At 40.4% G+C, this 237,153-nt stretch overlaps 4 protein-coding genes across 5 annotated transcripts; 2 read left to right on the top strand and 2 right to left on the bottom strand.

Annotated features, from left to right (window-relative positions):
• Window positions 1–11,602: 11,602 nt before the first annotated feature.
• On the bottom strand, window positions 11,603–12,636 carry LOC124170981. The gene is made up of 2 exons (XM_046550092.1): window positions 12,489–12,636; window positions 11,603–12,376 (listed from the first exon to the last, which is right to left on the bottom strand). The coding sequence occupies exons 1-2, from the start codon at window positions 12,615–12,617 to the stop codon at window positions 12,068–12,070; spliced, it is 438 nt and encodes a 145-aa protein (XP_046406048.1). The 5' UTR covers window positions 12,618–12,636; the 3' UTR covers window positions 11,603–12,067.
• Window positions 12,637–41,528: 28,892 nt separating this feature from the next.
• LOC124170633 lies at window positions 41,529–56,846 on the bottom strand. The gene is made up of 3 exons (XM_046549492.1): window positions 56,789–56,846; window positions 56,222–56,586; window positions 41,529–42,552 (listed from the first exon to the last, which is right to left on the bottom strand). Exons 1-3 carry the CDS (start codon window positions 56,844–56,846, stop codon window positions 42,445–42,447), a joined length of 531 nt encoding a protein of 176 aa, XP_046405448.1. The 3' UTR covers window positions 41,529–42,444.
• Window positions 56,847–96,143: 39,297 nt separating this feature from the next.
• On the top strand, window positions 96,144–236,454 carry LOC124171349. Of its 2 annotated transcripts, none has more exons than XM_046550507.1 (2): window positions 96,144–96,458; window positions 235,430–236,454. In XM_046550507.1, exon 2 carries the CDS (start codon window positions 235,445–235,447, stop codon window positions 235,832–235,834), a length of 390 nt encoding a protein of 129 aa, XP_046406463.1. In that variant the 5' UTR covers window positions 96,144–96,458; window positions 235,430–235,444; the 3' UTR covers window positions 235,835–236,454. The 2 variants fall into 2 exon arrangements, with proteins under 2 accessions (XP_046406463.1, XP_046406464.1); XM_046550508.1 differs by lacking the exon at window positions 96,144–96,458 and adding an exon at window positions 197,177–197,272.
• LOC124171348 (enhancer of split mbeta protein-like) lies at window positions 136,824–138,686 on the top strand. Its single transcript, XM_046550506.1, has 2 exons — window positions 136,824–137,043; window positions 137,913–138,686. The coding sequence occupies exons 1-2, from the start codon at window positions 136,936–136,938 to the stop codon at window positions 138,324–138,326; spliced, it is 522 nt and encodes a 173-aa protein (XP_046406462.1). The 5' UTR covers window positions 136,824–136,935; the 3' UTR covers window positions 138,327–138,686.
• Window positions 236,455–237,153: the final 699 nt, after the last annotated feature.

Below are 237,153 nucleotides of genomic sequence, written 5' to 3'. Positions count from 1 at the left end.
GAGCAACAAATTGTAACTCATCGTAAAATCCTGTGAATGGTCTAATTGGAAAAATTCAAATGAAACATTTCCAAATGATCCCAAAGCCGTAAGAAGGAAAATCTTATAAATTAATACTCCCCTTACTTTATACAAAATATATCCCAAGACAATTCATAGAAATATGTGCATGATAGGAAAATGTCTGTTCATCTTTTATACGTATTAATCATCAGCTCCATATATAATACTTCTGCTCAATCATGTGCCCTCTCTGACGACCTGTACCTTAAGCAATGGAATTATCCTGTTAGATATCATTGTGTTTGTTTTATTGACGGAACACTGTCGATGACCTTTACAGTAAAACTCGTGTTTACGGGGCCGTTAAAAATAATAATATTCTGGGGGGTCTGGTTACTTCCCTTTACGTGCATTTCATATTAAGAACCACTGTTTTCAGTGTTTTATCAAAATTTTGAATTACTCATTGGATTATATTTTAATGCAATAAAACGAAAACTGGCTATAAATTATTCAAAGTTTGCGACTTCAAAATTCGCTCAGCTATCGTGCGGAAACCATGTTTTTCCTTGATAAAAAATCTGTGAATTGCTGTAGAAGTGCAATTTTTACGTGGAGTCGTGGAATTATTCCGGCGCAACTGAGGAAATACCAATGAGTGTGGAGAACTAACATACTTGTACGTAATGAAGGTGGGGAATAAGTCAATTAAAACAACTGATTAATGCAATATTATCTCTAAATACGGTGCAATATTCCTCTACGTATCGGATTTGACTTAATTAATCGTTTGCTAGGATTAGTAAAATTTGATACGATGGGCATCTCGGCGGATAAAATATTTAACATGAAATCATTGTCAAGGCTTGTTGGATACGCCCGCGCAGCGAAACAGCCAGTGAAGGCTCGGCGTTCGACGTGCCATCTTGCGACCAGAGCGTGAATTGGTTCCAGCGGTGGTTCCAGCCTAACGAGGGCTTTTTAAGTCCAAAGCGGAAGCTGAACAAAAAATCTTCCAAAGCGTACGCACCCCATTAGAAAATAAGGGATCGGCATATGATCGATACAATTCTTCATCATTCCCTATTATTTGCTAGATAGTGGCGAAAATCTAGGAGGTAGCCCAGGATACGTTTAAATTACTCAAGTTTTGAATTCAATGATATCATTAATTCAAGTTTATTCCGTATGACAGGGAAATTATAATCTGTGGAACAGGGTAAAATGCTTTCCCAAATCATGGCGACATCAGCAATAGAAATTGGTGCATGAGTCAAGCGTGAAGGTTTTATTGCATGTATATCTCACGCAAAACTCGGAACGCGCCTCGATTCTATCAACGTACCGCCACTTGCCGAAATGTTTCACCATTTATTTTCCTCATAACCAACCGCCTATCCCTTCCTTACAATGTGCTCAGTGTTCCTTCTATTTATAGAGCATCATGCATTGCATCATATACAATCGCCATCAAAGGACTTCCAATGGTAATCTATGGTATATTATTCTCCCCCACCATTGCCATTACTATAGCGGATAAACCTGTGTCTCCATGGGCGTACCCAGCGGGGTGCAGGAGGTGACACTGCCCACCCCAGAAGCGAAATTAAATTTAGTTTAAAACGAAAGTTTTGAACGAATTTTCTTTTGAAGAAAAATGACATTAGTCTGAGACATTAAATGGAAGCAAAATAAAAATAACATGGAAATAAAATAAAAATCATTATTTTTTCAAGCAAATAATGTTATAAACTAATAAAGCATTGTCATAATTTTCTTAAAATTTTGGCTTCATCAACCTTTTCTGTGTTAAAACTTGAACGCCCACGGCTTGCCCCCCCCCCCTTGTTTTGATCCCGGGTACGCCCATGCCTGCGTCTGTTCTTGCCTGTGGATATATAATCAAGAAGTTGAGTCCATTGAAGGATTACTTATTTCCTTATCTTTTAATGATACAATTATTCATAAAAGATCATTGGGATAAATACTTTACTTTCTTTTAATTTTTACCCCACGTGTTATAATTTCACTATTTAGCCCTTAGTTTATTATACAGTTTAAAAACTACCTGTATTGTAATATTTGTTGACAAACAACATAGTTTCCCTTTGATTCGGGAGCAACTTAACTACATAATACAATCGAATTAAGAAATAAATGGATTAGAACATACACACACGGTCCTAATACCTAATACGATTTTTTACAAGGGTCTCTTAGACTATTTTCGAGTTGAATGTTAAGTTATTTGAGTTTCGAAAGCTGATGGACTGCGTGCCATTGGAGATGGGGGATGCTTCGGCTTGGGGATGCGAGGGTGCCGGCTGCACCTCATGCCGGCACTCGAGTGTGGGAACGCGACCACGCCGCACCACGCGCCCCGCGCGCGACTCTTCGCCGCCATAAACAATGGGGTGGGGCAGAGGGGGCGAGGGGGGCGAAGGGGCCATTCATGGCATGGGAGCGGGGGCGACTCGAGCGATAGTGGCTCTTTCCCACGACCAGAGCGCACCTGCCCCCCACCCCACCGCGCGCCCCACACCACCGCGCGCCCCACCCCACTGCCCTCACCCCACACCGGACAGATAGCGTCGCCCCACTCCCCTCCGGCGCGTCCTTGGGGGCCCGGGGGCAGGGCCGCGAACAGCCCCCCTCGCATGTTTGTACACAGAGGCGCCCGCAATTGTTTCCGTGGTCTTATCGGCGACATCTGGTGGATGATGGATTAGTCATGCTGGGGTGCCCATCCACTTTGCTCCGGGGCTCATTGCGCGACCGCAGCCGAAGAAAATCCGAAATAAATAACATTTTGGATGCGTGCATATTCCTGATATCACTGCACGCACACAGAATATTGCAGTCATTTGCATAGTAACCTGCAAGTGGGCTTGTGGAACTGGAGGTGTTAGGGAGCACCGCGGTCCTTTATATTTCTTTAAATAGATGCTTAAGAATGAAGTTTCACGCTCAAATGAGCATTTATATAACCAGTGGCGTAACTGTGGGGGGGGGGGGGATGAGGGGATGGATCCCCCACAAACCCTCACAGAAATGAAAAAAAAATATTTTAAACCATTGCCATTGGACATATAATAACTGCATCTGCACAAAGTTAAATTTTTAGTGCCGAAATGATGTATAATATACTTCCAGGAATGTTATGTTTTTATTTCCCGAAGCGTTGCCTAGGGGGGAGGGGTCGCCACCTCAGGCCATCTCATCCCCCTACTCCGTAGCATTTTTTACTTGGCTCAATCTGTGCACATTGAGCATTTCACACTATTATTTCATTTTTTTTCCTTATTTAAATTTGTCATTTCGTTTTTCCCATGATCGACAGCATCTAAATAAGCATATAGGGGTACGGGGATGTTCGTGATGACAAGAACACTAACTTTACGCTCGCACTCACAATGAAGGCCGATAAATTAAAGATTTGTATTGACAGTACTCCTGGAAATGATTTCATCGACATGAAGCGAATAATTCGGCGTGAATGAAATCAGAAAAGAGTGAAAGAAGGTCTCGAATGCCTATCGATTGCGTCCGCACTGCCATCATATATACTGTTGATGAAACAATGTCGCACGCATATTCTCTCTCCATTCCGTCGAGGGAACAGCGGAAAAGCTACGCACTTATCGATCTGTTAATCCTCCTGCCTATTCCGCGGTTATATTGATTAAGAAAGCAACTAAGAAGTTGAAATGCATAACGAAAGAGCATGGTTTCAATCGCGATGAACTCTGTCTTGATCTTTTTATGTTCTCAGTGAGAGTGGATTTTTGCATTGATCGAATCCATTTCCCTTATTGTATGCTTATCGTCTCCTCTACCGTAGCAGTAAGTTGGCTATCCTTTGCGCCAACTGCAGTTATCGCATATTGAAATTTATTATAAAGATCAAGGCTAAGATTTAAACGACATCCAGACCGTAACACCCATCCTCATTGTAGCAGTATATTCATAATGCAGATTAAATTGCCATGTCGTCTTTTAACTTGCCTTAGTAAGTTTGGTGCTGCATAGCGTGAAATTTCAGTGATGCTGTACACATTTCGAGTCCAAAGACAAATCCCCCTCTGTACAGGACGAATGTGAGGGAGAGGCGAGCCCTCCGAAATTTGGAACATTATCCGCTTCTGCCCCCGCCAACAGCCCCCTAGTACCTATATATTCCTTTACAGCCACAAGTAGTATTGCACCTCCTACTTTTTAAACTTATGATTTGTTTCAAATATAAAATTCAAAGAGAGTCTGCGTTATTGAACGTAACCTGACATTAATTTTGAGCCTCCAAAGATAAAAATCCTTATCCCCTTACTCCTTAGTTTACTTCAGCTATGGCAAAAAAAACGGCATTAAATGACCAATCTTCATATTGTATAGGGGAATGAGGGGCAATAGTACGCATCTAACAAACAATTATAAAAATTATATATTCAGGTTCAAGCTATTATTTTTATTTTTTCACAATTAGTTCCCTGTTTCATGTACTACAATACTTATCTTCCATTGCTGCAGAATAAATTAATAACTGCAGTTATTCAGCAAAATGCAAGAGAAAAACAAATGGGAAACTTGCCCCTCCCGTGGGGCAAGAGTCTTCCCATTGTGGGGCAAGAGTCCTAATCACAGTTTTCGCATGTGAACTTTCTCTTTCCATAAAATGAGGTGCAAGGTTCTTGCCTCCATGTTTTACATTTATAACACATTATTCAATTAACAATTGGTGGATCTGAGTTCAATTTTCCACAACCTGCATAGTCATAATTAGTTTTTCCTGTGAAGTGTATGCCCTGTTTGCCGTTCAGAAACCGCCGATTAGCACTACAACCCTTTACTTTCTTTTTAGATATCTTCACGTTTAGTTTCTGGGTGCTGGGGGAACTCGTAAGAATTTCAGACCACTTTGAATTTTTTACGCCGATTTTGCGCTTGCAATGCTTTCGGATATGGCCTAATGCTCTCAAGAGAAACATGTGCCTCCCGATGTCTGCTAGGCAAAGTGTAAGTTGTAAGCAGTAAGCAGTAAATAGTAAGCCGTAAGTAAATAGCAGAGTAAAGTACTCAAGGTTGTATGGACATGAATTTGGAAAGGGAGTATGAGGAAGGAATATTTGAGGGTAAAAAGCTTCTCCGCCCTCATGACAAAACTAGATCATCAGCAGCGAGTTTTGGATCTCCCTTAAAATGTTTCAGCCAGTCAGTATAAATATCTAAATTAATGAATACCGAATCTGTCATTAGCAAAAGAGTTCCTGGAGGTGCTTCAACTGCAAGCTTAATTTCAAACGCTTTCTCGGAAAAATAAGGACTGGGGGAATTTACACTCATGCCTGGTCAAGGGTAGGTTGGACAACAACATGCAGTATGATGCATATCTAGGAATAAAACGCATCTAAAATTCTGGAAATAGGTAATATCTTCTGAATTCCCAATGCTATATGTTCTATTTCACATACCGTCTTAAGACGTGAACGCAGAGACAATCTCCAAAATTTGTTATCCTAATGCTTCCCAATCGGTTTTTCTCTTACAGTTTCCGCATTTTCTTTCAATACAATTATTAAAAAGGTAAATATAATATTTATGGCTGAAACTATGAAGTCATAGAAAAAGCAATCCTATAAAGTGGGGCAGGAGTCAGCGCCCGTGGGGCAAGAGTCCGCATGCGGACACTTGCCCCAGGACTCATGCCCCAAAAGCACTTGCTATACCTAATACGCCATAACACAACCACATAGTGGGCTGCGAACCTGCTGACTGCATGAAATTTTGGGGCAAAGAATACATATAAAGGAATGCTAGAGAAACGTAGCAATTAAATAAATACCCAAAGCACACATAAAAATTACGCGGCCCTACAAATTCGATAAACTTTGCGTAAAACTGAAAAATAAGAAAAACTCACGTTCTGTCGTTCGTTGTCTTCCACTAAACGCACCCCTGTGTTAAATTTGGTCACGTTAATGACACTGATTGACTACAAGTGGCATCATCCAGGTATTTAGAGAAACATTTCGGAAAAGGAATCTTGCCCCATGCGGACTCTTGCCCCTCACTTTCCTACCTTAATTCTAATTTGTACGTCATAAATATTTGTACATTTATTGATTCATCTTCATTCTATGCCACTTACATACATATTACCTTCGTCATCTTTGAAATAAGAAGGGGAGTCCGGGATGAATATCGTATACGTTTTGGGAATCAATAAGAAAAATGAATTTCCTTTTGCTTATTTTTTTTATTTCAGATAAAGCTGCTATAGAGATACAAAACGTGAAACTCGGGTGCTTATTTATCGGAGGAGACACTGTTTTTGTATCAGGAGTTGCTAACAGCAAAATTGTTTTTAACATAACAAAAAAATTATGCCACAAAGGAAGAGTAAAATAAAGTATCAATATATCGTTTTATGCGAAGATAAATTACGTCAAAATGAATAAGTAGCAAAAAATCAGCCGTCATCTTCGTCACACTACCCCGGTCTCCATTATTTAAACCGTCCGTAGAAGCGTGAGCCCTTGATACAGGAGTTGTAATGCCAAGCCTCTGTTTCTAAACAAATGAGATCCGAGGTACGTGATGAGCGACGCTTTGAGAATGTGCGCGGTTTCAATCGCAGCTCCTTCCCAGTTTGCTTTGTTTTGGATCATCCGAAAAGTGCCTCTCTTGGTTTTGTGATAGCATTCATTATATTCTGGAGTACTTTCGCGTTTACACCGAATTGGTTACACTTATCCTAGTCTGCTGGGCCACTAGGAGTATTTCATACCAGCCAGTTTTGTTTCTCCACCATGTGGTCATTATAACCATCGTCCTTTCACAACTTGTTTTGAATTCGTTTTTAACTCGTGCTTTTTTTTACTCAACTTTGCTTGAATTACAAATTAATCCATCTTCAAACCTTTTTTATCAACTTCTCCTACATTAAAAATTAGCGCTTTTTGCTTTCAGTCAATACAGAGTTTAGTCGATTACTCGTTCGGAGATTCGAAGTATGACGGTTGATCACGATAGACGGAAGCTCGGGCGAAATTAAAACATGAGCTATCATTCGTAGTCACAATAGAGGATCCGGACATTGAAACTCAAACCTCAATATTATAGCGAGACATGGGAAATAATTATACATAATCCTTATGTTTCTTCGTTAGTATTCAATTTAATGGAAATAAAATTACCAATCCAAAGAAACAACTTGCAAACAAGTCTTGATCGCGACAGACGGAAGCTCGGAAGAAAATCTGATCTTCATAATTTGTGCTGTATCGACAAGGTGGCAATTGAATTCATCTCGTGGAGTACGTTTTCGTTTACTATTCTAATATTCTTACAGCATCCTTAACAAATATAGGAGATTAGGACCGCAAATGGTAATAGTTTGAGCTTTTCTAAACGACAATAATCATTCTCGTAGAAGTAAAGGTACGAAAAGGATTTCCACCATGTCACGCCCGCTACTATTACTTAAATCATTCACTTTAAAATACACACATTAGTCGTGACGATATTATAATTACTCATATTACCACGCAATATAACCGCAGAACGATTCTTCGTGAAGTTCTCACATTCATCCGGGTGACGATATCCGTGGAAAACGAGACCGAACGACAAACCAGAGCTTTCGCAAGAAGCACACCTCTTCACTAATAATATTAGTACACATATACACTCGTGATGCTTGATCGGATAGCAGTCAGAGTATGACATTCATTGTTTGCCTGGGTACATTTACAATAGGCTTCAAATTTCTAGATAGGCAATAGGCTTGAAGCTCTCGCGGCTCATGATGGTTAAAGAGAGGAATACACCCGTACGTGTCTCTCTTTAATCAGACTTCAAATTTCCATTCATTGTAATTGGAACGTCATTCGTATCCGCGGCAGAAAGCTGAACGGAATTGTTTAATGCGAGCTTCGAAACGATAAAAAGTGTAATTCCTTAATGGACGCTGACTTTCATGGCCAACATGAAAAAAGACATTGCTAACAATAAATTGCATTCGAGTTCCACCCACCCCACTCTGAGATAGAGTCGACGTGATGAGTACCTTGATCGAAGAGCCGATGTATGCTAGAATCCTAGTGGTTGTCATTACAATTTATATCCGTCGGAGTATTTGGTTACTTCCTGCATTCATTTATTCATCACGCGCCTTCAACTTGCCCCCTTACTTGCGAGATATGATTAGGCGTACTATATGCTCCTTTCTGCGTAATTTTATTCATAGTTTATGTTGCAAAAATTATGTTAATAATTCATTTCAAAAATCACATTACGGCACTTTTTCCTTATTTCCTGATTTCAGCCCCCTTAGCCCTCCTTCTACATCTACATCTACATAATACCCTGCGAGCCACCTCTAGGGTGTTTGGCAGGGGGTGATCAATCACCAGCATGCAGCATGCATTTGGACTCCCACATGCACACCACACCGTCCAAGAAACGTCCCGTATAATAACAAACTATACTACTATATGCTGTTAGAAATAGAATATAGAATAGAAATTCAGAAACATGCATTAAGTTTTACATAGGTTAGTAGGCTACACTACAAGTCATGCAATCTATTTACGACTTCTATTGCTGCCGTTATAATCTCTTATTGATCGTGGAAAAAATGACATTCGGAATCTGTCTGTTCTACAATCTATCTCTCTTATTTTATTTATATGATCTGATTTTCCGTAGTACGTTGGCGTCCGCAAGATATGGTTAACTTCGTCAGAAAAGACACTGCTCTTGAATTTATCTAAAAGGTTTAGTCTATTTTTCAATCTACGGTCCGACAGAGATTCCCATCCGAGTTTATGTAAGAGGTCAGTTACACTAACAAGACTATCGTAACGACCTTTCACATACCTGGCAGCTCTTCTTTGCACGCGTTCTAACTCTGTTATTAAGCCTTTTTCATGAGGGTCCCAAACACTGGCAGCGTATTCTAAATGGGGTCCAACGAGGGAAAGTAGCTAATTTCTCTCACTTTGTCGTCGCACTTTCCTAATATTCTTTTAACAAAACCCATTTTACGATTAGCTTGACCGGTTATTTCTCGAATATGTTTATTTCACGATAGATCATTATTGAGTCTAACGCCTAGATATTTCACGGATTCAACTGCATTTAATTGGGTGCCTCGAATGATATAGTTACGCTGTAGGGAGTTATTCTTCTTCCAGAAATTCATTACGACGCATTTTTCCAAATTTAATTCCAACTGCCAAGTATCGCACCAAGCTTGGATAGCAGCAAGGTCATTCGTTAGTTCATCCATATCTTTGCTGGAACGGAACATCCATATCTTTCCTTGTGTTAGTCCCTGGACACATTGTCTTTGAGCCGTCTGAAATAGTGTTGGTTTTCCGCTCTGATCGCTAGGGCTCGTATCCCAGCTGTAACGGAAATTGTCTCACTTCCGACGCCGGGTTTCTCTCCATCCCTCCGGCCCCTCCACATGGCGCAAATGGTATTGGTCGTTGGTCGCCTCCTCCAATTGCCAAATCTCGTCTGCAGGGTTCGTTCGCTCCGCTAATCCCGTTCGCATTTCTGCAAGCCGCGCTGACATAGTCACAAAATTCGGAATCATGCGACCCGCTTCTTGTCGCGTGAGTGTTTGCGTGCGAGTAAACGGGGTTGAAGCAATTGGGATCATATTACGGCATGGGTTGAGTCGTCCGTGAAAAGAGCTTCTTCGCAGCGAGGGCGGGTCGGACTGGTTGGAACACGCTAGGGTCCCGACGATTTGTCCTGGGTGAGTTTTCTTTGTGATAGGCATGGCTCCCAAGAAAAAAACTCCTGTCAAGGTTTTCGCCTTTTAAGCTCCTCAACACGTGCGTTTTGTATAGTATGTAGAATCTCGTCTTTTGAAAATCGAACAAAGATTTGCAGAGGGTCCCAACTTTTAAATGGTTCCTCTCCTTTTCGGGCGGTTCCTTTGTCAAGAAAGCTAAGCGTTCCTCTGAACCGAATTGATGCCTGAAAATCACCCAAAAGGAAAGGTTCGGCTACCCTTGAATACTTCGGAATAAGTTGGTTTTGGCACCGTATCTTGGGAGACGTTGATTGACTTCCATTCGTTCCTCAGTCTCGCCCGTAATTGCGTGAAGCTTTCCGTTTGTGAACAATTTGAGCGTCGTTTTCGACCATTCGGGCCTCCATCCAATTATCTAATTCTTAGCGCGACCCTTTCGTTGCAACAGAAGCGGATACAGAAAAAACTCAAGGGGAGGGGTGCAAGAGATATCTTGAGCTACCTTTAATTTTGTCGTAATGACAAATAATTACGTCACATGCAAAGTGTAATAAAGTTCTATTTAAACTGATAATACGCATGAACAAGACAACGTCATCTTATGGTATAAAAAAGTTGAATTGCGATTCTGCAATGTTAGGCAATGCGGGCAGCACCACAAGAGGGGGGGGGGGGGGCGCCCCCCATATGTATCCGTCACTGGTTGAAAAGTATATCACCGCTCACAAAACCATGCGGTTTTCAAGCTCTTTATTTTCCGCGTAGAGTGAGGAATATCTATTATCTTCGACACAACTCAAGGTACGCAATGACTAATCATGCATAAAAATTTAAAGTTAGAGGCGATAATTTGTGGAAATGTACGGCAATCATATCATGAAACAACTTTTTAATTTTTTGCACTAAACTTTTAATGAAGCGACTCATTGTCGAGGGAACAAGTCGCTGAAAAATTCGTTGGCAAATTAAAAATTCATTAATTGTGCGTCATCAGCGAATATTGTGCTGGAGTTTATCAATATTCTGCCAAACCTACTTTTCGCATTCTGGCCTATTAGTAAATCCAAGCTGTAACTACTAATGCTTTCTTTTTTTCTATTCCAGGCAAGCTAATTAATAATTGGCTTTCCCATCGTCAGCCATCACTCATCCCCTCCAGAGCACTCCTGGAAGTTGCCTCCAGCAAAGAATCAATCGTGGGCGTTTGAATCCGCAGCGGCCTAGTGGCAATAACGACCGATGACTTGCGCTCTCACAACTCCATGAATACGTAAGTATTTACCAATATTGCCCTAAAAGGAAAGGGATTTTTGCTGTAATATATTATTCCTTAATGAACTCAGATCTTCTGGGGTTAAATGACCCGAGTTTAACACTTGAAATCACGTTACCTAGTTACGAAACGTTTTTTCAAATTTTAAGAGTTTTCTCTATAATAACAGGTCTGGATGAAATCTGCCCCTTTCTTAAGATTGGCCGCGTTCTTATTTATAATGAAAACATTCCGTTTGCTTTTGAAGGAGAGCAGGAAGTCCTATTGTGACTGCCAACCGTGGCATGAGGGACCGAGTTTCACCTCGCGTACTCACTTTTTTGCATGCGCAAGGTGGAAACCGTCGCCCCCCCAAAAATATTTACGGCGTGAAGGCAGTAAGCGGCTCACAAGCACAAAGGACGGACAAGTGATTTTTGCATCCTGCCCTAATTTTATTTACTTGATTACGTGAAATCTTACTTAATGTAATGCTGCCCCACCAATTATTTCCTCGTGCAATTTTGCTGAAAAACAAAAAATGGAAGGTTCAAGTAATCTTAATCATTCATACCATCACAACGTAAGATTTTAAATTTTAATTTTATTGAAATGGCAGTAAAATGGAAGACATTCATATCACAGTTGATTTGGGGTCAATTAAAGCTCGTTAATCACAGATATACAATCACATCAATCTTGTTAAAAAAACAAATGATAAATGAAAAATGTTCACATAGATATATAAGAAATTCATGTAGAAATTATTTAAAAAAATATAAAATTCACTCGATATCACAATGATATGCTAATATATCATCACATATAATTCAATATCCGATTGTTTCAGGAAATACTCCTGGTCAGTCCAGCCGTTAAATATTATCAGCTGATGTATGTCGTAGTAGTCTCTTCATCACAAATAAAGCGGTCACAGCCCCTCCGATACAAAAATGCACACGGCTCTAAGTCTAATTAAAACTTGTTGGCACACATTCATCACGGCCGCACTCAAGTCTTGAATCACACGCGGAGAGATCACGGGCGTGCTAGCAACCGTAGCACGGGCTCTGCTGCTCCGGAAGTTGAGCCGTCGTCACCACGGCACCCCAGGCGCCGATGTCCGCGTCCGCCGGCCACGCGGCCCGCCAGCAGCAGCAACACGGCTCGCAGAAAGGCGCGGGGGCGTAGGTGGCAGCGGGTGGGCTGTATGGCGGCGGGCCGCAGTAAGGCGGTAGTCCGGTGTATGGCAGCGGGCTGCAAGATGCGGCCAGGCGGGACTCGAGGGCTTCGTTGGCATCGTTGTCGCACTGCTCGTCGGGGATGTCCCGTCGTCCCTTGCGCAACCACGCCATCAGCTGTTAAGAAGAGGAGAAAGACATGAGCGATCGAGTTGTGCACGAGGATGGGCGAGCACTGTTCGAGGATAGCGTGTACAAGAAGAACGGCACTATGCCGGACGGAACTTACCTTCTTGATGGCGTGCACTTTGGACGAGAGCCACGAGGAGCGGCTCTTCCTCGCAACCTTGCCTTCGAAGCGCATGACTGTCGTCTGCTGCTCGCACGTCTTCTCCGCAGCCTTCCCTCCAAAGCACATGTCTGTCGTGTTGGTTCGAGTGGCGAAAGTGTAATGGCGTGTGGGGCCGGGGGGGGCCTGTTATATAGGGTGGGCCGGGGGCGGGGCGGCGGGGGCAGGGGGAGGAGGGGCCCTCGGTGTGGCCGCTCGTGGCAGGTGCGTGCCCGCCACGCACTGCGTGGGAACGCGTTGGTTCCCACACGAGGCCGCAGATGGCCAACACCCGCGCACTCGTGAAAAAACGGGGGCCCGTCGGGAGGGCCGGAATGCTGGGTCGTCCGCGCGCACCTGCCTTTGGTTCCCAGGCCTCGGAGGGCTCGTTTTCGGCGGAGGCACCCTGGAAAGGATTTGTGGAGGTGATTGCTGGGTTCGAGTGGCCAAGCGGAGGATTTGCAGGGGGAAGCCTTAGAACGGGCCCCCTTCATGTTAATTGCGTCTCAGTCATTTTAGGGGGCCAAATGGGGGGCCCCGGAAAGGCATCCCTCCATCACTTCCCTCGCTTTATATAATCAGCACTTTCAGGCGTTACCTTGTGAAACCACTACACTTTAAATGAGTAGCAGTAGCTATGTCAATTCCACAACAAAAGTTTTTAACGACTAGCGGCTACGTCAGAACGAGTTAAAAAGTAGGCCTCCTCTATCGATTCCCCTAGAAAGCTTCTCTGGAAAGAATTCATGTCTCTTGCTCCAGCTTTTCTCTCTCAGCTAATCCTTTAACTCTTCCTCTGAGCCTACTTTCATCAGTTCCTTTTCATCTCATTTGCCGTTTGCCCTTACTCTTCGTTCCAATCACTGACTTGTCCTAATGTAATCCTTAGTTCTTCACCTTCCGCCAACACAATCGTGCCGTCCGCAAAGCCACTGCAAACAAGATTCCTCCCTCCGATGGAAACATCTTCATCCGCATATAAATATAAATACTAAGTATGTATGCGCTAGACGAAGAAGTGTGTGTATGTAATTGCTGCACTCGGATCGTAACCCCAAATGCCTGTGAAAAGCGTGCCATTAGTTTTGCCTTCGGCCCAGATTTGCATTTTTGGACCAGATGGGAAGTGAAATCATTCAGATTCAATTAGAATATACACGTTATAGATATGGTGCCCTTCAAAATACGCACGTTAAAGACATCGTGCGGATATGTATTACGATCCAAGTGCACCAACTACACACGCACGTCTTCATTTATTCACTCTTTCATGAGTCTCTCCTATGTCTTAACATCCTTGTGTTCTTAGTTTTATTTTAATATTGACTAAATAGCAAACAATCATTGAATGTTATGTATTTGTCATGTAAAAAAGTGAGGAAGTATTTATGAACCAAAGAAAAAATTTATTATAAATTGTGTTAAAAATCCACAGAGAAAAATCATTCGCCTTGACCAGGATAGTTTTTAAAAATATCCAACTGGTATATTACTATATTTTGCGATTGTGTTAAACTAGAAATGGTAAGTACATAACATTCAATGATTGTTTGCTATTTAGTTAATATTAAAATAACAAAACTAAGATTACAAGGACGTTAAGACATGGGAGAGACTCATAAAAGAGTGACTTGATGAAGAAGTGAGTATGTAGATAGTAGGTAAACTTGGATCGTAATATACATCCGCACAATTTCTTACCGTGGCTAGTCCCGGTATTCTTAAATTTATTATCAATATTTACAAAATGATCAAATGCCGATCTGAATAAATTATTTTTTTTTCCGAAAATTGTTTAAATTATGTCAGCATGTTATTTGTGAGTTTCGGTTTTCACACAAACCGTATGAAACACCGAAAATGCAAGTGAGTGCGCAGAATATAAATAACCAGAGAAGTGGTCGGTTGGGGGTGAGGCTCACCTTGGGACAGCACCCACCAACCACCCGCAGCACTCATGACGCTGCCCTCAGACTCAACCCTCGTCAGACCATTCTAGTCTTCATTTGTCTCCATTCCCTGTAGTCACCAACCCTCTCATATACAAATCCCCAATTAATCTGCGTTCTCTCTCATTTAAATTCCTCAACTGCCATATCTTCTCAACTTTCTCCACGCCGTGAGAATCCTTTTTCAGATCCGTAAATGATATTTATTCCTGATAGGACGAGACAAGCCAAAACTTGCCTATTACTCATCAATGTGTTGTGCCAGAAAAGCTAGAACACACAAAACATGCTGTTAGAAATAATAAGAAAATTCATAAACATGCATTAAGGCATGCATAAGTCATCTAATTTATTTGTGAGTTCTAACGCACTGTTATATTCTCTGATTGTCAGTGGAAAAAATACATTCGACATCTGTCTGTCCTACAGTCTATCTCTGTTATTTCTCAAGAGACGGCGGCTATTATCCGGCCGGCGACAGTTCTCCGATGGCAGCTCAAAAGAAGGGGTGGGGAATCGTGCGCCTCAACTTGTTAAAGGGAAGCTCTAGGGGCTCCGAGGGATGGTTCGCCGGGGGGCCGGTTGAAGCAGGTTAAGTGGTGGTCGTTGTGAGAGAGTATTTACACATTTTTGGGAAGTGATCTTAAAAAAAATGTAAACCTCAATTAGGCTATATCCCGAGGCTGAGAATAGTGAGGTACTTTTGAAGTGAGATATTATTTATTAAAATTTGCTAAATTATTGATGCGTTAAAACACCAGACGGCCATATTCTCAGAGCTGTGACTGCATGTGACGGAGCTGCATTTCATTCTATGTGTTTTCAGGCATACCTTGTTCATTAGGTTGAGCACCGCTACAGCGTATACTGAGTTTGGAAAGAAGCCATGGAATTGCCTATTGACTAGATTCAACGTGTGTGCGTGCCATCATCTACATCTTTTAATTCAGTTATTTCTCTGTTACGCCAACGTCAACACTCTCCGTCAACTTTTCTGCCTTGAACTATATACTAGTATTTCTCGCTACTCGGTACTCGCTTTTGCGTTCGTTTACAGTTTTACATTGACATTAACATTAATAGAGGAACTTAAACATTGATGATCATTGTAATATTACGACTTAATTCGAGAATATAAAGTCACTAAGTAACACCACCCACATTATTTAATAAAAAACGGAAAAACCCTAAAATTAATTTTCGATAAAAAGCGATAATTTGATCATCAAATTGTTTTTAATTTTATGCCAAACACAGTGATGCAAATATTTTCAAAATCGAATGTGAAATAAGCTCCACAATTAATGCCATAAAATGCCTAAATTTAAGTTTTGCCGAGATTATTATGGTAAAAAGTACATGGCCAGCTTTTTTTGTTCATTCTAGAAGTAGTCAACATTTTTCCTATGGTTTCGCAAAATGTTCTCGGGATCGCCACCGGGTCAGGAACTGCATTACTGCAGACGTTTCCATGTCCGTCTCGGCCATCGTCCTCAAGGCTGTGAGTATCGAGTGAGATTTTTTCCTTGCTTATATATATTCACGTGAGTGACTGTGCATAAGCAAGGTCACATCACACTCGACACTCACATCCCGGAGGACGATGGCCGAGATGGACATCGAAACGTCGGCAGTAATGCATCCTGACCCGGTGGCGATCCCGAGAACATTTCACAAAGTCTATTCACCGGGAAAGCAGTAAATCTTTCTTCACTATGAAGGAGGTTCGAAATACGGCCCGAGCCTCCTTTAGAGTGACGAGGAAGGTGAGTGACAGGATTTCAATTAAAATTATTCATAAGCAGGGGCGCAGCTAGGAATTAAGGCTGGGGGTTTAGGTGCAACTAATACCGGGGTGTGTGGGGGTATGAAATACCCATCAGGATAAGTGGTAGGTGCGAGATCAATTCATTGCGGAATTTTAAGATAAACGGTTGAAAATGGTGAGTTTTACGGCTTTCCTAGGGATATTTTATTAATCCTTACACTATTACATTAGTAATATTAATTCAATTAATAATAATTTTGTTTATTACTCCAAAAAATAAAAAGTACAGAATAGAATTAATTACATAAAACGGAGTAACTTTAGCTAGCCATTAAGGACAACCTGTTTTTTGGCTACCATCATTTACATAGGGTCATGCTGACATAAAGACATTTTAAGCACAACATTTGAAATGAAGTAAGTACGTACATGTATTACATGGTATTATATCAAAGAAAAAAATCCTCCATACTTTGCATTCTAAACAACCAAGACTGAATATTTTTCATAAGTACGTTATTATTTTTTGCTTTCAGACATGAATCAGGTAATAAGTTGTACACTTTTGGGCCTATAAACAAGAAACAACGTTTATACAGCGTAAGGTTAGTCCTTGGTAAAGTTATACGTGATCTTCGTAAAGATTAAGTAAAGGGATTAAGGTTAAAAATTTCTCTGAGCTCTGGGGGGGGGGGGGTTTAACCCCCCAAACCCTCCCCTCGCTGCGCCACTGTTCATAAGTACTTCTCTGGCTCGCTTTTTGCATTCCCCCTGAAAACCTTAAAGTTGTGGGTTTCGCTTTCAATGGTGCTTTTGGTATGTGTCCGCGCCTCCTCAATTCGCCTCCCCCACTCGACACTTTTGTTGGCTGCCCCTTAGAAATGTGGTCGTCCGCTTTGTCCGCACACTTGGCCCCATGCACCCCATCCCCATTCGCCCAATGGCTCTCCTCTCTACACGTGCAAGGGACGACCCTAGCCTCTCCCTCTAAGCGCCTCATTGCACTCATTCCTTCTCCTTTTACCGCGCGACTAAAGAATGTTTTCTTCCCCAGTTCTTTTCACCCCAAGAGATAATAGATCTCAATAGCTACTGTCGTGCTAAGAATACAAAATCTAGTTTTCTTGACGCTTACTTTACCTCCTGCTAATTGCTTATTAATTACTTTTTTACACCTACTTACTGGCGAATAAATTGTTATAAATTTACGTTTCAGAATGAATTTTATTTGTATCAATCAAATTACAATGAAATAAATGAAAATTACTTCTAACAACTTTTAACTCATTCAAAAATTAAATTTTGCATAAATCGTTAAAACAATATTAGACTACATTTTTAAATCAATAATTCCACCTCAGGAAAATGTATGAAATTATGAAAAAATGCAGTTTTTCCTTATGGACTTTAGGAAATAAGAATAACAATTCAAAATAGCATAAATAGTTTATCACAAATAAAAAAATATAAGGTCGAGCATAGGAATTTTTCTTCAAACCTAGTGAAAAAATATTTTAGGACAAATGGAGAATAAGGGAAATGTGAAAAAACTGCGAAACTCAGCAAGAGCAATTTAAAGATAACCAATAATTGACCACATTGATTTAAATAAATATTTAGGAAAATAAAGTAATATGCCAGAAGAAATACATTGAAATCATAATAAATAAATGTTAAAAATTATGAATTATAGCAAATCTGATAATAATATTAATGAGCGATCAATTACTAAACTTCCCATCGCCTAAGCATCCCATAATTTCTCACATCAACAACCTTTTATCAATTACTTTGTTTATCATACAGTAGCGGATGCAGAGAAAACTCGAGGGGGGAGGGCGCAAAATATATCTTGAGTTACCTTACTTTTATCGTAATAAAAAATAACCAAGTCATATGCAGAGCTTCAGAAATTTTTAATTAAAGTGAGTATACAAGACAATGCCATCTTATGATAAAAAAAGTTACAATTGTGGTTATGCTATGTTTGGCAATATGGGTGGCCCCGCAGAAGGGGGGGCGCGCCCCCTGCGCCCCCCATCTGTATCCGCCACCGTTATCATGTGAGTATTAAACAATTTCGTAACGAAAGCAGCAATTTCATATGCGTATGTCTCGTGTTTGTATCGTAGGAAAGCGACATGTTGCACTCTAAGCGAGGGCACCTGTAATTCTGAGATACTTTCCACTATCTTCTTTTAGCGATAACTCATCTATTAATTATTTTACCTAAGTATCAGCCAAAAAACATGCACTTTACGGTTGCATGAAATGAATACCCACTTCAGAGTAAGAAGGCTACTACTGCAGATTAGTTCTTTATGCAGACTCCATTGGTATAGATAAAAATAGTAAACGGTATCGGAAAATCAAATTCTCAGGTGATAAAGACACAAAAAGTAAAAGGCACGAAATAATCCGGAATGACCACAATGACGCAAATATATACTTGGTGTTGCTCTGAATCGTCGGGCTACCTTACGCGTGAAGATTGGAGTCACACAAAACGTGACCACGCTTGAATAGGTGCCTGGAGATGGAATGGAATGGGAAGGCCGAGAAAGGCTTTTCCGCCTCCATAAGGCTGGAACAAAAGCTCCCTGGACACGCAATGGAGGTCAGAAAGGAGGGTCGACCGCCACTTGCGAAAGGCGGGGAAAGAAAGGGACTCCTCGGGACGAGTCCTCCCTCGAGAAACGTCTTCGACCGCTGGGATCCTCATCGTCCCTAACATGAGGAGGTGGCACCACTGGTTCCGAGCGTTGAGCGCAGTGTGGCAGGAATGGGGGTAGGAAAGCCACGCCTACTTTGACCAAAACATTGACAATCCCACAAGAGTCAATGTTAACATAAACTATCGCAAACGAACTCAGTACACTTTTTTCTATCATTATGGGAAGGCTTGGTGAAAATATGCCTCGAATATCTTTTCCCAAGGAAGAATTTTTGTCAATCACCACGGTTCGGCTGTGCAACTAGCTTAGCCGAAAATTACATTTTACAAGTCTAAAATACCCATTCCCCTGCACCTATACTGGTAATTAATAAGATTTCTGCCAATGGAAATCTTCCGATAGCGGACCGGTCGCAATGACAGTATGAAAGTAGGTATGTTCACGACGATATATTATCACCATGATACGACTATATGGACAGTTTAATATACACAGCAGTACGACGAACGATCGAAAACTCCTACGACAATGAAGAAGTAATTGTTGCATTTTCATTTCATAAATCAGAGGCGGTATAAGGAATAGAGTAATTGATTATATACCTACACTGTTTGAGACTAATTGTAAGTCCGAAAATGGTGAAACCAAGATGGCGGAATTCCGACCACGCTTATTACTCGAATACAGCGCCTCCAGTGTATTTACAACCTCCTAGTGGCTACATGATAGCCCTCAATTCAAAGCGTGTTGAGCTCTCCCCCCAACATACACGGAGCATGTAGATACCACCGCGTGCTCATTTTTCGCGAGAGTTCTACATCTACATAATACCCTGCGAGCCACCTCTAGGGTGTTTGGCAGGGGGTGATCAATCACCAGCATGCAGCATACATTGGACTCCCACATGCACACCACACCGTCCAAAAAACGACAGGTATACTAACAAATTATACTACGATATGCTGTTAGAAATAATAATAAAATTAAGAAACATGCAATAAGTTTTACATAGGTTAGTTGGCTACACTACAAGTCATACTATCTATCTATGAGTTCCATCGATGCCGTTATAATATCTTATTGATCGTGAAAAAAATGACATTCTGTACCTATCTGTTCTACAATCTATCTCTCTCATTTTATTTATATGATCTGATCTTGCGTGGTATGTTGGCGTCCGTAAGATATGGCTAACTTCGTTAGAAAAGACACTGCTCTTGAATTTATCTAAAAGGTTTAGTCTATTTTTCAATCTACGGTCCGACAGAGATTCCCATCCGAGTTTATCTAAGAGGTCAGTTACACTAACAAGACTATCGTAACGACCTTTCACATACCTGGCAGCTCTTCTTTGCACGCGTTCTAACTCTGTTATTAAGCCTTTTTCACGAGGGTCTCAAACACTGGCAGCGTATTCTAAATGGGGTCCAACGAGGGAAAAGTAGCTAATTTCTCTCACTTTGTCGTCGCACTTTCCTAATATTCTTTTAACAAAACCCATTTTACGATTAGCTCTACCGGTTATTTCTCCAGTATTCTTCTGTCTATTTCACGATATATCATTATTGAGTCTAACTACTAGATATTTCACGGATTCAACAGTATCTAATTGGGTAATATATTGCGTGAACGTGGCTCCCTGATGGTCTGGACTATTTTGGTGAAGTAGTGAGGGATGCATTCGAGGAATTTTAGATTAGTGGGTGCTGACATCGACCAAATTGGGGAAGAATTGAATCTCTGGGAAGGACAAGAGTTGAGTGGTAGGAGTGGAGTGCAATGCGATCGGTAATTCCCGTGAAGCGGTAAAGAAGACCTCAGAGGGGAATCGCTTCTCTTACAGTCTGAATGTGGTCGGAGTAACAAAGGGTCTGTTATTAATAACACGGGGTAGTATAGTTTTTGTCCACTACGATCGTAAGTATCTACATGAATCGAAACGTAGGACATGGACGAAAATCTGCGCTCAGATCAACCTGGTATAAATGTATAAATGTACTTAACTACATGTACAAAAGTATAGATGTACTTCCTCTGTGGTTCCACTGATGTGTGCATATTCTTCGGTAATATTGATTATGAAAATATTATTATTATTATTTATTATTAGTATTCTACCGATTAAGGTAGGTTTTCATGGAGTATTCAAGAAGTGAGCTGGGAGCCTCCATTTCCTTCCAGCACTACCTTCTTTAATTCACTGTAAGGCCTACTCTCTTTCAATCTATCTAAAAATCCTATTCTTTTCCTTCCCCTCCCTCGTTTCCCTAACATTCTACCCTCTAACACCATTTTCAACATCCCCTCACCGCTAAGCACTAACTCCATCCATACCTTCTGTCTCCTCCGTATCTCATCTAAAAGCTGCCTCTCCTCCCCAACCATATCCAGCACTTCGTCATTCCTTTTCCTCTCCGTTCATTTCACCCTCTCCATTCTTCTCCATACCCACATCTCGAATGCCTCCAATCTTCTCTCGTCTTCTTTCCTCAGAGTCCACGTTTCCGCACCGTAGAGAGCTACTCTCCAGATCAAACTATTCACTAACCTTTTCTTTAAAATCTTACACAACGATCCTCTCAGAAGCTCCTTCCTGTTCATGAAGGCCTCCTTCGCTAATGCGATTCTCTTCCTTATGTCCTTACTACTGTATCCGTTTTCCTCTAACGTACTGCCTAAATAGTTGAATTGCTCAACCTGCTTAAGTTTTTCACCACCCACCTTTATCTTGAGTCTCACATTCCTCGCTCGTGATGCTTTACAAAACCGCATAACCTTAGTTTTCTTATGATTAATCCTCATCCCATACTCCTCGCAACGCTCGTATAACGCATCCACTAGAGCCTGAAGCCCCCTCGCCGACTGGCTAATCAACGCCTGATCATCCGCGAATCTCACTGATTTGAACATCATTCCTCCCACTTTTATTCCAGCTTCTAACTCATCCCACGCTTCCCTTACCATCTCTTCAGCGTACACGTTAAAGAACAGCGGCGATAAAGGACAGCCTTGCCTCACACCTCTGCCAATGCTTGCCCACCCAGATTCTCCGTCCGCTACCCTCACTTGCGCAGTCGGGGCCATAAACAGATTACGAATCAGTCGTCTATCCCTCCAATCTACACCTATTCTCTTGAGAATATCCATTAACTTAACCCAGTTCACACTATCAAACGCTTTCTCAAAATCCACGAAACACACATATTCGTCCTGGTGATATTCTAGCCTCCTCTCCACGAGGGACCTCATTATTGCTATTGCATCACGAGTTGACTTCCCTTTTCTGAAACCAAACTGATCTTCGCCCAAATACTCGTTTGCTCTCGCCTCCATTCGTCTGTTCAATATCCTCAGCACTACTTTAGCCGCATGGGATATTAGGCTGATAGTCCTATAATCTCCGCATTCCACAGCTTTCTTCTTTTTCGGAAGCGGAATTAAAACCGTCTTCACGAAATCCTCCGGCCCACATCCCTCCTCATAGATCCTGCGCACTAGTTCGAAAAACCTTTTCTTACCTTCCTTCCCTAGATTCTTCAGAAGCTCACACGGTATATTGTCCACGCCTACTGCTTTCCTAGCCTTCATATCACGGAGTGATCATCTGCATATCCTCCACTGCTCTTTCCTCTAAAGTCAATCTCTCTGGTCTGTTCATTCCGTCATACAGGTCCTCCACGTATTCCTTCCATCTACCCTGTAACTCTTCTCGCTCGGTTAGTATCCTCCCATCTTTAGCCTTAATTTTAGCCATGGCTTGTCCTCTTTTGCCGCCCGATAGCGACTTCACTTTGGCGTACAACGCGCCTACTTCTCCATCCTTCTGGAAGTTTTCCATTTCCTCACACTGTCTTTTCCACCAAGCCTCCCTTGCTCTCTTTGTTTCACGCCGTAATCGATTATTAATTTGTCTATACATTATTTTGCCATGTTCTGTGCCCACGTTCTTCCACTTCCTCTTCTCCTCCATTTCCCTTATCATGTCCTCCGTTATCCACGGCTTCTTTATCCTTCTACTGTCAGCGTAACCAATTGACTTCTCCGCCGCTTTGACTATTCCCGTTTTAAAATTATCCCATCTTTCCTCAACAGTCTTGGTGCTGTCAATGTCCCGCATACTAATGTCCACTAGTTCCTGATATTCTCTCCTCATACTCCCCTTCAGGGCTTCTACGTTCCATTTCTTCGCCTTCCTAACTTTCATACGTCTTATGAATCTTACGTTGCATTTCATGAGCACTAGATTGTGGTCCGACTCCGCATCCGCTGCAGGGAAGCTGCGCGAGTTTTTCACACTATTCCTAAACCTCTGTCTTACCATAATGTAGTCTATTTGAAATCTCCCCACATCCCCTGTACTTTTCCATGTGTACCTTCGCCCTTTATGATGATTGAACCACGTGTATGTGATGAATTATTTGTTTCTCCTACAAAATTCTGCTGCCTTCTCTCCCCTGTCGTTCCGTATTCCTAGACCAAATTTTTCCTATTTCGTTTCCATCCCTCCCTTCCCCGACTGTGGTGTTCCAGTCCCCCATCACTACCAGATTTTTCTTACCCAGTGTGTCTCTAATTATTTCCTCGAGCTGTTCATACACCTCATCTACTTCTTCCTCCCCATGATTGCTAGTGGGCATGTACACTTGGACCACCACAAGGTTTGTGCGCCGCGCCTCAATTTCTACCATAAGAATTCTATCGCTTACCTGGTCTATGCCTACCACACGCTTGCCCATCTTCCCGTTTAATACTACAGCTACCCCTCGCTGGCTCTCCTCCCCACCACTATATATAACTCTATACCCATCACTCCAATAGTCCCCCCCATCCCTCCACCTCACCTCGCTTAATCCTAAGATATCTATCCTCCCTTTATCCATTTCCCTTTTGATATTTTCTAACTTCCCCGCCCTCATCATAGTCCTCACATTCCACGTCCCTACATTTATAGCCGACTTCTTCTTCTCCATCTTCTTGGCCTTCTTTTCTTCATTGCTGCTGCTGATGATAATTATTATGATGATGATTTGTCTCTGCAAGGATTTCGCATGTTGACGACCCCGAGGACCTTGCCGACCTCGCTGCCGTGCCCGACACCCGCCCTTTGCGGACGGGTCCCGGGCGATGAGATTCCGAGGCTCATTTGGTTGTACTCCATGTTTTCAGGGAAGAGATAGTTGGTAGGGTTTCCCACTTCCATTCCAACAGTGTTTTTTACGTGACACCATCACGTGGACTACCTTTCGTCTGGCTCCTACCCTTCGACCTATCTGGCATGGGTGGCCCTACCGGGAATAAGTTAGAATTAATCCCGCCATTGCCGCTCTAGGGGTCATAGGAACGCGCAAGCCTTTCCACCGCGGCAAGGTTGTAGCCCAAGGGAAAGGAGTATGAAAATAAGCAAAGAGATTAAACTGTCTAACGCAAGGCCATTTTTTTAAATCACTGGGAATTTAATAGTGGTCTTCCAGCGGTCTTAGGAAGGATACATTTTTCAATATTCCGTTCTCGAATTCTCCAAATACTTGTCATTTTTTTCGTTGTAAGCTATTTGGAGGAAGCGACCGACGGCTTAGGTCATTTGCCCCTTAGGGAGCAGTGGAGAGAAACCTGGCGTTGGCGTTAGCGTGCTCTTAACGAAAGCCGTTTGGGAGACCACAGGTTAATGTCCCATCCGACGGTCGGAGTGCTCTGCTTGAAGTGTCCTCCACATTGCATTCAAGCACGGATCGGGCAGTCCCTGAAAGATCTCCGCCACCGCAGGGATTTGAACGCGGGACCATCGGGTGTGAAGCCAACACTACCCACCACACCGGCGCCGAGGTAAAAGGCAACAGTATTCATCAGTAATACTTCCTTATTCCTGCCGTATTCCATCCTATTCCTCGTCCAGGATTCAGTATTTATTGGTAGTTCTCCCAAATTGGATCGAAAAAATCGATTTTTTTTCAAAGCCATCTGGCCCAAAGAAAAAGAGTTACGGGAGTGATAAAAAATAAGGTGTGGGGTAGATATTTATCTTAAGGAGACATAATGATCGTGGGTTGTCGACAATTTCAAATTATTCTAAAAAGGTCAGCGCCCTTGTCATTGCATCAATGCATCATTTTACATGCAATGACAAGGGTGAGAAACTAGATTTAATTTATTCCGAGGGAAATGAATAATTGAAGAAGTTATTGGCAAACATGCGTTAAATAGACTGATAGTATAAAAACGAGGATAAAATATTTTGTGGAAACAATAAATAAGTTTCCCACCAATTTCAAATTTAGTCGTTCAACAAATAATGAAAATAAAGCAGGAATATACATATTCTCATATCTATAAATTCGCTTTTGCATACATTTTGAACGCATGTTTATACTTGGCTAGTACGGGTGATTTCTGTTGTTGTAATAGAGAATGTGCACGTTTTTGGGAAGTGATCTTAATAAAAATTTAAACCTCAATTAGGCTTAATTCCGAGTCTGAGAATAGTGAGATACTTTTTAAGTGAGATATTAATTATGAAAATTTGCAAAATTAATGATGCGCTGAAACACCAGTCGGCCATATTCTCAGAGCTGTAACGTCATTATGTGTTCTCAGGCATACCTTGTTCTTTAGGGTGAGCCCCTCTACAGCTCATGCCGAGTTTGGAAAGAAGCCATGGAATGGCTTATGAACTAGTTTAAACGTGTGCACATGCCATCATATACATCTTTTAATTAATTTATTTATCGGTTACGCTGCTATCGCTGTTACGCTCCCTATCAACTTTTCTACCTTGAACTACCTGATAGTATTTCTCACTCTTCAGTTCTCGGTTTTGCCTTCGTTTGCAGATTTATATTGACATTAAAATTAGTAGAGGCACTTAAATAGTGATGATCCTTTTTAATATTACGACTTAATTCGCTAAAACTAAGTCACTAATTGTAAGTATCAGTACCCGTACTATTAACGAAGAAACGGAAAATTAATTTTCGATAAAAAGTGATAGTTTGAGTAGCATTCAAAATGTTTGTAATTCGATGGCAAACACAGTGATGGAAATATTTTCAAAATCGGATGTGAAATAAGCTCATTATTATGTATCACAAGTCGGGAGTACTTTTTGGAAATGCACCGCGTGCAGGGATTCCTCGCTTAATGGATGGTCATAACAAGACAGTTTTACTCTTGAAAACCTATTAACTTATACTGTGAAGAAATTTGAAATGAAAAAATTTTAAAATTGTGTTAACAAATGCTTCGAGAAGCGTATATAAACCGAATGATTGAACAATAATCGCCTGCTCTAACAATCAAACATTTGATTTCCAGCCCGAGAGATTTCCATCAGAAGATCATACATCCGGACCAAGTTTCCAAAAACATTATTTTAAGATATACCTCACAAATGCTATTCATAAACGTCAACCAAGCAAATGTATAGCTGACTGACATATCTCTATTAGCGAAATGAAAATAACTTGTAGAAAAATTGAGATAATAAAAACTCTGCTTTTGAATATATTAATTCTACGAAAGAACAAATACGTCAATAAAAAGTGCGTTTTGTTAAAGAAATGAAGGTCAGGTTACTGCTTAGACTGGACCAAAATGTAGCACCAGTTATTTGTGCTTACGTTTCAACCCTTAAATAGCCCAGAAAAAGACGAACCCAGAAAAATAAAATACATAGCCCGGAAAAAGAAGAACCCATTTCAGTAGCGGCAATGAAATAATGAATCATGGACATTCATCCAGTCACTACGAGCCAAAACTCAATATGAAAAATTATTTTTCGCCAGTCAGTAGGTTAAATAATTATAGAAGATAAAATAGTTAAATAGATAAATTAAATTAAGATCGGTATTGAAATAATGATAAAATATCGATAGTTATCTACGCGCCGGCACTTATACTTCCGTAAACCTTCGACTCGTGCTTGCAAACGTTTGGCCAATTACCTACTGTTAGAAACACTCTTACTTAATTCACTTTAACCTAATTTCTGATTAGGTTTCCCGTCGATTGCTCTTTATTATGAATGAGCCAACACAACAAATGAACCTCCAGTGTAACATTAAAACTTCGCGCCGTGGCATGTAGGTATAGTCCAGCACAATCAGCACGGTCAACCATTGAAGCATCCACCTTCGTGATATTATTTGAAGAAACCTTCACGAAACCTGATTTCATGATATGCACTTAAACGTATTTCCCTTTACACAGATCTGATCCACCAACGTTTTCCAATGCACAGGTAATTCATTGTATCATAAACACGATAAACATCTTGCACGCTGAAGAGATAGAACAGAGTGACGTCACATACCGAGGAGCCAATAGATGAGCGTTTTCGTCTGCTCAATATCGTTGCGAAAAAAATGCATATTTAATATTAATTATTACACAAACTAAGCTACAATTAATGCTGTTAATCGAAATTAATGGTATTTATGATACACTTTATCGAATAAACTGCATTTCAATCATATTCCTCCCGGGTGCACATACTCTATTGGAAAAGAATTGAAATATTGGATGTACGAGGGCAATTACCAGAAGAAGGCAAAGCTCAAAGAAAATGGAATTGAAGAATTAGTTACAAAATTCATCCCCTCCTCAATTATATAAATTCATTAAATAATACTTTTTCTAATAGAAGTAATTTAAAAATTCAAATAAAAACGGCCTGCAGAGAGCACAACGCTATACCAATCGGGTAGTTTCCTTCATCAAAGAAAACGAAAGGCATTGATTGCGATTCGTTACCCACCATTAGTGTATTCATAATATACAAAGTATTTGGTTTCAGGATGCCAATGGTCAATTTTAACCTCATTTGAAAAAGGCCAGATTGGCGGCCATGTCATGCCACTCCACGTGACCTCTTAGGGACTGTGTAGATGCTGTAGTTTTGCATCGTTTGAGATTACCAATGCACGCACGTGGCATAGAGCTCAGGGAAGCATCTTTTAATAGTCACTTATTAAAACTGCCTACGGTCGGAAAGTTTCCTTCGTTTGATAGGATATTAATAAACTTTATTAAGCCAAGCGCTACCTGCTAGCTCGTAGCGCTCATACCCTCGCACCAAGGTGGCCTCACACGGCGGCAAACGGAACCAGAATGAGGTCGCACGGGCTTCTCCCAGGATTCATAATTAGTAGAGATACGTGAAAATCGCACTTTCATTTTTATTTTATCGCGTTTGCAATAACAGTTTATCGCATTTTGTAGCGTATTTATTTTCATAATTATAAATTCAGAGGTAAAGAAAGGGATAGGAACATATAATGGAAAAAGGACGAGGACAACGGTGCTGTGGTAGATGGAAAAAAGTCAGAAATCAGAGGGTAAAATGCGGCCTGACTGGGACACGAACCCAGAACCTCAAGGTTGACGGCCAAGTGCTCTACCAGTTGAGCTACCGCCTAGCAGCGAGCTTTGATACCCAGAAAACTCCCTTTGCTTTGGCCCACAAGAGTAACCAATAGATGGGACTGGGGCAGCACACCAACAGAAGGAATGGACGAGGACACAAGGATGAAAGGAAAGATACACACTCACACGATAGCAGGAAAGAGACAGGAAAATGCGTTTCGGGGCACATAGAGCCCAAGTGAAATCAACCAATATGGCCGATTCACTACTTCATTCATTCACACGGCGCCTTAAGCGCAAACATACATATATTATTTTCATAATGAGGTAGATGACGATAAAATGTAGTGAAACACAGTTATATGACAAAATAGAGCGTATTTTAAATAATTATGTTGTAGAATAATAATAAATTAAGGAATTAGACATACATACATACATACATATGTATAGTGGCGGAGGTGTAGCTTGCCCGCGCCCACTTGTAGTTCGCGTCCACGTAGAGTCCCAGCCAACTAGCAGCTGGCCAGTCGCTCACATGCTTTAAGCGGTATCGGCGGAGCATTTAAACTGCGCCTAACACAAAATGTACGAGTTTTGCCGTCGAAAAGGCGAAGTTGCGTAAAAATATCATAAACGTCCAGTCATCGCATCTATGTCGCATTTATTTGCGCACATCGCATTTATCGCATTTGCGATTTTCACGCATCTCTAATAATTAGCCGTCGCGTTTTCGCGCGCTTAAAATTTTTCACTTTTCATATAATCGCGAAAAATATATATATCATTTAAAAATCTAAAAGCGTGAAATGCATAGTCCAGGAGTAATTATCTTTCGATTTAGACAGAAGAAAAGGAAACCACTCTATTAGAGTCAAAAAATTAATATTTACATTAAATGACAAAATTAATTAATATTATAGGACACCCCCAAAAAAACTTTTTTTTTAAATGCCTATTATGTTTTAGCGCGTCTACGTATAGGACAAGGAATAGATCGTAAAAATGTTGAGGCCTCCAACTTTACTGTACTTCGGGATTTGCGTTGATGATTGCATCTTTCAGACGAATATTGAGACGTTTCATTAATAGTGTCATGATTTCAGGACAAAAAATTCGTATGTGGAAATAAATATGCGTGATATTACGATTATAAAACTACACGCTCGTGCCACTAACGAAAACTAAGCCGCGTGCTGACTCCTACCGTCGCACAGTGAGTTAGAATCGAAAAAAGCTGGCCAAAACCTCAAAAACGATTTTTTTTTTGAGTTAGGAAGTTGAAAATTGGAATACATAATCTCAAATAAGTTATTCATAACTTGCCTGGTTATTTCCTTCCTGTGCCTTCACGTTAACAATATATTTGTGGTCAAATTTGAAAGAATTTATCGAAAAAAGACCACCCTCGATTTTTTCTGAAAAATGTCAACTTTATCCTCGTGCGGTGGTTTCATGAAGAGCTTAATTGACAAAAATGTTATACCATCTTAATTATCACTTCTTTTTCTTCCAATTGCATTGTTTTTAAAGATTTTGTTTTATCATTAACCATAGATATATAGAAAAATGGTGGAGCCTGTTTTCAGTCAATCTTTTACATAAACGTAGAGAAAAAGTAGATTTTTCGCCAAGTGACTTATACCACGTCGTTCTATGAAGCTTCTAAATTTTGAATCTAAAGTAAAATCTTGCACCAATTCGCAATCCCGAATTTTACATCGTGTTTTCGAGCGTACAATCGACCCCGGTTCTAGCCGGCGCGCCGGCGCCGCGGCGTCTGAGAGAACGGCGACGCGGCAAGTGTGTGGATACGATATGGCTACATTCACTCTATATTTCTGGATAATTGATAAAGTTATTATTAAAGTATTCTACCGATTAAGGTAGGCTTCCATGGAGTGTCCAAGAAGAATTCCGGGAGCCTCCCCTTACATCATGCTCTTCCCTCTTCAGTGCACAATAAGACCCACTACCCTTCATTCTATCTAAAAATCCTATTATTTTCCTTCCCCTCCCTCGTTTACCTAACGTACCTCCCTCCAACACTGTTTTCAACATCCCATCCCCGATAAGTACCCACTCCATCCATACCTTCTGTCTCCTCCGTATCTCATCTAAAAGCTGCCTCTGCTCACCCACCATGTCCAGCACTTCGTCGTTCCTCCTCCTCTCCGTCCACTTCACTTTCTCCATTCTTCGCCACACCCACATCTCAAACGCCTCGAGTCTTCTGTCGTCCTCCTTCCAAAGAGTCCACGTTTCTGCACCGTAAAGCGCTACACTCCAGATCAGACTCTTCACTAACCTTTTCTTTAAATTCTTACATAGCGAACCTCTCAGAAGCTCCTTTCTGTTCATGAACGCCTCCTTTGCTAGTGCAATTCGCTTCCTAATATCCTTACTACTGTATCCGTTTTCCTCTAACGTACCTCTCCTCCCTTCTGAAACTTTTCCATTTCCTCACACTGTCTTTTCCACCAAGCCTCCCTTGCTCTCTTTGTTTCACGCCGTAATCGATTATTAATTAATCTATACATTATTTTGCCCTGTTCTGTGTCCATGTTCTTCCACTTCCTCCTCTCCTCCATTTCCCTTATCATGTTCTCCGTTATCCACGGTTTATTTATCCTTCTACTGTCAACGTACCCAATTGACTTCTCAGCTGCTCTAGTTTTAATATTATCCCATCTTTCCTCAACAGTTTTTGTACTTTTTACACAATATCCCCAGGACTTTTCTATGTGTACCTTCCCCCTTTGTGATGATTAAACCAAGGGTTTGTAACAGGGTTGATAAAAATAACGATTTTTTCAATAAAATCATTTTTGTTGATTTTTTTATTTAAATCAGATTTTAATGATTTAAATCGGATTTTATTGATTTAAATGAGATTTTTATGATTCTTCATTCATCAAAAATTCAGTTATTTGCAAAACTAACTATTTGGGCAGCATATTGGAGAATGATCGTTTGCAGAAACAATAAGAGGCAACATACTCCAAACTTAATACAACATTTAGTCAATCAGGGGAGAGAACTATGGAAATGCCAATGGTGTCAAATTAAAAATTACACCAGCATAATATAAAATTGCCATTGGAAGTATCAAATGTGCAATATTATGCGGTTCTAAAGCATATGAAGTTTAGAAAAATTCTGTAATTGCAACTTTGTATGGTGCCTACGCTTAGAAGTTAAATCAGAAAACAATTTTTTTTTCAACGGATACAATAGTATTCTAACCAAAGCCATTTTTTAAAATTTTCATGTTACATGCATTCCTACAGTATTATTTCTATTTAAGAGCCACCATTGTGCTGATAACTGTCGATTCATTGTATAAATTAAGAAATAAAAATCAAAATTATACACTTACAGCTTCCTTTTCTTGACTCTTTAAAAATCAAACATATAGATCACATTATGATTTAAATCACCTGATTTTTTAAAATTAGGTGATTTAAATCAATCAGCCCTGGTTTGTAATGAATAACTTGTTTCTCCTGCAAAATTCTGCTGCTTTCTCTCCCCTGTCGTTCCGAATTCCTAATCGAAATTCTCCTATTTCGTTTCCATCCCACCTTTCCTCGACTGAAGCGTTCCAGTCCCCCATTACTACCAGATTTTTCTTACCCGGCGTTTCTCTAATTATTTCTTCGAGCTGTTCATACACCTCATCTACTTCTTCTTCCCTATGATTGCTTGTGGGGATGTAAACTTGAACCACCACAAGGTTGGTGGGTCGTGCCTCAATTTCTACCACAAGAATTCTATCGCTTACCTGGTCTATGCCTACCACACGCTTACCCATCTTCCCGTTTAATACTAAAGCTACCCCTCGCTGGCTTTCCTCCCCACCACTATATATAACTCTATACCCATCACTCCAATAGTCCCCCCCATCCCTCCACCTCACCTCGCATAATCCTAAGATATCTATATTCCCTTTCTGCATTTCCCTTTTTATATTTTCTAGTTTACCCGCCCTCATCATTGTCCTCACATTCCACGTCCCTACATTCATCGATGCCTTTTTCTTCTCCATCCTCTTGGTCTTCTTGTCCTGCTCCTTGGATGCTGCCGCTGATGCTGAAAAAGATGATGACGATACGTCTCTGCAAGAATTTCGCATGATAAGGACCCAGAGGACCTTGCCGACCTCGTTGCCACCAACGGGGCTGGGTCCCGCGATTCCATCCGAGGCTGGTTTTGTTCAAACTCCATGTTTTCAGGGAAGAGATAGTTGGTAGGGTTTCCCACTTCCATTCCAACAGTGTTTTTTAGGTGACACCATCACGTGGACTACCTTTCGTCTGGCTCCTACCCTTCGACCTATCTGGCATGGGTGGCCCTACCGGGAATAAGTTAGAATTAATCCCACCAGCGCTGCTCTAGGGGTCATAGGAACGCGCAAGCCTTTCCACCGCGACAAGGTTGTAGCCCAAGGGAAAGGAATAGATATAATAGCGATGGAAAATAATCATCAGAAAGTAAAATTAATAAAAATTGCTACGAATGACACTTAGTATGCAATCGCAGGGCACTGCAAGATATAGGGTAAAGGGGGGTGAATCGGACCAGCGGGTGAATAGGAACGCTTTTCAAAGAGTGCGCTCAGACCCGAAACGGTATCACAGAAGAATGACTATGCTTCAGGCATTGCTTCTTTGTAATCTTGTCCTTCTACCAGAGTGAAAACGAGAACTCGACGACTGAATATAAGCATATGATACTCAGTCGAATGGAAGCCTGCCATAAGAGAGAGGTGTGAAATTGGATATTTAGAAAACCTCGTATATGTTCAAAGTAAGGTGACATAGTAGCACTTACTCAGATTTCAAGTTTTTCTTTCCTGAAAGGAAATGTAATACCATAGCTCCGACATTAGGTTAGTTTTTTGAGCCTTGTATGAATATCGGAGTTACCAAAAATGATACAAAATCATATTACTCAGTCGGGTGAAAAGGACCAGCACGCGCAGTAGTTCAGTTCCAAGCCGCTGGTCGAGGATGAAGCATCGTAACAGTTATACTCAACAGGCATTTGGAAAACCTCCTTCTGCTACCGAAAAGTAAGTAGATATACAAGTAATATTGATAAATTTCTTAATTAAACTTAATGTTTTACATTAATAACATCAAATGTTTATAAGAATGTTCGAGGGAAAGTGGCTAAAAATATATTTTTAGGCCATACTCTTTTATTGAAGTATTATTAGAAGTTTAATGGAACAAACCTATTATAATGACATTCTATATCACGTTATAGATATTTACTACGTAAAACGAGGAGGGGGAAGAGATTTTCCCCGTCATAGAGGGTAATTATTACTGCGAGGAGCACGATTTACAGGCTGAGCGAGAGGTAAGCTACCTTCGTTTGATGTAACATTTGTTGTGTAGTGCTCCATATATTTTAACCAATTATTCGCTGAAACAATATTACAAAACATACGCATTTCGTGATGGAAATTTGTAGTTAATAATTCACATTTCCCTAACTACATTCATTCTACATTAGATCTTCATCCTTCTAATCTCGGAAGCTCACACGCACCACAAGGTGCATCAACTCCTTTTTCGAAAAATCCATCTTCCGATCAAAAATTAACTGCCAGTCCCTTTGAAGAAAGCCAATCCTCGACTTCAACATCTGAGGAATCGTCAAATACTTTGGGTAGGTCTTTCCATAATTTACTACCTACACCAGAAAAAAAAATAATAATAATAATATCGTTTATTTTCGCAGGCACTGGGGCCCATGAGAAAATATAAGTACAGCTTTCTACATTTCACATTGAGATAGATAAATAAAAGAAAAAAGTAAATAAATATATATACATATACAGACAAATGTGAACAGTGCATATCGTCTAGTGCATGAAAAAAAACAATACAATATTTTCGACAAAAAATAAATAATCGCACTCAGATAAAACACACTAATTACAAAATTTAAGGTGACAAACAAAAGAAATACGAACAAGAGATATGAACATAAAAAAGTGAATATAAACAAGAAATATGAACATAAGAAAGTGAATATAAACAAGAAATATGAACATAAGACAGTGAATATAAACATTAAATATGAACATAAGAAAGTGAACATAAACAAAAGAGATTTAACTTGGGGATAAGGAGGCATTCTTCAGAAACCCATATGTGCTGTGTTTAAACCTATTGATGTTTGTACTGCTTCTTATTTGGGCTGGGAGAGAGTTCCATATTCGTGAGGCGGTTACTATGAATGATTTGTTCATATGAGGCGTGTGATGTTTTGGAATATGGAGGTCAATGTTATGATTACGGGTAGGTATATTATGAACCTCAGATTTTCTAACGAATTTCTCGTACAAGTATGGCGGGTAACCGGTCGTTAAGACACTAAAGGCTAGAGTTATTATGTGAAGGGTGCGACGCTCTTTATACTTAAGCCAGTTAAGGCGGTTGTAATAGTTACTAATATGGTCCCATTTTTTTAAATCGTAAATAAATCTTACTGCCGAATTCATGGCCAATTGGAGTCTGTTATTGTTTGCGTCGTCTTGGTTAGTGAATAAGGCTGTACAATAATCCAAGTGGGGGAAGACTAGTGTTTTAACTAATGAAATTCGTATGTCGGGTGTAAGTATTTCTCTGGCTCTGACAAGTTGATGCAGTGATCCCAAAAATTTACGCCTCGCATAATTTGTTTGAGGCTTCCAGCTAAGGGTTCGATCGAATATGACTCCAAGAAAAAATAATGAAAGTCAATGTGAAAAAGTCAAGAAAGCAAACTGCTCAAATACTTACTTCTCCAGATATAATAGAAGAAACAAAGCAACGGCTGAAGAAACAAAATATTAGGAACATGAAAGGAACTTGCAGAAACTTATATGAGTCATCTTCAGATAGGGACGGCAATATTGAAAATGGGGAAATCTCATCTGATGATACGCTGTGTAGCTTCTGCTCCAAGTCTTATAATTGCGCGAATTCGTCAAAGTTTAGAGACTGGATTAAGTGCATGGAGTGTAATTGTTGGTACCATGAGCTGTGTGTAGGTGCTAAGGGGCTACATAAATTTACTTGTGGTAAATGTGCTTAATTGTTTTGGTAAATTTGTTCTATATGTTCACATTTGTGATGTATGTCTATTTGTAACGTTATGTTTGACTCTAAGGTGTAGTCGAAATATCTCGAGACTGAACTACATTGTTAAAAGTAATGATGAAAAATTTCAAAATTTTATGCAATAAAACTTAAGAAAACTAAAATTATTAACATTATTTTACTGGTCCGATTCAGCCTCTCATCTGGTCCGATTCGCCCTCCAAGTCGTCGGGCGAATAGGACCATGCAGTCTCTTGAAGAAATTGCTCCAGGACCGTTCTATTCAGAGCAACAACGATAAAAATTACGTTTCAAACGGGTAAAACATCGAGTCCTTGGCTGATAATGCTTTCATGATGTAACTGTTTACACAAACGAGGAAATAGACGATTTTCCTTTTCGTGGCCCGATTCATCCCCCTTTACCCTACGCTAAAAGGCTTTCTTTTTTTGAGTGCATTCCATAAAATTTTGGACTTACATCGGGTGCTTAACGCAGGGAAATGGACTCTTTTATTAACAAACAAACTCTCTTTCTGCTGTGGACGAGTTTATTATATTTTCATAACATTGTGTTTATGCTAATGGTCCACTGTGCTACATTTTTGAATAGGTCTTTAGGAGAGGAAATGAATAACCGAATAAAAAATATAGGGTGCCCTTTAAAAAAGACATAAAGATGTTCATATCTTTGTAAATAACAAAGCTACAAGGAAGGCAATCATGCTGATTAATGTCCCCCTGACGACTAATGAACATTTGCTTGACACATTTTTGAATTTGCATCTGGGCAAAAAGTTATTTCGGGTGGTCGAGATGAATGGGACACCCTGTATAGTAAAAAAAACTCTGCCAAAGAATGACTATTTACTTGAGGGTTAACTTTAAAGAACCTCGCGACGACGAATTTATCTTTGTTAGGTCCACTTCATAAATGCATTTGGCTGTATCGGTATCGACGGATCGGTGAAGACGATATTACAATTAATTACTGTTTTGACGCGTTCGATTCCTTTAGAGGATCGGGGGATTTGTCTTTCACATAGTCCCACAGAATGGGAGGAGGACAGTTGACCACGATGCAACAGGAAGTCAGGAAGGCGATTTCAGAGAAAAATCAAAGATACTCAATCAGCAGTCCGGCGAACGTGCGTGACTTCGTGGTAATCCTTCGTCATAGGAGGTGAGGAAATTGCTGCTTGGCTACTCCCAGAAGATACTAATTTTCTTTATAATTATGAATTGTCTTGCTGTCAGAGAAGACAATATTTTATTCATGAAAAAACTTCCTCACTTTCTGGGGGGAGGGCTCTTGGTATCGCCTCATTAGTTTAAATTTTGAATCGGACACACAACTCTTAAAAAATTCTGTTTTACTTCATAGATATGCTTTATTAATAGCAAAGTTGTCATATTTTATTATTCCTGGATTAATATTTTCGTAATGAACTGATTGGATTTATATAAAGTCGGTTTAATAAAGATAATTTTGCTTCAAATGAGTTTTACCCCATAAACCCACCTTTGATCATAATAATCTTGAGAAGCTGTCAAACCAATGGAGCAATATTCAGGCGAAATAATAGTCATCATCCATGCATTCTATTTCTAAGGAACTTCTGCCTATGGTCGAGAGGTTGGACAAAGCCATTGTTGGCAGCTTAGGGGTGAGTGAAATGCAGATTTTAAGGGAGGAGGGAAACCTGCTGCTCTAGACGATAGTGTCACTAGGGGAAACGTGTCGCTAGTGCGGATTTTATTATTCTGGTAATGAGGTAGCGTGGGGAAATTTCATCAATAAATCATGCAAATGAAGGCTTTACAGGTGAAATTAGCTTTTATTCGTAAACCTTGGTACACTCTGCACAAAAGAATTTAAGAGTCTCCTTATACAGAAAAAAAATCTACTAAGTTATTCTATTAACATTGGAAAAAATACTTGTAGCAGTACAAGAATAATGGGATTTTAATAACACCGGCAATGCATCACATCAATGACTCGCTATGCTGACGAACTTGTTTCGCACATCATTCTATACTTATACTTTCGTCTACTGGAAACACACGATAGCGGTATTAAAAAGGAAAAAAAATATTTACAGATGGCGGGAATGTATCTTCATGATATTTTTCTTCATTTAAGGAAATGCATTTAGAAATAAACGGGCGCGGTGTTGCAGCCTCCCGCTATTTCAACACACAAATGGTCAAGGGCGAACGCACCATCACCACCACTCACTAAATTGGCTGGACGTTGCTCTCCGGAATCATTCTGTAATATTTTTTTAAAATAATAACCACTTTCGCAGGTGAAATAAAAAATCATCATCCTTGCATTCTTTTTCTAAGGAGCTGCTGGCTAAGTTCGGGAAGATGGACAAAGATATTGTAAAATCTATTTATTACATTTTATAGCCTTTTTTAAAATTTTTATGTTTCTTGTATTTCTTTTTAAATGCTTTTTTCTTTTGAATTTCAACATGCATTTTTTATGGTAAACTTTGCATGAATTTTAGACGCGCTGATAGGCATGATGACAGTATCTTCGCTGTTCGACCAAAGACAAATCACATTCAATTTTTAAAATAGTCATACCTGAATGCCAGATAGCAAAGAATTCGGTGTTACCGAATCACAATATCTTTTGACAATCTGTAGCTTTTGACGCGTGTTTTTTATGTGGAGGGTAATCCCAGAGAGATTTTGTAATTGGGAGTCTTTTATGCGCACATCTTGCGACCGTATGTGCTAGCGAAAGCTTAGTACTTTTAATGGCGCGTCTGCTTTCGTGGAGTGCGTATGGTATGGTATTTGATGAAACCTACTTTAAACCAAAGGCAACAAGGAGACCACGGCTTAGCGTCCTATCCGACGAGCAGAGTGCTGCTGTTAAAGTGCCTTCTAACAAGCACTCAAGTAGGGGCCGGGAAAATTTTATAACATCTCCGCCACTTGTGAGATTTGAAACCGAGCCCTCGAGGTAAGAAGCCAACACGCTGGTCACCACACCAACCCGATCCCCGAGTCGATATTGGTTTGAGATGCAGCGCAATGTTTTAGTGTGGTACTGTTCGACGCGTTTTCTGTTGCGTAAGGAAGTGGTGCCCCGGCGCACAGTGGTCCCAAATCGAAAAAAGCTGGCCAAAATTAATTACGCCGTTGTTATTATGTATATATTTGACCTAAAGGTCTACTCTTATTGTTTTTGACCCGCTTATTCTGAATTTATAACTATTTTTTATGTATTTGCAATAATTTTATTGCTATTTCACATTTTGTTTAAACAATTAATTTTTTTAACATTGGAATTTGAGATTATACTGGTGATAGTAAATTAAAATTATACATATCATAAAACTGAATTAGTTATTTAAAACATACATAAATGCATATAACATGACTGCATTGTTTATTTTTGGACAAATTTTGAACAACTTATTTTGAATGAACCAAGAGAACATTTTCTACTTTCTCATTTGTTTGATCGTATTTGATACGAAAAATAAGTTAATATTAATTGGAAATTTATATTATAAGTATATTATTCATATTATTGTGCTGCATTAATTGTTTAAAAATTATAATATCTAATTCTAATTAAGTAGACAATTTTATAGTTCCTTGTAACGTGCCAATGGATTTGGAAGCAATTTTAAACGGGGTTCCGTATTTCACAAGTTTCAACGGAGGCATTATTACAATCATTTAAATGTTATAAACAATATTTCATAACTCCTATAACTCAAGTTAAACGCCAAATTTATTGATACGCTTGCAATAAGCTCTTTACGAAGTGAGGCATCAATTTAACGAGCACATGATTTGGTACGAAAAATTAAATGAGATTTTCCAATAATTTGGGCTTTTTTAATTATCAAAAAAATAAGTTAACATTTCTCCTTATCTTTCTCAGTCATTGTTACGAAAAAAAATTAAATACATTCATGATCACTATCCGACAAATCCTCATCACAGTCGTCATCCACTCAATTCTTCCAGGATTAATAAACTCTTTACCTCGACTGGTAATTGAAGTAATTTCCTTCTTTGAGCCTTAGAAATACTTGATATCATTGCATCTGAAGTTAGGAGTAATCTTTTAAACAGGTCTTCATTCGTTGCTATCCAGGAAAATTTCCTTGCATGGTGCTCCCTGAATCTTCTTATGTCCTTATTCCTCGCCTCCATTGCCTCATCGGACAAGTGGACAATAGGAAGGGCAGCTTCTTTAGATGTCCGTCGGAGGAGCAAGTACTGATGTTTCGTGAAATTACCAGAAACGATCATGGAAAGGGCTTCTTCGTGGGAGATTTTACTTTGCCTCACATCCTTGGCTCTCCATTTTGATAACACTCGCCGCGCTCTTGAGAGAGTGGTTGTTGTCACCTCATTTATTATTTTCGCCACGAACTCATCACCTTTGCTTCGATAACTCATGGATGCTCTACTGGCGATGTGCTAGCTCTAAGATCCTCCGTTTTCCATCTCTAGGCCCTTTCACTGGACTTCTCAAATTGTTTAAATAAAGGCGGAGGAAATTTCAACTTCTCATTTAGGCAGTCAGCGAACTTTCTTCTAAAAAACCTGTCATTTCTTTTTCTTTCCTTCCACCGGCGAAGATAATTTGAGAGAAAAAACACTTATCCGCAATTTTTTTAGGATAACTTTTGAATTAACGTCCTCATCTAACTCTATGTTGTTGCTCCAGCAATCCAATAAGTATTGGTTTTTAAACGATACGGACCCTTTTCCACTTTCAAGAAATTTTTCATGCATCTCAAGACGCGTGAAATTTTTCAGAGTTATCGAACTAAAACACTATGGGCACTCTCCTTTAACCCCACAAGTCTTCTTTAAAAAGTTCGAGGATACTCGACTTTTTCAAGACTCGATCTTCACGCTTGAGGAAACTAACTTTCACGTCTTTCGTTTGGCAAAATCTGAGTAAAACTGAGTTTTGGCGAGAAATTTTCGGGCAAGCGATGTCTAGAAGTAATTTGGGGGTTCCACAGTGTGAGGTTCGCGATGCAATTATCTATATTTTCCAGTAAATATCACATTTGAAAGGTGAAAAAGCTTACTCCGTTCATCCCCGGTGGCCAAAGTGCAATTCATAACAAGTGTACGGAGAGCGGTGGTGTCGTTTTCCCGATGGGCGCAATCAATAGCCTAGGCCTTTTTGGCCGTCGTTTGCCCTGCATGTGGTTGAGGAGGCCGCTAAGGAGGCGACAGAGGGACAATGTGCCGCGTGAGGGCGAAAACTAACCCGTCTAACGGAAGGAAAGGGTGGAGTAGCATTTGAGGGATTCTTTTTTGTTTTGAATGCATTCATGTTTTTGAGGATTACTATAAGCACAGCTGCGAACTTTCGTTCCATAAATATATCCTTCCGCTCTAGTCCTTAAGCAATTTTTATGAGAGCATGGGCACGCGTAAATAAAAGGTAAGGTCAAATGGAAACTATTTATGATAAAACGTTCTACGTATGACAAGAGATGTTTATTCATAGGGTAAATATTTTTTGTAGAAATAAAATATCCAACAATGTTGAATAACACCCATAAATACTGGATTTCCTCGAGCCCTACCACGCGCCAGCCAGGCCGCCGCCCGCGTCAGCGCATTGCATCATTATAGTTAAATCAATGCTTAGGTCGGAGTAGCAACTGGTAGCAAAAATGTTCTTCACTACTGCGTTGCATATACTTTTCCCTTTGTATTGGTGCAAAAGACACCGTGCATTCACGTGCCTTTCTAAACGATATTGTACATTTTATTTGAAAATTTGGGTAAAAAACACTAAAAGTTACAAAATAAATATAAAATAGTAAACATAGTAAAATCCGAATAAAATTTATGTCCCACTATGTAATAATGTTTATATTTGTAGTTAAAAATGTTTTTGGCCAAATATATCGCGTAAAAGTTGTCCTGCATGACGCTGAACTTCCTCAAAATCGACCGATTTCACGCAACTGTGATTTTTACGGTGAATGCTCCATGTTTGACGGATCACTGCAGCCGCTCTGATGAACAAAAATACTAACTTAGTAGTGTATTTTGTAGACCATATCCTGTAGAATCCGAAAATAAGGTTCAAAAATTCCTAGAAAATTTTCGAAAAAACGACTTTTGGCCAGCTTTTTTCGATTTGGGACCACTGTGCGGCGCCTCTATCGTCGTTGGCGGATTTGAGTGCATGCTGTCTGTGAGTGGTCCATGTCAGTTTCTGATCGAAATGCATCCCCAAGAATCTGTGTGCTTATCCGTTGGAATCGGCGAGGATTATAAGGTAAGGGCATTGGAGACAGGATTTCTCGTTTTCCGTTCAAAAGAAATTACTTTATTCTTGGTGGCATTCAAAGGAAATTGGCGTACTTTTTACTGCATCACGCAATGGAACGCATTTCTCGTGTTTTCGCGGCTGTAGCGTGCCTCATCATAATTGTATGCGAACGACCTCAAACGTTTGAGCACCCTAATATTCACAAGGATAATGCCCCAAACCCAGTCAGGACTCTTTGTATATAAAAAGTGTGAAAAACTAATCGATTTAGAAATGCTGCTGAAGGATTTACATGATTTGTACCGTTGTTATTTATCTATGTGTCAGGGAAATAAATTCTTAATGATTATCCATAACCCTCAAAAATTGAGGACGCAAATTAGGGAAGCCGAAAGTGACAAGGGAAGGGCTCTATATGCTGGACAGAGACGAGGATGAGAGGTAGGCGCTATGAACATTCCTCACCAGTGCTTGCTTGAAACTAGATATAATTGGCGGACACCAATTGAAAAATGAGGGTTTTATCCCCAGCAGGACTCTAAAAGACATTTAGTTTAGTCCGGATGACCAGGAAGGCATCGTCCATTGACAATTCGAATTGCCCACAAAATAACGCAAACAGTTTATTTTTTACGCAGGTACTCAATCATATGCGGTCAGTGAATGAAAAATTTCGTTCGATATAGTTAGATGCATCTTCCTTGAGAATTTCATGCATTTTGCCACATTACAAAGCTAATTGATAAATTTTGTTCGTCCATAACCATAGTAGGCACATCGCTTCAGTCATAGCGATGCAATCCGAGCAGGAGCGATGAGCGTGGACGCGGCGCGCGGCAAAGGGAGCAGCAGGAGGCGCGGCAGACACCACAGGACAGACGTCGCTTTCACGCCCTGAAAAGACCAAACAAGAGCAATCAATGTCAAGTTCACCATCAGTTCAAAATGTATGCCACGGGCGTCAAATCCATTGTGGGGAGCGGATATAAAAAATATCTGCGGCAGGGCCCTAAAGAAGCTAGCAGACAAAAATTAAAAGAGATCTTGGCACTTTGAACTATTGATGTCGTGCTCGGATTTGGCGGCGAGCAATCGGGGTTCGGCAGAGAGAGAGAGTGAACTCAATAATATGCAAATGAAAGCGGCGCGATTCGTCAAAAACTGGTTGGGGCGAACGGAGAGCATTAGGCAGCTTCCACACGAATTCGACTGGGAGTCGCTAGAGCCTCGGAGGCCGCGCACTCGGTATGGGCTGCTTCATCAACTAAGAACAGACATCTTTCAGTGTGAAGGGATGGATCATCCAGTGAGCTCACTATGATTCGAGGTGTGACATAAATAATAAAATGAGAGAGTTAAAAGACCGGGTGGAAGTCTACATCTACATAATACCCTGCGAGCCACCTCTAGGGTGTTTGGCAAGGGAGTCAAAGCATTCCAGCGCGCACTTTCTTTCGCTTTCTTAGCACCTGTAGCCCTAACATCCCCCACCATGTGCCTTCTCAGACGGCTCGCGCAGTAGTATGCGAATGGAGATTAAGAAGACGCACCACTCCCGTTCGACCACACGTACTTTGACAGCTTTCTTGACGTATTACCTCCTTAAAACTATCCTCTTAAAATATTATGCCATAGAGAGTGGATTATTGTCAGCATCTCAAATATATAAATGTTACATTTGAGGAAACACTGAGGTAAAATTTTTCAATTTCAGATGGATGAAAACAGGAAATATTTCACTGGAAATTTTGAAGATTTCAAGGTAGTGTGTTACGTTTTAAAGATAAAATAGTACTCTAATAAATACCCTCGAAGAAGAATACGCATCAGGGTTTGAATAAATATTTTGCAAATATGTAACAGAAAAAAACCTTTGAGTGGAAGCGATGCGTCCTCTTAATATTATTTTGCCGGTTAAGGCAGGTGTGCATATAGCTTAATGCGAATTACCTCATTACGCCTCCCCACTCTAATTGGACTTCCCATTCCATTTCTCAGCAAAATCCACTCCTTTTCATTAAATCTACCAATTAATCATATTCTCACGTCATCTAGAAGGATCCTTTCCTCACCAACCATGCCCAGCAATTTATCGTTTCTCCTCGTCTCCGTCCACTTCACCTCCTCCACCTCTTCTCCATAACCATATTTCGAACGCCATTGCTCTTTCCTCATCGTCCATGTGCCGCCACTATTCACACTTTTCTTCGCCTTGGCCTTTAACTCTTTCATAGCGAACCTCTCATCAGCTTCTTCCTGTTCATGAACGTCTCCTGTGCTGACGCAATCCTCTTTTAAGACTACAACCGCTTCGCGCAACCATGGCGACGGAAACAGGGGCACCGGCAGGGGGGATTCGCGGTGAGCGCTGGACATGTCGACCAATTGAGTAAACATGAGCCGGAGCCCTTTGGTCGGCTGGAGCGCACACGGACAACATTGAAATGGTGAGATCCGAAATCACGTGATGATAGAAAAGAAGTCTCACGTGAAGATAGAGTCCGAGCGGCCGACTACGACGACACTCTTTCCTACCTTCTTTTTTATTGAATCGGAAATCGCATTTCCTATCAATACTCTCGAAGAAGAATACGCTTCAGGGTTTGAATAAATGTTTTACAAATGTTTACACTGATTTTATTCCGTATTTTCCAGAAAATTTCATAATTTAGTTAAAATATTAGCGACTAATACCGCATTCTATCAACTAATACGGTTCTAAGATAATTATTCTTAATTGCTCTGCACAGAGATGTGACTATAGCTGCACCAAAATTTATGCCGTATATTAACATACACTCAAATATTGAATGAAACATCGAAAAAAACGTGTAAATGAATTAATAACTTTAAAGGGCCTGCAACGTTAGGACTTCCAGGGCATATTGTTTTCCAAATTTACTATGCCTTCCCATGACTATTTTCAGACGCTTCTGGGGAAATACATAAAACGAAATAAAAATGTGTACTTCTTTTTCCCGTAGAAGATGAGAACAATTATTATATCGTATGAAACCTCACTGTAATGCCTTCAATCTCAATATCGTTTATACACACCCCCTCCCTCCTAAGAGCCCCCTCCCTCCAGCACCCCCTCCGATCCTTTCAATCACTTTTTCCTCCCAGCCACGAAGACCGATCGGGGGTCATGATGAGCCTCACCAACACACGAAATTCTCCGGAGAGAGGAGTTTTAAGGGGATCCCCTCCCATTCAACCTCTTCGTAATGCAACCCCTCCAAAGTGAACAAAATATTCTCGGCAAATATTCGACCTTGCCACACATTTATCTCCCCCCTCCATCCCTTTTCTACAGCCGTTTTAATGCTTGTGTAAAGTAAACGCGATCCATTATTTGCACCTGAAGAGGACAAAAGGCGTCGAAACCCTAGTCGTAGTTTATAATGATATAGAGCGAAACAGAACGGATTATTTTCATTAACAAACGAGCTGATAGTGCTTCCGAGTTAGTACACCTCAATGGCGGGGAGTACTTTGAGCTACCTGTGAAGTTAGGGAGTCAGCGTTTTCAATTAATTTGCGCCACGAAATGCTGTAATGCATTTTGAATGTACATTTTCGTCATTCAAGAGAGTTGCCTGGATAATTTAAGAGGGCGTATATTCGAGAAGATAATGCATAGGCACAGGTCTTACCAGGTAGGTATCTATATTCATAGATACCTACCTGGTAAGATTCAGAAACCTTTGCTGTTAACCTTGCATTTTAATTGAAACTTGGCCCATCGCGATTCACCCCTCTATAAGACAGTTTTTATTGAGGCTGACAGTGCTAGATGATAGCTCATTGTGGTCCACCAAGGACAGCAACACAAGGGAATATGAGCTTCCAGGGGTCCACTGCCCAAAGCTGAGCCCCATTCCAGCGCAAACGCCGCGCTTGGCGGTAAACGTGTTACATTTTGAGCCTGCTGGAAAGCCAAACTTCCGGTCCAGGGGAATTTTTCCCGTGACCATGAATATGGACAAGCAAACCGGGTGTTGATGATGGCGAGGAAACTGTGGGATGGGTCGCGTGCGAATGCGTTCAAATGTGTCCCCGCAGAGTGCGTTGGCGGGACGAGTAGGCAGCCCTTTGCCTACGTCGAAAACTAAAAGGTCTGCTGCCTTGGTGGGGTGATTTGACACCGGTGTAGCTTTTATGTAATACCTCATTGCTCTTGGGAAAAACGAATTCTCATGCCTATCCGCTTGGCAAAGTGTATCCCTGATTTAATCGTTTCTGTCAGACCTGTAAATATAAGGCTGTTCTGAGATCATGTATTCCGTATCTCTCAGAGAAAGACGTGGTGTGTTTCATGTGAACGGCAGTGAAAAAGGTTACAAGCGATTATGTGAACACTGAAAGATACCAGTTCTAAATTGCACGAACGCAATCGAAGCCCACCAGGTGGCCTCAGCAGCGCCTCCAAATCCAATCCGTGTGCACATCGCTCTCTCGTCGCTCGCGGCAGTATTTGATGAATCGCGCGGCCTTCTCCTTTTTTTCATCGCAAGAATTAAATCTTTTAGAGTGGGCTCCCGTGTGCTTTCCGTGGCGAGAAGTGCCGAAAGATCGCTCATCAGCCGCGCCACAACGCGTCGGGCGGTACAGCTCCTTCAGCTCTTTGTCCAAAATACATATGTGTTCCCCACACTGATATTTGATTACGTTGGTGGATGTTCCGCACCAAATCGCTTTTCGGGTGAGCCTTATGACTCGCCCAAACAATCAGTTTATATAGATGATGAAATTTTTGGCGCATTAATTTACATAGTCAGGACAGTGATATATCGCGTCTAATAGGAATCTCAAATCTTGCACTGAAAAAACACTTTGGATATGAGAATCGTAGGTTTGGGTGTCACACCCAAAGCTGAGGTGAAGGAAAGGACTTGTCCATACATTTGGTTGTGTCACCCAAAGGGAATGGGTGATGAGGAGTTGGATGTTCCAACTACTCCTTTGGTTGCTACATCCAAAGAAGATGACGAGTACTTTGGGTGTGAGAACCAAAGCGTTGGGTAGCTCATCAAAACAATGTTTGGATGCCGAATGAAAAGTTTAGATCACCTGCCCAAAGGATTGCGCCCCTACTCCTTCCTCCCTCCTATTCAGCCCCACTACACTTTAATATTGTTCTTTTTCAACCCATTTCTAACAGTGCAACTAAAAATTGAGAAAACCTAGCTCTGTAGTTGTCATAATACCTATCTATTATCACATAATTCAACATATTGTAATGTGCGTGGGTGGAAAAATAAATATCCCCATTTGTAGAACAATAGAAGGAACATTTATTTCCAATATATAAGCACACAGTTACATAAAATTCACTCCAAACACACAATTGTTCTCAATCTCTTCTTGTTCATTCTCCTTTCCTCGTCAATAACCTCCGTGCCAACGCTCTCGATGATTACTCCGCAAGACTCGATGAATCCACCGTTATAATATCATAAAAAGTGCACAAAACACAGTGAATTAATATCATTATCAAATTCTATGCCAATAACATAAAATATTACTAAAATACAATCACAACATATTATAAATATCATCGGGATATACAAGAAACGTGAGACAATTTAACCTCAATAAATAAAGGTCAATGTTAATAAGCACAGCAGCACTTCCGACAAAATATGATCTGAGAGTTTGAACTTTGTTTTAATAAGCACATAGAGATAACAATATAGGAATCAGAAGAACTCATAAGCAAAGGGTGGTAGTGCGGGCATGAGAATTAATGCAACATGGCGGTGAGAATAAACACAAAATGGCCGTGAGAATAAACAACAACTCGCAACTTACCAGCGAACACATGGATATAGACTCCAAGTCCAGCCTTCGATAAGAAATTCGCCGTCCGCTCGTCCATAATCTCGAGCAGCAAGAGCAACGAAGCACAAGAGGCAGCAGAGTTCGCCCGTTTTGCCCACAACAAGTCCACACGTGTCTACGGCTTCCACGGCTGAACACAGAACTGCGGGTGCTAGAGAGCTTCATGAGATTGCCACCAGAGCGCGTAACAATAGATTTAGATTTCGCACCTAAACCGGTAGAGTGCACTAACCATAACTTTGGTTCTCCCATCCAAAGGACGTTGACTGGACGTGTTTGGTGTGACATTATTTGCCTTTGGTTCTCACATACAAAGAGTTAGTTCTGACGTCGCATGATTCTTGATGGCGCACCCAAACCTCCCCGCCCAAAAGGGTTTAGGGTGTAGCATCCAAACCTGTTCTCTCAGTGTGCATTATTTAAATTTGAAGATAATAGAATAGTCCATATCCATGATTAGATTTTAATTGCATAAGCATTTTTTATTATGATATTTTTATCGTGAAATAATGTCCTTTTTCTAAATTATTTTTTGTATCTATTTTTATAGCATTACATATTGCTCCATCACTTATGTTTCGCCCTTGTAAAGAATTATTAAAATTTCCGAAACTAGCAGGAGGTACAAGACGTGATAGACATTGAGAGACTCATAGGTTAGTAGCGTGATGATCACACTTTACTGTCGGGACACTTGGCTCATTGTCCCAGATGTCTGTAAACAATTGGTTGACTTCATCCGATGTATATAATATCCGACTCCATCCCCACCGTGTGCATGGCGCACATGACATGGGGAAGGGGTTGGAGGAGAAGTGCATGAAAAAAAGTACATCGACCACCATCCCCAGAGTGGAAAGAGCCAAGCCCTACTCATCTTCGTGTGCACACTAGAATAAATCTGAATTATATATATGCAAATATATGATTCTCATATTTGTGCAGCCTTTCAAAAGCAATTACAACGGAATCATCAAGTTACAATTCCCCTGAAGGAAGTTTAATAGAAATTTCAACCGAAGGAAAAATCTGTCATAGGGAAGTACACTAATGTTTCAAATGCACCAAACACATTTTTTAAATTAGAGTTCAGAATAACATAATGTCGTAAAACCACAGTTTAAATCCTAATAGTGAATATTTGATTCGAGATGACCGTACGAAATATGGAAAAATTCAAAGGCCGCTAAAACGGGTGTCCATGTTGAATATTGGCCGTGACGTCACAAGGCAGTAGCAGAAGGCAGCTTCTACGCCGCTTAGTTCTACCACTATTATTGCATAGAAAAATTATAGAATTTGAGGGTATCCGTTTTTTGCTGTCATAAAATATCTTCAGAATATATATGTGGGTGCTTCTCTTTTGAGTAAATGACTTCATCATTGCGCAATATATTAATATTCATTTCCGTGTCAACTTCAAGTTTGGAAAGAGTAGTACGAATGGCACATTGAATCTTTAATAAATAGGTAATGTTATTTATTTTCGCTGGGTATATTTTGGCACAATGCCGTTTATCGTGCCAAAACTTTTTTTTTTGTAAGAACCGAGTCAAACTAATAAACCTATTTAAGACGTTTGCTACAAGACTTATTCGTTGCGTATGTATCGTATGTATTCACGCCGGCCGGAACGTTCGCCCTTCACAACTAGAATCATGGGATGTTAGCCTTATTTCCGTGCTGGCTGGTTGTTGCAATGGTTCGTTGTCCAGGATGGGCTCAAGAAAGATAATCTTGGTTGGGAGAAGGAAAATTCCAACGATTTATAAATGGTATACAAAACTTTGATGTATTTATGGTCACTGAATTTTTGAAAAAGGAGGACAGGTTCAACGCTCCATAGAAATGCGAGACGTTAAGGCTAACAAGGAAAGACCTCGTACCTTGCTCCATCTTTTTCAATTAGGGCCTTAATTAGGCTGTAATTAATTAATTTTCATGCGTTCCTTTTCACAAGTCATATATATAAATTTAAAATATCCACCGTTAGCTAATGGGTCGGATGGGGTAGTGGTAGCGTGTACGATTTCCCACCCTGAAGACCAAGGTTCAATACTGTGTCATGGCATTATTTTTTGTTGTCTTCATTGTAATCATACGGCGTCAAGTTTATCATTAATTACAATTGCAGCAATCATTGACATAAGACAATTTTTTTATCATCATAATGGCGTTTAGGTATTTTAGCAGTGTCATTACAAACGCAGAGCTACGATGACTACAAGGATTGGTGTGCGCTAAGATGTTAATTTTTTCTTTGCTTATACTGACCAACTTCCACATTAAAAATGAAAACCACTCTTGCAAGAGCACATACCATTAAAGGCTCGCGGCCAGCAATAATATGCGTACAGACATAATTAATAAGAACACAAAGTGAATATAAAATGCCATATATCTCGAACACTTGTAATTCACATTACTCCAAAGGGAGTTTACTTACTCAGTACCTACTAGTTTACCTCAGTAGCAGTGCTAAAAGAACCATACCGAAATATAATTTCAATTAACAAATAGGATGAAATAAAAGTTGATAACCCTGGACCGGGCGCGCTGGCGTATAAAATACGTCAATCTTTGAAAACCAAGGATTTCAACATTGTACGTACATTCTGGGCTAGAATGGTCTCGTGTATTCCTACAATGTACTTTGAATGCCTATATTGCGAGTTTTCAAAGTTCGAGGTATTGTAGCTAATTTTTTAGATCAGCAAGATGAACCCGTCACCAGTGGAGTACAAATTACGCCGCGCGACCTGCTGTGTACCTTTATATCTGTATCACCTATAAATGTACTAATTTCAACAAATAAAGATTAACTTTAACAAAAATTGTTTGTTATCATATATGCACATATCATGGGCAAAGTACGCATTTTGCCCGGTCGTGTAAAATAACAGTCGCGCCATAATTCTTTAACCAAACTACTGTCAGTTTATAAATTACGTAGGTCTGCGCGGAAGATGCTATATTTTGACTTAGCATACTTTCTGATGTGACTGAGGTACCTAGTAAGTAAATTATAATAATATAAATATCAATTTGATCTTACAATACCTTCAAATGAACTTCAAAACAGAATATCAACGATAGGTAAGAGTCAGGAGCAGCTTTGAACCATTTATTCCGTATAGCTTGTGCTTAAGGCACGGGAATAAATATCTTCTCCAGGCTTTTGTTTCGACGTCGAGATGAAATTTGGAACAAAAAATCATTTATAATTCTATTTTGAATTCATGTTTTCGGTACTAGACGACATTTTTAGGAAGCAAACTCCACCGATTCCCGGAAACTCTCGCCGCGCTAAAGAAGGCGACGGCAATCTAATACAGCGATACTCCACTGGTGACTACTGCCTTGTGACGTCACATCTCAATCAAGATGGAGGCACTGTGTTTCAGCGCAACGTGAAATTTTCCGACTTTCAAAACGTTTTAAAGTGCATACCCCAGATGCAGGAAATAAAAGTGACTATACTAATGTTTCTTTTTTAGGCTAAACTTTCAAATTCAGCAATAAAAAAAAATTAGTGCACTTCCCTATTATTCCCCGTTATGAAGAAAGATCACCTCTCCACAACACTACCGCAAAAGTAGTGTATTACCACGCCAGTTTGTTTGAAGAACTACTTTATAAAAACCCTCCCGAGGACAGTTAAAATTTTGTGATAGCTTGATGAAAATAATTACTGAAATGTAAAGGAAAATTTTATAACTATAGCTTGATTCTATTTACAGGAGTCCTTTCATCCCTCTAAATGTAGTCAAAATATTATTGCAGTGATTGTTTCTTCCACTATGAATATATTTTGTTCCAACTACCTCAATGTTCAAAACATCACATTCAATCTACTCCGTATACATATTTCATTCGAGAAATTCAGAAATTTAGGACATGAAGTACATTAATCAATAGATGCAAGCGATAGTTCGTGGAATTTATGTTGGATAAAAACGCTGTGCGAAAAGTACAAATTAGTTTCATTTGACATGTTTAATCCTAGAAATGTTTTTAAAAGAAGAGTTTCTGCTCTCCACGAAACTTGAACGATTCTCTGGCCTTTAATTTCCATCAGAAGATGACATTAAATCTAATCCAAATCACTGACACATTCAATTATTGGTAATATATTATAGGAGTAGGTACTTTGATGATACTAAACAAACAAATTATATTTTTAAAAATCGGGAATTTTTTAAGATAATATCCGAACAATATATTGAAATGCCTTCATTTGCTAAGACGAATGAAACAATAGTACAAAAATATAAAAGATATTTATTTCTGGTGGGCTATAAAGTAATTCCCACCGGTGGCTTTAAATGTTCATAAATCTTTAAATGCAATGCCAGTGTCACGGAAGACGGAGAGTTTCCAATGCAGCTCGTGAGCCGAAGAAAGCAAAATATACGCATATATGTGGATAAGAGGGGGAAAATACAGGTGAGGAAGCTAGAACAAGGACATGTAACCGTATTAACTAACATGTCTGATATTTAAAAAATTAGACGACTCATTTTCTTTTTTTAAATAATTTCAATGGCTAAGTCTAATATAAACATTTGAGTTTTATAACTTTGATAAGTTTTTGCTGCATGTCAATAATACGCTTCGCAAACCACTAGTAATTGTATTACCTGAAATGTGGATTTGTAAGTGTGTACATTTGGCGTATAATATCACGGGTTAATCTTTTGCAAAATGTTATGATCAAAAAAGAGCAGGAGGTGACATTATTTATGGTCCTGATGTGTATTTATGTATTATACTTTTTATGGTATTCAGTCTGCAGACATCCTTAAGCCATCAATTCGCATTGATTCCTCCGTGTCAATTTCTTTAGTGGGCGTGTGCAAGTTTCACTTCCTCCCAATTGACACTTTTTGCGTGATTTGGTAGGAACTCCCCACGAGTTAAAATATACAAATATAATTACCATTGGAAATATAAATCTCTAACTTCTGCAGAACAATCATGATGAGTATTATTACAAATCTATTATGGCCTGTCAAGGGCTTGAACAACATATTTTTAGCACCACTAAAATAAGTAAAAATATCACGCGCATGGATCACATGTTTATTTGCTCTAGCTATACAGCTTCACTTACGAGGGTATTTCTATGGACTTGGGTTTGGCCGACCATCAGACCGTGTCGTGCACCTTAAATGTTGTTAGCATTGAATTAGGCATAATAGAGCACTCCCATCGGTCTTATCTTAAAATTAAATTCAACTATTTAAAGAACTATCTGCATGACATTGGAAAGACGTCTTCACAAAGAGTAATCTAAATAGATTTTAATGTTTCTATCAAGAGAGTTAAATTCCTTATATTATGTCAAGTTAGCTACAATGTGGGAAGCAGTCAAAATAACAGATTACTCACATCGTGGATGCAATCGAAATTTCAAGCAAATTGCTCGAATCCCTAAAATTACGAACGGACGAGATATTATAAATCCGCCAATATTTGAAATTGATAATCGTAAGGAAATCTACTACATGCATGTTTTTCATCGTGAGGCACACAGCAACCAAAATATGGTGTATTATTGATTCCATTATTGGCCGTGAACAAGTACATTATATTTTTGATACAATAAGGTCTAATGACGGCACATTGTAACAAACGCCCAAGAAATATTCGATGAATTCTTTAGTCATTTCAGAAGTCAAATGAATCCAATTTATGGAAATTCAAATTCTCAGGATGGTTTAAAGACCCACGAAGCCGGTTTTCCATTTGCAGAATATGTGTCAGTCTACTTTTTCACGCCTACGGATGTTAAAGAGGTTATCTCATTAAAAAATGCATGAAAGTGTAGCAAGTCGAATGGAGTCGATGGCATAAGTACTCCTGTTGTCAAAGTGGCGGTAGTAAAAATTGTGCCAGTGTTCGCCTAGATTGCTTATCTGTGTGCACACTGGCACATTTCCAGAACTCAGAACCGCTATGAATGCACGGATTTTGAAAAAGGGTGATCAATTGGATTTAAATTATTACCGGCGAATATCGCTGTTATCTGTCTTCTCCAAAGTTCTTGTAAGCATTGTAAAAATTAGACTATTAGGCTTTTTAAGTCTTCAACAGTGGTATCATGGCAAAAGTAACAGTGCCGGAACGCGCTTTTCTTTACTTTTTTTGCACAGGAAATATTACGATGTGTGTGATTGTCACCTATTACAAGTTACGTCTGCATATTTCCAAATAAACTTTTGTTTTGTTTATGAATATGTAAATTAGAAATTTTGAGGCATTAAAATTGATATGTTTAAATTGACTATTATAACTTTTCTTAACCAGTGCCGGAAAGCCGTTCCGGCACCATGACACTACTGGTCTGCAAAACCTTTAGCTGTATATTTAAAGGGAAAATGCCCGCGGGGATGTACGCATTTCAGAATGGATATCATGATGAGCAATAGGGTAGTTTCCTTCATCAAAGAAACCGAAAGGCATTGATTGCGATTGGTTACCCACAATTACTGTATTCATAATATACAAATTATTTCGTTTTAGAAATACCGGTTTAGACGAATGGCAATGGTCCATTTTTATCCTCATTTGAAAAGGGCCAGATTGGCGCCCATGCGATGCCACTCCACGTGACGTCACAGGGACCTAGTTTCTATAGGAGAAGATAGGAGTTATACATCGTCTGAGGTTACCAATGCATGCATGAGGCGCAGAGCTCAGGGAAACATGTCTTAATAATCACCTATTAAAACTGGCTAAGGTCGGAAAGTTTTCTTCGTTTGATAAGGTATTAATAAACCTTTTTTAAGCCAAGCGCTACCAGACAGCAAGGTACTCAGCTACCCTCTAGCATCCTGCGTCCTATCAGCGCTCAGAGCCTCGATCAAGGTCACCTCACAAGGCGGGAGGGGGAAATAGAAATACGTCACACGGAGAGATTTCCTTACCCGTCGCGTTTTCGCGCGCTTGAAATTTTTCACTTTTCATTTAATCGCGAAAAATAGATATCGTCATTTAAAAATCTAAAAGCGTGAAATACGTACTCCAGGAGTAATAATCTTCCGATATAGGCAATAAAAAATAATAGGAAACCACCCTATTGAGAAGATAAGTTTTTCGGAGTGACACGGGGAACATGACATTAGAGCCTCGCTCTATTTTCGAGACTGACACTAACGAAACATGAAGAGAGAGATATGAAGGGATTCGTTTTCCCCCAAACAATAGAGGACTTGAATAAATGCTCTGCGGAACTTCGTGGCAGCATTTCCATCTAATTTATCAACAGCTGGTGTTCTAACACGTGTATTGTAGCAGCTTTTGTAAATGTAGAAAAGCATATTGTTTAAAATATAGTAAATAAATATTTCCTGAGTTGATCGTTTATCATTGAAGAAACAGGTCGTATTATTACGGTACGGAGCAATTCCTGTGTCATTCTAATGGGGGGAGAGAACGTCGCGCGGCAGAAAAATATAAATGTTAAAATATTTATTGAAATCCATCCATCCAGTGAGTTTCCACAAAATTTTATTTTTGGATTCTTTTAGAAAACAAATTTGAAAACGATAATTTTTTCTGCCATTTATGAGATGGAGCATTTGGGAAAGATCATTTAACATTTTTTATTTAGAGGTAATAGTAATAGGAAATGGAGTTAAATTAATTTTTACGTAGGTAGTACTACACGTCTTTCGAAAAATCTTAGCGCTAAAACAACCCGTACTTCAATGCTACACGACAACTTGGTGAAGAAATAGAAATAATTATTTGATTCAAAGAACGTTTTTAGCAAAAACATTTGAAAATTGATGGGTACAAAAAAAACGAAAAACAAATTTATCAAAACAGACCTTTTAACGAATAATCTTTATGCATTATACGAGTGATATCCGCGATAGCTCTCTCGAGAAATCATGTTCCCTTTGGTGACACAAGAGATTTCTCCAGTTCACTCAATCTCCGCCGTGTGATTGACGGTAAAAACATTGTTTTGATTTTTTTAATGCGCAAAACAGTTTCACTGACAGGTGAGGTAGGACAAAATACAAAAGATTTATTCATAGTGAGTGCAAAGCAGCGTCTAAACAATCTTCGGATGATGAAAAATTTCTACAGAAAAATCATCATCAATTTGACTATTTAACACTCAAATTACCAGTGGGAGAGCAATAAAAATAGCACTTACATTTTGCGTTTTTCGTGCGATTATTCTGTGGGTATTCAAAGGAATTTTAAGGGAATGTTAAAACTAGACGTTTTTATGGTAAGGGGTCAATTATTGTATCTAAAAAGTGGGCAAAAATGGCCAAGAAATCCTTCGCGAAGATCAAAACGCAATAAATACATGTGATAATCATATAGGCACTCTTCCACTGAGAGGTTATACCCCGGGCATTCCTGGAAATGAAAATCTACCTCATTTGAAATAAGGTTTAACAATAAATTGGGATATACACTACAGCAAATGTTTTTACGTTTGCCGTGCATTTCCTAAATTTCCTAGCACTTTCGATGATTTCATTTCCATCCGTAATAATATTTATTTACTTAAAATGTTTGCGACCGATATTTCTTTCCTTTCGGAACGGAGTATATGAAATAGAAACCTGAGGACATGATTATTTGTGAATCCCTTCATTCCACTGAGCCCTCAAATTCTCATGCATTGATTCATCCCCCTTGGAAGTTGGGCCCTTCATGGGCGACTAGTGCATTCAAGGGAAAATATATTTACCGGCGGCGCAGCGGAGGAACGCGTGTGACGGGTCAGGCCCCCCCAGGACACCCGGCCGCTGCACCGCGCGTGGCCGGCCCGCTCCATCGTCGTGTCCCGCCGACGCGCTGCGAGTCGCGCGCTCCTCGAGTGGCAAAGGCGGCCTTCCGGGAGCGAGTCTCGGCGCTTGTGGCTGGCTGGCGAGCCTTCGCTCTCCCCCTCCCTCCGAGACGCGCGTGCGCAGCGTGTGCCTGGTGCGTGCACAGCCCCAGGCGATCCGCCAGCAGCCAGCGGCCCGCCCGCCTGCCCGCCCACCGGCCTCAAGACCGTGGGAATGATCGAAAGATGAGTTCCCACCGAGCGCCGAGAGAGTCGGCAGCTCACACCTGCTCCTCACATCCGCCGCCCCCTCCGACGGCATCCACCCTCCCCTCCATCGGCATCCACCCTCCCCTCCATCGGTATCCCCTCTAGTGCCTTCCCCTCCTCCCCTAAGTCGGCATCCACCCTCCCCTCTATCGCCTTACACTCTCCCCTCCATCGCCTTGCACACTCCCCTTCATCGGCATCCACCCCGACTCCGTTCACCCTCCCCTCGTTCGCCTTGTGCCCTCGCCTCCATTCCTTCCCCTCCAACGCCGTTCATCTTCCCCTCCAGCGCCCTCCCCTCCAACGGTTTCCACCCCCTCCCTAGCCCCCACTCCTCCAACTCCCGTGGCTAGCTCGTCAGGATTCTCTCCGATGTAAACAAAGATCCCTTCGCCTCCGATACGCCGCTAATGCGCTCTGCAGTGGCCAATTGAGCCCTGGGGTGGGGGGCGGAGGCAGGGGAGCTAACGGGCGTGCTGCTGCGGGGGGAGGGGTTATTGCTCCACGTACCTCCGGAAAATCGGTGCACGCTCAATTCAAGCGATCGCAATGCGCTTCTTCAATCCTTGCGTGCAGCCGTGTCTTCACTGTTTCCCTTTCGCGGATCTATTGAAAGGCTGACAGCACTCTTCACGCAGTCATTATCATATGGCTGTTTTTGCGTCTCTTACTTGGCCGTATCCTTTCAATGCCGACGTTTACTTTCTTAAAAACTCTTTAAACTTTCTATCAAGTTTAGCATGGATTAATTAATGTCTTTCATGTTTTTCATTATAGTTACCCTCAAAATCATAACATCTCCTTCATATCGGTTTTGATAGACTCCCGTTGACTAAAAGGATTTTTTCCGAGAATTAAATAAAAAATGTATAATGGAAAGTTTCAGTTCTATTGAAACCACATTTCATGTAGACGGGTTAGCTATCGCCATTTATACTGCATTTGTCAACGGAGTGGCGAGGGCAAACGGAGGCAATTTCCGTATAGAAGACCATTTTTAATTCGCCATGACCCGATGTAACCTATGTAAAAGGTTTTCTGTGCTGGGTCTTATAAAAACAAAGAATACGGAGGGAAGGTCTGACTTGGAGTTATAGTTGGATTCTAGGATTTCTAGTTATTTCCTGAAACTTATTGCGATTCGCGTTTGATTATTGTGATTGGAAAATGTATGTTTTTCATCTCAATTGTCATTAGAAGGTAAATGAATTTCTGCTTGTTTCGCTAATTTGTCTTATATTGGCCTGTCCAAGTTAATAAAACTTCTCAAAATGGAGAAAATACAGTTTATTACAGATATATTTTTAGAGGCCATATTTTTACGAACTATCTAGAACTTTTAGTTAAAATTGTTAGTATTAATGCAAATTTTTTTTTTAATCGATAACAAAATGGCAGGTTTATTCCTAATATTAAGTCATTGCGAATCAACAGTGAAAATCAGGGGTGTAACATATAAGTTCAAAGTAAAAGGTTTCCCTAAAATGCTTGCCTAGTATTCTCCACTCGCGATTGGGCAATTCAATCTTATCAACGTAGTTACAACACTCTCGGATTTGTGCTTTTGGACTTTCAAATGCATTCTTACGCAGGTTTGTACTCCACCGACCGCCATGAAAAATGTTGTCCTTTATCTGAAAACCTAGTATCAAAGCCCAAATATTTCAATGAGATTTTGTTGTGATGCATGTGAATGGATTGAATAAATGTTGTCCACAATTACCATGTCATTTTACAACAGAAGAAACAGATGCATATTTGGGCGTGAGGTAAGATATTTTATTCATAGAGCCATGAAACAAATACAATGCAGGTACTTCAACGAACTAGTGTTTCAGATATTATCAAATAAATGCTTAAATTGAACTCGTAATGCGCTAATTGAATGGTAATGCCGTAACCGTCGTTGCAAACGGCTGGAATACTGTTAATTTTAAGATGGATACTTTGTTCATTCTGTACATTATAACTTTTGACTCGACTTGAGTTTTTCTTCAACCTTACTTTTGCTCTCTGTACTTGAAGAATGTAAAGAGATATTATACAAACGAGTGTTATTTATAAATATTGTGAATCAAGAATTTGTTTTTTTACGTATTCAAGCATATTAGGAGTCTTTTATTGGGATTTTCTTATACTCATGCAGATGTTTGAATTTTTCGAAGCAAATTTATTTGCGTACAACCTTTCAATCTAATGGCAGCATCTTCAGGTGTAATTTAATATTTCAGGTATGGTATTACACTTTACTTGAAGAAGAAACCAGTTGTACGCAAGCATAAGTGTTGTGGAATACGACAAATATATCAGCACGAATATTTATTTCGAATCAGCGAGAATCTCATAAAAAATGTGAACGGAAAGTAGGTGTTGGAGTATGAATATTGATGGGCGCAGCATGCCTCCTCAAGGGAAAATATTTCCATTCGCTTACCCGTCTTGAAAATCTTGTCTTTCGAGCAGTTTTCAGAAGCAGACATCCATTCATTCGAGCGAAATGCGAGCGCAAATTTCTTCGAGGTCCATTAGCAATTTCCCCACCGACTGAATCCACAAACGATATCCCGTGAATTTCCTTTACTTTCACTCCCAATCCGGAGCACCTCCAATATTTTTTCATCTTATCGTGTGTCGTGGCATTTTTATTCAACCTTTTTGCTCCAATTTAGTCCAATGAAAGCAGTGAAAACCTTGTTTTATTTCAGGTTGCTGTTGGATGTCCGTCCACCTGACCGCAGCCGACAGAAACGGCAAAAGTAAGACCGATATTTTCCCGAATGGATAGGAAGAGGAATCCGTTTTTCCCGCGAGTAGCAAAGGACTTGGACTGATGTATCAATGCAGGCGGGGTTCCGTAGTCAAGTATCTCCGACGGCCTTCTTTCCTTTAGAGTAAACGTCTGGTGAGAAACGCTCATTGAGGCGGCTTGCGTAGTAGGTGTGTAGATGTAGCATACCTAGTCAGGAAGTACCTCATCCTCAGGTATGATCTACCACAGAGTAATATAACAATGGTTCACTTACACTTTTCATCTCATCCACTTTAAAAACTCCTGTTTATAGGTCCTTAAATTGAGATGTTCCTTATTTCCGGTAGCATGCGCATTTCTCTGCTGTTTTCTTTCTGAAGAAAAAATTCTTGTCGATATAAGGATATGCCCCCACCGTTCCTAATGCGAGTCCTGTTTTTAGAGCTGCGTTGATTATCCCAGTCAACGGTCGCCAAATAGGGGGAAATCGTGTGCTCAGAAGTGTAAGTGTTGGGTGAGCGTCATTAAAACCCCGACTCGCGGCGGTTGAGAGGAGACCGTGGGGAATTTTCAAAGGTCACCTCATGTTTTTTTTGTGGATAGGTCATAAACTATAGCAAACAGTGAGTCGATGCAAAATCGAACTAAATATAATTCGTCCTCATAATTTTTCTTTTAAGAGCTATAAGTAGTTTACAAATTAGAGATAATGCAAATTTTGAAAGATGTATGTTGCATTCCAATCGTTTGGGCTCATGTTAAATTAAATGAAATGTTATTGAAAAATAGGCTATTGTTTAAAATAAAGGATCTACTACACATGGTTAAAGTGGGTAATCGGCGAAAACTTGGGGAATTCCGGTTCGATTCCAGGTGAAGGTAAATGATTTCTTCGCGGTTGAAATTCCCCTCTCTGCGTGAATTTACGTGTGCCTCCACAAAATTTTACCCCGGACTGCTTGTCCGCAGTTGTTCTTACAATTAGTAGTAATGAAACAACACATTACTTTAAGTTCGGCTTTGGGCGTGAAACTGTGGCGCTTTCCTCGTGTGTCAACCGCCTTTTGGGTATCGTGTGTCGAGCTGTATATGTCACGATCGCCTCACCTTCAATCCACAGCGTAAGAAACCTTTTCCACCAGATCGCGTAAAAAAGAGCCCGAGGATATTTTCCAAAGGAGGTGTACCCTGCTTCCCACAACCTAGAGCGAGAAGTTGCCCTAAATCTTCCGAGAAAGGAAATACATGTTTTATTGATGAAATATTAGATTTAATTCCCGTCTGGGATAATAGTATAATGAAAAATATCGAAATAATTGGGCGCAGTTTTCATAGGTATAAATTGTTTTCGGCCCGCCTTTCAATCCAACAACGCCATATTCAAGGCATAAGTGGTGATGAGCGCACTTAAAACCATTTGTGGCCACAAGATGGCGTTGATGCGTTGAAACCAGGGCCGCATTAAAATTTACAGAGTGGAAATTCCCTCCCAATTACGTCAATATGGACGGATTCCACTCCATAACGGTAGGATATTAGAACTCGATAAATATCAAACAATATTAATCACCATTATTTTTACCGAAACTATTTCAATGACAGCAAGGGGGCTTCAGGCCCTAGTGGATGCGTTATACGAACGTTGCGAGGAGTTTGGGATGAGGATTAATCACAAGAAAACTAAGGTAATGCGGTTTTGTAAAGCATCACGAGCGAGGAATGTGAGACTCAAGATAAAGGTGGGTGGTGAAAAACTTGAGCAGGTTGAGCAATTCAACTATTTAGGCAGTACGTTAGAGGAAAACGGATACAGTAGTAAGGACATAAGGAAGAGAATCGCATTAGCGAAGGAGGCATTCATGAACAGGAAGGAGCTTCTTAGAGGATCGTTGTGTAAGAGTTTAAAGAAAAGGTTAGTGAAGAGTTTGATCTGGAGTGTAGCTCTCTACGGTGCGGAAACGTGGACTCTGAGGAAAGAAGACGAGAGAAGATTGGAGGCGTTCGAGATGTGGGTATGGAGAAGAATGGAGAGGGTGAAATGGACGGAGAGGAAAAGGAACGACGAAGTGCTGGATATGATTGGCGAGGAGAGAAAGCTTTTAGATGAGATACGCAGGAGACAGAAGGTATGGATGGAGTTAGTGCTTAGCGGTGAGGGGATGTTGAAAATGGTGTTGGAGGGCAGAATGTTGGGGAAACGAGGGAGGGGAAGGAAAAGAATAGGATTTTTAGATAGATTGAAAGAGAGTAGGCCTTACAGTGAATTAAAGAAGGCAGTGCTGGAAGGAAAGGGAGGCTCCCAGATCACCTCTTTAGTACTCCATGGAAACCTACCTTAATCGGTAGAATACTATAATAAAATAAATTTCAATGACAAGGGAATAAACATGGGTGGGTGGGCAGCGAGCTGTGGGCTTAATTAACTCCATGCATTACGCCCTCCCAAAGCTAAGCCAGTATTTCGATTCGGATGAGAGGCTCTTTCAAACATTCTAATAGATTGAAAGAATATTTTAGTCGATTTTGACTGATCAGATACTTATTTTATGATAAAAGCGATTCAAATGTGTAGTAAACGAGCAAAAAATACACATAGCTTTACCAATAGAGTTTTTATTAAGTGACAGAGTTAGAATTCTATTATAACATAAGTAACTCGTCGTAAGGTTTGGAGAGTAGCTTCCGCCGGCGTCTGTTCTTTGCTGTTCTCACTTCACAACGGTCTCTCTCGCCTCAAAAGAATTCCGGCCTGCGACGGAACGGAGGCTTACCCGAAGGAATGTGTGATTTCCTCATGACTAAGAGTTAGTCACTCAACGCAATTTTGGCGCCGAACAGCCACGGCCAAACCCGAGAAGGTACGCCTGGAAAATAGGCGGAAGCCATTGGCCATAATTAATGTTTTCTGTACTTGCTGTCCACATTTTGTTGCTGGAGATTTTAGTTTTCTCAAAATGCTGTGGTGAAGCTGACCCATTAGGAGATGTCGGCCTCGGTGGCGGCGGGATAAAGTTCTCGCCTGCCAAACAAGAGGTCGCGGATTCAAGTCCCGCCTGGGTAGGTTTCCCCGATCCAGGGCATGGTCGTTTGTGTACGTTTAATTGTTACATTTGTTGAACACCCCGGTATAAAATGGCCAATACGAGCTGTATCCGGTGGTTTGAGAATAAAATAAAAATAAAAATAGCATTTCTTCTTTTTTCAGCCTTCCCTGTGGAATTCTAAAATTTATGTTCGACAGAATCCATTTTAAGTTTTGCCCCTCCCAATGAGAGCCCTCCAAATATGTTCCCCAACCCAAAAATTCCCCCAGAATTTTTTTTGTATCCCCGGCCCTTGCATAGGTGAATGGAAATCATACTCTTGCTTTAGCTATGCCCTGCAAGAATATAGGAATGGGTTGTAAATATCTTTTATTAAAATTGAGCGGAAAGACACAAGTTTCGTGGTTGGCGTTAAGAGTATTAAATGTTGGGAGAATAAAGAGGACGTAAACTTTCGGAGGACTGTAGTTACGTCGGAAAAGATTCAGCGCCAATTTTTCTGCTGCAAAAAAATGGAGCTGAAAGTCCCATCGTCGAGTTATCAAGTCTTTAATATAGGCTACATCGGAAAGCACAACCGTCGCTGTCTATCGAGTTCTAGGCAAATAATCGCTTGAAGCGGATCGGTTTCCAAGAACTTGTTGTGCTTATAAGTTTTGCCCCGGCGTAGAATTCTAGGATAGCCAGTGCCTACACCTATTCTGTCCGCCTGCCATGCTAACATTTTGATCACAGATTTAAAATGCAAATTATGTGCGAGCAAGGGAAAAATAATCATTCAATTTATGCTAGGGAAAAATAATCATTCAATTTATGTCTCCGCCGCTTACGCGTTTAGCTTCTGTTCATGGCGAAGTGATCTCTTCTGGCCTTAGGAAAAACTTAGGTATGCAAATTGCCTTCGGAGAACGACCTTGTGAAGGAAATAGCCAGGTTATGATTAATGTGTGTTTACTACGAATATTAGTGGAGGGAGAATATTATTCAATCATACGCTTGGAGATGGTGAGCAATAAATGGTTAGACCTCATGTCCATGGATTCTACAAACGCGCTCCCTCTGGTGAGAAACGATCATGTTTGCCTGGCACAGCACATGCCTATCAACGGGTGCTTCTACGTAAGGGTTTTTAAAATTTTACTCTGAACCAGACTCGAAGCCAGGGAAGAGGCTGTGGAGGCTTAAACCCCTCCCCCCCCAAAATTTGATCAGCTTTCCCACAAATTTTGCGCAAGACCGACTAAACACTAAGTGTTCCCTCTTATAATTGTTTTTATTGAAGCTTTTTGCTTATAAATGCATGATTCATCCTTTTGGCTTTCATCTCTGTCTAAAGTGGTGCATTTTAAGGGAACGGTTGTCTTGTAATGGACTTACAAGTAGCCCCCCGAAATAAATGTCTGGCCGTGTGCCTGCTCTGGAATCAAGGGCCAAATGGAATAAGCCTAGATTATGAAAAGAAATTTCCCCTCGAAAATCCGGCTCAGGGCAAGGCACAAACCCAGCGAAATCTTAGAGACATATGAACAATGACTATCACTAACAACTATGAGCCAAAACAATCTTTAATTACGGCGATGAATAACCTCCTCATTTTACGTTGAAGAAACGTGCAAATAAATCTACCTTAGTGGGGGGTCTGAACGATTTATGAAGAATTGATCCTTGTTGGACAGCATCAGTTTTCGTTGGATGCCTGTGCATGTCATTTGTGTTCGAGAATATCCTCGGGGGCGTTTCTACAATCATCCACTACGCACACAAATGCATGATGTGGACAAAAGTGCAAATCAAATCCTGGCCTTATAAAATTCATTAGATTGACTAAATACTCCTTTAAAAGCAGATATCGATGGCTAAGTTCTAACAACACGTATCTCAAAAATAGCAACTTTTCAGGGGAGCAAAAAACGATTATTTTCACTTACACTGAAAATAAAAACCAATGTTCATAAAACTGAAAAAGAAGCATTAATTTGCAAACATAGAGTTGTTTTTTCTTGTATTTTATTTTTTAATGTTATTACACTTTGTTTAAGATACCTGTCTACAGCCGGGCGAATTTGAGATACATGCTATTAGAACTTAGCCATCGATATGTTGGTTTTGCTTAGCTGTACTCCTTCCACAATGACTCATGGGTACCGAGTGTTTAGCATCGAAAAATAATAATGAATTTAGTGAGAGGCGGGGAAGATACAAATGTAGAAAATATGTAGACAATTTATTGCTAAAATATTCTGATGATTAAGCCATATTTGCAAGGGGAATTAATGGAATTACCCCAGTCTGTCTCTCATCCCAAACTGAACTTCCCTTTTCAGTCACAATAAAGCGTATTTCTTTTCACTCTATCTATTAATCATATTCTTTCTCCTCTTTTCCTTCGCCTACCTAACATTCTTCCCTTCAACAATGCTACACGGGAATAGTCAAATTTTCTACATAATTTGCAACACAAACTATTTCTAAAAACTTAATTCATAAACAGTTATAATTTATTTATTTTTATTTATTTATTTATTTATTTATTTAAGGAGTTGCTCACATACAGCATTTCTGCCAATTTAAAGTGACGCAGTAGCAAACATAAAATTTTAGCATAAAAAATCTGAACAGAGAGCAGTGGCATAAGATAGTAAAGAACAAAATAGAAGGCACGAGGAAAGGGAGGTGGAGAGGGAGGTTTATTTATTAACCGAGGAATGGGACATGGCAAGTTTGATAAATGAGTTTAAGGGCAGAAAAAACGGGTGAATATAGTCTGGTAATGAATTGAGCAAGGAGCAAAGGCGGTGTTGGAGTGAGCGCTTAACGAGGGATAGTCTAGGGATAGGCGTTTCTCATTGAAACAGGCTGCGAGATATAATACAGCAACGTATAATAGTAGTAGAAGTATATTGAGCTTAAAAGTTCTCGCCGAAGCTCACGCTTTCCGTGAAGCGTAAGTGCGGGTGAGAGAAAGAGTGGGGAAAGGGTGCATCTGCGGGGTGGGCAACATAATGATGCATGCTATGATAAGCTGTGGCATTTCGGGAAGGCGACCGACTGCTGAGGTCATTTGCTCCATGGGGGAAGACAGGGTGGAGGGAAACCCGGCGTCGGCAATAGCCTGCTCTTCTAAATTGAGCCAAGATGAGCACGTCTTATCCGACGTGTTACTCTTGAAGTGCCCCGAATAAAACACTCGAGCAGGGATCGGGCAGTCTCGGAATAATCCCCGCCACCGTCGGGATTGGAACAGGGGCCCACGGGGTGGGAAGCCAACGCACTAGCCATGATAATTTCTTGACGGAGATACGGAATTCCACCCATAATAACGTGAAACCGAGAAGTTACCTGACTCTCATTAGGCCTCACCTAGAGTATGCTGCTAGTGTATGGGACCTTATGAAGGATGACCGATACCTAAAATCAATGGAGTGCAATGCGATGCGTTGTCCCGATATGAAGATAAGCGCCTCCAAAATGTGAGACGATTTAGGGTGGGAATTTCAAAGGAGCGTCCAGCAAAGCACACGCTAAATGAACCAGGTAAATTCGGAGAAGATTTTTTCTCAGGCGACGAGAAACATAACCTTCGTTTTCCGTCGAACTATAGTTATGGATATCGCGATATCATTCTTTCTTCTTACTTTCAACGACAGCGACGTTCTCGGTATTAATAAAATTCATGGCGTCACTCGTTCGGACGACTCATTGCATGTTCATATTTTTCCATTGTTCTAACGTTTCATGGGTGTAGTAGGTACATGAATTTTTAACGATTTGCAAGTTTTGTCTGTTTATCCGAGTGCATATGAAACACTTGCATTGATGGTCACGTTTTTCTGTTATTGTATGCGTTTTTTATGGCTGTGCGGTGTACAAGTGGGGATCCTGTTGCATGCAGCGTACTGCTGATTGGTCACCCCCTGCCAAATACCCTGAAGGTGGCTCACGGGGTTTTATGCAGGTATAAACATGGATAAGGGAGCGTGGTAGCTGATGGAGGGGTCACGGGTTCAAATCCCAAGTGAAGCCTTCGGACACCTGAAATCAAAAATCCTCGCAGTGTGACAGAGCCAATGGCGTAGATTCTCGTTCTCCTGTCGCTCCGATCTTCGCTTCGCCACGGCAACTGGAAGCATAGCGAACATTTTATCCGCGATTATTCTCGTTCTTTCCGCCCCGCTTATCGCTTCAGTTCGGGTATTTCGTTCTCTTGGAGAAATACTGTGATGTAAGCAATGGCGAATACCCATAAAACAATGGGAAAAAGATAATTTCAGCGATCAACGCAGTGCCTCGGCAGTCAGAAACAATTGAAGAGCGCGAAGCATGTTGGTAAGTTCATCATATTTATAAAATATATTATGCCATGTTTTGTTTATTGTATGAGACTATCAAATTCCTACATCAAGTATTGCTGTACCATATTGCTTATTCAGAAGTCGTTTTCCGTAAATGAACATACAACCGTTCTCTTTGTTTTCATCTTTTTCGTAAATGTAAACGATGAGTCCAAAAGTCACTCCGGTGACACTTGTGGGTTAATATTTTCAATTTTAACTTAACCCAAATGGCACTAAATAAGAGAGTTACCTATCTGTTTCTTATGGTTTCATAACGGAAAAATTGATAAGCAGCTTATCATACGCTAAGGAACTTATGTAAAGGAAGAACAAGATTTTAGGGAATAATAGGAAAGGAATGCAGTCTAATATTCTCATATTCACATAATGTGCTGATGTTGTATGAACAGAAAAGGCGGAAATTAACAGCGTACTTCACATATTATGCTGCCTAGTGCCCTGCCAGACATAAATGTAAAGCCTAGTAATGAAATTCAGTGAGTCTTTATGAGAACTGAACAACTGATGTGAGATTTTCCTGTGCATAGAAAATATTTTGACAACTTCAAGTGACTCACCTCTTACCATGGAGAGCATAGTATGCAACCCTTTTTCTTGTAATGGAGAGAAAAAAGCAACCTTGAATCGACCTTGTAACCTTTAGATTTGTTATGTTATTTGTTAGCCATGCTATCCCCTACACCACTACGTCAATGACTATAAGACATGATCATGAACATGACAAAACTCCGGTCAGTCTCTTTCTCATTGTTTCCGATGAAACGTACACGAGCCTAAGAACTGAAACAAGAAGTTTTCTCAAGCAATCCAACACATTTATATGCTCAGAATAACAGCACTCCCGCGATTACATAATACGATTGTCAAAGAAAAACTTCGCGGTCTGTATTTGATAGTGGTGTAACAGCCAAAACCGGTAATAAAATAGAAATTTTTATAAACTTGTGAAAGAAACTAAGTGTCTTTCATTATTAATATGGAGCCCTTTCACCACGTACGTGACTAAAGTTTCGATTTAATTTCGTGTGCAAGTTTGGCACATAAAATGAAGCTTTATCGGGTCTGTATTTGATAATGGTGTAACAGCCGAAACCGATAATGATATAGAAATATTTATAAACTTGTGGTAGAAACAAAGTGCCTTTCATTATTAATATGGAGCCCTTCCACCACGTACGTGCTTCAAGTTTCGATTAAAAAACTTCATTCAAATGCAAACCCACTTTTAATCCTATTTATTTAATTATGTAGAACGACAAGACAAGTAAAAAACACACAGCTTGTATGCCAAGCATCTTAATAACAATTAAACTCATTGGGGTCAAAAATACAACATAATAATGATGTAAAACGGTAATAAAATCACGAGTCTCCCTCATCAATTCTTTCCCTAAGCCGCTAGAGCGATTTCATTGTCGTCGCTAGCGAGACTCGCTCTTGGCAAATGTTTACGGTCGCTATATGCTCGCCAGTCAGAACGAGAATAACTTTTTCGTCGCCAAAGCGAAGCATTTCTGGCGAAATAGCTAGCGAATGAAAATGAGAATACGAATTCAGTCACCGTTCGCCAATCTTTTCCACAAATCGCGTTGGCTATAGCCAGAAAGAATCGGAATCAGGCCCCTGGAAACTAACTTATTACTGCGACAAGCAACCTGTGATAAACTTATCCTGAGAGCCTGAGAATGGAAATTAGTCCATCGTATTTTTTTGCCGCGATGTCATGCGTAAGAATTGTGGTCTCCACCTTCACTCATACGAAGAAGATCTGGTGCCCTCTCCCCCAGTTGATGGAAAGCATAAGTGTCAGCAGCCTCGCGTCGCCAAGTCACGGTATCTTCACAGGGTTGGGTTCACATTTAAACGACTTACCTTTACCCAGAGACAGATCAGTACACCCTCAGATCACCGTCGATTTTTTGTCCACGACTGCCAATTAACTCTGTAATATCGCAGCTAACCTCTACATATTGAGGTCAACTCCCTTTCCGCAACCCATTGGACGCACTTGGTGACTTCAATCTTATCCCTGTGTCACTGTAAAAAGCAGATTTGAGGGCGGAATGGGCAGCTACGTCACCACCAATCCTAGGGTTATTGAGTTAATGTGTTGATGATGATGATAAATCTCGAAATAAGTATTCGTTTACCGAATCAAGCCCCAGGAAAGGAACTGGCCCAAATACTCTGAGTGTACGAAATTCACACGCTTCTGGTCTCGTCCGTGTGAGCTTTGTGCTCAACGAACAAAAACAACCTCCGGGTTGAATCATTGAGTGAGTGATTGAGATGTAGACAATTGATTTTTAGAATAGACTCTTCCACCTTTGAAATGTGCTGCTGGGGAACACGATAACCTTTCGCGGGACGGTAATGGCGCTTGATCAGACCATTTCTTCCTTAACTCCCCCTATCTTTGAGAATGTGGTCCTAGTTGAGCGGGAAGGTGTGCTCCAAAGCCTGCTTGCGGCTCATTTGCATGGAAATTGTGGCCATTTGGACGCTCTTCCAAGGATGACTGGCCGATGGAGGTGGGTGCGATGCAAAATTTGTCTCTCGCATTCCGCTCAATTCTCTCCTCGGCCTCTGTGCTATTCCTGTGATTGTCGCCATCAACTTATCGAGGAGCATAATGAAACTTTCACATTGTCCGAGCATTCAAGAACGTCATGCGCAGAGTTTAATGAGCAGTTGAGGGTTACGATGAGGGTTGATGTTGAGTGTACGTACCAACTGGAAGAAGTTTGGTTTCTGTCGTGATTCATGGGAATGGCCTGAATTGGGATATAGCTAACCGCCAATGGAATAGTTAGTCAACATTCGTTACTAGCATGAGCAAGGCAACGTCACAGCCTCCGTAGCTCATAATGCTACATAGACATCGTGATTACAATGTCGTCTGCTAAATTTAACGGCATGTGGTCACTCTTTCATTCAATGTTTTCTTCAGTTCATCTTATAGGTAACATAAGCACTAATTTATCCAGCGATCTGTATTATCATAATCAGCAAATGGTGAAAACTCACATGTAGCGTAACGTTTATGGTGGGGATGTTTCCGTTAGCAGTCGTGAATGAATAGTTCTGGTTTATAAAAGGATTAAAGTTGCATTTATTAGTACTTAAGATCAGTTTAGAAGTGTTTTTCGACTTTAATAAAAATCTCCAATTCTGATGGTGCGCCAAAATCCGCTCTTAGAATCGCGTAATCAGCTGAATTATTCATAAAACATTATTGATGTTCTTTTATTATACATGTTAGATAATCCATAGTTTTAGTTGAATTTTTTTCAAAGCCACGTACACCTGATGCTAGAAGAAAGTTATTTGGATATATTGGGAAAATATAGAAGTAAATCTTCTATATTATTTCTACTGTATAGATACCTTTTTCTCAACTTATACGCAACCAAACTCTACAAATGAGGTACCAAAATGCACAGAATTTATCAGATAACATGCGACGGCATATCTTACTTCCTAAATATTGCTATTGTTTCCTAAAAATTGGTTTCTAAATAATAATAAAAACAAAAAGAAAACAAAAAAAACAAAAACCAGTAAATATTCCTGACGTTAACGGCGCATAATGTGATACATTTGTTCATTTGCAACAATATCTCGCCTTCTTTAAATAACTTTTATCAAAATGCGGCTGATTCCACATTCAAGTCTCCTGTTGATACGTAGGTATGAGTCATTAAGTGCGTTTAACAGAGGATAGTGTAATTGCTTCCAATGTTTTGTTTATAGAGGTCCTCTGACCTCAATTTGTACATGAAAATTCCAATTAAATTTGTACATAAGACCCTGCCTTTTTTTCTACATTTTAAAATTATAAACGCGCCTATCCCTCTGTGGACCTGCATTGGAAAGAGCGGGGGAAGCCCGCTGGGAGCGGGCGCATCACGCTCGTATTACTACCTAATTCGAAAAAGGTATCATGCCATTGAGCAGGTAAGATGTGCTCTACGGCCTCAATACCGAAATAAAATAAGTAGTCTTCAATGGCCCTAACTTCACAGGTTGCAATCGCGTCACAGGTACGCAAAAAAATGCTGTGTTGGTTTTAGTGAAACGGGAGGGATGGCAGCAGTGGCCAACCACAGTCTCTCAATTGGAAACCCTTCACAACTGAACAAAAAAGGAAACTGCGTGGACTGAAGGGCCCCCGAGAAGGCTGGATGGCGATTTTTATACGAAAACAATATCATGAATTTATTCCAATGTTAATAAAGAAAATGACGCGGACCTTTGCAAAAGCTGATGAGAGAAAAGTTGAAGCCAACTTGAATAACTTTAACCTTTGTATTTTCCCACATGTAATGTATTTCCCTAGTTTTCATAGCTTCGACGTCAGAGCCTCATCATCAGGTGACGCCGTGGCGTCGAAATCATAGTCGTAGAGAAATACGCACGGAAATTTCATGAAGCTATTCAAGATGAGTTCTAAGTTCCACCAAGTGAAGCTACCTGCCTACATGTGGAATAAAAGCTTCGGAGACCTAATGCTGATCGCTGGTGATGGGATGGGTTGGGAAGCGAACTGATCCCCGAGTTAAGGCACCGTGGAGCAATGGACGCCACGGATGGACCTCTGGCGTATGGGAGAGGTCAGGAGGAGGAGGGGTGGAGGAGTGGACTGGGGTCATTCGAGAGAAGGGGAGGGAGGGGAGGGTGGAGGAAAACCCAGCGTTGACATAGGCGTGCTATGAACGACAGGCGCCGAGGAGACCACGGCTCAGCCACAGGCGAATTTGAAGGGACTGGGCAGTCTTGTGGAAAACCTCTGCCACCGCCAGGATTTTTACTCTCACCTACTGGGCAGGAAGATTGAACTCTAGCCACCACAATAACCCGATCGAGCATCCTGGCAACGCAACTGACATAGCCTTCGCCTGGCCAGCAAAAAGTTCTGGGTTCGTGTCCCAGTCAGGCCTCAATATTACCCTCTGATATTTGTCTTTTTCCATGTGTCACGGCACCGTTACCTTCGTCCAATTTATGTCACGTGCTCCTATCCATTTCTTTCCTCTTCTTAGAATTTATTTGGTATAATGACGCTCACAGCGTTGTGTGAATGGATCAAGTAGTCTATAGTAGAATATGAGATGGAAAGGGCAGACTGGAGGTGAGTTGGGGTACCGTCAATGGCGGTTATGCGTATTCAAGGGTAGAATTTCCATATTTTACGGAAAGAGTAGGTTATCTTCACAATGTACTTACAAATTAAATGCAATTTTCCACTTCTAAAAAATTGAATGAGATAACTGGCATCAATACACAGTGTCATCTTCACGTCTGATGAGCTAAGTCTTGTGCGTTAGATTTGCTTGGAATGGGGAGGAGGGAGGTGATATGAGCATATTATTAAACACTTCCACCGTATCGAATGTAGCATTCATTTAATGTTCAATGTCATTTTTAACAGATAATTCAACTCTCGGAGATTCCTCTAGCATATCATTTGTATCCCTCTTGAATTGACTCCCTTACTCACAATGAATAACTTGAAATTCCGCCTCTTTTATCCATGTAAGCACTACTCGACATAAACAGGTGTTTTTTTGCACTCAAAAATATTTTCCAGTTGTGCTCCATTTGTACACACTGATGCAACATCGGAACCTTACTTCCATATGATACGCATACTCTATATTAATTTTCTAATTAGCTTTTCGAGAGCAGCTTTTCATTAATTTGAAATTGCATTCGCTGGCGTTGTCTTTAATCTGACCTTGACATTATTTTCATGGTGGAGTGCCAATGGGAGGGTGAGGATGGCCACCCTATTAGGGTGGTTTCCTATTATTTTTTTACTGTCTAAATTGAAAGATTATTACTCTTGGAGTACGCATTTCACGCTATTAGATTTGTAAATGACGATATCTATTTTTCGCGATAAAATGAAAAGCGATAAATTTCAAGCGCGCGAAAACGCGACGGCTAAGTATGAATGCTGGGAAAACCCCGCGTGATGTCATTCTGGTTCCCGCTGTCGCCGTGTGAGGTGACCTTGGGGCGAGGGTATGTGCTTCGCTGCGATGCAGGCTGCTAGCAGGTAGCAGAGTACCCTGATAGAGAGTAGCGCTTGGCTTAAATAAGGATTATAAATACCTTATCAAAAGAAGGAAAGTTTCCGACCATAGGCAGTTTTAATAGGTGATTATTAAGACATGTTTCCCTGAGCTCTGTGCCTCATGCATGCATTGGTAATCTCAGTCGATGTAAAACTCCTATCTACTCGTATAGAAACTAGGTCCCGTCGCGTGGAGTGGAATCGCATGGACGCCAATCTGGCCTTTTTCAAATGCGGTAAAATTTGACCATTGCCATTCGTCTAAACTGGGATTTCTAAAACCGAATAATTTATATATTATGAATATACTAATGGTGGGTAACGAATTGCAATCAATGCCTTTCGTTTTCTTTGATGAAGGGAACTACCCTATTCGAGCCAACACCCCACCTCCTCCAATCCGGCGCCTCCACGTCATCGCTGCTATTTCGCGCGCGCTCTCGCTCAGCGGATACTCAACGCAAACGTGAGTGAGTGCTCAATCACGCTCATTCCCTTCACAAACGATACCGAATCGTAGCACATCCTCAACCAACGAATCAATGGAAAGGTTGGTCGGCAGGAGATCGAATTGGCGTGGTGGCTACAGTGCTTGCATCCCTCCCAATCGAACCGGGTTCAAATCGCAATGGTGGCAGAGATTGCCAGATCCCTGCTTGAGTGTCTTGTGGAGGGCACTTCAAGCACTCCGTCCGTCGTATGGGACGTTAAGCCGTGGTCCCCTTGGCACTTTTCGTTTAATGCCGACGCCGGGTTTCTCTCCACACCTCTCTTCCGACCCTTCCCTCATGAAGCATATGACCAAAGCCGTCGGTCCTCCAAATATCATCAGGTTGGTTTGGAGAGGTCACGGTGGAGTCTTTTAAGACTGCTATCCCCGTACTAAAGACTGGTTGTGGAACAATAATTAAAGGAAGTACTTTACGAAAAATTAGCTAAATAGTTCATAAAACATTCAACGCGTATTGAACGTCACCCATCGTTCCTCTCAAGAAGCAACAGCAAAGTCATGCACACTATTGAAATGGAGACAAGTTGTTCCTTAGCTTACCTCGTCATTCCATTGCTATTACCATGCTATTTTTTATGCCGAAAAGCTTTTTTCCATGAACCACGCCGTATCACGGTTTGAATTAACAAAGCATTGAAGAAAAGATAATGAAACAAATGATTTCAGCCGTGCGCGGTACAGAAAATTTAACGTTAATTCAAAATCGACCGCGCTAACGTTTCTCTTCATTTGCATCGTGCTCATTTTTTCGAAGAACACCGCCATTATTGGACGGAGAATGGAGTCACATGCCAAGTACTTCCTGCGCTTAATCATCGCTTATATATTCCGTAAACCCTCCTTAAGCCACTTTTCTTTCGCTGAGCCCCCCCCCCCTTGCACTTGGAGGGTGCTCGGTGGCTTAACGCGGGATTTGAACCGGGACACTTCGGTTAGATGCCAAAAGGCAACCACGCTCCCACTTACGGTTGGGTGAAGGCTCAGCTCACCCCAGATGAAGCTACGGGTGCGTGAATGTTAACACATCACAAGAGGGAGGCCAGTCCCTTTCTTTGAGATGTCTCGCTAAGAGAGGATTTTTGGTTTGGGCGTCCATAGGCTTTACCGATGCTTAAATCATGGACCTTCTGCTTGGATGCCAAGGTATTTGTTCGATTGACAACTAAACTTTCCTTGCAATTTTGATGACGACAAATGTTTTTTAATGGTTGAAAACCCAATAGCATGGACAAGGGAGCACTTAGTCAAATCTCTCGTCATTTCATAGCATTGGACATGGTGAAAAACGATGGCGATGGAAATCCATGAACTTGAAATAGTATACCGAGCCTTAAGTCGGTATTTTCCTATATTGTTATTCCAAAAAGTTCAACTCTAGTTGATAAACAGATTTGAAGTCTGAAAAAAAAATATTTCCTCCCTGACACAGGACCTGGGAAATCCGTGCAGTAATTCTACGCATATGCTAATCAGAGCGTGCACTTTCTTAAAAAGGATTCTAGGAAAGGTATTTGAATATTGAAATTTCGCTGTGTCAAATGGCCTACCGAAAATAATCAGCTTTTTTAGCTCAAATTCGTTATATAAAAGAGTACAGATTAGATTGGCACCGTTATTAATGACTCTTAATCGTATTGGCGCTAGTAACGAAAATTTCTTCTGCATTGGTTGTCCCGATAGAGCCTTACTTGATAATCCATTCCATCTTAACTTAAACTCTTAACTCGCATCTTTTCTCCAATCAAATCGTATCGTACATCCTAGAAGTCGATAAAATCGGTTATTGAAATAAGTTGTGTGAAACAGCTTTTGTCTCAAAACCAGGATTTATTGTCGACAAAAAGTTTCAACCAAAAACTTATATTTTTCCTTGAATTTTCTCTTCTGTGGTCAGCAATGATGAGAATTAAGAAGACGCATTACTCTTTCTCCACCGGTCTCATGTGTCCCCTTTAATAATTACTCGTATATAATCGAAGTTATCATCTTGACAAAATCACAGTGCATACATAGAGTGGAACAATATCAATAATTACCTTCTATTTCTTCATCTGAGAAATTATTGAGCTAAAATTCTCAAATTAAAGATTCAGGAAAATACATAGGGATTTTTTCTATGCACATTGAAAATTTCAATATGGTTGTTGAATTTTTAAACGAGTAATTCGTCGCGAAAAAAAGGCCAGTGGAGCGGGATTGATGAGTCCTCTTAAAGCAGTCTTAAGGATTCAGAAAAACATTGTAATGATATGCCTCATAGTGTATCGCAGCTCGCTTCCGCAAATAGCATTGTTAGCCTCTTTTCGAAATCTGTCACCTTCGCAATCTCCCACGACCGCAACACGCCTTTCAATGTCCTCAGCTTTCAAAGAGGAAAAAAACGAATTTTCAATTTAATATCAACACATTGAACCCTCTTATAGACTACCCTGTATTCCTTTCTCCTAATAATGCCACAGTTCACGGTAGTCCCGTAGAATGCATTCCTTACTCCTTCCGCTTAATCCGGGATTATCCCTTATCACTTCCTCACAACGCTGCCGCTTGTCTCACTATGCCATTCCTTGGCTAACTGTACTGATCCGTTTTATCCTCTTTAACGAAACTTGTAACGTTCCGAAAAATCCCAAGTTTCCCAGCGTATGATAATAAAGTGCTCTCGGGTCGGGATATTTATTGCTGCCGATGTTTCGATAGTCGAGTCCAGCCCTGATGGACGACCGCTACTAAAATACCATAAAAACTTTACTCCTCGACCGCTACTATTTTTGTATCCGCTAATGCCCTGACCCGTCTGCAAAGCCGACAGCAATTCATCGCAACAGCCCATTTCCCACCAAACAACAAGGCGTCTTTCACATTTTCTGACTTACTCCTCGGCGTCCTCGAGTCCCTCGTATTACTTGTACACCAATTAATATTTTCACTCTGCATTCTTGTTGTGATTGCGGTTTGCTTCCATTTTCTGTTTTTAGTCATTGTTCATGTCTCGCTGAAAATGGCAATGAGGCTGTATCCAATCAAGTAATTAAGTAAATGATTTTAGTGTCCAAACCGACGGCAATTCCACATTTCAAGCAGTGCGGGACAGTACTAGTTTGCTGTGATATTTCTCGTGGAAATCCTACGACTATCGATATCATCAGCCATATTTGACATCGGCTTCGCAAACTGGAGCAAAAATTAGCTCCCCGCGGAAAATTTTGATGGGCACATATTCGAGTTCGTGTACATCTCGTTGGAAATACTCATATCCTCTGCACTCGTCCACTCCATGGCAATGCATCGAGTGGAATGTAATCTGGAGGATTAATCTTAACCTCGTCCCTTGAATCATTTTATTATTCAGAATTAATGGTCACTTTGGACGGACACTTAGTGAAACAAGAGGCCGAGTTTTGAATTCGGGCAGTGGCGTGGGAAGTGGCCGACGCAATCCTGGACGGCTCGCTGCTGCTGCTGCTGCACCTGCCTCGCTTTCCCACGGCCTTCAGCCCCACCGCTAACGGAGTGGGGGGCAGGGGGGGCGTTTGGGGGTGTAAAGAGGGAGGGGGCGCTGGTGGTGTTGGAGGGGCCGCCGACCCCCTCCCCCTCAGGAAATGGCCATTTCAATTTTCACCCCGCCGTCCAAATCCGTGGAGCGGCGCCGCCTGTTTCGGAGTTTGGGTGCGGCCCACGGGTGTGGGCAGCCCTCCTCCCCTCTTGGAAAGGAAAAAAATCCCTGTCCCGTTCGCCTATTTTGGGTCAGGAAGGAAGTATTTTAATGCTTCCTTTTAAACCTGCGCTAATTGAGGCCTCGAACTGATGTGCCAATGATGCTCCTCGTTTTCATCGTCAGATTTTGGTAATGATGCCAAATTTGTCACTCATTGGTGGAGGCACCGAATTTCCGCGACTTGAGATTGTAAGTGCAGTTTATTTCAACGATATTCGGACCCATAATTGTAATAAAACGTACAAACTTTTATTGAGTATGCATAATATTTCTATGTAGTCGAATCACAGCCATGTAAACACGAATCGTTGCATTGGACGCTGAAATCTCGCTATTCGAGGAATCAACTCAACTTTTTCTCTCGCCAATTTTACTGTTTTGCCTGTACGCTGAAGAAGAATCGTGAATTTTAAGTTATGCGGAGAAGGTAATTATTTTGTAATTCTGATCAGCTTTTATGATTTGAAGTCATTCAATTTCGGTAACATTATTTCTTATGCTTATCCACAATTCCAATTATAAATTTCATAGTTGCCTTAGGTTACTTTCTCCATGATTACTATAGGACTAGGTTTTATTTAGTTTCACATAATCCGTTTTTGCGTGGATGTATTTGACAGTGGAATCAGCCATTTCATAGTTTTCTTCAGTGTGCATGCAGTTGAAGTTTTTCTGAGGATTTAGAATATCTCAACTGCATTTCATACGCCGATCGCCATTTATTTTTCTATGCATCATGACATCATTGACATAGTGCTTATCTTTGCCAATGAACACTTCACATGTCTTTGTATTCTAAATGCGTGGAAATTGAATCGCCTCTCTCTCTCTCTGCTTTTGAAATGATTCATTTATTCATTCATTCCAGCACCTCTTGAGGTGAAGGGATGCATCTTTCCTTGGCTTCATATTGCTAAGAAAGACATTTAGACCTCGACACCCCTTGCAATAACCACAAGCAGTGAAAAATCGCGGAAATAATTAATCATTGAGAATGGAGTATAGCATTCTTATCTCTCGCTATTCCAGTGATGAGGTAACCAATTGCTTTTTACGCGGGTGGTGAGTCGGGTGAATGAGTTCGTTTTGGCGAACATGTCTATATGTACTTCTCGCCTGAATAGGCGTGTGGCAGCGGTGTTAAGATATCGGCCGTTAAAAAAAGAAAAAGCGCGTGCGCAGCTCCACCTTGCGTCTATTGAAGGCCTTCATTGTGCGGAAGAGAAACGAATTCCCGATCGGAGAAACACCCTATCCATAGTGCATCGTTTCCATCGGATCTGGAACAATAGTGAGCTTCTAACATGATGTTTCCTGTGCCGCTCTGAAAGATCTAGGCTAGCCTCGGAATCTCCAGTGGCTCCTAGCCTCCTAGTTCTCTTAAAACCTGTGTAACGCTTTCTGCGCGCCGTTAGCAGTTTTTTACGAATCGCACAGTTTTCCTTGGTATTTTATTAAGTTCACTGATTGAGGCTTTCCTCGCCGGATCCTGCATCTCGCTCTGTATTCGAGGCGCGGTTTGATGGGTGCGAAATAGCACCTCTCTTCTCCTTTTTCACACGAAAATCTTCCCTCAACACTGCTTGACGAATCCCATATTTTTCACAAATATTTCTCATATGCGTTCTCCACAAAAGGCTTGAAGTTATCGTAGCTCTCAGATATTTCCCTTCATCTGCCGCCTTTCACCACCCCAAAGATGTGGTTACATGGGGATATTTGGGTGAGAATATCGGGGTCGACTCACTGCTCGCCGTGTATGTGTACATAGCTTTGGTACATACCGTGCATACCATGACGGTACATGATAAATATGGCACCTATGATCTGTTTGTTGACGTTCAAAAAAATCCACCCTAATCCTGCCAATTGCATTAAAAATTGGCTCGTGAAGAGAAAGGAGCCATCAATCAACATATTTGTGCAGTAAATTAAATTCAACTCGTGAGTATATAGAAGCATAGCATGCAGACACAACGGCAACAAATATTGGAAAATTAAATAAAATACACAATAGGGGGCTTCGCCATCCTCGTTGTTGGGGTGTATACACAGATTGATGGGAAAATATTCATTCGAATTTATTTGAATGCTGTAGCAGTAGCTCAAATACGATCTCTCGCTACTATCATCAACAGAGAAGTGTTCCAAGTGTACCGTTAAACTTCTGGGTGGCAGTGGATGACAAAACAAAAGACCTGGCGGTTGCGAAAGAAAAGTATTTATTTCTAATTTTATTTAGTAGGAAATTAAATTCTATTTTGGCTTACTATTGAATCCTGTCGATTAATCAATAGAAATTAGGCAGCTGTAACTTTACCAATTGGCTGCGGAGGAACATGGCCCATTCTTTGGCTGCGTGAACGACGTTTTTAGCTTGCGATATATTCATAGCCATCGATTCCTCGTGCGTTCAAAGTTGAATCGCTTCCTCTTCTCAAATAAAGCGAATCAAGATTGATCACGTTCTCAATCGACTCGTACTCTCTAGATGGTGTTTCGCATTCACTGTCCACACTTACGATTCGAATTTAATAGTCGACTGCTAAAGCAGTCAACTCCGACGTGTGAACGTTGATTCTTCGATTTTTCTGCTAAAATGGGCATTTTGGTCGGCTCTAAATAGTCACTGGGCAATCGAAAGCGGCACGAGACAGTCATCAATGTGTGGACCGACGCAAATTAGTCAATTCTAAGAAATTTGCGGAACATTGATAATGAGTCGATGGAGTCGTTCACTCACACCCAACATGGCAATCAGTCGAAGAAGCCGATGAAGATGGAAGGGAAGGAGGAGGAGTAACGGTGAACGAAACCGTCTCCATTCAGCCGTTCTCTCGTGACATGAAAATAAAATCAACTCAGAATGTATTGTCCTCCTTTCATAAATCTGTGACGTAAAAAGAGTTGTGGTTTATTTCTGCAGGGAGAACTTTTCGTTGGGGAGGGGGTCGCTCTCAAGAGTGACACGAGGCACGCGAGGCGCACTCGCCATCACGTGACACGCGCTCGCCTCCATCTGCTGAGATCATCAGCCTCCGAGCGGAGCATTTGCATTTCGATTGTCATCTGCTTGAAATGTGTGCGCCTGTTTTTGCGCAGCTCTACAGGGCAGGGGACTCTAAAAAAATTCCTCTGATAATGTTATTTGGGATACTGATATTTGGCTGGTGTCGCAAATTTCTCAGTTCTCAAATAAATTCGCGGGTAATGTATTTGAGAATTTATGGTATTTTTTCATAGGAAAAGTAAACCAGAAAGTAGATCTTATTGTAGGTTAATAATTTAGGGGGAAATTCAAAAATTCGTTGGACAAAAAGGGAATTTCAGTAATTAGTAGATGCAAGTCATTTATCCATGATAAAATATAAATTACAAATGGTAATTTCCTCTCTTCAATATGAAATCCCACTTCGGACCACAGTTTCGATTTTCTATATCATTTCAACCTTGAAATGGCATGGAATGTCGAACCCATGGTCGGTATTGGAGTTTTACATTTTATCATGGATGTATCGCATTTCCACCAAATCAAGCCTGAAACGTCGTCAACTCATTTACAAAGTGTGATAAAAAATTATGCAGCTCCCGGAAGTAGGAATATAAGGTCTAAGAATAGTTCAATCCACAGGAGTGAATCAGAAGTACTCCCGAATTGTAATAATAACAGCTCTGAAGTTATTGCCGTGGCAGTGGTTAATTGTCGTAGTTCAATGAATAAGATTCATGAATTACACTATTTAATTCACAGAAGAAAGTGTAACGTCATTATAGGAGCAGAAAGTTGGCTTACGGATGATGATTCAATCCACAGGAGTGAATCAGAAGTACTCCCGAATGGTAATGATAACAGCTCGGAAGTGATTGCCGTGGCAGTGGTCAATTGTCGTAGTTCAAGGAATAAGATTCATGAATTGCACCATTTAATTCATATAAGAAAGTGTAACGTCATTACAGGAGCAGAAAGTTGGCTTACGGATGATGATTCAGACATTGAAGTCTTCCCGAAATAGTTTAACGTTTAAAGGAAAGAGAGAATAAACTGAGCTGGAGGAGGAGTATTTGTAGCCGTAAAGAGTTCAACCGTCGGCCAAGCGGAAACCGTACCGGAGACCAGCGCTGAATCTATGTCCATAAAATATTTCAATTGAAAACCAAGATCTAAAATTATATATACTCGTACTATCAACCACCCAACACAGATATAACATCAATTTTGCATCCTGAAATCTAGATAAACACCTTAGGATTCAAGTATCCCGCAGAAATTTGATTATAGATTGAGATTTCAGCGTACCTCCTATAGATTGGAAGATCTACAGCTTCATGCACGGTGGGAGAGTTAATGTTAATATATTAATATCATTTACGAGGCGTCACAGCACGCCTTTTCATCTAGTTTCAAATAATTCCGTTCCTCACAGAGGAGAAAACATTCTTGATTTACTAGCGACAAATATATCGCACCACGTAATAAATGCGAGCACCGTCGAGAAAATCGGGTACCATAGGTTAAAAAATGCTAAGTTTTCTTTAAATTTCGCTAAAAATTTTGAACAAGAACGGAAAGTTTTCATTTTTTAATGAGCTGATTTTGATGGATTCAAGAGACATCTGAAAAAATATTTCCCCGTTTTTCATATAAATGCAGAGGGTACTTGGAAAGATTTTCTTTCGCTCGTAACCTCGGGAATCAAAAGATATACACAAACCAAAACAAATAACAAAAGATGTACCTTAGGAAAACAAAAAAAGAAGATAGTGAAGCGAGATAGTGTGACCCGGAAGAGAGAAACTCATTTAGGCGATAGAGAGCGTACTAAAATGAAAAAATCAATAGGTACCAATTTATCCGCTGTTGATCGCGAGTTGGTAATGAAAAAAATATAAGTTGTCGAAAGCCACCGCGAAGGAAGCGTTCAGGAATGCATTCACGAATTTAAAAAGTAAAACACTTGGAGAGCAGTTACGGCAAAACCCAAAAGCATTTTGGTCTTACGTAAAGCCTGAGTGGCACGGTCATTTTTCCGTCCGTCAGAGTGATAGCTCGTGCTATAGGTTTTTAGCGACCAATCGTGTGATCGCTCGAGCCATTATTCTCTGAATCACTTGGTCATTCCCACCGTTCCTTTTCCCATCACTTTCGGTGCGTAAAACTGTCATTCAATTGAACACCAGCCGTGGCGTTACAATAGCTGTTAGCGGCCTTTCGTTCGGATTTGCTGAAGGATTGGATGGTAGCAGCTATGCGACTAGAAAAGGGACGTTCCGAGTGATAGAAAAAGGGGTGGAAAGGCCATCCCTCGAGCCATCGCGGAGAATGATGGCGATAAACAGCCATTTTCTCCAGCATCGCTGGAGCTGGCCCTTGGAAGGGATGGGAAATATCATCGTGTGATTCAGGCTTTAGGGAAGTTCAAGGTAAAAGATGTACTGTTTTTTCGCTAAAAAACGATAATGGAGAGTTGTTAACAAGCAGTTTATAAACCGATAAAACCAATTTATTATATTCCTACCTCAAGAGCGTGCTCACCGGGTCTTTCGAAAACTCATCTGTAATGGTTGATAATCACTGCATACCATAATACTGCTTTGATTTGAATCGGTGACCTCTCCATTGACGAAGGAATTATTACATGGGATCATTTATTCTCTCAATATTCCAAAACCAGACTCCTACATACCTGTGAGAACTATTATTCATTCCTCCGCGATAGAGTCACAGCTATGTCCGCCCGACCTAATTCTCACCTCCTCCAGATTCCTCAAGCCCGCACAAGTACGTATCTTTTCAACTTACCGCTTCTAGATTCTAGAATTTCCTACCGCTAAATATCAATTCATCACAATCACATCCCGTCAATCCTTTAAAGACAGTTTCTGCTCTTATTTGAAGGCCCGCATTTATGCTAGTTAACCATTTTTCTTTTTTGTTGCTATCAAAACTTCCTCTTCTTGTAAGTGTTCGGTTCAACTTCTTTGAACCTTAAAACTTATATTTTTGTACTAATATTTATTTTTTCGTGCTATTTTCAAAAAGACATTTTTCTTTTGAGTGCTCGCTATGATTTCTTTAAAACCTAAAAAATATATTTTTTGTGTCGCCGATAAGGAATATTTTGTTAAAATGATATTTTTCTGCTAAGCAGAACATGAAATGTCATTTCTTTTTGCATACTAAACATCTATTCATTTGTTCATAATAAATATACCGCCTCTTGACACAAGTGCTCACGGAATAGAAAATTTATTTAAATCGCTCCTTCCAAATGAGTCACTTGGTCCAGACGAAATCCCTTCTCGCGTGTGTAAAGGACTAGCACCTGTGGTGTGCATGTTGCATTGCATGCTGATTGGTGATGATTGATCACCCCCGGCCAAAAGCCCTAATAAGCAGGTGGCTCGCAGGGTATTATGTAGACGTAAATGTAATAGTTAGTTTAAGTTTTAGTTTGGTTGTTAATGTTATAAGAGAGAATGAATGTGTCTCTGTAAAAAGGTCAGCAGGTAAGAGAGAGGAATGGGGAGCTGCGTCAAACCAATCTTTGGATTATTGACTCATGGTGATGATGATCAAGAAATCGCTACTAGTGCGTTTTAAGTGATTTTTTTCCATTACATTGGCAAGTCACCCTAAGATATATGTCGATCGGATTGACTGTTTACCGCCATTTGCCTGCTTATTTTTTCCTAGACTTCAATATTGAATTTACTTATGATTTAAATGAAAGCGAATTGGTCCATAAATAAGTAGTATAAATGTATATTAATCTTCATACAATTGTTTCTTGAGCTCTGCCATAAGAATACTCTGGGGAGCAGTGACGTCTTGGCAAAATTTGCAGTGCCATAACGCACTTTCCTTAACTTTATATAGAATTGAAAAATTACTCTGTGAGTTTTTATTACAAGTTGTTATTTACATTTCATTATTTTTTTGTTTTGGTTACGAATGTGTGTATTAGAAATTTTTAGGAAACAAAATTAATTAAAAGTGTTATTTGACTATTATGTCTTTTGTTCACCAGTGCCGGAACGGCGTTCCGGCGCGTTACGCCACAATGACACCACTGCTAGGAAGCGAAGAAACCTTTATTGTTTTTTGTAATAAGTGCTGTAAATTCCATCTTAAATGCTTTTCCTAGTGCATAAATATCGTACATGAAATTACATTGGCGTTTACAATGAGGCGAACGTCAAGATAGAAACGTTGTGATGCATTGAACTCCGTCGCATCTGCCGCCATTCGTGTCGGCAGTCTAACAAGTGAGGGAGGTGATGTTTCGGCGTGCTCATCTCCCATCGGCCACGAACAAATTATCTGCGAGAGGGTTATCGATATTTCGCCGCGAATATCTCGAGATGAATGAGACGGGTCGAAAAACGGACAAATGGTCTCTTTACCTTGCATCCCACTCACAATCGGCAGTAGCAAAACTTTGGCGAAAATGCTCGTTGGCTATTGGAACACCAACACGACTGGACGGCTTGGTCTCACTGAACTCTTAGCGTAGATAGCGAAGTGTGAACGGGGTCTACTGAGGACATGACGGCGCCTCTCAACATGACCCCATACCATGTGTTATGAATGAGATATTGCGCATAAGTTAAATGTGAGGATGTTGCTTATTCAAGTACTCAACTGACGGGTCGCTCCGCTCTATTTTTAATCTAAACTACAATAGAAACTTAGTGATTAAATAATACAAAAAAAAACCATGAATGATTTCCCGTTCGCGTTTAAACCGTGAGGAATTCTCGGAGACGGCTTCACTGGGCGATGGGGTGTACACATCCCATTGTATTGCGCTCAGCGCTTGACCAGAGTATGTCATAAAGACTTGTCATCGGCATCGCCGACGTTCCGAGCTGTCGAATAAGTGAAGGGTGCGGAGCGTCGAATGTGGAGAGGGACGAGCGCCTCGCCTCTGAAGCGGCGAACGATTTTGACCGAACACTTCCACTGCACCCGAGTCATGAGCAAATATATTTTCCTTTTCTGCGCATGCGACCGAGAGTGGAGAGGAGAGCTTCCAGATCACGTGATGGATCACGTGACCGAGGGATCCCGTGGAAGACTGATCTCTGTGGCCACTACGGTCGCATTTTAGTCCGTTTTCAAAAATGTCCGCGGCGCGGTGAGGAGTGCAATGCGATCCACATTTTTCTAATATTTTACAGTTCGTCATTGCGAGGAATACCACTGAAAAGTAATGAATTTGATAGATCACATCGTCATGTGTATAAATTTCGGTTAATACCGTTAATTATACCTAATTTCCCCATGATACTCGGATGTATTTATCCGTCAGCGGCACGGGTGGCGATTTTTGTAAATGCGCGGTTGGTAACAACACATTTAGAGCAGGGCCGGATCGAAGCGGAGGCCCGGGTCCTAGGCCACCCACTAACCAAGGGCCATCCACCAACCATGAGCCTTCCACTGACATACAGGTAAATCTCACAAAATCGAAAAAAAATCTATTATGTATAAGGGGATACAAAGTGAAGCTGGGTTGTTTCCTGGTTAACCTTTAGTCGTCAACACTGATGTTAATAAATGGAAAATTGTGTCACTTGCATTTCCTGTTATTACGTTAAAAATTGCAACACCTTGAAATAGTCCCACCAAAATGGGCTCCATCCACAAAAATCTGGCCCTGATTTAGAGGCCGAATTGAGGATCCTCTTTTGCAATATTCGTGGGTCAGACAGACTCCTTCCAACGATAGCGTTTCTTTGCATGTTGTTTACAACAATTTTAATTTTCTCCACTGAATTTGATACTCAAGAATGAGAAACATCGGGATTTTAAAAAGTCACCAAATGAATATTTCATTCGCTAACCATGTCTGTAGGCCTGAGAGTGAATTGAATAAGGCAGTGCTGGAAGGAAAGGGAGGCTCCCAGATCACTTCTTCAATACTCCATGGAAACCTACCTTAATCGGTAGAATACTATTAAAAAACCGTTTCTATTCAAAATAATAGTTTTGAAGTTTAAAATTTGGCCTCGGCTCTACAGTTAACAGGTGAGTTGGAGCTACGGGCTCTTGTTTACATTTGCTCCGAGGCCGCGCGAATCAAACGCCAGCATGCCTGCCACCTAGGCGGAGGATGGTGTAACTGCATGCTCGAGAGAGGCGAAGAACGGGGCCGCTCCCGCGGTCAGCTGATTCCGTCGCGAGAGAGCAATTTCCCCTCACTCACTCCATGCCGAGTCATTTGCCGCTCAACATAGGCAGGATGTTCAGCTCTATTCATTCACTCAGCCGAATGGTGTAATGCTTGACGCCTGCCGCGTGAACGGGGATGAAATTTCATTTATTTATGCTCATCGCCACGAAAATAGCACTATTTGGCCTTTACATCGGAGGGGCATAGGCGGATCCAGGGGGGGGGGGGGGGCACGGGGGCACGTGCCCCCCCCAGACCCTTAAAAATATGATAGATTTTTAATACGGCCCCATTATAATTTCGTTCGTTTTGTATAACAAGGTATCCTTGTGCATATCCCCCCCCTGAACAAAATCCTGGATACGGCCTTGCTTGTGCCCCTCCCAGAAAGAAATCCTGGATCCGCCCCTGCGGAGGGGGGTACAATAAATAACAATGGAGGGCCACAAACATCATGCCCTGGTTAGGGTAACTTTGTTAGACGAGACTCGAACCCGAGACCTTCAGTTTGGCAGGCGGGGACTGCTTCCCGCCACCACCGGTATTTACATGAATTTGCTATGAGACCCAAATTCCCCTGCTCCGAAGATCGAACCACGGATCTTTGGATTTCTGAGCAGACCTCTTAATTATCCAGGTTCCTTAATTCCCACGTCAATTGACTCATGTAGCCAGGTGTTTGTCTATCGCTGTCCACCCGAAATGACAACGAGAAAAATAAGGGCCCAAACAGCCAATGGTCCGTGGTTCGATTCTCGGCCCAGGAGAATTTTTTTCAAGGCATATATATCCGTGTTGTTAAAGTTCAAGAAAGATCTAAGAGAATGTACACATTTGTTTCTATTGTTTTTGAGGAAGAGAAAATTAAGTTATTGCGTCTGCTTGATGCTTTCGCAGCGCTCGACTTCAGTTCTCTCCATGGTTGGCTGCGTCCAAGTTGATTTCCGATGAAGTTTCGTGGCCCGTGCTGGCCACATCTCCACTCACGATCAGACATGATCTGAAGATGCTGAGCCACGAAACTTCATCGGAAATCAACTTGGACGCAGCTAACCCGGGAACTAGGGAGAGAACTCAGAGCACTGTTGTGCAAGAATGTGAAGAAAAAACTGGTGGAAAGTCTTATCTGGAGTGTAGTGCTTACAAAGCGGAATCGTGAACTGTTGAGGGTAGAGGAGGTGTGAAAAGGCAGAGTGGACAGGGGGGAGAAGGAAGGAAGGTCGCAAGAGCATGGATTATGTACGTAAGTTCATTTCATGGAATCAGCGCTTCATTTACGGACTATGTTGTCATTCTCCAATGCTTCGTTCGCCGGAGGTGAAGGTTCTGAAAAGGATGGTGAGTCGGTTAACTAGCTACTCGAGCGTGCCACATGGGCTTGGGCCTGATAGTTCAGTATTATTAGGGCTCCTAGATTATGGTAAATGAAAGCTTCACTTAGCGGTATAAAAATGGACCAAAAATCAGTACATAAATTCGGTAAAAAGATCCATTTCATAATAAAGGCGGTAAAAAACCGTTGAATAAAACCGCCTTTTCCAGGAACAAAAATACATTTATCGAGCCAAATGCTCTTAAGCAACACATATCGAAGGGGGAATATTTATCACAAGGTAATACACAATATTGATGCTTAGATTATGACATCAACAGAGAAATATCAATGAAAACTCCAAACTTAAATTAGCCACTTCTTTACAAAAAATAATGAACATTTTACTTGTGCATACAATTTTATAGCATATAATAACTAATGTATTCATCCAAAGTTGACTAAAATTCGTAAGTCCTCACAATATTCTTTAACGTGTTCTGCTGACGTATCCGATCTTGTCCACCTTGTTAATACAGGAATAGGGAACAGGTTGGCACATTTTTCTTCATTAGGGTACTTGTTCCTTAGGTGTGACAGGCATCGGTGATTTCTTCAAGAACAAAGGTTTGCACAGTGTAACACGGAGGGCTGCCCAGAGTGGGGGCAGATGTGGTGCACTGCCCCAGGCCACAAATGAAGGGGGCCATTTCTATTTGGCGGGTGGGCGGCCCTTGAAACACGTGTTGAGCTCATGAAGTTGCATAGACCATATATGCTGGCTACTAAGTTGAGCTTGTCGGCCCAACACTGTATATGTACCATGTCTTCATTAAATGGTACCATTAACACGTTTAAGCCCAAACCCGAATATACCTTGGGATTTATATTTTCTGCCAGGGACCCGAGCCGGAGTAGAGCTCCGACTTTCGTATTTGATTCTGGGGAAAATATTCTGTGCGTATTTCTCGGGCCTGAACTATTTATCCTCTTTCTATAGCTAACTGGTCTTCGTGTATGGCAGGTGCTGCAATTTAGTGGCTCCTAAATGTGACTTTTCAGATTAGGAAATAATTTTATTTAAAAAAACAATAAATGGCCAGCGTTTCTCGCAACCTTCACATGAAAATACCACGGGCTTCAAAATGTTAAAGAGTTAACACATGTAAGCATATACCTAGCAGAATATGTAGCTATTCCTTCTACATTTTCAAACTTAATGCCTCAGTCTTAGCAACCTCAGTAACCACTTTCAGTATTGCTCTGGAATATATTGCACCACTTGCGTTCTCCAAAACCCAAACTCCACCTACGTAAATGCACTGCTTACTTGAGTTAGTAAGTGGCTTTATAATAACAATGAAGACGCATTTTCCAGTTCAGTCAGTAGTTTCGTCGCAAACTATTCTAACTGACTTATTCTTTTACAGCTTCTTTTAACGCCTAAGAAAAACTAAAGACGGCAGTTGTGGAGGACACCTCTCAAAGCAAGATTTTCTATTTTTTTCGAGTAGTATAACAGCCTTTGTAAATGCTTCTGTTAAATCAAAGTTGTACAGTTCTTTATCGAGCTTGGTTGTCATTGATTAATCTAAAGAGTCTTTGAGTGAAACCTGTCGTGCCGATGGCCCAGCTTCATGGGAATTGTTGCTTTTGTGAAGAACTGTGGCTAGTTGCCTCTGCCAGGAATCCTCATGATCCAATCTATTATTGCATTGCAGAATTTGCACATGACAATTTGGTTTTGTCTGTCAAAAACCTAAACTCCTTCGCCAGCACACCTTGTAATCCTCGTAAACACGTTACCGGATATCGGCATTCCGAACGGCAAAAAAATCACCCTTAGCAATATGAATTTCACTTTTAACCCACGTATTAACCTCTTAATCGTTAATAAAAATCAAGACATTTCCCGCAAACGAATTTCAGACGCGTCGGAGGACTGCCGGAGAAGGAGCTTCGGAAATTGTTGCGCACGGCGGCCATCATGAAAAATCGTTTCTATGACGAAAATACTCGATCTTAGTTTAAATATATCGCAACTCATGTTATTTGATTCCAAATATGCCACCATACCAGCTTTTTCGGACGCAGTCGGGGGTTGTGGGCTGCCATAGCGCAGCAGTAGTAGCCACGGCCCTGAACGCGTTCGCTACGAGGACGGAGTTATTTTTCGGAACTCACGTACTTTGTGGCCGCTTCCTGCCCTAGCTGCTGCTGAAGCAATCCGTTGTGCTAGGGGCGTGTTGCAATGAGGAATTAAAGCCAAAACTTTGGTGCCCTACCGAATCGCTCGCGCATTCATGGAGGTTCACGTAGCGGCCGGCTTCCAATGCGCATCGAGGCCTAGCGCTCAGTTCTGAATGCACCCGTGTCTTCAACGTGCTATCGGCCGCTTTGCGAGCTCTTTTTCACGACGCTAGTCTGAACAAGCAATGTTTGGTTGGTTGGAAAAAAGAACTTAATGGCGGCGTAGCAATGTCGATGATAACTCTTCGAATGAGAGTTTTTGGGATGATGTAACGCGGCGGCGTCGAGAGTCCGTAGTTTAAATTCGCGGCTAATTCAACTTTATTCGCGAATTGGTTTTTAAAAAACTAGCGCTTTTTGGTTGTTTGAAATTTAAAAAGAAGCGAAATGATCAAAAATCCTTTCAAAATCGTTAAGAAAAAATAGCGAAAAAAGTCAAAAGCATTAAAATTCGCGTAAAAACTGAAAATGTGCCAAAATTAGCGAAAAATTACAAAACTTCGCTTTCGCGAGAATCAAGGAGCCCTAAGTTTTATCAATCCCCACGTAAATGATTGTTTCACCCTTTATGATCCTACTCTATCGTGCATTTATCAAAATAAAGTAGCCGAGGAAATAGATCAAATGCGTCAATTTCAACCACGTTTTAAAGAAGTCACTCTCTAGTCATTTTGTTTGTTTGTCCTTCCGGGAAAAATCTTACAATTCAAATTGAACCCACTTCCCGATTACCTATCGACTTAAAATGTACAGTGACGATCAAAAAGAAATGGCAATGTATTCTTACGCTATTTATACTTATACGAAGGAAGTATGAGCTGACATGTTCCAAAATTAAGAGTTGACTCTTCGCTCAGGTACTATCGTTTTCAAAAGTATGTAGACACCCACGAGCCCCACTTAACTGATGTGGTAGGGTCGGTAAAAACTTGGAAGGTTGGCACAGGAGGTAGCCTGCATCCCTCACCAGTACGCCAGCAATAGCCGACGAGGGCGGACGCGGGGGCGACCGGGCTAGCGAGACTGGAGTCAAACTACAGGCTCAAATGCCCTAGCGAATAGAATGCTCTGAGGAAACTCACGTCCACGCACAGGTGGGGCCGAGGGAGTGCTTTCTCGCGAGCTCTGTGGCGAGGATTTCCTCTCTTCAGATTCATATTTGGACTCACCGTGAACACGGAATGTGTATGTGGCCCCGTAGATGAGTAGGATTAATTCATGCGCATTTGATGCACTGAAGTTATGGGGGGGATTCGAATCTGAGGCAATTGTATTTTTTTTAATGGTTAATTGATAACATCAACATAATAGATATAGTTTACTCGATAAAAAAATTAACACCGAATTTTTTCAGCGACTAATTTTTTAACATAAATGACTCAATCTGCCTTAACACATTTATTTCAAAGCAAGATTATTCAAAGAGTGGAAATAAGCAGGGAAAGTGGCATAGGTTGTATTTTATCCTTGCTACTGTCAAATTTCCATCGATAAATATCTCTACTCACATTATGGACAATACTCAATAAATAGCCAGATACACTCGTTGTTGAAATCAGAATGATATCCCTAGAGCATGATGTTTGCAACTCAATCGATAACACTGATCAACCAAAAAATAATTATTTCTGTTCTAGCCATGTTTTTGAGTGATCCTCTGGTATTTTCGGGCTGATTCCGAATCGGCCCAGATGTTTTCCATCACGTTAAGTTTTTTTTAGGGCAATCGGATTCAAGGGAGTTTAACTAAATAAATTGTTAGTTAAAATAATGGGAAAAAATGGTACTTACTCGGAATTTTCTCGCATATCTAGCTTCTGACGAATCCCTTTTCAGTGTCCACCAATAATCTGAAGACATGTTGCTGAACTTTTCTTGGTGCCATTCGTGCATTAGTAAAATATTCTGGTGGAAACACTTATCAAGTTGATCACTAACGGCGCCAAGGTTTGTAGGAAAAATGTCCATGTGTGAGCCGATGAAGTGATTTGTTTTGAATACGTAGAGCATCCATTTTTTGTGCAATTTAATTACATTAACCACCAGCTCGTGATGATGCTTAGCCATTCTCTTTCCTAGAAAACCTTCAAAAGCATTTTTGAATGCCTTCCACGCGCTTCTTTTGTTGAACTCTTGCTGTCAAACTTCCGAATTCTTCAGCGCTTCCTAAAAAAATCTGTGGTCCAATAAAAAATCCTTCTATTGTCTGTTTTCACTGATTTTTAGGACATTTGTTTCAAATAAGTAAAACCTGCACCATTTTTGCACATATCTTTTACAAAATTTTAAAAAACCCCTAATTTAATACTTAGAGGTGGCAAAATAATATTTTTGAGATCGTAAAAAAGTTGAAAGGGACATTTTGGAATACAGGCACGAGTGCTTACGTTATACCCAATCTTTTTTCAAGTAATGATTTTTTCTCTCTGCTATCCCAATCGCAAAAGAAGCAGTAATATTTCGCGTTGGCCAACTGTATGTCTAGTAAAAATGCAGATACTTTTAATTTTCCACAAATTTTGCGTAGAGAAAAATTTACTGCATATTCTGGTAAGATTCTTTCATGTCAGTTCCATGAGATACTGCTTTCGAGGGGAGTTCAATTCCATTATGTTAGAAAACAGCCTTAAAACTGACGTTAAAGGAATCAATGAATATATTCATCTGTGTTGTATTCAAACGTAAGAGTATCCATAACAGAGAGAACATCATTGCAAAAATTAAGATTGTTTTCATGAGAATGTATAGTTGTGATTTTTTTGTATTTCGATTTAGCAAAATCCAACCCTTCAACTGTGATTCTAAGACTTCACTCTGCTTTTTAGACAAATTTAAATTGCGCAATAGATCACTTAAATCCTCCTGCGTCATAAAATGAGGTCTATCAGATATGTTTGGTCCGAAAATTGGATCTTTCGAGTTTTCGAATCCATCATTCTCACATGCTTTCTGAATATTAGCTAAGATTAACATTTTGCTTGGTTCCGGAACTGGTAAATTTTTCAATTAGGGCGAATTCTAGGTTGTTTGGATCTCCTACTGTGTGTTTTGACTTCGGTGTTATTCCTTTAATTTCTGTTTCATAAGAATAGAAGTCAGAAATATGATCCTTAGCTTCCCGCCGAATCGTGACGGAAAAATTCATACGACGTTTTCCATCAGTCCAACCAGTGAGAACCCTTTCACACCTGCTACACATCACAGAAGGCTCCAATTTTGTATCCAGGTCACCCAACGGACAGTCAAAATAAAGTCTAAAACACTGTCTCAAAATGGTAATATTCCTCCTCTTAGTCTTGAAAGTTATTTCATCGCACACGTAACAAAAGTCATCGTGGTAGTTCACGCACTGTTTAGGCCCATTCGCCCTTTTAAAAATGTCTGCCAAAAAAAGTATGTCTTGTAAATTTTTTTCAAATGGTGTTTTGTGATTGTCTACTTGAAGGGAACCAATGATAAAAAATTCAGGATAATTAAAAATACTGAGCAACATTACCTCGGTGATTTGAAATGGATTTACCCCACGATGAAAGCTAAGACACTTCATAACGATTACAATGTAATAAGCTGACATTTCCTGCGATCAACAAAATTCTCAAACCACCTGCAGATAAAAAACACACGTCTTTACGCGCCTACAGTCACATACTATTTTGAGTGGAAGCTGATTATGCATTGCATGGAAAAAAACGATAGGTTACTGCAAGTTTAATTATATATTTTGTTGGGATAGGAAGGCATGCCATCGTAGGACATGCTATAGCAGGAAATTATTATTTTTACCTATTCATGTTATTATGATATATTAATGAAATAAATTACTACTTTTGTAAAAGTAAAAACATACATTAAGCTGTCCCAATGAAACTGGACGTGATGAAAATAATCTAAGCCCAGATTCCGAATGAGCAAAAAATACGTCTAACATCATCCAACGACGTCTCCAGGACAAAATCTATGTTCACCAGTGTAGGAAGTTATGTGAGTAAAAACACCAGCTCTTTGCTTCCAATAGGAGTGCGAAATACAAATATCTCCAAGGATTAAGTGGAAGTAAATTGGAACATGAAATCTTTCACCCTTAAAAACGTACGAAGGGGCGGCCTGGGGTGATTGTGTGACCTCGGCTGGGGCCCTTGGGAAAATTTTGGGAAATCGCATGCCCATAAATGGATTTTGACGCTATTCTGGCTCTTAAAATGTAGAATAAAGTTAATTAAAGGTAGCAATTTCGTAAATAAAAATACTTACTAAGAAAAATGAAAATTACATAGCTTAAAAATTTAGATAGGTGTGATGGTTCTATTATTTATTTAGTATATTTGTACCTTAAAACCGCACTGAAATCTAAAAACTCTCCAAAATAACTTTCGAATAATCCTTTCAAAAAGCATAAGGTTCTCTTTTATCTTATAAAACCTTTATTTCATTAATTTCTTTTACAAACTTTGTATGCTTATTTAGCTGTAAATAAATCAAATAATCAGAGCTTAGAATTTTGTAATTGTTAAAAATAATTTGGTTTAAGTAATCTGAATTTTTTTAATACACCTTTAATATACACTTCGAGATAGACGCGAGCGTTGTGGGGGCCCTATAACCTCGGGGGCCTCGGAGATAGCCGACCAACCAACCTGACCAGACCGCACCGATCGGACAAAAATAAATAATTATAAATTATGACCGAATGGATATCATCCATTTCTGCAACGGAAATTTGACAGCAGCAAGGATAAAATACAACCTATGCCACTTTCCCTGCTTATTTCCACTCTTTGAATAATCTTGCTTTGAAATAAATGTGTTAAGGCAGATTGAGTCATTTATGTTAAAAAATTAGTCGCTGAAAAAATTCGGTGTTAATTTTTTTATCGAGTAAACTATATCTATTATGTTGATGTTATCAATTAACCATTAAAAAAAATACAATTGCCTCAGATTCGAATCCCCCCCATAACTTCAGTGCATCAAATGCGCATGAATTAATCCTACTCATCTACGGGGCCACATACACATTCCGTGTTCACGGTGAGTCCAAATATGAATCTGAAGAGAGGAAATCCTCGCCACAGAGCTCGCGAGAAAGCACTCCCTCGGCCCCACCTGTGCGTGGACGTGAGTTTCCTCAGAGCATTCTATTCGCTAGGGCATTTGAGCCTGTAGTTTGACTCCAGTCTCGCTAGCCCGGTCGCCCCCGCGTCCGCCCTCGTCGGCTATTGCTGGCGTACTGGTGAGGGATGCAGGCTACCTCCTGTGCCAACCTTCCAAGTTTTTACCGACCCTACCACATCAGTTAAGTGGGGCTCGTGGGTGTCTACATACTTTTGAAAACGATAGTACAGCAGAAATGTTATCGATTTGCGATCATTCAAAATCAATTCTAGCTGTTTGGCGAGGCTCATCAAATGTAAAAAATCGAGTTTGGAAATAATATGGCTATACATTACATAATTTATCTAAAAAAAGAGCTTTTTTCAATTGTAAAGGAGAAAATATTAAATCATTAAAATTAATTTAAAAACCCACGTTTTTAATTCGAACTAGAAGAAGAGAATAAATCACCCTGCCTCAGCCCAAGATCCTGCATTGAAATATTTCAGATAAAAGATTACTTGTTTGAAACGAAATACGTAGTGCCCATCAATTTCAAAATGTCAAATAAATTCTTTCTGTGTAAATATTCATTACAATGCTAAACTTCCTGTCAACTATATGATCATGAATTTATATCACTCCAGCGTCATATTTGAAGCGAATGCGAACCACGTTTGTGGATTTGGACATTTAGTATTTTATCCGTGAAATTTATACGTAGAACCAAGGGCCAAGGCTGGATGGTTGTTACAGTGAGTACTTTGATCGGGTAGTATGTCTTCACCAGGTAAATTGACAGTAATCTGAGTTGGCACCAGAATCTAGTAAACTGTTATTATCTACCAATACTAGGGACGAAATGAATCAGGTAAATGCTGCTCTGTTAAAAATGACTCACCCATGATATTCGACAGAAACAAATCTTGATTCACTATACGTATTTAGTTTACTTCGATACATATTCATTCACCGTCTACTTGATGAATGCGTAGCGAGGGATGAAATGGCGTGCGATATCACACTGTCTGGTCAAAATCTTACGGTGGGGTTCCACGCTCCCATGATGGTCAGGTCCTAGTTCGGTTGGGATGTGTGGAAGCGCAGACCCTGAGGAAAGAGTGTAAGAATTGTGGAGTAAAATGTGCCAGGAAAATACGCACGGGCCAAATGAAGGGCATTTGACGCTCATCCACGGAGGACCTGCAAGCAAGGTCGCTTTTTCTGCGTGACGCCATATTATTTACTCCCTCGCGGCAAACTTCAGAATAGCTGCTGCTGAGAGCATACCGGCCTCAGTTTCCTGCTGGAGGTGTTGCGGTGCTCGTCGAGTGCTGTGCTTGTGTGTCCACGGAGCAAGATGGATTTGGATTTCGTAGAGAATGGTCTAGCGCGCTACTGCCCAAAGCAGCGAACAAATCTCAATGCGATCGAGGAATACGTACCTACTTAGTAAGTGCCATTCGTGTTTCAAGTGCAGCTTAGTGGATGCTGCGTGACTCAATGCGAGGGTGACTAGGAATGCAGACCAAAGGTTCCAGAAGATAGCACAACTGGATGAGAGATGGCTTGGAGTCAGCCAGAAGAACGATTCCACATCCTTTCCAGTGAGTACACGGAGGACACAGCCAAATGAATATAGCAAATTATTTTATCTAAATCATTAACGCTTCAATGCTTGAATTCACTGGAAAGTTTAAAATTTGGAGCAATTACAAAGTTCTCCACCCATCGCCCTACAGTCTACACCCTTGATTTAAAAAACACTTAATCGTCATCTAATGTTAATGTTACGAATGGTTGATGTGTCGAAGCGATTTCATCTTGAAATTGAGAGCTACAGATTATTTCTTTATTAAGCATCCTCTAAAATCTCAACCCCCAAAGCTGTTTATATCCTTATTTTTCTTTGAGTAAATCAATACAGTATTGTCATGCAATGATTAAATCTTGTAGAAATTTGAAGAGATCTCGATGATATCGACACGTGATGTTCAAAATCAATCTTGAAAATTTAATTCTATAATCCCTGTTAGATGTCCTTATTCAGGGCCGGATTTACCCTAAGTTACGCCATAGGCACCTCTCCATTGAGCGCCCCTCCTCACTTCAGCCCCCCCCCCCACGATTTTTATGATTAGACATAGCCACTACCATTAGGTGACAGAGGGCGCCCCTTGGACTGAGACGCCCCTAGGCACGAGCCTATTTTGCCTTACGGTAAATCCCGCCCTATCCTTATTAAATGTGGCTCCCGTAGTGTCATGTCAATTGCTCAGGAATTAAAAAAATTGAATTCGCCTAAACGTGCTCGCTTATGTCCAAGAACATAGATTTATTATCTGCGAATTTCAATGATTTAGCAGACGACACCATTTGCTCGTAAATATTTGTTGAATGACTTTTTCACGTCTGTATTTAAATAAGGAAACAATCCTTCCAGGGATGTTCAAAAGTGGATCGCACCGCACTCATCACCGCACCGCGGACGTTTTTGAAAGGCGATTAAAATGCGACCGGAGGGGCAAGAGAAATCAGCCTCAGATGGGACGCAATGGCGCCGCCTCTCTCTCTCTGCAGTCCCCCCGGCCGGGCTATCGACTCCATCGAGCGCGATGGCGTCTCCCTGTGGCTAGTTGACTTTCTTAGGGCCGCTATACACGGCGAATGATTTCGTGCGCATGACCATTCACCGTGTATGACGCAACAATTCGCGAATGAACCGTCATGCGCATGATCATTCGGTGAAAATTAGAACATGTTCTATTTTGCTCGCATGATCCTGTGAATGATCACGTGATCATTCAGCATGATCATTCACCGTGTATAGCGGCCTTTATAGGTGTAGAATGAGCAGAGATGATGACGCGCCACGGACGTAGATAACTTGGGACCCACCCCTCCCACACTGTCGTTTTTGGTCTCGTTTTACTCGCTTAAAACTATTGATAATATTTTGAAAATTTCGGGACATATGAAATGGACCTTGGTTAAAGCCGTGTCCCAACTCGTTAGCCATTAGGCATCATGTATTTAGCCAGCCAGATTCTGGGCAGCCAACCACAACGGAGCATGAATTGGGACATCCTTACGCAGGTGCTGCTACATACTGGGCACTAGGCCAATGCAAAACAAGAGATAATCGGAATGATTTGAACAAATGATTTACAAAACTCACCCTAAATTGTTAAAATTTGATGTGTCAAGTGATTTTGAGTATTAGATGTCGGAGAAGAGTATTTAATCATAATTTTAGTGTCTAAGGCAATCTTTTTGTAATAGTAAAGTAGGGGTATACTTTCAAATTCGTATTTTTAGTTCCGTATGGTTTTATTTAAGAGGTTTTAGCTAAGTTTGTGGCGAAATGTTAGCGTATATTCCTTTTAATTGGTTTGTAACCAAGTATTTTTTCGATTTCCTTATATTTTAGCAATTTAAATTCTAGTTTTGTATTATTAATAACAGGTCTATTTAGTCTATTCAAAGGGTACCGTCTGACTTGAGAATTATTTTCAAAATTTATTTAAAGTATGGTTTACGTACATAAATCAGGTTTCGGTATCATCTTATAATCACTATAGATTTTAATTTTTGTTACTTATTCCGATTCCAATTTCGGGACTTTGTCCAATAACATATAATGATAATTGTTTATTCTTACGGGTGTTAACCTAATGTACAAAAAGTGTTAAATAAGAATTTAGACATAGTGTTACATAATTAAGTATACCTACATTAGAAGCATTTAAACATCAATAAGCATTATGTAACACGTTAAAAAAGTAAACGGTAGCAAAAGATAACATGTGATCGGTATAAAAAGTTATAAAATAACATATACATACATATGAAGCATATAAACATTAATTAGCATTAAAATTAACGCCGCCTTCTCTTTAACTAATTTCTCCGTAATTCTTACACTTCCATTAACGCAATTTCATTATTATAAACAAAAAAATAATAATAACTATTCGAACAAGTCTCAAAATATTAACACTACTTGCAAACAAGTACTATCCCTTGTTGACAGCCATGATGCCCTTTCTCCTGAAGACGCTTTGCACGCTTTGAATCATGGGAAAATTGGGGCGAAGGATGCACTCCTCGATGCCTAAATCTGGCGGCCGCGTTAGCTGCCTAAATTCCCTCCCTTATGCTGGCTAACGAGTTGGGACATCCTTCCAAGATGGCGTCATGGCTAAATCCTGCAATTGGCATAGCCAAATGGCCAATTGGGACACGGCTTAACTTTTTTTCTGATGCGTCAAATTTGGAAATTTTACCGTAGTATTTATCAGACATTTGAGAGACAGGAAAATGTTGACATTGGTTTACTGTTTATGCTCAAATGTGTTTCTCCATGACTAAATCACTCTCGAAAGTCACGTACAAGGGAGCCGCATGATCAGGGCGTGGTCTAAGTAGGCTGCCAATGGTGGCAAAATAAAATTTATTGCGCTGAGTATGAATACGGAATTTTGATTCAACCCTGAAAATGTTAAAATGTTGAGTGCCAAATCACTCATCCATCCGGGCGGCACACTTCGTCTCGGCTGAATAATTCTCATCTCTCTAATCCTCGCTGATTGAGTGCACTGAGGAGTGATTTCCATGTCCATGTCGTTGGCCACCTAGCGATTCTTTTACTATTAGCGCATGCAAAGTTTCGCCTCGCGAAATTGTTTTGAGCGTGGCTTTAGGATGGCGGAAAGAATGTAGAATGATACTTTACCCGACAACATGCAGTTCTCAATGTGTATAAGCAATGCCCATGTGTCGCTGACCACATTCATAAAATATGGGTGGAATGAACAGAAATCTTGGAAAATTAAACAAACATCTGGATCCGTGAGCTTCGGTACAAATGCCATGGGGAATGATGAACCCGAAGAGCGTAGTGGTCTGCGCAGTGGCTATGAAAGCTTAAGTTCGATTGCCGGATCAAGGGAAATGTTTTCTCACGGCAATTTACAAGCAATTCTTGGAAAAATGGGATGATGCGTTAATGATAATATAGTCGTGGTATAATCAGCGTGTGAACGACTAGTATTTTATACCACGTCAGCCGTGGTATGAATTCTGTCTGGGATGGCTCTAAAACAGGGATTTTCACCAAATGATCGCTTTTACTACTACAACAGTCCACTGCTAAGGCTCGAATCGTAATTATGGACAGCGACTGCGAATAAGGTAGGAATGGATTGAGATCTTGAATCGATCTATTTGCGAAGTTGAAGCAGTTCAACTTCGAACGCAGTGACAGTCGATGGCCATCAATATACAGCGAGAAGAAAATGTCGGTTAAACCACGTACACAAATAATATAATAACAAATTTCTTTATGTCAATTTATTTGTAATCAGGGATCAATGGTAAGCCACGATTTATTTCAATTTTCTCACGAAGAAGAGGAGAATACATTTTTTGTTCTTCGCCACCGTTACTTCTTTTGTCTTGTAAACTCTTGTCTTATTAATGTGAGACGTCATTCATCATGTTAATTTTGATTCTTATTTCGATAGCCATGAAGTGCGAATGTGACGTATTTCATGCTGCGAGTTGGTTATCGGTCCCCGCTTGGCCAACACCTTTGTGACGGTTCGAAGCATATTACGCACATTCCTCCTTTGCTGGAAGCGCGTGGGTGGCGCGCGTGGCCAAAGCGGCTTCACGCACGAAAATCCTTCATGCCAATTCGTACCCCGAGTGGACTCCACACTTGATCTTATCGGGAAGGAATTCAATACTTGTCAAAGACTAATGTGTCCGTATAGCAGATTTCATTGTGTACTAATTTGATAATTTTAATTAAATGAATTAGGTAGTGAGATAGTGTCAAATTTTCCATTGGGTAGAGAGAATGGAATGGATATCTCATTCACTCAGTGGTTCAACCCTACTACTCGTTCACCCTCATCTTCAGTACATATGTTGCCCACGGATGGGAATCCTATGAGGTATGCTTAATACTGACAATGAGTTGAAACGTGTGCAGGGATGCGCATGGAGTGTTCGTTAAAGGTGGATATGATTATGTAGTCGGCGTTAGAATATACGATAATAGGGTAGTTTCCTTCATAAAAGAAAACGAAAGGCATTGATTGCGATTCGTTACCCATTAGTGTATTCATAATATACAAATTATTTGGTTTTAGAAATACCGGTTTAGACGAATGGCAAAGGTCAATTTTATCCTCATTTGAAAAAGGCCAGATTGGCGCCCATGCGATGCCACTCCACGTGACGTCACAGGGACCTAGTTTCTATACGAGTAGTCAGGAGTTTTACATCGTCTGAGATTACCAATGCATGCATGAGGCACAGAGCTCAGGGAAATATGTCTTAATAATCACCTATTAAAACTGGCTAAGATCGGAAAGTTTTCTTCGTTTGATAAGGTATTAATAATACTTATTTAAGCCAAGCGCTACAAGCTAGCATGGTACTCTGCTACCTGCTAGCATCCTGCGTCGTATCAGCGCTCAGAGCCTCGCAAAAGGGCATCTCACTTGCGGCAGCGGGAACCAGAATGACGTCACACGGAGTTTTTCCCGGCATTCCTACTTAGCCGTCGCGTTTTCGCGCGCTTGAAATTTTTCTCTTTTCATTTAATCGCGAAAAATAACTATCGGAGAACGATCCCAATGTAAACATGTGGAAGCGTCCAATGTTGAGGGTGATATTTCGACAGTATTGATTGTGGGATTGGCTGCGCAGCCCAAATGAAAATCAAGTGACTCTTTTATACTTTCAATGCCGCTTCTTGTACTGCGATTGTGATACATTGCTTCCTTGTTGGACATGAATTCATTGTTTCGCATTTGCTCGACGAGAGTTATTGCCGCCTTGAGACCTTTTTATGCTCATTTTGGAAAATAAAAATACCCAAACTACCACACCACGCTCCGAAAATGCCGATAAACAGGCGATGACGTGTGTGGCGGCGCTGGAGATTGTTTTCCTAAGGCCCAGAGATTGGCTGGTTTCATCCATTTGGAGGGAATTTTTGAGCCTGTCCTACCTATAAATACGCTAAACCATTTAAAGAAATTCAAGAGCAGTGTCTTTCCAACAGACAGATTCAGGATGTCTTTTTTCCTCGATCGATAAGAGATTCTAACGGCAGCGTTAGAACTCACAAATAGATTGGGTGGCTCGCAGTGTAGGTATTTTGTAGATGTATCTTGTTGGACCAAATCGAATTTGGTACAAACGATTAAACCAGAAGCTTGATGGATAAAATTTTGACTGTGGGAAATGGTGCACGTCTGGTGCATCAAAATTTGAAGCAAATCTTTGGATGAAAATTTTACCGTAGGACACGGGGTTGGTAATCGTTTCCTCGCCATGAACTTCTCTATCATAATCGTTGCGTGGTGTTTTGTGACTCATATCACGAGAGGGATCGAGAATTCGGCGGAGATCATTTTGAAGGGCACCTTGCAAAGGAATGCGCATCCACGCGATTTCTGCTCTGTGCGCCCCCCAAACGTTTCCCACGCTTCCAAGAAATGTGTTTACAAACAGGCATCGCAAGTGCCGAGTTGACAAAAGGCTCCCTCTCACATCATCGTTTATATTGAGCCTCGTGTTGTTTGCATGTTCATGCTCTCCACGACTCTCGATTTCCGTGTTCACAACGCGCTCGACAATTCTGGAAGGTCGTGTCGGCCACCGTTCGCGGAAGCAATTGCTCCCGCCCAGCAGCGAGCGACCCCATGCCGACGCGTGTCCTCCCATCCCCTTCCGCCATTTCAGGATGGGCGACAATTTTGAGCCACGTCCGCCAGATGGCAGGCGCGTCGCCTCGCACGACATTCCCCCACACCCCGCGCGCGCGTGGCGGGCCCAGAGCGTGGGAACGGCGCCGCGCGGCCATTCCCAAAACAGGGGCACGTGTCGCCCCACACCCATTCGCACGCATGGCGAAGATCATTCGGGTCAGCACAAGTTTCGGATAATTGAGAGGATGAGTCGGATTGTGGTGGTCGTGCGCTTGGCTGCCGACCTCATGGTCCCGGGTTGAAATCCCTGCTGAAGCCTTGGGACACCACACTCTAAAATCCTCGCCGTGCCTCCAGTCCATCGGAGAAAACTGCCCCACCCCACTCTCAATGTGTTGACGCACTTAATTGCCGCGAAGTCCTGCAGAGGAAAGAAAAAGTGTAATGATTCAGTTAGGTTTCGAAACCAAAGCATGTTTACCAGAGTTACGGCGTTCAGTAACCAAGTATATCGATCCAATATTCTAGTAATGTCTTCAGTTAAGTATTTTGGATCAATAGAGACTGTATAGTGTGCTTAAAATTACGATTTTAAATAATTAAGTTCCAAACAAAGTGAAATATCCAACGGTGTCCCCGAGTCTCTAGGCCCCCGTGTCGCGGAGCCGGGACGTGCAGCGCGATCGAAAAATCGCGTTCATTAATGAAGGGGCAAACGTTTTTCAAAGATTTTTGCTCCATTCTCTTAAATGATGTCTATTAAATACTCTGAGGAAAAATTGGAGATATGTTTTTTCTTAAACTAAAGATATTGTCTACTTTATGTCAAATTTGGCCAAAAAAAGGGTCCGCCATTTTGCGACATTATACTGCACCAATACTAACCAAAAAGTTAAAAAATAATGGAAAATGTAGATAAAGTACCATGTTTTTGGAATATAACGTTTTTTACTGCATTAAAATCCTTCAAAAATTCTACCAGCAGTTTAACTCCGAATTTTTTCGGAGAAAAACGAGATCGGGCGTGTTTTTGGAAATTTGGTCATGTTTGATCCCCTGTATCTCAGTAACGGATTAGATATAGGAGAAATAACTTATTATACCGTGATCACCAACTATTTGTGAGTATATACGCCAAGTTTCAAGTCTCTACCTCAAAAAACGCAATTTTGGACTTTTGTCCAGCTTTTTCCGATTTCAGACCACTGTGCGACGCCTAGAGGGAAAGGGTGAGTGGGATGGGAGAATCTATTCGTCATCAAGGCGACACGACCTACCAATAGCGAAAACGAATTTGCCGTATTTAGAGAAATGCAAGATTATTCTAAGAAGAGAAATGATCCGGAGATCACATGGGGCGGACAGATCCTTTTTGTTTCGGTGAAAAAAACCTTTTCGATGAAAGGTGTCAGAAGCGTAACTAGGAGTGCGCTTTGGGGGGGTAGAGGAAGGGGAGACCCCCCAGGCAACGAGGGTCCCGGGAATATTTTTTTTTTAATGGCATGCCAGGAAGTACATTTGACATCATTTTGTTACATATAATTTACCTTTAACTAAAAAGCAGATACAGTTATTATTCGTTAAAATTTGAAAATAGTTTAAAATAATTTGTCTATTTGTCTGAGGCTTTGGGGGGGATCCATCCCCGCATCCCCCTTTAATTACGCCACTGAAAGGTATTGTTACGAAGATTTGATGCGACTCGAAGGCAATCGCTGCAATTAAATTTGCTGAATTCCCACACTTCAATCCATCTCAATGTTTGGCGTCACATTCAATTGAGTGCTCAACCTGCGTGTTCGCGACGAAGCCCTGGGCGCTGTGCCTCTGACGACCATTGTCGCCATTCCCGGACACTTCGTCCATGGCGATGACGATCGTCGCCAATCGGAAGCCTCCTGATCGTCCATCTTAGTCTTTTCATTCTCTTTGCAATCTGCAGCCTTTTTTTTAATTCGTACCAACTATTGCTCACGGCTCAAGTTTTATTTGTCTCTCCTTCGAGGATCGTTCGAGGGTAAAACGAATTCCTATGCGTAAACGTTCGTTCAAGTATCAAGCTCTCTTGTTTAATAGTTTCTCCGGAAAATAGAAATAGAATGCGTTTCTATGTTGTCTGGGTCACCCGAAAGAAAACATCTGTTGCTAAAGAAATCAAAGGCAAGCGCGGAGGTCTCGTATTACCACACCCATGTCAGAGCTGCTCTCTGCTCCCTCGGAGCGGTTTTCCACGATTAGAACTGCTTTCCTTAATACTTCATTTAGTTCAGGGAAAATATCCTTCTGCACTGGATCCAACATGAAGGCCTGACAACTGCGGAGTAGCATCACGTGTTAACTTCTTCGCCTGAAGACTATTTTTTGCTCTTTCGTCTTAACATTTGTTCAGCGAAAATTCCGCGGTTGCAAAACACTCAGTTAAGTAGATCAATCACTCATTTTAGTTATACCAAGATTTATTTTGATTCTGGTCATTCGCTCAATTGTTGAGAGAAATATTAAGGCGCCGGGCTTTAAAATCGTCTCAATGGCAATTTAATTACAGCGATTTGTTTACATGTTGACACATCCAAAGCACCATTGGTGCTGAATGGTGCAGGTGGTATTCAATGCATTTTCTAAATGTGTACCGTTATGTTATGCAATAAAATCACCGCTAGTAAATATGAACGTGTATTGCTTCAATTGGCGAAGATTACCTAACTCCTTGACGGGAATACCATGAAATTCATGTGCTACAATGTGCACTTCATTCTGTAATTCTTGTTGTTGACTCATTGGCTTTTATTGTCATGAACATATTTTACTGTGAATCGCTTTAAAGAAAGTAATATGAAGTAATAAAAATAAGGAGCACAATTAATATGTCATAATTAATTGAGTCAATGCAATAAGCTGATAAGCTTGCAAATCTTTTATTCTTTCCAATATCGAGGAAAAATGTGGTAATGATTTGAAGTAGTGGCTCCTGAAGCATGAATACGCCTCGATGTGGACTCTCAGTCTCGATCCGCGTGTGTCGACAGTGACTGCGACGAGAGCACGAGTCGACTGAGGACGTGAATGATCTGGATCTGATCTATTTGCGAATTTGAAGCAATTCAACTGTCAACGCAGAAGCTGCCGATTGCTATGGATATATCGCAAGCGGCGAAGTTAGATTAAACTACTCATGCAAAGACTTAATTTTTACGGCATTCTAAAAATTTAATTACGTTTGAGTGATCAATTCTATGCCAGATTTTAATGACATTTTCTCACAAAGAAGAGGATGTGATTATATTTCTCTTTCGCCACCGTCATTTCTTTTGTTTTTCCTTTCACGAAGCGCTTTGGAAACTCTTAGGAAACTTCAATGTCGATGAGAGTTGGGAGAGGGAGTTTTTGAGCCGCTGTTATTGCAGTCTGGTGCGACGCGTAAAAGAGGCGTAAAATATGATCAATCGATTCATTCAAAACGAACAGTCGGATCACGGCCGCCGAGCACTCGTCATTTGTCGGCGTGGATGCAAACGAGATGCTCTCGACTCCACCGGCTGCCAATACCCCCCCCCCCTCCCCTTCACTCCGTCAATGGCTGTTGACACCATAAGCTCTCATCGAAGAAACGTCCCTTCGATTTTTTGCATTCCATAAGCAGTACAAAAACAAAGATGGCACAATTGTATAATATGTTTCACTTATTTTCTTCCCAGTTTTTCACTTTCGTTTGGTCATAGCGCACGCATGGGTCATGCCAACCGTGGGTGCCGTGAAAACTGACCCATATTGATTGCCGACGAGTTGACTGACAATTGGTGGAAATTCATGGATAGCAATAATCGAAACGGCTGAAGTAATTTTCCACGCTTTTTAATTTACTCCACCGGTTTCAATGCTCTCACAGCAATATCAAGAGCTGTATTGATAAAGAGCAAGTAGAAAAAGTGTGGAAAATCACTACAGCTATTTGAATTACTACTGCAAAAGTGACTTTAAAAACCTAAGTAGTCTAGGATATAGTGCAAATTTTGATCATAAGAACCTGTGGTAAAAATAGGCAAATGTTACAACTTCTAACCTTCTGTTTATTTTATACTCATTGGGAGAGTTGCTTTATAGTTTTCACGGAAGAGGCCACATTGACAGGGGTGGCACACAGGAGCGCTCTCGGAACAAACCCTTAGAAATTTTGAAAACGCCCATGAACACTCAAGTACTTTTTATGCTGTCGGCTAGTTTTCACGAGCTTGAATTCCAAAGGCCGCTGTAGATTTCAAGCCCACTTCAAACTTAACTAATTTCAAAATAAACTCTTGAAAACCCGATGGGTAAAAATATGTATTTGTGATCAGGCTACATCTTTTTAGTTTTATTTTGATTGGACTTTAATGTACCAGTACTAATAATGTAATGGAGCATATTCCCGGGACCAATTTTTTTCTTGAGAGCAAGACTTATTTACTATATTATATTGGACTAGCTGACCCGGCGAACTATGTACCGTCTAATAATCAATGAATAGTTTAGTAAGAATATTTTTAAATTAAGAGTGGCGGTATTTAGTTTAATAATTACTTATTATTACAATAGAGTAAGAAAAAATCAATAAACCTACAAAAATAATTTTTACAATTCCTCGTTAGAAAGACATTTTGTCTATTCAATCTACATAGGTTAGACCGGGGCACATATACGGGTGTTTTTTCAATGAATTTTCTGACTTTTATGTAGTAACTTAGGAAATTTTAGATATTGCAAAAATTCTGAGGTAATGAAATAAATCTACTTGATTAGTCGACCGGAGTACGGCCATTACCGATAGTCAACAATTGCTTGAAGATTTGTTTACAAACACTGTACTGACGCGTTAACTCGAGCTGCTCTAAGATGGAATTAAATGTTTTTAATGCAATTTTAATATGTTTAATGCGTTTTAACGATTAAAATGTTTTAAATATTTTTAAGCTCAGTCAATTAATTGATAAAAACAAAACAAATCTTCTAGTTTTGACTGGCTTCACAGATTTTGCAGTGTTACCAGATCCTACAAAAATACCTCTCAGAAAAAGATTAGTTTTTTTGTGAAATTTTATAATTTTTAAATGTTTATTCTGTTATCCGGGGCTGAGACGAGCCCAAAAAACCAAATATCATTAAAATTGGTACAGCCGTTGTCGAGTTATAAATGGTGTAACTAACGCAATTTTTTACTTCCTTTTATATGTATAGATTTGTAACTTTTACACCGTAGTTGGTCATTTGTATCGTAATTGATAACCATTCCTCATACGACTGTCCATAACCGTTTCAATCCCGGAAATATTTTCTAAGTTGAGATGCTATTCTTAAGAGGTTTCGTGTTGTAAATTTGCATATCACGGCATTGCGCCCAAACAGTAAACCTAAGGTCTTTCACACTGAGAGAACAGGTTTGGATGCTACACCCATTTTGGCGGGGAGGCTTGGATGCGTCATCAAAAATGATACGACGGAAGAACTAATTATTTGGTTTTGAGAACCAAAGGCAAAGAGTGTCACACCAAACACGTCAACTTCCTTTGGATGGGAGAACCAAAGTTATAGTTGGTGCACTCTGCTGGTGTAGGTGCGAAATCTAAATCTATTGTTGCGCGCTCTGGTGGCACTGCAAAACGGGCGAAATTTGTTGGGACTCTGCTGCTGCGTGTGCTTCATTGCTCTTGCTGCTCGAGATTATGGACGAGGAAACGAAGAATTTCTTATCGAAGGCTGGCCTTGGGGCCTATATTCAGGTGTTCACTAGTAACTTGCACTGAAATTGCGATTTTCTGTTAATTCTCACGGCCGTATGGTATATATTTTCATGCTCACACAACCAGCTTTTGCTTATAAGTTATTCTTCAGATTCTCATTGCTATCTCTATTTGCTTATTGCGAACAAAGCTCAAGCTCTCAGAACATATTTTGTCGACAGTGCTGCTGCGCTTTTTAACATTGAACTTTCTTTCTTTCTCTCACTGAGACTAAGTTTTCTCACGTTTCTTGTATTTCCTGATCATATATTTTATTTTGTTGTTTCTATTTTAATTATTTTTTATGTAGTAGGCATAGATTTTGATAATGATATTAATTCACGTTTTTTTTTGCATTTCTTATAATATTATTACGGTGGATTAATCGAGAGACTTGCGGAGAAATCATCGAGGGCCTCGGCAACGGTGGTTATTGACGGGAATAGGAGAATCAACCAGGAGGGATTGTGAAATTGGTGTGCTTGGAGAGATTTTAATGTAATTTTATGTTCATAAATTGGGAATAATTGTTCTTTCTAGAGTTCTAACAAGAGAAATATTCATTTTTGCGCCCATTCATGATACAATATGTTGAATTGTGTGATATTAGATATTATGTCAACTGCAGAGCTATGTTTTTTCGTTTTTTTTTAGTTGCACTGGCCTAGTGGCCTATTTCAAAATGGTTTGAAAAAGAACAGTATTAAGGTGTGGTGGTGTCGAATAGGAGGGAGGAAGGTGTAGGGGCGCATTCCTTTGGGCTGGTGATCTAAAGTTTTCATTCGGTATCCAAACGTAGGTCCGATGGGCAACCCAACGCTGTGGTTCTCACGCCCAAAGTGCTCGTCCACCTTCTTTGGATGTAGCGACCAAAGGGGTAGTTGGGAGCATCCAACTCCCCACCCATCACCCATTCCCTTTGGGTGACACATTCAAATGTATGGGCAAGTCCTTTCCTTCACCTCAGATTTGGGTGTGACACCCAAACCTGCGATATCCGAAGTGTTTTTTCACTGCCGTCATAGTCAGTAGGTATTAATTTTTAAGTTCAGAGAAATAATTGGCCCGAAAGTACATTTCTTATTGGCACCTACATCCTAATTTCTTATTTAATTTTTTGTTAAAATAATTGATTATTGTTTACCAATGTGTATTTTGTTAACGTATAGGGATAATAATGACCTGGGAAAACTACGAATTCGACATATTTCATTATCACAAACATAAATTTCGGTCAAGAGCCCCAACTGTAGCTAATGCCTCTGTGAAATTCCGATCACTGCCGTCATAGTCAGTAGCCGATTGGAGAATTTACGATTTAAAAATTTGTGTGCAGTGGTAAACATCATATAGTTACATTCTTCTTTTTTCATCGTAATAACAGAATTTGAATCGATGTTTACAGAGTCGTCCATTTAATTCCGCAGAGCTCCTCCCCTGTCGTTGGCTCGCTGTGCAATGTTGGCATTCCCGGTAAGTGATCGCAGGGGCGGTTACAGATGGGGGGCGCCCCCCCCCTCCCCCCTTACGGGTCCACCCGTATTGCAAGACCGCAATTGTAACGTTTTTTATCATAAAATGTCATTGTCTTTTGCATGTGTATAACTTTAAATAAAATTTTCTTATACTCTACCTGTGACTTGATCATGTTTTATTATGATAAAAGTGAAGGCAACTCAAGAGATATATTTTGCACCCCCCCCCCCCCTTGAGTTTTTTCTGTATCCGCTTCTGAGTGATCGTCGTCTCCTCTCTGCGTCAATCGTGGCTTAGGCACCATCTCATGACGTCACTCTGCATGCCATTTGCTCCCTTCTTCACCTTTGCACCTCCCGTACCTTTTGCCCTCATTTCCAGCATAACTGGAGGACGCGTGCTTCTACGTCAACCCCCACCACACGCCTATTGAGGCGGCATGCGCAATGCTAAGTGTGTGTAGTTTATACGGCACTCTACGCTTTGGGTGTGTGGCAGCGGTGTTTTAGACGACACCGCTTTCCCTTCGAAGCCTGAAATGGACGCTCTTCGCTTGGTTTGACTATCTTTATCATGAATATTACAAGAGTGGATTCTTGTCCACAGTCGTCCACCGAATGTGTTGTCACCCACCCAGAATATTATTAGTTTTAACAGTTTGATGTCCAAGGGAGACACATGTCCCAAATTTTTAAAATTCCCTCAAAATGAAATGAGAAGGTGTATGATTGTAGGAATTGGTTCTATTCAAGAATAGGCCATTGGCTTCTAGTTTTAAATTCTTTTTGTGATATCCTTCGGAGATTGTAGTTTCCACATTGTTAAGAACTTTCACTTGAATTGCTGTTTACGAAAGTGGAAATTTGATAGATGATAAGAAATCAATGAGAAGGTCATTTATAACAGTAGACTTCCGGTTCATCCTTAATGCGTACCTAGCCTGTGGAGCGAAAAACTCCGCATTTGTGCTTTAATTTTCACAAAATCTATGTTTTTATGTCATGGGACACTTGAGTTCCTATGGACCATAGAGGAGCGAGAATTGGTTATTTCACGTCCCATACTGTATCTCAGAAACTAATAATGATATTGCTTTCATGTAAATATTTTTGGAATCTAGGCAATAATATTGGCCTGAAAACATATCTTGTTATGCAATCGAACGGCTGCAGTTCTTATGGACCTTAAAGGTAAAGGCCGTTTCACACGGTGAGCAGTCATTCGAATTAAATTCATTCGCCGTGACCGCCTTACACGGAGAATGATTTCGGCGAATTTTCTGCGCAGAAACGATGCGCACTGGTGCGACTATCGATAATGCATGTGGATTCTAACGATATTTTCGACCGTTTCTGACCACATGCTTTGTTTTGGAAGTCGCAGACGACGGAATGCTTCGTTTATATGTGCGCTTGAATATATTTTTGTATTTGACTTTCGGTGGGGCACAACGTACTCAGTAATGAGAGGGAGTCACGTAATGGATAGCGGGAGACTACTTAAGAAATCGCTGCTTTCGTGCGTTTTCTGATCCCGTAACTAAGTAATTAGGTGTTTTCGCTGCACTGCAACCATGATTATTCTTCAAGAACATGATCCGAAGGAAACTTATTCTTCAAATTGTTATCCGAAGTCTTTTTCCCTTCCGATTCTGTAGATTATAAAGTAAGTGAAATAATAATTTTGGGAAGAACTGTACGTTGTTTTTCGCTCAGAAAAATCTTCTCCAATGGAGACCAGTCCCGTATTTACGCCGAAGCGTCCATTTCCAATAAAAAACAATAAGCTTAGAGCAAAGGGTGTGCAAGGGTGAAGGCCGGTTGACATGGAGTTTTTATGTTTGGGGTCCCGTCGGGTGCACAGTGGGGCGGATCGGAAATGTCGATTTTTTTCAAACTCCACGTGGCCCAATGAAAAAAAGGTGTGGTTCTGATCAAAAATACGGACTGAAAAATGTGATACCTCTAGGTGAACCCCTGACCATCGCTTGAATGCCATTTAAGGGAGGGAGCGTCAAAAAATTGAAAAACCTAATGAAGAAGGATTTGGTTCTTTCCCGGCGAATGCTGTTGATGAAATCTTCTCGGGAAATCAGCCGGGTGATGATGGCCATTGCTGCCATCGAAACGTTGGCAGCAATGGCCATCATCACCCGGCTGATTTCCCGAGAAGATTTCATGAAAAACCTAATATTTTATGATCATTCTCTATCAATTATGCCGAGTTACCGTTCTAGAGGAAAAATTTCGTGCATTTTGATGTATCTGCCATCGTTAAGCCACAAAATGCCAAATTCGAATGCGCGTCGCGAATAAATATTCCAACGCCCACGCAGCGTCGTGGTTAGAGAAGCGGCAGGCTGCTCCCGTACGCTCCCCGCACGCCTCTCCCCCTCCCACACCCCGAATGCAGCAAAATTCATCATGAGTGTGCTGCTAGGACGGCGTTCATCTTTGATAATCTAAATCGGCACATGGTAGAAGGTTAGAAAGAATGTGTAGTGAGACGACATGTCCCTTTTTGGCGCCTCGTTGGCGTCAAATCCACGCATTGATTTGTCGAACGTCGCGACGTTTCCAACTTTTAGAGTAGTGATGAAATATTCTACTAATGTTCGCGATATTTTTAGATCCGCGAACGCAGGCAAGGAGTCTTCGGTCTATGAAGAGGCCTCTCGAGTGGCTAGAAAGGTGTGCGAACTATGGAGACGCGCTTTTCTTCCATAATATGTGTGACGAAATGGATTTTGGATGGAGGCCGCTCGCGTCCCCTCCCCGCTCACCTCTCCCCCCTCCCACGCCCTAAATGCACCGAAACACCGAGTGCGTCTTTCTTCTTTAGTCTAACTAATATTTGATGTTTCAGCATCGTTTGTGAATTACGTCTGTGAATGAAATCACGAAAGAATTACTCAATTGTCTGCTTTCCAGTATTTTCTGTATTTCTTATTTTAGTGTCGTTCCTCGTCTTTTGCTGCTATCAACAAAGTTTGGTTGCCCTCTTTCACGAATTTTTTGACCACATGGGTGATACAAGGAATATTTAGCTTCGAAGTTGAAATGAATTTTTATTTTGCACAACGGTAAAGCCAAATAGGTCCGAATTCCACGAAGAAATAAGCAGTAATGAAGGAGATTAGCCAAAAATAGTACTCGTGTTGATATGATTTTTCAAATTCGTAATTTCTCAGTGCTATTCCTCGCGAATGCAAATACTTAATTGCAAACGTGGAGAATAAAGGATTATTCAGCCTACGTGCCGCGCTGCGAATATTTTCGAGAACCTATTTAGGGGGGCGGGGGCAGTCGAGTTGGCAAAATAATTCAAGCTTGTGCACAATTGAACTGCATAGAAGAGGACCAATTCCATCCCATAAAAGGTTGAAATCTGCCGCCGCTATGGTCGCATTTTAATCGGCTTTCCAAAATGTCCGCGGCGCGTTGAAGAGTGCAATGCGATCCACCGTTTTCCAATATTTTGCAGTATGGTCTTTGCAAATGCGAGGAATAACATTGAGAGTTATGAATTTGATAAATCATATCTTTATGGATGTAAATTTCGATCGCCACCCGCAATTATACCTTATTTCCCAATGACGCTCATTGTCAGATCAATTAGGTCGCGAGTGGCGACTTTTGTAAACCAACTAAAATGCGCGGTGGTTTGACAACACATTATGAGGGAGCCTCTTTGTAACATTCGTGCTTGTGCGGAATGGAATTGAGTTTGAGACTTCTTTAGTCCCCTCGATATCCATCGCTGGAGTTCACTGTAGTTGGTTGAAGTCAATGCTGAATTCTTTGGTTCGTGATTATGAATTCCACGACTGAAATCAAATAGAGCATTTTGTCCTCATAGGCAGTTCGAATATTCATTTTTATTTATTTATTTCCATTGCCCCATAAACAGCACATTTATGGCCTTTGACAATGGGGAATTAGCAGTTAACAATGAAGGACATACACACACACCCATGCCCTAGATAAGGGTAACTTACCCAGGCGGGACTCGACCCCCGACCTTCGGTTTGGCAGGCGAGGACTTTACCCCGCCGCCACCGAGGCCGGCAATTGGATCGGACAAATGGCGGGAGTGAAAGGTGTGGGTGGGGTGAGGGGGAGTGAGCTCATTGCAAGCAAAGGGAGAGTCCAGCGACGGTCAAGTGCACACTAGGGCGGATCGCAAAAATCGATTTTTTTCAAATCCATCTGGCCCAATGAAAAAAAGTTGTGGGACCGATCAAAAATAAGGCCTGAAAAATTTGAGACCTGTACGTGAACCCCTGACCCTCGCTCAAATGCAATTTAGGGGGGGAGGGTCAAAATTCGAAAAATATAATATTTTATGGTCATTCCCTATAGATTTTGCCGAGTTACTGCTCTTTTAGGGCAAAAGTTTCGTGCATTTTGACGTATCTGCCACCGTTTAGCCACAAAATGCCTACTTTGAGTCCGCGTCCGCGAAGAAAATATTCCAACGCCCACGCAGCGTCGCGGATACAAGAGCCGCAGGCCGATCCCCTCCCCTCCCCGATCGCTTCTACCCCTCCCACGCCTCCAATACGGAAAAATTCATCCCGCGCATGTTGTTAGGAGGTCGTTTATCTTTGATAATATAAATCAGAAGATGGTAGAAGGTAAAAAACGATGCGTAGTGAGATGACTTGTCCCGTATTTGGCGCCTTGTCGGCGTTAAACAAATCGATGTTACCAACTTTCAGAGAAGTGATGACATATTTTTAGATCTGCGCACGCAGGAAAGGAGACTACGGTCTATGAAGACGCCTCTCGAGTGGCTATGAAGGTGTACGAACTATGGTGACGCGCTTCTCTTCCATTATGAATGTAACTAAATGGATTTAGCGGTACCACAGGAAGTACTAAAACTTACGGAAAATCGTAATAGGCCAAAAGTAGGGTTTTACGTATTGAAGTATAAGACTCAAACAATTTTAAAGGAACATTTTAAATTATGCGATATTTTTGCGTGCATTTTTTTAAGTGCATGGAGGAGCATATGTTCCCCCAATGAAGAAATATTTTGAGAAATAATCTGACGAAAAGAAAGATGGTGGCTGCTGGATGGAACCCTAAAGAAACTCGACAACTGAGGAAAAAAGGGAATCGTAGGAGAGCTTTGAGTCATCATCGTCAAAACTCTTACGGGAAAATAGTATCAAATATTTTCTTCATCAATTCATCCGAAGAAAATTAAACTGGCGAGAAATTAGCCGATTTGTATCTCTACTTTCCGCATGAAATAAACATTAAGGAATATAAACTCAAATTGGAACTTCTTCGGGGAAAATGCGTCTACCAACTGTGATAGAGGTATATGCAAGAACAAAGAAACAGCAATGACCTTTCCCGCAACTTTAGCTGACGCAAAAGTCATAACTTCGTAAGATATATCAAAGCTAGTGTACCAGAATTACTTACGTAGACAGAAAAAGATTCTAATTACTGTGAATAAGAAAAGAGAGGTGTCATCAAAGGGCCTTATTTTATTGGAATGAAAGACTATACTCTTGTCTGATGAAAAAAGGGAAGAGGACTTATCAATACAAGTTTAGAGGGGAATGTGTGGTGTTAGTTGAAGAAACAGGGTCCCACTTTTGGAGGTTTGCCTCCCCCGTCGGAGGATTAGCAAAAGTTATAAAATCTGCGATTATCGATTCCTTTCCGAGTGAAAATTAGATACACAGAATCAAAAAGGATTTGATTATGATGGTACCAAGCGAATACCGCCCAAAAAGGAGGCATCATACCATTGCTATAAGAATAATTCCAACACCCCTTGCAGTGTGGGTAGGCTCTTCTCGGGATTCCTACCGGGTTAATTTTTCTATAATGGCCAACATTTCAAGCTCCGACTGGGGGCTCATCCTAACGGATAAATTTTGTTGAACCCGAAAAGAGTTTACCCACATCATTCACCGGGAAAGTATCAAGTCGTATTTCATCCCTTATAGTGGTCTATTTGCTAATTGCACTATGTTGACTTGGATTTGCGACATAAACGTTGGGAGGGTAATCTAGGGACCCAATTTGCGTTTCTTCAAGGATGCGTTTGGCGACCAATCCGAGATTTTTTTAATTGCTGGATTTTAATATCGTCGTAAAGGACTACCCGCTGATGATATATTAGAGAGAGACTCCGGTTCCTTCGGCTATATCTGAGCTTAGCGCTGTGGAATTAAAAACTCTATTGATGAAAGTTCAAATTTGAATTTCAATATTCCTTTTATTATACATACGGACGAGAGATTCGCGAATAAATTTACCAAAACTTTGTTGACAGCAGCAATAGACGAGGAATGACACTTACATAAGAAATACAGACAGGAAAGCAGGTAATTGAGTAATTCTGTCGTGATTGTTCCTCACTGAACGATGCTGATACATCAAATATTAGTAAGACTAAAGAAGAAAGACGCACTTGGTGTGAATTTTGGTGCATCTGGGGCGTTCGAGAGGGGGGCGGGGAGGGTACGCCGGCGGCCTTCACCCTTATTCATCCATTTAGTCACAGCTGTCGGACAATACCGGAATAGAAGTGCATAACCTAAGTTCCCAAACCTTCATAGCCACTCGAGAGGCGTCTTCATAGACCGTAGTCTCCTTTCCTGCGTGCGCAGATCTAAAAATATTTCATCACTTCTCTGAAAGTTGGTAACATCGATTTGTTTAACGCCGACGAGGCGCCAAATACGGGACAAGTCTACTACGCATCGTTTTTTACCTTCTACCATCTTCTGATTTATATTATCAAAGATAAACGACCTCCTAACAACATGCGCGGGATGAATTTTTCTGTATTGGAGGCGTGGGAGGGGTAGAAGCGATCGGGGAGGGGAGGGGATCGGCCTGCGGCTCTTGTATCCGCGACGCACAGTGGTCCGGATCCGGAAAAAGGTGGACAAAAATCATTTTTTCGACTTTCTTGAAACTCACTTAGACTGTAGAAGTTATGTAGTAATATGTCTGGGGTATCACCTTTCATGCTTACTTTTTTATAAAAAAAATTGCTCGCTTAGATATATTGCGTCAAAGCAGCACTATTTCCTACGGAAACTTGATTTTTCCGTTTTTTCGAAAATTACGCATTTTAGATTTATTTTTGGCTTTACGCCGCCAATTATATTCGTAAACTAACTTTGCACTATAGTAATATAGACATTTCACTGTCATAAAATATATATTTCAACCTTATAGAGATGATGATGATTGCTGTAGAATTATTTGAAGGGGAGTAATTTTTTTCGGAAAAATTCGCATAAATGTTGAGTTATAAAAAAAGTGACGTCGATTTGCGCGAATTTGGCTATTGGTGACAATAAAGTACAGTATTATAAAGATATTAGTAAAGAAATCAGCTGCAAATCTGTGCGAGTCAGCGAATAACAACGATTTATGTTCCTAGCCGCGGTAGACGTGAGCGTCGACACGCTAGCATCAGCGCAGTGTAGGCACATGGTAAAATGTGTCTCCCAATGTTTCATGGGCCAGAATCACAAAAATAAGAATTTTAGCATTTTAAAACCTATTTTATACTTTGTAATCATCCAAACTTTATCTGTGTGTGGACCAATAGAATAATTTCGGAACAATTTGAATTAGGTTAAGCGCAGTTGGGACGCTGGGAGAGGAGATAAAATATTTTCGTCGATCGCTTCTCAGAACGACTTCAATCGCGATTTGGTAATACATTGAAGTAAATACGACAGGCTACATGCACTGCTATCGGGAAAACCCACAACCGCCTTCCCTTTCTTTCAATCCGAAGTGGCAAGAGACCCATTACCCGAACACGTGTCGGACCTCAGGGAAGTGGGAAGGGGTCTTTAGTCGGGACATTTTGCCATCTTTTGTCATTTTGCTATTTTGCCACTTGGTGCGCCACCCAACTTGAGTTATTGCTTTTCTAGGGGCGGTCTGGCTTTCAAGCTGCACGTGTTAATAGATGAGGTCTTTACCCTCCACCCGCTTCCTTTTGGACGGATTTTATTGCACGTCCGCCACTAGTATGTATTTTCGCTCAAAATCCAAACATTTCACATTTTCTTTACGGGGTCCAACCCTACCCCAACAAGTTATCCAGGTGAATACCCACATTTCCATTGGTAAAGATTACTCCTCTTTTTAACCCCATCCAAATTTCGGTCGAAACATTTTGGTACCCTTCAGTTTCAACTTTTCTGTCGATGTGAACACACACCTATCACTAATTGCGAAGTCCTATTTTGGCTACAGTTTTTGTGATTTACAGTGATCTCGCAAAGAAGTTATAGTGTTGTGATAACTAAAAAAATTGTGATTAAATGATTTATTAGTTCCTAACAACCACATAAATAAGGATTATGGAGCAGGTATACTATGTTTCATTTATTTCCGTTTCTTGTTTCCGTTTTTTAAAATTGGTCTGAGACGAGGCACCGCTCTAATTTTTCATATTTTCCCTTTTATTTGATATTTAAACTTTTTAGAAAGAAGACTGTTGTGTAGCTTTTTGAAAACCTGTGTTTTTTATTGTTGACTGTCAACAATGTCATGGGCATTTACGCGGCGTAAACTGCACGAAAAAATGCTGGAGGAAAAAGAGAAAACCATGAAGGAATTTGAATGCATATCTTGAGAGTTGTTTCAGATTACACGGAGACGAGGAGGTAAAACTAGAGTTTAATAATTTTTTAAAGATGAAATTTTTTTTATTCCAACGAGAGAAGTTGGCGACCTAGTTCGCGATCAAACTCTTCTTTTCTGAAGAGGAATTGCACTTGGTTGGACAAAATTGTTGATTTCCCTGATGTTGTATTTCGCAACCTTCAAAGCACCTCAGGTTCGTATTTTCCTTGTATTCTAATGGTGATATGGGGTCCCCTGGGATATTGTTCTAGTAGTCTTATTTTTTAATTGGTACCTACGAATTTAAAAAGAGAATGGGCCTTTCAGTTGATGTGCCGAAGCCAAAATATGGCACATCCAGTGATGGACACTTAGCTAGGCGCTACTTCAAAAATTCTCGCCTATCGGCTGAAATTACTGGCGAGGGTCAATATTTTTGAATGCTTTCTTTTCATTGTTGCAATATAACATCTTTTTATTATTGCTTTATGCAGTACTTTTCACATGAAATAACATAGTTAATTAATTTTCAGGAGTAGAGGAAGAGTTAATCTTTCACTTCTCAACAATTTTAAGGTCTTTGTCTTGCGGATTTTTGATTGATTCAGTAAAATTTAAAAAGTTCTGTATGGATACAGCGGAAAATTTTGTGAGACATTATGGTTGGTTTTACATGCCACCCACTGTGCACAAAGTGTTAATACATGGTGCAGATGTCATCGAGTCGGCTCTTCTTCCTATTGGAGAACTGTCGGAGGAGGCCCAGGAATCTCGCAATAAAGACATTAGAATATATCGCGAGCACCACGCGAGAAAAATATCTCGACTTCACACTAATGAGGATATTTTCCGGAGACTGATCCTAATATCGGATCCTTTTATTAGCACATTAGGAACTGAACTAAACAAATGCCGGGGCCTTAAAGATCTTCCGCAGGAGGTTCGTGATCTCTTAGTGTTGCAAGAGTCTCAAAATTCTTCGAGTGAATGCGAAGAGGAGGATGGCTGGGATTCAGATGAATCTGATGCTGAACAATTAAAATACATAATTGTAAATTTATGAGGAATCAGCCATGCTTTTATGAGAATAAAAGAGTCACTTAAATACTATTTTGACACTTATTTAGTAATTACTTTCTAGTCCATACAGAAAATCTCACGAAATCTGGAAATCGCACCTCTTTAACGTAAGTCAATGCACCCAAAAACCCTACTTTTAGCCGTTTTTTGTCTTTTGACTAATTTTAAAGATCATTAACTCATTCTATACAACTAATTATCATTTATTTCCATATTTTATCATGATTACCGTTTATCTATGCAGTCAGCGTTACAATTAGCCATTTAATAAGTTAAAGTTCCACGATATCGCATGAAATAATAGTTTTTTCGTAAAAATAACTGCAGAAATGAAAATAGATCGCCGAAAAACATTTAGGGAGCAATTTGTAAAGACATCCAACGAAAATCTGATTTTTGTCCAACTTTTTCGCGATCCGGACCACTGTGCGACGCTGCGTGGGCGTTGGAATATTTTCTTCGCGGACGCGGACTCAAAGTAGGCATTTTGTGGCTAAACGGTGGCAGATACGTCAAAATGCACGAAACTTTTATCCTAAAAGGACAGTAACTCGGCAAAATCTATAGGGAATGACCATAAAATATTATATTTTTCGAATTTTGACCCTCCCCCCCTAAATTGCATTTGAGCGAGGGTCAGGGGTTCACGTACAGGTCTCAAATTTTTCAGGCCTTATTTTTGATCGGTCCCACAACTTTTTTTCATTGGGCCAGATGGATTTGAAAAAAATCGATTTTTGCGATCCGCCCTAGTGCACACCTCCGAGCCGCGATCATTTCACTTCGATGACAATTCGACAAGCAGATGAGTACGTGGCCGACACTTCCCTGTCGTCCTCATACCCCGTTTGCACTACGCACATATCAACCTCGATCCGTACGCGCGTAACCTCAAAACGTCGTGTAAACGCGCAGAGCGTTAGCGCTAGTGCGCTACGAAAAAAGAGTTAGGAAATGAAGATCGATGCATATGCGATTCTTTCGCGCCGTTGCAATCTTGATACCATAGTTGATGTTTCATAAATAACTCTAATATATCAAAGATATATGGCAACGATTGAAGACATTATTGAGCAGGTAATGGAAGGACGTAAGGGGAAAGTTTTTCCTGATGCTCTATTTAGCAAATGAAAGTGGATATTCTATACTAAACCAGTTTTATGTATTTATTTATTTACAGGTTAGCCCATAACCATATATCCTTAAATTTTACTTCACAGATGATGGAAAATAACGAACACACATATAGTATAAACCAATTAAAATCGTTGTATACAGGATTTCGCGATGAAATTCGCAGCAAATAACTATAACATTTAGATGAAGACAAGGAGAAATCAATACTTGTGTCGAGTTAAGGAAATCTAAGCATTTTCTAGTTATACAATAAGAGCAATATGTACTGTCTTTAATGCGCTAATATTCATAATTTTTTTTACATATTCCCTCGATGAATCCTAGATTCTTAAAGGCTTCATGGACAGTTATGACTAGTTTTAGTATTACCTCATCATTCTGGATAGCTGGGAGTTGAAGTCATAATTTGCTCTATGGTAATTAAAAACAAGCAGGTGAGGAATTGTGTAGTTATGACAGGATCCATTAAAATTTACTAATAAAGGAGATAGGAACAACCTAAATAGGAATTGATAATTTTGTAGAGGAATAGGGCATTGTTGGAGGATCGTCTGTCGTGCAAGGGTTTTCAACTTGAAGAGGGATTGAAGATACGAAGTGTTGTATCGGACAGTGAGATTCCTAAATCGTAATTATTTAATTTGAGAAATTTATTTTGGACACGTTCAAGCCGGATTGAGTCGATATTATAATATGGTGACCAGTTAACAACTGATTGTATTCTAATTTGGAACGTAGCAAAGCAATATATCTACTATCCTTATCGCTTGACTATTGTTAAATTTTGGACAGATTCTCATAATAAATCCTACATTCTTTAAATTTTTGCCGATAGTTCGGCCTAGCTTTAACTTTATCACATGAAAACATTTATATTCTTTTGCTTCTTTATTCCCAGGATTTCAGTTTTCTCACGCAGTCATGTCGTCAGTTGTTATCTGACACAATGCCACAACGAGGGCAGCTCTGAGTGACGATGGTAACTTTTCGACGCGCAAACGCGCCGTGGTTCCGATCAAGGTGGTTACCTGCGTAGTGTAAACGTGGTGTCACTCCAGCTGCGTCACGGAAGGCACAGCGCGTAGGCCGCCGCGGCGGATAGCTGTGTGCCAAGGGGACAGCCTGCACTTGCATCGTCCTGCTGAAGCATGATTTTGTGGCCACTTGGCACGCATTTCAGCCAGTTCTCGAAAATGCCGTCAGCGCGGCGAGTGCAATGCGATCCATGTATTCTCAGCATTTTCAATAAAATGTTCGCATTTTGAGGAATAGCATTGAAAAGCTAAGAATGTCATGGATCACATCATCACGAATTCCGGTTGATAGCCGTGAGTGAAGTATATTTCTCCGTGAAATTCGGACCACTCTGCACGTCAGCGACGCGAGTGGAGACGTAAACAAACTCATTTCAAGGAACGGTGGGTGACAACGCATTTCGAAGCCGACTGAGAATCTCTGCGCGTAATATTTGTAAAGAAGGCATTCAAATCCATTCAAAGCATACTATAAACATCAAAGTTGCCCATGAAGCAATAAACATGATTTCCGTGGCCATTCTGATTCTCCCGCACGCGATAACATTTTTCTACGGATGAGACAGTTTACTGCTCAGCTTGTTTTCGGTTGGATTTGTCTATTTGTGAGGCAATATTGGTTACTATGAGCAAACGTGCGAATTCAATGCCATCGGGTTATATAGAGCAGCATTTTAATGCAGCTCTATATGTATAATGTCAGTTATAGTGCATCCGAGTTCCTCACCAGAAGAGGGCCGGTGTCATTCGTGCCATCGAACATACCATGTAGTTGGAACCTTCGATAATATGTCATTTGGAAAGGTAAGATCCTTCATTCTACATGAAATATAGTCCTAAATAAAGGATGGAAATGCGGTGCCAATAAAGAGGGAAATGCTTTGACTTTCTGCGTATGAATACTTCTTGCGAAATGGTGGAAAATGAGGAATGTAGTCGATGAGAGACCGGAGGCGGTCGAGATGTGGAGTATGCACAAGAGTGAGGAGGGTGAAGTTGGGGAAGGAGCGAAGAAGTGCTGCGCATGGTGGGTGAGGATGGGATAGGATTTATAGATACAGTGAGTGGGAAAATTATTCGGACATGTTTTGTTTCTAACTAAAATTTCCATTTTCCCTATGTTGCACGTTTGTTTCTGGATTGAAATTATTCTCAATGTGTACCACAGACTCTTTATTCATGCATACACTGAAGCAACAAAAACAAAAATTAAACCTTCGCAAATTGAAACAAAACAGAATTGTAACTTCAACTGTGTCGCGCAAAAACTATTCGGACACCTGAATGTTTCATATTAAACGAAGTCATTAGACACAATGTACAGTCACTTTCAAAAGTTTTAGGACTAAGCTTGTGGCGCCACTTCTGCTTCTCCATAAATTTTAGTTTCCCTTACTCTTTTTGTTTTCCTTGGTCACTCATCGAAAATATATCGTTTGCCTACGAAGATGAATGCACCCATAGGGAGTAGTTACTTGCAAATTGATCATTCTGTTTCGATTAATGTCGCATTTAAAGATTATTTCGTGGCATTTGCTGCGTACTTGCCCTGGTTCTCACTGTTGGTTCGTATTTTGCATATTATAATACTTCCGCTGCCAGAAGTTGCGGTGGACTAGTGGAATAAACGTGCGATTTAAATCATAGAGGTTGTGACATCGAATCCCTGACGAGGAAAACATTGGTCAAATTTTTTTCAAGTCGTTCAATCGCCTTTTATTTCTTTATAGATTTGAAAGTACTTTCAACTCGCTGAAACAGCATCATATATTTTTTTAATTATAATGAGTCGCATAAAAGTTAAGAATAGGGCAACTGTGGTCTTATCATTTTTAAGGAAAAGGCAAGGAATTCAGAAAAGACTGGTGGTAATGGGCGAAGAAAAACCCGGCGTTAGCATTATTGAACAGTTCAAAGACTGGTGCTAGGAGCCACACATTTCGTGATTTTACTAGACACCTACAATTATTTTTCAATTTATCCCGTTCTTAACCATTTAATAGAATTCACTGACTTCTCACTCTCCTCTGTTTTCTCGTTTGTGCCGTCACGTTTGAATACTTACCTGCTATAGCATTAAGGAGTGTGCGCATTTTGTGATCGTCGATTTTGGTTAATTTACCTTTTTTGGTGTCAATGATGTTACTTTGTTGAGTTACATAGCGTAAATAGCCTTTATAATCATCGCATACTACTTCACTTGGGTTTCGCGTTGAATGCATCATCTGGTTATCAATTAATGCAACGATCCAACTAATCTCTCTGAACTGATTCGTCCAATTAATCGGTGGGCTGGAAAAAAGAACTTGTTGATGTTACACCCTATTGTGAACGCAAAACCTAGGGGGCCTAAAAATCCCACCACTCATTGTAGTGACACGCTTTTATATCGTCATTGCGTTAGGTTGAGCGCATTTTTAAGTATTTCAATCATATAGGAGTCCTATATCGCTTTTAGTCATAGTTACTAGCATAAATTTTGTGAAAAAATATTAATTCTCCTTTTCAATCAGCAAATTAATAAGCACAAGTTCTATTATTCTCTTTAGTAATCTAAACATTTCCTCGCCAGAGAAATGTTTCTTGAAAACATTTGTGCACCCTGGGATTAGAACTCGGGTCCAGGTAGTAAATTAACTCGTATATCATGTCACCACGTTAATTGAATTGAACTCTAACGCATGATTAGATGAAAATTTCCAAGTGATAACCCTGGAAATGCGAATAGTGAAACTGTAAGCCATGGCAAAGCGGAAAAAAGTAAGTCATTTGAAAAGGCACATTAAAATATTCATTTTCACCGGTCTTCCTTTAACTTATATTCACATATTGGTATAAAAACACGTTTAAACTCTTTATAAACTATGAAACTCTTTGTAAATAATAATTATGACAGTCAATACAAGGAATTTATGGGTTTTCATGACCAAAAAAATTTAGAAAAAAAATCAGAGACTTCATCACAGCAATCTAACCCTCTTACCATTTCTCGATGTCACGAATTACCGAGTATGAGAAAATTGAAGACTGCTATAGTTTCTTAGGTAATTTGGAGAAAAGGACCTGAGAAACATGAAAAATAGAATAGCGAACTAAAGGAAAGCATGTGTTTCATAGGTAATTTCATCGATAATTCAGAACCAGTCTTGAACTTCTGAGCTGTGGAATAGCAAAGGAGAATGCAGTTGAGTCAAGCCTTACGCGGATACATAGGCATGGTAGAGAGCGGCAAAGCAGTTTCCGAAATAGCTAGGCTGCTGCATTTGTCCCGGAATACTGTTAATTATTTGATAAGGTGTTTCAAGGAAGGCGACGAGTCGCGTGTTACACAGGCGAAGGAGCGGCACACCTCGAGCCACCCACCATTTCGAGGACTCGCCATTTGATCGAGGATAATCCTCTGTGTCGGTAGAGTAGTTAGTTGCCTTATCCAGGGAGGCGCAATTTGGATGCAGCTACGCAACTATTAGAAGGCGGGTGATGGAACATATTATTCAACTCCACAAACCCGCTCTCATGCCACTCTTTGCAGACCGACAAAAAATTTCGAGGCTTTCGAGCGGGGAGAATTTAGTTAGCGAATGTGCTTTTTGATACTTCACCATTTTCGCTGACGAGAATGAAACTTTCGTAGCATATAGCAAGTAAGAATAGACTGAGGAGGATGACGAATACTCATTATTTCAAGGATGAAACAAATTATTCCAAGTCGTGAATTGCTAAGAATTTTGTCCATTGCTTTTTCAATGATGATATAAGGTGATTCAAAAGCGTATGCATTGGATAAATGTGTGAATGACAGCCGGTGAACGAATGCATAGGGAGTTTGAATATTATTATTTAAAATCAAATTATGTTATCATATTTCCTGTTAAATTGTTACCCATTGAACTTAATTTACAAGGCACAGCTAAATTTAAAAAAAATGAGTAAGCTTTATTTTTTTTAAGTTTTCCAGAACATGGTGTGGTTAATAATGAAGGAAAATAGGGTTATCAACCCATGTTTACCACCAGTTAGCCGTGTGTGCTCCAATATCCGCCTCACGAGGCGGGTGATCAGCACGGTTTTCTCCACAGAAAATCTTAACAAACTACTGCAATCGAAAGCAACTGATAAATTTTCAATAATCAACTGATATTCATGACCCTTTGTCGCCAGTCTTAAACAATTATGCTAACACCGACGCTGCGTTTCTATGCATCCTTCACCGCCGGGTTACGGTTACCCTCTTTTGCAAATCCCTAGCCTTCAAAATCTACTGAGCATCCATAGAAGCTATACGTCTAATCCTACCCAATTCCTAACTTTTATATGACTTATTATCGTTAAAAAGGTATATAATGCTGTTGCAGCGAGTTCACAGTGATTTGAAATCTGTAAAGAAATAAAAGGCGAGTGAACGACTCGAAAAAAAATATGACCAATATTTTCCGCGTCAGGGATTCGATACACATTGAACAAAATATACACAAAATATACATTAGACATTAGAAAAAAACATCAGTATTTTGGCTCCACCTAATTACGTCATCGTCATCTGATGAGCAAATATTTGACATGATATTGACTGATAATTTTAGATTTTCAACTGAATTTTATCGCATCAAAAACGTATTAGCTATCATAACGCAATTATTATTAACGAGTAATAAAAAGTATGTATATGCAAGCTGTACTTTTTATTTTTATATTGTTCTGTATCGATCACTTCACATCAATTCAACTATCACTTGTCTCTGCTAGTGTGTGAAATTATTATATTTATGTATATCTACCTTAAACTAAATACAACTGGACCGTTTTGCCGTTATATGTTTTTGTGATATATGGGCATTATATTTTTTTCCAAACCTTTGCAAATATTAATTTGGAATTTGCCTTGAGTCAAATTATGTCTTGTGGCTCTGCTCTTAATTGTCTTATTTTATCTCATGATTTGGCTTACTCTTTTATTTATAGGAATTATTCTTCAATTCTTTAAGTGCAATGCAACTTCATATCGTTGTTTAAATTAGTGTTTAAAAACGTTGGTTAACTTTTCTCCAATGCCAAATCTCTGGATCAGAAGAAACTTTTTAATTAATCTCTACATATCCTCCCATGCGATTGTATGTATACATTTTAGCATCGCATTCTTTTAAATGCCGTTTTTAAATATTTTAGCATTTGAATTCGTCTCTCGCGGGACGGTTTGGCTCGCATGTTAGAAATGCATACGGTATGCATAAATGAAGTAATTGCTTCTGATAGCTATATGGTAGACAACGGCTGGCATGATGAACTACCAACGCCGCCAAAATCGTTTACTTTTATTGTTGACGGATGAATTTCTTATTCCGTTGCGAGCTACCTCTAAAAGAAAGTGCTGTCCTTTGGTACATTAAAAAAATGAAAATAGGGTGGTTTCCTATTATTTTTTTATTGTCTTAATCGAAAGATTATTACTCCTGGAGTACGTATTTCACGCTTTTAGATTTTCAAATGACGATATATATTTTTCGCGATAAAATGAAAAGTGAAAATTTTCAGGAACGCGAAAACGCGACGGCTAAGTAGGAATGATGGGAAAAGCCCGTGTGGCGTATTTCTTGTTCCTGCTGCCGCAAAGTGAGATGACCTTGGGGCGAGGCTTTGAGCGCTGATACGACGCAGGCTGCTAGCAGGTAGCTGAGTACCCTGCTAGCAGGTAGCGCTTGGCTATAATAAGGATTATTATTACCCTATCAAACGAATGAAACTTTCCGACCTTAGGCTATTTTAATGGGTGGTTATTAAGAGATGTATCCCTGAACTCTGTGCCTCATGCATGTATTGGTAATCTCAGACGATGTAAAACTCCTATTTACTCGTATAGAAACTAGGTCGCTGTGACGTCACGTGGAGTGGAATCGCATGGGCGCCAATCTGGCCTTTTTCAAATGAGGTTAAAATTGAACATTAAAATACGTCTTAACTGGGATTTCTAAAACAAAATAATTAGTATATTATGAATACACTAATGATGGGTAACGAATCGCAATCAATGCCTTTCGTTTTCTTTGATGAAGGAAGCTACCCTATTGTTCAAAGGTTGGATCTCATGATTTCATTTTCGATTTATTAATGTTCGTGCAGTCTTTGTCTCACGCTGCTTGCTATCTGAAATCGTCTACATATTTACAACTCTGAGAATCGATTCCCAAATGATATTTCAAGCCGCCATTGGCGATGAGTCTTCTAAAATTGTTAATTGTCACATGTGTAAAATATTTAACGAAGGGAAAAGCACCTCATCTCCCCTTATAAACTGTGAATGGAAATACGGAAGTGCGTCACATGAGTGCAATCAATTGGGAGCGATAGGCAGGGGCGAATTCAAGTCGCTGATTTGGGGGTTGACGTCTTACCTTGAAGCTATATCATGCCTCGCATAGCGTTCGCACGTATTAGGTCTCATATGCGCAGGCTAGTGCCTTTTGTGTATTCATAAATTAAGCATTGCTTGTTAGCCTGTTTAAATAAAAAAATTATGTTGGAGAGCCATCTAAAAAATGACGATATTTTCAATTTTTCTTAAAACTAGGGGGGGCGGAGGGCGACCCATCTTTACCCTTCAGTGACTTCTGATGCGACATCGACTCACTCAGGCGTTTCAGATCGCTATGACGTCAATCGAGAGCTCACAGTTCATATAAATGTTTTATAAAGCCAATGAATCACAAACCAAGTGAGTGCAAAATAGTCTAAAAAATTCATGTCTCTTGTGAAAAGTTTTAAAACTTAAATCTGGTCTACTATTTGTTCAAGCGTACTTTTTAGTTTTGATGCAGCCTCTTCATGGATTTTCAATGTGACTAAGGCTTTAGAGAACTTGAAAATTAACGCTGCTGATGTGATCATCATACGATGTACAAATTTCCATGCGATTACGGTACATGTATGCGTGTATTGACTTAAAAAATCATTTATAGGACAAATATGCCCCTCTCCCCTTGGGTTACCAATGAATATGCGTCCGCATCAGGTAGACTTCATCCATGTATAGGTTTGTAGATAGAAAAATGGGAAAATATTGTATTAGCACCTTTAGAACATTTACCTCGGAGTGTCCCCTGAAATCAAATCTATTGTGGAGTATAAAGCCTCGAGCAACTTATCTTAGTTCAATAACTGAAATGCAATGATTAACCCTCAAATTTTGCTAGTGATTTGGTACAATGCATTTAAATGTATTCTTATGCCCCATCGAAGAAACGTTCTCAACACAAGAAAAGTTTTCGCCCTTGATAATGATGTCACTTTTTAATTCTCTCCATGCTGGAGAATGACACGTGTGTTGAAACTGGTTGAACCGGTTTTTCTCCAAGTTGGAATATGAAAAAGTGAAATTATTTTCAAATATCGTTTCATGTTACACGTTCTGCAGAAATAATGTTACAACTTTTAGAAAACGTCGAAATATTTGGGCTTGAAGTGAGAACATGTAATCAGGTAATCCACTTCTATCTCTGCTCCTTTGTATGAAAACATTTACCTTCCCCCACTCAACGGGGGTGTGCGCATATATGCATCGTATTTCAAAATCAGCTTATTTCGTTTGATGTAACAGAGATTAGCTTTGAATCAAGAGGCAGGATCAATTAGTGGAGCTCACGGCGGGCGACGCCTTGCCTTGCGCACGGCTCCCAGCCGCGAGATTTGGCCCCATTTCAACCTTTGTCATCTCCCACACCTCGCCGTTTCCCTTGCGCATGATGCATTACTTTGTTTTAGATAGTCTTCTTCGGTCTACACTAATACAGACGAAGTAGGAGAAGAGTTGACAATAATTCCCCGGTCAAAAAATCGAGATATGAGAAATATTTTATGGCATGCGGCACAATGAAGTGTGTGAGTTAATGAAAACGGATTAATCGAATAGGTTTAGACTTCATGTCGACTTTGTGTTTTACGGGTTATCTAAAATGACGGATCACGACGTTGATCTCTTCAAGATGGTGCATTTAAATCTGCATTCTTCAAAGCAAGCTGCCTCTCTTGGCGTGTGGCGGGAAGTGGTGGGCTTCTGTTGTCTGTAAACGAATGATTCTACACGGATTGAGATGAGGGCGTCAAGAGAGATTCAACTTTGTATTTACTCTCTCTTTCGACGGATTCCCTTTCGTACCCCTCCTATTTTATCGCTTCTTTCTGACGAGACGCGATATGGTGCGGCTTTGGCATGATATTCTCCATGTCGCTCTGACACTTACTCCATGCCTAGCACTTAGCCTCCACGTCTCTACTGGCTCCCAATCTTACCCATGCATAAGCTGTGTGTTCTATTTGCCCGGAGCAGTATTTGACAAATCGCTCCGCTATTTCTTTTACGTCGCGGATTAAATCTTTGTGAACCGGATCTCATTTGCTTGCCGCGTATTCGAGGTGCGGCCTGGCGATTGCCAATTAACACCTATTCTTCAACTTGTCGTCCTGATACTATCTCACAACATGCTTGATGAGTCCTAGCTTCCTTGGAGCTCTTGTCACAAATCACGCTGTGGGACTGATTGCCTTACTGCGGCATTAGCCTTCGTTTCAGAAGCGGACTCATATGGGGGGCGCAGGGGGCGCGCGCCCCCCCTTGTGAGGCTGCCCGCATTGCCGAACATTGCAGAACCACGATTGTGACTTTTTTTATATCATAAGGTAGCATTATCTCGTACATGCGCATAATCAGGTGAAATGAAACTATCTTAAATTTTGCATGTTACTTCATTATTTTTCATTACGATAAAAGTATAGGGAGCTCAAAATATCTTTTGCGCCCCTCCTTTAGTGTTTTCTGTATCCGTCACTGCTCCGTTTACATCCCGTTTATTTCGATTTGATAAGTTATTGACAATTTATTTTATGCTCTTGAGTAAGGTGAAGAATCAGGATTTCAATAGCATTTTTGAATAAATATATAACTCGCTAACTTTTACTACTTCCCGTAGAAATACGTAGGTTGAGGTTTCAAAAATGGCATTAACCTTTGAATCATGTGCAGACACGCTGAGGGATCTTATATGCATTAGCAATGATAGTGAGGGATGGAATCTCAAGAAAATCTCATGAATTTTATGGCCTTCAATATTGAAACAAAATCGTGCATTTGGTCAAGTTTTCTTCCTCGCTAATAGTACGGTACAATTTTAATAACTTTCAGCCGAAGCACTAATTTCGGTGAAGGATAATTTTTATCTCAATAACCCCCGAAAACAGCGCACTTCGGCCTTTACATAGGGATTTTAAACAATCAACAACAGACGATCACACACCCGTGTACTGGAAGGGGCAACCTATCCAGGCGGGACCCGAACCCGCGACCTTTGGCATGGTAGGCGATGACTTATCCCCGCCGCCACCGACTAATTGTGGATTCCTGCGTCGGTGGCGCAAGTGTGTTGTGTGGGCCCGATTTGTGTCTCTTTGAGAAATGGCGGGAGCGGCAGGGGAGTGTTGTCCTCTCGATCAGAATTGAAATTTTATAATTTCACTGAGAGCTGGTGTTGCATTCACAAAATTGGGTAGAGCTGCTAATTGGGTGAAATTAAATTTAAAAGCGTTTCAAGCCCATTTAAATAGGAATTATAGTATCCGGAACCAGTTTTTCGGTTGGTTAGGAAGCCAGCACCGGGGAGGAGAACGTGTGTGTATGAATTCCTAATTTCATTGGCTTCGAGACTTACACATCTAAACTTGAGACTTGAATGCCGTGGCATAATCGCACGATGGGATTTCCATTCGTGTATCTCACCATGGGAAAGACACTCGATGCATTCTGCATCTTAGCACGCTCCCGGATCCGAACCCGCGGCCAACTGAAATAGAATAGTATTTTATACTTAAATAGATGGCCAATAATTAATGGTAGGTGATCGACAGAAAGCGACTGTAGTGCATCTTTTCCGTGGGAGCGAAGCATAGTGGCTCTTCGAAGAGCGGATTTCAATGAAGCGGCCATTGAATCGAGCCGAGTGAGCCGGGGGTGGGGGGGGGGCTCCTCTTCCCCCTCCCCGCTCCACCTCCCCTCCTCCGGACTCGCATGAAAACGCGTGCGGACGCGTGGGACGGAGTTCGCGTGACGCGAGACGCGCGTAATGTGGTGTCGCCATGTCTGCAGACGCCGGAGGACATGCGTGCTTTATGTAGCTTCTCTTTGTAGACGACTAGGTTCTTCTTCATCGTGTTGCTATTTAAATTCTATCCGTGGGATGAAGTGGTGGTAAGCCTGTTTCCTTGAAGATAATTCAGCATCATAAATGATTTGGGATTCTTTTGGCTGACTACGGCGATAGCCTTTGTCCTCATGCTGTTTTTTCATTACGCATATCTTTTACTTTTAATTTGATACTGACGGAATAGAAGAAGTGACAGGATTTTATTATATAAGTACCTCAATTGTTATCTTTTTCCGTCATTATCACTGCAGTTTCAATATTCGACGTTTTGGCCTCTTCAGGAATTAGAGTTATTCGAGGAGTTGTCAATAAAATATTGCAAATTCTTACTAAGATCTTCCCTAACCTCGACATCCTCTCCAACAGACCTTAAATTTCATTGTCCATTTGTTGCTCAGAGTGAAATAGTAAGACACATGTTATCTCGAGTTTAAGATCCCTGTTAGAAGCACAAATGACAGCAAGGTCTATGTAGCCTCATGCTCCATCGTGAGAATTTTTTAAATGTGCAAAAAATTCAACGATGAGGCTCATGCATCAAAATTGTGCTGCAAATAAATTTATATTTATCCCATTAAATCATGTTTTAGAGGGTGATTTATAGTAACGTTATTAGCCACAAGTTTTATTACAACTTTTTATATATTTCATATATTAATTACTAAACGTATTATCATGGTTATTTACAATTTTTTTGTATTCTTAACGCATACATAAGAGAGCAAACTTCGTTATGTCACCCAGCGTTGGGTTTCATAGCGTTGCTTTGCATCTCACTTGCCACCTTCGATTTCCTGAAGATGTTTCTATGTTTAATAGTTAGTGACAGAATATTACTAAAACGAATTATATCGGCTACGTGCTCCTTTCGACCATGACTCTGTTGCCCGATATGGAGAGGTGCATCATTTCCAAGCCAAAAATCGTGATTTGTGCGAGAGAATGTTCGAGGGGCTGTGTTGATCATGCTGTACGTGCATTTCAACGGCGAGCACAAATTATCACACCGAAAGCTGTCACCATGGTTTACATTTTCCTTATGCATTGCATAATCACAGGAAAAATTTATAATATGGAGTGGTGGATGAATGATGACCATTAAAGCAGTCGAATTCCTGAGGAAACTCATCTAGGCTTCAGTGTTTTAGTTTCACGTTAAATCGTGATCTTCGTGACTTGAGACCTTGGGTCTGCTCCGTCGGACGAAAAGGTGTCCGGAGATATTCACTCAATTGACTTCTTCTTGTGGGTAACGTGATAATTTAGAATCAAAATCTTGTTTTGGGAGTGAAACGACCACCGATAAAATTCACGGCTAAGATGAATGTAGCTTCTGGTCAGGAAATGGCAATTTTTTATTTGTTTTGAATTATAATGAATACAATGCGTACAAATCAACCACAAATCAAGGCATTAGTAGTTATTGATATGCGCGCAATAACTTTTGTAAAGACGGCTTGATATACTTCTGAAAAGATGATGTTTGAGCTCTACAACCTACGCATCATAGTGGTAAACTTAAGTTACCTTTTTTTGGTGTTTTCTCTGATCGAAGTCGCCAAGATTCTGGTCGGAGGATCTTTATTATGCCGCTGTTATTTTGCTGAATTTGTCGTGCTCGTAGTGTTACCAATTACCTATTCACGTTGGAGTCGTTGCCAATGGTTCAGGGATCTCTTTTACCTTTAAACATGTTCTACAACAAAACCCTACTTTAATGAAAATCTTTTCGTTGTGCTCAAAATACGTGTGACACTTCGTGACGTTTCGGGCACTTTCAGTGAAAACTTTTGAAATGCATTACTTTCATTCCATAGGTGTGGAGGATTTTCTAATCTTTAGAGGGCTTAAACGCATACGTGCGGTACTGTTTCAAAAGTCAACAGCCCGGAGGTAGCAGGCTCAAGTCAATGCAGTTGAAGGCCTTATGATGTGGCTCACAATCAGACGAGCCACGCTTCCGTGCACTGCGCTCGTCGCCAGGACGAACGCCGCTTTCTATAAAAAAAGTCAGCCATAAATATGATTTAGTATTAACGAAAAAATTAAATTCACAACTTCGGGCCGATCTCACTTTTGAACTCACTCTTGATTTTATTGCTATGTCATCATTTAAAGGATTAATTTTCTTTCCTAATTTACGCAAGTTATGCGCTCATAATTATTTCTCTCTGCTTTTAAAATTCAGACAATCGACTTACATCCTAGGTAGGGATGGCAAAAAAGATTATATTAATCGATTAATCAATCATTTGAAAGGTGTTCCCAGTTATTCGATTAATTGGTGGACAAATAATCGATTGTAGATGATATAATTCAGTTAGGGTAAACACGCACGATTTTTAATTGAAAAACAAAAAAAAAACGTTGATATTTTTACAAACAAGTACAAAGTAAGTCAAATAAAATTATTTATATTATTACTCGGTGAAAAATACAAGCATTCTTTAATCTTGGTATTTGCAATTTCCACATCAAACACTCCTCCCCCTATCCAAGAGTTCAGAAACAATATTTTTGACAGCATTTTTGTAGCCAGTCTGTTCCTTTTTTTCAATAGCCGTCGCTCGAGTCTTTTAGAATAATCGTTCAGTTGGTACGGAAGTACCTATAAGGTGGCAATATTTTTGCTAAGCTCATTAAGACTTGTATAAATTACTTTATTTTTTCCCGTGCTTCAATTGTATTTTCCTTCAGTCCTATGACTGACGAATTAAGATAGAACGCAAACTCATCTTTAGGATGAGTATTTGCATTGCGGTCCAAATTCTTCTTTTGGTGAACGAGAGCCGTGTGTGCTGCCCAAATCGAAGCCCTCAGCACCAGATTCTGATGTATCACCTGAACGTTCTGCTACGGCAGTTTCGGAATCCGCTTTTTCCGTTCTGATCTTTACGAGGACCGACGCTACAGCTTGAGGATTGGAGAAATGTATCTTTTTAAATCTGGGATCGAGAATAGTTTTTACAGCCGGCAGAAACATAGTTTCAGCTTGGCCAAATCGTTGGTCAAATTCCGAAAGCATCTTCTCTTTAAGAAATTTGGATACTGTTCCAGGCTCATTCCTAACGAATGAGGTACGTAATATGAAGCCAAAGTTTAAATAAAACATAAATAATTCTTAATTCATTCCGATTCTTGATTATTTCGATTATTTTTATCAAAGTCGATTCATCATTCAATTACTTGGTTACTAATTATCATATCATTAATCGATCAATCGAAAGAGAAAAATCGATAATTTTTATCAAACGATTAATCGTTGCCATCCCTAATTACATGAATGCAAAACTTGGATACTGTCGAAATTGGTCGGTCGGCATTAATTCCGTCGTCAAAGGAAATTTTATGATTCATATAGATATTGGTTCATTAGTTGATGCCAATATTTTATCATTTTGACGATATATCTCCTCCTATAATGGAAAATAATTGCATTGCTAGGTGCAATGCTGGCATTAATTAATGCAACTTATAAAAGCTTTATTCACCATTCTCCTATTAAAGAATAACTCAGTGTCAGATCAGGATATTACAGTCCTAATAATTTAAGGTCGACGCCGAAATGGTATACTCTATTGTGAGAAGCCAACAGTTTTATGAAAAAATGTGTTCCTGACCGTTATTGTTTTAATAGATTGTATCGTCGAAATACACTATTATTTATTTTTCCCTAGTCACGTAAGAGCCCGACATTGATGTCATCCGATTCAATGGTCCGGGATCGAATGAAACTTAGGACTTTGTAATTGTTTCAATATGCTTGTTCAATATTAAATCATTTTGTCGCTTCCCGGAAGAAGTCACGGGGCAGTTATGTAGAGAGGGAATGGAGAGGAGGCCTCCTCGCCCCTTACGCAACAACGGTCTGATTCATATTCCACGACTCTCGAAATCGCAGCGCTCCCTTTCGCTTCGAATCCCCTCGCCTCACTCACTCACCTCGCCTCACCTCCTCCCCACTCGGCCACTCATCTCAAATCCTCCGCAAGAAACGCCTAAATATTTCACGGCTCTCCAACATCGCGATTAATCTCCAAGTTTCTTAATTATTTGTACTCCGTATGTTTTTTCTCATTATTGGATCTAACCAACAAACCTTGTGCCATTTTCGGCGGTGAAAATAAACAGTGAATAAATTACTTTGAAACACCCGAGTCTAATTCACCTCTACCTTGCTGTGATGCACCGTTTCAAGTAATAGCTAAAAATTGAAAATACTATTTCAGCTATGCATGCGAGTAAATTTTTAACAGTTGTATTGTAAATTGTTTTGAGTTTCGAGATTTTCCCCCCAACCTCCAAGTACCGGAATGCTATTCATGAGGAGCAATTGTTGCTTCGGCGGGAGATGATGTCGTGATTTGCACGCATCCACGGCGTCGCGGTCGCGTGTGTCCCCAGAGTCCTGCGGTTGGCCCCGCCCCGTCACCAACGCGACGGGCAGATTTTTAATTACCCCGGCCAGTGGCTCCATTGTTCACGAAGGCTTATACAAGTGCACGCGCTCCCGGGGCGGCAACCCTCCCCGCCCCCGACACCAGCAGTCCTCCCCGCCCCCGTGGCCAGCAACCCCGCCTCCGCGGGCACGCGGGGGGCTTCCGTCATCAAAAAAGATTCCCACTGGCGGGAGAGTAATGGGCGACACGAATGCTTGGGATCGCCACGAGCCGGCATCAAGGAGGGAAGTCCCCAGTGGCGTGTTGCGAGCGGTCCGCAAACGGAAGCAACCCCACCTCCGCCCTCCCTCCCCCCGCCGCCAGCGCCGTACAGGTGGCGGCGGCGAAGACTGCTGACTGTGTGTGGGAATGTAGCCCTGGCTGACTTTCCCACGGCCCGAGCGGCCTGCCCCCACCACCGCCGCCGCGGCCGCCTGCCACCCCTCCGCTGCCCCTCTCCTCGGCCCTCCCGCCGCTCTGCCCCCCTCCGCCCCATGAGCACGGGTCCGGCACACACCGCAGTCCCTTATATACAGACTGTCTCGCGGCGCGCCAACATACCTTCAGAGGACTGAGCGCGGAATACTATCGCATCGAGTGCTCCCGTTGTGTTGTCGTGTGTTGTGCATGTGTGGTGTTTCTTCGTGTGGTGAGTGCGGCCCGCCCGCCAACATGAGGCCTGGGGCCGCAGATCTAGACGAGCAACCCATCTCGCGTACCTACCAGTACCGAAAGGTTAGTACGACGTGTGTGTGATTGCGATTAATGATTACACTTTTGGGGGTCCAACAGCATTGGGAATTTATCTCTAGTAGTTATAACTTTTCACAGCCCGTGACATTTCACTTTTTATTCCCTCTATTACGGTGCACTGCTATCACTAGACGCCCCACGCCCCCTCGTATTTCCTCGTGGCTGAGAGCTCCTCCCGGCGTCTCCTTCCGGGATCTTAATCATAGCGCAGCTTCCTTCTGTGATGATGACGTCCAGTGTTGTTTCATTTTTCTTGAATTAGCACGTACTATCTGGCAGTTAAATAATATTTTTTCATCGGAAAGTGACCGGATGTGTGATCTATACCGTTTTTCCTTTTGTCTGTGCCTTCGTTGAAGCGTGAAATTAATTTGTTCCTCCCTCTTATTGCAAATCGTACCGTGACACTTTTGCATGTGCAATCAAGGTGGGTGATGACACGCTCTTTTATAAAAAGCGCGTACTGACTAACATGGCCTTGATTTTAGTTCTCTGAGCTCGTTTATTATGTTTATATGCTTGTGCTCAATTTTCTCCCATAATTTCAGTCTTGTACTCAGCTATTTATTAGTCAAGTCTCCAATATATCCCTGCAATTCAGTAGTTGCCTCCTCTGTGACTCATTCAATGTCCATGTTCACTGTCAGAATTGGCACGGGCCCTCTCTCCTATCCCGCGCGAGCACGGGGGAATAATCCGATCCGTAATTTCTATACATGGAACCGATCACATAAATGTGACAACATGTCACGTGGGAAAGAGATATTGTCATAAAAGTTTGGGCTGTAGTTTCCCCTTCCTGAATGCCGCTGTCGAACTGTCTGACGTGTTCTTCTTCCTGTTCTCTCCAGGTTATGAAGCCAATGTTGGAGCGAAAGAGGCGTGCCCGGATTAACCGCTGCCTTGACGAGCTGAAGGAGTTGATGGTTGGCGCGTTGGCTGCCGAGGGCGAGAACGTCTCCAAACTGGAGAAGGCTGACATTCTGGAGCTGACGGTGCGGCATCTGCATCGCCTGCGCCGCACCCAGCGCCTCACCGCCTCGCCCGACCACGCCGATCGCTTCCGCGCCGGCTTCACCCACTGCGCCGCCGAAGTGTCGCGCTACCTGGGCGCGGCAGATGTGGGTCCGCGACTCCTCGCCCACCTCGGACAGTGTCTGCAGGCAATGGAGGCGCCGCCGCACCTCAACACGCCCCCCTCGTCCCCGCTCGGATCGCCCTGCGACGAGAAGCCGGCCGCCGCACCCGTGTGGAGGCCGTGGTAAGGGAGCGGTCGAGGCCTAAACGTGATCACCAAAGACTATGGACAAGCAGCCCACCCCAGTAATGTTTTTCTATTTTTGTATGTTTTGGAAGCCGCTAGTTGCAAGTTCGCCGACGCATGTTGCTTAAGGAGCGGCGTGAGAAATGTTTATATATGTACAAATTGATACGCCTGTGATAGTGCCTGTACCTGATTGAAGAGAAAATCAAAGACACATAGTTTATATGTACCCTCAAGTGGCAGGGTGAAGTGTTAGTGTGATATTTCTTTATATATTGAGTGCGTTTATATTCTTTATTGAAAATGCCTTTGAAATATAATTTTTAAATTCTTTAATAAATGCGAGAGTTTGATAACTTGATTGTTGTATTTTACTTCATCTCTATCCTTCGACTACAATTATAACATTTGGTTATTTTAAATTTGTCTGTTGAATATTTATGGCTTCATTATTTTAGTTGGGAGCAGAAAATCATGTTTGAGACTGCTACCAACTTCTCGATTTTCTTCTATTTGTAGGATAATTACTCTTAGTGCTCTAAATGCCTCTCCTCAGTAACATTTTCAGTCGTGTGGCGCGTCTGTGAAATCCCGGATGAACTTGACGAAGTCTGGGGGTTGAACATGACGCAGTCCTCTGAAATGTTTTGTTAGCAGTAGGCCACAGATTATGCCTCAGTTGCCTTAAGCCCTCACCAATGACTGTCGAGATTATCTGGCGACGGGATATGCTGCATTATTTAACCTTGTGGGATAGTTCGTAGGCGCCGCGCTGTCTGGGTGGGTCAAACGCTACATCCGGCAGTCTAAAAACAGTAATCTAACCATTGATCATTCCATTTCGGGTGAAAAGTCAACGTAGAGCTTTCCGTTGTTAGAATATCGGTGCAAGTTAATATTTCCAATTGAAGGAATGATCCGAAATCCAGTTGCAATAGGAAATCTTGGAATAATTTTTTTCCCAATCACAGTGGCTTGCAATTTGCTTCATATGCAAATATCATGTTTATGAAGATAGTTAACAGCTCACCTCTTCGGATTTCCGTCCGTGATTAAAGGATCTGAATTACTAAAAATCGACAAACATATTGTGGGTACTGAAGCTGAGACTTGGGAGGCGGATAGAATCACTCTTTTTGGCTGTTGGGTGTACGAAAATGTGAATTTCCCTTCAATAAATTGTTTTATGTTGCATTTGTAGTTAATTGTCTCCTTTTCATGATTAGCTCTTTCGTTCGTTTGATTTCCTTTCGTTTAAGGTTTTATCTGTAAGGCACACCTTGGTTGATTTGTCGGATATTACGGCAATAAAGGCGTGTAATGAAGACAGTCTCGCAGTGACATACGCTGAATAACTGCGAAAAAATTCCTAGGCACAGTAAATTGAAGATGAGGTATACGTTTTCACCAAACAAATATCGCTAAATTATGGGAAAATTGAGATTTTGGTATGGGGTAACTATTTTTCTACCATTTCAACGATCGTTAAAAATCCGAATGGAATAGAAGTTAGTTTCGTTGAGGAACATATTATTTGCGCCACCTCAAATAATCATGGTATCCTTAAACTCGTGCACTATGTGTGGTTTTCAGTGTGACATTAATTTCCAATATATTACGTAATTCAAATTAAATATAATCGAATGACGTATTATACGAATAGGTACATTGCTTTTGTTTATACTTTATCAGTGTCGCGCAGTTATGTGATATCCCGCCTTGGAGCCAGGTATCGAAATGGAAGTTTCCATTTAAAAATTATTCTTTCACTTACTTTACGTTTTCTCGTTTATAATACTAATTAAAATATAAAAATTAATATTTTCTCGGTTTGACTGTTATCTTTTCTCTTCCCGTGTAGAATATAAAAATCATGTCTTCAAAACCTATCAAATATTCATTCAGAGGATGACGATGAGCAGTCGTTGCGTTGCGTGGCTGCAAAAATATTTCGGGGAGGGAGTAATGGGTGGGGTGGGGGGGGCTCATTGGGAGGGGGCACACTCAAGACACTGTGTCCGAGGCAATTCGCGGGGGGTTTGAACGCTGTGACCTCCCTCCGAACGGCATTGCTCAATGGTCAGTCATTGCTCGTGCGCTGGGCCGGAGGGCATCGTCATTGAAGGGAATCACTCATTCCAAATTAACGTGCTAATCTCAGAAGTAGGAATAATACGACTAGAGGTTTGTGCTTACAGATACGTGCTTTAAAAGCTTACAAGTGTTGTTCTATAGACTTTCGGACCGCAAGTTACCCAAACCGGTGCAATCAAGTCAACAAAATTCAAACTTTGTTTTTGGATTGCTGTATATTTTGAGAATGAAAGTCTCTTGAATTAAGTGATTAATACAATGTCGCATCACCTCCGCTCGTCTGGTCGTTTTTGCTGTCGCATTACTCGCTTAGGCCTTAAGCTATTATCTTGAAGTTTTTCGGACATAAATAGGGAGACCCTTGTCAGATTCGCCTGTCTCTCGAATTTGAAAATTTCGCCCCGCTACTTTTCTCGATGCAGTAGCCAGAAATTTCGTTCGGGGGGGGGGGTTAAAAACTAGGGCGGAAAATTGTTGAAAATCAGGGTACTAAGTAGAGGCTTTAAATTAATTTTAACACTTTTCGTAATCGAAAAAACTTCATTTGCTGTAGAAATATTTTTCGAAAAATTCATTATTTTTCAATATATTATTTTCTTTTATGAAGGAAAATAATTTGCTTTTATATTTGGGCGGGGTCCGGACCACCCCCCTTGGCTACGCCACTGTGTCGATTAGTTTTTTTTATTTTTGAGGTACAGGTAAATGTTGACAAAGTTCCAATCAGTACACCTTGATATGTCCGAGATGATTACGTATGCTTTAAACGTGTGATGCGTGACGGAAAAAGGGGAAATTAGCCGGCGGAGTGGGGGAGGGGGAGTTTGCGTCCTCTTCATCGGCGATGGGCAGCGAGACCAACATGGTATGGAGCACCAATCCAGCATGGAGGAAGACATTTTGTTGAAATTATTCAAATTCATTTTTAAATACCTACTAGTTTACTTTTAATTCTGCATGATAACTTTTCGATCGGCCATCATGATTAAGTTGCGGTATTGGTCGAATGTGAGTCTTGAAGTCTTGGTACTCGATACATTAACGCGTACGAGTTAATGAACGATTCTGGTGGACCGGAAAGTAACGTGTTTGTGCGAACGCATGAACCAAATTACATCAGATTCTATTTTCTGCTGGTGAATTCGTACACTCCTAGTGGTTACAAGGAACATGTTGGTTTTCATACTGGCATTCGTGCATTTAGGGATAAACTCGTACTTGTGCATGTGTGGTATAACCAGGACTTTGGACTCAAACGCGAGTCAAGGGAGACCTTAATCTTTTCTCTCTATGAAATAAATATTGATCGTCAATATCTCGGGGATTGGATCGTAAAGATCGGGTAGATTGGAGAAATAATAAAACTGCATCAGTATAGATGAGCATAAGAAGACTTTAACCTAATACTTTCGGGAATGAACTCAGGGCTAAGTGGCCGCGAATAGGTAAACTTAGAAAATAACCAATCTAAAAACTGCCAATGTGTCTGTTCCAATGTGAGCGGATCTCAGAATTTTGCCGAACCCAACGCAGTGGGGGAAACATAATAGTAATGAATGATGATGTTTACTCCTCTCTCTCGTTGGTTTGATGTTTAAGCTGTTGTCTACGTGCTTTCTAAACTGGGCGATTGACCCGACGGTATGCCAGAAATGAAGGAAGGCCCTTAGGTATATGCATCGTGGTTGATGAGCGGACCACAAATCACTTATCATTGCATTAAATCTTGAGCTTATTATTTTAGACATCCTATATATATTAGATACTTATTATTTTCAGTCGACTGATTTTTCAGAAAAACCTTAAAAAAAGGAAATCAAAGTTGATACCAATGAGATAAAATTCCCACTTCCGTTGCTTTAGTTTCTTCATTGATTTTACTGCATGTATACGATGTTGCTCCGCATCAAAACCAGTTGCCATTGTTTCCGTTATTGTCATCTGACTCGCATCGCATTAACGACCTTGCCAAACATTCTTTTCCGTTCTGTTTTTCTTTATGGTTCCATTGTTTTATTTCCATAGGTGTGGAGGATGTTCTAATCTTTAGAGGGCTTAAACGCATACGTACAGTACTGTTTAAAAAGTCGACAGCCCGGAGCCAGCAGTGTTCAAGTCAGTGCAGTTGAGGGCCAATCACAATCGGACGAATCGCTCGCCGCCAGGATGAACGCCGCTTTCTAGAAAACATTCAGCCATAAATATGGATTAGTATTAACGAAAAAATTAAATTCACAGCTTTGGGCCCATCTCAGAAAAAAATTGCGTAGACTGGACGATGTGAATCATTTTGGTGCAGAGCTATGAGAGCAAAGAGAGGGCCACTGAAAGTGAGTTTTTTGCGGGTCGCATCGATTTCTGTTCCAGAGTTCACTTCTCCATTCCACATTGCATTCATGCCATTTTATATTCCGCGGTGTCTCCTTCCATCGTTTACGGGCTTTACTCACAAAACTCGGAGCGCAAGGACACAATTATTGCGGCACTGCGCGCTCCTAATTTTCACGCTATTTTTACCGTTAATAAAAAATGGACCAAAGCCACGTTAATTTTTTCGCCAATTTACATTGATTCAATTAAAATGATTTGGCTCTTAATTATTTCTATGCAAACCGCTATTGAGTTATGGATAGAGAAATCTCACGCTTGGAGCTCCATACGGTAATTTTCTGGAAAGCGCCTTACTGCCATTGTGGGCCGAGTGCAATTGAGAGGATGACTGTGATTGAGGGGCTGACAGGTTTTTTTTAACTCTGACTGAGAGATTATTTCCGAAAGAAGAGGATTGCATATCTGGCGTCACTAAGCGGAGGGCAAATTTCTTCAAACCACAGTCGATGTCAATAATCCTCGCTTTCGATTCCCGGAGAATCAAATACGCATGACGGAAGGCCGTGCTCATTTGTTTGCCAATTCCTTACTATTCCACGCATGTTATTCCAATAGTGCTTATTTATAATATGTTGATGTTTTTACATATTTATATCGCACAGCGATTCATGACCGATTACGTACTTCCAACTGGTGTCCAAACCAACTCGATTTTAGAAGTATTGCTTCGTATTCGGCCTTAGTTTCATATTTTAGTTATAACACAATTCTAAGTCAATAGTTAATGTATGCGTAGGTTAGAGTATGATTATCAATATCACGTAGTGATTCTCGAGGTAGGCTTTTTTCCCTTGAAATGAGAAACGATCGTTGTTTTGAACAAACTTCTAATGCAATATCTTTACTTTGCATGCACTTAGATGCACTTTAATATGCATGCATTCATTTCATTAGAGCAGAATTTTCAATAATAATAGTGTGTATTTCCCATATGATCAAAAGCTGTATTTCAAATTAATTTCAAACCTCCCATTCCTTCCTTAGATCCCTCAATTGACTCGCTTTCCTACAACCGTAGCGTAGAAATGGATGACTCATAGATCCTAATATTTCGTAACCTCACCATCGTAAGACCCCGAGGACAGACCTTGAATAATGCTATAGCACATCTCCTGTTCGCTGCTCAATTAATGAGGTTCTTCGCGCTTGCCATTTTTTCCTATGTCACTTAATGGTATTTGTAACAATTTCCTTTATCAAAATGCTTAGAGCGATTTTCAATGAAAAATATCCTTTTAATATCATGAATTATTTTTTAAATTTCTGTCACTGATTTAATTGCCCTCACGAGTCTGCCATAGGCAACAAGGAAATTGCAAATTTTGACCGTGATCTATGAGATAAGAAAGAAGAAATCTTTAAAATACCCATGTCAGCTATGCTTCAATGTGTTAGATTTAGTACCAGGATCCTAGTCAAATTTAATTATTAGCGAGCCTGTGCTTTAGTCTGGGGTGAGCTTTACGTTCACAGGTTCCAACCAGCCTTCGGGTTGAAACATTAAGTAGGGTGCTGTTATTAGTTCATTACTTAATTTCGTCGAAGGCCTCATAGGTTATTAAATATTCTCTAAATTAAATTGAATGTGTTTGAGTGAGAATTGGCCCCAAGAAGTTATAATTCTCGACTGTTTTTTTGAGGACGTCAATGAAAACCTTTCGTCCGTCCACTCAAAATAATGCCTGTGCTAGGAGGACGTGATACGTGCACTATTCGTGAGAAATTCGCCGATTCGAATGCGAGACCTTCGCTTCAATTGCCTGGGACAATTAAATACCTGGGACTGGGAATCGAACCACGGACCTTGGCTATCCGGGCCACAGTGGGGACCAGTGCCTACGCTAACCAGGTATCCGCAACACAGAGATTAGATGGGGAATGTATGTTTGAACTAGTATCGGAGGTAGGCGTTTTTTGACCGTCAAACTGAACCAAATTTTGAGGAATACGTTTCAGAACAGCTAGTCAAAGCGGCAAAAATTGTTTTTTGCTGCGCAGTGTCTATCACACGCACAAAAATGCGAGTTTCGCAATGAATGATGTTGCGCATTTTGGGGTCGATCGCACGCACTTGAAATGACAACTCATCAAAAGTATTCGGTCGATGGTGGGGATTGCGACGACTAAATATCTCCCCATTCAACCATTCCCTCGCAAGAGTAAAATAAGAAAACGCCAATATTACCGCCCTATTTTCATAATTTGGTGACGTCGTTAGAGTTATGGTTTGTTTTTTTATTAAGAGTAAACTTATCACCGAGGAAAGGGCTCACTCAAAGGAGTGTATAAATAAACGAACCGCGTGAAATGGATGGGCAAGGCCGAGGAGGAAACCCCGTTTTACACGGGGCACGTCATTGCGCAATCTGACGCATCTGCGTAGGGGCAATCAAAATTACGTCGTGTAAAGCGGTGAATAGCTAGAACACATGCGAGAATGCGTGGATCAGTGGCGCCGACTCCATGGGGCCTGAGGGGGCCCGGGGCCCCTCAAAAATTCGTAATGGGTGTGAGAAAAAAATGTGTCAGGCTTGTCGATTTTCCCCGGAGTGTCCAGATATCGAGATTAAAGTTATCAGGACTCTAATGTTGATCATATGGCTCTTCTAAAATGCTTAAAAAACTTAAAACTCAATACTTATAAAATTTCCCGGGGCAAGATCCCTGGTTTGGGCCCCCCAATATTTTTTCCAAGTCGGCACCCCTGGCGTGGATGCGAGGCGGCAAAATAGCCCCTGCTGTAATGCCGAGCTCGCAGTCCCGAAATCGCAACTATAGTTTTCAATGCTAACCTGCGCAACGCCGTGCCCCGTGTAAAACGGCCTTCACGGAGTAGTGGTGACGCGCTCGGCTTCAGTTCGTGACGTCGTCAACGTATGTGCGAAATGGTTAGGGCCGTCAATTTTTCGCGATGAATACTTCGATAAGTGGTCGGCGGATCGAATGACGGAAAAGTACGAGTCTCCTTAAGTTTCAATATGTATCGCAAACGACAGGGAAGTAAACTAGGTGAGGGAGCCCATACTTATGCGTATGATCATAATGGCCGGTGTACAAAAAGATTAGCTATGTATGTAAATTAGAATTATCGAAAAAATTAATTTAACAGCTTCGGGGCGTTTGTATAAAAATATCTTTGACTGGATGCTCTCTATCACTCTTTTGCAGGACTGTAACATCAAACCACCACTGCTCACAAGGCATTAAAATTAATCTGTTTCCTAGCCACATCGACGTCTTTCCCGGAGTGTACCTCTCAAGTGCATATTTATCCGCGTTATTTCTCATCCCGAGAAGTTTTCTTTCACGATTTAGAGTTAGAACTCACAAAATACGAATTCAAAGCGCAAGAAAAAAAAGCAGTAGGACACTGCGCATTCCTTCATGCTAATTTTCTCACTAGTTCAAAATCCCACGCTTATGTCACGTGGCTCCCCGAAAATTACTATATCTCAAGAGAAGTGTTTCCTACGGATGATTTTTTGATAAATCATTTCTATAAGTCGGTCTTAATGCATGACAAAACGGCGTGAAATATAGTGAGTAATGTTTCTTGTAGTGTTTGGATTAGTCATGCGATCGTAATGTATCGTTTAAAATCTTTGTACACGACGAATTACCTTGCAAAAGATCATGCGAAGAACAGTCCGTGTGATGATGATGTTTCATGCTATGAATATATTAAAAAGGTGAATGCTAACAATACTTTTGCTCAGAAATATAACGAAATCATTTCACCGCGTAGAGTGGAAGCTTTTCGAATCGCAACTCACTTGTGCTGGAATTGTTTATCGTACGCAGTTAGCCGCGTGTTGTCCAGGAGGTCGATGGTGAGGGCCTCGATTTGCTTTGGCGTTGAATCGCTGCGTCACTTCACTGCCGCGGAGTAGTCGAATATGGATTGGGCTAAAAACGTGTGCGTGAGAGGCAGAAAAAATTTATTATAACGTCACATTAGGTGGTCGTGCAATTACTATCATATTTGAGATTACATATTTAAAGATTTTAGTGAGGTTAAAACACCCAATTTATATGAAAATATATCAATCGAAATTGCTATAAAATATAATGTACTTTAAGTACGAATTCTTGTAAAAATTAAACATTAATTAAAAATTAATATCAAATTTCAAAAATATTGTCGTGCCATTTTTGGGAAATGTGTCCCGTTGGTTCGGTAGTCTTTCCGTAAACAAAGTCACATCGAAAATATTATGATGACACCTTTATTTTTTATCCAAAATTAATCGTTTTTAAATTGGTAAGTAAAGATAATTTTTCTTCTTTATTTTTGATTTGCAATTCATTCAAATTACATAAACATAGATATTTGAAAATGCCGTTAGCGAAACGAAAATTAAATGCATATTTGGAGCATACGTGACTCCCAGGTAAATTAATCTACCGTCTTTGTTCACTATAGCATGATCATGAGATCGCAGATCCCACCTGTGGATTCTTAGTGAAAGCAATTTTAATTTCACGCAAAACCCTCGGGGCTGCATTAAATATTATATTGTTGCAATAACTTTTACTAAACACTTCAAATCAAAAATCACCGCATGAGTTTTCAGTCTCATCTAATGACGTCGCACCTTGACGCTGGCTCCGTCCTATATTCGCGGGATTGCTGATGACGGGGTCGTCCTGCCGAATCCCGTTCGTGTTTGCTTCATAAGTCCATCTTGTCAGGGGCGCAGCTAAGAATTAAGGCTAGGGGGGATTTTAGGCGCAACTAATACTTAGGGGTTTTGGGTTATTGCATACCCACCAGGGTAAACGGGATTTGTGGGGGCCCTCTTCCAGAAAAAGTTTAAGATTAATGGTTCAAAATGGCGAGTTTCACGGTTTTCTGAGGGATATTTGATTAATCCTAACACTCTTCTATGAGTAATTCTAATCCAATTAAGTATAATGGATTAAACTTAAATATTTCTCTGAGCTCTGGGGGGGGGGGGTTTATCGCCCAAAACCCCCCCTACCTGCGCCACTGCATCTTGTCAACTTCTTCAATGCACACCCACAAGGGCCAGTTATTAAATTATTTTATAGTTTTTATGCGCTTTGTAACCCACGACTGGGAGTATGAATGCTTTTGTGATGGCCCTCAACCATTGAATTTGCTTAATCGATATATTTTTGGAGAATAAAAAGGAGTCAATCATCGACACCACTCCGCGGCAGCCTTCTTTCCAACAGTGAGAGCCGGTGTTTGAGCACCCTTAAAATGTCGACATTACTCCGCACCGCTTTTCAGGTCAGCTGATGTCTTAACACACTCGCGGCACGCCCATTGAGGCGACATGCGGCCGATGATGCAGCTGTATTTTTTACTTAATACACACCTAAATGTTTACGAACGCACACAACGAGTTTCTTGCAACTAATTTATACTTTTGCTCTTAAGTAAAAGTGTAATAGTTATCGGGGGGAATTTTAATATTCCTTCTATAAATTGGGAGACTTACACTGTAAAACCGAATTCAAGGAATAGAGAAATCAGCGAGATCTTACTCAACGTACTTGCACTCTCTCGCCCAAGTAGTTGACAAGCCTACGAGAGGAAATAAGATATTAGACCTTTTAGCAGTGAGTCATCCTATGTTGATAAAAGAAGTCGATATTTTTGACGGTATAAGTGATCACAGAGTATTCTTTGCAGCGTTAAAAATTGATGTAGTGTCAGCCGTAAAACCAAAACGCAATATTTACTTATTTGATCTATGTAACTTCATTAAATTCGGCGAGATGCTTAATGACTCCTACACAAAATTCGTAGCTACATCAAAGGAATAAAGCACAGATATAACATGGAAACACTTCTTAGAAATACTGCGCCAAGGAATCAACGAACATATTCCGCAAAAACTGAAATGTGAAAATAAAGAACCACGATGGTGCAAAAAACGATATGAGAAGGAACTTAGGAAACAGAGAAAACTATACAACGTGTACAGAAAGTCCATTACGTTATGTAATAAATCGAAGGAACTTGAAGCTAAAGAAAGTTACGCTGCACAACGCTCAATAACCAAGAAATCAATGCGAGCTGCAATGCGAAAGTTCAAGAAAAAAGTACTCGGTGAATTACTCTAAGAAAATACGAAATCCTCATGGTCGTACGCGAGAGAGCTTCAGGGAAAATCTTCAATCGTAGACACGTTATTTGATAAAGATGGTAAACTTGTCACCGAAAATATTGACAAAGCTAACTCGTTAAATTCCTACTTCGAAAGTGTAGGTATACACTACAGACGACACTAAATTTAATTTAGACGCCCCATATACTGAGGAATCGATGGAAGAAATCTCTATACAACGTGATGGGATAACTAAACAACTACAATCGAGATAGAATAGTAAATCTCCGGGTCCGGAGGGAATGCCCGCGCGTGTCCTCAAGGAGTTAGCTCCACAGATCGCACCTTACTTAGAGATCATATTCAAGAAGTCACTATCTGAAGGAAAGTTACCGCTTGACTGGAAAATTGCAACTGTTACACCCATATTCAAAAAGGGTAACAGACATGACCCAGGCAATTATAGTCCAATTTCATTAACATCGATTATAGGCAAGATACTTGAGCATATCGTCGTTAGCAATATCATTACTTTCTTTGACAGATGTAACTTCCTCCATGGCTGTCAGCACGGATTCGAAAAGGTAGATTATGCGAAACAAAGCTCGCGCTCTTTCTTCACGATGTTCTCAAATCGAAAAGACAAGTTGACGCATTATTTCTAGATTTTAAGAAAGCTTTCGACTCGGTACCCCACAACAAACATTTATACAAAATTACAAACATACGGATTAAAGGAAACAGTGGTAAACTGGATTCGCGACTTTCTGAATGATCGTAAACAAAAAGTACTTCTTGACGGAATTAGCTCTAATGTAGTTAAAGTTACATCAGATGTTCCACAAGGAAGCGTAATCGGACTCCTTTTCTTCTTTATATACATTAATGACCTCTTCTCCCGAATTAGCAGTAAAATACGTTTATTTGATGACGACGCTGTCATCTATCGCGAAATTAGTGATCACTCTGACTATGAAATTCTATCATCGGATTTAAACAACGTTTATTTGTGGAGCCAAGAGTGGGGACTAGACCTTAATCTTAGCAAATGCATGAGGTACATTTATTACGGAGTTCGTCCAACTCTAACCATATTTATGTTGTGGATGGTATTAACATAAAGGCAACAGTCGAAGTGAAGTTCCTGGGAGTAACGATAACCTCGAACCTCTCGTGGGGAACATATATAAGGAATATTTGCGGCATAGCCCTGAAGAAATTAGGATTCGTCAAGCGTATTGTGGGAAGATTTTCGGATGAAAAAATAAAAGAAAGGTGCTATTTCGCACTCGTCCGACCGCACCTTGAATATGCAGCTAGCGTATGGGATCCGGTGCAGAAAGACTTGATCCGCGAACTGAATAAAATACAAAGGAAGGCTACGCGGTTCGTCAAAAACTGCTACGGGCGTACAGACAGTGTTACCCAGATGTTAAACGACTTAGGCTGGGAGCCGCTGGAGACTCGGAGGCTGCGCGCTAGGCTTGCTTTTGCGCGCTTAGGCTTGCTTTGGCGCGCTAGGATTGCTTGAACAATTGAGGACGGATACCTTAAAGAGCGACACAGAGAACATAATATTAGAGGCCCACTATATTTCCAAGTCCGATAGAAGCGATAAATGAAGAGAAATGTTTTGCCGAACGGATAGATATGGGAATTCGTTTTTCGCCCGAAACATAAAGGACTTTATCAATGCAAGTCCTAACTTCGTTAGAGCACTTCATTTTTATGTGTAAACGGCTGGTGTCCTAACACCCCCTGCCACACGCCCTTTTAGGCGGCTGGCGGGGTGTTATGTAGATGAAGATTTGTTCTCTGCGCGAAGCTGTCACCAGGGTGTTTCATTTCAATTTGTTTCCGCCAGTTTGTTGCGGTGAAGTCATGGCATATTTTTTTAATAATAAGGGGGTGTGGATGTATGGTAGAAGGGCGGTTTCAGAGACTTAAAGGATTCTGATTGGGAATTATTTCAAAGGGAGGTCAGAATGTCGTTATTTGTTTTCTCAAATGATTTGGAAAAGCTTTCCATTTACGATTTAGTGTGGTATAGCGGAGGAGTTACCTTCAAGGGCCTGATTCTGGTTCTTTCTGGCTATAGCCAACGCGATTTGTCGAAAAGATTGGCGAACGGTGGCTGAATTCGTATTCTCATTTTCATTCGCTAGCTATTCCGCCAGAAAATCTTCGTTTCGTCCCTATGGCGACGAAAAAGTTATTCTCGTTCTGTCTGGCGAGCATATAGCGAACGTAAACATTCGCCAAGAGCGAATCTCGCTAGCGAGGGCAATGAAATCGCTCTAGCGGCCTAGCGAAAGAATTGACGAGAGACTGGAGATCGTGAATTTACTACTGGTTTCCATCATTTTTATGTTATATTTTTGATCCCAATGAGTTTAATTGTTATTTATATGCTTGACATACAACGTGTGTGTTGTTTTACTCGTTTTGTCGTTCTACGCAATTAAATAAATGGTATTAAAAGTGGGTTTGCATTCGAATGAACCGTGAGGCTGTTTGATAAGCGTGTTGTGTAATTGTGGGAGTGCTGTTATTCTGAGGATGTAAATGTGTTGGATTGCCTGAGAAAACTTGTTGTTTTGGTTCTTAAGCTCATGAACGTTTCATCGGAAACAGAAAGTAAGAGACTGACCGGAGCATAAGATAAGAGCATGTCATACAGTAATTGAAGTAGCGATGTAGTGGATAGCATGGCTATCTTCCATTCATAAGGCAATAAGGTTGATTCCTGCCATAGTTACTTTTTTTCTCTCCACCACAAGAAAAAGGTTCGCATACTATGCTTTTCATCTTCAGAGTTAAGTCGCTTGAAGTTGAATTTTGCAACCTTAAGATTTTTACCAATTTCATTTAGAGCATTTACGATCTTTGTTAGGCCAAAATACACGAGGTAGGGGGATGGGATACACTTGAACATTGTATACTACGTTGTCCAGGAGCAGTGTCGTGCGTACTAAAGTCGTGTCTGCAATGAGTGTCACGCACCATCTCCAGCGGTCACGGAAGTATTCTTGAAAAACCAAACAACGTCAACAAACAATTATGTCATGTAAACTTTGATTTTAAAAACCTTCTGAAAGATGTCGGCAAATGCTTCAACTCCAAAATACTATTCTTGTATGCATGGGAACCCTTGCCTCATAGTCGCATAAGAGACTGATGCATGATATTCCAATTATATCGCGTTAACGGCGGTGAATGTACAGTCAATTTCAAAAGTCGGTCCCCACGGCCAGCGCGAGCAACTACGTTTTCCACTGAGCTCGAACTTCGGGTATTGCCTACGCCTTCTGTGCCTTGAAAGGGCCAGTTTGACTTACTCTCACCGTCCGCGTAAGTCTTATCGAGGCATTCTTCATTATTCCTAAATTCTTCGCGACTTCCCCGACTCCCGGTGCCAGAACGCAAGACGAAGCCTAAGTTCTCAGTCATGGAATCCTCACCCTGATAGTCTTCTGCGATAGATAGTCCGAGTAGTCTGGCTTGTACTAAAAAATAACCAGACGTATATGCGTCGCAACGCACATGTCAGGAAGAATCGAAAATCGGAATTTACGTCTGAAAGAGTATTCAAAAAGTTGCCTACAAAATAACCTCCTAGATTATGCCCGTAACACATTATTACCAAACACCATCAATACATATTGCTCCATGTTTAAGTATTTTAAGTACTCTGGCAGGCGCATTCAATATTCCTATGCATTTTCTGTAGACACATATGTTAACTACAGCTTATACTACATTTTTCTACACGTCTCATCACATGAAAAATCGAAAATACTAATATGAGCTAAATTATTATGTTTACTCCGGCATTATATTTATTCCAGTCGTTACTAACATTTCCCTGAGCAAATATTTAAATCAAGCTTTATATATTCCGGTTATCAGTAAGTAATTAACCCACATCTTCATGTTCATCGAAAGTTCGATTTTCATAATAGTTTTCATAATTATATTTTATATACCTAAAAAGCATTAATTACATTACTTATTTGCCTATTTCTTACCATTTTAAGGCACAATAATTCAATATGTTTTTATCTTTGCCCCTTTCATTGAGAGGTCAACCTAAGTCCTTCCCCTTTTTCGTTTCTTTTTTTTCTGCTAGAACCAGTCGTAAATAGCGCCTGGTGATATCATGCATGTCCATGTCTTTCACTTTCCTATGTACAAGTGGTTTCATAGCTATAATAGAACTTACACTCACGTAATGAATACAGTCAGAGACAGTCTCACAGGTGAACAAATGCTTATCATATTCCTACTAACACAGAACTACGCGTGCATAGTATTCATCCGATGAAAATATACCGTGTTTGGTACCTGATGACTATTCCTGCACAATTAATACAAATTATAATTATTAGCTACCAAATATACTGCTTGGGATGTCGCGTTTGACGGTGCGGAAACTTGGACGACGACTGAAGGGGGACAAGACAAGAATGAAGGCGTCCGAGATTTGAGTATGAAAAAGAAAGGAAAAGGCGAGATAGATGGAGAGGAAAAGAAGCGAAGAAGTGTTATCCATGGTGGAGAGATTAGAGGTAAGGGGGGAGGGGAAGGATGAAAGTAAGGATGTGGATATAATGAAAGGGCATAACGGGAATGGACGTTACTGCTAATAAAAGTGGTAAGTTCAAGTTGGGAGGGTAGCAGACGGGGTGATTCGTAAAATCTTCCATATAATCCTACATTATCAGCATATCTTTAATAATAATGATACAAATCTTTTCACAGGTAAGGAAAGAAAGGGATAGGAACATATAATAGAAAAAGAACGGGAACAACGGTGCTGTGGTAGATGGAAAAATCTAGAAATCAGAGGGAAAAACTGCGGCCTGACTGACACACACGCTCCCTCTTTCATTTCATCAGGGCAGGTATATTACGTTTTTCTCGGACCACCATAGCTGGTTGACTCAATCATAATTCCACGCTCATGCTGCTCGCCCAGAAAGTATGTATAGGACAACACTTCCTACCACGAATTATGGTATAACAGCCCGCTATTTTACTCGATGCCCATAAATATATCGCTACTTTTTTCAGTGAAAAATTATATTTATCTAAAAAGCAATTTAATAAAATTTAATCGAAATTAATTCAATAAAATTTAAAACCAACCCAATAGCTGATCTGAAAAAAATTATGCAAAATAATCTTTTCTAATAAAAAATTGCCGTGCTGGTAGTTTTGACCGGTAAAAAGTTAAAATACTTCTTATTTTCTATTTACAGTATGAGAATAAGTTGCGGTATTCAAAATGTAGGCAGTACTTGTATTCCCAATAACCTTAACCTCGGGGAGTAACTGCTATTTCACTTTTAAACAATCAAAATGACTGAGAACCCTTTGCCGCCGACACGGGAGAACGCAAGCACGGATGTAACTGTGACGCAAACGACAATATTTACATTCGCGTATACATTAACGTATTTTTCACAAAACGATGTGAAGAAAAAATATTGGAATATCATGCTCGAAATGCTCTGAAAATGTTATTTTTACTATATGTTTTGCATAAATTAAGACAACGACTCATGTTCATCTCTCTTCCTCGCGCGATGGTTTACTCGCCAGAAAAATCCTTATATTCTTCTTCGCTTTCTTCTATGGTGGAATTGTTTGGCTGTTCACGGGACTTTCCTACCTCTGAAATCGTGCATGGGGCTCTTGGCAAGGGTTAAAGTAGTCAGGATGCACCATTTACCCACCCTGATCAAGTTGAATCGATCCCCAGTGGACAAGGAATGCGTAAGCAATACGCGAAGGGCGACTTAGGAGGATAACGGAGACGACTGCGCCGTACATTAAAAATATATTGAGGGTAAACTGTGTCGTTGGGCTGCTTGCAAACATGCTAGTTCAAAGAAATTCTTTTGTCATCGAGGCCTAAGCCCGATGAATTTTCTGTTCATTAGAGATAGATATGCATTTCGGGGGATTAATTGGGAGGGGTTCTACCACATCTCTCAAACATTGGGGGGGGGGGTTTGACCCCACGATTGCCACCGCCTGCGGGTTTGAGAATGTTTTTAATGTTGTGGCATTTCGGAGGAGGTGGCGGCCGATATTTCGGGACATTTGCGCCACGAGGGAAGGGTAGGGACTTGACTGACTTGTGATTTATTTTACCTGGAAGGAAGGATGGAGGGAAACCCGGCGTCAGAATTAGCCTGACCTTGACGTAAGGCGTCAAGAGGACCACGGCCTATCGTCCCATCCGACGGACGGAGTTTTGCACTTGAAGTGCCCTCCACACAATACTCATTAGGGTAACCTCTGGAAATTCTCGGTCACCGTTTTACTGTCGTCGAGAGTTTTCAATTGTCATCGCGGATGTAAATTATCGTCACCCATTATTTGCTGAGTGGACAAAGTTCTTCGAATTGAGTGAACTTTAAAAAGCTAATTTATTCGTGATTTGTGTTCTTTTTTCACGGTTACTGAAGCGGCGAAGTCAGATTTTTCGATGTCAGAATAAATGCATCATCGTGTTTCCTTAACTGGTATTAATTTTTGCGAGAAGAATATTGCGACCGTGGGTGAATCTTTTTCGTCAATATTTTGGTTCGCGCATTTTACGCGCAAGCTACACGGGCACTCTCATAGCGTAGAAACGTTGACTACTATCACAGCATCGCATGTAACTACAGAAATCTAATATTACTTATTTTTCTGTTCCAAAAAACTTGCTGGAAAAATAAGAAGAATACAAAACTAAGATTTGAAGGCTTCCGGTTTTCTGGAGGCGGTCTTATTTTTATATTACCATACATTTTAATATAAAGAATTTGGAAAAAATATATTCCACTCTTTCAAAGTGATGCCTTTAATCAAAGCATATTTAAAAAATAAGTATTTTATTTCAAAATGTCTTCGATAATTTGTAATTGAATAGCTAATTTTAAAAATATGTTTTTAGAAGTAAGATTAATACACTGCTCAGAAGGTATAATATTATACATTCCCGGTTCAATGCATCATAACCTTCGGTGTGTACCCTGCGAGAATTCCATAAATCTGGCCTAATCGAATGAGATATTTTTGCATTACTTCTCATGAAAGAGTGTACGTACTTTAAGCAAGTAATATTGCGATGGCAATTTCAATGTGGAAGTACCTAGCATTATGTTAAGTAAATGGCTTTTTGAAAGCCAAATATCGATAAAAATCTTCATTCAATGGCTATAGCAGTGGCTCGTGAAAACTTCATTTAAACCTCTTTCAATTGAAAGTCCTCTCGAAAAATTAACTAACGCACCGAGCGGAGAAATAGCTTCACAGATTTGTGGTATTTATTAATAAAATAGAAATGCCTCATGGAGACGAAACTGTTGTGCCATAAGCCACGGAAGAACCCAATAGATGAGCCATGTCTTAAGACAGTGATAAAGTGAGAATATTAATGCAGGGGAAATTAGAATGTTAAATCCCCGACGAAGCCCAAAAGATGAGCGCTTGGGGCAGTTACCGGAGGACTCAGGTAGAGCGTGAGGGAGCAAGTCGAGGAAAGGGGGAATTGGGAGGGGTGCAGTGGACAAGATGGCAGTGCTACGAAGGAATGAGTGACACGTAATGTATGAATAGTGCCGTCAGTCAGCAGTCAGTGGTCAAAGCTTTGATTGTGCGTTGGAATGACCCGAGCAACCCGTGCCACACGCCCCCGAGGCCGTGTGTGCATGGCGCTACCGTCGCCCGGGAGCTGGCCAGCCGCAGGCGGCGTAAATAAACACGAACAGCGTCGATTACACACTTCAATAGGGCGGCCCACAACGAGCCCACATCCTCCGCAGACGTGTGCTCCCACCCCCCCACCCTCCCTCTGACGTCTCCGGAGCGAAGCGTGGGAAAGCAGCTCGCGAGGGCTTCCCAAAAGCCTCCGCAGCCACCAGAACCCCCTCCTGCCTCCCACCCCGCCCCGCCCGGCCACCCCCTGCCCCTCCCCCCTCGGCCCCCGGCTCGGATTCCTCGGCAGCCGAGCACGCTCCGAGGAGGAGGCCCTCCGCCCATCCCCACCCCCCTCTTTTCCACCCTCTTTGCCCCACCCCACCGCACTCTCACTGCCGCCTTCACGCCTCGCTCGCCGCCTCCGAGGGGAGGGACGGGGTAGTCGCGAGCGGCTAGTTCCCCGCTCGGCCGTGCAAATGATTGGCAGCGCCGTGGGCTCATTCATGCGCATCTCCTGCTTCGTGCTCGGCCGCTAGCTTTTTCTCGCTCCCTCCCGCGCCATCCTTCCCATTTGGCATGTGCTCGCGGACGGAGTGCGTTTCCTCTCTCTCAACTCGCGGCGATTGACTCACGATCGAAAAAAATTATCCATTTGACTTCAATGTCGACGAAAGATCCAGCCAGCAAGATGCTGGCTACTTCGGGCCCATTTCCTTCTCTCGTTCCATACTGTGAGGGCTGTGAATGTAAACATTTATATCGAGAATTAATTTTGAATCACTTAGTTATTCAATTGTTACCCACTAATCTCACGTAAAATTACCTAATGCATTTCCAATGCAAAACCACAATTAATTGACTCTTATGTTGGCCTCGAAGAGGACCGCAGGCACAAATGGCATCAGCGAGGTTTGGATTTTCGGGAGCATTTCCTGTAGCCCCTGAGCCATGGGCGTACCCAGCGGTGGGCAGCAGGGGGCAGCTCCCCCCCAGAAGCGAAAATGAATTTAGTCAAAAACGAAAGTTGTGAACAAACTTTGTTTTTAAAATTGTATAACTGTACAAGACAGGGAACTAAAATAAAAATCATTATTTTGTCAAGCAAATAATTATAAAAAATAATAAACTGCTGTCATAATTGTCTTAAAATTTAAGTTTCATTAACCCTTTCTTTGCTTAAATGCTACAACTTGAACGACCACGGCTTGCTCCCCCCCTAGTTTTGATCCGGGGTACACCCTTGCCCTGAGCACTTATGTCTCTATATACGTTTACACCGGAGGTTGAAACACGTGTTTCAAACAAAAATTGCAAACATCTCCAAAAGCGCGCATTAGTAGACGAAACATTTCGCTGTTGCAAATAGTTTTTCAGTGTTTGAAACAGAATTTTTTGTTTCCACCTGAAGTCGGTAAAGATCAAAGGGTGTGGCAAACTTTTGTTTGAAACGCTTGTTTCGGTAACTATGTGCCGTTGAAACATGAAACAGAAACATTTCCACCGCTACCTCTACGCTGAAATAGCTTTTCGGTAATGTGTATCCATTTTGGAAATTTTCTGACCAATCATTAAAATTATGTATTCAAAATCCTCACTGGACATTCTTGTAAAGTTTTTGAAGCTTACGTCCGCCCGCAATTCACCTGATAGAGGGTCTATATCGTCTCTATTTAAATCGTCCAACAGGTCATTCCCACTGTACATAGCTCTGGATTGCAGAGACGGTCTCATCCAGTAATGTCTTGGTCAACGCTGCTTTGATAAGGTGACACACGCCGCCGCGGCTAGAACAATATCCTCTGCACAAGACATCCCGAGAAGGACTGGCCCCAAGAACCAGAGCGTACATAGGCGAGCAGTGAAGGCCGAAAGTGTTTAAAACATTTTCATGAAACATGGAAATAAAAACCATGAAACAAAAGTTTCAAACTTTTGTAAGAAACAACTGTTTCAAACGATTGTTTCAAACAAAAGTTTCAAACTCCGGTGTACACGCGGCTTAACATTTCGCAGGGTGGAGGGGGGAGGTAACCCTGACCTCGCCCCACTCCGTGCGGTCTTTCCATCGAGAAATACATCGATTATGGCATCCGCTTGTTGCCGATGGTCACAAAATTTTCGGAAATGCCTTGATGATGGCACACCGTATCATTTATCTTCGTCTACACTTGGATACATTTTTTCAATGAGTTGGCATTGGAAAATTATTGGTATCGATGAGCTCACCCATTATATTGATGCAATTAAATTTGGTGCGGTGAAAAAAAATAAAGTAAAAAAAAATAGTGGGATCGGGTTATAGTCAGTCCCGGTTCAAATCCCGGCGAGGTGTATGTCACCAATGCGGCGATGTGTACGGCGAAGTGGTCTATGTCACCAAAACCGTGGTCGACCTTCCTAAATCGAACGAACGTAGTACACAGCAATTAAAAAGTAAAATCACTGAGACATAATGGGCGAAAAAATGTGCATAGAAATGCTGATAATTAGTTTGTGATATACTCAAATATAGCGAAAACCGCTTCCCTTGGGCTACAACCTTATCGCGGTGGAAAGGCTTGCGCGTTCCTATGACCCCTAGAGCTGCACTGGCGTCATTAATTCTTAATTACTCCCTGCACGGCCACCCATGCCAGATAGGTCGAAGGGTAGAAGCATTGGCGTAACTAGGGGGGGGGTGGGGGGGGATGAGGGGATGTATCACCCCCAAAGCCTCAGAGAAATCAAAAAATTATTTTAAAATCTTGTCTGGATTGTATACATAATAACTGTCTATGCTTAAAATTGAATTATAAGTGCCAAAATGATGTAAAATGTATTTTCAGTCATGTTATTTTTCAAAAATTTTCCTATACTCCCCGTTTCCTGGGGGGCTTGACCCCTATTACCCCCCTCCTCGGGTGAACTAGAAAGTATTGAAAGGGAAATGGAGAGAGGAAGGATAGATGTCTGAGGACAATGCGAGGTGAGGTGGAAGGATGGTGGGGCTAATGAGAGATGGGTGTTGGGTTATTTATAGTGGTGGGAGCAAAGTCAACGAGTGGTAGCTTTAGTATTAAACGGTAAGATGGGTAAGCGTGTGGTAGGTATAGACCAAGTAAGGGGTAAAGACCAAGAGCAGGGTAAAAGAATGTGTAGAGGAATAAACAATCGATTACGGCGTGAAACTAAGAGGGAAATGGAGGCTTGGTGGAAGAGACAATGTTAGAAAACGGAAAAGTTTCTGGAGGGAGTGGTAGGTCATAGTTAAGTCGCTATCGGGCGGCAAGAGAGGGCAAGGCATGCCTAAAATCAAGGGTAATGACGGAGGGATGCTAACCGAGCGAGAAGAGGTACAGAGTAGATGGAAGGAATACGTGGAGGATCTGCATGACGGAAGGAACAGGCCGGAGAGACTTGATTTTAGAGGAGCAAAGTGTAGTGGAGGAGGATAATGTTGAGCCGGGGATCCTAGACGCGGAAGTCGAGACAGCCGTTCGTAATATGAAGGCTAGGAAAGCCGTGGGCGACGACAATATTCCGTGTGAGCTTCTGAAGAATCTAGGGAAGGATAGTAAGGAAAGGTTTTTCGAACTAGTTCGCAGTCTCTATGAGGAGGGGTATTGGCCGAAAGATTTCGTGAAGACGGTTCTAATTCCGCTTCCGAAAAAGAAGCAAGCTGTGGAATGCGGAGATTATAGAACTATTAGCCTAATATCGCATGCGGCAAAAGTGGTACTGAGGATATTGAACACACGAATGGAGGCAAGGGCAAACGAGTATTTGGGGAAGATAAGTTTGGTTTTAGAAAAGGAAAGTCAGCTCGTGATGTAATAGCAATAATGAGGTCCATGGTGGAGGGGAACCTAGAATATGACCAGGACGTGTACGCCTGTGTCGTGGATTTTGAAAAAGCATTTGATAAAGCGAACTGGTTCAAGCTAATGGATATTCTCAAGGAAATAGGTGTATATTGAAGGAATAGGTGACTCATTCGCAATGGATAAACATTTGCCGAGGAGTGAGGCGAGGCTGTCCTCTATCGCCGCTGCTTTTTAACGTTTACGCTGAGGTAATCGGAAAGAGAAGCGTGGGATGAGTTGGAAGCTGGGGTGAAAGTGGGAGGAATGATGTTTAAATCGGTGAGGTTCGCGGATGATCAGGCGTTGATCAGCCAGTCTGCGAGGGGACTTCAGGCTCTAGTGGATGCATTAGAGGGGCGAGGAGTATGGGATGAGGATTAATCATAAGAAGACCAAGGTAATGCGGTTTTGTAAAGAGCGAGGAATTTGAGACTCAAGATAAAAGTAGGTGGGGAAAAATGACCAGGTAGAGGAATTCGGCTATTTGGGAAGCACATTAGAGGAAAACGGATGCAGACGAAGTGCTGGACATGGTGGGTGAGCAGAGACAGATTTTAGATGAGATACGGAGGAGACATAAGGTATGGATGGAGAGAGTACTTAGCGGGGATGGGTATTTTTAGATAGGGTGAAAGGGAGTAGGTCTTATTCTGAATTGAAGAGGGCAGTTCTTGATGGACTCCTAGAATTCTTCTTAGGTACTCTACAGAAACCTACCTTAATCGTTAGAATACTTCAATAATAATAGCGAAAATCTCAATAGAAATCTCATGAAGAGCTGTGGTTTCAGACGAAACATAAGCTTTTGAGTGATATTTTGGGGTCGATCTGGACCATTCTCTTTTTTATGAAGTTTTTGTTGGAAACAGTGCTTTAAAAAATCGTATCGCTGGCATTCAAACATTAGCTCGCTGAAATGATGAACAAATAGCCGCACAAAGCTTAGTTTAATCTTAAAGTTTGTAACATAAAATTGAAGGGGTGATTTTGAAAAGGTTGGGCACCTAACCTAATGTTATTAATGAAATATATTCAACCTAGGAATATAAAACAAACAAATTCAATAATATAAATTCTAAATATCGTCAAACGCCGAGGAATAATCGAGAAAAATGAGGTGTGCATATTCAATAACATTTTAAAATTTTGACCAAAATTGCAGGATCTAGCGACTAGTTTCATCAATGCTATCTTTCAAACTTACTAATCTATGACTTGATATATATTTCGACGCTTAATACTGCTTAATCGATACCTTTAGGTCTACCTCAGTTTTGAAAAATAGTTTTAATGCGATGAGTTACCCTATCCATAAATACTTAAACCCATTAAAACCCAATGTTGCTTATAAGTAACATTAACAATGTAAATATTTTCAGCTCTATTCACGAAATATTTAAACTACGTGTCCTTTTGCGCAGTTAATTATAATAGCGAAATATTTAGCTGCCACAATAATAATGATTGGCTACAAATTTTTCATATAAAAAGAATGAGGAATTTTGTCATTTAATTTCTCTCAGAAGAAGCTCTGGGTTAGAAAGGATTAAGTAAAATTAATTTGCCACAAGTGTGAACTATAGCATCCTTGGTTTACTTAAGTAACATCCAGAGATTAAATCCAAAGTTATTTTATCCATTTCGTGTCCATTTTCTCCTGAAATTATGAACTTGCACATTCTGTTCTGTTTTACCAATACACACGTGGCCGTCAAAACTCTTCGTAAGAGGTGGTGTCTGAGACCATAAATAGTGATGGAAACCATCCAGATATCATCGAAGTTTATTCAGTTTCAGGTAGCAATAATTAAAAAAGTCATCAAAACGCAATGGGCTTTTGGCCTGCAATGTCGAAGAATTCGCCTCTATGCGAGGGCAAGTGTTTTTCAAATACCGCGATTCCTGCTTTCTTGTTCGTACTTTAGCTTGTTAGTTGCTTGTGGAGGGCATTTCAAGTACAACACTCCGTCCGTCGCAGTGGCGGCGCCTTTCGTTAAGAGCAGGCTAACGCCGACCTCCCGCCGCCTTTTCCTCTGCCCCTCCTTCCCTGTGCATTAGGGCGGATCGGAAAAATCGATTTTTTTCAAATCCATCTGGCCCAATGAAAAAAAGTTGTGGGACCGATCAAAAATAAGGCCTGAAAAATTTGAGACCTCTAGGTGAACCCCTGACCCTCGCTCAAATGCAATTTAGGGGGGGAGGGTCAAGATTCGAAAAATGTAATATTTTATGGTCATTTCCTATAGATTTTGCCGAGTTACTGTCCTACAGGGCCAATATTTCATGCATTTTGACGTATCTGCCACCGTTTAGCCACAAAATGCCTACTTTGAGTCCGCGTCCGCGAAGAAAATATGCCAACGCCCACGCAGCGTCGCGGATACAAGAGCCGCAGGCCGATCCCCTCCCCTCCCCGCTCGCTTCTACCCCTCCCACGCTTCCAATACAGCAAAATTCATTCCGCGTATGCTGCTAGGAGGTCGTTTATCTTTGATAACATAAATAGGAAGATGGTAGAAGGTAATAAAGGAAGCTTAGTGAGACGACTTGTCCCTTATTAGGCGCCTCGTCGGGGTTAAACAAATCGATGTTACCAACTTTTAGAGAAGTGATGGAATAGTTTTAGATCCGAGAACGCAGGAAAGGAGCCTACGGTCCATGAAAAGGCCTCTCGAGTGGCTATAAAGGTGTGCGAACTATGGTGACGCTTCCCTTCCATTATGTGTGTGACTAAATGGATTTAGCGATGCAACAGGAAGTACTAAAACTTACGGAAAATGGGAATAGGCCAAAAGAAGGGTTTTTGCTGAAGTACAAAACTCAAGCACTATTGACAGAACATTAGAAATTATGCGATATTTTTGCGAGTAAGTGCAATAAGGAGCATAATGTTCTCCCCAATGAAGAAGTATGTTGAGAGACCAGCGGACGAAACTAAAGATGATGCCTGTTGGATTGAGTCCTAAAGAAACTCGACAACTGAGGAAAAAAAAAGAGAATCGTCGGAGAGCGTTGAGTCGACATCGCCAATTCTTGTATGGGAAAATAGTATCAAAAATTTTCTTCATCAATTCATCGAAGCAAATTAAACTTAAGAGAAATCATCCGATTTTTATCTCTACGTTCCTCATCAAATAAAAATTCAGGACTAAACTCAAACGGGAACTTCTGCGTGGAAAATGCGTCTGCCAAATGTCATAGAGGGGCCATTTCATCTCAAATCAGGCAGATAGTGCAAAATCATGTCAGGTGACCGTCACCGATTTCTCTGAAATTTATATATGTGAAAGCAGTATCCTTGTGATGAATAACGATGACTTTATCTCTGCTCAGAACTGAACCGTCATAAAGTTTCCGCCCCTTGAACATTGCAGTGTCAGGCCTCAGAGTAAAACATGAAAAATCACATAAATGCTGATTACTAAGGAACCATGGCTCATAAAGCAGTGATTATTGTTTTATTTTAAAGAGAATTTATTTATGCACATTTTGGCATAACCTGCAAGTCATTTGAAGCAATAATAAACAAATAGGACTTGTTTAAACAATAAAAATTAGTCATTATTTAACAATTTATTACTAAAAAAGGCCACCTTTTATTTTCTTTAAAATTTCTCAGCAAGTAGTTTAAATGTTCTGCTTTCAATTAAAAAAATAAAAAAAGGTAGTATTTTTATACTTTTTGTTTTAAGGCATGTCAAAGTAAGGCATGTTTACGACTATTTTACACCAAGATTGCATACCTTCAAGGGGGGAAAAATGCCGTTTCCTTCTACCTAGCATTCATAACAGTGAAAAGTTCATATCTGAATGATTGGTTACATCTATTGACTGAAAGCAAGTCCAATCTTGTTTACTTCCATGGCATCCAATGTATGCAAACACCCACTGCTACTGGCTGGAAACGGTGAATGAGTCGCAATTTGCACAGAGTATTTTTCAATGGCAGTTCACATAAGTCTTTCTTCTACTTTGGGCCATGTGGAACATTTCGATGGACCATGTGGATGCATAAATGAGACACTAATGTCATTCTCTTCTAAATACACTGCAGTGATTTTTGAAATCAGGTTTGACCAGGTTTTTCGGAAACACACTATGAAGTCGTTCATGGTGAGATTTTGAGTACTGTACGTCATTACATATATCTGAATTTGTAAGTGTCACAGCCTGTTTGATTATGTGGATTACAGAGCGAGCTTTAGTTGTCCCGTGTCTGTTAACTACCAAGACATGAAACTGTTGACGCCATGTACAGGTGCTACTTTCACCTAATTATTTTTTTGTTTAAATTGAGCTTGTTAACATGTGTAAAATGCAAGTTTCATATTAGGCAAGAATTTACTAACTTAACGAAAGTGATAAATGTCAAATATGTACTTCATGGTAAAATAATGTCTCAGCAGTTTTTGAAGAAGCGAGAGTGAAATGTCTATGTGTGACCATGTTCAAATTTTATCAGTCTTTTCCACAAGTTAATCTAAACAACATAAATGGGTTGCAGTTTCAACCAAACATACGATTGACCATGCAGAGCTAAAAAAACCTCGGAATTTGGGGCAATGCTGATGTATACTGCTGGAATCCTCTTCCTCATAGTGCTCAATTTTAGATTGTGCTTTCATTTTACTTGGATGATGATGAAGATTGTTCTTGTGTAACTCCTAATCAGCAATATGTGTTCACTGCCATTGAGAATCATTCAGACAAAACATTCATTCAGAGAAATTCATTGCCGAAGTTTAGGATTGAACCAAGAAAAGTGTTTATCATCACCATATTTGGAAAAAAGAAAGGGAAGCTATTCAAAAAGAGAAGTTGGTAACACTAATTGGTGTGGAGTTGGTGCTTCATTTCAACTTTTCCGAGAATTGGAGTGTGATTCTTCCAGATTAAGTACAACCGTATGACTGGCAAAAAGTACAGATATCAATATTAACCTGTGTGGAATATAATAACTAAGGTATGCAGGCACTTCAGATGATTTCTCACAGGACACTGCACATGCTTTTCTTAGAATGAATCAATAGAAGAACAATAGAGTTAAAAGATATCATATGGAGAAATAAATCATATATTTTAGAAAAGTCAGCCGCTAATTAAAAAAAACATTTCAGATATTTGACTTGGAGAAAAGTCTTAAACAGGAAGAAAGTAATTGGTGGTTGTTCAATGCAACAGGACATGAATAGGGTCTTTCTGATAGAGTTGCAAGAATTGGTCAAAAATTATGACACAAACTGAAACCTGAGATATTTCAATTGTGGCAAGTAAATTCAAACAAGTCCTTTGTACAACATGTGAGTATATCCTTGCCTAATATCAAACTTTTGCATTTTACACATGTTAAACTAGCCAAATAGGGTTCATTCCTTTCATTTTCCTTCATCAAGGAAAACGAAAGGCATTGATTGCGATTGGTTACCCACCTTCATTGTATTCATAATATACAAATTATTTGATTTATAGAAATCCCTGTTTAGACGAATGTTAATGGTCATTTTTAACCTCATTTGAAAAAGGATAGATTGGCACTGATGCGATGCCACTCCACATGACGTCACAGAGACCTAGATGCTATACGAGTGGATATGAGTTTTACATCATCTGAGATTACCAATGTATACATGAGGCACAGAGCTGCGGGAAACTATGGTTTCCGAAAAACCTGGTCAAACCTGATTTCAAAAATCACTGCAGTGTATTTAGAAGAGAATGACATTAGTGTCTCATTTATGCATCCACATGGTCCATCGAAATGTTCCACATGGCCCAAAGTAGAAGAAAGACTTATGTGAACTGCCATTGAAAAATACTCTGTGCAAATTGCGACTCATTCACCGTTTCCAGCCAGTAGCAGTGGGTGTTTGCATACATTGGATGCCATGGAAGTAAACAAGATTGGACTTGCTTTCAGTCAATAGATGTAACCAATCATTCAGATATGAACTTTTCACTGTTATGAATGCTAGGTAGAAGGAAACGGCATTTTTCCCCCCTTGAAGGTATGCAATCTTGGTGTAAAATAGTCGTAAACATGCCTTACTTTGACATGCCTTAAAACAAAAAGTATAAAAATACTACCTTTTTTTATTTTTTTAATTGAAAGCAGAACATTTAAACTACTTGCTGAGAAATTTTAAAGAAAATAAAAGGTGGCCTTTTTTAGTAATAAATTGTTAAATAATGACTAATTTTTATTGTTTAAACAAGTCCTATTTGTTTATTATTGCTTCAAATGACTTGCAGGTTATGCCAAAATGTGCATAAATAAATTCTCTTTAAAATAAAACAATAATCACTGCTTTATGAGCCATGGTTCCTTAGTAATCAGCATTTATGTGATTTTTCATGTTTTACTCTGAGGCCTGACACTGCAATGTTCAAGGGGCGGAAACTTTATGACGGTTCAGTTCTGAGCAGAGATAAAGTCATCGTTATTCATCACAAGGATACTGCTTTCACATATATAAATTTCAGAGAAATCGGTGATGGTCACCTGACACCCCTCTGCCTGATTTGAGATGAAATCCCCCAGAGGTATATGCAAGAACCAAGAAACAGCAATGATCGTCCCCGCAACTTTAGTTGATGCAAAAATCATAACTTCGTAAGAAACATCCAAGGTAGTTTGCAAGAATTACTTACGTAGACAGAAAAAGATGCTAATTATTGTGAATACGAAAAGAGAGGTATAAAAGGGTGTCATCAAAGGAATACATTTTTATGGAGTGAAAGACTATACTTTAGTCTGATGAAAAAAGGCAAGAGCACTTATCAATCCAAGTTTTAAGGGGAATGTGTGATGTTAGTTGAAGAAACAGGGTCCCACTTTTGGGTTTGCCTCCCCCGTCGGAGGATTAGCAAAAGCTATAAAATCTGCGATTCTCGATTCCTTTCCGAGTGAAAATTAGATACTCAAAAATAAAAAGGATTTGAATGCGATGGTGAATACCGCCCAAAAAGGAGGCATCATCCCTATGCTACAAGCATAATTCCAACATCCCTTGCTATGTGAGTAAACTCTTCTCGGGATTCCCACCGGGTTAATTTTTCCATAATGGCAAACGTTTCAAGCTCCGATTCGGGGCTCATCATCAGGGATAAATTTCGTTGAATCTCGAGAAGAGTTTACCCACATCATTCGCCGGGAAAGCATCAAATCATATTTCATCCCTTACAGAGGTCTATTTGCTAATTGCACTAAGTTGACCTAGATTTGCGACATAAACATTGGGAGGGCAATCTAAGGACCGACTTTGCATTGTTGCAAGTATGCGTTTGGCGGCCGATCCGAGATTTTTTTAAGTGCTGGATTTTAATATCAACTTTAATGACTACTCGCTGATGACATATTGGAGAGGGACCACAGTACCTCCGGCTACATCTGACCTTAGTGCTGTGGATTTTCAAAAATCTATTGATGAACCTTCAAATTTGAAGTTAAATATTTCTTTTTATTATACATACGGACGAGAGATTCGTGAAATTCACCAAAACTTTGTTGACAACAGCGAAAGACGAGGAATGACACTGACATAAGAAATACAGATTGGAAAGCAGGTAATTGAAAAATTCTTTCGTGATTGTTCCTCCACAGACGATACTGAAACATTAAATATTTAGACTAACGAAGTAAGACGCACTTGGTGTGAATTTTGGTGCATTTGGCGCGTGGGAGAGGCTTGAGGGGAGGGGATTCGAGCGGCTTTGGCCCAAAATCCATTTAATCACATCTGTCGGACAAAGCCGAAATTGGAGCGCATATCCGAAGTTAGCACACCTTTATAGCCACTCCTATAGTTTCGTCCGCTGGTCTCTCAACATACTTCTTCATTGGGGAGAACATTATGCTCCTTATTGCACTTACTCGCAAAAATATCGCATAATTTCTAATGTTCTGTCAATAGTGCTTGAGTTTTGTACTTCAGCAAAAACCCTTCTTTTGGCCTATTCCCATTTTCCGTAAGTTTTAGTACTTCCTGTTGCATCGCTAAATCCATTTAGTCACACACATAATGGAAGGGAAGCGTCACCATAGTTCGCACACCTTTATAGCCACTCGAGAGGCCTTTTCATGGACCGTAGGCTCCTTTCCTGCGTTCTCGGATCTAAAACTATTCCATCACTTCTCTAAAAGTTGGTAACATCGATTTGTTTAACCCCGACGAGGCGCCTAATAAGGGACAAGTCGTCTCACTAAGCTTCCTTTATTACCTTCTACCATCTTCCTATTTATGTTATCAAAGATAAACGACCTCCTAGCAGCATACGCGGAATGAATTTTGCTGTATTGGAAGCGTGGGAGGGGTAGAAGCGAGCGGGGAGGGGAGGGGATCGGCCTGCGGCTCTTGTATCCGCGACGCTGCGTGGGCGTTGGCATATTTTCTTCGCGGACGCGGACTCAAATTAGGCATTTTGTGGCTAAACGGTGGCAGATACGTCAAAATGCATGAAATATTGGCCCTGTAGGACAGTAACTCGGCAAAATCTATAGGAAATGACCATAAAATATTACATTTTTCGAATCTTGACCCTCCCCCCCTAAATTGCATTTGAGCGAGGGTCAGGGTTTCACCTAGAGGTCTCAAATTTTTCAGGCCTTATTTTTGATCGGTCCCACAACTTTTTTTCATTGGGCCAGATGGATTTGAAAAAAATCGATTTTTCCGATCCGACCTACTGTGCATGGCGCAAATGACCCTAGCTGTCGGTTGCCCCTTCCAAGTACCATACGATACATATCATAGGAATAAGGTTTGAACAATCGTAATGAAGAGAGAGATAAACAACAGAGATTCATCGTACGTGTTTCCAATCTACGAAAAGTCGTAGGATTTTCCCTCCTCATGGGAAAATCTTTCTTTTTTGTAGAAACATTAAATTATGGCTTTGCCAATAGTAAGACCCGCCCGCCTCTGTGGCGGTGCGGGATTCCTCTTCCCTTCCCTTCCAAGTTGGAAGTTCCAACCCTATCCTGTCCCAGGAGGCGTCGTCGGGCTCCTATCCCGGCGGCGCCTCCTTCCTTTTCCGTGCCTTGTCCTCCCCCTTCTGCGGTGCAGAGGTGATAAGCTTCGGCTTCAGACTTCGACCCAGGAGAGTAACCTCGCGAGCCCGCCCTAGGGTTTCGTATCCACTGCACGTATTTCCATCTAACGATTTGATCGTTGGATCATTCTCCCTCATAGAATGATTCTCCAATGTCGTTAGAACATTAATAGCTTTGCTTGGTTTCGCTTTTTAGTAGGGCCCTCTTCGCTTCTATAGCGTTGAGGTGTTTTTCCCTGTCCCGTTCCTTCCGCTCCTATCCTCTCCCAGAGGCGTCGTCGGGCTCCTATCGCTCTTTCCTTTTCCCTTCCTCTCCAGCCCCTCCCCGGGTGATCGGGCGTATAAGCCACTGGCTTGGTTCCCGGCCCCGGTGCGTTATATCCTCGAAGGGCTCGCCCTGAACCCGCATACTCTCTGTACGTATTTCCATTATAAATTTGAGTTTCCAAGGAAAGAATTGCAGAGCAAGGTGTCGCACCCCTGTGCTACAGATTAAGAGGCGCACCTCCCATCTGGAGCGTAGAGGCGTAGGTAGCGTCTGTGAGAGTGATGGAATATTCAAAATTATCCTTCTTTTTCATATCAGTAGTACAAAATTATAAAATTGATTTCACGCAGAATTTCACGCAAATGTCCAATTGACTAATCTTAAACGCTTCAATAATACTCCTGTTTTACTTACTTCATCGCCTGCACCGTGTACCATTTAGATCATATACCATGGGAAAGAAGAATGGACTGCGTCTTGTCGAAAATTAGAGCTAACTCCCCCCCGAAGCTCCATCTTTCCATTTCTTCTGTCGAAGAAGTTTTATTGATAATGTTCGTGTGAGTTACTTTTAAACGCGCGTGTGTGTGTGTGTCTATATAACTCACGCTGCTCCGCGCGCGCTCGTGCTACGCATCTCATTTTTATAAGATACCGGGCATCCAAGGAAAGTAATGTTTTTGTTGGTGCAAGTAAAGATAGGCAGTCATACAAAACAATCGCGTGCTCGCGTCAATGACGTTCGCGGATGATGAGTCAGCCAGATGGATGTACGATATCCACGTTGTCTTGTGGGGCGGCCGGCTGTTGACGTGATTGGCAGTGGTGGGAAGACGGCAGTGGACACCTCAGCACAAATGAACACGTATATGAGCACTCATGGTTGACGACGCAGTATGTAAGAGCTAGCATGAAGAGCCACAGTCATCACAGAAAATGTAAAAAGTAAGCGAATAATATATTTATGGCTTTAATTGAAATCTGGATGATTCCCCTTCGCTTGCGTTAAATTTAATGTTTCATCCCTGGACTGTGTTGGCAATTTCTTTGAAAACATATTTCAGCATCGATTAGCGAACTTTCGCAACATGTCCGTCAAACCAATTTTCCTCTCATTCCCATCTCCCTTCCACTCGCTGCAGCTTTAAAACTTATTTACAATGCTCGACATCGACTACCCAGAAATGCCTCCTTTTCGAACTTCCTAGTGTATATCTTAAACGTAAATGTCTTTCTAATGTATCGCAAATGTCTTTCATTGTTTCAGTCGTTCAAATTTGCGTTCCTTTGATTATGTAAACTTTGCTGTAAAATTTAGTCATGTCCATCTGCTAGGTAGTGCTAAGTAATTCTAATACTTTTTTGATGATTCGTTTCGGACAGTACTTGTTTCCAGCCTATTAATATTACTATTTTGACCTCGTACCTTTTGTTCTTCGTATATAACACGAATGTAGTATTGACATTTACTGCTCCGGTAAAAGTCGACTCCGGTTCTGGCCGGCGGCGGCGGAGAGTACGGCGACGCGGCGTATGGATGCGATGTGGCCACATTCACTTTTATATATGGAAAACAGATATAAAAGTGATAGAAAATAATCACTAGAAAGTAAAATTAATAAATATTGCTACGAATGACTCTTATTGTGCAATTGCTGGGCACTGCAAGAGGTGCACTGAAATGCTTCTTTCTTTGAGTGCATTCCATATATTACTACGGAGAATGGACTTACATCGGGTGCTTAACGTAGGGAGACGGACTCTTTTATTAACAAGCAAACTCTCTTTCTAGGCAAGAGCCGTCCATGATCCATGGCTCCCTCTTCTCAGCCTCCCATACCAATTTAAAGGTCTGACAACAAGATCCGCGCAAGAGGTTTTTTGCTGATATTTTCGCAGGCGTGCTCTCTTTTTATATTGAAATGCACGTTCACATTTGGATGTGCTTCTGGTGCGATGTCGAACAGTTCTTTTTGTTGTGTTCCTACTGCATTTCTTGAAAATCGAATAATAACGGATTTTTTTCTGGGTTGGTTAGTTTCGTATATCCAACTGTAAAAAGCATCTATTTTTGTGGAAGTAACCTCTATGGTGACAACCAACCCTTGCAATCGTGGAAAAAAGGGATAGTGAACGTGGAGGATAAGCTTATCCACAAAATATCTGATTTCTCCAAGGATAAGTTCAAATCTGTGCTAACTCGGGAATGTCAATAGTACAAACTATAGATGTGCGAGTTCTCGAAATTTTGAGTCGAGTCGAGTAGTTGGTACTCGACTCGAGTGTTTCGATTGGCATTCCGAATGTCGAGTCGAGTCGAATAGTTTCGGTTACGGAGCTGTCGAAGCAAGTAAATTCAGAAATCTAACGACACGCATATCTGGCGAGGCGTCATCATGGAATTCACGTAATAATATCGTTTTTAAAGTCGACAAGTTGCACTAATGCCTTGTCCTAGGAGTTTCAGCTTGCTGTATAAACTGGAGTAGTCGACGTGGGCGCCGAATACCCTTACATCAGCCGCGGCGGCCGATCGTCTTCCGACCCGGCGGCTTATTCGGGGTATTCGGCGTGGACCTCTGCACCGTTCATACTTACTTATGCGATACTTTTATACCCTATCCAACTCTATTTACTCAATCGCCGAGATAATACGTAAAAACTGTTAATATTTATAAGAAAAGAATATAATTTGTAGGTTTTAGCGGAGAATGCCGGTTTTTCCCAGTGATTGACGTCACAACTTCACAACGTCAGAAATCAACTTCACATATTTTAGCCATTTTGATTTATACCAACGTCCGATGTTATTTTTCGTTTATTCCTTTGTTACGTTTAGTTTCTTTATTGAACTTACAAAACATGGGTTACTAAGGTTGAGTAAACTAAGTGAGAAATAAAGAGAACTACGAAGCTACCTACGCCTACGAAGCTAAAGCTAAGTTCTATAGTTTTTTCTCTTCCTCCACTTAAATTCCATGAAGATTCAAGATCCATAAAAATCGTTGATATTATTTTTAATAAGAATTTCCAAGGTTCCGAAATATTGTAATTTTGGCAGAAGAGAGCCACATAATTGTGTTGGGAAAGACAATTTTCCGCAGGCAGAAATATTGTAGCATGGAGACGTCAAGATCTGCTGCCTGAGCATGTAGAATAATTGCTTGTTTCTGCTTGAGAATTAGAAAGGTTCAAATATTGAATGAATCATTTAAATAATATTGATTACAGTTGTGCAAATGCCTTTACTCAGGGCTCTTCACAGCAGTTCATATACTTACATATATTAATAAAATTGACGACACATTAATAAAATTTAATTCACTTCAATTGTGCTTATGGTACTGTTTAAGACACATTTATTTTCATTCATCTCCTAACTCAGACACAATCACCACCAACGTTCCTCATTATCTTTTCCTTTTTACATCACGCTAAGTATTCAGAATAGAAAATTCACCAGGGAGTAGGAAAGAGAGGATATGTTGGAGCATGCATTGCTGTATTGCCTGGTCCAGGAATTACCACGCTCGTCTCGATATCAAAAAGTAGGGGAGAGTAGCCTAATATCGGATGGTTACCTAGTATCAGATACCATCGTTGCTCACCCATGACGTGTTGTAGCCTGTAGGTTGGAAGCTCAATTACATGTCGCCAGTATAGAGAGCCATTAGTTCAGTTGGTGTGAACACGTGTTCACTTCATCAGTGAACACGTGTTGCTAGACAAATTGACTTTTTCAGTGACTCGAATATTTTGCTATCACAACTTCAAAATTGGATTCGGCTATAAATGTAAAGCATTTCGGAAGTTTATTAATTTCAAGTCACTTTCTATAGAAGTAGATATTTAGTACAAGTGTCTACTTTAATAGATTTGCGAGACAGTTTTAGGATTTCTTCAAGCAAATTGGTACGCCGGTGGTTGCCTTTTATTGGATAGTCCGCGCGCTCGTAATATCGTATACCCGATAATATGATACCTTTTTAGTAACGAATACAAAATATGTTTACAGTTGGCCGAACCAAAAAGAGAAAATCCTGGGATCACGACGCCATGATTCAAGCTGTTACCGCAGTACAAGAGAAGAAAATGTTTTTTTTTTTGAAGTACCTACCTAAGGTTTTTGGTGTCCCGAAATCTACCTCGGAGAATTATGTTAAACATTGGTCTAAAGACGTTAGAAAAACCGTGAATTAAAGAAAACAGTAAAGGAAAAACCATCATGTAGCAAAAAATTATTTCCCTAAGTCAAGAATGCAAGATGTAAATAGAAAATTTCACCTTATCAAAGTTTATCGTCTGCTTATGCAGAAATACCCCTAGTTGTGGCAGACGAAGAAGACAGTGCTGATGAGGAATGTATGTTCTGCCTGCAGCCATTCAAGGAGGACACCAGAGGGGAACAGTGGATGAGGCGCATAAGCTGTCTTTGTTGGGCCCATGAACTGTGCACCGGTGTTGAAGGAAGGATTTGGAAGGAATATGTGTGTGATAATTGTACTACAAGGGTTTAAGCTTATGAAGTAATACTAGTATATAAACTCTTTTCCGTATTTTGGCAATTAATAATACATTTATTTCAACAAAACACTATTAAACCATTTTTCTGGCTTCAATTTCCCATGACTTTTTCCTATCCGATACTTAATAGGAAACCTTGCTATCCAATAATAGGAACCTTTATGAACAAGCGCGGAAAGTGTCAAAGGCATGAAAAACCTATACCACACTTAGAGATATTAAGATAGCTGCTTAAAGGTATGACAGCATATACTTAAGATCATATTTTACATTATTATAATTGTTTAATTTTAATATAATCATTTAAAATATTTTGTTACCATTATTCAATAAAGTTATCCGATATTAGGCTACTCTCCCCTACTCCTCGCACATCCCTTTCACAAACTGAGAATCATTTGAAGCCAGAAACACACGCGCGACACGTATAAAATGTAAATTTTAGCTAGAAACAACAGCTGTCCGAATACTTTTGTATTCACTGTAATTAAAATGAAAAATAGTTTCAGTTATTACAGTGGAACCTCGTTAAAGCGAGTACGGGCTATAGCGACACCCCCGCTATTACGAGAGATAGCCGATGCACCGTCAATTGACCCTATAATAAGCATGTTAAAAAATTCGTTTTTACGAGACCCTTTCGGTGTTGGCTCTCGCCATAGCGAGGGTTTCACCGCCGGAAGACTTTCACCAAGACTCCTTAACCTCTGTAATTGCTAGCGATCTGTTAGAAATGAAGTTAATGGAGTGCTCAGTCTCAAATTTATGTGGTAAACTGTCGTTCGATAAATATAATGATTGACGAAACAATGCTTTGCATGATTTTTATTCAGTGCGGCGCTTATAAATTGTTTGAATAGTTAGTCGTTATTTGAGCAAGGAAATTTAGTGATGCAAAAAACATCGCCTTTCGCCTGGATTTATGCTTACGTTCATCGGATAGATGTTTATCTGTCGCCGCACCACTCCTGTTCCTGTATATCTGTTCACAACAGGTATATTGGCTATTATTTGCTCCACCTCCGGTAAAGCGACAATTCGCTATAGCGAGTGTTTATTAGTGCACCGTGGGGTGTCGTTATATCGAGGTTGCACTGTAGTTTGCTGGAACCCGATTATGGGGCTTATTATGTAAGTCGTAACTCCGGAGCTATTGAGCTGTAAGAGTTATGATGGCTGCCATAGCTCAATTTGCGATTACAGTAGTCAAAATAACGCCGATAGGAGTAGCGAACTGGAGCTATCTCGGGGCAGGAACAACGCAGGCTTCAGACCCGTTCTTATGATAACTCCAGCCCGATTTCCTTCGCTTCTCAAATGTCATTTGTTGATGTCTGCCGTCGGAATCTGAAGGATTTGGCAATGGATCGACCAATAAACATATATTGGGGAAGGATGATGAGTGTGTTCGCGGATTATGTAAGAAGAAGGAGGCATCTGACACTAGAAAGGAGACGAATGAGGAATTCCCACAATCCGATCGAATTAAATGAAGACCATTTTCGAATGTTTTTCAGAGTGTCGAAAGACATTTTTCAATATCTCTGCCGGTCTCTGGGACCCACGCTAAGGAAACGCAGAATATCTGGACTAAGCGTGAAAAAACAGATAAATACTATTTATAAAAGATTTTTCATTATATCACTATGGACGTGTGTAATGTTGAATCTTCCATGCTAACGGAAGAGAAGGAAATTCGACGTTTCATATTATATTGGACATTTTTATTTTCATTATTGGTATTAAATATATGTGTCGGTGTGTGTTCAAATATCTTCGTTCTGCTTGCATGATTGCCTCATTTGCGAACAAAGATTATATACTCTAGTTTGCGAATGTGCAGACTATAGTGTTGGCATCTGTCAATCTCACTTTCACATTTTTTAAATTGTCGATAAAATATTAAGGTTTGTAACTTCACCCCACATTTTATTCATTGTTGCCTTCCCGTTTATTCATAGGAATACGCCAAGGGCAAAGCTTCTGTGGTCACTCATAAAATTAGTGAGCACCACGCACTGATTCCTGCTCATTTTCTCCGACCTTTGCCGGTATCTAAAATCGTATCCATTCCCATAATAGCAACATGGGCAGAGAATAGGTTTGAATTCGACGATAAAGGAATGACTGTATACAATAGATGACATATATACACAAGGTATATGAATAAGCTTTAAAGTATAAACATTTCAACAATGTAGTTTATATTATTTTACGTTAACTTACGCAATACAAGTTTGGGACTCCATTCCGAAATTTACGTTAAATCCGCCTACTCAGAAAAATTAACTAACGGATACCTAAGCTCCTATTGGTTGACTCATTTCTAGAGATTTGCTTTCCGAATTTTTCATAGCCACTGTAGCTCCGCATTCACGGAGACTTCTCGTAACTCCAGCCGGTACGTAATAGGGTTGGAGCTACAAATTAAAACAAATCCGGGCGGAGTTACAAATAGCTCTAGCTCCGAGTCAAAGTTACGTAATAGGCCCCTATATCATGAAAATTAATTCAACTGAAATTTAATTTAAGTACTCGAAAGAAATAAGATAGCTGTGATATGAGTATTGTCTTTTTTTAACTTTAGGATGCTGTGGGCTATATCCCTTCATCCCTCATATAGTTACGCCATTATCTTCCTGTGCTTTATTATGTTTATATAACAGTTTCTGTGTATTGCTAAATTGCCAGTGTATTTCATTAAACTTACGCATTTCAAAATCATTTACATTTTAAAACTTACATTTCAAAACCCTGCCTAAATGAGGAATAGGAACCTGAACAGCCAAGCCCATTTCGTATAACCAGGGGCACGCACCCCATCCCCCATGGTTTCTAGCCTTACTAGCCTGGAGATGTGATTTCCCTAGCCTCATGCTGCGCCGTCCTCTCTGTCCCTCGCTGCTCGTGCCATCTGGCGACCGAACGTTGAACCACCACAGAGGTTGACTCGAAGTCACTTTAAAAAGTTTTAGGACAAAGTTTGTGGCGCCACTTCTGCTTCTCGAGAAATTTTAGTTTCCCTTACTCTTTTCGTTTTCCTTGGCTAATCACCGGAAATATTACGTTTTCTCATGAAGATATATTGACCCTGAGGAAGATGTTACTTGCAAATCGATAATTCTGTTTCCATTTATGACGGATTTAATGATTATTTCGTGTGCATTTACTGCGTACTTGCCCCGGTTTTGACTGTTGGTTTCCATTATTGGTATTATAAGAACTGTCACGGAAGTAGTTATGGTGGCCTAGTGAGTAAACGTGCGGTTGTGATGTTGGAGATTGTGAGATCGAGTCCCCAACGTGGAGAACTTTGCGCATATTTTTTGTCAGATCGTTCTCTCGTTTTGTATTTCTTCACATATTTCAAATAATTTCAAATTCGCAGCAACAGCTTTATAAAAATTTTAAAATAATAATAAGTCTTACACAAGTTAGGAATTGGTAGGGTTAGACGTATAACTTATATGAATGGCTAGTACATTTTGAAGGTAATAGATTTGCAAAAGGAGGTACAGTAACACGGCGGTGAAGGATCCATAAAAACCCAGCATCGATGTTAACATAATTGTTTAAGACTGGCGACAAAGAATCATTCATAACAGTTTATTGTAGCAAATTTTTCAATTGGTTTCGATGGCTGTTGGTTTTTAAGATTCTCTGTGATGAACACCATGCTGATCACCCGCCTCGTGAGACGGGTATTGGAGCACAGTAGGCTAGCTGGTGGTAAAGATTGGACAATAACCCGGGGACGGTTATTCTCGTTCTCCTTTTGCCCGGGTCTTCGCTTCGCCGCGGCAACTCGGAGAGAAGCGAAAATTTTCTCCGCGATTATATTAGTTCTTTTCGCCCCGCCTATCGCTTCAGTTCGGGTAACTTCGTTCTCTTGGCGAAATACTGTGACGGAAGCAATAACGAAGTACCCATTATTAAGTCAATCGACACAAGACAATTGCAGCGATCAACACACTGCCTCCGCACCCTCCGCAGTCCGAAACAATTGAAAAGCGCGAAGCACGTTCGTAAGTTCAAATCATATTTCTTAAATATATCATGCCATGTTTTGTTTATTGCGTGAGACTATCGAATTGATACATTAAGTTTTGTTTTACAATATTGCTTATATATTAGTCGTTTTCCGTAGTTGAACATAGAACCGTTCTCGCTTTGTTTTTCATCTTTTTCGTGGATGTAAACGATGAGTCCAAAACTTATTGGTTAATATTTTAAATTTTACCTTACCCAGGTGGCACAAGGAAAAGTGTTATCTGTTTCTTATGGTTTCATTACGGAAGAAAATGACAAGCAGCCTATGGTACGCTAAGGAAATAGTGTAAGGCAAGATGGGCCTTGTTAGACGAGGTAGCCAGGCGACGCACAGTGGTCTCAAATCGAAAAAAGTTGGCCAAAACTCATTTTTCTACTTTTTACTGGGAAGTTTTGAATTATGCATTCGGATTCTACAGGATATGGCCAACAATATTTCGTACCCGATTGGTCTGTGTGATTATTATGTTAACCTATGAATCCCGTCAAACATGGGCATGTTCAGCCCAAAACGCCTGACGCATAGAAATAGTCGATTTTAGGGAAATTCAACTTAATAAATGACTATTTTAATTCCATGAGATTCATCTGAAAATTTTTATACGGTAATCTTGCATACTTTTGCACAATATAATGGTAAATTTTGTTTGTTTCAGATTTTTTTAAACAATATTTAATTATTTATAATATCAGCTATTTTGGCCCTATTTTTAGTAAAATGTGTCGCTATGGTTTTGTGCTCCTCCGTGCTCCTCGAAGATTCACATGCAGAATCCTTGGGAAGAGTATATTCAACAAGATGGAGAAAAAAATCTTGCCTATACTTGCCTATCCGACATTTAGAGGGTTTAAAGTTAAGCGGTGCACCGCTCCGCTGAGGGCGGCTGGCCTGCGGCCGGCGGAAGACTGAATGGCATCATCACTCAAATATTCCTGTATCGGCGGTCGAACTCGCATGGTGTGTACTAAACATAATTCTACATCCTGTGAGATTTTATAATTTAAGTGTTTCACGGCTATAGTATGAACACTTCTCGTATGTGCACTCTCGTTCAAATATTCATGAAAACAATGAGGGCTGGTTTTCATGCTCTTAATGAGACAAATTATAAGTGATCAAAAGCGACTACATAAGTCACTATGCGAGATCTTACAGTAACCACTAAATGCTTCTCTCTGCAAAAATTTCCTCATATTTTTATGAAGAAGAGATCCCTTACATGCTGGACAGCGTTGTCAGCACATTATTCCGAAATAAGGTCTTGGCGCTAGGAGAAATAAATGCTCCCCAATCTCCTTGCCACTCCAGTGCTGCCAAGAATTGTTCACAGGATCATCTCAATAGCCCGTAGACGTAGACAGGATGGAATGAGGAGGGAAAAATTCGTCTGAACCCACCAAGGGTAGGTACGTGCACCTTAGCGTGCGTTTTTTATTATATAATAACGGAATGAGGATGACGGCCTCCCTCACCATGACCATTGCATGAATGCGGTGAATATTTCCCGCTCAGTTTAATTTAATGATTTGCTTAGTGAAAAAGTAGCTCCGAACTGTGTTAACTCTGCCAACTCGAGAAGTTTCTCCTGTCCAGATAATTGAAGCACTTGGTTTGCCTTGGCATTCAAATTTCAGGATAAGCCGGAAACTCAGAGATAATTCAATTTTTGTTTGTATATATTTTATTCAATTTCAACTCATAAATTCCGATGTTTTATTGGTTAAAAAAGCCAACTCTTTAAAATCACATTCATCGTTTCAGCCGTAAATACACCAGCTAGATTTTAATTGTGGGTTCCGCAAGTGCGTACCTTGCGGTGTACAAGAAAAATACAGAGAGAAAATAATATTCATTAGCAAAGAAGAAGGAATATGTCGGGGAATATTTGGTAATAAGATTTCGACTGAATGAAATCAATCACGCCAAAAATATTCTGACGCGCTGTATGCTGGGAATTTTTTCCCGAAATACCTGAGAAAGTGGAATCAAAGCTAGAGGACAGATGAGCATTCCAAATTGCATTTCAAAGGATTTGAAATTCCCTCCAGAAGTATATCAATATCTTCCTCTCTCATCTTGTGGGTGCAAAGGATTAAATCATGGATGGTAATCATTTGCACAGTTGGCGAATGTATGCAATGTGTAAAAATGATCATTAATTAATCTCAATCATCATACTTTTGACGGTGGAGTTTTAATTCAGGATTTCATTTCAGACAAGAAATTACGTGTAAGTTTACAATTATTATAAATTAGTAAGAAATGTTTCCTGTTTCCATAATTTTGAAAAATGTACGAACAGATGCTTTGTATGCATGAAATGTAATTATTAATGTGATTTGCAATTTTTATTACAGGTATCGATGAAAGACTTATCCTTCGACTTTCAGTGATATTTAAATCCCTATACTGCAGCTATGAGAAAAACAATGAAGCATTCAGCCATTGTTGCATAGAAACAGCTGAGCTGTGCACCGAGCTATGTGGTTGGCATGACATGCCGCCCATGGTACATAAAGCACTGATACATGGAACAGAAATTGGCAAATAATCCTTTCTTCCAATTGGAGATTTAACGGATGAAGCATTGAAGGCCAGGAACATAGAAATGAGGAAATTCCGAGAGCACCGTGCGAGAAAATCCTCAAGAGTGTTAAATAATAAAGATATCTTTCGAAGATACCTTTTAATATGTGAACTTTACATTTTAATTACATCAAAAGTTCCAAGAAAACGAGGTCAGCCTATCAGGTGAGGTGAAAAATTGCCAATTTCAAGTGATTCGCAGAGCGACAAAGAGTCAGGTGGGTGACATCGGAAGACAATTCTTTTAAAATTAGTTTTTTGGGATACGTAAAAGTGGTTTTATTGAAATTTAAACATTATTCTCCTCAATTTCCTTAAAATCAGTCAATTTCTTTAATCTATCATGTGACTTATTAAATACATGGATGCCAAAAATTTACAAGTGTGAATACTTTTTCCGATTTCGGTATCTTGCCGACTATGCTTATGGTCACGGGTTTGAATCTTGTCCATTTTATATCGTAAGTTCTATGGCTTTTAACTACAATTTATGCATATTTTACTTTAAAATTATACTGTTTTAAGTTCTCCAGCAACAGCACGTTATCGCCAATCGCAATGACATCTCTATCGAGGTTTTCTAAAAATTGTTTAAATAAAAATTCTAAAATGAAGATATAGCGTAAAAATAATGCCAAAATCAGGTTCAGCCGAACAAAATCAGTAAGGAACTTCCATTTTTGTTGCTAATTTAGGTAAAATTACGGCGTTATTAATTTTGGCCAGCTTTTTTTCGATTTTGGACCACTGTGCGACGTCGCCAGCGACAAAACTGGTTACTCAGCTTGTCATGGGTCATTGATTCTTATGGACGTTGTTACACGAGGGTAGCCAGCGACGGAGCCACACTTATGCGACTGACTGGCTACCGAGCCCCGTTGCCACTCCGGTCGCCACTGGCTACCCATACTGGTGATGCGACGCTGCGTTGTAGCATACGGAGCTTATTACACTAGGTCGCCAGGCCACTCGGACAGTACACCTCGCTTGGTACTGCTCAGTAAGTTTTGTGAAGTTACAACTTGTAGGCCAAACTTATAATAAAAATAGCTGATCATTGTTTATGTCTACTGAAAGCAATTTAATTTTAAATGAAAATATGGCATTTTGGGCAATATTAAATATCTCAGTTTCAAGTATGGTGAATTTAATTCACAGTTCCTATAAACAGTATAAATAAGGAGCACCACAGTATATTGATGAAAAAAATATATTTCAATTTTAAATGCACACATTAAAACTTGTACAACAGCTGAAAATGTGGAGAAATATTTTAAAAAGTTTTATTTTCCGGGTAATAAACTTATTTTACAAAACAACAGTTGAAAAGTAAGGAAAAATAGGATTGGTTATTGCCTAAATAATTTACAGTTATAAACGTACAACCTTGAAATGAATCAATTTCAATTTTTAATGTTTAATATCGCACTAATTGTAAGAATTTTTTCCCTGGTGAAACTAATCGTGACACCTTTAAAAATTTCCCCAAATGTTAATACGACAAAATATCATTGCAAACACTCAGTGATAAGGTTCAATAACTGAAAATTTTCGAAGTATGTTGTACACGTATATTTAAATGAAAAAAATTATGATATCAAGAAATTCAAGTCTTTTCTCAACATTCACGTAATGTTACGCACTAGTGCATTTGTTTAAATTTTCTCCATGTGCCATGCTGCAGCTCCTGCTTCACTGACGAAGTAATCGCAGAACTTTTTCCTGAGCTGTATAGCTGTTTTTGTTGGCGGCTGAATGTTATCACTCCAGTAATACCAATTGGCCACTGATAAAATTGTATCCTCACTTTTGAAACCGTCACGTTCCCTTACAAAATTGTGTGGCAGACAACACACTTTTATTATTGACTCGCATAGTTGTGGTATTTTTTAGTGTACCCCCCACCAAAAATTCCTGGTAACCCCCCCCCCCCCCCCGAAATACCTCCGAATTCCTCCGAACTTATCCGCAGAACGTAGCGCGAAGGTTTTTCGTGCAAAGGATTTTCGCCAAAGGCCCTTCGACTCAAAGGCTCGGAGAGATTAAGTCTCGGAACTCATGTTTCCGAACTCTGTCCTCCGAACTGTATCCTCCGAACTCTGCCGTCGGAACTCTGCCATCCGAACCAGTCATACCTGGAAATCAAGACTTATATAGCTAGTACGGCGGAGGAATACCTACTCCAGGCAATCTAAGGGAAGTGGGTGCTGAGGCATAAGAATGCAGTTTTGAGTGGGAAGTACTCCACTTTGTCCTATCACAACTCTCTCTCCCTCCAACACCTCATCCTACTATGTCTTTCCCCTCCTAGAATTCCAATGGCTTGCCTCTACCAGCTATCACACCACTTGGCTATGTCTCCAACCAAGGAGATAGAGGAGAGGAAACCCGGCGGTACGCTGTTCTCCCCCAACCCCGGCTTGGGTGACGAGACGTTTTCCAGAGGTTCCAGTCAACAACATGGGTACCTACCAGGAGTTTTACACCGATGCAGCTAACTTGGACATCCCTGTATTCCCCCCCACTCCTTTGCAAAATCCTCCCCTCCACTCTGACACTGCTCGGGGCAAGGGGGCGACATACCCATAAGGATAACGCGTATAGGTTTTGATACATCAGTGCCATCTATGCCAGTGGTCCAAGGCTGCCGCGAAGTTTGAATGCACATCTCGGCGCGTGTTTCAAACTTTTTTACGCGTCACGATAGGGCCTGCTATTCAATAATGCTACTGCAATTGCGAGAAACTTAAAAGCAATGAATGTAGGACAATCTTCCTGAAGAACTTCCCCAGGTTACTAAAGCAGTAACTATAATACAAGATTAATGTACAAAGTCAACTGGCGATCTGGTGGTTGGTAAGAATAATGATCTCGGAAACTTACTTCAGTGGACATTGGTATTTATTGATACAATAACTCGAAAAAGAAATACAACAATAATAATTTAAATATGACACACTATAGACGAAATCTGTGGAAATTAACAATAGGGCGGTTTCCTTCATCAAAGAAAACGAAAGGCATTGATTGCGATTCGTTACCCACCATTAGTGTATTCATAATATACAAATTATTTCGTTTTAGAAATACCGGGTTAGACGAATGGCAATGGTCCATTTTTATCCTCATTTGAAAAGAGCCAGATTGGCGCCCATGCGATGCCACTCTACGTGACGTCACAGGGACCTAGTTTCTATAGGAGAAGATAGGAGTTATACATCGTCTGAGGTTACCAATGCATGCATGAGGCGCAGAGCTCAGGGAAACATGTCTTAACAATCACTTATTAAAACTGGCTAAGGCCGGAAAGTTTTCCTCGTTTGATAAGTTATTAATAATCCTTATTTAAGCCAAGCGCCACCAGCCAGCAGGGTACTAGGCTACCCGCTAGCAGCCTGCGTCGTATCAGCGCTAAGCCTCGCCTCAAGGTCACCTCGCAGGGCGGCAACGGGAACCAGAAATACGTCACGCGGAGAGACTTCCCGGCATTCATACTTAAGCGTCGCGTTTTTGCGCGCTTGAAAATTTTCGCTTTTCATTTAATCGCGAAAAATAGATATCGTCATTTAAAAATCTAAAAGCGTGAAATACGTACTCCAGGAGTAATAATCTTTCGATTTAGGCAATAAAAAAATAATAGGAAACCACCCTATTCTACTAGCACATGAGATGCACAAGCAACAAATATCAATGACAACAGTACATTGCAATGAGAGATGAGCAGCCTTTGCGTAATAGGAGACAGATTCTATTACTAAAGTAAACACTCCACAGTTATAGACAAAGAGGGTGACCCAATTTTCCTTGAGGTAGATGTATCTTGCAGAAGCTCTGGGACAGGGAAAATAATGCTAATCCTGAAACTATAGACCATAATACCACTTCACTAAAAATAAGCATGCAAGTTTGGATATCATTTCATTGAAGATAATTATTTAATTATGAAAGGAGAAGGACATTATTTCGTAGGAAGTAGTTCATGATGAGATCCCATTAAGATAACATATATTGGCTTGGCAGCGGAGTCCTAAAATGAAAGGTTCTTAGAAGTTAATATCCATCACTTATACGAAAGAAACTATTCCAAAAGTAGGCAACGAGAAAAGTGATGAATATTTATACCATTGTAGTAGTAATTAAGTTCTTACTGCAAAATGAAAGAGAAAGTTTTAAGAAATGTGCGCATTGTAGAAACACTGAATGAATTATGCTCAATTGATGACAATTAAACAGTTGAAAGGACATGTTTGAAATAGCAAATTAAATACATAACCAACAAAATGATTAGAATTAAACAAGCCTAAGCATAGCAGTAGTGATCATGAGTAGTTTGAACACTAGAAAAACTTCAAATATAATGAAAAACGTATTGCAATATAAGGAATACAAGACACCATGAAATGTTGAAAACATGAGAAAAGGTTAGCTAATCACAGGCTGAAATCAAAATGGAATAATGAGGGAAACATAGTATTACTCACATTTTCACCACCAAATACATTTCATACCCATGCAATTTAGCAATAACCAAGATCATTGAGACTCATATCCTTCATCGAGCACATTCAAACATCGTAGGGACACTATAAGCAATAAAAAGTCTACAGTTAACACTAATAACTATCAATAAGCCTCAATACCACCTTTGTTTATAGCGGGATTCAATATGGCAGCCCCCAGTTCATTACTGCCCAGCAGACTGCCCAGAAAAACAGGCTACACCAGCGCCTCTATGTTGGGTTGGCCGTTGGACCACTGGGGCTCCGGAAAAATCAAAACAAAAGTTTTCTATACGATATATCGCAGTTATGTCGCACCCTTGCTCGGGGGTCGGCCAGCTCTCTTCCTTCTCGACGCTCGCAGCTAACACATCGGTCGACTGAGAGAGTGATATCTTAAAAATCATCTTTGGTGCTGGCAGGAAAACACTGCTTTTTACTTAGTTTTTCGTAATGTTTTTTTATGAGATTATTAGTTATCATCGTTATTTTCTGTAATAATTTTGATTTTGAATATTTCTACTTGTATTAGATTTTGATTGAAAATGACTCGTAATTTTGTGACAATTGTTTCTTTGGCTGCTGGTTATTCTTGTTTTTGGAGTCTTCCCTTCATCCAGCTAGTGACAGACGATCGGAGTTCCCAGTGTCTGGGGCTTACGTAACAAATCTGCAAAATTTAAGAACGTAACGCCACATTGTGATAGTTCAACATTCAAAGGTCGGTGAAAAATCCTCCACTTATTAGCGAGGATTCCAAAAAAGCACTCAATGTTTCTACGCCTTCTTCTGAGTCTGTAGTTGAAGATTTTTTTTTTATTCACATCCAAACATTTGCATGGATAAGGTCTCAGTATTTTTGTTGTCAATCCAAAACCTTCATCACCAACAATCATTTGCATTTCTTTGAACTTGCATTTTCAGGAAAATTTATTAAGCCGCCATCAATTTTTTCTTGAAAGTACTTTCCTTAAACACAGTTGAATCAGATGATTTACCATAATCACCAACATCTACAAAAATGTATTCGTAGTCTGCATCGTACATAGTAAGTAGAAGGATTAAAAAATAGTTTGGTCTGCTGTTTTCAGGCTTTATAACACGAATCTGTTTCCCATCCAGAGCCCCTATGCAATGAGGAAAGTTTATTTTTCCATAAAACTCGGCAGCAGTTTTCAGCCAAAAGTCTGTTGTCAGTTTTGGGAAGCAAAGTTGTTGCAGGTTTTTCTTAATAGCATCACAAACTTGTCCTATAATCATTGAAATTGAAGATTGGCTGATTCTATACTGATAGTGGAGATCTTGCATAAAAGTTCCTGTAGCAAAATACCTGAAACCAAAAAAATTGTAAATAATATTTCTTACAGAAATGAAGTTGTGTGTTTTATAAAATTTGTCTTTTTCCAGTGACTATTACGCAAAAAAGATGGAAAGTAATTCGAGGATGCTAGAGAAATTTTGCTGCTGAAAGGGATCAAGTGTGGATCTGCAGCCTCAAGGAAGAAGGCTTACTCATACTTCGACCAGTAACGATTTTTAGAAACGTCAGTGAAGAAAACTGTTTCAAGCGTTGATGATGTTGATTCAAGTTTTATAGATGAATAGGAAAATGAATCATTTTCATGTCATACTTCTCCAACCAATGCTCGTTCTGGGTCCAAAAGAAAATTAAGTAAAAACGATGAACTTGTTGAAGTATTGAAGAAAAAATTGCGCTCCAAGAAACAGAGAACAGTCCTAGTGCTAGCCGTGTTTTGCCAGATGACGACAAACTGTTTTTTGTCAATGTTACCAGAGGTCCGCAAAGTCCCTCCTGAAAGGAAATTAAAGCTGAGATCTGATATGATCAACTTAATAGTTATGGCCCAAACAAATTACCAGCAAGATTGGCATCAGCCTGCATACCATGGATATCAGCAGAATAATATGTATCAACAACCCTATCAACAACCTCCTACGTATGTAACTATGCAACATCACTCGCCCGTACAGAACGTCTCATCTGCAACATCATCTGCATATTCTATCGTCAGCGAGGATTCTCAGCAAACACAATTTAGTGACCTTGTGTTGTTCGAATGAAATCAACACTTGAAATAGAACAAAAAGACAGTGTGTTCATTTTTTTATCTTGTTTAAATAACTTTAATAAATATTGCTAAATTGCTTGAGTCCCTTTCATACAATTTCATTCTGGTAAATATGTCATCACATGAGCAACGTAAACAATTCTGTATAACAATTTCAATTATTATTTAACTAATAGACGTACCTTAAAGTGACCACAAGCTTCTCCTCGGGGGTAATACATCTTCTCATTGCAGTATCAGTTCCAGTTATTTCATTCTTTATGAGAAATCGAGGGATCCGGGTTCGAATCCCGGTCAAGGCGAATGATTTTTCCTCTGTGGATTTTTCGCACTATTCATTCTTTATGAGGCCTAACAACTCAAAGAAACTAGATTTTGACATCCCAAAGTAATTTAAAAACTTCGTATTGTCCGCACAGAGTTCATCAAACAGAGTAATATAACCCTTTTGATTATCTTTCAGAAAGAATAGGATGAATATACATTTTTCTCTTTCTTTGCCTCCTTTTTTTCAGAAGTAACAGAAGGAGAAGATACATAGAATCACTCATGCTATTCTAGTTTAATTCACTGTAAACAAAAAGGACAAGATAACATTATCACTCATACAATTATAGTTCACAGCAAACTGAGATAAAACGGAAGAATTCTGGCTACTGAACTGGCTACATAACTGGCTACTAGGTTTGGTAGCCAGTTATGTAGCCAGTTCAGTAGCCAGAATTTTTTCCGTATTGATAAAAATATTTGTCGTGCGATCTGACCGAATGGCGACTTGACACTGGCGACCTAGTGTCATAAGCTCCGTATGCTACCACGCAGCGTCGCCAGTATGGGTAGCCAGTGGCGACCGGAGTGGCGACGGGGTTCGGTAGCCAGTCAGTCGCCAAAGTGTGGCTCCGTCGCTGGCTACCCTCGTGTAATAACGTAAGATTTTAGGGAAGGGCCTAAGGGATTTTAGGGAATTACCCAACGGTCTCGTCTCGAGTCTCGTCTCGAAAACTTTGTAAAAGTTGTTCTCAACAAATTACGCAGTGCCGGCTTGACGGTGTGTGAGGACAAGGTTAAACTTGGTGTGGAGTCACTCACTTTTCTGGGCCATATCATCATAAATGAAACCTTGCAAGTTGATCCTGGGAGAGTGAGACCTATTGAACAGTTCCTAGTTCCCAGAAACGCGAGGGAAGTGGCCAGATTCAGTGGGCTTTGTGGGTTTTACTGCAAGTTCATTCCAAGGTATTCTGAAATTTCTATGCCACTGAATCGGCTAAAACGTAGAAAATGTTCCTTTTCAATGGACAGCTGTTGAAAATGAGGCTTTCTGTCAATTGAAGAAAGCTCTCCCAAATCCACCTGTATTGTCTTTCCCTCGGTTTGTCGAGGAATTTCATTTATTTGTCGATGCTAGTAAACTGGCTGTTGGTGCTGTTTTGAATCACAAAGTAAATGGTGATTTTGTCCCTGTGGCTTTCGCTAGCAAGGCTCTATTAGAACACGAACGTAAATTTTCTGCTTATGGATTGGAGTGTCATGCAATTCACTTTGGAATTCAAAAATTCAGTGTTTACTTACAAGTCAAGCCATTTCACTTGTACACTGATAATGGTGCCTTGACATGGTTGTTCTCTCATCCTGAGCAATTGGGCAAATTAGGCAGAATGGTGCTCAAACTATCCTCTTATAAATTCACTGTTCATCATGTTCGAGGATCATCTAAAGTCAATCGTATTGATGTGGCTGATGGCATGGTGACCCGCGACTTTCCTCTGGTGAAAGCAGTGCTATCCCAGTGTAATATCGAATAATGTGGATGTCGATTGTACTTGGAAAATGTATTGTTTTCATATTTTTAATGTTTTCCTTGTGCATTCTTTCCATTTTTACTTGAAATATGTTTGAGGATAATATTACTGACTTGATTTAATGTATTTGGCTTTTGTGATATGTATGGATGGATGTATTTCCTGGCATGTCATTTTTCATAAACTTTACCAGATTTTGCGTGGTGGGGGAAGGAGTCGCCAGCCCACGCCATCCCATGCCTCCCCAAGGCATATTCCTTCGTACACCACTGTGTCCCTGCATTGTGTCTTAGTGTGCTTTATGCATTCCAACCGTTTCGGCATTCATTTTTTTCATTTCTATCATCATGTGAATGTTACTTCATTGTCTCCTTTTAAGAGTTGAACAAATTTCAAATGTATCTGTAATATTTCTTTATTAGTAGAGTGAGGTGTAATACCATAGGTGATTTTAGTAATATCCTTATTTTTCTTGCCCCCAACAATATTCTTCAGTGCATTGCAGTGACAATGATATTTCTGACGGTGAGTTTTTATGCTCGATTTTAGTTAATTGTCGATTTTTTCATGATCCTTGTGTGGTACCTATTATCATAGAGTAAGTATATTTACTTACTCTATGCTATTATATTGGAATAAAATTTTTTGACCTTCATGCTTCCTATGATGCTTTCTATATATTTGCAACATTAGCTTAAAGATTCAAGATTTGACGTACTGCGCTTTTTTCTATTTATTTTTAACGATGGCTTGCTTCCAATGCAATTGTTTAACCTTTTTGGGGTTTTCTGAGAAAACAGCCCACGTTCCTGGTACTTTCCTTGTAACAGATGCTGCTTTTTGAGTCCTATAATAGCTCCACCCATATCCTGTGTATTTCCGTTGAATTGGTATTATAGCCACTTATTATTGGTAAAAAATACATAAATATATTTGTGCATGCATGATTGATGATTACGAGGCAATAACAACGTAAATACATCTGATAAACGAAAATATGTTAGGATGAGATGAAATGTGTTTTTTGTTTTTGCTAACGCGTAAAAACCTTAGAATTTCTGCCATCTAGTGTCGATATAATGTTGTAATATTGATTTTTTTTAGCATTTACTCCAAGAAGTGTGAGAAAAATTGGGAATATAATCCGCGTGAGGAGACATTGAACGTTGCACTCAACATGCATTCTTAGTTCGTAGTTTCAGTAAAGGCATCATGTGCGTAGTTGTGTTGGGCATCTTTATTCGAGTTTAAAAAATAGTGAAAACATTTTATTTGCTTTTCATTTCCTTGTTGCGAATGTAATGCACTTTCATGAGTTCCTCGAGGGCTCCATTCACTTCGTGATTTAATACGGACTCGTGAAAGACTGGCCCATTTGACAATGAAAATGTCGAATCGCAAGTTCTCCGCGATTAAGACGGCCGCCGCTGCCAATCTGGCAGCACACTCTGAAACCCGAAGGTTAGCCCTGCGGATAAAACAGAATTGGAAATGGGTGCCTATAGGAATCACCAAGGCAATGTGCAAAGAGATACATCCAACCTGTACGAGGTAATAATACTTATCAGAAAATCAGAAAATTGTAAACGACACAAGGAGAGGATACTCTGGGTTAGGGGTACATTCACAGTACCGCAAGCCACTCCCAGAGGTTTTCCAGAGGAATTTCGTGAAGCCTAGCACCTCACATGCGAAACGTCCGTTAAAAACCAACGAACATTTTTTCGGCATAAATCAAGGACCCCCCAAAGCCGAGAGGGTTGTTATAAAGTCTGCGCTTGACACACGGCTTCTCTGGTAAAGTAACCGAAGCCTCGGCGTGGAAATGAACAGTACGAAATCATGCTCGAAACTCACTCAAATAGCCCGATAACTTGCACCATCCAAAGCGCCGTGGCCATTTTCCGGGGTTCCACATCCACATTTTTAGCAAAGGCACCAAAATTGTTTATTTGTATCGCAGATACACAATTCAAAGACGTAATTGATCGCACGATTGGTGGGAATGCGATGCAAACTATATTTTTATTGCATTTATTAGTGAAAACAAAATACTGATAAGAGTATTAGTAATATGTTTAGATCAATTGCAAAAGTTGAAATTGCAGTCAGAGAGGTCGGTTTTCGGGTAGCTCCCCGCTCGGAGGGACGAGGAGAGAGGCCAGCGAGGGTGATACCCTGTTTACACTACGCACGTAGCGACTACGGCCGCACACCCGTATCCTCAAAATGTCGTGTAAACGCGCAGAGTTACCATCGTAGGTCTTAGTACCTAACCCTGCCAACTTACGATGGTTAGCGCTGGTACGCCGAGAAAAGGAGTAAGGAAATGAAGGTCGATGCATGTACAATTCTTTCGCGCCATTGCAATCTTGAAACGATCATAGATATTTCATAAATAAATCTAGTATACCAAATACCTACGGTAACGATTCAAGAAAGTATTGAGCAGGTAATGGAAGGAAAAAAGGGGAAAGTTTTTTTCGGATGTTCTATTTAACAAATAGCGAACAATATATGATATCGGATGCACTGCACAAAATCAGTTTTATTTTTTTCTTTACTTACGTGTTAACCCATTAACGATATTCTTACATTAAAATTCACAGATGATGGAAAGTAACAAACAGACACATAGAACAAACCAATAAAAATCGTTATAAACAGCGTTCAACGTTTTGCCAAAAATAACTAAGTAAATTTAGATCAAGACATGGAGAAATCAATACTTGTACTCAGTTTATTAATCCAAAGCTATCCTAGTTTAATAATAGGAATAATATGTACTGTTCTTAATGGTTGAATATTGTTAAATTTTGGACATATTCTCTTGATGAATCCTAGATTCTTCATGGCTTCTCAGACAGTTCGGTCTAGTTTTAATTTTACCTCATCATGCTGGATAGCTGGAGGTTGAAGGCCGAATTTTTTCTATGATAATTATTACATAACAAAATAGGCCTTATTACAATTATAATTAACAACAAGCGGGTGAGGATTTCTATAAATATAATGATGGGGTACATTAAAATGTGCTTATAAAAGGAGATTGGAGCAATCTATGTAGGAATTCACAATTTTGTAGACGAATACGGCGTCGTTGGAAGATCTTCTTTCGTGTGAGGGTTTTAAATTTATAATGGATAGAAGATATGGAGTGTTCTAATCGGAAAGTGAGATTCTTAATTAGTAATTATTAAATTTAAGAAATTTATTTACGACATTTTATAGCCGGATTGAGTCGGTATTATATAAAGGTGACCAAATAATAACAACAGAGTATATTCTAATTTGGAACGTACCAGAGCGATGTATCTACTGTCTTTAAAGTATGAATATTGTTCAGTTTTGGACAGATCCACTTAATGAATTATACATTCTTTAAAGTTTTGCAGACAGTTCGGTCTAGTTTTAGTTTTACCACATGAAAACGTTAATATTCTTTCCCTACGTAATTACCGATTTCAATTTCCTCACGCAGTAACGTCGTCAGTTGTTAACTGACAAAATTCCACAACGAAGGCAGCACTGAGTTACGATGGCAATCCTCCCTATCCGCGTGTTTTATGCTCGTGTCCTTTACCATTTTTACCCTCTTCTCTTTGTTTTGATATTGTTTACGTATTTATTTCGCGTTTGTTACTGCGTCCCTATAAAATGGCATACATTCTGTGTGTCAGCAGTTACTTACTAAATAAGTTTATATAATTTTTAGCGCAACCACCCTCATAATTGTCCTAAATTTCCGTGCCTTTCCATTAATGGCAACCATCTTCTCAGTCTTATTTTAGTCTGTCTCGCATTTGAATGAGTTCCATTTTTTTCAGGGAAGAGATAGCTGGTAGGGCTTCCCACTTCCATTCCAGCAGTGGTTTTTTTCCGTAAATCCATCACTTGGACCACCCTTCGTCTGGCTCCAGCCCTTCGACCTATTTGCCATGGGTGGCCAAGAGAGTATTCTCACGAGCGCTGCTACAGCGCTGCTAAGGCTGTAGCACGAAGGTGGGGCGAACGAGCACATGTGAAGATTTTGTAGAGGAAAGAATTTACATTGATTTACCTCTTGTACTACAATGATAGAAACCTAAACTGATGCTTTAGTAATTTTCCATAGCAGGTACATGCATGAAGGCAAACATGGCTTCGGCATGTGCATTGATTCTCCATGATGATTTATGATGAGTCTCGTTGAAAAATCTTTCATTGATATAATTAAAATTATCTTCCGAATACCGCACATTTTTTTGAAAACTTCAGCTCCGATTGTGGTTCCTAAAAAGCATGACGAATGCTTAGCCTCGTCGAGCTCACACACAGAATTAGAATACGTAATTGATGTATCTTCTGTTCCATCCCTCAATCAACGTTCAATTAGTCAACCAGTTAATTCGTTACTCGGAGTCCAATCCTCAATACTTCAGTGGATAAAATACGCCTGTAACTGAAGAAAACCTCACCATTTCAATTTATCACGTTCCCTCTAGTACTAGGAATGGTATTTGTATGACTTGTCTATTCTAATTCCGGGCATCATTTGATTAATAAAATTCACTATCGGAACGCTTTAAAAACATACGTTTAAAAGATGAATTAATGTAGGTATTCATGAATAATTTTACGATTCTGCTGGCGGAGTCATTGGTAATAAAAAATAGCGAATTTTCGCTATTTTGCTAATTTCAACCTGGATTTTGTTATTATCTAAGCTGATGACAATACTTAAAAATGTTTTAAGGATTATTTGGAGAATAATTCTTCAAATTCAAGAGCATGGCACTCAAGACTTAAAAACTAAAAAAGTTAAAAAAGTATCGTGCGAACTAGAAATAAAAACATTCATAATTAACATTGGCAACACCAAATATTAGTCAAACTTAGATTTATTATATAAATGTTTGTAATTACTACTGGGATAAGGGATTAAAGAATTATATCATGGCGCAAATAGTATTCAAAGTACCTCTTACAAGCTTTCAATGCTCAGCATTGGAATAAAATTAAAGTATGATTTCCATTTTGACTGTAAAATTATCTCACTGCCACTATTTGAAGGAGGCCCTTGATCCATACACTATACATATTCCTGAATGAAAAATTAAACATTGATACTAACACTAGTTTAGGTAAAGGAACCCTGAGATCTCAAATATAAGTGAATCACATAATCCGCCGATGGTTAAGAATACACTGATAAACAGTTCACCCTCGTGCATCACAATTAAGTTCATTCCGTGTAACCAAGGCTCCAATGCATGGAACCCTAACGGATAGTGTGGTTTCCTATTATTTTTTTATTGCCTAAATCGAAAGATTATTACTCCTGGAGTACGTATTTCACGCTTTTAGATTTTTAAATGACGATATCTATTTTTCGCGATTAAATGAAAAGCGAAAATTTTCAAGCGCGCAAAAACGCGACGCTTAAGTATGAATGCCGGGAAGTCTCTCCGCGTGACGTATTTCTGGTTCCCGTTGCCGCCCTGCGAGGTGACCTTGAGGCGAGGCTTAGCGCTGATACGACGCAGGCTGCTAGCGGGTAGCCTAGTACCCTGCTGGCTGGTGGCGCTTGGCTTAAATAAGGATTATTAATAACTTATCAAACGAGGAAAACTTTCCGGCCTTAGCCAGTTTTAATAAGTGATTGTTAAGACATGTTTCCCTGAGCTCTGCGCCTCATGCATGCATTGGTAACCTCAGACGATGTATAACTCCTATCTTCTCCTATAGAAACTAGGTCCCTGTGACGTCACGTAGAGTGGCATCGCATGGGCGCCAATCTGGCTCTTTTCAAATGAGGATAAAAATGGACCATTGCCATTCGTCTAACCCGGTATTTCTAAAACGAAATAATTTGTATATTATGAATACACTAATGGTGGGTAACGAATCGCAATCAATGCCTTTCGTTTTCTTTGATGAAGGAAACTACCCTATCACTAAAACTATAATTAATCTTGTTCTCGATGCAAATGCTCTAAATAACAAATTAATTTTAATCAAAGTAATTCAACCTTCACATACTTCAAAGCGCCTTCGACTCGGCGTCTGCTTTCCATCCTTTGCTAAATGGTCCGGGGGCCTATTGGTTAGGGCCCCCACCGTCAGGGTCTGAGTCGTCAAGCCTTGTAAATTTGACTGACATTTTATTTCCACACCTCCGAAAAGAGCACTATTCGGCCTTTCCATCGGGATTTTTGATAATATTTAACAATTGAATGTGAACAAACATTCATGCCCTGGTTAAGGGTAACTTACCGAGACGGGACGCGAACCCGCGACCTTTGGTTGGGCAGGCGAGGAGATATAACCCCGCCACCACTCAGCTTTTAATTTGTTCTCTTTTAATCATTAAGCTGCTTTCAGAGAGATTTGAGTGGAGGTAGCTCGCGAGGAAACAATTCAATGATTTCGTGGGCTCATCGAGTTCATGATAAGGAATCTTTAGGATTAGATTTCGAATAAATATTTCCAGGGACTGGTGGTTTCTCCCAGTTGCTAAGTGTATTGTTTTATGTTTTTTATATTCCGTATTTTTTTCTCTGATGACTTTGAATCACGAAAAATCAAAAGATCCAGAATCTTGGTTAAGTTCGTTGATGGGCCGAATCTGGCCGAATGGCAGAGACGGAGAGAGGCAGGATGCGGGCGATTATTTCGGATATATTTAGTCTCCGTATTATGACACGGCAATCAATTGCATTTCACCGATCGGTAGCTGATTCCATTCGTTAAATAAAAACGGAATGGAATGATAATGTTTATTTTGGGAAATCAGCTTTTTATGTTTAAACATTTTTTTTATTTATAAAAAATATATTTTTCACCATGTTGCCTATTCTAACTCTACTATAGATAAAAAGAATTTTTGCAGGTATTAATGGCAAAATTAGGTCGCGATAAATAGCCCAATAGCAAAGGTATCAATTCAATCATTGATAACCCACAAAGATCCGTATCTTTGGAAAGTATGTGAATTTCATAATGCGGAAATATGAGCAATGTTTATTACGAAAAGGCAGAATTTAAAGCAATTATAATGGAAATTTTATCTAAAAAATGAGAGGTATTTAACCTTTTTCCTGCCAGCCTCTTTCGGGTGGGATGTGCGAAGACTGGAATTTCTGGAATTAGCTAAATTTCAGATTTAAAAATTTTTCAGCCACTTAATTTTATTTAATACGTCTAGATTTTTTCCCCAATTCTTAAGATATATTTACATTTTATAAGCATAGATAGATTATGGGGGTTTACGTAATTACAGCCGTTGAAAAGGGAGAAATCACTTAAAAAAAAGTGAAATAATTCGGGCCCATAAATCGGCCCGTGGCAGTTTTCGCTCAACCAGCTATGGCAGTAAAAGGGTCAATAGAAATTAGTGGGCATACAAGTCCATGCCTTACAACAGGATTGTAATTTCAAAATCGAATTACTTTGAATTGCATTTGTGATGTTTCAATCCTGTCATTGTTACGTAATTTTTTGACTTTCGGAGAATTTGCGATCGCATGGAAGAGATGAGATACTTGAGATAAGATATACCATATCTGAAGAATTTCTGAGTATACATTTTTGGTTTAACATTTTTGACAATTAGGAATGACCGAGAATTAATTTCCTCAGTTATCAATTATGAAAATCGAAATTTTGCAATCAGATGATCTCGATGACAAGTTTAAACGGCACACGATATTGAGATTCATCGAGGTATTCATTTCGGATGTCGGGCGCTGCGCTCTTCAAATCCGGCGCTGGCGTAGTCATCCTCTTCCATCTGTTGGCGAGACGTGGAACCGTGTGGTTGACTGAGGCGGAGTGTGTAGGAGCGGGGGGCCGCTCCCGCTCAGAGCAGACCAGACGCTTCAAGACGCTTCGCGCTGAGTCTGGGGGTCGGTGGTTGTGGCAAAGGTTTCGTGCGTGTTGGATTCTCTTATCTCAAAGAGGTTGATTTAATTTGAGTATCTATTACTCCATGATCAGGTAAAATTTTTATCGTTGAAACTTGGTGTCGCTGCTTCATCCATGTGCTGCCTACGGGAGCACTGAGCTTTCAATGTTTTGACTTCATGCCCTTGCACGAACTGACCTACCCCATCTTGTCTAGCTCGGTATGTCGCGGCGCTCAGTGTTTTTCAACGCAGCTAGCATGCTTTCATTCGTGGCGTAAGGAGTCTGTTTGTGCTTTTTAATGTTAACGACCGCAATGTCAACGCAGTTTATCGACATAATTGTCTTTTATGTGGTATTTATAGTCATTGAGCGAAAGAGGCAGGCGGTACGTATATTGTTTGTCTTTATTATCCCTTCGTTTGTCCATCACGAGATTAATAGCGTTATCAATACAATTTTTACGTCACTGGATTCACCGCCGTTGGTGACCCGGGCATTTTTTCTTGGAAAACCACCTGCTGAATGTATAGGGCATTAGGGCATTAGTATCGATTTCCTTGCTCCATACCTGGAATTCTGGATATTACCTCGGACCGTTTTAGCCTCGCTTCAGCTACTTGTAAAAATACATGTCACAATGAATTCTCTTAAGCGGTCGGTATTCAATTTATGATTTGCGTTCAGCAATTACGTTTCCTCATTTTTTCCATACTTAAGTTTTAAGCACACGCTTCCATTGTTTGCGAATCATTGAGTATAGTTATCCCATTTGAATGATGTACTGGTTATACTGGCCCGTTTGGTATTGACCAAAATGGGTGTTTGTAAAGACCTTATAATATTTGTAAGAAAATTCTATTAATTTGATTTCTATTGAGTGGAAAATATTTTTTAAAATATTTGCTTCACAGCTTGAACAGAGAGTAGGGGCTATTTTCTTCCACTTGTCGTTTTCCGAAAGTAAATCTCGTTCAATGGAGCAGAGAGCAAAATGAAGAGTTGGTTGCACCACTTAACTTTGCGCCTCAGTGAGAAAATCTTGCGCAGAATATACTGGAGCCATGGCATGAAGCCATCTAATTTTTAAATACTCGGATTGTGTATCAGGATATCATTTACCTGCCACCGATGCATTTCTCCACGAATTCTGTGAAAAGTGGCGTGTCCCTCCGGTTCAACCACTGACCCCTCTCAAATCGCTCTGGATACCTGTTGATCTCCTTCAGCTGACACGGGACAACATCCACAGTTTATAAGTCGGCGGACGAAAAAAGGCTGATATCGATCGAAATACCATTATGAGCAGATGAGAGGCGTGGACTCGCTTTGAAGGACTGTAATGTGGTCAATAGATTCCGGTGACTCCTTGTGAAATGGCCTTAGCACTAATAACTCCCCGTGATAAACAGCTGAATTTTTTCCACAATGAGTGAGTTGGATGAAACACCCATGAGCTTTCAAACGGATTACGCTCGACTCAATGCCGACGTTTTGGCAGCAGACTCTGCTGTCATCCGCAGGGATTGAGTGTCTCGAAAATATTTGGTCCCCACTCAGGTTGGCGAAGGAGTTACCGCCTGATTGGTTGAAATTTTGCCGACCTGAGCCCGGCCTAAAATTTGTCGAGGCTCTCAATTTCTGAGGACGACAGCAGAGTCAGCGGTCGAATCCTCGACATTGAGCCGATTGTGACGCGATTGGAAGCCCGTGAGAGTGTCATCCAACTTCGTCAGTGATTGAAACCATAGGGTAAGTGAAGGAGCTCACGGCGGGCTAAGCGTGTGGCATTCACACATTCAAGATAGGGTTGCCAGTTCTTATGCCACTTCGCATTTCAAGGAAGTCTAGTGGGGAGAGCGCCTGCCTTTGATCCAAGGGTCCCCTGGAGAAGACGATTGTCATTTGTTGCTGCCACCGAAGTGGAAGCGAACCCAAGGGACATCCCGCGAATGCCAGAAGACAGCATTTCCCAATCGCTCTCCGTATTTAAATGGGTTCACATTTAAAAGCCTCCTCTCGTATAGCTGATGGTCAGGGCGATCCAAATAGCAGGGATTTTTAGGATAGCGGCGAAGTTTCTCTTCATGACGATGCCATCCATCGAATGCATATCGTTTCAGTGATACTCGCCGCGCTTGCAAATATTTTTTTATCATCTCTTTGCCCCGAACACGGCTCTGAAATAAGGCATTTTACGACGGGGAACATTCAACAGTTAAAAATGAGCGAACACACGTACCCTTGCATTACCCAGGAGGTACTCTAGCCCGCAACCTTCGCTTTGGCAGGAGAGAACTCAACCTCGCCGCCACCGAGCCCCACAATTATATTCTATCATATTGAACTACGTTGTAAATTATCATTGGAAATATTAAGAACCAATGGAGAGTATATGGATGAGGGATGAGGGGATTCCGGGATGAGGGGATATGACCCCCCCCCCCCCAAAGCCTCAGAAAAATAAAAAATACATGAAACTATTGACTAGTTTTGACATGTAATTACTTCATTTGCTTAAAGTTCAATTTTTCGTGCCAAAATGATGTAAAATATATTTCCAGACATATCATTTTTTTTAAATTTACCAGATTTTACGTGAGGGGGAGGAGGGCTCGCCACCCCAGACCATCCTATTCCCCCCCAATTCCTAGTTAGGCCACTGGCGGAGAGTTACCCGTAGTCGGCATGAGCCTTATATTAGCGAAAGGCGCGAAAAAAGGGGTCCACGGCTTAGCGGCCCATCCGACGGACGGAATCCGACATAAAGCAGTCAGTTAGGGATCGGGCAATTTCTGGATAAATTACTGCCACCGCCGGGTCCGACACCGGGTCCACGGCGTGGGAAGCCAACACTGTAGCTACCACACCCATCCGATCAACAAACACGAATGGAAAGCATGCTCTGGGTTGAATCACTGATTGTGATTGAGTTGGCGAATATTTGCCATTGACAATGAGCGGAGATCGAGCAATTGAACCGTTTGAGTCTTAAACAGTTGTATAACTACAATTGAAATGAACTAACCTCTAGTAATATTTTGTCAATTTAATTTATCAATGTATCCAAACTGCTAGAAAGAGCTCTGAATAAAAGCATTTGCATTATTGTAATAAATATTACGTGCGTAAATGAATCATGTAATATTTGATCTTTTCAAATTCTCATGCAGAAAAGTCAATTATTCTACATGATAAGGTGGCAGGTTTTGACGTCTCCATGTTATACTATTACTGCCTGCAGAAAATTGTCTTTTCGCTACTCGTGTGGCTGGACAAGTACTTTCTTGACAAAATTGCTATATTTGAGAACTCCAGGACTTTTTATTAAAAATCATGTCAACGATTTTTAAGGATCTTGAATCTCCATGGAATTTAATTGGACATTGCGAGCGAAGTATACAACTTGGCTTTAGTCATACGGAGCACAATTTTTTATTAAATTCTCACTTTGTTTAATCAACCTTAGCGACTCTTGTTTTGTTAGTTCAATAAAGAAATAAAACGCACTAAGGAATAAATGAAAATTAATATCGGACGCAAGTAATATTCAAATAGGCAAAAATATGGCACTATTTGTGACGTCCAACAGGGAAAAACCGGCATTGTCCGCTAAAGCCGAAACGTTACATGTTTATTCCTAGAAATCTAACAATTTTTTTTTTACGTATTCTCTCAGCGTTTGAGTTAAGAAAGTGGGGTAGGGCAGAGTAAAGTATGAGCGATGCGGAGGGTCACTCCGATTATTCCGAATACGCCGCCGGGTCGGAAGACGGTCGGACGCCGCGGCTGACGGAGAAGTTTTTGGCGCCGGCGTCGAATACTGACTGATACGTAATACAGCAATCTGAAACTTCAGGGCCAAGGCATTAGAACGACTTATTGACTTTAACAACGATATTATTACATGGATTTCATGATAGCGCCTCTTGTCGGCAGATTTCTGAACTCACTGGCCTCGACAGCTCTGTAACCGAAACTACTCGACTCGACATTCGTAATGCTACTCGAACCACTCCAGTCGAGTACCAACTACTCGACTCGAATTTTTGAGTACTCCCACATCCCTAGTTAATACATTGTCTGATGCACAGACGACTTTTTATTGATCTCGAGTGTAACGATCTTCTCATTAGCTCTTCCTCCTTCACTAGCTCCTCCGTTACAAATTCCTTATTTCCTTCTAATGCCCCAAATGCTGGGACCTTTTGTCCCCTAATTTGCTGCCAATATATGTAGTTTAATTTTTCATCCGTTCAAGTTTACGGCTATCTTCTTTTATAGTTATACGGTAACCGCATAGGTAAGGTCTTTTATGCTTTATCTTCATACCGTAGGGAGCTGAATATAATTAGCGGTTAATAATCGAATTAAGTTAATCCGAGTAATGTTGGTGTCAAACTGGGATCACTGTGGGTAAACTAAAGACAAAAAACACAAAAATATGCGCAACGAAAAACATGCAGTGAGTCATGCGAGCAATTGAAGCGATCATTCTAACGGTTTGCGCAACTATCAGTAAGTATCGCCGATAGTTCGAGGAAAAAGAGACGTTTATTATCTCTCTGTTCTGCAGTTTTTTTTATCTTCATCTTCGTATTTTCTCTATATTCTCCTCGTTTTCCTGTCTATCAGCGTCTAATCATAAATAGTACGTCGGTAATATTTCACAGTACTTGTATGTTTATTGCAGCCTCCTCTTCTTTTCTTTGATCGGGTATTTTCTGCTTCTCCTTTCTAATATTCTCATATTTTAGGCATTCAATTGCCCAACCTTTCCTGTTCTCTTTTCCATCATTTTGAACTCAGACGTCGTCTTCATCTTTTACATATTATGGTTGGATCTAAAGGGGCAATTGGGTCGAAACACACACTCGGTAAAATCGAAGTATTTTGGGGTTGCCACTTTATACAAAAGTGTTTAGTTACATTTTCCTCCATGTTTACCTTCTTTAACGAATTGAAAAACATGCAGTGAGTCATGCGAGCAATTGAAGCGATCATTCTAACGGTTTGCGCAACTATCAGTAAGTATCGCCGATAGTTCGAGGAAAAAGAGACGTTTATTATCTCTCTGCAGATAAGCTCTGAACTTGGGGCCTATTTTACACGCTTTTGGTATATTACAATCCAGTGGTAGGTCCAGAGAGGGGTAGGGTGGGCTCTATCCCCCCTTGGGTATCCAATGTACACGAGAGAGAATCGCAGTCTTACCCCCCCTGTCCCTCTCCTGGATCCGCCACTGGTTGGATCCCATGTCAGCTCTTACGTGGTTCATGTATCTCTTTTTTACTGATGTATAGTCTAATCGATGCCTGCGTTACCTAATATTTTCCTGGCATATCTTCGTCTTCTGCGTTGACTAATCTTCTGTCATTTCCTTGCAATCTAGGCGGGAGAGAAATCCTCCAGCTTCTTCTCACTGTCGTAACTCCGCCCCCACACGTTAACCAAGAAAGAACGCCTTCTCGCCTCCCCTCACCGACATCTGCACGCGTCACCGGACTCATAATATTTTCATCGCCTCATATCGTATTACTATTTATTCTTTATTTCAAATTACATTCTGTATTTGCCAGTCATTATAATCCAATTTTGACACATTCGCTTAAATTGCTGTCGTGCGAATACTGTGAACAATCTGGCTAGTAAGCATTAACCTCTTATTAAATTGCGCGTGCTCCTTGATTATTAGGCCCACATCTCGAGGTAGAATTATCATGTTTCCCTCTTATCCTTCACCGAAAAAAAAAAACATTTTAAATTTACAGGACAGTACTTTAAGGGCGGTGATTAGATGAAATACCAATAGATCATCCATAGGGAGCTCTTTGCGTGTGATTGCAGTTGCCATACGACAATGGTGGGGTTCATAAAAGAAAATAGCTTGGAAGCTGGTGAAATAGGCGCAAAAATGATTGAAAAGGTATTTTTGTTCAATGTTTGAATTAATGGGAAAATTAGCGAGAAACTTGTGTGCAATGCTACTTTTATGTTGTACACACGAACATTACAAAAGAGGATCCTCAAGTCGTCCTTCAAATGTTTTGTCACCCACCGCGCATTCAAATGGATTTACAAAAGTCGCCACTCGCGTCGCTGACGGGCAAATTGATCCGAGTTTCACGGCGAAATGAGGAATATCCGCAAGGATGAATTACGAGAAGCATTAAATATTTCATTGCTCGATTTTCTCACTGTGGTTCACAGGAGCCTTCAATGTTATTCGCAAGGGGATCGGGTTGGTGTGGTGTGTATTGTGTTTGCTTCCAATCTGGCCGGCCGGAGTTCAATTCTAGGCGGTGGCGGAGATTTTTCATAGACCGCACTTAATGTATAACACTCCGTCCGTCGGATGGGACGTTACGCCGTGGTCCCCTTGGTGCCTGCCCTTAAGAGCAGACTATAGCTGACGCCGGGTTTCTCTCCACCCTTCCTTTCCTACCCTACCCCTATGCGCAAATAACCTTAGCTACAAGTCACCTCCTCCAAATACCGTACTGTTATTATCTTAACAAGTTTTTAATAAAAATAATTAAGCTGATTATGATCTTTAAGTAAATTAACGCATTCAAGCTAGGATCAGCGAATTTTCATTAAAAATACGAAGTTTAAAAAAATCTCACGTTATATTTGGGGGGTTAGGCCCACCCACAGTCGGGTCCACCCACCCACCATAGGCCCACCCACAGTTCGAAAAATCTCCTCGCGTGATTAATAAACGAGGCCCCCTTGCTTAGCTAAGACGTCTTGGGCGCCAGCCTTTAGCCTTTTTATATCAAGCTAAGACATATCCAGTTGGCCTCATCTTACAATTAGTCTTGACCTCTCATTTCATGTCGCTATTAGTTTATCGCATTAATTGCGTTTGCTACATTTTATATCTTTCGTCGTATCCTTCAGGATATCCGAGCGGTGGACGAATCAGGAATCTATTTACTAAAGAGCCAAAAAAAACCATCACGCTGCTTACCCGCGGAAAATCTCTTCGGAGCTGTAATGGAGTGGTATCCGCCTTGCCTTCAATGTCTTTGTGAATGCTCCGCACCCTCTCTCGCGAATGCGTTTCTCCCGCTTCCCAAAAGACCTTTTCAGCGTCTATACTCGCAACGCATCTCCAGAACCAAAGCATATGCGCGTCAAATGAAGTCTCACTCGGTCACGAGTGAATGAATCATATTAAAAAGTAATCTTTTTACCTAGTTAGCTTTGTCGTTGCACTTGTCATGCTACTGACTTGTACATGGCAATGAAAGATCAATCGGTCCAATTTTTGTCACACATTCTGTGGCACAACTCTATGAATGACTGCGTTCAAAAGTAGCAGCAAGACTGGTCATTGTAAAGACTTGCAAAAGCGAATACGCCGATAATTACTTGTGATTAGAAGCCATAGTGCGGAAATACTCATTATTAGGTTGGATTTAGTATAGGGATGAGATTAATGCATTGTGAAATCTCCGCTCTGTTCATTTCCGTGCATTGGCTTCCGGAGTGAGGCGTCCAAGTGCGCAACGAACGAGTCGGGCGAGACAATGCCTAACGATAGAAAGGCGTAATTCATGGATCCGCCGCCAGGAGATCGATTAGTCTCCTTCTTACTAATTGTAAGTTATCACTATCAGTCTATTATAGTACTACGATATTGTTCATGGCTAAATTATGAGACTAAGACTTTGAAATTTCCTCACGACTTTTTAAAATCCAAATGGTTTCCACACGGGATCTGGTGGGGGTTCACCAAATTAAAAGCAGTGAGCGGTTTGCTAAGTTTTCAATCTCGTTATTTGGGCTGGAATTGAAGGTTACAGGAAGTTAGCTCTCAAACCATTGAAGAGACATGTTCTGCTTTTTGTTCCCCATGTTGGTATCCTCACCTTGATTCCAAATGATCGCTCGTGGCTCGAGGGTGCGGTGATATTCGCGTTTGTTATTCTACCTCGAACCCTACAACAGAGACTCCGCTCGAGTTACCTTTTTCTGAGCACCATGAAACCACCATCATTTTTCTGTGCACATTTCCTGTTTGGCTATTTTGGTTGCAAATGACCCTGGTTGTCGAGGCACCCTTAAAAATATACTACACTTTGGAAATGTCTTAAATTTTATTATCATCGCCTAACTTTCAACTGGTTTGCTTGAATTTTAACCTCAATTTTTATATTGTACTTTTTTAATGGTTCCACTGCATTTAACAGTCGATGTAGAAGCTATTTTCTCGTTAAACTTATATTTGACTAATATTATTCTTTAATTCTTTCCCAAATGATTATGAACTCACGAATATCATTGGAACTCAATTCCATCTAATACTGCCCTTGTTAATGTTGGTGGTTGTTTTCGCGAATTGCTGCGTGGGTAACATTTTCTTACTCAACGTTTCACTCCTCCTCCTGGGAGCTAGCTTACATAGGTCCTATATAAGCTCGGGACGAGAACGGTTTCCCTCCCATTCTCTCTTGAAAACGCTCCCAGTAGGAGGAGTGAAACGTCGAGTAAGAAATTGTTACCTGCGCATCAATTCCCGAAAACGACCACCAACATTGATAAAAGAAGCTGTGAAAATCTTCATGCGATAATTCTATCCTCGTTCAGGATTCATTTGCCTTCTCTCTTTTGTCATCTTTGACTTGCTTTCAGCTTATTTTCAAAGCAGTGGTGGATATAATACAATGAAATATACAGTCTCAGTGCTGCTCGCCATCTCTCTACCCGAGGGAGCGACTTGCATCATCGGCAGATTGTATCTCATTCTCATTAGACAAGCCCTCCAAACAGCTCCAATTGTCTCGTGTGCAATCTAACGATTTGATCGTTGGATTATTCTTCCTCATAGGATAATCCTCCAAAGTTGTTAGAATAGCAATGGCTGATGCCTGGTTTCGTTGGTAGTAGGACCCGCCCGCCTTTGTGACGTTGCGGGATTCCTCGTCCCTTCCCTTCCTTCCCTATCCCGTCCCCGGAGGCGTCGTCGGGCTCCTATCGCGGCGGTGCCTCCTTTCTTTCTCCTTCCCGTCCTCCCCCTTCTGGGTGCATAGCTCGCGCTTACAGACCCTGCCCCCGGGAGTGTATCCTCGCGAGCCCGCCCTAGGGTTTCGTTCCAGTTGTCTCGTGTGCATATTGAAATCATGCGTTTTCACGAGTTTCACGTCAAAATAAATATTGAAGCGAAGCACTTTAAGGTGGAACTTTTCAAGACGACTGGCCTGCTCGCAGAAAACATTCTTTTTTTAAGAAGTCATCAGCAATGAGTTAATCGCTGGAACTCGCGGAGACTAAAACCGCAACGCGCACCACGCTGGACAGCGCAACTGACAAGAATTCCCCATTTACTGTGATTTTGTTCATTTATATACAGAGTGTCATTACTAGTGGGCAATCGCAAGATGATGAATATAGTGTGAGGTAAAACGAGAAGGGAAGTGACGGACACGAATGCTTTCCCATGTGACTCGGATCCGTTTCCCCGGAAAACGAAAATAAAATGACGTACATTGTCACCTACTCTGTCGCGCAGGAAAGTAATTGGCAGATATTCGTATAGTTTTGGTCGGAGGTAAAGTGACTGGAATTGTATGCTCAAATGAACACTTCTTGATATATTGTTTTAATATTTCCTAATAACTCTGTGAAATGAGGATTTCAATATTTTATTGAGAAGTAAATACGTTATTGACTGATATTTTACCAAAATAATATATGATGGCCCTGGCAAGGACATAAAATATTGTAACACTGGCAGTTTGAATGTTTAAACTGTACGCACAATGTGGTGACAGTTGAATTATCTTTTATATCAGTCTTTAAATAAAAAAATGCATTTACAATTTTGACGTCTGTATAAATTATGTTGATCAAGAGGGTAGAACAATTTGTGAGTGCTCAAGTATCATTCGAGAGAGTACCGGGTGAAATGAAATGTGTGAGTGAGGAGAACAAATGAGCAATACTCACTTATTGAAGAATAAAAAAAGTGTGTCCAAAAATTCTTCGTCCGTTTGGACTGGATGTCGAGCAACATGGCAATACCGCGTCACTTTGTCCTGCGTCGTCCGGCTGGAACTTGGAACACGTGGATCATCAGCATCCTAACATTGGTTTGACGCAGCTCTCCATTCAATTCTCCCATCAGCTAATATTTTTACACCTTCGTATTTCTTCTCTTTCAAATCTCTCTTTACCTGATCCATATATTTCGTTCGAGATCTTCCTTATCCGTTCTTGCCTTCCACTTGTCCCTCGACGATTGTCTTCATCACGTCTCAAAGTATGGCCTTTAAGGTTGTTCCGTCTTCTTATTAAGGTTGCCATGAGGCTTCTCATCTCTCCTACTCTTCTTAGGACTTCCTCATTACTAACTCGGTCGATCCATTTGATCCTCATCATTCTTCTGAAGCACCACATTCCGAAGTCCTCTGTCCTTGCTTTCTTCGCTGCTGTCATTGTCCACATGCCTCACTTCCATACAGGAGTATACTCCAAATGCAGGTTCTATAAATTGCTTCCTTACTTCCATATTAAGGTTTCCCGCTGTAAGCAGTTCTCTCTGTTGGTGGAATGCTCTCCTCGGTTGGCCTATTCTGCTGATAATTTCTTTCTTGCTTCTCCCGTCGCCAGTCATCCTGCTTCACAAATAACAGAGTTCATCCACCTCCATCAATGTTTGCTTCCCTATTTTAATGTTAGTCTTGATTTCTTCTTCTGCTGCATTTCTTAGTTTTCATTGTGTTTATTTTCAGCTGATTTCACTCTACTCATATTAACCAGACTATTTTTTCAAATCCTTCCCTGTTTCTGCTAAGACGGCCATGTCATCAACAAATCTTAGCATGCTATTTTTTTCTCCATGGATATTCTCTCCCAAAGCCTTTTATTTGATTTCATTAATTGCTTTTTGGATTTAAACGTTGAAAATTACGGTTAACAAAGCGCATCTAATTCTTTTTTCTTTCTTTCAGCGGCGCATTCCTTTCCTAATTCTTGCTTCTTCACATCTGGGCCCTGATTTTATCACGGCTACTTGGTTTTTGTACAAACTGTGGATTATTCTTCTATCATTGTAAATAACTCAAATTTCTTTTAGGATTCCAAGCATTGTGTTCCAGTCTACGCTGTCAATTGCCTTCTGTAAGTCCACGAACACAACGAATGTTGGTTTGTTCTTTTCCATTTTCTTCTCTATGAGCAGCCAATATTGCTTATGTTGTGCCTTTGTTTTTTCTGAATCTGAATTGGTCCACATCCAAATACTCTTCTGCTCTTCGTTCTATTCTTCTATAATTGACCCTCGTCAGTATCTTTGATGCATGTGTAGTCGAGCCTATGGTCCTAAATTCTTCAAATTTCACTGCTCTTTTCCTCTTAGGAATTGAGATCATAATGTTCTACTCAAAGTCCTTTGGTATCTCACTAGTCGAATACATTTCACTAATGATTTGGTACAGCTGGTTCAACGTCTTTTCTCCTGCATTTTTAAATAGCTATGCGGGAATATCATCAATTCCAGATGCTTTATTTATACTAAGGTCTCTTACAGTCGCATCAACTTTTGATCTTAAAATTGGGGCTTCCATAACATCCTCATCCACTTCCTTCTGGTTTGCGATAGCAATCGTTCCTAGGCTGCTTCTTTTGTGAAAAATCTTCCAGATATTCCTTCCATCTCTTGCCTTTGTCTTCATTTTCGATCATTAGTTCTCCATTTTTGTCCCTAAGGGTTTACATCTTACGATCCTTTCCTTAAAGTGGTTCCTCACTATCCTATAGGCGGCCTCTACTTTTTCATGGACAAGGCACAGGGCGTACCCAGGATCAAAACTGGGGGGGAGGGGCAAGCAATGGTTTTTCAAGTTATAGGTAAGATTTAAGCAAGGAAAAGGTGAATGAAACCAACATTTTAAGAAAGCTGTAACAGCTCTTTATTAGTTTTTAAAATTATTTGCTTGAAAAATGTTATTTGTCTTAAAGACATTTGCAATTTTAGCTTCTAGGGGTACGGTACGGAAACAGTGATAGTACACGTAAATGTTACCTTAGATCGAAAATCTTTCGCGCACCATTCGCCTGTTGTTATTCCTTTGGGGTGATAAGTCCACGGTGTGCGTCAAGCGGGCCCGTCCCACCCATTTCGTCGGTACAGCGCGGATCGGTTTTCCTTTGGAGCCACCGACTGGGCATCATTCCGTACCGACAAAGGTTTCCCCACCGACTACGGCACTTCCACAGATTCTGTACGGTAGTCGGTATCAAAAACAGTCGGTACGGTTCCCCTCCTTCCCAAACTGGGAAAAACCGAATACACCCGAAGTTAGAAGTCATGTGACGTGTCACCACCAATGAAAGTAGTGTATAAACAAATGAAGACTGTAAAAGCTCAATTCCTGCTCAAAGTTCCAAGGATGGCAGCAATCGTTACGCAGTTTGTTGTCGTTGTTTTAAATCTTTTTATTTGCGGAAGTTGTGATTTAGATTAAGATAATCGGTATTGTATAAATTGTCACTATTGCTTATATGATGTGTGGCAGTAATGCTCTGCCTACAGAAGCGAAGGAAACAAACAACAAACAAACAACGTCGATATATAGTTTGCATGTGATGGAGATTGTTGTTTTTGGAATGAATTACTTCAAATATCCTGGAGATCTTATTTTCTTTTTTAAATATTGGTACCGGTTATTGCTATTTATTCATACCTTTGTAATATATGATTATATTATGATTATGATAGTTTTCATTAAGTAAATTCCGTCCAAATGTTATCAATGGAAGGTTATGCGGTGCAGACGAAAACCACATACCATGGAAAAGAAACGCAGGATTCAAAAGCAAATGTAAATGTCATATTAGAGTAACAAGTAAGGAAATTGTTATAAAAATATGGAGCTGGGAGTATTTATAAGAAGAGTAATGACGAGGGAATAAAGAAATTGTGATTGGGTGAAATATAGTTGCCCATTCCAAGTGAGAGAAAGTGATTACATTGCGGCAAACCTCATATTTATTAACAAATATCTTCTTTTATTGTCAAGGGAATCGATAGCTGACGATAAAATGAAATAGAGTTTCCTATTCCAAATGAGATAAAGTTATAACATTGCGGCAAACTTCATATTTAGATAAAAATATCTTAGATATTTTTTGTCGAGAGAGTCGCCAAATGATGATTGAGTGAACTATAGTTGACTATTCAGAGTGAGAGAGAGTGATTATGTTACGGTAAAACTGATATTTAATCAAAAATATATTTTTTATGTCAAGGGTGTAAATAAATGAAAGAATGAAATAAAGTTGCTTATTCCAAGTGAAAGTGATAAAATTGTGGAAAGCCTCGTATTTAATCAAAAATGTCTTATTTATGTATCAACTGAGACAAAAATTGATGATAGCGTTGCCTTTTCGAAGTGAAAGTCGTAACATGGTGGCAAACATCATATTTATTGAAAAATATCTTATATTTATGTCAAGGTAATCGATAGTTGATGACTCAGAGGAATATAGTGGCCTATTCAATGGGGGAAAACGTGATAACATTGCGGCAAACATCATATTTACTCGTTGATGAGAGGAAAACAAAATAACATGTATAATGCGCACGGGGGACTTCATGAAACCCACTAGTTGGCGGCCGTACCGACACCAAAAAGGTGTCTGCACGACTACCGACGATCTCCCTTTTTCCCGTCAGTGCCGCACCGATCGGGTTCGTGCAGAACAGCACGACTGCTCACCGGGAGTCGGTAGGACGTCCCACCCGACGAATCGGAGCCGCACCGATCGGTTTGGAGATACGGAATACTGCCCCTGACCACTTTTCACGGTGGAGTACTCTTTATGTATCACTATCATTTACGCGCACAGAGCAGTAATGGGTAGTGTTAAGTGTTGATTGGGGTCCCCACGCAGCCAGCGGTCCTTGGGTTTCCAATCTCGAAAACATTTCGTCGACTAATCCCCTTGTGCTCTTACTAACGGATTGACAATGGAGAATACCTGATCGGGGTGCCGTCTCACCTTCCGCATCGTCTCCGAAATTTTGTTGTGAGGCACTGGGATCCGAGCGTCCAAGAGCCGCAAGATTTAGGTCCGCAATAGGGTGGTTTCCTATTGTTTTTTTATTGCCTAAATCGAAAGATTATTACTCCTGGAGGAGGCATTTCACGCTTTTAGATTTTTAACGACAATATCTATTTTTCAAGATTAAATGAAAAGTGAAAAATTTCAAGCGCGCGAAAACGCGACGGCTAAGTGTGAATGCTGGGAAAACCCCGTGTGACGTCATTCTGGTTCCCGCTGTCGGCGTGTGAGGTGAACTTGGGGCGAGGCTTTGAGAGCAAATACGATGCAGGCTGCTAGCAGGTAGCAGAGTACCCTGCTAGCTGGTATCGCTTGGCTTAAATAAGGATTATTAATACCCTATCAAACGAAGAAAACTTTCCGACCATAGGCAATTTTAATAGGTGATTACAAAGACATGTTTCCCTGAGCTCTGTGCCTCGTGCATGCATTGGTAATCTCAGACGATGTAAAACTCCTATCTACTCCTATAGAAACTAGGTCCCTGCGACGTCACGTGGAGCATAATCGCATGGGCGCCAATGTGGCCTTTTTCAAATGAGGTTAAAATTGACCGTTGCCATTCGTCTAAACTGGGATTTCTAAAACCAAATAATTTGTATATTATGAATACACTGATGGTGGGTAAGGAATCGCAATCAATGCATTTCGTTTTCTTTGATGAAGGAAACTGCCCTGTTGCATTTTTTGCATTTTGTAAAACATTAATTGATAACATCAACATAATAGATACAGTTGACTCAAGACAAAAATAACATCGAATTTTTTAGCGACTATCTTTTTAATTAATGACTCAATCTGCGTTAACACGTTTATTACCTAGCAGATTTATTCAATGAGTGGAAATGAGTGAGCAGGAGAAGTGGCAAAGGTTGTATTTTATCCTTGCGACTGTCAAATCTCCGTTGAGAAAAATCTCTCGTTGTTGAAATCAGAATGATAGCCCTAGATCATGAGAAATGATTACAACTCAATCGGTAACACTGATCAACGAAAAAATATTTTTTTTCTGTTCTAGTCATGTTTTTTGGTGATCCCATAGGTATTTTTCGCGCTGATTCCAAATCTGGGCCTAGATGTTTTCTTTCACGTTAAGTTTTCTTAGCATAATCGGATTAAATGAGGATTCAATGCAGTTTCAGCAAATAAATTGTGAATTAAAATAATGTGAAAAATGGGTACTTGGAATTTTCTCGCATATTTAGCTTCTAACGAATCCCTTTTCAGTGTCCAGCAGTAATCTGATAACATGTTGCTGAACATTCCTTGGTTCCGTTTGTGCATTTGTAAAATATTCTGGTGGAACCTTCTATCGTGTTTATCACTAACGGCGCCAAGGTTTGGAGGAATAAAGTCCATTGAATTGAAGTGAATGACGATGCAGTTACTTTTTAAAGACGTACAGCAGCCCAATTTTTGTGCAATTTAATTGTATTAGCCACCGGATCACGATAATGTTTAGCCATTATTTTTCCTAGAAAATCTCCAAATGCATTTTTGAATACCTTCCACGCGCTTTTTTCTATTGAACTCTTGCTGTCAAAATCCCGAATCCTTCAGCACTTCTTAAAAAAATCTTTGGCCCAATAAAAATTATTTCTTTGATCTGTGCCTCACTGAATTGAAGGACATTTATTTCAAATGAGTAAAAACAGCACCATTTTAGTACATATATTTTAAAAAATATTTAAAAGTCCTAATTTAATATTTAGAGGTGTCAAAATAATATTTTTAGTATCGTAAAAAAGTAGAAAGAGGACATTTTGGATCCAGGAGCGACTGCTTTACGTTATTGCTAATTTTTTTTCAAGTAGTGATTTTTCTGTCTATTCTTTCCCACTCGCAGGAGAAGCAACAATATTTCGTGTAGTAAAGCTGTAAAGCCTAGTAAAATTGCAGTTACTTGTTGCCATAAACTTTGCGTAGTGAAAAATTTACTACATACTCTGGTAAGATTCTTTCATGTCAGTTCCATGAGCTAATGCTTTCGAGGGGAGTTATATTCTAGTATGTAAGAAAACAGCCTTTAAACTGACGTTAGAGGAATCTATGAACAATCCCTAATCACATGTGTTGCATTAAAAATTAAGAGTATCCATAACAGAGAGAACATCATTGCAAAAATTAAGCTTATTTTCTTGAGAAAAAATTATTTAAATTCGTCATTGCGAGATCGATATATAGAAATAGAAATTTTTGTGTTTGGATCCAGAAATTTCCAACCCTTCAATAGTGATCCTAAGATTTCACTCTGTTTTTTAGATAAATTTAAATATTTCAATAGATCACTTGTATCCTCCTGCGTTATAAAATGAGGTCTATCAGATCAAAAATTGGGTCTTTCGAGTTTTCGAATCCTTCATTCTCACATACTTTCTGAATATTCGCTGAGATTAACATTTTGTGTGGTTCCGGCACTGGTAAATTTTTCAAGTGAGGGGGCTGATTCTAGGTTGTTTGGATCTTTTACTGTGTGTTTTGACTCCGGTGTTATTCCTTTAATTTCTGTTAAAAAAAAATAATAGTCATAAATATGATCCTTAGCTTCCCGCCGAATCATGGGGACGACAAAATTCATTAAACGTTTTCCATCAGTCCAACCAGTGAGAAGCCGTACACATCTGCTGCGTGCCACGTTAGGCTCCAATCCTCTATCCAGGTCACCCAATGGACAGTCAGAATAAAGTCTAAAACACTGTGTCCAAAAGGTAAAAGTAAGAGCCTTGAAAGTAATTTCACCGCATACGTAACAAAAGTTATTGTCGTAGTTCACGCACCGTCTACGCATGATGAAAGCAAAGGCACTTCACAATGATTACATTGTGATAGGCTGACATTTCCGGCGAGCAACATATTTCTCAAACCGTCTTCAGATGAAAAACACACGTCTTCACGCGCCGACAGTCACATACTTGCTTGGAGTGGCAGCTGATTATGTATTGCATCGAACAAAATGATAGGTTAGTGCAAGTTTAAATATGTTTTATCGGTAAAGGGAGGCATGCCATTGTAGAACAACATGTTATGACGGGAAATTTTTATTTTTACCTGTTCATGCTATTATTATATGTAAATGAAATAAATTACTACTTTCGGAAAAGCGAAAATATACATTCAGATGTCCTAAGGAGACTAGACATGATGGAAAGATTCTAGGCCTAGATTCGGAATCAGCACGAAAAATACGTCTAAAATCATCCAACAACGTCTTCAAGACAAAATCTTTGTTTACCAGTGTGGGAAGTGAAATGATTAAAAGCACCAACGCTTTCCTTCCAATGGGAGTGCGAACTACAATTATCTCTAGGGATTAAGCGGAAGTAAATTGGTAGATGAAATCTTTCACCCTAAATAGTCGTATGCAGGGGCGGTCTGGGGTGATTGTGGGACCTCGGCTGGGGCTCGTGATGGGACCCTCCTTCCCGGGGAATTCGGGGGTCCTCCCCCGGAAAACTTTAGGAAATAGCATGCCGAGGAAATGGATTTAAACGCTATTCTGGATCTTACAATCTAGAAAAAGGTTAATAAAAGATAGCAATTTCGTAAATACAAATACTAAAAAAATGAAAATTACACATCTTATAAAATTAAATCAAGTATGATCATAGAGTAAGTATATATACTTACTCTATGGTATGATGATTCTATTATCTATTTAGTGCATTTGTTCCTCAAAACCGCACTGAAATCTAAAAACCCTTTGAATTAACTTTTTTGAATAACCATTTCTAAAAGCATAAGGTTCTCTTTTATCTTATAATATCTTAATTTAATTTAATTTTTGGCAAAATTTTAATGCTGATTATGTTGTAAATAAAGCAGCTAAGCGTAGAATTTTATAATAGCAAAAAAATGTGGTTCAAGTAATCTGATTCTTTTTTATTACACTATTCATGTACTCTTCACGATAGACGCGAGCGTTGAGGGGGCCCTCTAATCTCGGGGCCCTCGGATATTGCCGACCAAGCAACCTGACCAGACCGCCCCGATCGGAAAACAATAAATAATTATAAATTTATGACCGAATGGATATCATCCATTTCTTCAATGGAGATTTGATAGCTGCAAGACTAAAATACAACCTCTGCCAATTCCCCTGCTCACTCATTTCCACTTATTCAATAAGTTTGCTTAAAAATAAATATGTTAACGCAGATTGATTCATTAATTTAAAAAATCTAAAAAAATTCGGTGCTAATTTTTTATGGTGATGTTATCAATTAATCTTTTACGAAATGAAAAAAATCAATTTGCTCAGATTCGAATCTCCCCCGTATCTTCAGTGCAACCAACATATGCTCGTGGACATATTCGTAATTTTGACAGCAAGAGTTCGATAGAAAAAAGCATGGAAGGCGCTGGAAGGCGTTTCATAACCGGAAAATAGGGATTAGGAAATCGAAGTGAAGGAGGAGAAAGTCTCCTGGAATTCTGCACAGAACACAAATTAGTGGTTGCCAACACGCTATTTAAGCATCACATGCGAAGAAGATATGCATGGAAATTGCCAGGAGACAAAGGAAGATTTCAACTAGACTATATTTTAGTGAAGCAGAGGTATAGGAACCAGAAAAAGGACTGTAAAAGCTACCCGGGGGCAGATATCGACAGTGATCATAATCTAGTGATGATGAAATGCCATCTAAAATTCAAGAAATTCAAGAAATCAGCTAAGAAGGCATGGCAAATAGAGAAACTAAAGGGGCCAAAAAAATCAACGGGCCTTTCAAGAAGTAGTGGAGAGCAAGATAGGATTAGATCAGACTGAAAAAGCAGTGGAGATTGGCTGGATAAATATCAAAAATGGGCTTCAGGAGGCTGCTAGAGAAGTTCTAGGGAGAAGAAACTGTGTTAAGAAAAAGCCATGGATCACGGATGAAGTCCTAGAGCTCATTGAAGAATGGAGAAAGTAGGTATAAGAATACGAATACTGAGGAAGGACAGGTTTGCTACAAGAGATTAGAGAACGAGATTTGCCGCAAAGGGTGGAAAGCCAGAGAAGCGTGGACGAGGAAAACGTGCGAAATAATCTCATCCAAGGGAAAGTGGAAGCGGCCTATAGAATAGTGAGGATCCATTTCAAGGAACGAAGCACAAGATGTAATACCATAAGGGACAAGAATGGAAATATTCTAAGTGAAAACGAAGACAAAGCCGAGAGATAGAAGGAATACCTGGAGAAATTATACAACGGATGCAAACTTAGCTAAAAATTATCGAAGAGGAAAGCGAAGTTAATAAGGATGAAATTGGAGCGAGAATCTTAAAATCGGAATTTAACGCTGCAATAAGAGACCTGCGAAATGACAAGGCCCCAGGATTAGATGACATTCCAGCAGAGCTTATCAGAAATGCAGGAGAAAAGGTCTTAACTCAACTGTATAAGACTATCTGAGATATGTACTTTACAGGAGATTTACATAGTGACTTCGAGAAGAATATCATCGTTCCCATACCCAAAAAGAAGTGCGAAGTGCGAAGACTTAAGGACCATAGGCCTGGCGACACATGCGTCGGAGATTCTGACCAGAATCATTTACAGGAGAATAGAACGAAGAGCAGAAGAATTCCTGGATGAGGACCAATTCGGATTTAAGAAAATTAAGGGCACAAGAGAAGAAATTTTGGCACTTAGGCTGCTCATAGAGAAGAGAATAGGGAAAAACAAACCGATTTTCATAGCATTTTTCGATTTAGAGAAGACATTTGATTACGTGGAATGGAAATCAATGCTCAGAAATCTGAGAGAAATCGGAGTGCTCTACAAAGATCGTAGAATTGTTCATATTTTGTATAAAAACCAAGTAGCTATGATCAAATGTGGACCCAACGGTGCAGAAGAAAGAATAAACGGTGTGAGAAAAGGGTGTGGAATTTCCCCTTCATTTTTAATGTTTGCATAGAGAAAGCCATCAATGAAATCTAGGAGAAAGCTTCGGGTGTCAATATCTACGGAGAAAAAATTAGTATGCTGCGATTTGCTGACGACATAGCAGTCATAACCGAGAAGGATTTGAAGAAGAGCTTGACAAATATGGAAAGGAAAATGGCCAGATGTCAGCTGAAAATCAACAAAAAGAAGACTAAGATATTAGTTTGCAGCAAAAGAGAGGAGGCTAAGACAAAGATTAACCTTAGAAAGCATAAGCTTGAAGAGGTGAAAGAGTTTTCTTACCTGGGAAGCAGAATTACCAACGATGGTCGAAGCAAGACAGAAATAGTCAGTAGAATAGCGCAGGCGAAGAGGTCTTTCTACAAAAAGAAGACTATTCTCACAGCTGAGAATACAAGCATAGAAGTAAAGAAACAATTCATCGGATGCTACATATGGAGTATGTTTCTCTATGGAAGCGAGGCTTGGACGTAGACTGCAGCAGATGAGTCAAGGGTGGAAATCGAGAGGATATTGAGATGTATTTTTTGACAAATATGCAAAGGAAAATGGCCTCGCTTTGAAATGTGGTGCTACCGAAGAATGATGAAGATAAAATGGATTGACCGTGCAAGTAACGAGGAAGTGCTAAGAAGAGTGGAAGAAAAGAGTAGCCTCCTAAAAACCTTGAGCAGAAGACAGGACAACTTAATTGGCCACATTTTGAGGCATGATGGCGTGTTGAAGACAATTGTTGAAGGACAAGTGGAAAGGAAAAAGGGCAAGGGACGGCCCCGAATGAATTACATAGGGCAGATTATAAAGTATGCAAAAGAGAAGAAATATGTCGCTATGAAAAGGCTGGCGGATAGGAGAGAGAAATGGAGAGCTGCGTCAAACCAATCTTAGGATTGTTGACTCATGATGAGGATCACTTCATGTTCCAATTCATCGCCTACTTAGGTTCTACATGGGCTTCATTTTGAAGGTTTCATTATTTCATTGATTGTGGGCTATTTTTCTGCGAATTTTGTGAAACTTTGTTCTCGCGCATATCAGTAATGGCATTAATATTATCAGGAATGAGAGGTCGTAAAAGTAGATTACGTCTCCGTAGGCAGAGCTATTTTGTAAATGCTTATGCAAAGTGTCATCTCTTTTAAAAGGAAAATAAAACCACGCGGCGGCCACTTAAATCTTCGCTGCCCAATGAGTGTTAGCTTGTTTGAGCAAATTGCGGTACTGGAGTCCAGTGTCCTCTCGACACAGTAAAATTCTAGTTTTAGGGTGGCGGTAAGCAACATTGCACATGATGCCAAAAATCATCATAATTTTAATTAATTATCATCCAATTACATATAATTTACGGCGTTAAAATTTTGCAAATGTCTGCAATCGTAAGCAACCATTATCATCACTCGAGCTTCTTACTGAACGCAAATAGCGAGCTAAGTAAATCCAAGCAATGTCATTAAAAATGCAATGACAGAAAATATTCATGGCAAAAGAGAAATAATGACACTAATTGTCGTGCTTTTATACTATTTTTTGCCAGATCACTTGCGGTGTTCGGTAGCATGATGTTATGTGTCGTCATTGTGTAATTGCAATCCGCAACTCAATGAGAAGTCAACATAATTTTTGCCTCATTGGGTTCGGAGTCTTGATTTTTGGGATTACTTTGATTTGAAATTGCTGAAACAACTGTTTGTATTTGTTATTAATTTTTGTTGTTTAATTTATTGTTATTTTACTCTTACATGCCTGATATTTTCTTTTTCCTATGCTTTATCACGAAGAGTACCTATCTTCAATTTCTTTAAAAAAAGCATTATTACGAGGGTCGTTCAATAAGTTCTTAGAATCTTCAAGAAATTACTCTCCCAGTATAAAAAATTAATATTGGCTAGAAAGTAGCACTCGTGACTAGTCAGCTGTTAAAGCTTCAGCTGTATCCATCCCATAGTTTCATTGTCGTTGCCGATTGAGGTGAACAACTTTCATTTGTTTTTAAAAATGGATAAAAATTGAGTTTTATGCGATGACAAACGCTTGATTTTGATAGGGTTGACGCCGAAAGATATCAACGCTAACTTGAACGAATTTTATGGAAGATCTGCTCCTGTGTCTGAAACTATTTAGAATTGAGTAAATGAGTGAAAACTTGGCCGTACATCCAAAACATTTACCATTGTTCCGGACGCTCTGTGGAAGTGTCTACCCCTAAAATGATTGACAAAATTCAAGACATGGTTTTATGTGCTAGACGAATCAAAGTGCGCGATATGGGTAGGGTATAGGTGGGTAAGAGTACGCAGTCGGGTAAGAGTACGCATGGAAATTTTAGACTGTTGGCAGCGCTGCAGGGAAATTTAGTTTTGGCGTTTTAGTTCGTCTACCACACATGGAGATCAAGCCACAATGTCATCGACTTTCCTCAATTTGCCTGGATTTTATGAGGTAAAACATACTTTTAGTACTTTTCTATGTAAAATTTATAACTTCAAACGTAAGAGTTTTAATAAGCATAACATATTTTCTAATAGTTTTGCTTAGTATTAAAGAAAAGTACACAATATTAGCTACACATGATAAAAGTCCGAGCTAAGTTTCTACATTGTGCTGGCACCAAGTGGCAATTCCGTAAATCATCACAAGGAGGGCTAAGAGTACGCAGGGTTGCGTACTCTTAGCCGCCCTGCGTACTCTTAGCCTCACAGTAATAATTTATGAGTAGACCAGCCGGATTTTTTTCCACTTCAATCGAAGGAGCATTAAAATGAAGTTCCAACTCCACACCCGGACCAATTGACTGATTTAGCAGCAGCACAGAAATCAAAAGAAGATCTTCAAAGATCTGTAAGCTTAATGACGGATGTTAACAAAAATTTTGAGTCGCCACGGATAAACTTGACAGCTATAAAAACAAAAAACTCAGATAGGCCTATCGTAAAACCCAAAGTAGTTGTAACATCGATTCTACCTTTACCCTAAATTGTAACAGGCCAGAAAAAGGGCAAAAAACCATCACAGAAGTCCGAAGTAATAACCTCTTCCCCATTCAAAAATATGTTGCAAGAGAGAGAAAAGGAGAAAAAGGAAATGGAGATGGCAAAAGCAAAGAGGATGGCGGTGAGAGATCTTAAAAGGAAAACTAAAGAAAACGGTAGAAACAAGCAGCAAAATAAAAAAAAATTTAAAATACACAGGCGAGTTTATAAAACCAAAATCTCACCCAACTGAGCACAAGTGCAGCTCAAACACTTCCCATTGAAGATGATGAAAGTTTTACCTGCCCAGGATGTGGAGAAACATGTGCAGATGTGGACTGGATACAGTTCGGCATGTGTAAGGAGCGGTGGCACGGGAACTGCACTGTTTATGAAGGCAGTGGGTCTTTTGCTTGCGACCTCTGCTAGTGTTTCTTCTTAGCCACCCATGTGCGTACTCTTAACCTCCAAGTAGGCCAAGAGTACGCAAATGACATTTTTTTCTAAAAAAATTCTCATTTGCTTGGATGTTTATGAAGTACAACCAAACCTTGTATAATTAGTTTTGCACTCAATAAATAACATTGATTTAAAATTTGAGGTTTGTATCTTTTATAAATGCTACGATATAACCCGAAATCCACTAGGCGCGTTCTCTTACCCTCCTTTACCCTAAGGCCACAGGCAGATCGAAATGCACAGTGGCTTTAATTTTGCGCCAAAATTTGGGTGTGAAAAAATATTGGCAAGATTCGTGCCGCGTTTTCTCACATTGGAGAATAAACTCAAGGCTGTTTTGGCGCATTTCCTTCGCAATCCTAGGGGTTTTCCGCATCAATTCATAAATTTTGATGAAACATGGATTCATCACTACACTATAGAGACAACTGGTAAACAATGGAATTTTGAAGATGAACGGTCTCTTGAGCAGGCGAAAATGTTGAAATGGGCCGGTCAAGTCATGGCAACGACAATTTGTAATTTATGCGGCTTAGTTATGTGAAAGAAAAGAAATACGTAGGCGTGAAAAGATTAGCTGATAGGAGAACTGAGTGGAGAGCTGCGTCAAACCAATCCTAGGATTGTTGACCAGTGATGATGATGATGATGCGGAATCATCAACATCAATTTGTTGGAAAAGGGAAAAATGATAAAAGGAGAGTATTAGGCATCGTTATTGGACCGGTTGATTTTAGAAATTAGGAAAAGCGCCCTCATTTGAAGCAAAAAAATTTCTTCCTTCAACAAGACAATGCACGGCTGCACACCTGTTCAGAGTCAATAGCGAAAATTACAGATTTAAAGTTTCAATTATTGCAAAATTCACCGCATTCACAAGATTTGGCCTCCGACGATTTTTTATCATTTCAAAACTTGAATAAATGGCTTTGCGGACAAAGGTTGTCGAAATTATATATCTCAGTAACGCGTTATCAATTAAGAGAATTTTCATTCATAGAAAATATTTCTTCGCTCTTTTGCCTTGTGGTGAGGTAATATTACTTCATTCGAGACTGCGTTCATGTGGTGGCTAGTGTCTAGGCTTCCTATCCAGATGGCCTGAATTTCAAGCCCTTTCAGGTACAACGAGTTCCCACTAAATGGTCCGTTCACTGGTGAACAAAAAAAGATTTTTTAAATGTTGATCGCACTCTATTTACCTTGTCTATTCGCGTTCAAAACTTTGAGGCACTTCAGTTAGTAATTTGCGATCATCGCACGAGAGAATCCTCTCTTGATGATATTCTCCGACTGAGACGGAAGTGAACCGAAAGTAACACAAGCTCATTATGGTAAATTTGTTGCTGAAAAGGATTAGGCATCTAATTCACTGTTACGGGAAAAGACTTCTGCAGGTTTCCAAGGAATTAAATTTACCCAACTGAGGCTACGGCCAATCAGAGACAGAATGGAGGGGAAAATTGATGAACCTGTACAAAATTTCCTAATTTAAGATTAAAAATTTTTGCAGGGATCATCCCACTTCCAATCAGCTGAGGGTTGGTCGCTAAGGGTCTCAGATTTCTGCAAAAATTTCTGTATGGATCTGTATCCACCTCAAAATAAATAACCCTTGACCGTTTTGCGAAAAATTGTACGTTTTATCCACATTTTAATTTGTTCGCATATTTGTTTTTTATTTTAAAACTTATAGAAATAATTTTTTTCCCGTAGCGGAATTTTAGTCAATATTTAAACTTTTGCAGTTTTCTCCCACGCGGCGTTCCGGATCTTCCATTATAAATGCGTACCGGAGGCTAATAATACAATTCTGTAGATGTGATAACTGCTCCAGACCGTGGTAGTACCGCCACAATTCAACGCCGCTAATATCAGTTATCCATATTATCAAAAATATGCTTTTGAAAAAACTTATGCAAAAGCTTTAGCGCATTAGAAAATTCAACAAAAATTTTATTTTTTAATTATTTTAAGTTAAAATGATAAAAAAATAATTTCGTAATCCAGATGCTATAACAGGAGATCACTATTGGCCTTGCAAGGAGTAACAAACAAGCGATAATGAAGACGATGTTGACGATGTGGAAATCGCCACAATCCCTCCTTCTCCAGACGAGCTGACGGATGAAGAGAAATACTGATGAAAGTGAACTTCCAGTGACCACAAATCTACGAGATGTAGCGGGCAAGTTAGAAGTCTTGACAATAGCCGGGGCATGGGTGATGTCTTGCTGAAGCGCCAACTTCAACATCTCCTATTTTTAGAAAAGTAAGCCAGACACTTCATGTGCTCCAGAATGGAGCGTGTGTGCGCCTAATTCTCATGGAGGAACCCTCCAAAAGCACAAACTGCAAGCCTTACATGGCATGGCATGGGTGTGGTGGATTCTTTTGGAAGAATTTTTTGATGATGAGATCTTATTGCTACTCATTGTCAGAGTAAACTGCAACTAAAAAATCCCCATTTCAAAGTTGACGAGAACGAATTGAAAATATTTTTGGGGATGCTTATGATCAGTGTTTATCACAAGATTCCACTTTAGAATATGTTTGGGGAAAGACGCCCGATATTGGAGTTTCTTTGGTCAATTATTCAATGCCTAAAATAGATTCAAGGAGGTCAAAGGTTTCTACACCTAAGAAAACAATACTTTTTTAGGTCAAAGTTATAAAACGTGTGAACTACCTTGATACCCTTAGAAATAAATTTCTAATATTTGGCATTTTTGATTCGCATCTCTCTATTCATGAGATGATGTTGCGATACTATGGTTCATGCTAAATGCATTCTGCTAATATGTTCATGCGAGGCAAGCGGGGTAAAATTTTGGTGCCTATGTGGCTCTAATGGCTATCTTAACCATTTTTCACTATACCTTGGGAAAGAAATTTATTTCCCTATAGTGGCATGAAACCAACGAGAAATGAAATGGCTATAGATAAGCAAGACAAAACATCTGCAACAAAGGCCCTTAGAGTGTTATGTGCGCCGCATCACGGCATCCCAAGCGCCGCAGGAGCCGCCGACTGCGCGGTACGCTAAAACCATCCATTTTATGTTTTGTGTTGCGAACGGACGCAGTTGGTTAATCTGGTTAGACATTCTAAAAGGTTTAATGTAATTTTGGTGTAAATATTTTAGAGCAACCCCGTGTCCTTCTTTTCATATTTCTACATACGGACAAAAATGCTACTGAAATCAGCGTCCACCATTTTGTAATATATGGACGATAAATATCACAAGAGAGTGAAGAAGTCAGGTTACAACAATTGGGAGATAAGTGTAATGGGCTCGCCATGCGCCACATAGGGGACGCTGCATTTAGCGCATGCAAGACACCCATAATGGTCTTTAATTGAGAAAACTTAATTAAAATTTAAAAAACAATAAAATATGACAATGATGGGTAAGGGCATTTAATGAATTCTGTACACATACAGTGTTACGCAAGATCATAGCTTTTATGCAAGCCATAAATCGTGGATCAACGATAATTTGGTGGTGAAATAGAAGGAATGATATGATTCAAGACACGTTTTTTTTTTTAAAACATGCGAAAAAATTTGGAAATAATAATTATAAAAATTATTTTTTTTTTACAAATTATCCTATCGAGATTCTACCAAAAATGCAATCTAAAGGTGTATTTGATTTTGCCCAAGCGTCCCATGGGCCTTTTTTTTTAGATAAAATCGATAGGCAGTATGCGTTATGCGCCTAAGAATATTTACGCATCCTGCGACAAAAAAGACCGAAGTACGATGGCAGTGCGCGATCCGCGCTCTCCCTCGGCCCCAGCGACCAAGTAGAAGAGTCTCCGTAAATGTGAATGACGTGCGTCATTGACATGACATCTCATTGTCAGTATTGCTGTAGCGTGGGTTACATGAATTACCATTATACTGCGATATTGTAATGCTTATACATGCGTTTTACAACTACTTTGTATCGATAATATCAGCAAAACTAAACAGGCCCATTGGCCGCTTGAACAAAAACACTAAACCTTTGATTTGCATTTTCTGTCACGCTTCGAAGTCAGAACGCGAAATGGTGTCAATACTAGGGTAACTTCTCTGTAAGTGTATCATAGACCTTATCCCCAAAAAAGAACATCTCTCTAAATGCGAGCGACATAGAGCGTAGAATGAGCCTTTTGTCTCATGCATCCAACACCTTTATCACGGAAAGTCTAAGGTATGGATGGATGAGTGTTATCAGATGACCAATTTGGGCACAGGAGAGAGAAAGGCACATGAGACGAGGCATAGGTATGCTGGCGTTAAGGTCGACCCGAGAGAAGAGATTAGCCAGGGGTAAGGTTCACACATGGTCTTCATTGACGCAGATGAAGCATTTATTAATCTGTCATTGAATATAATTTTTGATGCTTTAAAGAAAAAATTGGAGTAAAGTATAAGGACAGGAGAATGATAAGGAACTTAAGGCTAGAGAAAAAGACTGATAAGGTGTGGAAAATATGAGGACGAGCTTGTAATGAAAGTTGTTATTAAAGAGATAACGAAAGATTTTAGATAGCAATGCAACCTGACACTAAAAGTTTTAAATGCGTATATACAAGCAGCAATGCATGAACTCTATGAACGCATTCAGGGAGCGATAGCAGTACATAGGATCAGGATCCCAATGATTCTCTTCACTTGTGATATTGTGGTTTTAGCTGAAGAGGAAGAAGAATTGGCGCATGTTCTTGGAAAAAACTTTAAGCAGTAGCTGACAGAGGAGACAAGGATTATGTTGAATGGAGATTTTTATAATAACAAGTGAGAGAATCTGATTATGTACTTCGGAAGAAAAATAACATTAGATAGAAGGAGTTCAAAAGATAAACATTGCAGCATACATCGGGCACAGATAGCTTTCAACAAAGGAAGGAAACTTTTCACTTCAATGCCCTGCGAAAAGAAAAGCTGATTCACTCCTTTGTAGGGTGTGTTTTTTGTACAATACTGAGACCCGGACTGAGAGATAAAGATTAGAGGCATTTCAGATGAGGAGCAAAAGAGAGATATGCAAAGTAAGCAGGCAATAGCGGAGGACGAATGAAGAGGCATTAAGAAAAGTGAACAAAAAGCAGAGCCTAGAGCCAAAAAATTAACAAGTAGACGGGACAAATGTATTGCCCGTGTACCTAGGCATGAAGGTTTGTAAGGGATATTTCTAGCAGGGAAGGCGAAAGGTAAGAGATAGAGAGGGAGATCGAGGTCAGAGTATTGGACACAAATAATGAAGAATATAGAATGTGGAGTATTTTCAGAGAGGAAGAGGTTGACAGAAGATAGAGAGAGATTGCGGGCTGTTGTTTTGTGGTGGAGTGCATATCGGTAATAAGTCGGAACCATGTGGTGCCTGTGAGTAATCCATGTGGAAATTTAGTGGATCCAGAGATGGGCAGTATCGAAAATACTTGTATTTGAAATACGTATTTTCGATACTTTTGTAGTTTGTAATTTGTATCGGAAATACATAATCTGAGAGTATTTTGTATTTTGTAACGAAAATACATCTAAATAGTAGTTTGTATTTTTTAAATACATTCAAAATCAAAATACATGTAATGTTTTTCGTGCATAAGTAGAAAGAGCGTGCGACGAGATGGCAGGGATCCCGAATGTATCTGTAATAGCCTGCCATCTATGGGACAATAAATTGTCCCTTAATTTACTTCTGTAACACCCGTAGGCCCTTGTATACTTGCAAAACGTAGTCGCGTGCGGAGTATTTTTCGAAACGAAGTTGTGCATTGAGTAATTTGTGGAGGGGAGTTGTAGAATCTGACGCTGTTCCCAAAGGAGCAGGAGACATTTTTATCCATTTTATTTAAGACATTTCCCCATGGATAATGGTCAAATTCCCAGTTTCCTATAGATACGTTGCAAGAATGTTTGAGCCTCTCATTCTAAAAATAGTTCATATTTGAATTTATTTTAATTTTTTATTAGGTAAGAATTTCGGTGAAGGCATGTATTTCGTATTTTAATAGAGTATTTTGAAATTACATTTGTATTTAGTATCGAAAATGCAATATTGAGAAGTAATTTGTGTTTTGTATTTGAAGTACAGATTTTAAAAGTAATTTGTATTTTGTATCTAAATTACATTTGACATGTATTTTGCCCATCTCTGAGTGGATCCCGTCTCCACATTCCTGTGGATTTCACCAAAGATTTCCACCAAATTTACTCCTATTTATCTACCTGGTGCACCATATAGTTCTCACTGGAGAATTTTAGGTGCTGGTGATTGGCCAGGTGTGGTGGCTGGTGTTGTCTTCGCACATTTTGGGTCAGGGCTCAAATTGCGACCAGCTCTTGGATGGAACACCAAGTCCCTTAGGCACCTTCTGCCAATGCCGTTGTCGGGTTTCTCTCCCCCAAGGATGAGTCGGTTCTTACATTTTTTGGTTCTCGGTACCGGTCCGGTTCTTGGTTCTCGATACTCGGATGAACTCCTATTGTCTGATTTAATCGCAGATTTAAATGAGCAATTACAAGAAGTGAAAAAAAAATAATTTCACTAAAGATGTAAATTAGCAGGAAAGCTCTGTAGAAAAAAACTTAAGATCGTCTTCGTGATTTTATTTCCCACGTAAAAAAGTTTAAATAACACATTGTTAAAAAATGCATGATCGACCAATATGCCGCGTTACATCAGGCAGCCACTGATTCTTTCTCCGGGCTTTGATATAAAAAAATCAACATTTTTACCCTATCTGGGTCTTATCTATTCTTTTTTGGCAGAAATATTGCCTGCAGTACTGAACAGGCGTTCACTGAAAACAGTATTGGTCGATGTTGATTTTGAAATATGCTTGGAGCACAGTTAACATACGGCATTGAATCAGGAAATATAGTAATGGCGAATAGTGAAACTCCCCCAACTTCCAACGACATCATCCGTAAATTGTTGTAACTTGAGAGTCAGTTCAAAGTATATTCTGCATTCTGCGATGTACCTTAAATTTGTTGCGATGTAACTTTAATTGTTAACTTATGCGCATGCTTCACTGTTGCAGTTCTTATAACCTCAGCAATAAACTGCTCAACTCGCCGGTTCAGCGACCCCATGGATAAACTGATCGGCCGTAAGTTAACGCAGAATTGTAATGCAGTGTTGCAGTCTGCAGGATAACCACACTTTCCGATGCCTTGCGTAGGTTTATCATTCCCGAACAAGCTCTCGGAACACATCGTGCTCGTATGTCAAAGAATTATTGTATATGCAAATGATTTCAACGTACGACCACTTTCAGGCGAAACGATTTTCCGACGGCCGCCGCTCACGGCACGGCACACGGCGTTGCAGAGAGCCATCTCGTCTGAAGGCCGACTGAATTTCACGTGAACAGCGGCCGGCGACAAGTCGTTTCGTATGAAAGCAGCCTCAATGTAGTTTTGTTTGTATTTCATGCCGTAGAGGGTGCATCGGCGGGCCGGATTGAAACGGGTGCCGTGCCGTCAACGGCGCGAATCGACTCGTATGAAGACATCCATGGAGACTACAGAACTATGATATGTTGAAAGAACAGCGCTGTGCCGTGGACGGCGGCAGACGAAAAGTCAGCTCGTTAGGAAGCGGCCGCGGCTACGAAAATGTTACAATTTTGGCGAGAGCGACAGACTGACGAACCTTTAATGCGCGTGTTAGGGCCGTTTCACATGGACGTGGACGGTCCGCGTTCCGCGCTACGCGCGCGGGGCGCAGAGAGTGGTCGTCGTCATTTACATAGTCGCGGACGAAATCCGCCCGCGTCCGGCACAATGTCAGCTGTGTGTAGCTTGCCAAGGTAGAGGAACGTCATACTGTCAAGTGAAATTCAATCTATTACTGTAGACCAGGGGCCGTATTCTGCATTTCCAAACCGAGCGGTGCGGCACCGATTCGTCGGGTGGGACGTCACACCGACTCCCGGCAAGCAGTGCAAGTGGTGCGATTCTGTACGAACCCGATCGGTGCGGCACCGACGTGAAAACGGGAGATCGTCGGTAGCCGTACCGGCACCAAAAAGGTACGGCCACCGAATAGTGGGTTTCATGAACTCCCCGGTGCGCGTTGTACGTTTTATTTTGTTTTCACCTCATCACTGAGTAAATAATGAGGTTAACCGCAACGTTATCTTTTTCTCCCCCTTCGAATAGGCCACAATAATTCACTGTGTCATCATCTATTGATTACCTAGGCATAAATATAAGATATTGGATAATAAACATGAGGTTTGCCACCGTATAATGACTTTCTCTCATTTATGTTATCACTTTCACTCGCTTGGAATAGGATTTATTTCACTCTGTCATCATTTATTTACTCCCTTGACTTAAAAAAGATATTTTTGATTAAATATGAGTTTTGCCGCAATGTTATCACTTTATCTCACTCTGAATAGGCAACTATTATTCCACTTAATCAGCGTTTCTCTCGACATAGAAATAAGATATTACATATTTAAAGCTGGATGTTGATCTTTTTTATTTAAATATGAAGTTTGCCGCAATGTTATCATTTTATTTCATTTCTAATAGGCAACTATATTTCATTTTGTCGTCAGCCATTGATTCGCTTGACGATAAAAGAAGATATTTGTTAATAGGTATGAGGTATGCCGCAATATTATCATTTTCTTTCACTTGGAATGCGCAGCCTACATGTATTTCACCCAATCACAATTTCTTTACTTCCTCGTCATTACACTTCTTTTAATTACACCCAGCCAGTGGCGCAGCGAGGGGGGATTGTGGGGGATAACCCCCCCCCCAGAGCTCAGAGAAATTTAAGTTTAATCCATTTTACCTTATTGGATCAGTATTACTAATAGAATAGTGTTAGCATTAATCAAATATCCCTCAAAAAGCCGTAAAACTCGCCATTTTGAACCATTGTTCCTAAAATTTTTCTGGAGGAGGGCCCCCGCAACTCCTTACCCTGGTGGGTATGCAATACCCCCAAACCGCAAAGTATTAGTTGCGCCTAAAACCCCCCTAGCCTTAATTCTTAGCTGCGCCCCTGCACCCAGCTCCATATTTTTATAACAATTTCCTAACTTGTTCCTGTAATATAACATTTACATTTGCTTTTGAATCCTACGTTTACGTTCCATGGTATGTGCTTTTCGTTTGCTACGGTGCCAATGGCACAACCTTCCGTTGATAACATTTAGACGGAAGTTACTTAATGACAAATATTTTACCAAATTGATAATAAATAGCAATATACGAAACCAATATATAAAAAATAAAATACGATCTCATGGATAATTTCAATAATTCATTCCATCAAAACAACAATCTCCATCACATGCGAACTGTATTCTGATGTTGTAATATTGTTTCTTTCGATTCTGAAGGCACAGCATTACTACCACACATTATATTCTTCTTCTAAGTAGTCAACCCTTGGGTTGGTTTGCAGTAGTCATTCCATCTCCGTCTGTCTTCCGCCAGCCTCTTCAGCTCCAGGTAGTTATTGCAGCCTTTGTCCTTCATTACTTGGGTAATATAACTCAACCTCGGTCTTCCTCTGCCGCTCTTCCCCTCCACGGTGCCCTCTAAAACTGTCTTTACCAATCCATCATGTCTCAGTAAATGACCAACCCATTTATTTCTCCTTGCAGTTAAAATATTCCACAGGTCTGCTTTCACTCCCAGTCTATCCAGTATTTCTTCATTCGTAACCCGGTCTACCCATGAAACTTTTAACATTCTACGGTAGCACCATAGTTCAAAAGCATCAATTATTTTTTTCTCTGCTGCTCCTATTGTCCAAGTTTCACTACCATAAAGCATTATGCTTCATACAAAAGTTTTGAGTAGATTCATCCTAATCTTGATACTCATGTTTTTTTGAATCGTATATCTTTGTCTTCTTGTTGAAAGCTATTTTTGCCTGTTGTATTCTACTGCTAATTTCCCTTTTGCTTCTGGTATCAGTGGTGATCTTGCTTCCTAAATACGTGAATTCTTGTGCATTGTTCAGCTGTGTATTACCCAAGGTTATATGTGCTGGTATTCCTGTTTTACTTACAACGAGTGTCTTGGTTTTGGTCCTGCTTAACTTTAGATTGTATCTAGCCAGCGTGACTTCCATCTCCCTAAGCACTTCTTGTAGTTGGTCTTCACTTTCTGCCAAGCCTGCTAAGTCATCCGCAAAACATAGCTTATATATATTCTGCCCATGGACCTTAATTCCTGCTTCCGGTAAGTTGCTCTCTGCCTCGTCCAGTGCTCTTTGTAGGTATAAGTTAAATAGCGCAGGTGACAATGAACATCCCTGTCTCACTCCTTTTCTAATTTTGGCCTGCTGTTCATATTGTCCAAATCTCAGCACTGCAATTTCTTCTCTATAGAGACCCCAGATAAATCTTCTGTCTTTGTAATTTATCTTTGCTTCTTTCATTATCGTAAAGAGCTGCTTCCAATCAACACTATCAAAATCTTTTTCAAGATCGACAAAAGCTATGTAGGTGTTCTTTTCTTTACTCAGTCTTTTTTCTAGTATTATTCTAATGGCAAGTACTGCATCTCTGGTCCCTCGACCTTTTCTATATCCAAATTGGTCTTCGCTGAGGAGAGTTTCAACCTTTTCTTCAATCCGGCTTAGTACAAATGTTAGTCAGTATTTTAGAGGCATGTGTGACAAGGCTCAATGTGCGGTATTGTTCACATCTGTTGGCTGATGTTTTCTTTGGGATTGGTATCATTATACACTTTTGGTAGTCTGAGGGAATGTCACCTGCTTCGTAAATCTCACACACTAGTTGATATAGTGCATTATGTATTCCTTCTCCAGTCATTTTCAATAGTTCTGCTGGTATGTCATCTATGCCAGGTGCTTTATTATTCTTGAGTTTTGATAGTGCTTTGTCAAATTCTCCCCTCCGTATGCTGTCTCCTTCCTATTCTTGATTGACTTCACCTTCGTTCTCAATCACTGTACTTGTACTAATTGTCATATGTCCATCATATAGCTCCTCGATGTATTGTTTCCACATTTTCCCCAATTCATCTTGTTCATAAATTATTTTGCCATTTTTGTTCCGTAGTCCATTGCTTCTAGTTTTATGATTTCCAAAGAATTGCTTCACTATTCCATAAGCCGAATCCATTTCATTACGTTTCATATGTTCTTCGACTTATTGGCATTTTCCTTTCCAGTAGGCCTCTTTTGCTTTTATGGTTTCTCTGTTTATTTCGTTTCTGAGAGCCCTGTATTGTATTTGTGCTTCAACTGTATTATTATTTTTAATGTTCTTCTTTCTTCAATTTTTTGTACAAGGTCAGCAGTTATCCATTGTTTCCTGTTAATCTGCCTCCGCTTGCCTAATACTACTTCTGCTGTTGTTGGCTCTCTGTTTTTTATCATTTCCCATTTTTAGTTAATAGTCTTTGGCTTCTCAGTTCTTTGTTTATTTGTTTGTTCTTTGAATAAGGAAAGCACTTCTTTTTCTTTTAACTTTCCTACATCCTATTTAACTGCATACTTTGTTTGAAGCTTTTTAAACTTTAAATTACACTCTGATAAGACTAAATTGTGTTCGCTGTCAACATCTGGTCCGGCATAACTTCTGCTGTCTTTAATTTGGTTTCTAAATCTCTGCTTCACCAGTATATTATCAATCTGGTGTCTTCGTTGTCCATCTGGTGCTTTCCACGTGTACCTTCTGCGTGGGTGATATTGATACCATGTATTTGTTATTATTAAATGATATCGGGAGCAGAACTCTACTAGTCGGTCACCTCTCTCATTTATTTTGCCCAAACCAAAAGGTCCAACAATCATTCCTTCTCTTCCTTCTCCGATCGTGGTATTCCAGTCGCCCATGGTTATAACATTTTCCTCCCCTTTTATTCCTTCTATCAACTCAATCAGCATATCATAGACTTTCTCCACTTCTTCATCTCTTTCATTAGTAGTTGGCATATACACTTGTATGAAGATGGTATCTTTTGGTTTTGTGTTTAGTTTAACGAGGATTATCCTCCCGTCACACTGTAGGTATCCTTTAAATTTCTTTCCAGCTTCTTTGTTCATCACTATTGCAACTCCTCCTACTCCAGGTCTACCTTCAATTGTTCCTGTGTGTATTACTTTGTAGTCTCCGCTCCAGAACTCACCGTTATCTGGCCATCTTATCTCTGTAACGCCAATGATATCTATTTTCATTCTATCCATTTCCATCTTTAGATTCTCTAGTTTTCCTGCCTTAAGGAGAGTTCTCACATTCCAGGTGCCAACTCGCATATTCCTATTCTTTTTATTATTTGAAACGAAAGCTTGAGCAGTCCCCTCCCGGAGATCCGAATGGGGGACTAATCCGGAATATTTTACTAAAGCTTGTTCCATCATGACTACTGATACTTGAGACATCCAAGGATCTTTAATGCAGTAGTGTCTCAGTTCCTTTCTGCATCCTATGCCGTTGACCAATGGTAGGTTCTTCTGCCTTTAGGGGTAATTTCTTACCCCAAGGGCAAGAGGGTGCCCTAACTCCACGTACTGTGGAGGATGGTGCTTATCCCGGCATCCACTTGGTCCCCTGCCACTTAGCCCATTATTGAATGGTTGCCCGCTCTCCACCACTTGGAGGTGTGGCTCGGGGTTTCTCTGTCATTGGGCACTGTGACCAAGAGGCATTTCTCAGGCCCTCAAGATCTTGGAGAGAACACATTATATAAGTATTGTTAACAAGTTATCCAATATCGATTATCTTAATCCAACAATTAGTCGTATTTTCGCAAATAAAAAGATTTAAAACGACGACAACAAACTGCATACCAATGAATCTTTACTTGTTTTTACCCTTCTTTCATTGGTGGTAACACGTCAGATGACTTCTAACTTCGGATATAATCGGTTTTTCTCTGTTTGGGAAGGAGGAGGAACCGTACCGACTGGTTTGAAACCGAGGACCTTACAGAATCGCTGAAAGTGCCGTCTTCGGTAAGGAGACCGTTGTCGGTACGGAATGATGTCCAGTCGGTGGGCTTGAAAGGGAAACCGATCGGTGCGGTACCGACGAAATACAGAATACGGCCCCAGGTTAGAAAAAACGGAAGAAAAGTGCCCTTCAAAGGAGGTTTTGGATACACCCTCTTTTAGCATGAAGAACACAAAAAGCCGCTTTAGGGACTGAACTACGCGCTGATAAATATAAAATTTTCAATCGTTTTCTCAGTGCCAATTAAACTATCCATAGTGAAAAGACGCACTCGCACTGTTATCTCAGAGCTCGCTCTATTTCTACTGACAAATCTACTTGGTCCGCATCAGCCGTCCGCGTTCAGAGCAAGCCCACGCCTGTCTCTGTGGCCCGTACGCTCGCGGATGATCCGTGGGGCGGAGGGGCCACGCGGATGGCTCTTCCGCGTGCGAACGGTCCGCACTCATGTGGATGCTTTCATCAACGTCGATGGAACGTTATCCACGCGTGTAGCGCGGACCATCTGCGTCCATGTGAAACGGGCCTTTTAGCGAGTAACTCTCGAAAGAAAAGAAAACGTGGACGCCATGCAATCGGAAGGTAATATATGCGTTAGGGATGGTCGGATCGGATACCTCGGATCCCAGTGGCGCAGTGAGGGGGGGGGGGGGGGTTTGGGGGATAAAACCTCCCCCAGAGCTCAGAGAAATTTTTAAGTTTAATCCATTATATTTAATTGGATTGATATTACTAATAGAATAGTGTGAGGATTAATAATATATCCCTCAGAAAGCCGTAAAAATCACCGTTTTGAACTATTTATCTTAAAATTCCGCAATTTATAAATCTCGCACCTGACGCTTATCCTGGAGGGTATTTCATACCCCACACACCCGGTATTAGTTGCACCTAAACCCTCCCCAAGCCTTAATTCCTGGCTGCGCCCCTGTCGGATCCAAATATCCGCGGATATTGCCTTCATCGGATACATCGGATCCAAAGTCGCGGAAGACGTCGGATCTGGATCCGAAATTTTAAATAATAGCTTCAGTGAATGCAGCGCCCCATAAGGGTGGAAAGAGTTCCGATTCTCTCTTCGAATGCGCCGTCGCATGCAATTCTTGTCCTACTCATGAACCGTTTTGTTTGAAAGGTCTCGCAGAGGTTACGTAGGAGAATTTTAGCCGTGGAAAATAAAAAAAGGCAAAATACGACTGGCAGATAGTGTGACTCTTCCTAAGAGATTGAACTATCACCGGGGGAATCTCATCGTCTGGAATTTGAAAATGCATTTGGATCCGAAAATATCCGATCCGAAAGATCCGGCTCCAAAAATCAAGGATCCGATCCGAATCCGGATCCGAAAAAATCCTGGATCCGTCCATCCCTAATATGCGTTTTAAAATCTTTTTTCACTTTTTGGGCTTGAATACGCTGCGAATCATTTCGGCTTTGGTCGCCAAATTCAAATCCTCGCCACCGTTCCTAGCCGGTTCCAAAGTACCGACTTTATGCTATTGGTTCTCGATACCGGTTTCACAGGCCAAGAACTGGCAGTACCGAGAACCGGGTACCGGAACCGACCCATCTCAACTCTCCAACCTCCTTCCCTAACCTTCTGTCTGGTGCACATGACCTCAGAAATAGGTCGCCTTCCCCAAATGCCATGAGAGCAAAATAATTAGGCGCGACTATTAAAATATTCTCGCATGCATATCATGAAATGAATCTAACATATACTTATGTCATCAACAATTGTGGGACAATTGTGTATTATTTCAATTAATGCCTACAAATTGGAGTTATAGACTTAGCTTCACCAACTGGTCTTTTGCAGTTAAGAAAGAAATAAAATATCATCTTAGATTTGTGTAAATATGATCCCTTCAATGTCATCTCAAATTTACTCTTGTTACAGGGATTGGTAAAAGACATGGAGAATGATAGTCAGTCCACTCAAGTGGTGCCAATGGAAGAAGATGAGAACACTTTCCCAGAAAGAGCAGAAACGGCCGTCGTGTGCGTGGAGGAGGAGGTTGGGAAAGGAGAAGGAGTGGGAGAGGAGCAAGAGCAGATTGAGTCGGTGCACATTGAGCCGTTGGAGGAAGACATGAGCAGTTGCTACCTTGTCTCTGATGGGGAAGGTGATGGAGGCGTGGAGCTGATCGAAATCCACTCTGACTACAGCCTGGATGACGAGGATATGGAGATACAGCGGCTGACTCAATCATTGCAGGAGCTAGGCACTGGAAGAATCCAACGTTCCTTGATCACCGACCAGCCAGCTGAAGTCCAAATAAATGTGACTTTTGAGGATAAGTGAAATAATTGCAAGCTCTTTTTCACATAAATGCTCATTGTTCTTGTGATACCTTCAATGTTGTACTACTGTGTACTTACTTGTTCATAGACTCCTGCAGCTAACATTGTGGGCTAACTGTTGAGAGTCACATCAGTACCGAATGGAGATTGGCCATCTGTTGTCATTGCAAAGAAAGTCAGCATTGACCAGAAAGGGCACATGTGTAGTTGATTAGTTTACATGTACCAAAGTCTGAAAGTAAATTATGGCCAACATTGCGCTAGTTTCATAGAAAAGTATTTTATGTTTGTATGTGTATTTATCTGAAAATTTCTATTCTTTATTCAAATGAAGAAAGGGCATGTTTGTTTTTGATAGGATGATTTTGAGCAGCATTAATATAAATATGATATTTTGAGCCTCTTTCCACTACATTTCAACTTTTAAAAATTCATCCAACTCACTAAGAATACCTGTAACAGTGCGGGCTAAAGTGGCATAACTAGGAATATTCTTTGGGGGTGGATGGAGGGGCTGGGGTGAGGACCCCCTCAGGCAACAGGGGTTCAGGGAAAATGTTTTAAATATGACAAGCCTGGAAATACATTTTGCATAATTTAGGCCCTTAAAATTTAACTTGAAGCAGATGCAGTTAAAATATGTCCAAACTAGACAATAGTTCTAAATAATTTTGTTTTCTCTGAGGCTTTGGGAGGGGGGGGGGCGGAGTATCTATCCCCTCATCACCCCCATAGTTACGTCACTGATGGGTTGTGATTTGAGGCCAATGCTTACCAAAAAATAGTGTGCATGCATTGTCTTGAATTTAGTACCTCATACCTTTTTTCAGTCGCTTCTATCTTGCAATCTTTCCTTTTTTAATCATCTCTTAAACCTGTTTGAACCCATGTTATGATTCATAATGTCAACTAGTTCCTCCTTACCTGATTCTGGCACTGTCGAGAATCTCTTTATCAAGATAAAAATTTGGACACATTTTTATTGATTAACCATGCATACCTGCTCTGTTTTGTTTCTTGATTTCACCTTTTTTTAAGTTTTTTTGCTTTACATTGTCAGGTTTATGGAATGTTCACACACATTGAGGTGAACATTCTCAAAAATTCTGTAACAGCCAATAAAAACTCTGAATACCAGTGTTGCTATCCCTCAGAAATTCTCTCCAAGTGTTCACTTCATCCATTTCAAATATTGCTTTGAAAAGCAATCAGTATCTCCTTCAGAATATATATTTTTCACTGCCCTAAAATTTTAAATGAGTCTAATATATGGTTTAATGATAGCCTATTTACATTCTGTCCACCTATCAAACACCTTGA

The sequence above is a fragment of the Ischnura elegans genome, chromosome X (assembly GCF_921293095.1).
Source record: "Ischnura elegans chromosome X, ioIscEleg1.1, whole genome shotgun sequence".
NCBI classification, from domain to species: domain Eukaryota; kingdom Metazoa; phylum Arthropoda; class Insecta; order Odonata; family Coenagrionidae; genus Ischnura; species Ischnura elegans.
This window is presented reverse-complemented; position numbering and strand designations above follow the sequence as displayed.

Excerpts from the sequence above, each read along its gene's own strand:
- LOC124171348 (XM_046550506.1), top strand. The coding sequence starts at position 136,936 with ATGTGTGGTGTTTCTTCGTGTGGTGAGTGCGGCCCGCCCGCCAACATG. Across the intron at positions 137,044-137,912 it reads GTACCTACCAGTACCGAAAG|GTTATGAAGCCAATGTTGGA; the intron begins GTTAGTACGACG and ends TGTTCTCTCCAG.
- LOC124170981 (XM_046550092.1), bottom strand. The coding sequence starts at position 12,617 with ATGTGCTTTGGAGGGAAGGCTGCGGAGAAGACGTGCGAGCAGCAGACG. Across the intron at positions 12,377-12,488 it reads AAGTGCACGCCATCAAGAAG|CTGATGGCGTGGTTGCGCAA; the intron begins GTAAGTTCCGTC and ends TCTTCTTAACAG.
- LOC124171349 (XM_046550507.1), top strand. The coding sequence starts at position 235,445 with ATGGAGAATGATAGTCAGTCCACTCAAGTGGTGCCAATGGAAGAAGAT.
- LOC124170633 (XM_046549492.1), bottom strand. The coding sequence starts at position 56,846 with ATGAACGGCGTTGGAGGGGAAGGAATGGAGGCGAGGGCACAAGGCGAA. Across the intron at positions 56,587-56,788 it reads ACAAGGCGAACGAGGGGAGG|GTGTGAGCTGCCGACTCTCT; the intron begins GTGAACGGAGTC and ends TGTGAGGAGCAG. Across the intron at positions 42,553-56,221 it reads GTTCCTCCGCTGCGCCGCCG|GGCGTGAAAGCGACGTCTGT; the intron begins GTAAATATATTT and ends TGGTCTTTTCAG.